This window comes from Chrysemys picta, chromosome 4, assembly GCF_011386835.1.
Source record: "Chrysemys picta bellii isolate R12L10 chromosome 4, ASM1138683v2, whole genome shotgun sequence".
In the NCBI taxonomy this organism is placed as follows: Eukaryota; Metazoa; Chordata; order Testudines; family Emydidae; genus Chrysemys; species Chrysemys picta.
In genome coordinates this window covers 87,966,285-88,222,771 of record NC_088794.1, presented here as the reverse complement: position 1 = coordinate 88,222,771, position 256,487 = coordinate 87,966,285, and the positions used below count along the sequence as shown (strand labels likewise).

The 256,487-nt window shown below is 45.2% G+C and overlaps 4 protein-coding genes across 9 annotated transcripts; 1 reads left to right on the top strand and 3 right to left on the bottom strand.

Moving 5' to 3' along the window:
* Positions 1-3,934: 3,934 nt before the first annotated feature.
* On the bottom strand, positions 3,935-52,527 carry PLEKHD1 (pleckstrin homology and coiled-coil domain containing D1). The gene is made up of 13 exons (XM_005305933.4): positions 51,686-52,527; positions 36,695-36,788; positions 35,517-35,606; positions 34,915-34,991; positions 25,872-25,963; positions 21,861-21,913; positions 19,096-19,190; positions 18,313-18,406; positions 16,759-16,937; positions 15,770-15,902; positions 14,346-14,490; positions 10,262-10,411; positions 3,935-9,685 (listed from the first exon to the last, which is right to left on the bottom strand). Exons 1-13 carry the CDS (start codon positions 51,832-51,834, stop codon positions 9,525-9,527), a joined length of 1,512 nt encoding a protein of 503 aa, XP_005305990.1. The 5' UTR covers positions 51,835-52,527; the 3' UTR covers positions 3,935-9,524.
* Positions 52,528-74,729: 22,202 nt separating this feature from the next.
* On the bottom strand, positions 74,730-110,848 carry SLC39A9 (solute carrier family 39 member 9). Of its 2 annotated transcripts, XM_005305930.5 has the most exons (7): positions 110,066-110,848; positions 101,508-101,616; positions 97,085-97,276; positions 93,049-93,117; positions 90,513-90,598; positions 85,091-85,225; positions 74,730-80,344 (listed from the first exon to the last, which is right to left on the bottom strand). In XM_005305930.5, the coding sequence occupies exons 1-7, from the start codon at positions 110,159-110,161 to the stop codon at positions 80,114-80,116; spliced, it is 918 nt and encodes a 305-aa protein (XP_005305987.2). In that variant the 5' UTR covers positions 110,162-110,848; the 3' UTR covers positions 74,730-80,113. The 2 variants fall into 2 exon arrangements, with proteins under 2 accessions (XP_005305987.2, XP_042705281.2); XM_042849347.2 differs by lacking the exon at positions 85,091-85,225 and having other exon boundaries at positions 110,066-110,836.
* Positions 110,849-110,920: 72 nt separating this feature from the next.
* ERH (ERH mRNA splicing and mitosis factor) lies at positions 110,921-119,415 on the top strand. 2 transcript variants are annotated; one of them, XM_005305927.5, is made up of 4 exons: positions 110,921-111,170; positions 114,141-114,228; positions 115,916-116,036; positions 118,929-119,415. In XM_005305927.5, exons 1-4 carry the CDS (start codon positions 111,102-111,104, stop codon positions 119,029-119,031), a joined length of 381 nt encoding a protein of 126 aa, XP_005305984.1. In that variant the 5' UTR covers positions 110,921-111,101; the 3' UTR covers positions 119,032-119,415. The 2 variants fall into 2 exon arrangements, with proteins under 2 accessions (XP_005305984.1, XP_005305985.1); XM_005305928.4 differs by having other exon boundaries at positions 111,154-111,301.
* Positions 119,416-140,195: 20,780 nt separating this feature from the next.
* Positions 140,196-255,582, bottom strand: GALNT16 (polypeptide N-acetylgalactosaminyltransferase 16). 4 transcript variants are annotated; one of them, XR_010600624.1, is made up of 17 exons: positions 255,239-255,582; positions 190,377-190,552; positions 184,245-184,343; positions 177,615-177,682; positions 173,681-173,746; positions 172,364-172,485; positions 170,010-170,097; positions 168,139-168,223; positions 166,805-166,908; positions 162,335-162,461; positions 160,639-160,731; positions 158,053-158,136; positions 156,399-156,540; positions 153,532-153,648; positions 146,309-146,400; positions 142,791-142,930; positions 140,196-142,629 (listed from the first exon to the last, which is right to left on the bottom strand). XR_010600624.1 is itself a non-coding variant. In XM_005305922.5 (16 exons), exons 1-15 carry the CDS (start codon positions 255,431-255,433, stop codon positions 142,793-142,795), a joined length of 1,704 nt encoding a protein of 567 aa, XP_005305979.1. In that variant the 5' UTR covers positions 255,434-255,582; the 3' UTR covers positions 140,745-142,629; positions 142,791-142,792. The 4 variants fall into 4 exon arrangements, 3 of the variants coding, with proteins under 3 accessions (XP_005305979.1, XP_005305981.1, XP_042705280.1); XM_005305922.5 differs by lacking the exon at positions 146,309-146,400 and having other exon boundaries at positions 140,745-142,629; XM_042849346.2 differs by lacking the exon at positions 140,196-142,629 and having other exon boundaries at positions 142,773-142,930.
* Between the last annotated feature and the right edge of the window lie 905 nt (positions 255,583-256,487).

Sequence of the window (256,487 nt, the reverse complement as noted above, 5' to 3'; positions counted from 1 at the left end):
CCCCTAACCGACATAGGTCTGGTCTACACTGGGGGGAGGTCGACTGCTGCCACTTCCCCGTCAACTCTGCCTGCGCCTCTTGCCAAGCTGGAGTACAGGAGTCGACGGGAGAGCACTCGGGGATCGATTTATCGTGTCTAGACGAAATCTATCCCCGCTGGATCGATCGCTGCCCGCCGATCTAGCCAGTAGTGAAGACATACCCATAGTTACACCTACACAAAAACTGTGCGTAGACCAGGCCTTCGAGGGTTGTTTGGGTGACTCAGATGTGCATTTTGTTTTCTTAGCAGCCCTCATTGAACGGGATGTGGGCAGGGGCTACTTAACATACAGCCTCTCTCCCAGTTGTCTTCATTGAATAGGTGTTTACAAATAAAACTCTCTGGGTTTGGTAAGTGGTCTGAATGAAAATCATTTCCCCTTTCACTAGTTCACAGTAGCTTGTGCTGCCTTATGCATGCATGATTCTGCCAGCTCTCCAGTCACCCACAGTCTGCCAGTGAAGGCAGGATCAGAATTCCTAGCTTGAAAAACAAACAAAAACCAAGAGCCAAACCACCCTTTCAGGCCTTCTCTCTGAAGCATAAGCAGTAAAAAAAGTCGCACGGCCTTTATTCCTTTGCAGGGCACTAAAAAGCTCCATTTCCCTCTCCCCCTTTCCCTTCCCTACTGGGATCTCACCCTCTTGTCCCCTGAGTTCCACTCACTCCCTTCCAGCTCCAACAAAGTCCCAATTTCTTGCCTCTTCTGCTCCCCAGAGTCCCCATCTCTTGCCTACATTTTTATTGCCCTTTCCCTCTGCTCTAACCTCCCAACTCTCCTGCCTCTCCCCTCCTCTAAAGCCCTTTCCAGATGTCCCCCTAATTTCTCTCTTCTGCTATGTAGTTTCTGTTCATTCTCCATAGCAAGACTCACTGGCCACTACCTCTGAGGCCCTAACCTTGAGCCCGTGTTCTGGTCTGGGTGTGAGAGCAATAGCCAGGGACAGTTCCCTTGAGGTTCCTCTGCTGACTATGTTATATTTCCTCTCTGCACTGCAGTCAAGAGTTGGGCAGAGGTGAGGGGATATCAAGAGGCCCACTTGCTATAGAGCAGAGTGGAGAAGGGGACACAACTGCACTCCTTTCCTTGGGAGAAAGTTGAATGGGACAAATGTGTCCCATGCTCCCCTTTAATTACACCTGAGCTCAGTCTGCTTGGCTCATCAATTCCTCACCCTCTCCACTGAGACAGCTGACAAGGGGTCACTGGGCTCAAGTGTGCAGGGAGGTTAAAAGTGGGAGAGGAGAGAATGGAAGGGAGCCACCCCCTACCCCTGCATAAGGGGATTACAGCACATACATAGTCTGGTGTAGCACTGAGGCTGAAGTAGAGGCCATCCAGAGGGACCTAACAGCACCTTCTAAGCTTCTGGTCTGATTTTCAGAAGTGCTGAGCATCCACTTCACTGGGAGTTGCAGGGGATCAGCATTCTGAAAACCAGTCCATATACCAACACCCACATGTTCTCTCCCTCCCTTTCTAGCAGCCATTTCAGCCACTACTGAAATGTAACCACATCTGGGTGGAACACAGCAGCTATTTTACAGCACATCACATTTCCATGCTTCAGGGCTTAAGTGAGCTGGGGTTGGGAAGCATTTTTCTCTCCACGTTATTGTTCAGCAATAGAAGCGCAGGAGAGAAAAGGAGCACAGTTTCATAAGAACATAAGAATGGCCATACTGGGTCAGATTGATGGTCCATCTAGCCCAGTATCCAGTCTGCTGACAGTAGCCAATGAACAGAACAGGAAATCATCAAGTGATCCATTCCATGTCGCCCATTCCCAGCTTCTGGCAAACAGAGGCTAGGGATGCCATCCCTGCCCATCCTGGCTAATAGCCATTGATGGACCTATCCTCCATGAACTTATCTAGTTCTTTTTGGAACCCTGTTATAGCCTTAGCCTTCACAACATCCTCTGGAAAAGAGTTCCACAGACTGACTGTGTTGTGTGAAAAACAAAAGGAAGTATTTTGTTTGAAACCTGCTGCCTATTAATTTCATTTCGTGACCCCTCAGTTCTTGTGTTATTAGAAGGAGTAAATAAATAACACTTCCTTATTTACATTCTCTAGACTTCTATCATATCCCCCATTAGTAGTTTCTTTTCCAAGCTGAAAAGTCCCAGTTTTATTAATCTCTCCTCATATGGAAGCTGTTTCATACCCCTAATAATTTTTGTTGCCCTTTTCCAATTCCAATATATCTTTTTTGAGATGGAGCGACCAGAGATGCACGCAGTATTCAAGATGTGGGCGTACCATGGATTTATATAGAGGCAGTATGATATTTTCGGTCTTATTATCTATCCCTTTCCTAATGATTCCCAACATTGTTCGCTTTTTTGACTGCCGCTGCATATTGAGTGGATGTTTTCAGAGAACTATCCACAATGACTCCAAGATCTCTTTCTTGAGTGGGTAACAGCTAATTTAGATCCCATCATTTTATATGTATAATTGGGATTATGTTTTCCAATGTGCATTACTTTGCATTTATCAACATGGATTTTAATCTGCCATTTTGTTGCCCAGTCAGCCAGTTTTGTGAGATCCCTCTGTAACTCTTCGCAGTCTGCTTTGGACTTAACTATCTTGAGGAATTTTGTATTATCTGCAAATTTTGCAACCTGCCTGTTTACCCCATTTATGAATATGTTGAACAGTACTGGTCCCTGAACAGACCCCTGAACATATCACTATTTACCTCTCTCCATTCTGAATTCCTGCCCTTTGTTTCCTATCTTTTAACCAGTTAGTGATCCAGTTTCATACCCTTTTCTGAAGCAGCTTGGGTTGGACACTGGCTGGGATGTTAACTCTTATGTTCATATTTCCCAGCTGAGAAACCCAGCTCTCTCAGAACAGCTTAACCAAGAAACAGGACTTAAGCTCACCTGCAGACAGCAAGATCTTTCTTTTGCCTATCAATGTGCAGGTGTGGGAAGAGGGGCTATCCTTTAACAGACACACTGACCAACTATCAGGCAGGGCCAGCTTTAGGCAGATTCGGCTGATTCCCCTGAATGGGGCCCCGCGCCTAGAGGGCCCCGCGCAGCTGTCCACCCTGCCCCCGGCCCACTTCCCCCTCCTCCCCTGAACGCTCCGCCCCCCTTCCCCTCCCCCTCCCCTGCTTCCCACGAATCAGATGTTCGTGGGAAGCCTGAAACAAGCAGCAGGCAGGAGGTAACCTGGGGCGTGGCATGGCGTGGCGAGGGTCCCAGAGAGGCGCAGCGCGGCCCAGTCCGGCCCTGGCCAAGCACGCGGCTCCCTCCAGCCTGGCCCCCCGACCCTGGCCTGGCCCTGGTCGAATGCCCCCAGCCCCAGCCCGGCCCCGGCTGAGCAGCTCCAGCTCAGCTCGGCTCGGCCCCGGCTTGGCTCGGGCCCCATGGCGCCAGCCCGGCCCCGGCCCGGACCAAGTGGCTCCAGCCCGGCCCCAGCCGTGGCCGAGCGGCTCCAGGCAGCGCGGTAAGGGGGCAGGGAGGGGGTGTTGGAAGAGGGCAGGAGAGTTCGGGGGGTTGTGGGGGGAGGTGGATAGGGGTCAGGGCGGTCAGAGGGCAGGGGACCAGGGGGATTGAATGGGGGCAAGGGTCCCAGGGGGGCAGTCAGGAAGGAGCAGGGGTTGGATTGGGCAGTGGGGGGCAGTCAGGGGCAGGGGTTCCAGGGGCAGTCGGGCACAGAGAGAATGGGTGGTTGGATGGGGCAAGGGTCCCAGGGGGCCATCAGGAATGAGAGGAGGGGTTGGATGGGGCGGCAGGGGGCAGTCAGGGACAGGGAAGGGGGGGTGGATGGCGCAGGGGTCCCGGGTGTGTGTGTCAAGAACTTTAGGTAGGGTTAGCATGCATTTGCATACATTATGCAATGTATGTAATATATAATTTTGTTATTATTTATATAGTTATGGAAAGTAAATAATACATGGAAGAAATGAAAGGTGGTTTTTTACGTGTTTTTTTTTTTTTTTTTAAGTCATCCCTGTCGGGCCCCCGCCGAAAATGTTTGAATTGGGCCCCGCACTTCCTAAAGCCGGCCCTGCTATCAGGGGTACTTTGGCTATCAGGGAATTTGTTTTGTTCCTTCTTTTAGTTGTCATTCGTAGTGCATGAAGCCATAGCATTATGTTCTATCTCCATGTACAAGAAATAGTGTGCGGTGGGAGGGGTAAGAGGAGAGTGGTGGCTTTTTCTGAAATGAAATGCTTTCCCTTCCCATTGGAACTACGTTTTGTCTCCTCAAATAATCCTGCTCCTAAGTCTTGCTGCATGAGTGCTCAGCTTTTGGATGGCTGCACTTTCTTTCTGGTAATTTCCCCAACCTTCTCACTGTCCCGTGCTGCATCTGAAAGATCAGCTGCGATAACAAGTAGGGTATTAGTGGGACTTAGCAAAGAGAGAACTTTAGCATGTGGGTGAAGGGGCTGCCCCAGGCACTATTGCCTGTGGACTAATACTGACTTTGGCCTGCAGGTGGCTGTATGCTTTCAGGAGTGACCACAATACAAACTCCCTGGGGGTAGCATTTTCATCAATGCTGATGGAATCTAATGCATTTTTCTTAAAGGGACATTAGCAACTGCAGAGTGATCAGTTTCACCCAAACCTAACAAAAGCAGCTCTTGTCCCCAAGTCCCCTGGCCCATTTTTTTTGGTTTTTTTATTTCCACATGTTTGTTTTGTGTGGGCTTTGAAAAATATTTTCCTCTGTCTCCCCTGCTGCTGTTTGTGACCCACAGGAAAGGACTGGGGCTGCAGCTCGCACAAAGGGCTACCAGGAATCCTGCTAGCCAGCCAACTAACAGACTGGAAAGAAGCAGCAACTGCAAGGAAAGCATCTGTCCCTGCTCACTCCCTCTGGTCTCTGGTGCTTCCCAGGGAAAGATCACCTGCCCCTGCTACTTTCATTAGTGTTTACCTGTCCCCCCGGTAGGGTTGGGGAGTAGGACAAACCCTGCTCCCTCTGATTCTTCCCGCAGTCCCAGGAAGGGGTGTGACTCTCCTGCCACTCCAATCTCCCTGGGCAATTTCCCAATAGAGATTTTTACCTTTTAGAGTCTTAAAAATTAAACCGTATTGACTAGATGAGGCAGAGATGGCAGCATCCAATCCTATTCTCAGCCAACAGCGGTGCAGTCCACTCCTTTTCGGAGCGGCTCCCCAAGCAAGGTATCAGAATGTCACGCCGTCAGGCTAGTGCAGGGCACTGAGAAGGGAAACTATCAGTGCAGAAGCAAAAGGGATTCTACACAAAGCCCTATCCAAAGCACACAACCAGCTCAAAGAGAAAACTGTCCTAGGATGTATCAAGTGAGGCATTTCCAGTAGAGAGAGAGAGAGAAGTATTAATGCCATTGGGCAAGGCACTAGTAAGACTTCATTTGGAATATTTTGTAGTTCTGATCACCCATATTTAAGAAAGATGCATTCAAACCGGAACAGGTGCAGGGAAGAGCTAATAGGATGATCATTGGACTGTAGGGCCTATCTTATGATAGAAGACTGGAGGAGCTTGGCTTGTTTAGCAAAAAGAAAGCTGAGAAGGAATAGGATTGCTCCTAATAAATACATCAGGGGGGTAAATACCGGGGGGCGGAGTGGAGAGCTATTTAATCTAAAGGACAACGTTAGCATGTGAACAAATGGGTATTAACTGGCCAGGAACAAAGTCAGGCTGGAAATTAAAAGGTTTCTAACCATCAAAGGAGTGAGGTTCTGGAACAGCCCCCCACTAGACTTCAAGCGGGCAAACAACTCAATTAGTTTCAAGCGAGTGCTGGACACGTTTATGAGTGCCATTGTAGAACAGGGTTGCTTGTGACGGGTAGTGGGCAGGGCTCGTCTGTTTTATGTTCCTAAAGCTCATACTTCAGGGTTTCAGCTGGCCACCGGCAGGGGTAAGAAGCAGATTTTTTTCCTCCCCAGGGTATTCTGGGAGGTTGTGACAGAATGCATCCCTGTATTCATCCCCTACACACTGGTGTCAAAATCTGTGTGCACAATATGCCTTGTGAGGTATCACTTAAACTAATAACTTGCAGGTCAAGAATATCAAGGTGTAAAGTTATGATCATCAGCTGAAATTATGACAGAAGTGTGTTTACCAGACGTCTGGGGAGTGGGTAAACCTGTTTCTCAAAGACAAAAGAAGAGGGTTTTTTTAAAATCTCCTTCCTCTGAAGCATCAGGGAAGGCCATGGCTGGAGACGGGACATTGGCATGCTAAGGTACTCAGGAGTCTCTCTCTCAGCTGCTTGCTCCCATGCTCAGGGTCTAGCTAATCACTTTATGTGGGGTCAGGAAGGAATTTCCTCCCAGATCCGATTGGCAGTGACCTTGGAGGGTTTTCACCTTTCTCTGCTGCATGAGTGCAGATCACTTGCTAGGATTATCATGTATAGTTCATTTAATCATTTCCAAGCCTCAGGTATTGGTGCACTTTGTTCCCTCCTAGTCTTTGTCTGTGACACATAGTCTAGTCTCCTGTGAGCTGTAATCCTTTGGTCTCATTTTGGTTGTTGGCTTAGTGTGCGGGTGGCGTTGGTGGCCTGTGATACACAGCAGGTCAGACTGGATGATCTAGTGGTCCCTTCTGGCCTTAAGCACTAGGTCTCTACCACACTCGAGGAAGGTGAGTGAAAGTGGGAAGCCAGGGAGAAGGCATTTTATGTGCACTCCTGTCATAGTTTGGCAATGTACAGCACCTAGCACGGTGCAGTCTTGGTCCACGACCAAAACTCTTAGGCGCTACTGCAATGCAAACAATAATAAACAACAACAACAATAAATTCACTCTAGTAATTACTGAAGACTGCTAGAATGGTTTGATTGATTTTCATAGGGGAGAAGTAATGATCAATATTGCAATGTCACATCAAAACCAAACAGTCCCTTTAGAGATAATGTTGCTTTATTTGTTATGTAACTAATGTGCTGTATCCTGAAAGCAACAGCTCCATATAACTGATATTGTGGAATTCATTATTTATTGTCGTTTAATGACTGCAGATCAAAAGTGTTGTGTTAACAAATCAAACGGTGATTTTTCTAACTGCCAGGATTGCAAACTCTCTCGCTGGGATCTAGCTGTGTCTTTCTCTCTCTTACATCATCAAGTAACAAAGATTCTGCAACTGGAAATGAAATGGTATTTTGGTCAGGAACGTGCAAGGAAGAATAGACTCCAGCTTGCTCTCCCATAGCATTGGCTCCAGGGGTGCTGGAACAATTTGTATAGTGGGGGTGCTGAGAGCCATTGAACCAATCTGTGAACCCTGCATATAATGGAAATCACTTCCAGTCAGGGGGTGCTGCAGCACCCCTACTTCCAGCACCTATGACTGGCTCTGCAGAGCAAATAGGAATTGAAAACACAAAAGGATCAAAACTGTTAAGGAGGCATTTTGACAAGGTCACTTAATCTGATGATGACATTTAATGCCTTTGATGTCGGACACTGGAATCGTTAGGCACATCCCATTGCCTGGCAGAAGGATGCCTGCGACTGCCTGCACAAAGGTATAAAATGAGGCACAAGCCATGCCTTCATGACCCCTCAAATTTCCTGCTTATTGCCTAGGTAACGTCTGCATCTCCTGACTCACTGTTTGGCCTTGCTTTAGGATGGAGAGGGGAGAATGGAATTCTGCGTAATATACAAAACAGGCCCTTCTGAATTACAGCAGCAGAACTACTCTTCAAGCTTAACAAACACTATGTTCATTGGGACAGCATGAGGCCTGGTTCCAGCCTCACTGCTGCTTTCTACCTATAAACTACACTCCATAGATAGGAAAAGTGGCCTACTAGATAGCTGTAAACCAAGACCCTCTGAACTCTAATCCAGGTTCTGCCACTAATTTTTGTGATTTTGGATAAGTCACTTAACTCTTCTGTGCCTCAGTTTCCCAATCCATACAATGGGGATATTAATACTTACCTACCACATATATTTGTAAGTTATATCCAAGTGCTAAGTACTATTATTATTGTATTCTGGATACAAGCCTTGTACGGCTTGTTACTTAAAGAAGGTGCTAGTGGCCATCAGGTTTGCATAAAAAAATGATTCCTCTCTCTTCAGCAATTTACAGTATTATTACATGCTGGGCAAATCCTCTCTTCCAGCCTAGATTGAGTCTGGGCTTCTATGACAAACACATCATCTACAGCATTCCAGGAAGGATGCAGGCCATGATGGAAAGGGAATGGAAGGGAAAGCCCTGATCTCTCAATAGGGGCACCACCATTGATAAGACTTGGATAAACCATGGATGGTGTCCATCGTGCTACAACCTGGATAGTTGTAGTGAGACGGGTCCCGAACGTAAACCTGGTAGGTAGCTAACATGACCATGATGGTGTTATTCAGGGCAGTGAGGAAGCTAGTGCTCCTCAGGTTGTGTGTTAATTAACTAAGACTGTGGTAGCAGGACTCGATGCTGGGTTCTCCTCACCCACCCACCCTATGTTATCTTGTTGCCACTGATGGCGATGGCACCATAGACACCGACTCCATGGGTGCTCCGAGGCTGGAGCACCCACAGAAAAAAAGCACCCACAGCAGCCCCGCGGATCAGCTCCTCCCTATCCCTCCTGCCAGCAGGCCCTGCTGATCAGCTCCTCCCCCTCCCTCCTAGCGTCTCCAGCCTGCCATGATCAGCTGTTCAGCGGTGTTTAGGAGACGCTGGGGGTGGGGGAGGAGTAGGGGTGGGAAGAGGCAGGGCAGGGACGGACTGGGGACGGGAAGGGGTGGAGTGGGGGCAGGGCCTGGGGCAGAGCAGGGGTCAAGTAACCATAGGTGCCAACTCCGTGGGTGCTCCAGGGCTGGAGCACCCATGGGGAAAAATTGGTTGGTGCTCTGCACCCACTGGCAGCTCCCCGCCCCGCCCCAGCTCACCTCCACCTTCGCCTCTGCCCGCTTTTTCCCCCTAGCTCCCAGCGCTAGCGCCGCGAAACAGCTGTTTCATGCGGCAAGCGCTGGGAGGGATGGGGAGGAGGGGGAATGCAGCGGGGGCGGGGCGGGGATTTGGGGAAGGGGTTGGAATGGGGGCAGGGCAGGGGCGGGGAAAGGGTGGTGTCAGCTGGACATTAGGCTAAGAAAGGGGTTTATCAGCAGCACCTACATTTGGCTGTGACTAGACTGTGAAGAAATGACCCGACACTCCCTAAGCTAAAGAGTACGATTCATTTGAACACTGATTGTGGGATTTTGGCAGAACACATCCTAATGGAAATAGCTGAAGTAAAGGGAGGTGCTTTGGGGTGAATGTCAGAGCCTCCCTGCAGTCTAGGGAAAGAGAGATTGGCACTGCTCAGGAACGCACACTAAAAGCCACAACCCTGGAGGGTGTTGCATGCATCCATCCTGCCCCTTTCCCCACAAAGGAGCAAATCCTCCCCCCGACCCCAGTGGTTTAACTTCTGATGAGGTGAACAACGAGCTGAGATCAGAAGCCCCGTCCTGATGGGAGGAGATGAGGATTCACTTTTCGTCCCCTGAGGCAGAATTTTTTTGTGACATCATGATTTGATAGAGGGTTTCTCGGAAGTGCTGGTCCCGGCTCAGCCTCTTGGCTGCTTCCTTCAGCTCCTCTATGTTATCGGCTTCTGTCTGGGAGAAGATGAACGACTGGGACTGTTTCACTGAAACAACAGCAGCAGTGAAACAGGTGAGCACTCCCATGCCAGAGACCTCCCCAATGCTGCCCGAGACCCAGATTCAACGGAGAGCCAATGCAGAGCAGCCGAGCAGTGACATCTTTACAACCCTGGGCCCTGGCGGGGGAGGAGATAGTAACCTATGATGCCATTTGAGAGCACATGGAATAAGTCCATCTTGCTCTCTCTCCTCAGAGAGGGGCAAGAATGAAGGCAAGGCAGTGCCTGTTCCCCCCCAAAGGGCCCCCAAAAGGGGGCTTCCTATGGATCAACCACTCAAAGCAACTCAGCTGCAGGAGTGTGCTTCCCCAGCATGCACACAGAGAGCTGATGGCACCGAAGGGGTTCACCCACATGTTTCCAGGTATGTGAAAAGCCAGGGAATTCAGGTGGAGAATTGGTGCCTGAAGTTTCTCTGCCTGCAGTCCCGTGAGTGGGTGATGCCACAAGGGGGCAAGAAACACAAACACAACTTGTGGAACAAATTCCTCACCTCCACCAAACCTCTCCCCTCATCCCCACTCCCCAGAGCATAAGGGGAGAAGAGCCGCCAACACCTACGGTCATTCCATGAAGCGCTGGACCTCCTGCGGTGAAGCCGGCAGCTCTTTATCCGGCGGGTGGCAGCCTTGTGGAGGTACACGGAGTTCTTCATGATCACGGGCATCTTGGCTTCCAGCTCGGCATTCCGGATGCACTCCTCAAAGAACTCTGGGGAGCAGAGATTCCAGGAATCCATGTGGGGGAGGCACTTCAAACATTAACATTGGCCCCAGAGCGAGCCTGTCCCAATTGGGCATACTAGATACCAGATACACTGTCCTGCTCAGAACAGTCCTGCACTGCCCATGGAGATGGACCAGGTACTCATACCTTGCATTTCTATAGCACGATTCAGAGGAGGATCTGATCCTGGAGCACTTTCACAGACACTCATTCACAAAGCCCCACAACATCGCCAGGGGACGGTGCTTAAAGTGGTTTGAAAGTAAGCAGGGCATCGATCATAACCTAGGAGCAGCAGCTTTGGTAAGACACTGCTTAGAGTGTGTCCAGCAGTGACCCTGTGCAATTAAAGCAAACTTTTTCCAGGTCTGCACCCACTGGCAATCCCCCCTCCTTTCACTCTAAGTACTGTCATGAGGTAGCAACTTCAAGACACTATTGATCTGGGCTGGATTCAGACTGGTGAAATTAATGCACAAGAGCCCATTACCAGTCCCACAGAAGCCATCCACTCCCCCCTCAGTTATTCCTACAGCTGCAGCAAGAATATCTCAGCCTAGGTCACTAGCTAGGAGCCAGCTAGCTCTTTCCTTGGTATTTAGCAGGAGAAAGTCTCTCTTCATGGGTCTCCAGAAATGCAACTCTTGGAAGCACTACTGGTTGCACTTTGGTTCAGAGAGCCTGAAATCAGCAAAGTAATCAAGCCAGATGGAAGCTGTGGCCACTGGTAAGCACAGCCATATTTCACGGCTTAGTGGAAGCAGAGAGCGGGACTGTGCCCATGGCCACTGCACTCCTTGTTTCTCAAATGCTTCACCTTCCCCAAGGTGGAGAAGGGGAAGTTCTATATATCTCCAAAGAAAGAGAATTTGCACGTGTTTTATTCTCTCTCCAGGTGACCTTTGGAAATGGAGGGACTAACAACACGGGCACATGCTGGGCAAACATTGCCGAGCAGCTCTGCTGATGCTTTTCTTTCCTGACCTGCAGCACCTCCTGCTATTCCAGCTTCAGTCCCCCTTCTCCACACAGCTCTGCCAATGCACCCGCGTTCTGACCTGCTACATACCCTTCTATTCCAGCCTTAGGCCCAGCTCCCTTCATGATATGCCAGCGCACCTCCTCTGCCCTAGCCAGCTACATCTTGGGCCATTCCAGGCTGGCTCTCCTCCCCCATCCGCACAAACACGCCTTAAGTCTCCTCTGCAACTCCCCTGCTAGTCACAGGCCCCCAGACATCTTTGCTAACACATCTTGATCCTGACCTGAAAGAGCAGGGGTGAGATGGGGTTTGCAGGCCAGGCTTGAGGTGTGTGGTATTTAGGGTTACCATACGTCCGGATTTTCCCGGACATGTCCGGCTTTTTGATCCTCAAATCCCCGTCCAGGGGAAATTGCCAAAAAGCCGAACACGTCTGGGAAAATACTCCCAGCTTTGTTTTGCCGACATCCCTGCCCCAGTCCCCTGCTTACCTTAGAGCGGCTCCGGCAGGCTGCAAGCTGCAGGCGGATTCCCCTGCGGCGGCGGCTGCTGCTGCTCCCCCCTAGACACCTCAGCTTTGTGTAGCTGAAGAGCTGAGCTGCCCGAGCACTACCGGCTTCACAGTTTGCCGGGCTGCCCCCAGACCTCCAGACCCTGCACCCCTGGCCGGGCGCTTCCCCAGCGCAACCGGAGCCCGGAAGGGGAAGTGCCCGGCCGGGGGCGCAGGGTCTGGAGGTCTGGGGGCTGCCCGGCAAACTGTGAAGCCGGTAGCGCTCGGGCAGCTGTTTCGCGTGGCTGGGAGGGAGGAGAGGGAATGCGGGGCGCTCAGAGGAGGAGGCAGAGTTGGGGTGGGGAAGGGGCAGAGTTGGGGCGGGGAAGAGGTGGGGCCAGGGTCCCATGGAGTGTCCTCTTTTTTTAATGTTTAAATGTGGTAACCCTAGTGGTATTGGCCCCTAACCTTTATAAGCACTTAATTCACCCACACTCTTTTATTCTTTTAAGAGGAGACACAGTAAAACCTAGGGCAGAAAATTAAAGCTGGGAGGGTTCTAGTCCCTGTGCAAAAAGTTACCTGCCTTTTCTGTGCAAGAGCTAAGGTTTCTGTTCAGATAACTCAACACAAAGTAAAATTCTGTGCCGACAATGTAGATTTTGGACCTGATTTTCCATTCTCTAAGGTCTGGTCTACACTACAAAGTTAAGTTGATGCAAGGCAGCTTATGCTGACCTAGTTGTTCACGCGTCTACACTCAAATTGGCCACCCACCGCTGTAAGCGCTGACACGGTAACACCACCTACTTGAGCTATGTAGAGCCACGGGCAATGTACTTAGGTTGACGGAGTGTAAGTGGAAACACTGTGTTACTTATGTTGACCTTAACTGTCCTCCAGTAGCTGTCCCACAATGCCCCACACTGACCGCTCTGGTCACCTTTGTGAACTCCACTGCCCCAGGATCATGGAAGCAGAAGCCTCTTCCCCCCCAAACACACACTTTTAAAGCCCTGTGAATTTTTGAAATTCCTTTTCCAGCTTGGTGAGCACCCCTAGCAGTTCTCCATTGTTGTGTGCGACTGCCCAGCTGACCATGCTGCCTACACACTCCAGACATGCTCCTGCCTGGAGTAGACAGGAGATGTTGGCTGTCCTGGGCCTGAGGGGAGATGCTATGCAGGCACAGCTCCCAACCAGCCATAGAAGTATGGCCATCTATGAGCAGATTGCTCAGGGGATGCAGGAGAACCGGTACTACAGGGACCAGCAGCAGTGCTGTGTGACAGCCAAGGAGCTGCAGAAGGCATATTGGGAGGCCAACAAATAATCGGGTGCCAAGCAACAGATCTGCTGCTTTTACAAAGAACTATATGCAATCCTCAGCAGAGACCCTCCTCCCCACCGCACCCCCAGCACCGTGGATACGTCTGCGGAGCCCAAGTCACAGGCTCCTGCCATGAAAATCGAGGAAGGAGGAGAACGACTATGGGGGACAGGTGACCGGGGGATCCAGCTGCACAGTGAACCAGGACCTGATTTTGACTCCACCGCAGTCTGCTGGAGCAATGTAGTGGAGAACCAGACCCTTTGCTTTGTAACTACTTTGGAATCTACTGATTCACGTCAAATGGATTGAATGCTAATCACTTGTATTTCTACGATGCATCTCACCCTCAGGATCCCAAAGATCTTTACACACTCTATACACAGGCCCACATCACCCATCCTGCACTGAAATGAAGCCTGGCAGTTCTTTAACAGCTCCCAGCAACATTATTCAACATTTTAGGACAGGAAGTGAAGAATACTGCAAGGGAATTAAGGAAGGGATAATTACTCAAAGCTGAATCATCCAGGGCCCTAGAGTCAACCCCCTTATCTCTTGTTGAAAGCATCTTTGGAACTTCAGTGACACACGGTCAGGAACTTGGCTTTCGTCTCATCTCAAAGACTGCACCTCCATCAGCACAACACCCTGTAATGCTAGGCTGAGGCACCGATTCAATACTGTGTCACAGTACAAGGTTAACCTACTGAATCACCCAGCACCGAGCTGAATGCTCCTTAGGCTGCTGCCATCCAAATACAGAAGGATCAGAGTAAGGACTATATGGTGGTGGAATCACAGGACTGAGATGCAGAGCTCCATTCAGTTCTGTTCCCTGCTGTGCCACAGCTTTCCTATATGACCTAGGACAAGTCACTTAACCTCTCTATGCCTCAGTTTTTTCATCCGTAAAACAAGGGAGAATAACACTGACCTTCGCAGGAGTGAGACACTTAACTCACTAATGTTTGCAAAGTGCTTTTGGAATCTGCAGAGGGAAGCTGCAAAGTGTTTTGAGAACTCACTAAACACCACTTTGCTTGGCTTGTGGAGATGGACCCTTCTGTGGAATGTATTCACCAGCAGAGAGGGGAATGGAGAATAGATGACTTACTTTTCAAATTGCTGACATCTGTTTTCATTTTCTCCTCCTTCTCTTTGTTGCGATCCAGAGAATTTAAGCCTTGCTCCAAGCTATGTAGGGCTTCCTCAGCCTCCCTCAGTCTCTTCTCTAGATCCATACGCACCTTCATCTCAGCCTGAGGAGGACGGAAGGAAATCGATCACTCTGGAAAACCATTCAACACAACAGAGATACTGCTGCTGAGTTGCAAGGAATCCAAAGCTGAGGGTGGCATTGAATATGAAGGGATAAATACAGAGTGAGCCAGTGTAGATAGAAACCATGCAAGCTGTTCATCAGTTTCTCAAACTGAACCCCTCCTTGAGGCTCAGCAGTGTTTGGGTAACTGTCTATTACTCCAACTTTCTGATTTCACAGCTGCCCCCACCATTCTAGGTTCTGTTTGGAATCAGAGGTGTTGAAATACCATAAGAAAAGCTGTTTGTGCAGGTATTGCTAGATGAAAAAGAACAGGAAATATATGGAATCTCATGGAGGGGGGAAAAAACTGTCCTTGTGACATTTCTAGCTAAATGTTACTGACTCAAGATGAGGGTAAGAAACATTGAGGCTTTTGGGTGTTTATCCAAACTGAACCGCCAGCTCTTCTGCACTCACCCATCATGATAAGATAGGTGGAAATCCATTTTCCTTTGCCCTTTGGCTAAAACCAGATACTCTATCAGGGGACAGTATCCCCCTTTTTCAAGAGAAAGAGTCTGGTGGTCTAATAGACCAGTGATTCCCAAACTGTGATGTTTGGTCCATTTATTGCAATGAGATTGACATGGGACAGCCAAGATCACTCATAGGATTCCCTTGGTGCAGACTGCAGCCCAATCATGTCAGCAGTCGGGAACATATGAGCCCCACTCTCCAGAGACTGTGCTGATCCTGTTCAGCTCTGGTGTTGATCTATAAATACCTACAAGATTCGGGTCCTGGCTAGTTGAGAGACTGTCTCCCTATGCAGCACTATAACAGCTGAGATCATCAGGAGAGTCCAGGAGTCCCTGGATATGAGCATCTGGTTGCAGAGGCAGGACAATCTCTCAGAGGATAGCCCTGCTTAGTGGAATTCATCTGCTTGTCCCATCAGAGCTAAATCTGTTGACCTACAGGGTATGGTATAAGTCTCTAATCTATCCACTCATGCTTTTTGCCTCTGGAGTGGAAGGGCTGACCATTGGGAACCACTCTTCAGAGATTGAGTTCATTTAGGTTGACATTGTCAATAAGTATCTCTCTGACCAAGTGCAGGCCCCGAACCTCTCCCCACGCTCATCTTAGGCCTCAAAAGAAAAGCTACAACACTCTGAGATCCCTGAAGAAGTCTGCAGTGGAGAGGGGAGAAAAAGGAGATAATCTGTTGGGCCCAAAGCAGGGGCAGATCCAGTGAGCAATGTATGCAGTACCTTGAGGTCTCTCTCTGTCTGCTGTTTCTCTGCAGTCAGTTCTGAGAGCGAGTTCTGCAGCACCTGTGACTGAGATGAGTAAAACTCCCGCTCCTCCTCCAAGGCTCGGGACCGCTCCTCCTTCTCCTTCATCCTGCCACACAGCACGACAAAGGAGCATTAGAAAAGACCTCTAATCTGGGTCATTGCAACTCCCAGAAAGGAAGGGAAAGAAGACCTTGGTTGAAAGCTGCTCTGATGGGTCAGACAGAGCAGGGCTGGTTTTGCAAACCCAGTTGGCCTCAGTTTTAGGTGTACATATTCACTGGGGCAATTCCCTTAGCACTTTATCTCCATTTTTGAAACAGGTAAATGTAGTGACCCAGATTGACAGCTCTGGAGGGTGAAGTTCTCTATGAACAGAACAGGTCCACCAGTAGCACATGCTTCTAGCCTATTGTTGGGCTAATGTGCCTCAATCCTGATCTGAAAGGAGCAGCTCTAGAGTCAAAGAGGAGTTCATTCTCATTCTCCATGGCCCATTCATCCCTTGGCCTCTCTGCTCAGACTGTCAAGTGTCTGTAATATGAACACTTGACCACAGGGAATTAGAAAGGCCAACCAGCTCATTTCACACTGGCAACCAAGCAGCACAGCCACCGATGGCCACCTACCAGGATGAATTTGAACCTGCCTGGCAATCTGAATTGCCTGACTAGCACTTTCCCCCTCCTCAGCTGGCATCCATGAGGGGAAACGACAAAAGGTCTAAAAACTCTGCAGAAGGCTGTTGGCCACCAGGAAATAGCCAATGTTAATGAAAATAGAGAAAATGCTTTAAAATGATCACAGTTCTAAGTCTGGAATTGTATTCCAGTGTCTCCTATTACCACGACTTTCCCTCTGCAGGAGTAATGGTAGCTCCTTTCCCAACACCACATTCCCTCTGCCAGGAGTAACACTACGTCCTTCCTCTTCTGGGACTCTGTAAGCTACTTTCCCCACCTCACCTTCTCTCTGCCAAGACTTTCTCCTCCAGCAGCTGGTGCATCTTCTCCTCAATCTGGCGCAGGTTGCTGTGCAGACCCCCGGTGGGGTTCGGCTGCTTGCTAGCATTGGCCAGGGGCTGAAGTTGGCTCTCATTCTCCTCCAGCATCTCCAGGGTTCTCTGCTTTTCCCGGGAGAGCTCCTTGGGACAGAGAGGAACAGAGCATGTCATTACTAGCCAAGCCACCACCGTTCTGACACTGATGTTCCCGTGGCAAGGCACCTTCACAGATGACTCCTCTCCAATGGCTCCCTATTCCCCCTCCTTTCCCCACCCACTTAACCCTTGGATTCCCCTTCTCCCCTGCAACCCTGGGAGCAATCCCCTCCTTAATGGTCTCTCTTTATGCAGGCAGACGGGCCATCACCTGGGGCTTCTCTAAAGGAATCTGCCAATGCTGGCTCATGATTATTCAGCGAGTGTGCTCCAAGAAAGGGGACCTTTGCTTCCTCCACTCAACACTGATACTGTACAACCTCACTGCCCTTCCTCCTCTTCCCTTCAGACCTCTCTCCACCCTTGATTCCCAAGAGTGCCAGAGGACTCTCCCCTTGCATGCTGATGAACCCTGTGGTGCTATCAGCTACAGGGGGAGGGCACATGACACTGTTTACCTCTGTACTGCTCAACCTATTGACTGTAGTCAGGACAGAACCATCCCTTCCTTAATACGGTCATTCCCAAACTTTGTCTTACCAGTATCTGCAACAATGGCGGAGCAGACCAGGTCAGGCAATGTGAGTGACCTGAACCATGAACTCCTGGTTTTTGCCCAGTGCTCAAAGTGAAACCCAAACCACCCAGCAAAAAAACTCAAGAGGAAGAGCAAATGAGAGAGGATCTGTATTATGGGAAAGTCCTATAGAATCAAAAAGGGATTAAACCAACAGGGTTCCATGGCCATTTCTCTAAGAGCTCGCAAAATGTAATACAGAATGAGATCCTTTCCATAGGACTTTTGGACCATCCTGCAGAGTTCAATGGAAAATTATAGGCCATATTCTGGGTTCTACTGCCTAGCTGAGAATTCCAGTGTGTGGGGAGGGATCTCTCAGAGGCCATAAAGCTAGAGGAGCCACCCTGACATAGGGGTTATAATAGGGGAGGGAAGAGGTGTGATGGAGCTCCACTCTGTGCCACATTCTCAGCTGGTATATGATTACTCAGGGACCACACGCAGCTTTGTAAATTAGAGCTGCCACCTGGTTGCTCTAATTTAGACCAGGGCTAGGGCCAGGGAAGCTGCAGATTGAGAATCAGGGAGCTATAGCTGGGTTCCTGACAGCTCCAGCCCTGTCCTGAAGAGATCTCAACACAGGAGATGATCTTGACCTATGTCCCTGCTAAAGAGTTCTATAGGATGGATCAATCGACCTGCAGAAGGATCTGATTCTCTGTCAAACACTATAGGCTTTTAGAGTAATTGCTACAGGACACTATTAGTTTAATCCCTGTTTAGTTCCATAGCACTTTCCCCAAAAGGCTGTCACCAGGAGGAGAAAAATCTGTCACTGACCTCCAGTGTTTTCTGTAAGGACTCTGTCAGGCTTCGCAGTTCCTTCTTCTCCTCCTCTACTCCTTTGAGGGACTGAGCTGTCACTTCCAGCTCCCTAAAAGGTACAATGGTTGTGCACTTTGTGGGGGAATAATAGTCCCAAACACTGCACTCACACTACCATAGGCTATAGAGTTGGCCGTTACCATAGGACGCTCTAGTACTGATTTGGAAGGGGTGCTATCAGGAAGCAGAAATGCCAGGCACAAGCTAACTTAAGGTGGAGTGGGGGGACACAACCATAGCTCCTCTCCTTTACTAAAAACAGAGGAAGCATTCCTCCTCCTCTCCCGGGCTTGGGTAGGCAATGCTTCCCCAGCTCCCATCCCTCCTTGTCTTTCAATCGACTTTAACCACTGCATATGGGCATACGTGCATTATAAATTCTAGGCACTTAGGGTCCAAATCCATCCACAGTGTCACTCCACTGACTTCAGTGCAGTTGTGGCATGGTGACTTCCAGTGCCAATAATGTACATATGCTCCCATGTGCCATGACCGGCCATAGGCTCTTATACCTGAGAGACATAGGAAATGCCCTAGTCTGGAATATGCGCCCGTGTGTGCTTTTCACCATAGTAGAGTTTATGGGAGTGATCACCCTTCCATCCTATTTACTACACTGCTCTAAAAAGGCCGTTGGGTCCTGAATGCAAAGTGAAACTGAGATCGCTTCTCTCCATCTGTGGAAGTGCCAGCTGTCTCGTTGCCCACCTGGTTTCCTTCCTGTCTGGGATTCATTACCGTTTAATCTGCTGTTGCTCCAGCCGCAGCTCCTGTACCACCTCTTCAAACTGCTGCTTCTCTGCCTCTAGCACCTGGTTAAGACGCTCCAGCTCCTGAGAGGTAACATGGGGAGATAAGTGCACTCGGCTGCAGCACTCAGAGGGTTAAATGGTTACCCCTGCAGTAACTCAATTCATTTTATGTTATAGTCACACTACCCTTTTCTAACTGGGCCTTCCCCACCATCCCACATGGGCACTAGTGTTGCCTCCAAATCCAAAACAGTAAAGACATGAAATGCATAATTATTAATCACAGAACCATAGGAACGTTAGGAAGGGACCTCAAGAGGTTATCTACTCCCACACTGAGGCTGGACCCTGTAAACCTAGATGATCCCTGATAGGTGTTTGCCTAACCTGTTGCTAAAAACCTCCAGTGACAGGGATTCCACGACATCCCTTGGTAACCTACTGCAGAGCTTAACTCTCCTTGTAATTAGGTAGCGTTCCCTAACATCTAACCTAAATCTCCCTTACTCCACATTAAGCCAATTACTTCTTGTCCTACCTTTAGTGGACATGAAGAACAACTGATCACCATTCTCTCTAAATAACAGCCCTTAACATATTTTAAGATTGTTATCAGGTCCCTCCTCAGTCGTCTCTTCTCAAGACTAAACATGTCCAGTGTTCTTAACTTTTTCTCCGAGGTCAGATTTTCTAAACCTTTTATCATTGTTGTTGCTCTCCTCTGGGCTCTTTCCAATTTGCTCACATCTTTCTTAAAGTGTTGAGCCCCAAACTGTACAATACACCACCCGAAGCCTCACCAGTGCTGAGTAGATTGGGATGATTACCCCCGTGTTTTACATATGGCACTCCCGTTAATACACCTCAGAGTGATATTAGCCTTTTTCAGAACTGCAACACATTGTTGGTTCATATTCTGTTTGTGATCCACTATAACTCCTTGATCCTTTTCAGCAGTTCTACCACCTAGCCAGTTATTCCCCATTTTGTAGTTGTGCGTTTGATTTTTTTCCCCTAAGTGTAATACTTTGCATTTATTTTTATTGAATTTCATCTTGTTGAATCCAGACCAATTCTCTGATTTGTCAAGGTCATTTTGAATTCTAATCCTGTCCTCTAAAGTGCTTGCAACTCCTCCTGGCCTGGTATCATCTGCAAATTTTACAAGAATACTCTCCACTCCATTACCCAAGTCATTAATGAAAATATTGACTAGTACTGTACTTAGGACTGACTCCTGCAGGACCTCACTTGACATATCCTCCCAGTTTGACAGCAAATCATTGATAACTATTTTCTAAATACAGTTTTTCAACCAGTTGTGCACTCTCTTTATAGTAATTTTATCTAAACCACATTTCCCTAGTTTGCTCCTGAGTATTGGCACTGAGTAGTGTTTGAAATGTGTGCTAGCTGCTACCCATAACCAGCTAATGTTTTTAATCATCACTGCCTTTGTCTACACTTGGTGCTAAGTGTTTAAAAAGGCTGATAAGTAACACCACCCATCTTCCCAGTCTCAACAAGCTTATGTTCCCCAGTCAGAATGGCTATTTTTTTACACCAGTGTTGTGGACACTGCACAGGAGAAGGATCCGGCTCACACAGAATAGCAAAGGACTTTTGTCTCAGGAGTCTTGGTTTAAAACGTACTAGAGTTAGCCGCTAGGTGAAGCTCTTACAGTGGCTTCGTTAGTGTCATAGAACCATTGATTGAAACTGACAAGATAAATTAATAATAAAGAGTGTACATCCATATGGCAGATCCAACAGTTCAAACAAAGTGCACTCCCAAACCATTCCTGTGAAGCCCTGCAGGCCTGGAAAATGTCAGCCCAATTACACTCCCTGTAGATTATATTTTCCTTCCTCCTTTAGGAATAAAGGACCTCAAAACTGCTCTTGCTCCTGTCTGCTCTCTGTGAATGTTACAGCACCCCTGGTAGGCTTTGTAAGAGTAGGAATCCAGCCCAGTGCTCTTGGCCAAAATTACTCCCTCTCCACTGCTCTATAGCAGGTCTACTAGCCAACTGCTCCAAAGGAGCTACAGGGACAGTAGATTAGCGCTAAAAGAGGGAGAAGTGGACCAGCCGCTTCTGTAGACCCAGAAGGGAGTAGAAACTTTCTGAAACCTCCACCCCTCAGGAAAATATAAAGTAGGAGGGGTCTTTGAAGGGTCTTTGTGGTGAAGCCATGGGAGAGAGCAGGTGCTGAATCGGTTCTAATAATTTGGGTAAGTTTCATATTAGCATTTGAATGATTGGGTATTTATTTGAACTGAACCCAAACCCCAAACCTCTTGAATTTCACCCATAACTAACTGTCTTTCTCTTCTCAAGACTAGAATGGGCCAGGGTACTACTGCAGGTCAAGACTTAAGTACACCAGCAGTGTTAATTAGGGGCAAGGACTCGAAAGAAAGTCCTGACCTGCAGAAACCCCCCTGTTCCAGGTTGTAATTCAAATAGCGTCCTTATTTCCTGTCACAACAACTTTCAACCTTTACTACATGTGACTAGAAGCTAACATCAAGGAAGGCGAGAGGGTGCAGTGAGAAGAGATGAAACCGAAAGGTGTGCAGGATCCATCTACAGGGCATGGCTGTCACCCCTTTACTCATCCAAGGGGCATCCAGGAGCATGGCTGCCTTTGGGCATTGCATGACACTAACTCCTCCAATCAACAGAGCGCCCTACTTTCTGCCGGGAATAAGCAGAGGTACGATTTGATTGGCTTTGAATGCGCACCCACCTCTTTTTGCTCCCTCTGCAGACACAGCTCCTCTGTCTCTTCCATCAGCTTATCTGCAAACACACACAAACACAGGCTAAATGCAGGAAGAAAAGCAATTGATAATGCAATGGGATGTTTATGATCCTGGGGCACTGATCACACAGAGCTAGAAAATGCAGACTTCCCTCCTGCATTGCATACATCGATCTGGGAGTTTCCTAAGGCCAAAATGACTTTAATGGGATTTTCTGTTATCCTTCTCCTTCCAAATTTTTAACAAACAAACAACACTAATACTTTGCACTCCCTCTGATGTCTTCCTTCTAAGACTCTTAAAGCGTGTCAGTGAGGGAACCCTCATGTGAGGTAGGAAAATATCATTCTCTCCATAACACAGTTGGGGAAACTGAAGCACAGATGGGTTCAGTGACTTGCCCAAAGTTTTACACAGTGGCAGAGCCAAGAACTAAATCCAGGTGTCCTGACTCCCTGTCCCTTACCCGAACTAGCAGGCCACATTCTGTCCTTAAGCTAGGACTAGACTCTGGGTCATGATCTCAGCCATCTGCTACTAGCCACTCTTGTCTAGCCCTCATTTCCTTTCATGCTCGCTATTGTGCTTACTCCACCTGTTTATTCAACAAAACTTGCTCTTTCCAAGGTTGCCATTGTCTCTGTCGTGCTTATCAGCTGCTCACTACTACCAGGGATGCCACCAGCCATCCAGTGAGATGACAATAGCAGCTATATCCATTTCCATCTCTGTGGCATGACATTGTGAAGAAACTGGTCGCACTGTTATGATGCCCCAGCTAAAATTGGGTTCCTTCAGTTGTCTTGAAAAGCTCGAAGCCGCAGAGGGATTCCTGTGAATAATGAAGTATTTCAGCCCTGCCCCTTCCTAAGGTCTCCAGCTGGACATTGGCCATGCTGAAAAGAGCTCCTATTGGTTTATTAACAAGGTCAGTACCCAGAGTTCCTGCACACTTTGAGATTAACTCTCAGAGAGCATTAGTGGGACTCAGCAGAATGGGTTCAATTCCTAGTTCTGCCACTGGCCTAATGGGTGACCTTGGGCAAGTCACATCATTGTTCTGTGCCTCAGTTTCCCCATCTGTCAAATAGGGATGGTGATACTGACCTCCTGTGGAAAGCACTTTGAGATCAAAAGATTAAAAGCACTAGCTAAGAGCTAAGTATTAGTATTATTGGGCACAATGGGGTCCAGGTCTACAACTAGAGCTCCTAGATGCTACGGTAATACAAATGAATATCATCATTACTCTATTTTTTCTGAGAACCTCTACTCCTCTCCTTCCTCCCTCCTGTTCCCTCTCTCCCATCCAAAAACCAGGACCCTTCCACCATCTCCCTGTGAGCGCTGGAAGATGCTGCCAAAACCACGGCTCCCCACCCATGCTGTAGGCTGAAGAACCTATGCTGCCTGCCTCATGTGCCACACTGCTGGCAATGTGCCATTTCTTCCCTTTCTTCGAACTCCTGCCCCTGTCTTGGGAGGACCAGGTCCTGCAGGGACTGACCTTCTGATGCAATCCACCAATCCCTGTGGTTCCCAGCCTGAGGGCAGGACTGGGCACCAGTGGGGAGGGTTGGAGATGGATGATCACTCCGGAGGGGAGTGGGGGGAGTACAGACGCTCCCAATAGAAGGGAGGCAGAGCAGTATGTGTGCCTCACAGAGTCTTGACCTGATCTCCCAGTGGCCAGAAACTCTCCTGTCTCAAAGCCCTAACCACTGAGCGCTGACCAGGATGCTAATAATAAGACAGAAACCTCAGCAGTTATATTGGAACGAAGCGATCCAAAGCAAAAGCTGTCAAATAAAAGTGGCCAGGCATGACAGTACTGAATAGTCACCCTGAACACCCTGCTATGGATCAAAGATCCCTGTATATATATAGCTGCTAATTAGCGGGAAAGATGTCCTTCCTCTCCTCCCCCACATATGACTGCAACCTGGGAATGGACTAACAGTTCTTATGCTGTCCTGGGGGTTATGGAGGGGATGTTTGGCCACTAATAGTGAAAACCCACTAACCTATGACATTCAGGGGCGAGGGACAGGTCTTCCCACTAAGATCCTGTTATGTTCTTAGAGGGAGAATCTCTCTCATATTATCTATCACATTCCACCAGGGTTGCACTTCCACAAAGCTGCATAGCATTCTGCAGCCTCCCTACAGAAATTGGCAATGGTATTATACCACCTAAAGTGGGGTGGGGAGGGAATTGGGAGACTATGATGCAGGTGTCTGGAAACATCCTGGAGAAAGGGGGGTTTGGTTGAGAGAATCCTCCCATAGATCAGTCCCGGATCAGTCCATGGAGGGTTGGAGAGCAAGGCCAGGGATTAGAGCAGGGGAACGAGAATCCGGTGGTCTGGGGTCTGTTCCCAGCTCTAACAGACTCACTGTGTGTCTATGGGCAAAGTCATCAGAGTTGTTTGAAAAATGGTGGGGGGGGGGATTTGTTAACTAAAAGTAATTAATAACTCCCTGTCAACACTGCTTCTGGTGCACAGGGGCCAAAGAGAATTTTTTGCACCAATTTGTTTCATCAACATTTTAACTGAAAATGTTATCGAACTGTGATGTAAATGAAAATGGTCAGTAACAATTTCCATAACTTTTAAAAATAAAAATTACAATAAAGGTGTTGATAAAAGTATCACCCCACAATTTATGAACAAGATTTGAAATACACACCAGCTTTTCATGAAAAAAATCTTAAAGCCCACAAGCCAATTTTAGACAGTTTTCTTCCAAAACATTTTGACCAGCTCTACAAGTTATCCTCTCTGGGTCTCTGTTTATCCCTTTGGAAAATGGGGATGGTATTACTTTCCTACCTCACTTGTGGATTGTGAGACTTAATTCATTCATTATAAATAAATAAAATGTTTATAAATGGCTTTGAGATCTTAGGATTGAAAGTGCTTTAGAGCTCTAATATTGTTACTACTATTAAATCCCAGGCAATGTCCTGAGATCATCCTTGAGTACAGTGAACGCAATAATGTAAAACAGAAATATTTCTTCATCTTCAGATTTTCACAGAAAAATCAGAGAAATGTAGGGCTGAAAGGGATCTTGAGAAGTCTTCAGGTCCAGTCTCCTGTACTGAGGCAGGACCAAGTAAACCTAGACCATCCCTGACAGGTGTTTGTCCAACCTGTTCTTAGAAATTTCCAGTGTTGGGGATTCCACAACCTCCCTTGGAAGCCTATTCCAGAGCTTAACAACCCTTATAGTTAACAAGTTGTTCTTAATATGCAACTATATTAAAGGTTTATTAGCAGGAGTTGGATGACAGAGTGTAGCTCACAGCATTCATATTAATTATTATTTTACCAGGTGCCTTAGCTTAAGGTGTAAGTCGTCTGAATTACCCAGAGACGCCACTAATTATCTGAAATGTACACCTGCACGAGCTGAGCCATTTGCCTGCCCACTAGCCCATAATCTACCAGGCTAGAATTGCCATCATACACATTGTCACCACTAACACAGGGGTGAATTTAGATGGGGATTCAGCAATGTGAGAATAAAACCTCTGATGGAAAAAAACAACCACCCCAAACCTGTAGTCACCATAAGAAATGCCACTCCTGAGAAATTAAAACTGGCACACGAGTACCTGTGTATGCCTGGCATGCAGCTGCCTGGTGCTAACTCCCAGAGTCAGGATGCTCAAACTTTTCAAGAACAAGGGTCACATTGTCCATGGAGCCAAAGGATCACAACTGACTGGACACATGCATACTTTTAAGCAACTAAAATAAATGTCCCGAACTCAACCCTAGTATTTGCTTTTATTTTCATCTCCCTTGATAGCTGAATAGAAATGGCTGATTGTTTGAATTAATCAGTCATAAAAACCTGCAGCTGATCAGACTGGACCTCACCAGCAGTTACAGGAAGTGGAGACCGGGTTGCTATTTAGGATTCTGCGGCCCTTGGGCACCCCTGAATCTAAAGAGTCCCCAGTACAAAAAGCTGCTCAAGCCAACCTAAATACTCCTGCTTCTCCTTGGCCAGCTGGAGCCCCTGAGCTTCCAGGCTCTCAATCATGGCTTCTCCCAGTTGAGCATTCTTCCAGGTCCTAAAGAGAGAATGAACAGAAATAAAGAGAATTGGGAAGGAAGCAGGACTGGGAATTATTGAGTGAGGAGGGAAACTTAGGCTTAAATTGTACCTACAACTTCAAACAGAGTCCCATGCATTTGATGAATTATCTTTTTTTTTTAATAAAATATTATTTCTGCTAAAACGAGTTGTAAAATTTCCTGGTATACAATCAATAGAGAGAGATTTTCCCAGGTACCTGGTAGTAGGATGTGCACTGGGCCTGTCAAATTGATCCTGATGGATTGGTAAAACACCGATTAATAGATGAGGATGATGACCAATGACATCGTACTTCCTGTCTAAGACCCATCCCTTCTAGCCACTCGTACCTCCTCTGGCTCCACCCCTTTCCAACACTTTGCCCAACCACTGCCAATTTCCATTTGGGCATTATCCTGCCCCCAGCTCCTCCCCTTCTGATTTTTGTCCTCATCCCTTCTGGTATCCCATGACCAACTGGAAATCCCTTCCTGCTGGGCAATTAGCCAGTAGGATTTGATGTATGTCCTGGAGCCCTTAGCCCATAGTTGTTATTAGCACTACCTCTAGAAACAACGAAGAGCCATAACTAAACATCAAAAGAAAAGCTAAAATGTAAAGAGAGAAGGGGGTGCATTATAACAATACTTTGCATGCAGTATCTGCCAGAGGATCTCAAAGTGCTTTGCAAACATTATTAAATAAAGCCACACTATCCGCCTGATATGCATCACTGGCCACACTTTAAAGACACAGTAGGCTGTGGTACAGAGGTTAAGTGACAATCCCAAGGACTCATAATAAGTCAAAGGCAGAGCTCCAGCTTCTCAGTCCTCTGCTTCAACCACTAGAAAACATAGCCTTTTTTATACTTAAAATGCAGACTAGTTAATTATATGCACATATGAATAGCATGCCACATTTAGGAATTTCTCAGTTCTTTACCATCCCTACTAACCCATTGTGACAATCGGGATCCAGACACACCAGTGGGAGAACAGGGGATCTAAACTCCAAAAATAATCAATTAAATCAACTGCTCGTATACAATATTATTGTATTACAGAAGTGTATTGAGTAAAGTATCATAAAAACTGGTGACATGTTGGTCATGAATATCATTGTGTGATGCGTGTACAGATGGTGTGCAAAGAGTTATGTAAAGTGTTCTAGAAATATATTCCTACAATGTGTTCTGGGGGCAGATGTGATAAACAAGTTTGCCCCAGGCAAAGTTGCCTGTTGGCCTGTGTCTCCAGTGTAAACTGAGCAAGGTGATGCCAGAGACAATGGAAGTTCATTTGCATCTGAATCCACAGGAAAAGCAAATTGAGAGAAGAGTGAGGAAGGCAGGATGGCATCAGCTTCCTTGTGCACAAGCAGCAGGAGAGAAAAAACTTTACCTGGGGATACACTTCAGAAGAATACATTTCAAAGGTTCACTGGACTATGAAAAGAGGAGAGAGAACCTCTTAGCGATCCCCCCCTTAAGGAACAAAGGTGACAGCACCCTCAGATTCTGTGAACACTGGAGCCTCCTACTGGAAGTGCTGGAAATGCTGTTAGTTTGATGTAAGTGAGAAAGCTGTTTAGGCAAAAACTGTAGCTTGTTAAAGTTAAGTCTTGGAAATGAAAAAAAAATGTGTTTTGTTTTGCTCATAACCAGACTTGTCTCTTATTCTTTTGCTTAGTATGACTGAAATCTCTGTTCTTGATTAATAAACTTATTCTGAGTTTTACTAAAAACTATCTCAGTGCTGTTGTATTGAAATGAAGAGTGAGTCCTCAGCTAACCTAACTGTACTGTCACTTTGGGGGCAGAGAAGTTATTTTCTGTGAGTGTCCAGTAAGAGGGACTGGAAGCTTCAGAGAGACATCTCTGGGGAACTCGTGTTCACTGATTGGTACCTGCAAAGCAAGGTTACACTGGCAGAGTCTTGAGGAGTTTGCTGGTGGGGCAGGTGGACCAATGTGGCAGGGAGCTGACATACAGTTTAAGCTCCAGCAGAGCAGTAACACAATGGCTATGATGCTGGGCTCCCTGAAGAGAGTGTCAAACCCATATAAAGGATTGATGAATTTTGTTTTCTTGGGGAAAGATTAAGATTTATAAATATTGGGTGCAAATAGGACTTTCTAGATTGGGGCAGTTTTTCCCCCCTCCCAACTATGACTAGCTGTTTGGGCACATAGTTTGTGGAAAGAATTGTTAAAAATGTAACCAAACAGCTTTCTATAGAACAACTTCAATGAAGCCTATATTTTGTCTCTTACAAAGTTCAATTGATGTATTAATCCACTTTTCCCAGAGGTCGGACAGCTCATTCTTCTAACAGCAAATTAGAAAAGAATTAGTAAAAATGTATGGCTTGTCTATTATTTGTGCACAATTGGATTTCTTTTAAGCTAATGTGTGTCCATGATATTTTCTAAAATGCTGAGAACTTAGAAGAAAATTAATAAAAATGAACAGTTTAAGCATCCATTTATGTGCAAAATATGTCAATGTGTGCACGTGTGACACAAGAACACTTTAATGTTATGGAATGTCCTGCTTCTGGGTCTGTGCATTCTGGTTCACCAAAGAATATCATGTGAGATCTTAAATGAAAGCTGGGGTCACACTAGTCATTAATGTCATTGTGAAATGCATGTGCTGATACTATGTAAGGAGTTATAGATGTATACTGAAAATATGTTCTTAGATACTGTATCAAGGTGAGTCACCAGCAGAAACAGCGTTTCTGTCAAACAAGAGATGTTTATTCACTGCTCTTTCTGTCAGATATAAATTAAGCATTGCAAGCTAACACAATGGATGTCCATTTACATACAAAGTCAACAAAGGCATGGGAAGTCAACAGAGAAGGAGCATGCAGGAAAAACAAGCCACAGGTCGCTATACTGCCTCTGAGTACAGACAATGAACTTTGGGGAGTATAAATAGAAGTCAAAGACGACATCTCCTTATCCTGCACCTAGAAGTAAACAGACAACTTGTTTACAGTCATGAAAACAGGATCTCAGCCAACCTTGGTGGAAACACTGCAGAGAACCATGGGGATGAGATGAACTTCTTTAGACAGGAGGTCAACCTGTTAGTTAAATTTAGTCTCTAGAAAGCATGTTATGATTTTGTTTTGTATCTAACCATTTATTTCCAATATTCTTACTCACTATCATTTGAATCTTGAATCTTTGATAATAAGCTTATTTTTGTTTTCACTATAGATATATCTCAGTGCTGTGGTATTGTACAAGGAGCTGATTCTGAGTTGAATCATTCAAGCTGGTGTGTACTGTTCCCTTGGGGAAAGCAGACCGGGTATTACTAGGATTGTTCAGTGGATAAGGGGCTGAACAATACAGTGACACCAGTTAAGCACAAGCAGGTCTCCCTCACGCCAAAAGCAGGGTGGGGTAACAAGATGACTCACAGTCTTGGGTACCCAGAGAAGTAAGTGTGTGTGTGTGTGTGTGTGTGTGTGTGTGCGCGCGCGCAGGGCTGGCTCCAGGCACCAGCAAACCAAGCACGTGCTTGGGGCGGCACATTTTCAGAGCCGGCATTTTTTTTTTGCTTGGGGCGGCAAAAGCCTAGAGCTGGCCCTGGCGACAGCAGCAGTGCATCCTGCATGGGGGGCGCCCTGGGGCCACTGCGGTTCGCATCGGGGAGCAGCGCCCGCACCTAATGGCACTCGGGCTGGGGGCCGCCCTGCGGGGTGCATGGAGCCGCCTGCAGGTGCCGCAGGGCGGCCGCCCCCCAGTGCCGCAGCCAGGGCTGGGTGAAGCAGCCCGAGCCACCCAGGGACTGCGGCAGGGCGGTCAGGAGCAGCAGCAGGGCCATAGTGGGGACCGATGCCTGGGGCGCTGCTCTGCGGGGCCCGCGTCCCACTCTCTGGGGCTCCGTTCTCTCTGGGGCTGCCCTGCCCCAGCTCCTCAGCCCTCTGCCGGGCAGTCCCCCGGCTCTGCCCTCCCAGGTATGAATGCATGTTTAGCTGGTTTAGGGGTTGTTTGCTTATGGATTTAGAAATTAGTTACATTAGACTATTTTCATAAGGGGAAAGAACTCCTGTGCACTTTGTGGCATCACCTTCAGTTAGACAAATGTTGGCTTTTATAGAATTTTGGCCCTGCTCCAACAAAGAACTTGACCACATGTTGAACATTAAGCATTAAGTCCATCCCTATTTAAACACATATGCAAAGCTTTGTTGAAGTTATAAACATGCTTAAGTGCTCTGCTAAATTGGGGTCTTAACCCTGTTTTTGTAAACCTATCTAAAGATACACTTTTCTTTTAAAGAGTTTCTTCTTTCCTGCTTTTCATTCTTCATTCTTTCTATTTATGGTGGCTATTCCTTTTCAAGAAGGCTGTGTGATAATTTGTGGCTGTAAACTTTGATTTTAAATTCTGCCACAGCACAGAGGCCCCAAATCAGGAAAGCATCCCTTTGGAGGACAACATACAAGGATGCACTTAACTGCTTTCCTGAAGCAAGGCCAAACCATGTACCTCCTTCACTTACACTGTCTAGCCCAGCAAGCCTTAGCAAGGTAAGAGCTAGGCATTATTAGTACATTTCTTCTTGGGATAGGTAGGAGACACTATTGTCATGATTATGAATTGCATTTATTTTCTAACAAAATATTACCTTGCACATCTTCTCCATTTATTATTATAACAGGGTATAATAAACAATCTGCAAACAACACTCGTATGTTTGTGACATTACATGTGTTTCCTTTCCCCAACACACACTGTTTACTTTCAAATCAGTTATAGCAGACAGCATACCTGCATGCTTTCCCTAACCATCATTGGCACTGTTAGCATTAGCCTATTTCTGGAGGAGGAAATAAAATGTATACTACAGAGTATAAATTTGCTCTCGAACAATAATTACAATTATTATTACTGCAATAGCACCTAGGGATCCTATGTGAAATCATGGTCCCATTGTGCTAGGCTCTGCACATACCTATTACACATCATACTTATTTTACTCTCAAATCGCCCATGTGAGGTATTTTAGCTACTCGTCAGCCAATCATTCCAGGGTTCCAGGCTATACACTAGTTCCTATTGGCTAACAGCTTAGGCAGGGAGCAACTTCTGGATGTTCATGGGGCAAAAAAAAGAGGTGCCTGAAGGGATAGGGAAAACTACCGGAAGGGGAAAGAGACAGAGAAGACTGCAAAGGTCAGAAAAGGACATTGCAGTGGTAGGGTCAGGAGTTGAAAGGAGTAGGCTTAGGAAAAGGCCAGTGGTCAAAAGGGACAGGACCCAGCTACGAAGGGGGATCATCTGAATTGGAATCACATGCAATGTTACAACCCTTACCTATTGATTAATCTCTTATTTATTCATGCGAATTGATTTGATAGGTACATGCACTCCCGTCTACTGTAATGGACTAGCCCATTGTTGCTCCAAATCAGTGGCAGATTCTTTAGCTGCCCTACAGATGCCAGATGGCCACTGGTGGAACCCAGAATAGATCCATGAAAATCTGCTGCCGCCGACCGGAAAGTGAAAGGGCTACAAACTAAATTGTAGTAGGAATAAGTTATTCAGGGAGAGACAGCCAAAGGCACAAAGGTCAATAAAGTACCCAATGCCCACTGAAAATCAGTTGGAGTTGAGAGCTTAACCACCCTTCATGCCTTTTAAAATCTCGCCCTTTTCGATTGATCTTACGAAGGCTTGCTTGCTATATGATCATAACTTGTGATCCCAGCCTGTAAAGTCAGCCCCTTTAGAACTAGCCTGGCTATTATTCACAGTTGACCACAGACGCTCCCAACTACTGGCGTTCGGTATATTTTTTGCTGAAAAAGGTATTTATTAATGAATATTTTTGTGACTTTTCTCTATTTTCTGACCAGATCTACTTCTAACCAACTCAAGAGAACACAGCAAAAGCAGCTCCAAAAATAATATGCATCACCTTAGTATCATGGGGATATGACCCCCACTTCCCAGACTGGTGGAGTCCTCTGAATACCTGTCAGAGCTAGAAGATCCCTGTCCTGTTTGCACCACTTCACACTCAAAAGCTTTCAAGGCCTTACATTCAATGAGGCTGCTGTCCTGGCCACAACAAAATGGAGGGAGGCTTCCCTTTGAGAAGCCATAAACTCTAGTCCTTAATTAATCAGAGGGCTTTGGGCTTAGTCATTAAGCTAGGGAATGAGAGCTCAGGACCAGAAATCAGTTCAAACACCCCCAGGTGACAGTGCATTTTAACTGAGCCACCAGACTAGCCCATCTTTCTGATATTTTAAGTGATCTATACTCCACTACATTTGTGCACTCCCCCTGCTCCAGATTTAAAGAAACAGTACACGTATTCTCACATGGTACAAACAAAGGAGTCCGGGGAGAGGATGTTACCCCACACCAGTCTCATTCTTTCCTATGTTCCTTCCTTATTTATTGTAACCCTTGTCTATCCGTGCTCCCTTACATTATTATCATGAAGTGAAAGGCTGCAATGATAAAGTATAAACCCTACAGTGCAATAAGCAGCATGCTTTTCCTCTAGGAACAAAAGGGCACTAAAATGTGGTGCCTAAATGCCTTGAACAGTGTCCTTTGAACTTTCCCTTTCATCACTGCTCAATTTACTGGCCAGTCTGCACTTTTTTCGCTGTTGCTCAGCTCCACTCCCGACCTTGCTAACACAAGTCACTTTATCTCCGTTCTCCTTCACAAACACACAGTCATCGAAAGCCATTAGGTGAACGCTGGAGCCAAATCATTCCTGCAGCGGTGGTGCATAGGGAGGCAAGACAGATGCCACAAGCCTGTTTTCATCCAGCACAGCGGGTTACCCTGCTGCACACTGCTAGAAACATGCCAGCAGCCGTATCAGCTTCTACATCAAACACGAGGGGTTGGAGGAACAGAGTCGGGGCCTAGAACTTGGCTGGTTCTAGGCATGGGATGAAGCTGAAAGCACACAGGGCCTTATGCTTTTGGGAGCCCTCTGTTTGTTAGTGCCCCTCCCAGCCTGTGCCCACTGCCACCCCTACCATGTTCCCACCCCCACTCTGAAAGGTAAAGCTACCTGTCTCCGAAGCAAGAAAAGTCCCAGGGCTAAATTCAACATTGATGTAAGTGAGAGCAGCTCTATGGACTTCAATGACAATCCTCCTATTTACACTAGGGCTGAATTTGGTCCCCACATCCTCTCCAGCAGCCAAACCCTTCCACCCCCAGGCACACTATGTAGGTCACAGAGCTCTGCCTCAGGCCTGGCGTATCTTGCACCTTGTCCTGCCAAACCCGGCTCATCTCTGGTCAGTACATACAGGGATCAAACCCCTTGCCTACACTAGCACTCCTGTTAAAGTCTCCCTCCCATTTCCCTGTCCACAGTGCTGCTCTCAAGGGGTATTAACCACTGTGTCATCTATGCCTGAGCTGAGTGGTATTAGAAAACAAGGAGATAAAAACCCCAGTGGCCAATCGACACTAGCATCCCAGCTGTGGCTAGTACAAGGGGAGCTTCACTGGAGACAGGGGTGGGTGTGGACTGTGGAACAGAAATGATGGTGGAGAGAAGCCAAAGCCAAAGAGAAACATACAAATTGGCCTCCCTTCTCGTCTTGTGCGTGAGATCTCATGGATGGTGGGCAGGACTGAGCTCAGAGTGGGGTGCCAGGCTAGGGCTGAGTTGGGCACATACTCCGTGCAGCCTTGGGCGGGGTGCTTTGTAGTGTGGTCACCACTAATAAAAAGTGAGCCTTTATAGCGCTTTTCAGTTGACTGTGGTATCCCTCCCCCCCCCCCACACACACACTTTCCTCTTCACAGAAATGAGCATTCCCCATCTGCACATGCTGATACCCAAGGATAAACTCATTTGAAGGAGAAGCCTTTTTCTAGTGGGGCTCAAAGGAATAAGTCCCGTGTAATAGCTCCCTGAAGAAAAGCTGCAAAGCACTCTTTCCTCTAAGCAACTTAGCTGATTACCAGGCTCCAGAGGTTCTGAAAGTTCCCATGTGCTTTGGGAGAGTCCCCGTCATTCAGCTCCCTTCCTAGCCCCTGCCTTTTGATACTGCTGCTAAGACCTAAGAGGAGCATGTTGGTGTGAGAGCCAGCTGCTTACTTCCTCTGCAGGCACTTAGCAGTGAGAACATGCTAGGACTAGTGCTTGCCAAACCTTAAATCTTTCAAAGGTTCCAGCCAGATAAGCAACCAAACGTCCAGCTGCTTACAGCATCAGAACGCTGTAGAAGTGGGCTGGAAATCCCACGATAACAGACTCTCTCAGGGGATTTACTTTACTTCCTTATTTTCAGAGCTAAATACACCTCCCTCTGCACAGCCTGAACCTACTGGGATCTGGGCAAAAGGATCCCAAGGTCACAGATCCATTCTACAGCTGCAATTGAAGCCTCGGGGTTGAAGTAGCCCTTGTGACACCTGTGCTCCATCTCCACGGGGTAGTTTGACTGGTACATCTACATAGTCATGATTTCACCCCTAGCTCTCCTTCATCCTGCCCCCATCTCACCCAAAAGTCCTTCTCCCTGAGGCGCAGGGAGCTTCTGTGAAACATAACCCCAGAGCAGGATCTTGATCCCCACACACAGCAGAATTGCACTGTTTCCACGAAGTCCAAGGACTGAGGAGAAGAAGCAGGACAGCAGAGGCCATGTGGCATTTTATCACTCCCAGTCCTGACCACAGCCAGGGGTGTATTAGCAACACAGTGAAACATTAGTAGGATGGAGGATACTTCGTTTGAACTTTGAAACGTTTTGGTGTCTGTTGGGAACAGAAAGCGAGGAGGTAAAAAGGATTTGACTAGCCATGGAGGAGCGTCTCAGCTCTTCCACACTGTCACTCTTGTTGGGCCTTGTTCTCCTCAAATCCCCAGCACATCCCATGATACTTCAAAGAGAAGAAAATAATGGAAATATATCCCTGGTGCTTACACTTTTCCAGACTCCTGCAGCATCTCCAGCCACTGAGCCTGCTCAAATTCTGACTCTGCTGCCAGCACAATGTTACCCTGGAAAAGAAGAATCAAATGAGAGATGCTGATGTGAGCCATGCAGATGTGCCCACCATCATGCACAAACAACCCCCATCCCTATTCTGGTTCATAGAATCAAAGGGTCAGAAGGGACCTCAGGAGGTCATCTAGTCCAACCTGCTGCTCAAAGCAGGACCAATCTCCAGACAGATTTTTGCCCCAGATCCCTAAATGGCCCCCCTCAAGGATTGAACTCACAACCCTGGGTTTAGCAGGCCAATGCTCAAACCACTGAGCTATCCTTCCCCCCAGTGAATTCAGGTATCCGTAATACAGGAACTGCCACCACTGCAACTGGCACTAACTAGTTTCCTCCTCTTAGCCCATTCTGCTGCTTTGGTACCATGGAGACTGTCTGGGGGGTGTTGAGGCACACTGGGAGGGCAGTGGGCCATGGCGGGGAGGGTTGCAAAACAAAGGACAGTAATATCCAAGGCTGTCGGTCCAGCACCTTTCCCCAGCACCATGTTCATTGGCTTGAAAAGAGAAAAGTTCACGCACATGGAAATCCTCATGGGAGATCTTCATGGCAAAAGGCATGTTGGGCTCTTCTTTGGCTTCCACGATGCAGCCCGCCAGAGGTATGACGCCCTAGCGATGAACCAGAGAATTTAAATCGGTCAGTAAAACTTCAATGAGCAGCTACAAGGCATAACCATAAGCAAGTCACATCAGGAACTGGACACGGATACCTAGCCCCAGTTTTTGCTGCTGGCTTTTCCCCTGTGCTGGAAGCATCACAAAGGCAGTATGCTGAGGGCCTGAGACGCAGAAGTGCCTCACATCACCCAGAGTAACTCCCTGAAGCAGACTAAAGAGAGGTGTTAACGGACATCAAAGAGAGTCTCATCCTGTCCACTTGAGCTGGGAGATTGGTGACTGGGATACATAGGCAATGGGGAACAGGAGCTGTTTTATCAGGGATGTGCAGATCTTCCCAATAGTCTAAAAGTTCTACTGGAGTGCATAATGACAAGAGCTAAAGTGAAGAGGGAGTGTCCTCATGTGTAGCCCCCGCACCATTTCCCTACATGGTTCTGTTTCCCACGTACATAATGTGCCCACAGCTAGTGTGTCACTGCTACCCAGTGCCGGATGGAATCAGATCTGATCAAGTGCATGTGATGTTGTCCTGAAGAGGCTGGAGATCCACAGAGAATAAGAGACTGACTAATACCACTAACAGAAATACACATTCTGCTTCAGCTTGGGTGATAAAACCCAGGAAGCTGAAAGATCCTGAGTCCTCTTCCCTATGCTGCAGGTGTGTGGTTTAGTGGGCTTCTAATGGTATCCACGTATGTGACTATGGATTAATTACAAATAGTGATGACGAGTAAAGCAATAAACTCCCAGATTAGCAGGCTAGCCTCACAGTAGTTATTCAAGTGGCTGCAGGATCGATGGTATGATTAGGAAATTGCTAAAACAAGGCAGGGTATAAATCCAGTATCATGATGTTAGATTTATACCCTGCCAAGCAGCTGGTGTGGTACTGGTAGTGGGGAACCTGAATTAATTTCAGTTTTCAGAAGAGGTTAATCCATGTCTCCACGCTTCTTGGAGGTTCCTCTGGATCTAATTACAAGGCTGGAGTCAGAGAACCTGCCTGTTTTGCTCTCAAGGTACCTGCAAGAGGCCAGGTGGAGTCAGAGAGGGAATAGCTGGGGGATGCTCACCTTGGGATGGATATTGAAGTACTTATTGCTTTCAAAGCTCTTCTTTTCACTCTCAGAATAGTAAAGCAGAAAACTCTCCTTGATGATGAAGAACCTGAAAGGGGGAAGAGAAGGAAAGCAAACTCCTACTAACATTTATCCTTTAAAAAGCACTTACTTCATCAGAGCACTGAATGAACATTTACCTAATAACTGAACCTCATTTACCCTACAACAGCTCTCTGAGCTGGGAGGTTTTATTATTCCCATTCTGTACATGGAAAAACCTAGGCAAAGAGAGGTTAAGTGACTTGCTCCAGGTCACTAGGTGACTCAAACTTATGCTTGGCATAAGTGGGTGGACCACTGTCACAGACAATAGAGTTGTAGTAGCATATGCCAGTGGTGAAGTTGGCCCAGTGAATCAGCGTTACAGGTGGGATTAGAACTTCAAAATTCCTTGTGCCCTGTCCTGTGCTCACTCCACTAAAGAATGGAAGACAGTTTCCAGGAATTACTAAACAAAGATCCTGGCAAAGTTGTCATTCTTTGTCATCTGGAAATACAAAGGAAATAAAATTATCTGAAATATGTATCACATTAACTCTTTCTTGCCCTGTTTGGTTAGGTTTAGCTATACCCAGATGAACATGGTATGATAGCTGCAAAACATCATAGCTTCTGTAAAGGAAAAATCAGGCCTCCCTGATCTATTAGAATTCTTTGAGCATTGCCTCAAAATTGTGAATGAAGGTGCACTTGTAATTTTTTTGGACTTTCAAAATGCTGTTGACAAAAGCCTCCCTCTATTTAGGAATCCATGAGTTAAGAGATAAGGTACTGGCTAAGAAACAAAACACAAAGGGCAGGGTTAAATGGTCAATTTTCAACATGGTAAAACATGGGCCCAACATTTCATACCGGGGGAGAAATTATGATGATTTATACCAGCTGAGGATCTGGTCTTAGGACTGGTGTTCTGCAGTACATTTATCAATAAGCTGCAAAAAAGGGACGAACAGTGAAGTGGCAAAAATTGCAACACAACATTATGTAGATTAGTCAAATCTAGAGAAAACTGTGAGGAAATTCCAAGGGACCTGCCAAAGTTAAGTGAAAAGACAACATGATAGCAGATGGAATCCAGTGTTGAAAAACATGATAAGCAATACTCATTGTAAGGAATAATTAATTTCCATATGAGCAGTTCAAATTTAAATGTAACTACTTAGGAAAGAGACCGGTAGAGGTGATTGGAAGGGGAGGGGAGAAGTGTCATTGTGGATGGCTCAATAAAACCCTCTGATCAATGTGTCGCAACAGTCACAACACAGCAATAGCAAAATCCCTAGTGGACTTAATGGCAGCGCTAGCATTTTTCCTTGGGGGGGAGGGGGGAATCCCCTCTGACTGGGTATTTTTTGTTTGTTTTATTCGGTGGGTTAGTTGATTTGTTTGTTACAGGGCTTTATTTATGTTTAAATGTATTTTATTTCCTTTTAGCATTTTTGTTAGCATATATGAAGAATGAGAGAGAAAATAATGCTGAAAGTATCAGAAGGCCCTTTTATAAAGCAATGGTACTCTCTCTGGTACACTGAGTTCTCGTCTAGCTCACATAGGACATAGCAGAAATAGAAGGGGTCCAGTGATGAAAGACATGGAAAGACTGCCATACAAAGAGCAGATTTAGTGGGGACATGACAGAGGTTTAAAAAATAATTAGTGGCACAAAGAAGGTAAGCCTTTCCTTATACAAGAACCAGAGGATCCTTGATGAACATGAAAGGCAACAATTTAAAAATGAGAAGAGGAAGTACATTTTTACACAACACAAAACACACCTATGGAAGTCACTATCCCAAGGTCTGGAGGCCAAGAGCTTAGTAAAATTCAAAAAAGAATTAGGATAAAAAGAATGAGAAGCACTATAACCCCTCATGTGTCAGGGCATAAACCACCCACTAACAGAGCAGGGTCAGGAAGAAACTTCCCCCTGTGGGCAGGCTAATCCCATAATTATTTTTATAAATAATAATGTTTATTATAGTAGTGCCAAAGAGCCATCGGGCCCCATTGTGGTAGGCGCTGTACAGACAGAGAGCAACAGACAGTCCTTGCCCTGAAGAGCTTACAATCTAAATAGTCAAGACAGACACAGGATGGAGGAAGGGGCAGGACACAAACAGAGCGAATAATGTGATGGCAGCAAATGGCATGTTAGTGCCAGGACTGATTTTATTGGGAGAGGTGCATTAGAAGGGGATCAGCTAAATGGAAAAAAAAAAAAGGGAAGGGTAGGGGTGAGGGGAATGGGACAGGGAAGGAGAAGGTGAGGGGGCAGGTGTGGAGTGAAGCTGAGGGTGAAGAGACTGAGGGGTGGGGGGAGGGTTGGAGCAAACAGCCAATCAGCACAGGGACAGAGAAAGCCCCGTCAACACCGTAGAAAGTTCTCTGAATGTCCGGAGGTTCCTGCTTTGGCCTCTTCTGCCCCTGCCAGCTGGAGTCAGGCTGGATTCTCTCTGCGGTTTTTCCCAAAAGACACATGGAGGAGGCACGCCCTGGCCACTACTGCCCTCACACTGTGTGGGGGGTCTCCCCTACACGGTTCTGTGCTAGGGGAAGGCGTGGACCCTGCTGGGCCCCATTTTACCCCCTCCCTCTAGTGTACAGAGGAGAGGAGCCTCTTAAATAAATAATAATAATAATTAGTAACTGCATTCTTTGCACAATTCTTGCACCTTCCTCTGAAGCATTGGGTGCTGGACACTGTTTGAGACCAGATACCAGGCTAGATGGACAACGACTCTGATCCAGAATGGCAGCTCCTATTTAACACACTGCCCACCACTGCAATGCGGACGTCTGTCAGGTGGAACTAAGTAGCCATGTCCTAGTACAGGAGAGCCCAGCAACACAATGCAGCAGTTTAAGACACCAAGTGAACAATAATCTCCTGCCCCACTGAAATTGCAGCGAGAATTTTGAATTAGGCGGAGTGTAATTATCCAGCTTGGAATTTGGGCAGCGCTTCATCTTCTGAAAAGTGCCATGAGAGCTTTAACAATGGCCAGTGGGTCAGTGCCCTGGCTTTACACCCAAAAGTTCTGTGAACATAACAAACAGTTTGAGATGCTTGCAAAACCTCAGACTCCAGCCCCCCCTGCCCAGGAGTATATTTCGGACTGGGTGCATTTCCAGAGTCAGGCAAGGTGAAGGCAGTTTGCTGCGTCAGCAGAGCATAGTTCTTTTGATTCACATCCCCAGAGCCTCAGGCCTGGCTGGCTGCTCTGCTTTCTGTTCCCCACACAAGCACCTCAGTCCAGCAGTGTCTCTCTAGATCTAAGAGCACCACTCAGGGTAAACTCACGGCTTATGGATCAGAGGGTCAAAGAAGGGTCATAGGTCATGGTAGCTCCCTCTACAACAAATCATTTGAACAGAAACTGTTGACCACTGCTTCGTTGTCATGCACCTGTTCCCCTCCCAGCAGTTACTAATTTCTCCATTTACTTCTCAGAGGAGCCTTAGCAACACCATTCCTCCAGCTGGTAAAGCGATGGCTGGCCTCATCTGTAGCCACTGTCAATGCTTTGTTGTACACTAGCTAACAGATGGCGATGTATGAGCAGAGCAGTTAGCACACAGCACCTCGGTGCTGACCTCTGAACTGTTTTCTAAAGTTGCTCATTTAATATCTTTGCTGCTCTTCTTACTGAAACTCAGGTTCTTCTCTCTCGTGCTTGGAGCGCAACCATTTAATAGGCTACATGCAAATTAGAATTAGAAAAAACAAGGGCCTTCATTGATTGAGATTAAATTAAACTGCACAAGAAGTGGAGCGAGTAAAAAACATCTTGAAACTGGAAAATCTCAGTCCTGAGGCCAGTGAGAAATGACAAAGGGCTAAATATTTTCTCTTCCCTCAGTGTTTCTAAAGATCTCAGGCTTATCCTGGTAATGATTATTATTGTGTTATAGTTGTGCCCAAGATGTGCTAAGTGCTGGACTGCCCAGCTGGCTCACCACACGTTCGGTGGATCTTGACAACACCCTCGCAGGTGTCTCTAGAAACCTCAGGTGTATCCCGTGAGTTACCTGCTGACCCATGTCAGGGACCAGGGTTTACACTAATGCCTAGGGACAGCATGGAGACCCAGAGAAGGGAGGGGCTGAGACATCCCCATGCCTCTAGCATTTTGCCATTACTGTTTCAAAAAGATCAAAGCCCATTTATCAAAGCTGAACACGGCTCTGTGTGACCCCTCCTGATGCAGTGGTTCCATTTAGGTTTCACCTCTGGGTGACGGGATTTTCCAATACATTTACACTAATGGAAAATGCATCAGCATTTACTGCTGCAGCAGCTCCAGACCTGCTGGCACCCAGGGATTCATTCTATCTCGCTAACTCTAAAGTGCCCTGTCGTGGTGCCCAGGCAGGACATCAGAAATATCCATACGGGCTGACTAGCTAGTTTTGATCCCGAAGCTCTTTGCCCCAGTCCTTTGTTCCCCTCCACTGCATGCCAGCATCCTGGCTATTTGTTTGTTTCATCCACCTGTTACCCTTGATCATTAACCCAGACTGTAAGCTCTTTAGGACAGGGGCTGCTGTCTTTTTATTACACATTTCTACAGCGTCTATCACTGAGGACTCGATGCTTGATTTGGATCTTGCACCAATTCTGCAACAAATTAAAAAACTATATGTTTTTAAACAGAGCTTCTCCGGCAGGGCTTGCAACTCAAACATTGCAGCACTCTGCTAGCACATGGAAATCAGAACGTGAAACTGACTAGCCACAAATACAAAATGGAGTGGTCTATTGCGCTGAGAAAAATGCAAGCAGCAAACAGTGTAAATGGTAAAAAGTACATTAATTTTTTTTAAATTATTTCAGTTTCAACATCAGGCGTTATTTGCCACACAAGTAAGGACATTTTATTGTTAAGTTTGTGCAATTCATAAGTCAGCAGAGCCCACCTCCCCCTTTAAATCCAAGCTCTATAGTGCAGTATTCTGTTTTTGGCTGCTTAGTGCTCCCAATAATCCCTATGATTTAGATTTTGCTCTGAGAAAACAGAGTTGAGTTCTGAGCAGGGCTGTGCTTCTGGGGGATTAAAGTCCTGACCTCCGAGAGGTTGGCAGAATCCTGGGGGATTTGGAATTATAAATAAATGAAATAGAATTCAATGACAAATAATACAACAGTGCATGTGAATAATAATAAAGGAAAAGAAAACCATTTCAAACCTGGGTTATTGATGGGCACCTCTTGACATGTTACACGCATATCTCATGGTCTCTCCCTACAAAGGAGGCTATCGTCAGTAAGATTACCACTTTATAATCATTGGCCTCTAGGACAAAGTCATGACATCACTATGTAAGGACCCTGAGAGACCCTGAAGGGGGGATGACTAAGGCAGTGTGAAGAGGGGAGCGAAAGACAAAGTGTCTCTTTTCTAGCACTGATGGCTAATGAGGTTGGTTAGTTAATGTCTGCAAAGTGTTTTGAGGTGATAACGGGCCACACACTAAGCATCAGGAGCATCAGACTTTAAAACGGTCACTGGGGCTTTAGTTTAGCAGTGCTTTTTTGGCACTGGTCCAGGATTGAATATAGCAAATCCCGGATGCTGGACCAGTATAATTTGCATTTCCTGAGGATATCCCAGGAACACTTGGACAGTGGCGGCCTGAAAAACAAGTTAACTCAGAGGTGACAGCACCTGTCATTTCTTCTGCCCCTCGGGATAGTTATAGGCTTTGCTTGTCTGTCTTATATTCTAATGAGTTCCAGCTGGAGAAGGGTACCTCAGTGAACGTCATGTGATGGGGAACAGGTGTACAGATCGCCTAAATAACACACCGGGAGGTGGGGGCTTTTGCCTAAGATTTTTTTCTCTCCCTCCAGGGTGAGGAGCCAGCTGTAGCAGTCTGAAGACTGATGACTTCTGTTTATCCACAGAGCAGCTACAGGAACAGCAGCAACTTCTCAACCACGCTTCAGCTCAAACCTGACTCCTGAGCTGGAGGGACCACGTCCAATGAGGAGAGGGGAGTTCACTCTCCAAGGCCCATTAACGACCTTGACCTCTGCTGAAATGGCCAACACGGTGCCAGTCAGTGGTGGTGGGTTTTGGCTGGGGAGCTCACATTTGTCCATTTGGGAGTTGGATTGAGACCCTCCTCTCTCAATTTTATTCCTGGTAGGTCACCAACCAGCTGCGAGAGGGTAACAGCTTGCAGGCACTGCCAGCTTAGGTCTCAGTCCTGCAATAGTTAGAGCACAGTGGGCTGCTGCCCCTATACAGAGCCCCAACTCTTGCAATGGGCTCCACATGGACACAGCAGGCTGCCCACATGCTACCACCTGCAGGATCAGAGCCCTAGCCAGGAGTCAGACACGCAACTTAAAGTGGGAAAGCCTCTGTATCACTTCTAATCCCTTCAGTCCCCTGTGAATAAATATTCACAAATTGCCACTGTTTTTTCTGAGCTGCCGGTACATGTAGTGGCCATCCTGCTGGAAAGCCAGGTCCTGTGCAACCTCAGCAGTATTAGCTCCCTAGGGCAATCAAGACTTGGTACTCCCTCCTAATTGCCTCATGTGCGTTAGCCTGGGACCCTGCCTGCCTCTTTCCTGGGTCTGCTCAGCCACCTTCAGCAGGCAGCAGAGGATCAATTTGCTTGTTGGAGGTATTGGGAGGCCTGGCGTCCCGGGGAGGGGTCTGGTTGCTCAGCAGGTGCTGGCAGATGATCAGGCTGCTGGGAGCATACAGGTAACGCTGGAGATGGGGATGAAAAGGACACACTCCTGCCCTGCTCTCTTATTGACGGGCCCCTCAATGCAGTGATAGGTCTTGTGCATTTCACTCTGGCTCCACTCCCACCGTCGGCATTAGTGTTGTAGTGTCCGTGGCAGGGAAAGGGGTTGAGCTGCTAGTTGGGGATCATGGGAGGAATAAGCAGCTGCAGGGAGAAGAGGGGGAATCACAAGTCAGGTAGCAGAAATTTCTTTCCAAAGTTGCTCCGTACCACAGTAGTCACCCAATTTGGACTTAACCGGTCAAAAGCACCAGCAGTGTCCACTCAGGGAACCAAGACTCTGCTTCTCCCTCGGGGGGCTGCTGGCAAGGGAGCTGTTTTCCACTGAAAGACGTTGCATTGCCTGGGGCATTAATCTCTCCTCCTCCTCCTGGCTGGAGAGGATGCTGCTAATATCACTTCAGATTATTGCTTATATGGAACACAGCACACAGATGTCACAATAATGACAGATGAACTCAGGCTGTCAGCCTTGTTCCAGTACCAGACCTCCCCCAGCCACTCTGGATCAGTAACAGAGACAAGCAACCAAATGAAATAACTTGGGCTTTGCCACAGTATATGTGGAGAGGTTGGTAGATTGAGACAGCCCTTATCTCTGCTGTTTCTCCCTATAGCCCTCTGATCTCTGCAGGATTCTCCACTGACTTGTACCCTCAGCAGTTATTTACACCTGTGCAAAGTGCATGTAAGTTGCTACTGTTCTGATCTTCTATAAATGACTACATCAGGGGCAAAGCAGTGGAGAATCAGGTCCGTTCTCGCTCATCTGTACACAAAGGGCCAAATCCAGGAGTCTTTATACAGGCAAAGCTCCCATTGACTTCAACAGGAGTTTAGCCTAAGCCAGCACTGCAGGATTTGGTCCACATGCCCCCAGCTCATTCAGTCACAAGCACTTAGTTTGATGGAGCCGGGTATTGTCAATGAAGATTCTTTAGGGGGTCAGAAGCTGAATTCCTCCTTATACTGGTAGATGGATTAATTACCATTGATCTGTGTTTGCTCCATTCCCACCCCTGGCTTTGATAGTCCCAGGGCAGGAAAGAGCAATTCCGCAGTTGATGCGGAGACAGAAGGTGGAGAGGGCAGTGTGGAGTATGTACATATGGAGAGTGATGGGAGGGCTGCATAATAAAATGCTAACTAAGGCGACTCATCTAGGAAAACTGGTTTCTCCAGCTGGCCTGCATCCAACATTTGCTGACACTCTGCTCCAAATGACAGATGCTCTGACCACCAAGGTCTCCCCGTACTTGCTTTTTAACCCTGCTCTCCCCTCCACCCAAATTGGTTCTATGGTATCTGGCTATAACTGTACAGGGTCTAGATGAGGTGGAAGGTGGCTATTATCATCAGCGATCCAACATAAAATGTGTTAATTATTAACCCCAAGTCCTCTTGCACGCTGCAGCCAGTTAGACCTACTTTCTTTGGCAAGGTCCCTGGGCCCTGCAGCTCTCTGGTGCAGCAGGCTGGGAGCTCTGAGGCATCTTCATTTACATTTAAAATTGAAGTTTTTAATTAAATATGAAAAATTAATAATAAAATCAGGTCTCTATCCCTTCAGTTTATTTTAATAGTAAATTTTCCTCCGGGAGAGGGTTGTTTGTGACAGGATAAGGGAAATAGTTAACGACGTAGAAACCGGATCACCGAGTTTTAGAGTTAATAACCCATTGAGATGCCTAGGGGCAGTTCATGCCTCTCCAAACTATTATTTCAGGCAGTCTGCAAACTCAGGAAGAAAACACTGCTACAGTCTACCTATCCTGTTCTCAAAATTATTTTCACAACCACGAGGACCAGAATTTATAAAAAATGTAATCTTGGATGCTTGAACACATTTCTGTGGCAAAAAGGTGAATTGTGTGTCAAATTCCATGTGTGGAATCACCAAATAGGAACCCCATCAGTCCTCACCCATTATAGGATCATAGTAATCAGACATGAGATCCCATTAGACCAGTGATTCTCAAAGTGTGGTCCATAAAAGGCTGGTGCTCTGCAAAATATTTCCATGTGGCCCACACAGCTGATTCTGCAACAAAGATGGAATCTGTGTTGGTCTTCAAGCAGTGACAGTTCCTGCTAGATGCAGCTCTTCTAACAAACCTCCAGAGTCTGTTTAGGCCAACTAGATGCCAAAAAAAAATTAATTCTTCTTTGCATCCTGTGCGGCAGCTTCATGGCTTAATCAACTGTTTCTTTGTTGTAAATTCAACCATGATCCAAAGTGAGAGGTAGCAAACCACTGAGAAGGACAGAGCCAAAAAGCATCTGTTGTCTGGGAAGACTGGGGCATTGAGGACTGATGGAAAGAGGGTAAAGCCCTTTATGTATGGAGAGTAGATAACCATACAGAGGTACAAGGTGGAGGTAGATAACTGTGCCCCTGCACTCACTGCATTGCATTTATCCTAACTCCTTGCCACTGGGGTATTACATTTCCTGTAGGAAGGTGTGGCATTGGGGTTGGAAAAGGAGATGGTTCATGAGAAGGTCCTTCTGAAGGAGTGGTCCACAACATGAAGGAGTTTATTACCACTGTAATAATGAGGGGCCTGATCCTGTCAGGTGCTGAGTGCCACCAACTCCACCTAAACTTCAAAGGGAAGTCAGGACACTCAGTGTCTTGTGGGACTGGGCTCGATATCATCAAATCCATCCCCATACATGGATATGACTGACCCTTGATCCTGTACAGAGCTCTGCACAGGTGGAGCCCTGCAGCCCCACGGAGCCTCACTGAAGTCAACAGGACATGGGGCAGGTGCAAGGGCCTGCCCATACATATGAGTATGCAGAAGCAGGACTATAGATAGTCCCCCTCATACATACCAGCTTGGCACCGGATCCACATACACACTCCACTCCAGTGGCAGCAAAGGGGACTCAGGAGATCTGGGCTGTTCCTTACGCTGCAATATAATTTCCTGGTTGACCTTGGGCAAGTCACTTCGCCTTTTGGTTTCTCAGCTCCTGGTCTACAACATAGGCTTGATGAGAATATTCCTCGGCCTCACATAGGGGGTTGCAAGGATGAATCAAATGTGAGTGAGGCACTCAGCCATTGTGGTGATAAGTGCTGTAAAAATGCTGGCTGCCGCTGTTTGACCCGAGCAGCTAGTCAAAGGTTGGGGCCCGGTGGGTGTTCCAGTTGGAGCAGTTGGTGGCAGTCAGGTATTTCTCTGTACATTCTTTGTAAATCAAATTGAACCAAAGTCCTGTGTCTCTGAACTCCAAAGGAATCAAATAGTGGGAAACAGCACCAAGAACACTGTTTTCAGCCTGCATCCTGACCCAAAAACCTCTCCCCAGGTTTCTTCCAGGGTCAGCCACATGCTTTAAGCTGCTCCTTCAGGCTGCCTCTGCATCTATTCTTATCTAACCTCAGTGTCCGTGAGATCTCTCTTCCCAACCTACCCACAGCCCTACTGAAAATAATATTCAGCCCATAGCTCCAGGGCAGGTGCACACACAGCTATTGTCTAAGGCTATGTCTACACTAGCACTTTTGTTGGTGTAACTTCTGTTGCTCAGGGGTGTAAAACACCACCCCTCTGAGAGATATTCTCCCGCCGACATAGCTACCACCATTCACTGGGGTGGTTTAATTATGCCGGCAGGAGAGCTCTCTCCCGTCAGCACAGAGCGGCTACACGGGAGACCTTACAGCAGTGCAGCTGCAGCAGTAGAGCTGTGCGCTGCTGTAAGGTCTCTAGTGTAGACATGGCCTTACGTGGGGCTAAGTGAAGGGTGAGTTCACACCTACCGATCTCAATCGGGTTTTAACTCAGTCCCCGAGAAAGGCTATGGGGATGCTACAAATTACTTCGGCATGACTTATGTTGCTCAGGAGTGTGAATAATCCACACCCCTGTGTGATGTAAATCATACCGACCTAAGCCCGTGTGTAGACAGTGCTATGTCGGTGGGAGAGCTCTCATGGAGGTGGAGTTATTAAGCCAATGGGAAAGCTCTCTCGTGTCAGCTTAGAGCATCTTCACCAGAAGTGCTACAAAGAGGCAACTGCGCCGCTGTAAGTGGTGTCGTGTAGACATAGCCAAAGTTTCACCCAGCTCATAACAAGCTGATCAGTAAAATGTTGTTGCCCATGTCTGGAGTGACCTGCCTCCTCAAGTAGCCTGTAGACATCCCTGAGTCCCTCCTCTAAATACCTTTCTTGCCAGTCTTTCCAGCAATGACCTTAGCACAACCCTATAAGCAGGAACCAATACGTGAAGCGTGCCGCTCTAGCAGGTGCACACCTTTATCTGTGTTAGGGTGCCGAGCCGGGGGCCGGCGGTGCCGAGCCGGGGGCCGGGCGGGCCGGCGGTGCCAAGCCGGGGGCCTGGGGCTGGGCGGGCTGGTGGTGCCGAGCCGGGGGCCGGGCCGGGGGTGCTCGGCCGGGGGCTAGCCCGGGGCCGGCACCCCAGGGCCCGAGCCGACCCAGGCTGGAGACGCCGGGGGGGGGGCCAGACTGGGCCGCGCCTCCTCCCCCCACCCACCCCTTACCTGCTTCAGGCTTCCCGCGAATCAAATGTTCGCGGGAAGCAGGGGAGGGGGCGGAGTTGGGGCGGGGACTTTGGGGAAGGGGTGGAGTTGGGGCGGGGGGGAGTGGGTGGGGCTGGGGGCGGGGCCGGGGCCCCGTGGAGTGTCCTCCTTTTGGACACTCAAAATATGGTAACCCTAAGCTGTGTAAACCTTCTTCCCTCATCTCCTGATCTGATTTGTCCCTGCATCACATGATGTCATACTTCACTTAGGTTGTAAGCACCTCAGGGCAGGGAATGGGCCTTCATGTTCTATGCAAGGTGCAATGCACAGTGTTGTGCTGTGTATAAATGCTAACTAGACAAATAATAGTAATAAACAAACAATAATAATAGGATTTCATAACAACAAAGGCTTTGCCATAATCAACAGACCACTAGTGCATCAAGTCACCTGTCTCCAGCATTGGCCAATAATATCCATTCATTTAAATTAAGATGGAAAACACCAGGTCCCCCTACCCTCTGAACTAACATACCTGACCAACCATGTTTTGCTATACTGGGGGTGGGTGGATTATTTCTTGAGCCTCACCACGATCAGTTTACACAAGCCTGCGAGAGATCTGATTTCACAGCAAAATCCTTCTGTGCATGAGAAAGTAATGCTAGTTCTACCGAGAACTTCAAGAGCTAGCAACTTTAGGCAGAAACGGGTGACACAGCATCTTAAAATCCAACCTTCTGCAAATCCTGACGTGTGACATGTTAAAAGCCCTGGGAGCTCTGCAAAGAGTTGCCATCTGTAATGTGCACTGATGCAAATGCACATCCAAACTGAGAGGCTTGCAGGAGGGAAGACAGCAAAAAGAAATATGAGATGGGAAAGTCTGAGAAAGATTCAACATGCTGCAGAACTTGAAAGCCTCAGCAAGTTTATGTCCCATTTTCTTCCAGCGGTCCCTTTGACTTCCCTTCCCCTGCTCAAACTCTTTTGGTCTTCCAGGACCCCAGTGCCACTCCATTTCTGCTTTTCTTCCAGACCCCTTGCTTTCAAGACCCCTGTAATCTCTTGCTCCTGTGCCCCAGCCTTCCATATGCTTTGCTTCCAGGCTTCTCCCTTTCCTTCCTGGGGTACATCTCCACTGCACGGTCAGTCCAGGCTTGTAGGCAGGTTCTAGCCCCAACTGCCCTACCAAACACACAGCAAACTGTCTGACCCAGGTTTGGCAGTCCTTTAAGACTGGGCTAGCTTACTTGGCTGGGTGGAGTGGGGTGTTAAAGTCTGGGATTCACTTTCATTCACTGGAACCCACCCACTTTGCAGTGAGGATGTAGGCAAAAAATCACCCAAGTGCTGACAGTCCTCCAACGCCTTCCCACAATTCTCTGCAGAGGACAGAATTTCTCTTGCAGTTGATGTAACTGACTGGAAAGAATCCTAGAGCATCTCAGTGCAAAGAACCATGGGCTATGCCCACGGACACACATGGACAAGTACAGAAATGTGAGGACACAGTAATGCAAGTAGGGCTTTGCAATGGGGGCACTGGCCCCAGGCTAAGCGAACCTGGGTGCTCAGACCTAGATGACAATCACCCAAGCTAACTGCCAGGAAGACATATCCTCATGCATCTCCCCATTCTCTTCATGCCTCCTGGTTTCCTCTTGTTCCCTTTCACCATTTACCCAGCCGCCTGACTTCGGAATACCCCATCAATTCCTTTCCTTCCAAGCCCAAATCCCTTCCCATTTCTTTTCTCCCGGGGCACCTGATAGTTCCAGTTGCAGCAAACATTCCATCCTATCCCATCGCTGTCTCATGAGAGTCTCCCCCACTTCTTGCCACCTGCTATCACTAAAATATTTACAACTCTCTGCCGAAGGGGGTGACTTCTAGGAATAGAACAGTGTTAAATAAATAATGACTCAAATGTTGGATAGAGTTGGATAGTTTGGTTGCAAGAGATTCTGATTGAGAGGAAATGAGCGTGTTAAGGAATCCTTTTAATCTGCCTTGGAGGAGATCTTGCCCTTGGTTATTCTCTCTTTCTGGGAAAACACCAATCCTTGGCTCCTTTCAATAGCACAATCACATTTGTTTTGAAACATAATTCATGTAACAAATGTTTGTCAGCTAAGCTGCGGTTACTTATCACAAATCACCTCCCAGAAAATAACGCCTCAGTTTGCAGAAAAAATTTGCACACAAAGGAGTGGGGTGGGGGAGGGGAGAAATCAACATTGACACGTGATGCCACCTCTCTGACAATGTCAAATTATTTTTCTGATAACATTTCTATATATTTCCATGGGGTGGACTGCAGTTACAGCACAGAACCGGGATTCAGGAGACCTGGATTCTATTACTGGCTCTGTCACAGTCTTCTTGTGTGGCCTTTGCAAAAGACTTAACCACTGTGTGCCTCAGTTTCAACAGCTGTAAAATAGGACTAAATAAATAACTCTGCCTTTTACAGTGCTCTCCACAGGTGGTGGCAAAGCCCCTTTCTGAGGAAGAACTGTTATCTCCTTTTTACAGAAGGGGAAGCTGAAACTCAGAGAGGTTAAGTCACTTGCATAAGACCACAAAGCAAATCACTGACAGTAGCAGGAGAGAAATACAGGTCTCCTGACTGCTAGGTCAAGATCTGTACTGTTAGACCACAATTCGGAGTGATAATGGTATTTCCCTGCCCCTTGGGGTGTTGAAAGGCTTAATCCATTCGAGTGCGTAACGTATTGAGAGCCTTAAACGGAAGGTGCAATAGAAGTGTGAAGTATTATAAGAAGAGGATAGATAGATAGATAGTCACCTTTTGTTGTTTGAGGGCCCCCGGAAATTTTTTTTAAATGTAGTGCAACTTACACTGAAATAACATCAATTTTAAACAAAGAACCACCCACTGCTTCTGTAGTAAAGTACAGACTTTTACCCAGAGAATAAGTAACAAAGGTATAGCCCCCTACAAACTTCCTGATCATCAGTATGCAACACACCATGCCAACTTTATAGCAACAGTGGGGATACAACTCGTACTCTCCATCTTCATAAGCAGAAGGAGAATCTCTTTTTGCTGTTAGCAGTATAGCACCTATGACACGGAGTGAAGCAGTTCTGATTCCACCCCCCCCAGAAGGCAGCAGTACACATACACACTAGCCAAGTATCTCAAGGAGCTTTACAAACACTAATGAATCAAGCCTCACAACTCCAGGACAAGGTAGACAAGCAACCTCAGCTGCTGTCACACAATTATCACACTGTAACATTAGGAACCAGTTCCAATGTTGAAGTGATGTGTATATGGCACAGGGGTTAAGCAGAGCTAGAAGGAAACCGGCTAAGATGCCCTGTGTGGACAGTAGTCTCAAAATGGGGGAGCTGTCCCCAGAGGTTCACATTGCTAATCTAACCCCTGCCTTTGAGTCCTCCCCATCCCACTTGGAACTTGCCTTTGTATCCTTCCCTGCTCACCCAGTGGCTCTTTCAGAGGTTCACCCAAACCCATCTAATTGAACACCTGCTGTTTTATCCTCTCTGCCCCAGCTTGTCAACCCCTCAGAGGGTCTAGCTGCTTATCTAGCCCTCCCCTCCCCACTTGAACTTTGCATTTTCCCCTGACCAGACAGGGAGTCCCGCAGTGACCGCACCTCATCACAGCCAAATCCTGCATCTTACCTCCTGGACCATTTGGCAGACTGCCTCCCAAAGGGTCTCTTCCAGAGCACGCCATACAGCTGCACTTTGGTGCTGATATCCAAGACATCCGAATCTGCCTGTTCCATGGACGGAGAAGGGGAGACAGAGTTGGATTTTGAAGTGAACATCGTAGACGGATTTTATTCTAACTCTCCCCCTGTGCCTGGCAGCTCAGGGAATCCGATTAAATGCAACGACCCAGAAGGACATCACCAGCCACTCCTACAGAGAGACTGAGGCTATGGTTTAAATCAATAACAGGACTGCTCAGTGCTCAGGCAATAATTTTCCCCCTGATGCAGAGATGATGAAAGTGTCTTCATTTCGTATCACTTTGTGATGCATTACGGAGAGCGCAAAGGTCCCAGCCCATGAGTCAGAGGGCTGAATAGAGCCACAGACCAGCAATAGAGAGCGAGAGAGAGAGAGCGCACAGTCAGAAATAATGCAGCAAGCCTAATTATCTGTGTGAGAGCCAGGGTGTAAGGATGGTTATTGCACTGAATGCTCAGGAGCCCCAGATGGGAGTCAGAGGGGACAGTCTGCAAATTGCCAGGCTTGTTTCTGTGACACATGCCCCCAAAGTCTTGTGCCTGTTCATGAGTTCTTCTGATTGGCTCGTAGGGCAAGGTGAGCAGAGTGGGTGTGAATCAGTGAGTTCCAATCAGACTTCCTCATCTATTTGGAGAGGTTTCCTTTCTGTGCCAGTCTGGAAGCCAGTGGGTAGGGTTCACATGCTCGCTCTGGTTTGAACAGGTATTGTCCGTGACACCAGTCTCATTCTTCCTTAAAGGGCCATTGCCAGCAATAAAATAATATATTATACAACTCGACAATTCCAGCTCTGGGACTTGGGACACATTACCCCTTCTGTTGCTCCAAGGCGAGCTTCACCACTCCATTCATCTCCTCTGACTCCATCACCAAGGAACAGCTCCCCAGCCATCGCCCACTCCACGCAAAAGTCCCTCCAAGAGACACTTCTTCCCCAATGCTCACAAGAAACCACAGAATAATGTTGTTTCAAGTTCCTGCATCCTGCCTTCTCTGTCTGTCTCTGACATTGTTCGATCTTTGGGGAGGGATTGCCTTGGTTTTGTCTTGCCCAGTGCCGAGAGCACATTTTGATGGCAGCATCTAACAAATTATAAAGACAAGAAGTTAGAAGTATTATATTAATAAGAAGTTTTGTGCACTGGTAAAATCAGAGTGAAAGCTGGTGAGATCTAGACAGGGGTAGGCAAACCCAACATGCTGTTCCTATTTTCTCTATGTTGAGTCCCTTCTGTTGCATTACATTACAACTCTCTCTAGACCTGCCCCTGAACAGTGCCAAGAACATGCCGCTCCAGCTGCAGTCAGTGGGAGCTTTGAGTGCTCAGCCCCCCTCAGGATCAGGCCCACAGTGAGGTGTGTGTAGACTACTGAAAACCAGGCCCTGCCTCCTGTGCATCCTTTGCCTGTGCTGGGTACCTTTGGGTCACTGTGGAGCAGGCAAGCACGTCACTCAGGTGGGCTGCTACGTTGACTGCACCTGAAACATTGAGACCCGAGCAACTCTTCAGGATGCTGTTCTGAAAATAAGTGATTGCTTGTGTTGGAGTGGGGGTCTGGGAGGAAAACAGGGAGGAGTTCAGTTGGAATCATACTGCACGCAGGATAAATAAGAATACTGGGTCCAAAACATCCACCTTTAGTTACCCGTGCTCCACTGAAATCAACTCACATAAGGACTACTTGGATGAGTAAGGGTTTGAAGGATCAGCCCTCAAAATAGGATTGGTATCAGTGAGGGAAAGTAGGGTTGCCAACTTTCTAACCACACAAAATCGAACACCTTGCCCTGTCCTTTCCCCAAGGCCCCACCCCTCACTCACTCCAGTGCCCCTCCTTCAATCACTCCACTCACACACTTTCACCGGGCAGGGGCAGGGGGCTGGACTATGGGAAGGGATGAGGGCTCCAACTGGGTGGGGCCAGAAATGAGGGATTCAGAGTGCGGGAGGGGGCTCCAGGCTGGGACAGGGAGTTGGGGTGCAGGAGGGGGATGAGGGCTCTGGCTGGGGGTGCGGGCTCTGGGGATGAGAGGTTGGGGCTACAGGTGGGGGCTCCAGGCTGTGGCCAAGGGGTTTGGCGTGCAGGAGGGGGCTCAGGGTTAGGGCAGGGGGTTGGGGTACAGGAAGAGATTCAGGGTGCAGACCCCAGGAGGGAGTTTGGGTGTGGGAGGGGGCTCGGGGTGTGGGTGGGAGGTGTGGGGTCTGGGAATAAGTTAGGGTATGGGAGGGGGTTTTGACCTAGGGCAGGGAGTTGGGGTGCAGGAGGGGGCTTGGGGTGCAGGCTCCAGCCAGGCAGTACTTACCTCAGTCAGCTACCGGTCGGTGGCACAGTGGGGTTAAGGCAGGTCCCCTGACTGCCCTGGCTCCATGCAGCTCCCAGAAATGGCCGGCATGTCTGGCCCCTAGGTGGAGGCACGGCCAGGAGGCTCTGCACACTGACACTGCCCTTGCAACTCCCCTTTGTCACGGTTCCTAGGTAGAACAGACTGAGATGGTCTTTGGGAAAGACAAGCAAGTATGTAGACCATTTATTGGTTTAAGATCTGTTTTATCTGAAATTCCTTTTTTCTAAATACTTTGCTTGAAGAAAATGTTGCTTTAAGGTTACCACTGTCATTTTGCTCCCAGAGGAGACAGACTGCAGGTGCTGAAGATAAGTCAGATCTCCAGACTTAGGGCAGGAGGTGAAAAGATATATGGTGTGAAACTCAAACAACACGGGCAATTTTAGACAAGAAGAATCCATTTTCTCAAACCGGGAATGTGGTCAGCACAAGGGAGTTAAAACTATATTCTTAAAAAAATAAGTTTCCTGTGGTCATTTAATGACCACAAGTACTCAAAACCTTGGCTTTATACTTCAGCATCAGCTGATAGCACATCCAACAGCACTGACTGCATATGTAATGGGTTTGGAGACAGCAATACGCTAACATTACGTATAGTACCTCAGCGTACCTTTCTGCTGTGGTATTTAGCCTTATCAGGACTCAATACATTATGCAGAGTTAAATCTCCGATAGGAGAGTGACAATATTTCTAAAGGAAAATATTTACTATATATCGATCTGTGAATACATATGTTTACTTATACCCCTTGAAACCACTATGAATATGGTCACTAACAACTCTTTAAAGATACTTTCGAGGGGGGTTTCCCCAAGTTTTAGTACTGTCACAATTGCAAATACAAAATATAATTATGCACATACATATACATACACAAATATATTCCCTTAGGGCTCTTCTCTGGGAGGATTTACACTTCTCAGTCATTGTAGGATGGTGTCCTGATCCTTTGTAGGGACTGTAACCTCCTTAAAATCCAGGAAACAGGCTATGGTCTCTCACATTCTGCTTCAAACTCCCTACGTGGCTCTGCAATGGCAGTCTTAATTTGCAGTCTGCAGCAATTCTAGTCCTCTTCTTCTCCAGTGGGGTGAAGGGAGCCTACAGTTTAAATCCAACAAATTGGCAAGATCCCTGGAATACAACCCTTGCAGCAGACCCTTCCAGGCCTTGTGCTGCTCCACCACTGAGTCTCCCACACTGGCTCCCACTCCTCCTATATATAAACCCCTTCCCTTGAGTTACACAACACTTCACTGTTGTGTCAGAGGGAAGATTACCTACCAAATCATCAATACTGGCATTTGCCTTAGAGCTCTCCCATCCAAGTTTTGCCCAACCCCAATCCTGCTTGTACGACACAGAAGTAGTAACAGCTACCAAGCCTGTCAACTATACAGCATTTTGACTGGTGCAATACATTGTGTCATGTTTGTTACGTTAATTAGACTATTGTATTCTTGCTGGTGAAATGCACTTGAAAATAAACGCCCACTTTCCTGTGCTATAAAGTGTATCAGTGATTATTACTAACCAATCAGGTAGTGTAAAAATAACAAACAAAATAAAATATGATCCACACATGCATTTGATCTTGTCAGAATTCCACAGACTCCAGGTGTCTGAAAGTGCAAACTAAACCCCAGGCAGACACGGGGGGAAAGTAGTCTGTCCAATCTATCTGTCTAGGTTCTTTGCTGGCCCAGATCACTGTGACTGTGGTTTTGGATACTAGATCTCCCTACACACAGAGATTAATATTGATGAGGCTCTACATGGTAGGACTGGTTCAGGCTCCAAAGCACAACAATATTCTTCATAATTGCTCTCTTCTCTTGTATGATTAGCTGAGGTCTGAGAACTTCAGCATTTTCAACTTACTGTGCGATCTCTCTGGAAGAGAGGTCTGACTTCCTTTCTTAACTCCTAGCAATACTGAGAGAAGTTAGCAGGCTGTATGCTGTCACAGATATGCAATTTTGCAAGTCAACAGTGGGCACTGAATAGGTCTGCTATAGGGTGAAGTCACTGGCTTGGTGATCAGATTGAAATCTAGGGCAACGGGAAACTGCAAACCCTGTGAACTAGGCATGGATTCGAATAACAAATCATTTTGGCACGTCAGAGACCATTTGACATGGTGTATGTGTGTATTTTCACTGGCATGACCAGCTAATGAAAACTGAACTGTGAAAGGTTGGGAGTTGGATTCAGAATGTTTGGGCTTGAAACAAATAACTCCTGTTCCCTTGTGAGCAAGAAGTAATATGAGAGCCGCATGTCACCTAGCACTTCCATATTTCTGCTCCCTGCATCTAGTGGAGGAGACAGCACAGGGAAAAGGAAAAATTGAAAACATTAACCAAACTTTTTCAAGTCTCAGAAACAACACTCATTTCAAGATTTAGTAGGTGGTACTCATCCATCTGAGGCCTTGTCTACACTAGAAAGGGTTTGCTAGTATAGCTATACTGGCAAACCCTCCTAGTGGGGACACAGCTTACACCACTTTTGCCAATATAATTGTGTCTACACTAGGACTTTTGCTGGCATAGTAAAGTTTCTTAGAGGATGATTTTTTCCCCACACTTCTATGCTGGCAAAACTTTTAAGAGCAGATTAATTCTTCACTGACTCAGGCCTAATATCCTGTCATGGTGGGGCCACTCCTCTGCCGGAGGAGCTGTCTTTCAGATGAAAGATAAAGCTAAAATATTTCACTAACTGTAGTCAGTAAAGATTCCACAACACTCTCTGTAGGAGACAGGGTGTTACCTCCATTGTTCTGCCCAATGTTGCATTGCCTATAGAGGAAACTGTATTCTACTGATCTTTGGGCTTGTGCCACAAACTTTAGATCTGGATCTGAGCCACCCCAAAGTCTAAAAGGGTTCAGATCTGGTGTTTCAGTTTGGATTTGTCTTACTAGTTTCAACTGGATGTTGTGGCTGTTTCCTCACTAGGGAACCATTAGCAATTGAACCAGCTTAATGAAATAAACGGAGACACCTACCATATATTTGGTACTACAAATATAGTTTAAAAAAAATAGAAGCAGCAGCAGCCCAGTCCCCATTTGATGCGAAAGTTGCCTATTTATTTCTGAAAGTTACTTTCCAGCCTTCCAAGTGCTTAGCTCTGTGCAGAGGATGTTTTAAAATGGGGGAAGGCAGCATGCTGCCAATCCATCCACTCCCATGTGACACATGGATAGATGGAGTTTGTTCTGCACACCATTATTAATTTTTAATACCTTGGATGGGAAGAAAAAAAACAGCTGCCCTGCAGAGCTCAGAGAGGAAGGTTATTCAGCAAATAGTCATAAAAATGAAATGCCTTTGGCAATGCATTCTGGACCCAACACACACAGACTGGCAAATTTACAGCCTCATCTGACATATTCCTCTGGTGAGAACATATGGTCTGTGTGACACTCTGTACCTCTTGAGAACACCCTGCACCCCATGTTCATCCTTATAAAATGATTGTGTGGTATCCAATGCAAAGTTTGTCACGTTGAGTGTCTTCAGAAGGCTCATGATGCACTGAGCATTGTTGTTATAGTAATGTTATAGGTTGTAATTTCATGTATATAGGTATGAGACAGAAAATGTGTCCTTGTGGCTAAACAAACCCAGACAAAAACTCTCCAAGGGCAGAGGGGCAGTTCACACCCCATCAGGGCAGTTATGGGACAAACCCAGCCCAGCCTCACAGGAACAAAGGACACTGGCCTAGGCAACAACAAAGGATCTGCTGGACTCTCGAGTGAGTCACCCCCCTTCCTTTGGTCAGTTTGGGACTGCGATGAGGTAATGCTCACCTGACTCGGGGGGGGGGGGGGGAGAGGGAGAGTAAAGCCAAGAGGGAAGAAAGGACACAATAAAAGGGAGAGACATTTGCCATGCTCTTCCTCTCTCTTCCACCTCCATCTACAGACACCACCACTAAGAAACTGAAGCACTGATCAAAAGGGAGAGCCTGGCTAAAGGGCAACCAGCCAGCCTGTGGTGAGAAGCATCTAAGTTTGTAAGGGCACTGGAAGTGTTAAGATCAGCTTAGAATGCGTTTTTGATTGTGTTTCATTTGACCAAATCCGACTTGTTATGCTTTGACTTATAATCACTTAAAATCTATCTTTGTAGTTAATAAATTTGTTTGTTTATTCTACCTGAAGCCGTGCGTTTGGTTTAAAGTGTGTCAGAGACTCCCCTTGGGATAACACGTCTGGTATATATCAATTTCTTTGTTAAATTGAAGAATTCATATAAGCTTGCTGTGTCCAGCTGTTACCTGGGGTTCTTTCAACCCAAAGCTCTTGGTAACTTTTACACTGTATGAGGTAGTGTCAGGAAATAAATCAAGGGAGACACGGCCATCCGACCGATAGATGGCTGGCACAAACAGGGCAACACAAGAGTGTTTTCACTCAAAGCTAAACTTTACTTAGTCTCAAGCACTTACACACGTCCGCAACAAGTTAGTAAAACACCCCTAACCCATGATAATTACCAAAGCTGAGTGTGGTTCTCGAGTGGCACAGCGGCAGCCTTCTGGGGGCCAAATCTTCCATCTGCCGATGGGGAACACAAGATGCATCCAGAGGGAGAGTCCCCCTGCCTCAAACTTTTTCCCCTTATTTATCCATTAGTAATACAATGACATGTCATTTAAAGAAAACTTGTTAAGCGACCAGTTTCAAAGGTCAAGCAAGAGGTTTCCTTCTGGTCATCGATTAACCAGGTGTGGTTTTTTTCAGAGTTTGCAGCCTTGAGGGCCCTAAAATGCATGTATCAGCAACTTCAACACAAATCTTATCAGGAAGGATGCGGGGTCAAGCTGCCCTTTCTGTGGCACCCCAAACCCCGCTCCCCTCCTGCCTTGGTTAAGCTAAGGCTACTGCATGGCCAATTTACGGCCTGCTGACTTGGCTGCTTTTAGCAATAAGCAATAGTGGTTTCAGACAATTTACTGGTTTGCCAAAATCTCCCCGTACACAGCGGGCATAACTGGACACTGCAAGACAGAGGTTCCTAAGGTTGTGTCTGGGACCAGAGATGTTGGCTAGTGTCATTCGGTTGCACAATCCAAGGAGCAGCTTACCTGCCAGAGGCTGTGTGTGAACAGCCCAGGAGTGGGGGTTCTCTCAGCAGAGCAGGGTAAGGCTGGCTCCCAGAGTCAAGGATTGAAAAAAATTGCTCCGTGGAAGATACCCCCAAATTCTCATAAGAGGCTTTTCCCCATCGCATTTCAAATGCCACAAAATGAACTGTATCTAGACTACCAAGCTTTCTAACAAGCACACTGTTAAACAACAGAGGGGTAGCTGTGTTCGTCTGAATCTGTAAAAAGCAACAGAGGGTCCTGTGGCACCTTTAAGACTAGCAGAAGTATTGGAAGCATAAGCTTTCGTGGGTAAGAACCTCACTTCTTCAGATGCAAGAGACTTGCATCTGAAGAAGTGAGGTTCTTACCCACGAAAGCTTATGCTCCCAATACTTCTGCTAGTCTTAAAGGTGCCACAGGACCCTCTGTTACTGTTAAACATGGTTTTTCCCTTCATGTGGACGTATTCTAAAATGTTAGCTGGTCGACTCACTGTTCCCTCTTCATGTCACCTTTACGGTAGTGGAGTCCAGCATACCAGTGACAGAAGCCTGGAGGACTAATACTTGCCAATCACTTCTTTAGAGTACACGTATCAAATAGCCAGAGACTAGTCCCCTTGCTCATGACAGGGGCTCTTATTCACAGCTCATTCGCGATAGCATCTGTTCGGCTTTGTCTTACAGTCCCTTTGGCCCTGATGCCACAGAACATCCTACCCTACAAAAAAACCATTGAGGCACCATGTAAACAGATAGGCCTGGGTCATCTCCTCCTCCTACAGTAAAATCCTCAGCTGGGGACTCTGATAGGAAGTCTCAGTGAAAATCCCCTCCTAGAGATTCCAATTTTGTCCTGCTGTTTAGCAAAACGTTTTCTTCTCCCCCACCCCCAAAGAAAAGGCTGTGGGCTCTGTCCACATCCAAAAACCTTGTGGATCCCCTGAGATCTGTGGGAGGCTAGGGCCATCTGCAGAAAGGCCTTCCCCCCACTTCCTGGAAGCACCACTCCAAACAACACTGTCTGCAACTTCCCTAGGCTGGGAGGAAGGCAGAGGAACACTGTGGACATGACAACACAGCCTGGAGCCCCGCTCTCCCTTCTCATGTCTCCTCCTCAGTATGGACACTGGACTAGTGGAGAGCCCTATCCAGTGGCCACAGGGGAGGATGGTGCTGTGGAAAGTGAGGGGATCTTTGTGCAAAGGGTCTGCTCCATCATGCACAATTCAAGGTGGGGAGGGCATGATCTGGTCAGCAGATTTTTTAAATTATTGGGAAATGTGTTCCAGTAATCCGAGCACTCCATCTTGGGGATGAGTAGTGAACAACAGCATGCAAAAGAAAAAAAATCCCAAGGACAAATCTTTAAAATGATGATCATGACTGTTACATTTTCTACCTAGCAAGCACACCATGTAAATTGTATTTTTCTTTCCTACAGCATTTAATTTTACCCAAACTTCCTATGCTTGCTGTTAGCGCTATTCCATCCTCCCCCAGGCATTACAGCAGCATCAAGAACAGTGGCAGGTACAAAAGGAAACTGATTGAACAGGATAAACAGAACTGGGGTAATAAATTTAGTGAACACCAGTGGAAGCTTTCTATAGAAAGAATACACACGTCATAATGTTCCAAAAGCTACCTGGGGCCCAGCAACGAACTTCCAGAGGCTTTCATAGCCCATGCTGTCTTGGAGACCAGAACGCTCCAGGGTCTAATGAATAAACCATAAAGGCAAGCTTGCTATTCATAGCAGCCATTTATTTGGAAGAGCATGAGTATTAGAGGCATCTACTGCTGATTCAAGCCTGTTGTTCATTTCCAGTCCAGCTTTCCTTTCAGAAGATGGACGGCCTTGCAGTGAAGGCACTAACTCAGGGCTCAGTAAATCTGGATTCAATTCCCAGCTTTACCATAGAGACTGTGTGTGTGACCTACAGCAAGTCACTTAATCTCGCTGTGCCTCAGTTCCCCATCTATACAATGGGAATTAAAATACTTCCCTAGTCCCCAGGAGTGCTGTGCGAATAAATTCATCAGATTACCTCAGACACTGTTTTGCAAAAGACAGCTTTTGCAAATGTCGGGGCTTCCACCTTCCAGGGTTTTCTTGCAGGACAACTGCTAGATCATGAGGTTTTTGATAGTGAATGTCATTACATAATTACATGATGTCACACTGTGACAAGTATATCATCAGATTCCATTTGGGATTTTTTAAACATCTGACAAGTTAGTCTTGGAGCATCTGAGGCATACCTACACTGGCAGAGTTACAGCGCCGCTCAGAGAGCACTAAAGGGAAACCACTGTTGTGTGTTCACACTGTCCAGTACCTGCGCAATAGCGTGTTCACACTTGCGGCACTTGCAGAGCTATTCGGAGCGGTGCACTCTGGGCTGCTATCCCACAGAGCATCTCTTCCTCTTCTGCTGCTAAGACTTATGGAAAGGCGGATGAGGGTCAGGGGTATCCTGGGTCCTGTCCCAATGCCCCATGATGTGTTGCTTCGCATCCCAGCAGTCCCTGTGCTTCCGTCCGCATTTGACGCCATCTTTCAATGGTTTGTGTACTGTGCACTCTGTCTCTTTCAGGCTGCAGGAATGGATCCCGAACTGTTGACCGGTATGCTGCTCGCTCTGACCAACACATCACGGGTGGTAATGGAGTTATTCCTTAAAACTACAAAGGCAAGAGGAGTGTGACATTGATCTTGTCACACATACTAGCTACGACACGAGATTGCTTGTGGCATTCGCGGATGTGCTGACCACAATGGAACGCCGCTTTTGGGCTCAGGAAACAAGCAGTGAGTGGTGGGATCACATCGTGATACACATCTGGGATGACGAGCAGTGGCTGCAGAACTTCTGGATGAGGAAAGCCACATTCATGGGACTGTGTGATGAGCTCGCCCCAGACCTGCGGTGCAAGGACACGAAAATGAGAGCTGCCTGCTGTTGAAGAAACATGTGGCGATTGCACTGTGGAAGCTGGCTACTCCAGACTGCTAATGATCAGTCGCTAACCAGTTTGGAATGGGAAAGTTGACAGTTGGACTTGTGTTGACAGAAGTGTGCAGGGCCATTAATTGCATCCTGCTGTGGAAGACCGTGACTCTGGGCAACGTGTGTGAGATTGTGGATGGCTTTGCACAAATGGGCTTCCCTAACTGCGGAGGGGCGATAGATGGCACAAATATTCCAATTCTGGCACCAGATCACCTAGCCACCAAGTATATTAATCGCAAGGGGTATTTCTTAATAGTTCTCCAGGCGCTTGTGGATCACCGTGGGCATTTCACAGACATTAACGCAAGCTGGTCCGGAAAGGTGCATGACGCACACATCTTTTGGAACACTGGCTTGTTCAGGAAGCTGCAAGCAGGGACTTTCTTCCCAGACCAGAAGGTCACTGTAGGGGAAGTCGAAATACCCATTGTGATCCTGGGAGACCCCGCCACCCCCTTAATGCTGTGGCTTATGAAGCCATACATGGGGCAACTTGACAGCAGCAAGGAGTGGTTCAACAACAGGCTGAGCAAGTGCAGAATGGCTGTTCAGTGTGCTTTTGGCCATTTAAAGGCCCACTGGCGCTGCCTCTGTCGGCACAGCATGGGGCCATAAGGATCAGGGATGCCTTGAGGCACCAATTTGAAGCTGAAAGCCACTAATATTTGTTGCTATGCTTGGGAGTGCAGTGCTTATAATACTAGGAGGTGATTGTGATTGGTGCAGACAAAGCAATATGAAGGTTTAACATAATTATCTGTTGCTTTGCAGGGCTCTGTTTGCTTTCCATTAATAGAATAAAGATTGCTTTCAAACCCTGTTATTCTGTTATTAAAAAAACAACAACCAGGGGAGAGAGTCAAACAAAAACAAAAAAAACATCAGCAGTGAGGGGGATGGGGGAAAGAGAAGGTCCCAGGAAGACGTGGAGTCCCAGGATGGCTAAAGATTTGTGTATGTCCAGGGATCATATCCAACCTTCTCCTTTGGAGTACAATGCAGCGGGTACTGTACTTCAGCAGGGCCAAACTGCAGATGGACGGGTGTTGAGTGCAGTGGGTAGTCGGAGTCCGCAGTGCTGGACTGTGAGGGGGGAGGAGTGGAATGCCGCCAATATAGACTGGAGCCAGGAGGGTGATAACATGTTGGCGGTGTCTGGTAGGAGCATGGGAAAGAGTTTTACGACAGCGGCTGCAGGGGAGGGCGGTTGCGGAGCTGCTCGGTTTGCAGTGCTAGTATCACCTGGAGCGCGTCCAGTTGGTGTTCCATAACCTTTAAGAGCCGCTCTGTGGCTTCATCCTGGCTATCCCACCGCTCCTTCAATTCCTGTTTCTCGGCGGCGGAGTGCATCATAACATCACGCAGAAAGTCCTCCTTAGTTCTTCTTGGACACTTTCTAATTCTGCGCAGCTGTTCAGCCACTGATAAAGAGGGAGGCTGGGCTCCCAAGGTCATATCTGTGAAGATTAAATGCAACATTTTACAGAAGCAGTATTGTTTACTACACACAGAACTCTGATTCAGTGGTTTAAAACACAGTCAGTACTCACACACCTGTCACTAATTAGCAGACCCCAGGCAAGCATACGAGCCACAAGACCCCCAAAATGGTGAGTAGCCATAGAGAGGCAGGGTAAATCACTCTTCCTGGACCCTGCAGCACACTGGGCATGTGGCTCTTGGGGAGAGTCAGCACTGGGGGGGGGGGAGGCTGATAATCATTCCTGTCCCATACTTTCCACATGGTGTGATCATTATGGAAGATATCGCGCTGTTGAGGGCGAGCAGAGAATCAAGGGAGGGTCATCTCCAATTCTGGGGCTTCCACCCTGGCCCCTATGCGGCTCACCTGTGTGCAGCAATGGTACGCCCCCTTCCCCTCCATGATGGCAGAGTGGCGTGGGAAAGTTACCATTAATGGGACAAGAAACAAAGCAGCTCTGCCGAAGAACCTGCAGCAGCTGATTGCCCAGTATCTCCACAAGAGTTTCCTGGAGATCTCTGAGGGAGATTCCCGTGAAGTGAGGGAGTCAATCAACAGCCTGTTCCACCACTCAGACTAGGCATGTGGGGCCAGGGAGACAAACCTGCTTTCTGCAATCCTCCTGCCCCCAACAACTCTCTTCAGTGATTCCCAAAATCAAATCCACTTACCAGGGGCCTCCTCTCCTGTTTGCACTTCGCCAACATCCAACAGCTATGACTGGCTAGCCACCTTAGAGGAGAAAAGAGCTCCTGACTGCATGCATCTCTGACCTCCAAGTCATCCTCTGCCTCTGGGTCCCCCTCCCCCTCCACATCCTCATCCAAGATTTCCTCCTCCTGGCTCGGTTCACTCTCGACTGGCAAGCGAGCCAACAAAGTATCCACAGTGGTCTTCGCAGTGGAGGTGGGGTCGCTGCCGAGTATCACGTCCAGCTCTTTGTAGAATCGGCAGCTCATGGGCACAACACCGGAGTGGCGGTTTGCCTCCCGCGCCTTGTGGTAGGTGTTCCGCAGCTCCTTCACTTTGACCCTGCACTGCAGTGTGTCCCGGTCATGGCCCCTTTCTGTCATGCATCGCAAAATCTGTTCGCAGGTATCATAATTCCTATGGCTGGAGTGCAACTGGGGCTGCACAGCCTCCTCTCCCCAAATGCTGATGAGGTCCAGCAGCTCAGTATTGCTCCAAGCAGGGTATGGCCACCTGGAAAGATGCGCTGAGACCACTACATGCATCATCAAGCAAACAGGAATGGGACTTTCAAAACTCCAAAGGAATTTACAGGGTGGGGATGACGGTTGGTCACCTGAGGGCAAGGCAGTAGAGTTCAAACCGATGACCAGAGAGGTGAGAACAGGCATTGTGGGACACCTCCCAGAAGCCAACTGCAGCACTGTAATCGACCACTGTGTCTACACTGGCACCGCAGCACTGTAGCACTGGCACAGAAAGCTCTACGCCTCTTGTTGAGGTGGTTTTTTACAGCACTGCAACTGCGCAGTTTCTGCGCACTAAGTGGCTTGCCGGTGTGTACACCTCCGGAATTACAGCGCAGAAAGCTGCTTTACTGCACAGAAACTTGCCAGTGTAGACAGGGCTAGTGCTAAATCCATGACAGGACAGATGACAACTATCCTGTGAAACTGCGATGGGAAACACTTTATTCAGTAGTTATAGCTGGAGTCAGTAGAACTGAGTTCTGTTTCTAAATTACTAAATCTTGGTCAATCACTGATTTCAAATCTGGAGGCTAGTTATACAACAGAAGTGCTTTGATTAGTTTAGAAGCTGACCATGATCCCTGATTCCATTCTATTTTCTCTCTCCTGCGCTGACATTGAGAGCAATAAAGTCTTCCATTGCATGGACAGAAAATAGGTGTATGCTTGGAGTTTTAATATACTAGATGGAGACCAGGAAAGTAGGGTATGTTAAAACATGCTTTTTCAAAATCCAAACCGCATAGAAATCTTTCCTTTTTTCCCCCCCAGAACAATTCAAATATAAATAATTGTTTTTACTAAAACATTTCCCTACAGTGTTTGCAACTCAAACCTTGCATCATAGAATCTGACAGACTATAAATAATAAATAGACTATAAACAACAGTGGAAGTGACTTCATGGATTTTCATTATGGAGGCAGAGTTAAACAAAGCATAAAGTAGTGACAAGTAATTTTAAAAAGCATCATTAGTGATCTAAGGTTTTATTAGTAATAACATCTGTAAAGAAATGTGATAAACAAGATTACTGAGTTGACAGTATCCCTTTAAAAGGTTTACTTTTAGACTGGTTGAAGATAAGGGCTTGAAAAACAGGACTGAGGTGTTTTGACTCCTTCTGTTCCAAGTCCTGGACACCCCCTACTCTTCACTCCACTCACCCAACCCTCCCCACTCCTCCCACACCCCTCAATCTTGATCTGCAGCAGCCCCTACTATTTGAGTCCTGGTTCCTCACTCCCATGCTATTCAGATCAGCGTGCACCTCCCGGCTGACCATCTCATAGGCTGGTTTTGTGGTATAGATACATTGGGTAGGGACAAAAGCAAACTCCTTTTCACGCACTGGAAAGACCTGCTTCCCATCCAAAGTCTGTTTGTCTTTTTTCAGCTCTCAGATGGAGCAAAGGCCTCATCAATACCAAACCCTATCTACCAGTGGCCAATAGTGAAATCCACCCCCGCTCATACCCCATTTGAAGAATGCACTGCCAAGTGAAAGGCTAAGACTGTGTCTGACTGTGCAGAAAATAGATGACATGGTTCACAGCACAGGCACCCGGTCACATGCACCCCACTGCAACTGATCCATTTCCTCTTCTGGCTGCTCTATTCACACAGCCGCAAACCTCCTTTGCAGGTGGTAATTGGGGATGGGGCTTATTCATCATCACTGACAGAACCCGCTGGTTTAAAAATATGGTTTGCTATTGTGCATAGCAGCAATTCTCAGTGGAATCCTCATTGCTCAGCGGCCACGTCTTGCCAGAGCTTTGCCATATTAAATGCTTACAGGAGGAGAGGTAACAGAGTATGATGATTTATCCAAGAACATTAGTCCCTCAGCTCCTCTATAGACGAGCAAATTATAAAGTGCCGGGAAGGAGAGTGGGAAATAGACCTGCTGCAGTTGTGAAGTTGGCTGCACCCTTGTCCTAGCCTGACCCTGGGGATGCAATCAAAGGAAAGCTTATAAAAAGTTGTTAGAACAAAGGTCATTAGGATTAGCCTAACCCCCTCTTCACAGGGCTCCTAGAACCCTTGCAGATGAGCAGGATGCAGCAATTCACTTATTCAGCTGAGTGACTGATGGAGATTGTATTATTTCCATCTAACAAGGTGAAGTGCCAGAGTGACACGTTAGCTCTTCAGGGTGACCTGCAAAGAAACAAATTTGAGTTTGGGCTTTTTTAAAAAAGCAAAAACTATTTTATTGAACATAAAGGCCTAAATTTAAGTGGTTGCATTTTATAGTTATAAATTTGATTCTCATCTACCCTGTTTTTCCTGGAAGACTAGAGAACTAGACGGTTAATGACATCACAACTACAAAGTGAAATCTGATTGCGAGGGAGAGAGACTTTCAGTCAGACTGTTGCAAATATTTTGTCTCTATTAATGCTGATTTAGATCAAGCATCTGTCAAGCACTTGGAAGAAAATGTTTCCTTGTTAAAGTTTCAATATTCCATTCCCTTCAGTTAGGGCTGAAAACCCTCCCAAGTCCACATCTCTGGAGCTTCCAAGTAGACCTCCAGAAAGAGGGAGGACAAGAGTGGAATATACCTAATGAGATTCCTAAGTCAGTGAAAAAAACAACAACTTTCAAGCCTTCCTTAACCATCATAAAGAAGCAAAAAAGGGAGCATAAGGTTGCCTGGTCACATTTAACAATGAGGAACTTAGCTATATTGAAGGCTTGTTCCCTGAATACCATGCTGACCTCCACCTGCATTCTCTGATTCCACCCATCTCTTAGGGGCTTCATTCCTGCATTTCAGGTCAGCCGGCACTAGTGTCTTTGCTATGACAGTGGCCTCTAGGGTGAGGATATCTTCCCTCTCTGACATCTACCTCAGCTCACTCTTCCTCACTTAGAAACACAAAATACCCAAAACATTTGAAACACTTCTAGTTAAAAACCAAACAGAGTAATTGCCAGCCCCTGCAGATTTTCCTCACTATGTGTTGCAAAATCATAAGGTACCAACTTAAGGTTAGCATTTTGTTAGGGAAATCTATTAAAAACAGAATGAACATTACGGGAAGAGATTGAAACAGTCAGAGTCATAGAGCTGAAGGCCAAAAGAGACTACTAGATCAGGGATTCTCAAACTTCACTGCACCGCAACCCCCTTCTGACAACAAAAATTACTACATGACCCCGGGAAGGGGGACCGAAGCCCGAGCCCCTCCGTCCTGGGCAGGGGGAGAAAGCCGAAGCTTGAGAGCTTCAGCCCGTGGGGGCTGTAACCTGAGCTTTGGCCTCAGCCCTGAGTGGTGGGGCTTGGACTTTTGGCTTCAGCCCCTGGCCCCAGCAAGTCTAATGCTTAAAGCAGGGTAACGACCCACTTTGGGGTCCCTACCCACAGTTTGAGAACCACTGCACTAGATTTAGTCTGACCTCCTGTGTATCACAGGCCACCAGCACCCCCACACACTAAACTCAGCAACCAAAATTAGACTAAAGTTATACAGCTCACAGGAGACTCGTCTATTCTGTACCAGACGCACAGAATAGGAAACCTTGAGGTGAACCAGCACTTGTGGACCGTTATAGCAGGAAAATGATAGTAATATACCCAGATAATCCCCGCAAGTGACCCGCTCCTCCACACTATAGAGAAAGGCGAAAATTCCCTAAGGTCTCTGCTGATCTGACCTGGGGGGAAATTCCTTCTTGACCCCACATATGGTGATAAGTTAGACTACGAGCTTGCAAGCAAGAACCAGTCAGGCAAGTAACAGAGAGAGAGAGAATGCTCAGTGCCACCTCGGAGCACTGGCCCTCCCCACCCACTGTCCCATCTCCAGCCGTGGCCATCCCTGATGCTTCAGAGGAAGGAGATCTAAAGAAAAAACAAAACAAATAAACAACAATGTACTGGGTGAGGAAAGATCCCTGGCTGGCTGAAATCCTGATGCATGAGCTTTACAAACCTAAGACATGAACACGGGGCAAGCTTGGAAGCCCTGCCCCCTACCATCACAAGCAATCCTGTCATGCAATTGCACTCAAATGTGTCCAGCTCTCTCTTGAAACTAATTAAGTTGTTTGCTCCCACATCTCCTATTAGGAGGCTGTTCCAGAACCTCATCCCTCTGATGGTTAGAAGCCGTTTTGGAATTTCTAGCCTGAATTTGTTCATGGCAAATCTTTATCCATTTGTTCTTATGCCAACGTTATCCTTTAGCTTAAAAGCTCTTCACCCTCCCTGGTATTTAAATACCCCCACCCCCAATGTATTTATAAAGAGCAATCCTATCCCTTCTCAGCCTTCTTTTGGTTAGGCTAAACAAGCCAAGCTCCTTAAGTCTCCTCTCATAAGATAGGCTCTCCAGTCCCCTGATCATCCTAGTAGCTCTTCCCTGCACCTGTTACAATTTAAATCCATCTTTTTTGAACGTGGGTGACTGGAACTGTACAGAATATTCCAAATGAGGTCTTATATTAATGCCATTGGGCAAGGCACAGATTTCTCTTTCTCTCTCTACTGGAAATGCCTCACCTGATGCAATCCTAGGATGTATTTGCCTTTTTCACAGCCACATCACATTGTTGGCTTATAGTCATCCTGTGATGGATCTGCACACCCAGGTCTCTCTCCTCTTCCGTTGCTTCCAACTGATGAGACCCCAGCTTGTTGCAGAAATTCTTCTGATTAGAGCCTAAATGCATGACCTTGCGCTGTGTACTATTGAATTTCATCCCATTTCTGTCACTCCCATCTTCAAGGGCATCCCGATTTTTCTGTGTAATATTCTGATCCTCCTCTGCATTGATGATGCCACCCAACTCTGTACCATCAGCATATTTCATTAGCATGCTCCTACATTATGTGCCAATATAAATAATAAAAATACTGAATGAGATTGATCCCAAGATTGATCCTTGAGGAACTCCACTAGTAATGTCCTTCCAGTCCGATAATTCACCTTTCAGCACAATCCATTGCCTTCTCCCCTTTAGCCAGTTCCTTAATTGCCTTATAACTCTTGTACTGATCTGTATCTTCCCATATGTAACAAATAATTTCCCTAGTACCATGTGGGGTACCGCACAAACTACTTTCCTGAAGTCCAAGCATGTTAGATCTACTGCATTTCTCTTATCTAGAATAAAAAAAATTCTTCTCAAAGAAGGAAATCAGGTTACACTGGCATGATGTACCTTTGGTAAACCCATGTTGCATTACATCCCCTTTACCATTTACCTCCATGAATTTAATTATTCCTTCCTTCACTATTTCTTCTAAATCCTTACATACTCCTGAGGTCAGATTAACAGGCCTGCAAATTGCCCAGATCACTGTCTTCCCCTTTCTTAGCTATTCTCCAGTCACTCCCACCAATTTGGGAATGGTGCTCTCAAGTCAACTCCTAATAACTCTCAAGTATAACAGACAAACCAGATTAGTGGCAATGGTGTTGGCTAGCACATTAATTGCAACAGTATCTCCTTTTTCTATCCCCAAATTCCAGTAGGCAAATCACAGGCGTTCTGTGGACTCCAATTTAGACTGTGTTCACACTGAAATAATCACTTGAGTCACTGGATTAACATATTGTGCAAAACACAAACTGTACATCTTAACACTACTCCCTTATTTCACATTGTTTGGCTTTTTAGGTTTATTTTTATATTCTTTATATTTTAGATTTTAGCCATTGTTATCTCACTTTTCATTATGTAGTCCCCGCAAGCCTTAGGCAATCGGGATTTTTTTTTATCATGCCTTCTAATATAGCTGATAGTTAACGAATAGACACCTTAGGCAACAGAGAAAATGCTCCAAAAAGAACGGTAGCACCTGCTGTAATTCTGTCTGGAGGGATATTTTGTTAAGACTTGCACACATCAGTAATACATTTTAATTTGCACATTGACACAAACAGCTCAGCTCAGCTCATTCTTCCTGCTGTGCACATGCCCTAAGAGCATCTGAAAAAACGCTGATAAGAATACAGCCGTTGCATGAATGTACACACCTTGTACAGTGATTGCCCCCAAAACAAATGTCACATTTACTGTTGTATTTATAGAAAATACGGCAATAAGTTAAACTACTATGGGGTAGTGAATGTTACAATAGTTACCACTAACAAGTTAACAAAAAGGTGGTCTCTTCTTGCTCATCTCGCTGTAATGATTTCAACAAGTGGTTAGGTCTTGCATTCCTCAGACATCATTTTTACAAAATACTCTAACAGTACATTTACTACTATATGATGAAGCATCATAAATAATTAAACCTGAGCTACAATTGTTAATTAAAAGAACAAAGTACATTTTGTCAAGCATTTAGCCTGGAGTCCCCTTTCTATTTGTTCACTAGCTAATTTGCAAAAATCAGTAATTCACCTTGGATCTCCCACTGGTGAGTATACAATAGCAATAAATTATTAGTATACATTATTGTACTTAAGTTTGCATGGAGAAATGCCATTTTTCTAACAGAATGAGTCAGCTTTAAATTTTATGCTGAACTAGCAGAAAAGTCAACCATCTCAAAGAGTTAGTTCAGAGTACTATGGGTTTATTGCTTGTGGTGGAGTGGGGAGTGGAAAATGGTTTTAAAATATGGTAAGTTTTGAAGTTACAGGATCGCAGATAAGGTTGTGTGCAGCAATTGAACCGAAGGGGATATGGGAGGAAAGAAATCCCTCTTTTGTCTAGTTACTGCTAAACTTTCTCTGCCCAGGATGATTTTTTTTTAACCCAATTCATGAAAATAATTTTGAAGAGCAGATGCTTTGCCTTTGGAATGCATACAATGAGAGGTGCTTTCAAGGCATTTTCACAATGGAGGCTATGCCTGAACCTCCTACAAGAGCTTAATTTCCCCCCCAATTCTTCTGGAAATGTATGTATTTATATTACACCTATCCCAATGGTGGCTAGGTGCATGAAATAGAAAAGGGGTTTATAAAACTAGTGAAGTAACCCACAAAACACTCAACTCTCGAGCACTTTTAAAAAAAAGGCTTATCAAGTTTGACTCTGTAGGATGGGATTCAAGTTGGCAGTGACTCCTATCATCAGGTCAAGCGAATGCAGCCCCGTCCTCTCAATACTGATCTCCGTTCAATGCTCCTAATCTGTATCACTGCAATGCAGTTACCTTAGACATGGACTTGGATGTTTCGAGGTGCAATTCAAGGTACTGACTAGGCTCTTTTATTCTAGTCCTGAATAGTCTAGGAGTCAACTACCTAAGAGGCCACCTAACTTGGTTGCATTACAGCAGTTAAGATCTACTGGGTTGTTCTTCATGATGATGATTTCTAGAGTTTTATTGTCTAAGGCCAGCAGTGGCATATTTTTGGTTGAGGACCCCTGGCTGGTGGAACACACTCCATTCTCTCTCCACCTCTCAGAGCCAAGTATGCATTGTTCCTTAAAGCTCATCAAAGTGTATTTGTTTACATGGGACTTTTAAGCACAACAGCAGACAGTTAAGATGGAGACTTATGCTTGTGGGTTTTAACTGTTACAGAGCTGCCGCAATGGGTGATGTACTAAAAACCAATACATAAATAACATTCAGAACAAACATTATAAAATCTCTTCAGGGACAGGTTTCACTTTTCGAAAAGAAACGCTGACAGATTCTTGGCTATGGACACAGGAGCAGCTACTGTGCAAAACACATGTCAAGTCTCAGCTTGAGCAAGAGGAGAATAGCAGCAGAACAAAGATTGTGAAGGGGGGAGTGTGCATTGTTGGTAGCAGGAATAATATAATATCACCCTACTGGTTGGGAAGAGTCATAAGGACTGAAGGTTCTCTCTGGCTGGTGACAAATGCAATATAAAAATTTAGATATATATCCATGTACAACTCTGGAGAAACACTGAAATGTTGCCTCAGTAACATCCTGTAATAGAAAGTCATGTCTTGATTTGGATCCTGGCATGTGGACCTTCAGACCTTATGCACAAAGTCCCTTAGACTTCTATGGGATGTTGCACAGATGTAAGGGTCCTCATGTATGGATCCTGCATTGCAAATTGCAGGCTGCAGATTGTAAAGTCTTCAGGGCAGGGAAAATGTCTTCTATAGAGGCTAACCCACTCAGGGTACTGTAAAACAAATATTAACATTATACAGATTAGCTGTACACAGCATACAAACATTTCATTTTAATTTTGTTACCTTTTCAAAGGATCACTCGGGTCAAATCTGGCCCCAAACTAAAGTTTGATAAAAACAAGCTGTTAGCCTGGAGGTGTTGGTTGTGACTCCACAGTTAAGGTTGCACTAAGTTTTTCACTTTAAGCAAGGATTCAACCTGTTTTGTATTACGAATATAGTGTCTCCTCCCCCAAGTTCATAGCATACAATCTGAGAAAGGACTAAATTTTCTGAGGGTCTCCCATTAAATCTGCAAATCTGTAAGAAGCATGTCCTGGTAAATCATCTTTTTTGTACCTTTTTGCTCAAAAACCATATGCCAAAACTTCTCTGACACCACTTCAAACTTCTGACAACCTCTTGGCTGTAGGCCCACAGGTTATTTTCTGTTCGCCTTTATAACTGAAAATATGCGCATCAGCAAATATAGTCAAGAGAAACCCCAGGAAGGAGTCTTTTTCAAAATGGTCACAATCTGCCCTCACTTAAGAGGGCTCCTGTTTCCCTACAGTATTGAAAAGAGGAAGTTTAGGCTGCCCTTAGCAGAGATGGCCACTGCCTTCCATTGTTGCTAGTGGGAATGCCAGGAGCCAGAGAGGGATACGGAGGTGCTGTGAAGGCATGTGTGCTGGGGGAAAGAGCATTGGAGGATAGATAAACTAGGCTGCAGGGGAATGTGGTGTACACAGAGAGATGGAGAAGATTAGAACAGCAGCTTCTCCACAGCCCAAAGGTGAGGAGAGGCTAAGTAGAGTCCCCTCCAAAAGTCAGCACAGAGGCTTACATTTTGTTCATGCATTTATTGTTGAATTTTTAAATCTGCAATGCTCACATGCAAATTGGGGGCTCGCTATTTCTCTCTTGAGGCTCAAAAAAATCAGAAACCGGAAAAAGCCAATAAGTGATTATTAATATTTAAGTCAGTTTTAAGCCAATCATGATTTCAGATGTGTCTAATTCATGATTATTGAATACTTGTGGTTGGTAATACTGCTCCTGACATCCACTCTCATTCCCCTCATTGTAATCCCAACTTCTTTCTGGCTAGTGGGAATCTTGGGTGAAGACGCTCTCTGGGGCTGCCCAGTAACAGAGCTCAGACAGTCTGCCTCTCACCAGCTTTCTCTTGTAGCTTTAATTTCTGTGGCTATGAGCCCCACAGAAATGCCTATACAATAGAACCTCATAATTATGAACATGTTGGGAAGGGAGGTTGTTTGTAACTCTGAATTGTTTGTAACTCTGAACAGAATGTTATGGTTCTAAAAGTTTACAACTGAACATTGACTCAATACAGCTTTGAAACTTTACTATGTAGAAGAAAAATGCTGCTTTTAACCATCTTAATTTAAATGAAACAAAGTTTTCTTACCTTGTCAAATCTTTTTTTTAAAAACTTCCCCTTTTTTTTTAGTAGTTTATGTTTATCACAGCACTGTAATTTATTTGCCTTTTTTTTTGGTCTCTGCTGCTGCCTAAATGTGTACTTCCAGTTCCAAATGAGGTGTGTGGTTGACTGATCAGTTCGTAACTCTGAGGTTCTACTGTATATAAAAATAAAATGCACTAGTCTTCAGCACTATCTTGAAGTGCCTCTGCTCTTCACATGGTCTCTAAGAAAACCTCATATGATAAATGAGAAGCCAACTCTTAAGCACTGCACCTAATAAAAATTTAATATAATAAAACAAATCAAAAAACCAACAACATTATTTTTTGTAACCATTCACAATTAAAGTGGAAAAAAACAAAACATTATAAGGCAGCCATTCATGGAATGATTTCATGTGTACAAATGGTTTTGAAAAGACATTAAAATTACAGCTCAGTATGCTGAGTCACTTCAACTGCAGTAACCAGGCAATTTTAATCCCTGGAAAGCCTGAGCTGCTGGAAGATGTAACCAAAGGAAAATGAGAAAAGCTGATATTTTAAAAAGTTCAAATCTGAAATTCATGGGACGGGTTCCCCACAAGTCCACAGACAAAAGAAACCAAACTTCTCCTCCCAGATTTCCTGAGGATGATCAAGGAGACAACGCAGAAGAGAGCAACAGCAACATAGTTATTCTGTAGCCTTTCCATGTTATTCTGAGTATAGTTGACAATAAGGGCACAAGTCAGCCACTGCCAAGAAATCCTATAAGACAATCACCAGCCTCTACAGTAGTTCCTGAACAAATATTGTTGTTCTCCTGGGTCTCTTGGATAATGTTAAGGTTTTACGATATTCCACGCAGGAGTGCTCCCTGAAGCTTAGATGTAGACACTAGGTTCTCGTGCTTAATACATGGCAAATTTACAATACACGGAATAGCCATCAAAACATCTTTACCCTGGTGTGTCTGCCCTGCCATTCTCACATCTGTAAATATAAATGAGGCTCGTATATCTCAGTTGTCATCAGGTACTGAAAAAATATTTTGCCTTTATTATGAGGAACAAGAATGAAATCAGAACAGTCAATGAAATAGCTGAACTCATTGGGATTAACACAGATGTAACCTTAATTGATTCTTAGTATCAACTCAACCATCGGAACTGATAAATTGGCTGATGTGGAGAGTTCTGGTTTGGGGGTAGGATTTGGAAAAAGAAGGGAAAAATGCAAGCCAATCAGTTACAGTGTTGTCTGGGTATACCTATTTTCCACCCCCATTACAACTGAAAGCCTATATAAGGATGGACATTACAGACAAAAATGGAAGAGTAATGAAGAATTGATTTACAATTAAGTTTTCTGAGGAATGGAAACTGACAAGAGATGGCCCTGACTACATGTGATAATTGATTTTATTGTGGCAGATAAAGAGGGAGGATGGAGGTATGATCAGAGATGTTTTCACCCCAACTCGTATTTAACTGAAATCTTATGTTGAAAGAAAATAATCTGCTATGGGGAATTACAATTAGGATAGATTTGGTCACTTGAGGCAAAAAACAGTTACTCATCTTCTCGTAACTGCTGTTCTTCGATATGTGTTGTTCATATCTATTCCAATCAGGCGTACAATGGTCACGGGGGTTGTAATGAGCTGAAGGCACCGCCGGCAGTGGCACCACCGACAGAAGCGCCGGCACTGCCATTGCTCCCTACAGCTCCAGCACCGACCCTCCTGTTAGCACCACCACCGACAACTATAGCTTCGATTCCACTGGAGACGACGATATTGGCACCACCAGAACCAGCACTTCAGCACCTGCCTCGGCACCGATATTTCCGCCTCCAGCAAGCCCGACATCCTTGCACCCCCCGGTCCATCTTGTGTTGCCTTGCCTTTAATAAAGACGATTGAAGAGACGACCAAAACCCTGTGGCAGACCCCCGCTTCAACAACAAGGTCTGATTCCTCCACCACCGCCTCCGCCTGTATGCCCAGGTTCTGGGCAGCATGGCTTAAGAGCTGCTGGAGTGCCCCGTTATCTTCCAGAGCTGGGGTCGTCTACGTCCCTGCCACCGCTTCATCCAGAGAGGATGAGGAAAGGCCTGGCAACAGACCCTGCTCGCTCCCTTCAGCGCCCCGTGGGTCTCGCGACATGTGGTATTCCACAGCATGCGGTGCCGGGCCCGCTGGAGGCGGAAATATCAGTGGCGAGGCAGGTGCTGGTTCCAGCAGTGCCGATATCGTCGATGCCGGTGGAATTGAAGCTGTAGCCATCGGCGGTACCACTGACAGGAGGGTTGGTGCTAGAGCTGTAAGGGGCAACAGCGGTGCTGGCGCTTCTGTGGCAGGGGCCGCTGCCAGCGGTACCGGCATTGCCTGCGGCTCATTACAACCCCCGTGGCCATTATACGCCTGACTGGAATGGACGTGAACAAGCACTGAAAACTTTACATTCTGCTACATTCACAACAAAACTGTACATTCTGCTATGCATCTCTCTGATAACCCCCAATTCCCTTGTTAACTGCGGCAGTCTCAGCCATATAAGTTTAAACAACAGTTCAACAGATATATATCATTAAGGCAGCCAAAAAAAACAAAGCTAGTTCTAAGTGGACAGGAAAAAGCAAATCTTATGCCACTTAGTCAAACTGCAAAGTGAAAATTGCACATTACTGGGCCTTCTGTCCCCATTTTGTTTGTAGATATTTTAATTTGTGAACCCTTTTCAGATTCTTGCACTGTTATATCTTGGCCAATAATGCTTAATGCTCTGGCCTCTCGAGCTTAGTTTGTACAATACTAAACTGAGCATTATCATCACTGGCAATTGCCCCAGAAGTTGGAGACTTGATCTTATGACGTGCCCATGGCAAGAAGTCTGCAAAACCCTCTTAGCAATGCCAACAGGAAGATGATTATCACTATAGTAAACCTGCCAGAATCTATGTCAGCAGGGGAGAGAGATTTGGTCAAATGTCTCCTCAATAAGCAATGGTCCATAGAGAAAGGTTCTGGCTGAATATTGCAGCCTGGCAGGAAAAGATGGTAAATGGGACGGTAAAAGTGGATGTATAGGTTTCTGACCATTACAGTGACTTGACATGAAATGATGGCTGATGCTGAACCACAGATGTTGAAAGATAACCATAAGCACGTGCTGGGGAAAAATGGAAGTAAACTTAAAGTGTGCTTCTACCCCAAAATGTAACTGCAGAAGTGTCACCAGGGAGGTTCCATTTTCAGCCAATGACTACAGATCAGATTTGCTCAGTTTACAAATAGAATTGGTGTTTTTTCATAACTGCCAGCCCTGCAAATTTACCAAGAGGTCTAAGAGCAGGATTCTTTGTACCTTATATGTTGCCTGTCACCACCACCTGTCAAAAAGGTTCTACAAGCTCAATTATGCCCTCAGTGACACTTGTGCACCATCACTGCCTTCAGTGGATTTACACAGGTTTGTCAGTTGCAAACAGTTCCATAACTGTGGTGGTACACAGAGAACAGAATCCAGCTCTCTAGCTGAGCTGTGTTTGTTTTTCAGAGTTAACGGTATAAAAGTAGATTTGTATTTGTCTCTTGAGAAACTAGGCATGACTAAATACATAGAGGGAATAGATCTAGTCAGTTAGGTGGTGCTATTTTTGCTACTGCTTTTCAGAACACAACAGCTTTTTAAAAGACCTAGTTTCATGTACCATGGTTTAGGTCTAATATTTTATCTACCTTAAAATAATTAGTCTTGTGGGAAGGTCTTCTACATTCTAATAATTCTGCATTGATTTTCAAATCCACCTTTCTAACGATAAAAAACAAAAAAGCAGTCACCACTGTTAAAATCTGATAGCGGATTACTGTTTTTGTGCAGCTACAAAGCCACTGAATAGAGTGATCACTAATTAAACTAACAAATCCTGTTCCAAGAGCCATGCTGATACCCACTGCTGAGCTAGAAGATAATGAGGATGTAATGAAGTAAAGAAGTCACAGCCATGATGGCTTGTGTACCATAAGAAACAGATGGCGAGGGAAGAAGGAAGCTCTCTCTTTCACAAGGAGATGACAAGTTCCTTGAGAAAGCAGTGATTTCAAGCTTTGAAGATTTGTTTCAAACAATGAAAATGACTAAACAAAAACATTTTGGCAATATTATATATAAGAAGTGCAGATAGATTCAGAGTAGGGCTTAAAATGGATGCAGCATAAAAGCAATTTTTGTAAAACAAGAGTTGTGTTTTCAATCTGTACATGTCAACTGTTCTGAATTTGTATGCACTACAGTTATTAAAATGTACCATTTCTTGCATAATTAAACAAAAACACTGCCTGACAAGAGAAGGCATGTCTTGATAAGGAGAGAATCTTTTATCATCCAGCTGCAATGGCACTGAGTCCCAGAAGAACATCACTACAACCAACCATAATCAAGAGATGGTGGATTGCAAAATTCCCAAAGGAGAAAGGTATGATTTTAATAGGTTCTCAACAAAAACAAAATGCTTCTTGCTTGTTGGTATGAAGATTTAGCAGAGCAGTTAACTAGTTTAGACACACTGTGCACCTGCCAATATGCACAGAGTGAGTATTTAACCAGAGATCTTGTTTTGTTAACCTTAATATTTTTTATTTAATGAAAGAAAAAAACTAACCACTAGTTTCAGCCCTTTGTAAATGAGCTAGTATAGTTCTCTGGTCCCTCAAAATCCATTTCCATCAGATCTCCACTCAGAGCCCTGAACAGTTTGATTTAAAAAGACACTGTGTATTTGTCTCTCAAGGATAGTAGCAGTGCAGCCCTGGTGCCAGATTCCTAACTGCCTCTACAGTTTTGGTTGCTACTCTTTACGGACACGATGGGAGATCTGCTTCCAATGTGTGCTTTGTTTCTGTTTTTTGTTAAATAATGTAACAAGCCATTGCATAAACCAAGTAAAAACAGAATATTTCCTTGTTTCTAGGACTTCCTTGTTTCCTTTGTGTTAATCCAGGGAATGCAATGCAAAAGTCATCTCCACGTACTTAACTAGCTGAATTCTGACATCCTAGACTTCCTCTAATCTTTGTCCAATAATGTTTCTTCCAATCCACAGTTCTTTCCTTTTGCAACAAGTGCCTTAACCAGAATTTTGAGTACTGCATCTTTACAGCAAGGTTTATGGCATTGATATTACATGGATCAGTCACATATGTCAGGATAACATAAAAAAATTGTAGGGGAGGTTCCCCTATTCTACTGGTAAGAAGATTTCCACATATTAAAAGGCATCCATCCACTGTTTTATTCTCAGCTGTTAACGCTGAGTTGCAGAATACTTTGGTGATTGCAATTTCATGATGAGCCATTAAATTCTTCCCCACTCACCTTTCTTAAAATTCAAAGTCCATCTTCCCTGAGAATAGGGGCCAGAAATCAAAATTAAAATATCAAATGTCTTCAGAAAAGAAAATTACACAGAATTTATGTCCGGCTGCCAAAGTACATTTTGCTACACTAAAAGCTTTTCCAGAATTCTTCATGTTGGAATCAAGCTTCCCTCTGAACTCCACAGGGCAGATGGGGTGGATGATGGGGTACGAGAGACAACGATGAAAAGAGCAGCTGACATTTACTGCTCACACCAGATCAAGGAGAAGAACAGTGACTTTGAACCTTTAGTGCTGGTGCCCAATGGACAAAACTAGAGGAATAAGGCAGCCAAGGACCAGGGCTGCCACCTCCAGGCGGCTGAGTCCTTTCCCACCTGTTGATTCAGGTTTGTGGCTATGCCCCATTCCTCCCACCTCTGGGAGGACGTGCACTGTGGCAACATAAAGGAAAGTCCCAGCAGAGAAAAGCATGGCAACTCCAGTGGCGTTGACTTCTGAAAGGGCTTCTTTGCTGCTCTGTGAAAGAGAAAAAGGAGAGGGGAAGAGTGAAAATGAATCCAAACTACAACAGATTCAACAAATAAATAAAAACCCCTTAACATTCCAGCTTTATTATGATTTGGTCAACAATCATTCTTTCGAAGTCGACTATCTTAAAATAAAAAAAAAAAAAAAAGATACCACACTCGTGTGAAAATGTTTTAATGACTTATACTTTCAAGTAGCATCTGACATTATAAGATTAGAGGAATTAAATATCTTTTTTCCAGTTTACTTTGTGCATTTGGCAGTACTGTGTGTATAGTAAACTGAACTGTTTCTCATATATAGTCAGTTACCCCGTTTGTGCGAGTCTTTCACACAGCAACAGAGGAGCAAAATATACTTCTTAAAATAGGAAAATTAAATTGTAAACCCACAAAATTTGGCGCACACACAGTGAAGTTTTTTTTTATTTTAAATTACTAGATTTCAAGATGACCTCAAGTCTTTAAAGGCCTGGTTCTCTTCCCACTGGGTCAATGTGAGTTTTGCTACTCATTTCAATGAGATCAGATTTCAGGTCATAGATGCCCACCCAGCTGTATTTACATTGTAAGCACAGCGAGCACTGTGCATGGGTTCTATACAAAATTATTACAAACCTGGGATGTATCTAACATGTTAAGAATGATCAAGAATCCTTCTATTCATTTTATTTCAGTATGTCTCTCCATTTACAGAAGAGGTTCTGCCACACCATGATTAGGATCACACTACACATAACCATAGGGAATACAATGCAAAATTTGTCCATTCATTTTTAAGGTCCTTCTTTGGTCAAGTTCCCATTTATCTCTGTGATCTTATTTCCTGGTATAGTCTCAACCTATCCCTCTGACACAGAAGAGGAAGCCAACGTTGGCCAAGCAGAGGTTGATTCTTTGCAACTGCACTAGCTCCATAATTATTTCTGCCTCCCCAATTCCCCATTCTTCTAAAATGTTGCTCAAAACTCAGCTCTTAGCCTGCCTAAAACCAATGACCCATCAACAAAGATCCCTCACTGGTGTTTTTTATTAACAAACCTATCAAACCTCTCACCATCTACTGTGTAAATGGTGTTGTTGCTAGCATGGTTCCTTTCTAGTTTCTCTCTCCCAGGCTATTTACTCGAAGTCTCTCCCTGTCCTTTTTTCTAGAATCCTTTTCTACAACTTCATAGCGCATCATCTATGCAACCTACAGCACTTACAGCAGTGGATTTGTTACAGAAAGGTGACAGTAGATAGGAACATTCAGATTGGGACAGGTGTGATAAGCACAAGTGCAATGACCTGGTTGACAGCTCACTGTTTGTAGACAACCTAGATGAGGTGGGGTTTGAGCTGTGCTTTTTACAAAGATAGATGGGAACTCAATAAGGCAAAAAGGCTATTTTAGAGAGAGAGTATAAAATTCAGCACCTGACACAGGAGGGATGATCAAAACTGACAGAGCAAAGATTGAAAAGTGAAGGAGCCCTTGAACATGAGGAGAGCAAACTGTAGTGGAAGGGGAACAAGTGGAGACCTTTCAGAATTAGAGATGATGCGATGGCACACATACAGGCAAGAAGGCATGCCACAGTGTTCTGAATGGACCTGAATATGAAATCACCTAGGCATGACATGACAGAAAAATATACCAAACGCTTAGAAAAAAAAATCTTGGTGAGAAACAGCATATAATCCTAAATAGACATGTCACTTTGTGGTATGCATAGAACATAACAGTCTCCTTTCACATCTCACATATGGATAGCACTACCATTTTTATCCCTTGATTTCTGATTAGTTCTCATTACAATTTTAACACTGGATTAGGGAACAGATTTATGCATCCTAACCCTTCTATTTTAGCCAGAGATTGAATCACCAAGTGTTTCCTTCACATCTCTTCAACAGAGACTTCAATTCCAAATTGCACAGTCTTTACCTTTTTACTCACTGCAAGAAATGTCAGGCTCGATATTAGGCCAGTTTCTTAGGTCATTATATCAACTATACTGAACAACTGGAGGCTGGAAGTTCTGAAATATCTATAGCGCTAAGAACTTTGCTGAAGGTTCTACACTTGGCGCATTTTGAGTCTCCACTTAGTCCCTGCATATTGAGCTATATTTTAGGCTGGGCTTGGTGACAGATCTCTGAAGACAAATACAATACACTAACCAAATCAGCCTCCCACATCCAACCCTCTATAGATAAGTTAACAGGCACTTATATAAAGACTGTCACACATGTGTACACTAGTGCAGTGGTTCTCAACCAGGGGTAGGCGCACCCCTGGGGGTACACAGAGGTCTTCCGGGGGGAAAAACAACTAATCTAGGTATTTGCCTAGTTTAAACAGGCTACATAAAAAACACCAGCAAAGTCACAACAAACTAAAATTTCATACAATGACTTGTTTATACTGCTCTATATACTATACACTGAAAGCTTCAGTTTATATTCTAATTGATTTATTTTAAATTATTGTAAAAATAAGTACACTTTTCAGTAATAGTGTGCTGTGACAGTTTTGTATTTTTATGTCTGATTTTGTAAGCAAGTAAGTGAGGTGAAACTTGGGGGTACACAAGACAAATCCAACTCCTGAAAGGGGTACAGTCATCTGGAAAGGTTGAGAGCCACTGCACAGGTACATTTAAATATATTTACTACAAACTAGTTAAGATGAACAAATGAGGCTTAGCCTAATGAGTATCTTATTGGGTGTTCATTCTAGGCAGATGTTGAGGTTTTCCTAGGGGAAGATGTATGATCACTAACAGTGCAACATTTATTGTTGGTGTTGCAAGGGGGGAAGGGATAGCTCAGTGGTTTGAGCATTGGACTGCTAAACCCAGGGTTGCGAGTTCAATCCTTGAGGGGGCCACTTAGGGATCTGGGGCAAAATCAGTACTTGGTCCTGCTAGTGAAGGCAGGGGGCTGGACTTGATAACCTTTCAAGGTCCCTTCCAGTTCTAGGAGCTAGGATATCTCCATTAATTTAAGTCTGTTTTCTTGGAAAACCTTTTGATTTTTCAAAGGAACACCTGGTCTGTCTCAATCAGAGTTCACACTACACACACAGTACATCCTGCATATACACAACTCTACAATCAGGATTTTCTTATGTAAATAAATATGAAATGTTTTTAGAAATGTTTAGATACAGATCACTTTGAATGTATGGACTGCTATAGTCAAGAATCCAAACCTTGAGGGCGGGTAAGTTGTCTAATGGTCGTATCAGTGCACTTGGGAGTTGCGATTCCTAGTTTTCCTGTTCCTGGCTTTACTAGCAACTCAGCCTGTTTTCCTACGCTTGATTTACAGGACAGTTGTGAGATTTAATGACTTATGTTTTTAAAGGACATGGATTGTCTTGGATGAAAAGCACCATGTAAATGTGAAGCAATAGCAAAGTCCCAGGGATTCTGTCATGATCTGGTCCCAAGTTCTTCAGCGAGGCCTTTACTTTGAATGGCACGCCAATGCTGAGTTAAGTGATACTTGATAATGCTGCAAAATTTACAGTGTGTGTTCAAAACCTGAGATTTTTTTTTAATCTTACTAGAAGTACAGTGTCCCTTGTGATATTATATTTTAATATTAAATACTGTATATTGTATGCTTCACCTAAAGTTTTGATGTGCTGCAGATTTTTGTACTGACAATATAAGAAGTTGTCAAGGGGGAAAGCTGGAAGCTTTGGGCAGCATTTGGGGCCTTTGTCACAGCAGAAGGAAAGGGAGAGGCAGGGCCGGCTCCAGGCACCAGCCCACCAAGCATGTGCTTGGGGCGGCGCCTGGAGGAGGGCGGTGCGGCGGGGCGCTCTGGCCGCCGGGGAGAGCAGAGCGCCCTGGCCAGGCTCGCCGCCCTCCCCCTGGCGCTCCGGCTGGTCGGGGATTGCGGGCCCACGGCCGGGCTTGGCGCCCTCCCCTGCCGCGCTGGGGGGGGGGGGGGGGGGAAGACGGCTGCGGGTGGCTTTTTTGCCTAGGGTGGCAAAAAAGCCAGAGCCGGCCCTGGGGAGAGGACTTGAGTTTGAGCTCCCAGGAACTGTTTGAGCCTTTGGGCACCAAGGAGGGGATGGATCTCTTCTTTCCCTCTTCCTAGAGACTGAGGTAACAGTTTGTCCCTCAAGGAGCTGGGGCTTGAACTCCCGACCCCTTAACAGTGATAGCCACACCACTGCCCCAATATCTTCCACTGAATCCAGTACAGATGGATACGCACAACAACTAAATATTTCCACTAAAATTATCAGCACTGTAACCGTTAATGTTAAGATTTAAATTATCATCATGTTTCAGAGGTAAAACCACTTCAAGGAGAACGGAGACACATCCCCACATGTCAGAGCTACTGTTTCAGCTTGCAGACTCAGGAGGTCAACAAAGCATCCATTTGTATTTGTCAGGTTAGTTTCTTAAAGTGAAACTTACAGGGCAACTTAGCTTCTTAAAATGAAAGCTTAGATTCTCCAGCACAATTGTCTGGCAGATTCAACTGCCACAGAATTGTGGAAAAGTATTATTTGTTTAGTTAAAACAAACAGAAGCTTCCTTTTTTGAGAATTTTGTACATAAACTTGCAACTACATGGCGGGAAGGTCCCAGCTACAGCGGATAGTATGGAAAAATGTATTGGCGGTGGGTGAAGCAGTTTGGAGTTCTACAAGCCCAGTAAGGAGTTCCATGCCCCTCAAGCCCAATTGCTAAGCTCCTGGCAAAATTAAATCCCAAACATTTACCTTGCTTAGCCCCAAGTATGTCACCATTGACAAAACAGGTGCTGCCAATGCAAAGACCAGCAAGTGCTTTCTGATTCGATTCCGTTCCAGCCCAGCATGCATTAGAAAGGAAACCAGGCCAAAGGCAGCTGGTGCCTGTAAAAGAACAATAGTCAATGCAATATCAGCTTGGCTAGGATTCCCTGTAATTTAAGATGTCCAAAGGCAAAAAATTTTTTTGGTGAATATGTATTATTCCTACTAACTATATTGAAGTGGAATATTCCCAACCAGAGTGCAGGGATGCTCTACAGTTACTGACCTAGAACAGTTATGCCACTCTCTGCATTCTTTTTGGTTCTGGTTATCTTATTTCCATAATCACTGGATGGTTATTTCATAACAACAATACAGCATATGACTCCACGTACTATTATTGAATGCCAGGATTTTCATTACTGTACTGATTTGATTGGTAACTATAACCCTTTTGTTCTGACTCGCTTTGGTAATCAAAATTTGTTCTGATCAACTTTTGTAATCAGAATTTTTAGGCTACCTGCAAGAAACAAATATGCCTCCTAAGTGACTTTTCTTCAACTAAGGGAGGAAAAATTCCAGCATTTACATGAAAGAAGAAAAAATGCCATCAAAACAAAGAAAAAGGGGCTGTCAAACTGTCAGTAAAAGATTAACAATCTTTTTGATTTATTTCCCTCCTTCAGGCCCAATTCTGATCCAACTAAAATCAATGAGAGCTTTGCTACTGACTTCAGTGGAAGCAAGACCAGACACTTCTTCCCCTCTCCCATCAATCCAGTCCCTTCCGTACAAGCCACAGGAACTATCAGATTCGTGATTACATCGGGACAATCCCAATCTTCCCTTCCCAATTTAGTTTTGAAACACAATGTAAATTAAAATATATTGCAGCTGCCTGCCTGCAGGAGAAGCTTGCTGATCTTTAGGAAGGGAAATACAGGTGGGGAAAGAAGATGTGTGTGTGTGGGGGGGGGGGGGGAGAGGAAGTAGCAGTAATTGTGGAAGGGATAAGGAAGAGAAAAAAATTCAATTTAAAAAAAAATTCTTTCAGCATTTCATGGACAACCCACTTTTAAAAAGTTTTCTTCTTTCATTTAAAAAATATTTACTGTACACTTTTAAAATATTGTTAATAATTTAAAATGTCAGAATAATAAGTGTTCACTTCCCCTTTACTTGGTAATAACCAGATCCTGACCTATAAAACACCGTGGCCTTTGGCCACAGTGTTGTCATCCCAGAACATGGTTACCATGTATATCACTTATTATACAAGTGAAAACACAGCAGACCTGATTTTTCAAACACTTTAGGTATGCATCTACACAGACAAAAGGTCTGAACAAACTGCATGACTAATTACTGTGAATGGCAGTAGGTTGCAATAACTGCACATACAAATTAGGTGTGCAACTGTGTGCTTGAGGTATTTGAAAACTAGATCCAATAAATCTTTTCCATACCATGTACAAATAAGGTCTGAACAAATACATGTTTAATTTAGTATTAAAGGGAAACTGAAAGGCTATTGCCCCAACTTTGGTGTCTGGTGTTTCTTCTTTATTGCAGAAGACATATCAAAACACTTATTACAGTGTAAGGAACTGAATTCAATTTTGCTTCGCATGTCTGCGATGCTGTAACCCTATCAACCTCAGCATTACCCTTTAATGATGAAAAATGACTGCAGACCTCTTAATATGTTACTCCTGGGAGAATTCTGCACAGAATTAATGTCCCCCGCAGAATAATTGATTCATGCGCCCCTTCCAGGCAGCAGTCCCGAGCAGGTGTGTCTGATTTGGGCATCAGGACAGCCGGGGGAGACATAAATCACTGCCATGGGGGGCGAGGCTGGGCGTGCATGCAAGACTCTGTCCCTCCTGTTTGCCATCATGGTGTGCCCAGAGCCGGAAATGGGGAGAGCGGGGGATGCCCTGGCCGGTGGCTCCTACCCTGTGCTGGGCTCCAGTTGATAGTCCCTTTTATGTCCCCCCGCAGCCTAGCCGGATTTCCTCTTCCCCTGCATGGAGTGGCCGGGGATGGGTCAGCCCACCACCAAGAACCGCCCCAAGCTGCAGACGGCTACACACACACACTTCCTGCCTCCATGGCTCCCCAGTCATGGGGGGGGGGGGGGAGGTTGTCACTGTACAGGTAGTTGCCCCCATCCACTCAACCCCAGATGCTCTCCCACCCCTCTGCATCCTGACCCCCACACCTGCACCTATACCACCCCTGAGCTCCCCGCACTCAAGCCCCTACCCTGACAAGCCCCACCCCCCCTGCACCTGAACCATCCCGCCAAGTCCCCAGCACCCAGACCCACACCCCACTAAGCCCCAGCCACCTACACCTGGACCCCCACCATGCACCCAGACCTCCCGGCCATGCCCTATCCCCACGAGACCCAGACCACCCCTACTGAGCCCCAACCACCTTCACCTGGACGCCCCCGCAGAGTCCAATTCCCCCTGAACCCGGAATCCCCCCAAGGAGTCCCTGTGAATCCAGATCCCCCCACACACCTGGATCCCCGACTGAGCTGCCTGCACCCAGACTGTCCCACACAGAACGCTCTCACCGCACACCTAGATCCCCCCCACACTAAGCCCCTCCATACTTAGATCCTGCTGGACAGAGCCTGCTTCCCCTACACCCAGATCAGGCAGCAGTGCTGGGCATGTGTGCGAGTGAGACTCTGTCCCTCTCGCTCACTATCACGGTGTGCCGGCATGGAGGGGCAAGTGCTGCATGGTGTTTCTGTGGCAGACCCAGCCCTTGTGCTGTGTCAGGGTGGAGTGCAGCCTTACCACTGCATCCGTGTCCCGGGGAGGGGGTGGGGGCAGGAGGATCCCCCACCTCCATGTAGCCAGTAGCCTGCGCTCGCCACTGCCATGCTGGAGCCTTCACACCCATTGCCCTTCTAATCTATTGTCTGCAACAATTTTAATTCTAGTCCAGTGACTATATGGTGACATGCTGAGTACTCCTTAACCATGCCACTCACTAAGGCCCCAATCTGGCAAAGCATTAGTTTCACTGGGGATACTCAGGCGCTGAACTTTATGGACATATTTAAGTGCTGTGCCAAATCATGGCCTAACTTCACTCCTAGGGATGTACTGCCCTTTAGGGTATGTTTACACAGCAAAGAAAAACCAGGCGCTGGTCCATGCCAACCAACTTGGGCTCACAGGTCTTGGGCGTGATGGGCTGTTCCATTGTTGTGTAGACTTCTGGGCTGGAGTTGGAGCCCGGGCTCTAGGACCCTGCAGGGTGGGAGGGGAGGGTTGCCAACTTTCTATTTGCAGAAAACCGAACCCCTTGCCCCGCTCTCTGCCCCAAGGCCCTGCCCCTTCTCTGAGGTCATCCCCCCACTCACTCTATCCCCCCTCCTCCCGTCGCTTGCTCTCCCCCACCCTCGCTCACTCACTCATTTTCACCAGGCTGGGGTGGTGAGGGCTCCGGCTGGGGGTGCAGGCTCTGGGGTGGGGCCAGGGATGAGGGATTTGGAGTGTGGGAGGGGGCTCCGGGCCGAGGCAGGGAGTTGAAGTGTGGGAGGGGGTATGGGTTTCCTGGGTGAGGCCAGAAATGAGGGGTTCAGTGTGCGGGAGGAGGCTCCGGGCTGGAGCAGGAAGGTAGGGTGCGGGCTCTGGGAGGGAGTTTGGGTGTGGGAGGGGGCTCCAGGCTGGGGCCAAGGGATTCGGAATGCAGGAGGGGTTTTGGCATGCAGGCTCTGGGCGGCACTGACCTCAGGTGGCTCCCAGGAAGTGGCCAGCATGTCCCTCCAGCTCCTAGGTGGAGGGGCCAGGGGGCTCCGTGCGCTGCCCCTGCCCGTAGGCACCGCCCCCGCACCTCCCATTAGCCGCAGTTCCTGGCCAATGGGAGCTGCGAGCTGGCGCTCAGGGCGGGGGCTGCACACGGAGCCCCCATGGCCGCCCCTTTGCCTAGGAGCTGGACAGACATGCCAGCCTATTCCTGGGAGCCAGGCAGAGAGCCTGCCTGCCCTGCTGCACCACCAACCAGACTTTTAATGGCCTGGTCAGCGGCACTGACTGAAGCTGCCCTTTTCGAGAGGGTGTTCTGGTCTGAGGGATGGTCTAGACAGATTTGGTCCAGCCATGCAGGCAGGGGACTGGACTCGATGACCTCTTGAGGTCCCTTCCAGTCCTAGAATCTATGAACCTGGCAACCCAATGGAAGGGTCCCAGAGCTCTGGCTCTAGTCTGAGCCCAGAAAAGTCTGCACAGCAATTAAACAGCCCCCAAACCTGAGCTCCGTGAGCCTGAGTTGGCTGGCATGGGCCAGCCGTGGGTTTTTCTTTGCTGTGTAACATACCCTTAAAGTCTTCTGTGCTTGACATACATGGAAATATTATTGTTGTCTGTTCTGTGGAGCCATATTGATGTGCTAATACACCTAGTAAGGAATCTATTTGACAAAAAACATTTCCTGGATCTTTTTTGTTGCCTGTATTGTTACAGACACACTTGCTGACAGGTATTATGAAATAAATTACCAAAATAATTGAAAATAGTATGATAATATGATATTTTGACAAATAAAATATGCAGCATTTTAAAATATTGCGCACAGAATTTTTTACTTTTTGGCACAGAATTTCCCCAGGAGTAATAATATGTATATATTGTTCCCACAGTGCTGAGAACCAAACATACATATAGAAATGAATCCTAGCAGGAGGAAACAGTTTTCCGTACTTTAGCATAACATACGTAAGTGCCCCTTGCCATATCCCCAGGGCTTCTTCAAGTATCCCTAGGGGCTGGTCTACACTACCGCTTAAGTCAATGTAATTTAGGTCGCTCAGGGGTGTGAAAAAGCCATGCAAGTTACATTGACTTAAAGCGGTGTCCACACTGCGCTATGTTGTTGGCGGGAGATGCTCTCCGGCTGAGACAGCTTCCACGTCTCGTTAAGGTGGAGTAATTATGCCAACAGGAGAGCACTCTCCCGTCAGCATAGAGCATCTTCACCAGACATGCTGCAGCAGCGCAGCTGCTACTATAGCAGTGTGGCTGCTACATTTCCTCCAGTGAATATACTGTTCTCTTTTCTCTCTCTCCCCCATTTTTGTAGGTCATCGTCAGTTGTTTGGGCAGCAGGGGGTTGGGTTTGTCAATGAACAGCTGAAATGCATCCTCCCACACCCAAACTGACTGGATATAGCTTCCTTTGATACCCATAACCACCCAATATTATACTTGTGTTCTCCAATCCCTTATTTTTGTATTACCACCTGATCGCTTCACTGCAGCTCCACATACTGAGGTTAACTCAAGCAAGAAACCCAAATAATTAACTCCTCCTATATGCAGTAGAAACTGAGTTGTCTTAAAAAAAAAAAAAAAAGTATGAATTTATGATCTGGACTTACCTTGTGTAACATAATTGCAACAAATACTATTAACTGGACACTGGTCTGAGAAGTGGAAGCTGCTGCACCCAATGCAACACCATCAGCTTAATGGGTAGAAAGCCAAAAGAGCGCATAAGAGTTCACCGATTATTCATACACACCACAAGGTTTATTTATTTTTCCATTGGCTACCAATATAAAATTGTATATTGCTTTAAAATAATTTCCCTTACTTACAAAACCCTTAATACTGACCCAACTGCTCTCTGACTTGCTTCCCCCTTCCTTTCCTGAGCCACTTTGAGGTTTGAGGGCAAAATCCTAGCCCTAGTGAAGTCAAGGGGAGTTTTGCCACGGACTTCAATAGCACAAGGATTTCACACAGAGTCTGCTCAGTCTTTGGTATGTCCTAATATAAAACTGGAATAATTCAGGGAACAGAGATTTAGTAACTAATTTCAAAAGTTATGGAATGTGTTTCCTATCTAAACTTAAAGCTGAAAATCAGTTTTAATCTTTACAAATTTACAAAGAATTCTAGTTATTACTTTTGGAATTGTGAAATGCCTAAATATTACATAAACACTGTTTTACTGTGAAAAAAATCAAAAGAAAAACACACAAATCAGTTAATTGGCTGTTCATAAAAAAATTCTCTCTTTTTATATAAAACACATGCATTAACAAAACAACATTTTTTGGTTAAAATCTGTTTCATGACGTACATTTACACAGTGCCTTTTATCAACAAAAACATTTGTGTATATGTATACATTTATATTACACACACACACACACACACACACACACAGAGAGAGAGAGAGAGAAGTGTAGAGGATTACTTCATGAGAGTTTGAGCTAGACAAATTATGTATAAACAATAAAGTAAATGAATGAGTTAAACAGATCATCCCAAATGACTGTGAATCAAAACCTTAACACTGTATGACACACAAATATTTTGTTTATAGAACATATTTTTAGAGGAAAAACTGCTTTAAAGAAGTTTTAGAGAAATTTAAAATTGATACTATTTTTCACAACATTCCCCTCTCCCATCTGTAAAAGTTAATTATCTTAAGACCATGAATCCAAACTGTAAAGGTCTTGGAAAGACAGGGGGAAAAGTATTAACCAATACATTTTAGAAACTTCTAAAAATTACTTAAGTAGCTTTTTATATACATATATATAAATGTATGATGACGACCAATATCTTCCAACCTACCAGGAGTAGAATTAAGTGTTGCCATTTCATTGGCAAGGAGTGTTTGTTGTATGAGAACATACCTACATTTCCAGTGGTTAAATGCACCATTTTCTAATCCCAGTGGCCTGCAAGATATTGGACCTAGAACCAGTCATGGGTCCAGCACTGAATACTGCCCATCCTGCATGCAAGTCATTCCCCTCCACCAAATATGGATTTCCTCCCCACAAAATTCCACCTTTCTTCCCACTTCCCCCAAAGTGACTGCTCTATGAAAGTTTCTCAGAGGTTTGGAATTTTAGAAGTGGTCCCAGCGGAGATGGATTAGTGGGCATATTGAAGATGAGTTCAATATAAACAAATTGCTAAATCTAACTTGCATTTAAGTGGTAAAATCCCTGGAACAAGAAGTATCTTTTTTATTAAATATGTTTACAGTGCCTAACCCGTTGTGCACTATTGAAATCCAAATAAGTGAATAAATAATTCATTACAAAGATTTCAACCCCACATGTATAACATAACAAATATTTGTATGTATTGTTTCATCCATCACTGATCAGCAGCCACCACTGGAGTTGGAGCAGCAGATGGTTAACAATGCACAAGTCTTCAGGAAAAGAAATGAAGAAAAATATTGTATCTAATTAAGACTCCCAGGAACATTTTCGGGAGGCAGAATACTATTTTCATATTAGGATTTAATCAAGCCAATCACTCGGCTTTTGTTTTAAAATGAAACAGAAGATGCAAAAAATCCAAGGCTTTCAAAATAGCCTTCATTTTACAGTAAAAGTAATTTACTAAATACATCAAAAAGGGACTCACCAGATCCTAAATGACTGACCAAACATACTATAATACTGTTACAGCTGCAGTTATAATAGACAAATTGGTGTCCCCTGCCCCTTAAAAATTTTGGATGAAGTGTTATTTTGTATTGCTAACACTTACCCCTCAACTATTTATACATTTTAAAAATTCTCTATGCTGTTTCTTAGCATCTAGAGTAGTTTCTCTCCTACAAAATTAAAAATCAGGTTTACTGTGATTAAGATTTCTAAAAACCTCCCTAAATCCTTTTCATCTGAATCATATCTAGACATATATCCCAGTCCGTGTGGATTTTTTCAAACCATTTTTACACAATGTTCAGTTAGCTTACTTAGGAAAAGATGGAAAATGTGCTTCTAAATACATAAAAAATCCCCACAGTGCTAACTTTTTTGGTGAATATACAATAATTATTGCAATTTAAAATTCAAAAGGTTTATTTAAGTTAGACAGGAAAAATGACAGTGACAGAAGATTGCCCCTTACAGATCTTACAGTTATTCAGCCTACCTGCAGCATGGACCACTAGTCCCAGTGTAGTAGTGATTTTGGAATTGCCTGACCTTGCTGCTTCTGGGTCTAAAATAATCATAAGGAAATTAAGCATTAGACAATATAAGATATCAACAAACATATGAATCATGCTGGAAGAAAACATATTACAAACACCGAGGCATAATTTCTCAGCTGTGACCCATTTTTAAACAGTTAAGCAATTACCAGAGGTTTCCCAGGCAAACTAGTCAAGATATCATATAGTATCCTTCAGAATTTAAGGGAACATTGACAAGGGGATGCAACAGTCATCTTCCCTCATCTTTTTGAAACTAAACTATAGTTTGAGATTCTTTACCTTCCCCAGCTCAGCCCAGAAAGGTAGCTTTAAGCCACCTTTGTACTCAGGATTCTGGGCTACTCCAAGGGCTACTGCATCTCCCAGCCTAAATAAGAGCAGCCAAGAGTTGCTCTAATTTACGTCAGCCTCCCAAATGCTGACTCTGGGCTATTCCACAGTCTGATGCACCACAGAATGTCCACACTATCATGTGCTATCCAGGCCTCCTCTCTCCCACTATGCCCCCTGAGCTGGGGCTTATAGGAAGGCCCCACTACGGCAGTGACTGGACTATGGGCAACTCCCTGCTGGCTCCTTGTGAGCTGTTTATGAACTCTATATGCTGTCATATGGACTGAAGCAGATGGCAGAATCCTCCCATACTCTTTAATGTAGAAAGAGAACATCATGCATAACTGCTTAGGATTGAAGGCAGATGATGGGCTATTCATGTCTGTAATTGTTTGATAACTACTTTTATCTCACCATCTATTTGTAAACTAACTTCTTCTGGAGAAATAAAAAAAAACCCACTCCTATACAGAAGAGGAATTGATCAGTGAAATTTTCTTCCAGTGGGCTGTGAACTACTGTTACAAACATAAAAATATCTAATCCTTTAAATTTCAAGTGGTGAGACAACTTTTACTATATTGCTACTTGACTCTGCTACCTGAACTGGAAGCCCATTCCATCTATTCACACTCTCAAGTTCACTCTCACCCTTCAAGTTCAAGAGACAAAGTGGATGAGGTAATATCTTTTATTGGACCAACTTCTGTTGGTGATAGTAGACGTTTTCTAAAGCTCGTCTTTCACTGACAGATGTTGGTCCAATAAAAGATATTATCTAACCCGTCTCTCTAAAGCCCTGGGACCAACACGACTACAACATCCCTTCAAGCTCTTTTGTCATTTAATTCCTCTTAATTTAAACCTATGTTCTTAGTTCTGGACTATCCACCAAACCCAAACAGATGATCACATTTAAAGATTATACTCCATTCTAACCTCTATATCTATCGTAGTTAAGGGAACAGAAAATCTAGTCAACTAAGATAACATTAATGGGTAATTAATACCACTGGTTCAAGGTTCAAGTCAGGAAAAGGCATTTTATAAATCCCTAACTATTCCAGCAACACTTGCAGTTACTCTGTTATATTTCATGTGGGAGATAAAGCAAAGGCTCAGAAAAATTGCTCCCTATATTGTTCAGCTTTTGAGTCTGTGCATCTTAATAGGTCAAAGACACAAGGAAGCCCATTTTCTCCTAACCAGGAAAGAGAAAAAAAAAAGTGTTGTAAAATGTAGAAACAAGGATTTTAATACAAGTTGCTCTACTGAGTTTCTTGCTAACCTATTTGCCAAGCCTCCATTTGAGAAGCTAAGCGAATAAGATAACAGAGTCAGTACACAGACATGAGCATCTGCGGGGAAGACTTTCAATCAAGGTGAGAAGTCTATGTGTAGAGAAGGGGAAAGACAAAAGCGAGAGAATGTGATAAAGAGTATGAAATACTTACATTAACAAAATCTAAACATAAGCACATTGCTGAACACTGACAAGAAATAAGGATGTAAGTGAAGTATGATAGAATGATCATTTCAACAGTATTTTGAACTACATTTTATTCAAAAGGTTTTTATAGGCACTTAGAGGAGAGGAAAGTGATCAGGAACAGTCAGCATGGATTCACCAAGGGCAAGTCATGCCTGACTAACCTAATTGCCTTCTATGAGGAGATAACTGGGTCTGTGGATGAGGGGAAAGCAGTGGATTTGTTATTCCTTGACTTTAGCAAAGCTTTTGATACGGTCTCCCACAGTATTCTTGCCAGCAAGTTAAAGAAGTATGGGTTGGGTGAATGCACTATAAGGTGGATAGAAAGCTGGCTAGATCATCGGGCTCAACAGGTAGTGATCAATGGCTCCATGTCTAGTTGGCAGCCGGTTTCAAGCGGCATGCCCCAAGGGTCGGTCCTGGGGCCGGTTTTGTTCAATATCTTCATTAATGATCTGGAGGATGGTGTGGACTGCACTCTCAGCAAGTTTGCAGATGACACTAAACTGGGAGGAGTGGTAGATACGCTGGAGGGTAGGGATAGGATACAGACGGACCTAGACAAATTAGACGATTGGGCCAAAAGAAACCTGATGAGGTTCAACAAGGACAAGTGCAGAGTCCGGCACTTAGGAAGGAAGAATCCCATGCACTGTTACAGACTAGGGTCCGAGTAGCTAGGCAGCAGTTCTGCAGAAAAGGACCTAGGGGTTACGGTGGACGAGAAGCTGGATAGGAGTCAACAGTGTGCCCTTGTTGCCAAGAAGGCTAACGGCATTTTGGGCTGTATAAGTAGGGGCATTGCCAGCAGATCGAGGGACGTGATCATTCCCCTCTATTCGACATTGGTGAGGCCTCACCTGGAGTACTGTGTCCAGTTTTGGGCCCCACACTACAAGAAGGATGTGGAAAAATTGGAAAGAGTCCAGCGGAGGGCAACAAAAATGATTAGGGGTCTGGAGCACACGACTTATGAGGAGAGGCTGAGGGAACTGGGATTGTTTAGTCTGCAGAAGAGAAGAATGAGGGGGAATTTGATAGCTGCTTTCAACTACCTGAAAGGGGGTTCCAAAGAGGATTGATCTGACTGTTCTCAGTAGTACCAGATGACAGAACAAGGAGTAATGGTCTCAAGTTGCAGTGGGGGAGGTTTAGATTGGATCTTAGGAAAAACTTTTTCACGAGGAGGGTGGTGAAGCACTGGAATGGGTTACCTAGGGAGGTGGTGGAATCTCCTTCCTTAGAGGTTTTTAAGGTCAAGCTTGACAAAGCCCTGGCTGGGATGATTTAGTTGGGATTAGGTCCTGCTTTGAGCAAGGGGTTGGACTAGATGACCTCCTGAGATCCCTTCCAACCCTGATATTCTATGATTCTATGAATAAAATTTCACATTAAAAGTACAAATATTTATTGGTTTAGTTTTCAGGAAAGATTACCTACATTTTGTTCTGCTGTACACAGAAAGCCAGCATGCACTTACTGGGAAACTACTGAGGAAGATTACCAGTGAAAGTCACCATAGCCCTTATCATGCTTGGTGGTCCATGTGAAGTCCACTGAAGTCTACAGGGCTCTATGTGGTTGCAACAGTCAATCTGTGCAGATCACAATGCAGGACTGGGGCCTTTCTTCCATGAAAATTTACAGCCTGAACTAAGCCAAAATTTTGTTCTTTGAAATGTTTAATTCTAAGCAAGACAATAAAGTAACTAATGAAGTTAAGACTCTGGTTCTTCAGTTTTGGATTTTTGCTATGTCAGTGGACTACTCTATTTGTCATATATTAAAACCTACACTGCTTAAAGCCTTTACACACACAATGCTGTTGGTCATCTATTATTTCTAAGCAGACTTTCTCTGTCAGCATGGCACAGTCCACACACTTGAGCATTATTAATCAAATATTCACATTATGCTGCCTTCCAGCACTGACAGTAACACTGCTTTATTATTTCACATAACAGACCATGCTTACCTTTATGTTTGTAGAATACCAAGCTAAATAGAGCCCTCATCCTGACTGGGCACTACTGTATTAAAAATACATAATAAATAATCATATTCTGAAAATACACCTTGTTAATTCATTCTGGTTGCTGCACTAGCTCCAAGGCAAGTGCCAATCTGGCAGGAGAGGCTTTACTTACCATCTGTAGAGTGCACGTGGGAGCTGCCTATCTGGTCCACCAAAAGCATGAAGACAAAACCAAGGACAAGGGAAACACCAATGTACGCGTGTAATTTTGAATGGTCATGGCCATGCTCATGCTCAGCTGTTATTTCTGCTGCTTTCTCAGATTCAATCACATTTTGAGTCTCACTGGCCTGATGGTGCTTCCCTAAAGCAGATAAACAGGTTGATTAGGAAGATCCCAAAGGTGATGTTCTAATATTTTCTAATCCTTCACGGAAAGCTTTCTTCATACCTGGTCTTAACAATATAAAGCAGGAAAGAAAAATAGATTTAGATTTTTTTGTTTTGTTTTTAATGTCCTAGTTTATCCCACTTTGGGGACCAACACTACTACTGTTGTAACTGAAATCAGTATATTTGAAAATGTAGAAAACATCCAAAAATATTTAAATTGTATTTTCTTAATTGCGCGATAAATTTTTTTAATCACTTGACAGCCCTACTTAAAATCTATCTTTCTGTAGTTAGTAAACCTGTTTTATATTTTACCTAAAAAAGTGTGTTTTGGTTGAAGTGCTTGGGAAATCTCAGCTCAGTTTACAAAAGGCTAGTGTGTATCCATTCCACATTGAGGGAGTGGCAAACTATTTAACGAACTTACACTGGCCAGGCTTCTCACCAGTGCAAGACAATTTAGTTCTGGGGTGCAAAGCTGGGGAGCTGAGGGGAATTGGCTGGACCCTCCCTATTGATGGTTCATGAGTGGCTGGGAGATCATTCATGTAACACAGTTGAGTGTGTCCCCACCTGTGGATGTCTGTGTAAGTGCAGTGCTTACCAGAGCATGACTTCAGCATCAGTGTGAGAAGCTGCCCAGGTTGGTGGGTTTGAAGGGCTGAGTGGTCCCTCAATCCAGGTTGCACCCCGGAGATCCCATCACAACATTTCAAGTTATAGTATAGTCCCAAGTATGGAAGTCAGACTTTACTAAAACATGCATTTAATCATACTTAAAAGCCCCAAGTATATTCAGAAAAATTAAGCTGTTTCAGTTTCTCGATAATATGACCCCAGTCATCGCAGCTGCCCTTTCGTTGTTTAGGTGGGGAAAAAAACAATAACGGAAGCATGGTGACTAGTTTGAGCAAAGTTCCGGGGGGGGAGGGAGAGGGAGGGAGTCAGAAGTTCTGGGTTTTGTTCCTGACTACAACGTGACCTCAGGCATGTCATTTAACCTCTTTGTGCCTCAGCTAACTCATCTATAAAAATACTGTACACACTGAATCTCTAAAAAGTACTTTAGAGATAGCAAAACAGGTGCAGCTATCTTGCCAAATCAGTGACTGAGTCAGAAGCCCTGAGATATATTCCTGACTCCCAGTCCCCATTCTAGCCTCTAGATAGAACTTGCTGCCTCCATCACAAAAGAGGGTTACTACTTATGAGTGTGTTTGCTAGGTTTACTTAGTATTTGTAAAGCACTTCAAGATCCTCATAGGAAAAGGTGCAACAGAAGTGCTAAGTATGATATTGAGCTGGACCCAACCTTTGTCTCTTTTAACATTATTATATTTTGTAAGGTTTTTTTCCCCCCAGAAGACATAATTAATGTATATTCAGAGGGGTGACTCCATATTTTCATGAAAACTCTTAGGGGGAATTTATTTTAAAATGAATTTAAATGAAGCATTTTGCAATGCTTCAATGCCCTACAAAATGTAGGCATGGTAACTTTGAACAAAGAGGTGTCTGTGGCACACAAGACATTCTACAGACTCCTGAAGAAACAGTTAGCTGTGGATGATGAAATTGCTGGGTAAGTCTGGGGTGGTTTTTTTTTTTTTTTTGGTTCAAACACTTGAGTAATACTGAATATTGTTTTCTATTATGAGGACTTCTGGCTTAATTAAATACTAATGGCCTCTTGAGGACAGCAGCCACTGTTAGAGACATCTGGGAAAACCCTAGCAAAATATAATGATGTCTCACTGCTACTCTTTTTATGAATTAAATGGACCTTTCAACAGATCACTTCAGGAGGAGGGAGTGGAACACTGTGCAAATGTTCAGTTATACTCTGTGCACAGATCATTTAATTTGCAATTAAAGGGACACTGTCCAGTTTATGGCTGTTTTTTACACTCTTCCTACATCTCCGTCCGGTCCTTTTGCACTGCTCAGGCACTACTCTTGTACGAGTCTCTCACTTTTGTCTTTGTGCCTTCTCTTATGCTGTCCCCTAAGCTTGGAACTGTCTCCCTGATTTTGCATGCCACTAAAACACCCTTTCTTCTTTCAATCTTCCTTAAAAGCACTGTTTCCAGAAGGCCTTCAAACAATAACCCAAAAACAAAATTTAAACCAGCTTTAAGGGGAAAACAGACTAAATTTAACTTTCTGGTACTTAAACACTAGCACAAGGTAGCAAAGTTTGTGTTGCAACACTGCAGAGGAAAGTGTATTGATTAAGCAAACTTTCCACTGGAATTTTAAAAGATGTAATGGAAAACATGTTATTTGCTTTGGTTCTGTAAGCCTCTCAGGCTTTTACAAAAGCTTCATTAGGGCCAAATATAACGTGACTGTGTCTCTTTAAAAATAGTCTTAGGTATGAACAGACAATTGGAATAAGAGAAGAGAAGAGAAGACAGTCCATTTCTTAATCTAGCACTTCAATAAGTTTTAGATAGAGGACAAAAGCAAAACAATTAAATTTTAGGCCTGCTAGACATCAATGAGTGAAGGAAAACAAGTCAGATCAGATTCTTATGCTTAATTCTGAATGTCTTATTTTGTAAGTGGACCCTTTATCTTTTATAACAACCTTCATGGCTGAGTCTATATAAGTGGGTGCAGCTCTCTACAACTTTATCTTCACATATGATACACACATTTTATGCAGTAATATTAGGATTAACTCATTTTTCCTTGATTTATTAGTTCTAGTTCTCTTCGACTTGTCCTACAAAGGATCAAAGTTTGAGTTATACTGAAGAGACCTAAATTCTGGGCTGAAATCACTATCTGAAAAAAATAACTCTCAATGTTACTTAAATAATTTCTTTACAGCTAGATTGGCTTTGTTCAGGGTATTTCGTGTTAGAAATTTAGTTTAAGATACCATTAATGTATACTGTAAGTTTCCCAGTTATGTATTTTACTTCAATATGGATGGATGAATATGCATGAACTGCTGTGTAAATAGGAAGACAGAATTTTTCAAATGCCTCTTATTTACATGATAGTTTAATGGGTCAGATCATCTCACTGAAGGTGTCAAGCCTGGGCAATAAACCGATCAAAAATTTAATGAGAAAAGTAGAAGTGCTCCCAATAACATTGTCTGCTGCTATGCTAATCATAACAAAGATTAAAATGGAATGGATCACAAACCCTCAACTGAAGTGCAGTATAGTGAGATGCTACAATAAACATACAGATTGGAAAGTGTATGAACACATGAATAAATAGAACCTTGCAATAACATAAAACTATGTTTATTAAATATGAATAATTTTAAGTTACATGAAAGGCACTAGACAAGCCTAAAATACACAGAGACAGACTATAAAGTAAGTTAAATAAGTGCAAAAGGTAAAAATGAAAAACATATTCTCCTCCAAAGCATGTAAAAGGAAAGCACAGATATATAAAGAAAAAAACCCAAACTTACTATAGTGGCATATAGCAGTGGTTCCCACCCACTGATAAGCAGTAGCAGTACTAGTACTTCAAACACGTTTGAAAAGTCCTCTAGAGTCCCCTCTCCCACATCTTGACATTTCTTTGTATTAGGACCCAGTGCGTTGCTGCCACCCACCTTTGACTGAATTACTGATCTTAAATCTACTCAAAACCTGTGTCATACCATTGGAAAAGCACCTGAAGCTCCAATGAGGATTAGAATGCACTCGAATGAGAGATGATGGGCATTACCTGCTATAACTGAGGGATGGTATAACTGGTACAGTTATCCAAGACTTTTGGGCTTCAGGTATACCCTATACCTATGTCTCTCTAAGACATGTTCTTTCACTTAACAAAAAAATCAGTTGGCGTCAAACAATTTTGCTAATTAGTTTAACAGGCAATTTTGGCCTGTTAAACTAATTAGCAAAATTGTTTGACCCCAACTGAGCTTAGAAAGTTCTTCGGCTACAAGGGAGTGAGATTCTTTCGCAAGATAAAATATACGGAGCTCTATAAAACACCACTGATAGTGAATGCAATAACCAAAAGGGAACTAAACCACAGAAAGCAGCAGCTTATAAACACAAATTAAATCTCTTTCAAAGGCAATTCCCATTGTTTGAGGTTTCAGCAAGAGATTAACTTTAATTATTCTCAGAGTAAGATATTCTACTTGTGCCTTTCTGGTTTATCAACTGTCTTTCACAAGGACATATATCAGGCTTTTTTTTTTTTTTTTAACTCACCCTCCAAAATGTCTTCATAAAGTGCATGTACTCCTTCAGGCACAATTACCGCCAAGGCAGTTCCGCAGAGGAGCCCAGCACCCAGAACTGTCACCAGCTTTAACCTTTCCTGCAAGCAAGCATAAAACAAGTAACACTCTTTAGTAATGAGCAAAAAACTCTCCTATCCCCCAACAAAAACCAGAAACTTTAACATTTGGAATCAATATTTTTGCTCAAGAGTGTTGAAAAAAAAGCATGAGAAATTACAGCTCCTGGTCCACAGATCAAAGTAGGAAGGATGCAATGCATGTTTCCCTTGCAATGTTTTAGAGATTACTTTAACCCAGTGTTAAGTGAGATCTGTCATCCAGACTCACTTCTGAGCTTTTTCTGCATACACTGCCAAACACTATTTAACACACACTACTTACTTTACGCTGGAGTAAACTTACTTCATGCAGTCCTGCTCCACAACTCAGTGCTTGATAAGATTTGTTACTTTGAATTACAAAGTAGGGTGGATAGAAGACCATGCTTTTTTAAAAAAAAATATAATTGGATTATTTTATTTAAATACATTTTTCTCTTTAAAACTAAACCTATTTAAAATTAAATTTGAAAATACGATAGCTGATATTAAGGCCTAATTTTACCATAATCTATTAAAATAATTTAGATTAAATAAAAAAACTAATATTCAAGAAGTATGTTTGCTGCTGACGTATTAAAGAAAGACAAACCACTGAACTGGTTGAAGTCATTGGCTAAGCACCTGGAACCAGTCTGTTGAAGTGTTAAACCAACTTTTGACAGAACTAGCCTCTTATGCAAGTGCAGAGAGAGTATTTTCATCATATCAGCTTATTAAACTAAAAGCTCAGTTCAATGGCTAATTTATTCAATGTTAAGAACATAACTGGGAGTTGAAAAGCAAGAGCGCTTGTGAATACAAATGAGATGCAAGAGGGTGAGATCTACTAGTTCTAAAATCTTGAAGGATGTGATGACCAGAAATAATCATTTTAATTCACTAACTACAGATAATTTAGTTTAACAAATCAGTTTGTTTTAAATAAAAAAGTTTATCAAAATGTTTTGTATGTATTCATCGTATTTACAGTAGTTTTATTTAATAAAAACAAAATCAAAATGCTGGTTTTGTGCATTTTTAACTGAATTCCAATTTCCATCCAAATGCAGATTGACACAAATCACAAGTACAAAATTAATCATCTAGTAAAGAAGAAATCTAACTTTCGCTATTTTCTAATGTAATAAAAATATAAAAATTACAAATCTGAATAAATGTATGCTAAGCTATGTAATTGGTTAAATAAGCATGCAGAGATATACTGTATCCTCCTGGATAGCAAAAGAGAGAGGACTAAATTTAGTGTGAAGGTTATATTTAGTTGCAAACCAACATGTTTTAATGCTTACCAATCAATGAGAATCAACCTTTCTTTAGGAAAATCATAAAAAGTACAAATGCAAATCAAGATTAAAATTGATTATTTAAATCAAAATTTCCTGCTTGCTGATTTAAATCATGATTAGAAGCAGTGATTGATATCAATCTACCCTGTCAGAAATACACAATGGGTTAAAATTTGCCAATCATCATTTAGGATTCCCCCCCCACCCCTTTCCCAAAAGTGAGGTCTATTAGACTACAGTACAGTCCCCCAAGATAGTGGTAACAGATTAATAGGTTACTATCCCTTCTCTAATTTCTATGGTTGATTTAGAAAAAGTTCACTGTTTTTCATGTAATGCCTGATAGAGTCCAAAGTAGTACAAAAAGAGAGATTATAAAAAAAGAAGGGAAAAAATGATCCACAAAACTTTACAATATAGGTTTTCATTCCAGAAACTGAATTTCTTAACTTTACATTCCTAAAGGTTAATAAACAGTTGGAATAGGAATGTGTATTGTCAGCATCTCTAACTCAGACAATTTTGAGCAGGAAATGAAAGATGTCCTCTTCTTTGATAAATAAGGGCAGCTGAGAATCAATGGAATGGGAAATACCTGCAGTAGAAAGGACGATTTTACTTGACAGTGAAGATTACTCTGAACCTCAGCTGCCAGATCCACTGAGGTGAATACTGTTTAAGCATATATGAGTTTTGAAGGATGCCCACCAGCAGCCCAATTTTGACAGATTCAGGTTTATACTTTCAGAGCCATTCAAGCAAGGCCATTTTGAGGTGTCCCCCTACAAATGGTAATCCTTATTTTTGTCCACTGTAAAAATCCAAATGTTTGTCCTACGAAGCCAAAATCTACTCTGCGATGTTAAAACCAATAAATAATAATGTAGTATTAATACAGTGTACAACTGGTTGATCATTGCTCTTTAATGAGGCTAGATTATAGAAACAGAGTCAAAAATTCCCTTTGTAACTTATTTTTTGAATTATAGTAGCACCTAGAATCCCTGATCAGGATCGGGAGCCCAACTGTAGTAGACCAGGGTGTCAAATAAACACCTGGCCAGCAAGGTGTATTTATGAAGCCTGCAGGATATATCCAGACTGTGCAGAAACTCAGCTTTCATTTAAAAAACAAAGGAAATTTCTAGACTTCATGGCTGCAGAGATAACTTTCTAAACATAAACAGAGTGTAACTGATAAAGTGATATCTGCCTGAATCCACAGTTTGAAACAACAATGTAGGGGAAAGTCCTCTGTTCAATATTAATCTGGAGTGTCAACATTAACTATTAATTGCTGATCATTTTAATAGATGGATTGGGGAAGGAGCTGGGATTGAAAGCCATGGTGGAGGCAACTGGAGGTTGCTATAGGCAAGGAAAGGCAGAGGAAAGAACAGAGAAGCCTCACAAAAACAAGGAAGAGGGAGAGAAAGAGAGGATGGAGGATAAGGAAGGAAACAAACAAAGCTCAGGAATAGCAGCGGGCCTAAAAGGGAGCACCAATGTGTGATGAATGTAACAACAAGGCACTAAACAGCTAATAAAAATAATCATTTGTTTAATTACTACATGAAGGCCACATGCTCCCTTTGAACTCTGTGCAAGCCTCCCATTGACAAGGGTGCGCATTGTGCTGTGAATTATTAGGAATATATAGCCCGGCATTTCTCTCTGCCCATTGATCTTAGCTGTATAAGGGGATTTGCCCTCCTCATCTCCAAATGAGTTTCACACCTTGTGCTAACCACAGTACAAAGAGTAAAAAAATGGTCCTAACACCAAAAAACTTCCAATCTAAATGACAAGAGAGGCAACCCAGAAAGAATGGGGAAGGTAGATGAGGGAAATAGTTATTATATAGCCCAGACACAGGCACGGCTAAATGGCTGATAGTTATATTAAAAAAAAAAAAGAAAGAAAAGAAAAGAAACATCTCAGGGGCACCTTCTGGCCATCTACCTAGCTTATCAACAACCTCGCTAGCAGCTTCCCCAGACACTGTGCTAAAGAGAAGTCCTGAGGACATATTTGAATGAGGACAGAGTAGCGTCTTTATGAACTAATTCAAAATGTATTCCATGCATGAGTGGCAGCATATTAAAAAAAAGCCCAAAAGTCTTCATGGGAGAAGTGGACAAATGGATAACCCAAGCGGACACTGACAGTCAACTGGACACCATACAAATCAAGAGAGGATAAATTAGGAGGTGTTAAATTGTGAAGGGTAAGACTAACAATCTGAAGTCAATATTTGATGGGCAGCGAAGAGGGAAATCAGTGGGTGATTTCAGAGAAGGGAGCCAGATGAACAGAATGATGACCCAGGAAGATTAGTAGCTACATTTTAAATGGAGCTGAGGGGAGCAAACTGGGTATAAGGAAAGCCACAGAGAAGATGGTTTCTACAGCCAAGGCAGTAGATGAATAGGGCTTGGATGAAAGTTTTAGCAGCATGGGCAGAAAGAAAAGGGTAGGATTTTAGAGATTTTATAGAGGGAGATAAGGCAGGATTTGAACACTGCCTACACGTGCAGGTTTAGAGATGATGGAGATGAAGATGACACCTAGGTTGTAGGACTGTTGCTGGTGAATAAACCAATGTGCAATATAGTTTGTTTACCAATAGATGATACTGGTTCTGAATAGCAGTGGTAACAGTAACAAAAACAAATGTATGTCACTCAGATATATACGGAGTGCAGCAGCAGCCAAAAAAAGCTAACAATGTTAGGAACCATTAGGAAAGGGATAGTTAATAAGACAGTAAATATCATAATGCCTCTATATCAGGGGTAGGCAACCTATGGCATGCGTGCCAAAGGCAGCACGCGAGCTGATTTTCAGTGGCACTCACACTGCCCGGGTCCTGGCCACCAGTCCGGGGGGCTCTGCATTTTAATTTAATTTTAAATGAAGCTTCTTAAACATTTTAAAAACCTTATTTACTTTACATACAACAAAAGTTTAGTTATATATTATAGACTTATAGAAAGAGACCTTCTAAAAACATTAAAATGTATTACTGGCACGCGAAACCCTAAATTAGAGTGAATAAATGAAGACTCGGCACACCAATTCTGAAAGGTTGCCGACCCCTGCTCTATATACGTCCATGGTAAGCCCCATATCAATACTGTGTGCAAACCTGATTGCCTCGTCTCAAAAAAATATATATTAGAAATGGAAAAAGTACAGAGAAGGGCAACAAAAATGATTAGGGGTTTGGAACAGCTTCCGTATAAAGAGAGATTAAAAAGACTGGGACTTTTCAGCTTGAAAAAGAGATGACTAAGAGGGAATATAGAGGTCTATAAAATCTTGACTGGTGTGGAGAAAATGAATAAGGAAATGTTATTTACTCCTTCATGTAACACAAGAACCAGGGATCATCCAATGAAATCAATAAGCAACAGGTTTAAAACAAACAAAAGGAAGTACTTCTTCACACAGTGCAGTCAACCTGTGGAACTCATTGCCAGAGGATACTGTGAAGGCCAAAATAATATTAGGGTTCAAAAAAGAACTAGATAAATTAATGGAACATAGATCCATCAATAGCTATTAGCCAGGATGGTAGGGATGCAACAGTATGTTCTGAGTGTGCCCTAACCTCTGTTTGTCAGAAGCTGGGAGTGGACGGACGGACGGGATGGATCACTTGTTTATTACCTGTTGTTTATTCCCCCTGAAGCACCTGGCATTTGAGCCACTGTCGGAAGACAGGCTAGTGGGCCAGATGGACCATTGGTCCAAACCAATATGGCCGTTCTTGTGTGTTGAGCAAGAAGTTGTCCTTACTACACTTTCCTGACTACAACTGTGCTTTAAATGCCCCTCTCCAGCAACACTCCATCAGACAAACTGACTGGATTTTAAAAAAATGGAACAAGTGAAAATTATTATTGATGGACCCATATAAAAAAACCCTAAAACCTTGCCAGGGCTTAAACTTTTCATATTAAAAAAATGAATATGAACTCTACTGAAGGATTAAAACTGGAGTAAGTAGTGAAATTCCTGTTTTACAAGCACCTAATGTTTCACATTACAGAAGGGATTCAATCCCCAAGGTAGGTTTAAACAGAAGTCACGTAAATCATTAAAAGGGTTTATTTAAAGGAAAGCTTGAATTATGGAGCTGTATTAGTCAAAGATAACAACTGAGCTCTCAGAAGCACCAGTACACAATTTATGTCAGCTTGATTTAAAAAAAAAAAAAAAAAAAAAGGTGTTTGATCAGGAGATGCATAAATGCAGAATGTCGCCAACTGTTTTATGCTACTTCTTCTAAGATTTACCTTGGCATTTATACTGATCTGAAAGTCTGATTAGAAGGATTAAATAAAAATTTCAATGGAATATTTAAAGGTATTCTACTCTCTACACAACTACAAAGATGTCGCTGCAAAAGTTTAGTTTTTCTTAAACAATTAGCAAACTGCAGTGAAAAAGCAGTCACCATCATCCTAATTTGATATATAACAAGGCCAAGTGCTAGTTTATGATGAAACTATTAACAACTTATTTGTTTAAAATATACTCATCAGCTAGTCAGAGGTCAAAGTGAAAAAAAATAACAGAGAACAAGTAATTTAATGAAAATTAATAATGTAATTATAGTGACACCTCACAACACAAACATGCTTCAATCAGAATCATTAGATTAGCCACATTAGGGGCTTATCTACACACACTAATTTACACGGCTTTAGATAAACTAATGGAAACCTCTGTGTAGACACACATTTTAAGAGTGACTTATATAATTTAGCTTAAACATGTTTCTGAGGCCTAGTCTACACTTAAAATTCTGATAGGCATAGATAGTTATGTCGCTCCCTTGGGGGATAATGACATAGCTATGCCAACCCAAGCCCTTGTGTGGACGCACGGCTAGTTCGACAGCAGACTGCTTCTTTGGACCTACCTACCACCACTGGGGGCAGTGGATTACCTACAACAACAGAAAAAAACCTTTCCATTGCTGTAGCAGGGGTCCACTATGGTGCTACAGTGGGAGAGCTATAGCACCAGTAGCTGAGACATGGCCTAATTGACTTAAACTAAACTGAAATAAGATGGGTGTAAAATGAAATAATGTCCACACAGCCTTTTGCACGAGTTCACCAAAATCAGTTTTTTTTAAACACACCTTAAGCTAAACTGGTGCGACTTTACATATAGACAAGCCTTAGGATTAATATTATGACAATTAAAGTGTTTTCTACATGGTTAAAATTTTTAACACGATTACGTTGATTTAACTGTGCTTAGACACTATGGTGATGGAGCCAATATCAGATACTGCACAGAAAGAACTGTTTGAGCGTTAAACCCTAATATAATCCAATATGAAATACACCAGTTCAAAACCTGCACAGAACAAGAGAACCATAAAATCCACACTGTTTTCTTGCACAGTCACAAGAGTGTCTTCATGTCAGCCAAGTTTAAAAGAACTTGGGTCTAAACTGACTTGTCCTTATTTGAAAATTAATTAGGTAAACAGATTTTCAGTTAGGAAAACAATTCACTAAGTCATCCCTGAAACAAACTGCTTCAAACTCCATAGTTATACAGACTTTGGAACCTTCTTTTGAGACTGTCTGCACCCAGATCTCACAACATTCTAAGCAAAGGTAATTTCACTCCTAAACTAATCTAGTTTAGAACCCCAGGATTACAATTTGGAATTAAACCTTGAACAAAGGTAAATAAACTCACTATTTTTGCACACCAGGTTAGTGCATATTCCAGAAACGCCAAGTTCTTGTAACAAGCAAACCAAGAAAAATTGGAAAAGGGTTTACTAGTTAAACCATTATTGCTAATGCATAAGATGCAATCTTGCTAATGAAACTATGAGATGGCCATAATTCCCATTGAGACATTTTCTCAACAAATTTTCAATATCACATTCATTTCTAAACTCCCCTTTTTTGTTAGTCTCTAAGGTGCCACAAGTACTCCTGTTCTTCCTTTTCATTTACTGATTCCATTATTACAATCACAAACAAAAAAGTGTAATGCCACTGATATACATATCTAAAGCAAAAAGGGAACTAGGAGCCAAGCATTAAATATTTAATTACAGGAAGAAATCTGTTAGGGCCTAAAGTGTGTTTTATTTAATAAAAGAAGTTTCTCCCCCTCCTCCAGAAGATACTCCATCTTAATGTCTCTATGACAGTCTTCATTCATGTACACCCCCACATCAACGTTGTGTCCTTAATGTGCCTAATCAAGGATAAAACTCCTAACACTATATTATACTTATATTGTAAACTCTTTGTGGCAGGAACTTTTGTTGTTTGTAAAACACTTAACACAATGGGGCCCCAGTCCTAACTGGGGGTTCTGAGTGCTACCCCAATATAAAAACAACTATTTGGGGGACTCGGAGAGGTAGGGTCACTGTTGAACAGTGCGGAACTGTGAAGATATGAGGCTCAGCTCATAAGAGGTGAGAGAACAGTGGGTTATTAAGTCACCCCATCTCCCTCAAATACTACAGTTATGTGGACCATATAAGTATCCAAATAGATTACATAATGCTCAGAAGATTTTTGTGAGCTCTAGAAGTCACACCCAATTTTCTTTGGGCACAGGGAAAGCAACCATGATGGTGGTTTTGGAATATTATTGTGGAACATTAAAGAAGGAAACATTGAGTTTTGTAGAGAATTTTTCTTATTATTTGTATTGTTTTTAGACGCCTCAACCCAGACACTGTGCAGACATATAGTAAAAACCAGTCACTGCCTTCAAGAATTTATAATCTAAAACCATTCTGAAAAAGAAACATCAAGCTTCTGCCACCTCCTTCCTACTGATGCAGAGCCTTTGTTCTACTTCGGCAATGAGAGGATCTGCAGTTCCGAATTAATTGCAGGATTCATTTTAAAGCAACTTTAAAATACATTTTACACTCATCACAGATTCTGTGCTGCGATGTTGAATAAAATTTAATATTTCACTCAATGTTTCTTTTGAAAGCTCCCTAATTTAAACTGTTACTGGTAACTAGACAGCAGTAGTCCCAAGGGGACGAGCTAGACGATTTGATGGGGTCTGTCTCTCTCATTCACAAGATTCTTGCATGACAAGGGATGGACAATCTGGTGGAACCTGCTTACCTCTGAAAAATTAACTGCCAAGGGGATAATCCCCGCCACATAACAGCCAACCAGCATAGCCAGAGACAGCAGACTGATGGAGATGAAATCATCCATGTTGTTGCTTTTTGTCCACTCGCTTAAAGTGAAATTTAACTTTTCCAGCTTTTACTGCATGTAGTTTTTCAACTTGTGCAGGTGTTGCGGCTCCAGCAGAATCATGAAGGTCAGAGGCGCCTCTTCCCCAGTGGTGCCACAAACTCCCTCCCTCCCCCAAGAGCTACGTGAGAGAGAGACACCCCGCTTTCCTGACCCTGATCCCTGGATCTGTCAACAGCAACTGGGATACCACGATTCACTCCCTCTCGCCACCTCCCCTGTCAAGGGCCACAGGGCATTAAGCCACCCCGGGATTGCGGAAAGGCCCTTTCTCTCCCACAGCCTAGGGGCAGGGGACACCTTTCCGCCCGGGTGAGAGAAGGGCCCACCCCGCTCACAGACTATACCAGCCCCAGGTGCAACAGAAAGGCCGCTCGCCCCGAAACACAGGGCCAGTCAGCAGCTCCCTGGAGGGAGGGAGCCTGGCCCTTCCTACCAGCCCCAGGGAGACGCCGGCAGCGCCTTCGCCTTCCCCTGCTGGCCCCTGGTCTCGGCGGACGAGAAGGGGAGGGGAGGGGAGCGGTTCAGCGAGGAGCTCAGGCTTCAGGCTCCCCTTTGCGCCCGGCGTCCCCCGCGGCTGCCATGGAGGCCAAGTGGCAGCTCCGCAGTCAGACACTTCCCCTTCCCGAGAACAGCTTCCGGGTTAGCGGCCTGAGCCTCTCCTGGGGGCTGGGGCGGAACGGAGCGTCTTTCTCACGTGACTCACTTTCTGTCGCCACTTCCCGCCCGATTCCAAGATGGCGGACAAATAATCACTAAGGGGCCATGTTGGAAGGGGGTGAGAGGCACAAAGGCGCTGATAGGATACGGTGCCCCTATCAAAGATGACTGCTAAAGTCTCAAAGAACGGCGCCGTTATGCCCCGCCCAGAATACGCAACGCCGGCGAACGCTTTGCCATGTGGTTTTCTCGCGAGAGTTTCTTTATAGCACTGGCGGCGCTCTGGTCTGGTTCCGTGATGTCTATGGTAGGGAGCTAGGGGCTGGTTGGCGGTTGGTGGAGTGTTTCCGGTTAGCGCGGGGGATTGCGGGTGACCGTTGGGAACTGTTAGTTCGGGACCGTCACAGTCAGCGGGGCTGTGGAGAACGAGTCGCCATGGTGAGGAGGGGAAGTTCCCGGCGTGCGGGGAGGAACCGGGTCGGTCGGGCCGCGCCATAGTGGCGGCGGGAATGAGTCTGCTGAGGGCGACGTAGCGCTGCGGCCTGGCGGAGTCCCCAGCCGCGTGTCTCCTCCCGCCCCCCTCTCCAGGGCTGGGGACCGAGCGGGATACAGACCCCGCCCCTTGCCTACCGCACGAGCTCCGCGGGGAGAGGGGCGGGGGCGAGTCTGGCTCGCGCGGGGCAGGATCACGGGGGACCCTCGCGCGGACCCCGAGGGCTGCGGTTTTTTCCCATCCGCGGTGGAGGAGGGGCCCTGACTCCCCAACGGGCATCTCCAGCCCTCGGCTGCTCCTTGCGCAGGGAGGGGCGAAGGCCCGTGCGGGGCCCGTGCTTATCTGCGCGGGTAGATTCCGTTCCCACAGCACGTGTCTGCCCTGGCAGCTGCCACTGGGGCAGGGGGGTTAGCCTTAGGGGTGACCGGGCTGCACGCTCAGTGACTGGGCTTGTGGCTTTGTCTGGGTCTCTCTGCTGCACACGTGGGGCCTAGGCGGGTTTCTTCGCGATGCGTTTTCAGTTTGTTTCTACACCAGAAAGTCTAGGTCTGTTTAGGCTGGAAAAGTCTGTCATGACGGGAGAACTAGTGTAAATGAAACCCCCAAAGGGAGTGAAAGGCCTGCCTACATCACACGTGGGGAGTCAAGTCCAACTTTTACAAAATCCTCTGCAGGTCACCTTTTAATCTCTTATTCAAAGAGCTGCTTCCTTGAATTTGTGGAACATAATGCCATTAAACAGGTGTGGGTTTTTTTTATTTAAATGTTTCCTTGTAGCACTTGGAATCCAGAGCCCTCTTTATATATTAGGTTTCAGAGTAGCAGCCGTGTTAGTCTGTATCCTCAAAAAGAACAGGAGTACTTATGCATATGCATCCAAAGAAGTGGGTTGTAGCCCACGAAAGCTTATGCTCTAATAAATTTGTTAGTCTCTAAGGTGCCACAAGTACTCCTGTTCTTTATATGTTAGGAAATGAAAGTGAAATTGATATATGTGGCTTCACTGGTTAAACAGAGTGAAATGCAAAAAGAGCTGATAATCCTAGTGCTTTGTTACTTTCATGTGAAAGTGAACTACACTGAAGGAAGCCTACTGATATCAATGCTTTGATAGCTGGCTAACAGCTGCCTGTGAAGAGGAAATAGTTGAAGCACTTGTGTAAGGGCTAATGCTACTATGACATTCTTTTAAGTGAAGTTCTTGAGCCAATTCAAGCAAACCACTACTTCTGGGTGGCAGCAGGAGTAACTTAAAACCCTAAAAATATCTGCTACATACCACCTGCATTCACTTGATTGTACTTATATCAGTGCCCAGGCCCTGCCCTTTTTCCAACCCCAGCTTCCCCGATGTCCACTGTTTACTATTGGTGCAGCATCTTAGTCATGTTGCTGAGAGCTAATATATAGTTGGTAGAAGTCTTTCTGCATGGGTACTGAGTAGATGCTGAGGTCTGAGCCTTAGTACTTTGGCTTTCTGCACTTCGTTAAACATTTTTTGCATGTAATATCCATAGATGGTAATTAAAGCCATTTTTAAAAGGCCTAAAAGAACATAGTTGGACTTGCTATAACAGATCAGATGAAAGTTCCATCTTGTCCAATACCGTGTCTGAAAGCTGACAGTCATCAGGTGCTTTGGAGAAAGGTGCAAGGAGCTAGAAAGTCCTAGAAATTAAAATACATCCATCCTTGAATAGCTAACTGCAGACTATAATTGTGGAACTTTGTGTTCACTTGTAACTGATAGTGAATACTCAATCTCATGTTTTGTGTACTGGCTTTTCACCTTGAGGTGAGAGTTGCAATGTTAGTGAAATGAAAGTTTGATTCCACCCTGGTTTTCCATCGTGTAGGGTATTAAACCAATAACTGCCAGCATTTACAATGGAATAAGCAAAACAATATAATCTCCAATATAGTAGGGTTTTTTTTTTTAGTTCTAATTTCTTTTGTTATGCTGGTGTTGTATTTACAAGGGAAGAGCCTGGGCCTTGCATACTATTTCTTGAATGCGGTCAATGTTTTTGAGTGTGAAATAATACAAGATTGTTATTCAAGAGAAAATGACATGAGGCATTGACATGTCTCAGGATTAATGTAACTGTGATTGGAAGAAAAAATTGCTGGCCAAAACAGTGCCACAAGCAACCCTCTTTTCAGTTTCTAATTCATGGTATAATGCAGGGGTCAGCAACGTTCGGCACGCGGCTCGCCAGGGTAAGCACCCTGGCGGGCCGGGCCAGTTTTATTTACCTGCTGACACGGCAGGTTCGGCCGATCGTGGCCCCCACTGGCCGCGGTTCACTGTCCCGGGCCAATAGGGGCGGCGTGGGTGAGCGATGTGCTGTCCGCGGCTTCTCGCCGCCCCCATTGGCCCGGGATGGCGAACCGCGGCCAGTGGGGGCCGCGATCGGCCGAACCTGCCGTGTCAGCGGGTAAATAAAACTGGCCCGGCCCGCCAGGGTGCTTGGCCCGGCCCGCCAGGGTGCTTACCCTGGCGAGCCGCGTGCCGAACGTTGCCGACCCCTGGTATAATGGGACATTTGTTTTCTGTACTACAGGCCTCATAGGATTTTTTTTAAGAGAGAAATGCAAAGCCATTTGAAGACTGCTACTCTGATTCTCCTTTAGACAGTAAGATTTATATAAGTATATAAGATCTGATTACTAGAAATACAGCTGAATTTGTGTCTCATGGGTTGGTCTTCTAAACTTCAGTTTAGTCTTCATGGGTTTTAATGTGTATTTCTAAGTCTGAGTCACTATCTTGTTTTTGTGCAGTCTCACACAATTTTGCTTGTTCAGCCTACCAAGAGGCCAGAAGGGAGAACATATGCTGACTATGAATCGGTGAATGAGTGCATGGAGGGTAAGTATTGTTGCCTTTGGGATGAAGATGGTTTAGACGATCTCTTCTTGTTAAGGGCAGTTTAGTTTTATTATTTTTTCCAAACTTTCACCTGCTGAGAGAATCCATTCTCAACACATTTTCCTTAAATTGAAAAGGTATAAAAGTAACTTACCCAAAAGTGCCGTATTGGTGTAACAGTTTGCTGCAAGACTCAAGTTCACATGGGGCGAAAGAGTTATTTCAAAAAGACTCCTCATTACTTCACACATCTTCTTCCTGTATTTATTCAGAGTCCTATTCTGACTTTACTGACTAAGGTCCTGAAACTGCAATGAGAGGTGCACTGTACAAGTGGTCTGCCTGTGTGCATCTCATTGCAGGATCAGATCCCAATTTTCTAACTACTAATTTGTTATCCCTCCAAAGCAAATAGTAGATAATGTTTTCACCCCTCAGCTCATATATGAGCGGTAATCTAGATCCCATTGTTCTGCACATAATCAACTGGATAAATACTAACTGCAAACTCTTCTACTAGGAATGTGTGAGCCAGAAAGAAACCAGTTTGACTTTCAGACACACACTGGTTTGCAGGCTAGATGGAAGAAAATGTTTTCATTTGTAAATTGGCCTGATTTTATATGGATTCACTGGTGGCCTCCTCATGAGCGGGGCTAAGCACACTCATCTCTCATTCAAGTCAATAGAATGAGTGTTCAGCACTTCAGGACCAGGCTCTGAGAGACATAGAACCTCACTGTTCAGACTGCATAACCACACATGAAGCAATTTGGGTGTTTAATTTAGCATTACACTTTAGCACAATGCAAAGAAGATCTGACTGTGGGTTAACGTTTAAAAAATGTGGTATATCATGTTAGTTCTTATACTCTCTAACATCAAGAATATCTTATTGTACCAACTGCATTAAAGTTTTCTGCAGCTAGACAATTCTTTACTCACCAAAAAAAATTCTAAAAGACTTTTTCTTCCAAGATGGGAAATGTTGATTTGCTGCTTAGAGGAATCTTAAATTAACTTATAAAATATTTAACTCATGTGGGTTTTTATGAAAGTGCAATAATCACATTTTCATCCCTGCTGTGATCTGATCTCTTTACATTTGGAAAAGAGTGACTTTCTGCCTGTTGTAATGCATGAAAGTCCATTGCTCCATTTGAGAATATATACTTCCTTGCTTGATGTCTGATCCTGTTGCACAGCAGGCATGTGTACAGCTCTGTTGCTAGGATTTGTCAACTTAACTGCTGGTTTAGAACCAGCAATGAGATCATTCTAAACTTTTGCCCTGTATACTCAGTAAAAAAAACAAGTATATTGTACATTTTTGTAAAATTATGCCTTGAACCAAGTGTAGATTTAAAATCCAGAAGACTGTTCTCAATACTTCATAAGTCAAGGTGTAAATAATAGTGACCCATTTCCCACATCAATGTGTTCTGGATGCTATACAAACAATTATGAGAACTAATCAACATTGTAAAATTGAAATAAAATATTAAAGCTGAGTGGTATTGTCGATTAAAACAATTCTATAGCATCTGCATGTTCCCATTCCAAATGTGCTTCTATAAACTTTACTGTTGCCTGTAACTTTAATACCAGAAGGAACTTACAGCAAACTGAAACCAATAGCCTTTTAATGCCATTATTGATGGTACTGAAAGTTCTTATTTCTCTGCAGGAGTTTGTAAAATGTATGAAGAACATCTGAAGAGAATGAATCCCAACAGCCCATCCATTACGTATGACATCAGCCAGTTGTTTGATTTTATTGATGACCTGGCAGACCTCAGCTGTCTTGTGTAAGTACTGTTCTGCTGTATGGAAGGTAGTACTTCAAACACCCATCCTATTTTGCGGATGAAGGGATGGCTTCCCTCCCATTTTGGGAAAACAGGTGTTTTAAAGGTAATAAGGAATTATTTATAAGCTTATGTACAAAATCAGTGATGTAAAACTTTACAGTATTGTTCATTCTCCCCCTGTACCTATCAGTTGCTGATGAGAAATGTGTGTTGTTTCTGTTTAAAATGCCCTTTATATTCTGTGTGGTATAACGAGCTGTGTTGGTGAGGCAGTGATGTTCCATAAAACAGACTGACATTCCATATCACCCTTAGCAAGAGTTGCATTGGGACATAACATTTGTCTGAGAGTAAGTACACATAGCTTTGAAGTTGACAGTTCCATTTCAGATCTTATTCACAATAATGTTTATAACAGTTTAGGTATTTGTACCCAAACACAAATCTTACTCCACTGAGGACCATATTGGCAACATGCTAGGGAGCCTACAGGCTGCACCTAACTTTCCTAAAGTGGAGTATGCTGTAGTCAGTTCATATGGATCAAGACAGAGCATTGCATGTTAAAAATACAGGGTGGAATTTAACAAAAAAAAATCAAATCACCTAAGGGACTTAGGAACACAAGTCCCATTGACTCTCAGTAACAGTTGTGCTCTTAAGTCGCCTAGAAAATCTCACCTGTAGTCTCCAGGGTTCTCATCTGTATATAAAAGATGAGGGCAACTCAAGATGGCATTGTAAGTTCTGCGTGCTTTCCTACACCTGAATAGGTGACTAGACTCATTTCCCCTACTGTTCTGCTCTGGAAAATACAATTTAAATCTCAGCACTTCTAGCAATTCACAACTGGTCTTCATACCATAAATATTCAGCTAATTTTTGACTTGCATCCTTAAATTTTTGTAGAAATAATACAAGAAGTCTAATATTCAGTTATACAATCTTTTTCTGTTTATTCAACTGACATGGGCACAACTGCTCTTCATAATCAGAGTAGAAGTTAACTGTAAAAGGGTTGTCAAAGTACTGGATGACTGCTGTAGGAAGTTGCACCTGTGTGCAGATCTGTAAGTCTTCTATAAAACTTGATCCAGCAGTGAAGTTATTTTTAATAAGTGACTACCTCTCTCATACAATTACTTGTTTTTGCCACGTATTATTTTGAGAAATCAGAAAAGAGCCTGCAGGGGATTCCTTACCCCTTCAGATTCATTAGCCAAAGTCATTGATGAGAAGGATGAAAAGGTCACTTAATACTAGTTTCTGAAGTTTTATCTTGTCCTTGAGTTCTCCCCCTACCGTGCTTGATCCCCAGCTACAGCAGTATTTGGGTGGTGCAGGGTTGACCAATCATGCTATGTTTTGTTTTCCCCCCTGACATTAATGATAGGATCCTTGTTTTTAAAAAGGTGCCTCTGTTTTCTAATACAATATTACGTTTTTTTAATCAGGAGCCTAGTCAAACCTAGTAAAGCCAAAGTGTGTTTGAGCCAAATTCTGTTTTAGCTTGTAGTTTCCCACCAGATGGCATACTTAGCATGTAATGTACTATGCTCAGTTTGTGGCTACACAGATCCCTATGCGGCTTGATATCTGATCTTTCAATGCAGCTTTAGTTACTGATTCTTAAAGATACATTTAGTGCTCTCTGAGAATTAATAAAAAAGTATCTCGGACTGAATCAAATGGCATTACAGATCTTAATTTTTGGCCCATCCAAGGCTTAATGCTAATGATCCCTTTCTTGTCCTTGTCATATGGGTAGAAAGGATTGTGTTCAAAGATGATCTGTTAATCCTGTTACACCACAATTATCCAGGTCAGGCACTGTATATTTCAAAAGGCACATGCCAGATTTAAGAATTAAAACTGGGCATGAGGGGACAAATCTTAGTACTATATCTACACAGATAGCTAACGATGTATCAGCTTGTTGAGTTGCTTTTGCTATAAGTAGGTAAGACTGGCAGAAGTGGAAGCAGTATTTTAATATAATTGTTTCCTGCGTCTGTCGAGCTTGGTGATGAACTACAGTGTCCTGAGTTACTTTATACAATAAATGAGCTCAAATAAATTTGTAATCCCTGACTTGTAAAGAGAGAATGAATGTGTGAGAGCTTCGTTCATAGCCTTCTTTTTGGGGGAGTGTGCTTGTTCTGGGATGTAAACTCTCACTGCCAGTTGATATGTGAATGGGTTGCTGGCTGAAGCTGCTTCCTTATTCTTTTGGCTTTGATCTTTTGTTAGGGAGAATGAAGAGAACACTTAGGAGCGCTATAAAGCCTCACGTGACTGGAAGATCTTTGTTTTTAAAAAAAACTTCTTTAAAGATTCTAAGCCCAAGTAGAAAATCTGTAGTTTTAAATTCCAAATTTCTCACTTATTTAAATATTTGAAAATTAATACCTTGCCCGCTGTTTCTTAAATTCAAGGAGGACCAGCATTTCAATTTTTAAAAAATGTTTCATGACTTGTGTAAAATTTTCAAATTCTAAGGCACTTTAAAACCCTTTTTAAAGGCTTTCTCTGTTCACTTTCCACTTTCTGTAGATGGAGGAAAATCATTTTCCTGAATTTTAATGTAAAAGAGAGAGAGAGAGAATGTGACCTAGTAGTTACTGGTGCTTGAAACATCTGGGTTCTGTTCCATGCTTTTCCACTGATTTACTGTGTAACTTGATCAAGGTCACTTTAGGTAAAATTTCCACTCAGTCAAATGGAAGCATGATCAGGCTTCAGCTATATCTGTCTGTGAAACATGGATAATTACTTTGCTATCTGACACACTTGGTGAGCTTTACAAACAGTTGTTAAGCCTCTTCTGACATGTAAAACTGAAGGACAAAGCAATGTTACATTAACCGTTTGGTTTTTTTCTTTCCTTAGTTACCGTGCTGACACTCAGACATACCAACCCTACAATAAAGACTGGATAAAGGAGAAGATCTACGTCCTCCTCCGCAGGCAGGCTCAGCAAGCAAGCAAATAATGGGGCAGCCTCATTATGGGGTTTGGGGAGGGTTTGGACAACAGGTGTGTACAGTAGTAGAAGTTTTGTATTATAGTCATCCTGTTGTCATCTTGTTAAATTCTAGTCAGGACTGAATGTATTGTTAGCGACGCAAGGATTTTGTTCAGTTTGAAACCCTCTTTTTAGTGTAAATGAAGAAGAAAATGTAACATCTTTGGTAGGGATTTAACTTTGTTTCTCTCTGGTTAGCTAACAATCATATTTTGTTCAACCCCCTAGGGCTGTTCATATGCTTTGCCAGATTCACTGTATGTGCCCTTCCGCGGGATATCCAACTATTAGTTATGTCATTGAGACAAAAGACTTAGTGGAAAATAAAATGAATACTCTTTAGTTAAATAATGTGTGTGCTGGACTTCTTATCTGACTCCTAAAGCACTTTAGAGTAATTTAAATCTACTGGTCAGTGTGCTGTATAACAGGGATTGGAAGGCGTATGTGGACTGAACTATGAAAGATTGTCTGTTGCATAGTGTATAGCTTCATATGAGCAAACTTTTTCCTAAGTGCTGCAAAACAACAAGGTCGGTAAACAAAGCTGATGTGTCTCTTGGACTGAGTGCTTATGGCTTTGAGAGAGAGCCCAGGATTTATACTTCTTGCTGGTGAAAATCTTTCCACTTACGGAGTATAAAAGGAAAAGGTTTGTTAGTATGAAGCTATGTGGTATGCAAGAGAAAATCTTTGAAACACCTGCTGAACAATCTGGAAGGAGTGCATTTTGGTTAAAGTAATGCACAATTTAAAAGGTCAACTAAAATTCTTAAATACTTTACTTAGTGGGTCATGTGGTGACAAAGAACATCATGTTTATAGTGGTGTTGCCAGAGCCACTCTTACATTTATACTAGAACTGGCAGTTCAAGATCGTGGGGCTCTGATTGCCATGAATGGGCTCACCTTTATCTGTTGAAAGGTGCACATTTAATGTGTTTATAAGCAAAGTAAACTATCTAGGAAACAAACAGTGCTTGAACATTCTGCTCAGTATACTAATGTAGTTAGAGGGATAAGTGTTCTTTTGAGGCCCCAAAAATGTATTTTAAGAGTTCTGCAACACATTGTGTTTTGGAAGACTCTGTTCTTCAGGGATGCCGCATAGTATGTAGCTTTCTTTAAGGTGATTCCAGTGGATTTTTTTTTTTTTTAATTGGGCTTGTCCTTTCTTGCTACTTTGTGGGTAACGAGCCTGAAATCTTTTTTTAAGGTGGCTTTTTTTCCTACAGCTTTCTTTAAACTTAGAATAATCATGAATGTCAAGTCTGGTCTTCCTTGATCTTGTTGGACCAGTGGGAGCTCTAACACTTCAACTGAAGGGGTGAAGGTGTTGGGTCTGTAACATATTAGAGAAAAGGCATTTTTGCTAAATAGTGACTATAAATCCCTTCCCCTCTCAATTGTTTAGCTTTCAGTCTTTGCTCTCATGAGAGCAACATTGCACTAGTTTTGAAGTCATTTCTTCCAGCATAGATAGGACTTGAATGTGTAATGTGAAAAATTTGGAAGGAAAACCTTTTAGGCCCATATACACAATGAATAAGTACAAAAAAAAAAGCCCTTTTTCCTTTTGCAGGTCACTTTGAGAAAACACATATTGGGGCCTAACTATGATAGCTAAAGAGTGATTGCTCACCGGAGAAACAAAATAAAATTAATTCACACACAATTTTTTTTCTATCCTTTCCAAAGACTATGGCTTCTTCAGCATGAGGAGTCAGATACAGAGATAAAAATCAAACAATAAAATAGTTCCTGCTCTGCTCTTCTCTACATTCTTGCTTTCTTGGGGCTAGATTCATCCCTGTGCTGGTGCAGAGCCAGACAATGGGAAGTGGTTTGTGCCTCCCAGATCCTGGGTTTGCTGGGGCTGGTTTGGGCTCAGATGCTGGCTAGGGCTGCTGTAACAACTCCATGACCATTTCTACTCTAGAACATCCTCTGAGCCAGGGACAACTGTGGGAACAGGGGGATGCAGAGCCAGAGACCCCTTATGCCAGGAGTATTCCCTGGGGGTCATTGAGCCACTGTAGATAGCAAAGTGGCTGCAGAACGGGGGTGAATTCTCCCCCCAAGTCCCAGCTTTCTCTGACTGATCTAAAATTCTCTTGAGTCCCTTGCTCTTGAAACAAGCTGCTGACTTGGGAAGCCGAAGAGCAAGTTTTATGCTATTATGATATAGTAATATTCTCAATGTAATCTCGGAGCTGCCTTCTACAATCATCTGTTCACAAAACAAAGCATTTTAAATCTTTGGCCTATTAGCACTTCAACTGCTTAACTGTACAGCTGACTGGAGAACATCTTTGGAGTTGAAAAACTACTGCTACAACTTCTGCTATGAATTGCTAAAAGGATTATCGAGAAAGTCTTCTTCCAACTACATAAAACTGATTGCTGCTTCAAGGCTATGATGGGAGAAATAAGGTCTCTAGGCTCTTGGAGATGCAGGAAGCTCAGGTGCAGTATAGTCTGCACAATTTGCAAAAAAGCCACTTTGTTTTTTCTCCCATACACTTAACAGCATTGGGAAGTTGTTCTGCAGCTCTTAGTTCTTTTCCCCATAGCAACAATATTTTGTATCAGTTCAGACCCTACCACTACAGTTGTGCACTTGATGGGGGTGGAAGAACTCCACTGCTACTCTGCATGGTTTGAGGGATCAGTGCCCAGAGCAGTCTAAACTGACAACTAACACCCTACCTGTACTAATATTGGGAAGATCCTCTGGGGAGACTCTTCAAATCATTCATTAATGCTTTCTAGCAGGTAATGTTTAACTTCTGATATCAATATTCTTACCATACTCTGTTTAAATGTAGAATGTAAACTAGGGATGCAGTCTCCCATCTCCTGCCACCATGCAATACCCTCTTGATTCATGTAGTTTACATCATGTTTTTGTGGAAAATTCAGCTCAGATTTTTGTATCGACCCAAGTAGACATTTTGTAGATCAGGAACTGTTGCAAGTTTTGTCCTCAGTCCTGCTGCAGAGGCTACAGCAGCATCTGACTAAGAAAGTGCACTGAGAGGATTGGTCACCATAATTAGTAAACATTGCTTTTGCATGTTTGTCTATATTTAGCGTGTCCTCTTGATTGATCTCCAGAAATCATATTTGTTCCTTGTCAGTGTCTTCCTCACATCGGCTCTCTAGTCTTGTTTGCATTTTACAGCTACATTATTCCAAAAACTCATTTTGTCATTGTACAGTACTGCATGCTTAACTAAAGTTGTAGAGGAACTTCTGTATTCACAAATGCTTTTCAAAGCACAGCCAGTAATTTTGCCTTGCCTGAATTGCTAGTCTGAGATCTGGAAAAAGCACAACTTGTTATCTCTAATGTTATGTCCTCATTCAGGTGTGCTGCCTCAAGGATTCTGTTACTGTCTCAAGCTTCAAAAAGGAATAAGTACTGTAGTCCTGGATTTTGCTTCATTAATTAGCTTTCAGTGGGCAATTCTGAATAGGTGTTCAGTATCTTTAATGTTTGACTGTAGCAACCATAACCTTAAAGATCACTGTTGCATATAACAGAAATTTTATGAAGATGGGACAAATTTGATTTGTACTCAATTCCGCTATCTTGCAATTGATTTTTCTGCTTATTTGACAAAACTACTTTTTAAAATCATTTGATTTGGGTACAAATCAATGTTTGTCACATTTTCTACAGTATATTGCTGATTACAGTGACAGGAAAGTAAACATCCATTTAATTGAGAATGGTGTGTTGCCCTAAAGGAGTGTGGAGAATGGATAGTCTGGAGGGGCCTACAAATTCTGCAACACAAAGAATGACATGCTAACATAATGCTCTCATTGATTTAAACAAGGGAGTATTAAGTAAACAAGCCTTTCCTCAGCCTTGTAAGATAAGGGCTAATTTGTTTTTATAGGTGAGGAAACCTGAGGCACAGAGTGGGGAAGTTGTCCAGGGAAGGGTAGTGTTGACTAGTGGCTAAAGCACAGGAGTGGGACTTGAGACCTGGGTTCTATTCCCAGCTCTGTCATTGGCCTGCTGGGTGACCTTGGACAAGTCACTTCACCTCTGTGCCTCTGTTTCCCCATCTGTAAAATGGGGATAATGATACGTGCTTTCATAAAGCACCTTATCCATGGTTGAGGAGCTAGTTAATAAAATCAGATGGAAATCTGTGGCAGGGATAAGATGGCTCTGAGATCCATTTACCGTGTTGCATCTCCTAATCATCTGTAGTGGAGGACAAAGGGTTTGTTACAAAGGTTCACACATTTGAGAGTAGTTTTATCAACTTCCCACCAGCCTGTATGTTATGCAGACTATGGTCCTTGAAATTGTGTTTCTGTAATTACATGAAATGCAATACTTATGCTCTTCGTGGGTGAAATGTAGACTCAGCAGTAAAACTCAGTCCTCCTTTAGTATGACCATTTACTTCACTAACTGCAAGTTTAATAGACTGGGTATTCCTACTTTTAAAGTACTGGTATGGCTGCTTCAGATGCTTTACAGAATGCCCAAGAAGTGGTAGATTGCGCACACCTTTCAGTGCTGTATTAATGATGCTTTACTTAATCAGCAATCCATTGATCACTTTGATCAATAGGGGGACAGAATATTGTCAGTCACTTTAGCTACATCTTTGCCATAGTTCCAAATTTTGCTGCCTGCAGAAAGCCTTAAGCCTGCCCATAAACCAGGTCATTCAACATAGAACTCAAGTTACTATATGCTAAAATTTCTCAGTAATAAACGGGCTTTGAATGTTTTATACTAAAGAGTTAAATGCCACCTAGCTTCCCCCTTCACATTGCAGTAGTGCAGAGTGTAGGCAGCATACCAAAGTCTTTTGAAGAGGTAAAGATGACCTGCAAAGAAAACAAAACTGGGTTTGTCCCCTTTTTGTGAGGGATAAAGAAAACTGGAAATAAAAAAATTTAAATTTGGAATATCGTGGAAGACTTTATAGTAAGTGAAGAGGTTGTGAAATTGCCATCACAAGTTTCACAAGATTGAAAGCAGAGCAACTGAGGTGAAGGGAGTTGTTGCCAGTCTGCTTTACTTTTAACTCCAATGCCTAACATTTGGAGAAAGGAAGCCTTTGTTAAAGATTCAACATTACATCTTCCAAGGAGAGAGCTTGTAATACATGCACCTCAAGAAAACCTCCAGCAACATCACGCTGGACCATTCCTGACAGTTCTAAGGTTGGGGAGGGGAGGGGGAGGCAGAAAAATTAAAAATAGCTTTCCAACCTTCTTTACACATCACAAGGAAGCAAAAAAGGCACAATCTAATTTTATAAACAGCACTTGCATCACCTCATTAACTAGAGCTACACAGAGACCATTTCTATGATGCTACTAGCAACATGGGCACCGAACATGGAATCTTCTGACAAGCAAAATTACTGTGAAACCAGAAAAAAAATAATAATTCTGTCTTCAGCCATTTTGAATTAGAAATAAAGTATATCAGTTACTTATACTCAAGGCCTTTGTTTTCAGTTATTACTGATTTTTACCAAAAATGTCCCTGGTATGGTGCAAGCTATTAGCTGTTACTGCTTTTCACCCAAAGTTTGGAGCCTATGCTACCTAGGACTTGTGGAATTTATACTGAAGCACCTTATATCAAGGCAACAGTTTACTGTTGGTATATTAAAAAAAGAAAAGTTTTATTTGTAAGGGGGCTTAGAGATAATGTTTCATGAACTCATAGGGGGCATGCAGTGTTTGTATGTTCAATTTAAATTCGAACAGCAAACCACATTAAATTATTTGTTACAGTATCACAGGGCTCCAATATGTTTGGGTACCATCTAGTGGTGCTGTGTATTAGGCAGCTAAATACAATTAAATAAATAAACCACAGTACTAAACTTTTATTTTTTCTCTATTTGTTACTTTTTTTTTGTCCTCCCCCCTCAATATTTACCCAAAAATGCTGGTTAATTTTTTGCACCAATTTTCATCCATTTAATTTTTCACTGCAATTCCCTAGACATTTTAAACAAAATGAAAATGAAGGGCCTTGCTTATAATCCACATTAAATTATAACTTTTCAGGTCCAGCACAAATCTCTGCAGTACAATCACACTCAGAGCCTTGTTGGACAAATAAATGCAATCCAATAGCCCATCAAGAAAACTCTGATAGACAATGAAAGGCAGTGGTTGCTGGGATACAAATGTAATGTAATTTCAGGCTCTAGTTTCCTCAACCATTACGGAGCCATCGTTGTATCTGTTGGAGCCCACGATTGCAGGGTCTGCTGACCCAGTAGAATGGTGGAAGCATAAAGATATCTAGTTTCTCAATCTTGCTGTTTTTGCAGGATCTTTTCCTGCAGTGTCACTAACTAATGTAAGAGCACGTTCACTTCTGCTGAGACTAGTAACAGTGGGAACTGTGGGTGCTTATCCTCTCAGAAAATCCACTTATTCAGATGCCTAACTTTAAGCAAGATATGAAAATATTGACCTCAGTGCATCTTTGTAAAATACATAGTTTTATTTCCTACAGCTAGTCTAAGAATTATCACTTGAAATAGAAATTGATTTTAAAGTATTGCTACCAGTCCTATAAAGTTTTTTCACACAATATCTTGTCTGCTGTAATTTTATTTAGCATTGGATGAATAGTAATAGCTACTGTTTGATCGAACACCAAAGAAGTGGATTTATCACTTGTCCTGAGTGGAAATGTTTGGTTTTGCATATTATGAGTGACAGCTTTTATCATGACCCGTTAATCATTTCACCTGCACTATATCTGAAAATCACTGAAGTTAATTAAATGCCCATCTGGAGATGTCACAAGGAAACACGGGGCATCAGCAATTAGTGCTCTCATTACTGTAATCTGAATTATGCTTGTGTGACCAGGTTAGCTGGCTGAGTTTTGGGCACTACTCCAGTTTATAGGCGCTCTGTCTTCTTTTTAAATCGTGCTCAGTTTGAGTCTGACACATACAAATACAACAAGCTATACTTCATATGCCAGCTCATTGCTAGAGCATCAGCAGGGGTTTACCTAGCAATATGAAGTTAGTACATATGCTAGTCAGTCCCATCATGCCACCTCCTGCACTATCCGCATAATCTAAAGTAAACCTGCTATTCTATACCGTGGTCCTTATGTTTCTATCCAAAGCAAAAACACCTGGAGAACAAACACTGTGTGTGTGTGTGTGTGTGTGTGTGTGTACACACATACGCACTGAGCTCTGCAGTGCAAGCAGGGAAGGAAAAGGAATGGCCAAGAAACCTTGCCCCAAACTCTAAGCACCCAGGACTGTTCTTTGGGTTCGGTTCAATTCCTATCACACACAGAATGGCATCGCTGCTGTTGACTAGCAGGTGACCACCAGGCCTGAGTAGCATTAACTCAGGGGTAGCCAACCTGTGGCTCCAGAGCCACATGGGGCTCTTCAGAAGTTAATATGTGGCTCCTTGTATAGGCATTGACTCCGGGGCTGGAGGTACCGGCGCCAACTTCCCAATGTGCCAGGAGGGTGCTCACTGCTCAACCCCTGGCTTTGCCACAGGCCCTGCCCCCACTCCACCCCTTCCCGCACCCTCCCCTGAGCCTGCCATGACCTCTCTCCTCCCCCCTACCAGCCTCCTGCAGGCCCCAAAACAGCTGATCAGGAGGTGCGAGGAGGGAGGTGCTGATTGGCGGGGCTGCTAGTGGGTGGGAGGCGCTGGGAGCGGGGGAGCTGATGGGGGGCTGCTGATGTATTACTGTGGCTCTTTGGCAATGTACATGGGTAAATTCTGGCTCCTTCTCAGGCTCAGGTTGGCCACCCCTGCATTAACTAATCCTTGTTACTTCACATGAGCCACTTAGGCTACATCTACACTACGGGGGGGGTCGATTTAAGATACGCAAATTCAGCTACGTGAATAGCGTAGCTGAATTTGACGTATCGCAGCCGACTTACCCCACTGTAGGGACGGCGGCAAAATCGACCTCTGCGGCTTCCTGTCGACGGCGCTTACTCCCACCTCCGCGTGATAAATCGATCCCCGAGAGGTCGATTTCTACCCGCCGATTCAGGCGGGTAGTGTAGACCTAGCCTTAGGTAGGGACATAGCCCTTAAAGTGACTTTTCCTGCCTGACACTCCCTGGTTGTTCCTCCATTTTTCACTAGACTGATGGCTTCCACAGATGTTTCACAGAGGCAATAAAGTGCATAGATAGGTTTGGTGGGAGTAAAGCAGAATTATTGCACGCGATGTAGCTGCCTCTTCTCTGCTCATTTTCCTCATAGTTTTTTCACTGGTTTGATTTCTTTCTGCATCAGGTGGTGAAAGGGAGCATTGGGGCCAATGTGATCACTAATTGAGTGGGTGCAGTTAGAGATCAAGTAGCATTTGCTAATAGGCCGGAGAAAGACAAAAAATAATCCCTCCCTCCCTCAAGTCTTCAATAGTACTGTAAGTGGTACCACAGATAAGTGGCATTAAGTGGTTTTTAAAGTGTCTGCTCTATTAATGTGGCAGCTCAGTTTTCTGTCCAGCAAACGAAAGGCAATTAATTAAAAGGAATTCATGGCTCTTTGAAGTTTAATACTTGCACTCTCTCAAGTTCTCTCCAGCTGGAATTGGCTGGGCTTTGGCAGTTGCTTGTTGCTAATATTTTGACTCCTATGTCTAGGGAATTTAAACTCTATTATGGAAACATCATCTGGATCCATGTAATGAATGGTGAGACTCAGAGAGATGCACCTTGCCCACTTAGAAGTGAAAGCACAGAGAAAATTGATCTGCATCTTAAAACCTTTTAAAGATTTCCAGCTTTCTGAGTCTGTTTGATCATTTGCTCATTGCTAGGAAACACATTGCACCTCTACTGCCGTTTCCCTTTCTTTATACTGCTAGAAGTAGGGGTAGATTAAGACATGATCAGCTGACATGGGCCCTGGCCTATGAAAGAAGCCCTGAATATACACCCCGCCACCACACACACACATACATCTTTTGCATTGTTTTTGTCAGTACCCACTCTACCTTCCTACCTCTTTCTCCAGCAGTTCCTCCCCACCCCCATGTGAGCAAGCGCTGGAGCTCTGGGTTTTTATTATTGAGACAGTAATATGGGGAGATTCTGAACTTGTTTGAAGGTTACAGATGATAGCATTACAAACACAGTTATGGGAATGCAAGATAACAGAAGTGTCCCATGAACTCAACTGATTCAGATAAAAGCTTCAGCCATCTCATGGAGTAGCTAGACTAGGATGAAAACCACAACTACTTTGTTTCAATGCCTTGCCCCTGGGTAATCAAGCACACTTTACTCAACTAAATAAACCTTTGGAGAGTGGTACTTGAAGATATATGGAAGGAGCATGGCTAGTGATATGACTTGAAGCCAAATGATCTAGGTTCTATTCCCAGTTCTTCCACAGACATGCTATGTGACTTCAGGCAAGTCACAAACTCTGTTTTTCAGTTTTCCTATCCATAGGAGGGGATAAAAATAATGTCCTATGTCACGGGGGGAGTGGAGACTTGATTAGTAATGCCCTTTGAGAGCGTTAGACACAAGATGGTCTAGAAGTGCAAAGCATTACTTTTTAGCAGGAGCAGTCAAGGCTCTATTTTTGATCCACCCAGGGCAGTTTTAGCCTTTCTTTGTCCCTGGTAAACACAGAGGAATGAAAAGCCTCTTCAGTTTAGTGAAGCTTTGGTGATTTGTACTTCCAGGCTACCACAACTGAACTTCAGTGTGCTGCATGCAGGGGCTTTAGGATATACATATTAGGATGGAACTTCTGGAAGCCCATATTTTGAAACTCTGCCCTTTGCACATTGTATAGTGGACAATTTTGTACATGAACACCTGCCTGTGCACGTTGAGCATGATGGCACATGCAAGAGATGGGTTTTGCACATGTAAATTCTGTCACTTGAGTGTGTAAGTACTTATGCTTTAAAAATGTGTGTACGAGACTTTGTGTGTGAAAAGCTGCATTCGTACAACTGGAGGCAGAATTGTGTAATCCCTTTGAAAAAAATTGCTCCTCCATGTTATGATTGGTGGCAAAGCGCCATCAAAATCTCGCACCAGTTGTGAATTCACCCCAATATGGGTTATTCAGGTAATGCACAGGTCAGTGTAGATGTTTTCCTCTAAGTTTTATGTCCAATTATTGAAAAGGGTGTGGGTATATATTTATTGCAACATAGTGTGTCCCTAAGGGGGCCTTACTGTAATTTATCTACAGCTGTGGTCCTGAACCTCGGATCATGCTCCCCAGCCATGTAGGTCATCAATAGTAGCCATGGTAGGAAGTTCACAATCTCAACCCCATTCCTTGTCTCTGGTCTTCTGCTGGAGCAACTGCCTCAGCCACTTACAACCTGGTCTTCCTGAGAAGTGCTCCTTGAGCCAATACATTTATTCTCTGTGGTGTCCCTGGAAATACTCAGAGAACATGTCTAAGGGATTCTGGGTGCACCTGAGGAGGACTGGTTACGAGCCCTGATGAATGTTACAATCTGCAAAAGGAGAAGATCTAGAGCAACTGTAGCTCTAATTTTTGATGAGGGGTTGCAATGTCAGTCACAGACTGTTCTTCACACCACACCAGTTCTTCCTGTTTAGAGAAGCATTTTGAGTTGCTGACATGTAAACAGAAAGGGGGTGTGGATGTGGGTTTTAACAGTAGGTTTTGTTTTGCAGAGTGCCTACAGTGGAAATGAATTCGCCTCCTATTTGGAAATGGCACTGCATAGCTGGAGGGATTGATAACAGAACATAGTTTCTTTTACCTTTAGGTATCCAGTTCAAATCTGGTATAGGCTGATACCTGTTTGGTAGTAGTTTTAGTCCTTGTTCCTGATGAACAGGTGCCACCAGGGCTAACTGACATAATTCTTGGTCATCTTAGCACAGACATCAAATTACTCTCCCACCATTGGACCAGGGCTGGGGTAACTTGCGAGGCAGCACAAGGAAGTTTGCATTGGTGCTAGTTGTGCCATGTCTGTTTTACAGGACGAGATTCCTGAATTCCTCAGAGAGCCCTTTTCCCTATTAATGGATTCCATTATTACAACAGGGGGCCTCAATTATGATTGCCCTATGATCTCACGGCGCAGCCAGCAGAGCCATCTCCTGGGGATGTTCCCTGATATAGGGGGCTGCCTGGCTGGGATAGAGCCAAATAACAGCTCTGCCTCAACTCCACAGCAGTCCCACCTGCAGGGAGTGTGTTAGAGGCATTCCCGAGGAAAGGAGACATGATCAAAGTATTGCTGCACTCTGGCTATTCCTGGCAGCCACAATGGCCCATGGTGGCCACAGGCAGCTAAGTGCATATTAGGGCAGTCCCCAGTGCCCAAACCTGTGTCTATACTGGCCTATGAAAGGGGAGATCCACCCCCTTGCACTGAGTTCATCTCTGGCACCAGGATGAATTGGGCCCCAAGTCAATCTGGCATCTTTCACTAAAAATAATTAACTTTGATGAATAAGAGCAGGGCTGGGAGACAAAATACAAGACAATTTGGAGGAAATGAACATTTTCAAACAGCCTTTCTTTGAAGAGTAAAGGTTGGTGCCCAAGTGACTTTTCTAGCATTTCAAGAAAGGTTCAGAATTTCACAGATGCCTGGCAAACCCAAGCCAAGAAAGTTTTGTTTACACAGAGGTGATGTGTGACACATTAAATGTTACTAATGAGCATCAGGTGTTTTGCAGGGGAAAATGACTCCTTGTCTTATGTATAGTAATTATTTTAAAGATCTATTTAGCATTTAGATTGCTTAGGAGGGAAAAAGCTTCCAGCAACTGCTTGCCTTGAAAAATGCTCTGGTAATAAATGGATCTCCCTGAACATTGCTTTCATCTACCTAAACAGAAAACAGAGATGACACTTTAACTTGGGATAATTAGAAGGACATAGTTGGGTTGTCTTTGTCAATGGCATTATAACATACAGCCGCTACATTTAAAATAAACAACCAAAACCATGCAATAGTGTGTTTAAGCAAGCTAATAATTCCTGCATTAAACACTTTAAGTCATTTGAGAGGGGCTCTGAAAGAACCAACTTGAATGCTCGTGCTTTGTAATTTTATGCAAAGGGTAAACACTTCAGCATGGTTTTGTACACAGCTACAGCTGTCAAATTTTTTAACATCCTTTTCAGCCATTAATATTTCTGGATTGATACTCTCAGATTGCACAAGCCAGTACTCGGATGGGAGACCTCCAAGGCAAACCCCAGGTGCTCCAAGAAGTGGTACCGGCTAGTCAGTAGGGGAAGCTCTTGTGTCCCAGCCTGGTGTTAGGGGGTGCTGTGCCAGTCAAGGTGCAGTCTTTCCAATGAGATAGAAGACAAAGGTCTTTTTGTTCTGTCTGCACAGCGCCTAGCACAATGGGGTCCCAGCCACTACAGCAATACAAATAATAAATGTAAATCTGTCTCTACTGGTTGGTACCTTTGCTGTTAATTGCTGGTTCTAAGGCACTCAGACACCATTGTGAGGGTTGCATAAGCTGCTTCTCTATTTACTATTTGTACAATGCCAGCCATATGCTAGGTGCTGTTTCATTTCTATGACAGATTCTGCTGTAGCACAGTTATCTTTCAGTGTGGACTCTGTGTGTACCTATATAGCTGTACAAAATTGCCAAGAACATTTACCAGCCCAGGATCAAGATTTACATGCCTGCCCTTTTCCATGATAATCTATAATAATCAAAAGCAAGTGAGTAGAATTTTCCAAGGCTGTATAGGTGGGAGTTTGTATGGATGAGTGTGTGTACATACACACTACACATACACACTACAGCTGGGTGAATAACTGATTTTTCTGTTAGCCTAGAGTTCAGGTGGAACCAAAAACAATCTTTTTTGAAATTTTTGGCTAATCAAAAAAGTCAGAAAATTTTTGTTTCAGGTCAAACCAAAATATTTTTTTTTACTGCAAAATGAAACGTTTTATTTTTGGCATTTTAAACCTTCTTGACAAAAGCCCAGGGAAAGCAGAGCTAGAATGACTAGCCAGAGGAGAGGAGATGGTGGCGACCCCCTTCTCCAGAGTAACCAGGTGGTTCAGGCACTTGGGTGGGCAGGGAGGAGACCTGGTTCCAGTATCTGCTCCCGAATTGGAATTTGAATCTCCACACCCCAGGTGAGAGGTCTAACCACTGGTCTATTCTCTTAAGGGGGCAGGGGAAGGGACAGGCACACTACCATCAATTTGTTAGTCTCTAAGGTGCCACAAGTACTCCTGTTCTTTGTGAGGATACAGACTAACACGGCTGCTACCCTGAAAACTACCATCACTGCCTCCTCTGTTTTGTGAAGGGCACCTTAATCCCCTTGTGAATCTAGCCTGAATAATCAAAACGTTTCCAAAGCTATTCACGTTGACATTTCCCACCTTTTTCATTTCAACCAAAACAATTCACTAAAAATTGACAAAAATTCAAGAACTGGTTCGGTCAACCCAAATCTGCATTTTTCAACCAAAATATTTAACCCCAGCTCTAACACACACACCTACTTTGGCTTAATAATATGGTTCCAAACCCAATTTAAAAAGATTCTTAGGTATGCCAGGCAGATAACCTTGATGAACAACTGGGAGCAGCATGTCTTGCATCTCAGAGGGCTATGATGCAGCTGCATGCTGGGATCTGCTCCAGGAGACCATCTTAAAACTGTTCAGTGTCAGATGGAGAGGCAAACCCAAGTAGCCAACTGTCAAGCTGAGCAAGTCCAGCAATCTGTTGCCCTGCAAAAGCTTGATTGTTCCCCAAGGTATATTTATTAGTGCGGTGGTTTTAGTTCACCGGAGACTGACGAATGACCACTGGGGGCAGACCTGCATTCTCCCCAAAGCAGGAAGAAAAATAGCCTTTGTCCCAGATGCCCACGTGAAGAGAATACAAAATCTGTCACTTTTCGTTGAAGTAGAGCTCTGTGTAAGCTTGCTTGTCTCTTCCCCAACAGAAGTTGGTCCACTAAAAGGTATTACCTCCCCCACCTTGCCCTTCACTCATTTTCTAATGCCAGAGGTCAGCACTTTCTCCTGCAGCCTTGTTTGAGACAACCACTTGTATTTGCCTTCTACAGCAAGCAGGCTTTATAGCAGGTGCTGGAAGCACTGTGGTCAGCAGTATAGACACAGACAAGCTAAAGCCTGTGGGCCATGTAATTTTTCTGTGACAGCAGACAACAGGGCAATCATTAGCCATGTGATTTACGGTGCTGCAAGTCCCCGAGGCTGCCACAGAAAAACCATTCACATTTTAAAGTTACCTCAGGAACAGAAATACAATAAAAATCAAGGCCCTCCCTATACTGTGCAGAGTGCATATTGCTCTCTTAAAGGGCTATGTGCAGATCTCTGTATTATCCATAAATCGATCCATTCAATGACTTCCTCTTAGGGGTTTCCCCTTTAATCAAATGATGCCAACAAGTGACTACCCTCAAGAGTCAGTTTCTCTGTGGTCAGCATCCTCCTTCATCCATATCACCTGGGACTCTGGTACATGTTTTCTTTACTAGCCCACAAAGTGGGAGCCCACCACACTAGATTGCTCACTTGCAACATGCTTTTAGCTAGGGCAAAATTTTAAAAAACCCTTCAAAAGTAGGGAAAACATAATTGAGGCTTACAGTAAATGCTTGTGTATGCAGCCGGGTGTCTAACCGCCTGCCGTACACCTGGAGTCAAGACTAGATAGGAAACACTTTATCTTGTATTTGAGCAATAATCCTGCAAAAGATCAAGCACTGTGATACAAGTTATCTGGTCCTCTGTACTTCTTATGCAATTGTCCTATTTTCTTGAAACCTAAGAGGATTCCCCAATATTACACTGATAGATTTATGCTCACATTTTAAGTCATTCATTGCAAGTAGGGTTGGTTTATAAGATGACCAATTTTGGTAACCCAGATATTGAAGGAACAGATGAGTGGGACAGATAGAAGAGAGAAGCAGGACTAGGGAAAAGCTGTGCGAAGTCAGGAAAGACTCATGAGGCTGGAGAGACACCTGTCGTAGCCTAAGACAGCATGGAGGACAAATGAATCAATGTGCCAGCAGCTGATCTGAAGAGCGAGAATATCAGGAGGTTGGAACAAAGGCTGTGAGAGCACAAGACAGCACTAAGAACAAGAGAAGTCATGGGCCAGCCAGCAGTTGAAGTGAGATGGAGGAAAGCCTCGGGCACTTAGAAAGAGGGCCCTCACTGAGATCCTGCTGCCAAACTGAGGTTGGAAAAGACTCAGGAGCCTAATGAGAAGGGTGTGGGGACCTGAGGGAACCCTGGTGGCTGGAGAAACAAGCTTCCAAGTGGTGGTAGGGAAAAGAGGCCTTGGGAAGAGCAAGTGGAGAGAAAGCCCTAGGGACTGGAGGCAGCAAAAAGGTGAGAGGGATTTGTGTGTATGTGTTTTTAGGTTGGAGGAAAAATTATGCCCTGGTCACTCATTTTTGTTAATTTTATGAGAGGATCCCTTTATGCCCAGGTCAGCTCATGTGCAAGTAGATACAGACTGTATTTATACTGGCTTAGCTCAGTGTCAGATGGCAGTAAGTGTTTTGCACTGGTTTCCATGGAAATGTTAACCATAGCAGCTGGTATCCATTGAAATAGTTATTAAACATCCCCCCCCCCCACCACCAGTGGATTATTTTGTTGTCTTTTCTCCCATGGTGACTGCACAGAGGGATATTGACAGAGTTGGGTTTATTCTGCTTTTTTGTATTATACAGTACCAAGCAGAAATCACAGATGCCATTCAAAGAAGGGACAGTTCTGACCCAAAGATTTGCCGGTTACCAAGTGCTACTTTGAATGTTTCCCAGAGTGATTTCCAGTGTAGGAAGGAGGTTGTCTCACTCTTAGTTTCTCAGCTGTTGTGGCCACACTGCTTACTTGCTGGGAAGATACAGATGCCTATGGATTAATTTGTCAGAAAAGTGACAATGAGCTTGATTCTCTCCTGTGCCCAGACTCCACTCAGTGCAGCAGTAGGGTGGAGGCTGCCAGGGAACCAGGTACAGCCCCTTGATTCTCTGCCTGCCCAGCCCCAGCATGTTCTAACTTGGGTCACAGCTATCACATCCCTAAGGGGGCCTTACAAAAGTGGAGTGGAGCAGAGCCCTCCCACCCTGGGGTGGGGAAGCTGGTACAGGAGCAATACTCCATTGCCAGCAGTGCCTGTGCTACAGTGGTCTATGTGCCTAACCCTTCTCTACAAGGAGGAGGGAGCCATCCTCCCTCATTCCCCAGCTCAGACACAGCCAGTTTGGCCCTTGGGAAAGCTATGCCTGTTTCCTTGGATAGGGCCTGTTAAAACCCTTCAGGCTCAGTGAATGTTTGCTCAGCTTCCTGGGTTCTAAAGAGCTTGCAGAGCTCAGGACACATGTGGAGGAGTTGGGCTAATATCCTGCAGCACAGCCAAGACCTGGAGTTCCCATTGCATTTCAAAACACCTTCATTTCCTGTTCAACACACCTGTGTAATATCAAATACAAGATGTAATACCTGCCAGCCTGAGAAGGGACTGCTGGGTCTTCTCACCTGTGCTGAGTTCCAGGGAAGCATGAGACCAGTTCCCTCTTTCAGGCAGTCACTTCCACCATTGACATAGGGTCAGAACCACCCAGGTGTAGCAACAGGCAGCTCTGATTAAGCCCTGATTCTAAACCCAAAATTTCAAAATGGAAGCTCTGGCTGAGCCATTCAGGGAAGCTGGTGATGGGAAGAGGAATCCTGTAAAATTACTTCTGTAAGAAAGTGGGGAATCAAACTGCATGAAAAGGCCCGAGCAGCTAATGTGTGTCTCTAAGCAGATCCACAGGGGTAAGTGTTGTCTCCCCTCCCCCAAACCGGGGGCAGAAGGATGGCCTGGTAAGGGGAGGCTCATAGCCTTAGGTGGAAGGATCTGGGTGGCAAGGGGAGATAGTCTAAGGAGGAGAGGCTCTGCAAAAATACGGTATATGGAAGGTTTTTGCTGATGTAGTATCTTAATGTTAACTGCTCTCCACAACTTCTGTGCTACAGGAAAGAAAGGATGCTCTCTCTCTTTCCTAGCCTGTTAAAAGGGACTTGCTACGCTATTTGTGACTAGTTTTCTTTAGAGTGGTAGCCGTGTTAGTCTGTATCAGCAAAAAGAACAGGAGTACTTGTGGCACCTTAGAGACTAACAAATTTATTTGAGCATAAGCTTTTGTGGGCTAAAACCCACTTCAGCAGATGCATGCAGTGGAAAATACAGTAGGAAGATATATATATATATATATATACACACATACACAGAGAGAATATGAAAAAATGGGTGTTGCCATAGCAACTGTAACGAGTAATTAATTAAGGTAGCTATTAGGTGAGCTATTATCAGCAGGAGAAAAATAAGTATTTTCCACTGCATGCATCTGATGAAGTGGGTTTTAGCCCACAAAAGCTTATGCTCAAATAAATTTGTTAGTCTCTAAGGTACCACAAGTACTCCTAGTTCTCTTTAGTTGCCAGGAGCACCCTATAAATCGCTAAGTCAACTCCCACAGTGTTTCTTTTGAAGTGCCCTGGGACTCCGGGCAAAGGATTCTGGGATGCATCTGCGGAGGAGCAGTTAAAAGTGCCAGAATGTAGCTAAACAGCAAGGGGAGCAGAGAAGGAACCTCTGCTTTATAGAAAGCAAAGAAAATAAAGAGTCTGAACGCTTGTTTCAAAGTGGATTTTATTCCAGGCATTTAAATAGACAAGTTCTGGCACATGCTTTGGTTAAGAAAAGGAAAAACAAACCTGTGTTTCACATAAACTACATTTGGCAAAGAAAACTTTTTAACCAAGTGAAAGAAAATAAACCCTTTGAAATTGATTTCTGTACAGCTGTGGTTTCAGCTCCTGTTAAATAAACTCTAATCACCCCACACATGAAATTACACTGGATGATCTGATTTAATAAGAGCTTTCTTAAGGACATTCTTTTCTATTAATCTGAAAGCTCTTCCTCATAGTCTAGATGTCTGTCCAAAGTCAATAGGCAAAACAACAACCAGTCACTACTTGTTCTGATTGTTTGTTTTTACAAAGTGAGGGCCAAACTGTGAGGTCTTTACTCAGTTTTTACCAGCCAAAACTCCCATTGAAATCAGTGGGAGCTTTGACTGAGAAAGGGCTTCAAGATATGGCACTAATGGAATGGGACTAGCAGAAGCAGCACCCTGTGTGGAAAGGGTGCTGATCATATCCCTCATGTAAGATCTATCAGGGAATACATTTATAACAGATTTAGAGAAGTCCTCAACTGCTTTGGGAAGATGGCTGGTTCGTCTGAAAGGGAAAGAAGTAGCACTCTGTGCTGGTTCCTTATCAAGGTTCATGAAAATCAAACAGGAGATCTGCAAACTATTGATTACTTCTAAAGTTGTGTGAGGGGGTTGTGTTTTGGAATTCAGCCTTCTGTTAGCATGCAGTGCTGCAGGTACTCCATGGCCTGACACCCAGAGCAGGCAATGAGGAAATTACTGGGGTTGATTTTTGCATGGAATATTTATTGGTAAATGGAGCTCTTGAACCAGGACTGACCTTTAGTCAAACAGCAACCTTGGATGATTCAGAATGTGCAGGCTCCATACACACAGGGCCAGGGCTGGCTCCAGTATTTCTGCTGCCCCAAGCAAAAAAAAAAAAAAAAAGCTGAGATCGGCGGTGGCAATTTGGCGGGTGGGGGGAAAAGCCGTGATCGGCGGCGGCAATTGGGGGCGGGGGGGGGGGGGAAGCCGCAATCGGTGGCGGCAGTTCAGCGTCAGGTCCTTCGCTCCTAGCGGGAGTGAGGGACCTGCCGCCCCCGAATTGCCGCAGGTGCCGCCCCTCTCCCTTAGCCGTCCCAAGCACCTGCTTGTTAAGCTGGTGCCTGGAGCCGGCCCTGCACAGGGCTCAGTACCCAGAGCCAGTAGCAACATTTCTTCAGAGGGTCTCATCACAAAGAGGAACCCTATGCAATTGTTTTGTTTGAGGAGGTGAAGTTAGAGCTGGCTTTAGCCCCCAATGGATTTACCAGACAAATTCTTAAAAGGGAACTGCAAGGAAGACAGCACTTCTCTCTCTTTCTCACACGTAAGGCTATGGACAGACTAACACTTATGTTGGCATAACTTATGTCACTCAGGGGTGTGAATAAGCTGCTAGCAAGGAATCTTAACCTGCAGGGTGGGAAAATAGGGAAGCTCAGGGGGTCCCCCTAGGAAATATTTTGACAAAAAGCTACAGTCTGGAAGCATTTGAACACACACAGAAATTACCAGCCACTTCCTGCTCTTCTTCCTCTCAATCTTTCTTCATTTTAGTTTTGTCTGCCAGGTAAGTTAGATTTCTCTGCCCTTCCTCCTGCTCCCCACTGGCTGTTGTGGAAGTAGCGCCTCCTGCCTGTGACTGGGATGGGATGCGAAGGACTTTATCTCTTTTTCAGAGTGCCTGTCTGTTCCATGTTCTCTCGCTCTCTCTCTCTTTGTTTTCTCCTCTCATTTGCTATCATTTCCTCTCCTTCTGTTCTCTCTGCCTCCTCTCCCCATGCGGCCTCTTCCCAGGGCCATCCTTAGGCATACGCGGCTGCATCGGGCACTCAAAAACTTGGGGCACCATTCCCCTTGCTGGCCGTGGCTGGAATCCTCTCTTCTCCAGCCCCTCCCCCACGCTGAGCCGGTGGGCTTCTCCCTGTCCCCTCCCTCACTCGCTTCTCAGCCGACTGGCTGAGGGATCCAGCCTCCGGCTCTGCCACCCCAGCCCCAGGGAGCTCAGAGCGGCGCAGCCCACCGCTGCCCGGAGCGGAGTCCCTCCCTGGACCCTGCCTGCCTGTGCTGCTTGGTCTCTGGTGGGGGCCGGGCTGGGGACAGGACAGGAGAAGCTTTCCTAACACACACACACAGGCTCTCACACCCACATACACTCTGCCTCTCACGAGTCACAGTCCCCCAATACAGACTGTCTCTCTCTCACACACACACACAGAGTCTCACACTGCCCACACACACAGTCCCGCAACACACAGTCCCGCAACACACAGTCACACACACTGTCTCTCTCACACACACTGGCTCTCTCTCATACACACACACTGTCACGCACACACACACTTGTATTATTGTTGTTGTTATTACTGCTTGGTACTTCCTGTCAAAATGCAGCTGGTGAGCCAGGAGTGGTGAGGGGCTGCAGGAGAGCCGTGGGCTATGGCAAGATGCAACCCCCACGTGACCGCGTGAAACCTGCCTTGAGCCACTGGCGCAGCGTCTGCTGCGTATGAAGCTCGGTGTGTGTCAGCAATGGGAGGGTGGGGGAAGAGATTTCTGGGGGGCTGCAGGCGGGGGTGGTGGCTGTGCCCCCTCAACACACTGGGGTCAGCAGCACCAGCTGGGGACCACCTTCAGTGGAGCGTAGGGCCCCATAAATCCTAAGGATGGCCCTGCCTCTTCCTCCCTGTATTCATTCTCTCTTTCTCTGTCCCTAAGACCTTGCCCTTGCTCTTCTTCATCCTTCTGATGTGCACTTGCATGGCACTGAAGCATCTCTGCAGGACACAGGAGGAGAAGGTAGCACTACACCTGGACTCCGCCCAGCACTCCCTCCTCCCATACAGGTAGTGCAGCACCAAATGGAACTTGCCCCGTCTGGGAGTGGGGAATGGCCGCCTGAGTTTTCATTCGCCACGCATGTCACTCACCAGATTCATCTAAGGACATTACCAAGATGGCTAGCTACACTGAAATGAAATATCAGCCAATGAATGTTATCCTGAACCAGCAAGGACTTCCAGTTTTCAATATGCTGGGAAAACAAAACAAAAGCTAATGAAGGATAAACACTTTGCACCTCTTGAGCACCTGTCATCTGAGAATCTTAAAGCACTTTATGAACACTAATGAATTCATTCACATGGCACCCATATGAAATAGGTTCTGTATTTCTTCCCCATTTTTAAAATAGGGAAACTGAAGTGTAGAGATATTAAGTGACTTGCTTAAAGTCACACACTTTGGCAGAGCCAGAAAAGAACCCAAAAGTTCAGACTCTACTGCTCAGGTACGGATTCTGCCACCTGTCTGGATGACAAACTTCTTTTTTTAAACCGAAGAATAACAGTAAATGATGAATCCTCTTGTTTTCACATGAGCACTCTTATTCACATGCAGATACAGGTACAAAGAGCTACTGTTCTCCAAACAATGTGCAAATAAATCATTTGTGAATAGAGAATTAATAAGAAGACACAGATATGGTCAAAGCAAACAGCTGTTTAGAATTTAAAGAAACACACTCATTGTTTTGCTATATTTGCTCGGTTCTAGTGGTGGTTGTGAGGATTACAAAATCCAACATGCATCCGAAGAAGTGAGGTTTTTACTCACGAAAGCTTATGCCCAAATAAATCTGTTAGTCTTTAAGGTGCCACCAGACTCCTTGTTGTTTTTGTAGATACAGACTAACACGGCTACCCCCTGATGCTTAAAATCCAACAGCAATACAAAGGGGTTAATAGGCTTGTCAAATAAAACAATTTTTTTTTTCCAGCTGTAACCCACCTCCTGCAAATCTGGGAACTCAAACACGATGCACAACTGGGGGGGTTCCCAGAAAACAAAAAAGGACTAGCTAGAAAGAGAAAGTGAAACGTGCTGTTCTATTTGTAGAAAGCAAACAGCATAAGTAAGAAAAATCTACTAGATTTTTAATCTCAGGTATGTAATACAGACAGATTGTTCTCAATGTACGGATTTGTATCCTGATGCTATTTCTTTAGGAGACATTTGGTCTCCTGGATGAAGAAGGGAAAGGCTCAGCTCTGCTAACTCCTTCACAACTTGGGATACACAAGTATTCCCAGTACCAGGTCTTTCCGCACCATATTCAGTTAAGTAAAAGAAGAACTGGAGGCCTTTATGAGCACACTTTGTCTGGCAGTGAAGGGGTTAGGCATGGCAGATTGTGGTGAGCAGAGCCCCTTTGTGCCAATAGCAGAGGGGTGAATTCTTGCGCTCTCTCTCCACCTATGCATGATGGATGAATATGGAAAGGGTTGGGGTGTGAGTCACCAAACACTTGGAGTGCATGCATCCCCATTTAGAAGTGAGAGAGAGCACAAGGAAATGCCTTAGTGTGAGCACTAATGGAACGAGGAGTGGGTTCAGAAAAGGGAAGGTGGGTGAAAAAGTTGGTCTTCTCAGCTGGGAAGAGCTAACAAAAGAAGAGCAGCAAAATCCTCAAATCTTTTAGCTGCCTGTCTTTGAGAGAGGGTGAAGGTTAGTAAAAGGAGAGCTGTTACCCCAGGCTGCATTCACATGGGCAGCACGTGCACACACAGGTTGCTATTTCACTGCGCTCCTTCGGCATGACCTACAGTTAGAACACGGTAATTACCCAGGGCGTTGCGTTCTCTCTTTGTTAGTGCATCCCAGCGAGGAAAGGCAGAAGGAAACAATACAGGTTCCCTCCAACCCCTCCCTCCCAACGTTGCTTGGCCTGTCATCACAGAATACACCAACACACACTGTCAGTGCAGTGCCATGGAATGCCTTTAGGGTGGGGCTTAACGGACATTTCCTAGCAGTTGTAGCATCAGATCTATCAGTCTCAGAGTAACCTCCAGCAACCTCCTATATCCCAGAGTTTAGCCAATCATTTTCTGAATGTCAGGTCAACTCATAGCAGAATAACACTGGGGGAGGAAGGACGTGCACAGGCTAGAGCCTGGCTATTTCATCCGTTCCCTGGGTGTAGGGTACAAGAGCAGGGACTGTTATAGATACTGGCATTTCATAATAAGCTTGCATCCTATCCTAGGACTCAGTCATATGAAGCACACCAATCTGACCGGTTAATGAGAGTTGGGTTTGGATTACCACCTACTGCAATGGTATTGGCCTCTTTAAAATCTCACCACAGAAGCCTTCCTGACCATCATGGCTATTTGCCATAGGAAATGGGAAGCTGTACAAAGAGTCTCTGGAAGGAATGACTTTGACATGATCCAGTGGAACACTGCACAACTACAAACCTTCCCCCATTGCCCCCCTGTCCATTTCCCCTCTTCTGTCCATTCCCCATCCATTTTACAAATGATGTGTACAATGGCAGTGCTTGCAGACCAACTACGAATGATGCCCCAGTGTGCTAGGCCCTGTCCCAATACAGTCCCTGCCCCTAAGATCCACTGCCCATCTCCCAACCCATGCATTAGTTACGTTACATTTCCCACAAAGCAACCTCATTGCAGCAGTTCGAGACAACACACAAAAATAACACAAGATGTTACAGAGGAAAGCCAGTGCAGCCCAGGAGCCACCAAGAGTTTGTAGAAGCGTTGTCAAGAGCACTGGTTACACAGAATTCACAGGACTGAAGATCATAAATTTCAATGCAAAGAAAGGAGAGAGCTGTTAGTCAGTACTTGTCGCTCTGAGCTCTATTCGGCTATTGGGTTGTGCCCTCTCCTACCTCTGATTGCTGTTGTATGAGGATGTCAGTTACAGCGGAGAAGAAACGGATGGATCAATTTCCGTGCCACTTCTTATTCCCCCTCCCCTGACTTCTTCCTTAAAAGTTCAAAAGCAGTGAATGTTCAGCTGAAATGGTGACTTGCTGATGATCACAATCGAAACATTAGGGTTAGAAATAATAAACCTTTACTCCCCACCCTAACCCCTTCCATTCCCAAAGTCTCATGCAAAAAGAAACAGAGAGGTTTCCGGGCTACCATCATGTGGCTTGTAGCAGCTCCCACTGTTGGCCGGGTATATCCGATTGGCATGGGTTGGTCACCACCCTGCTGGACTGGTTTTCCAGGCAGAGGCCGCTGACAAAATGCTGAATGAAACTGCCTTTCATCTTCCATTTCTGGGAGAAGGGGTGGGAAGAAGGGAGGAGAGAGAAGAAACAATGTAGTGAGATGAAAGGCTCCCCCTATTTTCACCATGGAGGCAGCCCCTCCCAGCTTGAAACAGGAAGCAAGGTTTGGAACAGGTGAAACCCAATTCGCAGGGGGACATAGTGGAAATTCAGGAAATTGGAATTCTGGTTTGGGGTGACATTTCCAAAATCTGGGATCCTCTGTATTTTCCATAATCAGGGTTTGGCTGATAGGAGTTCCCCTGGACTTATAGGGCCAGGTTTTCACAGGTATTTAGGAGCCTAACGATGCACATAGGCACCTAGTGGGATTTTCAAGAAAATCTAAGCAGGTTATGTGCGTAACTTCCTTATCTGCATCTTTAGGCACCTGCTGGCCCACAGAGAATCCCCTGCCTCAGGGTGCAGGTCAAATCCTGCTCACGCTTAGCTTAGTGTAAACCTGGGCTGCTCTGAGATTACACTGGCGTAACACAGCAGAATCTGGCACAAATAATAATTACAATGGCATAAAACATACCATATAAAACCAACTATGATATTAGAAAGCCAAGGTGGCATTAAAAGGGGGCTGGCTGCAACGTGGCCCTACACCTGAACACTTTGTTTTGCAGAGGAGTGTTTGTTCTATCACTGTTTAGTGTCGTGGGGAAGGACAGGCCCAGGCAGAGGCGGCGAGGGCAGGAATTCAACACCCTCAGAACCACCTCTGCAAACGGCCCTTCACCAGCTGAGCCAAGGCGGGATGGAGAAAGCTGAAAGGTGAGTGGGGTTCGAACAATGCACATTGCCATCAAGCAGCAGCTCAAGGAGGAAGTCTCAGATGTAGCCAAGTGCCTTCTCCATTAAGGGCTTTAAAAGCCAATGGAGCTGCCTTAAAATCAAACTGCCACTTCGAAGTAAGAGCCTTTCTTTCCTCTGTCTAATTTCTGCAGACAATTCACAAATCTAGCTCTCCAGTCCTAGCCAGGCCCCTTCCATCCCATCCCATCCCACATCTCCTCTGGACTATTTTGTCAGCTTGAATTTAATATGGGAGAAGCCAGATTCCTTATCTTCTCTCCCAAACTCTATCCACTTCCACCCCCTGTGTCACTGTTGCAACACCACCACCCTCCGACTCCAGCCTATGACCTGGGGTATTTTTGGCTGCTCCCTTTCCCTTGTCCCATGCATCCAGGTTACATCCAAATCATGTTGCTTCCTCCTCCTTGGTACTGCCAAGACCCCTCATTTTCTTTCCATCCACACAGCTAATTCTCTGGTCCAGGCCTTCATTATATCTCATCTTAGTTACAGCAACATCTCTGTCTCTGCCCTCCCCAAAGCTTATTTGCCTTTCTCCACTCCATATAAAATGCCACAGCAAGTCGTCATCTCCTTGCCCATTGATTTGATCATGTCGCTGCCTGCTTTAAAGCCCCCCAACTGGCTCTTCACCCGCTAGCACATCAAATTCAAACTTTTTATCACCACCTAGAAAGCTCTTTATAACTCTGCCTCTCCCTACTTATCCAAGCTAATCTCACTTCAAGCTGCCCAACACCCCTCCACTCTACCAACATTTCCACCCTGACTGCCATAGGCGACGACTTCCCCTCTTTGCCATGGGTGCTCGGCCCCCACCCCTGCCCCCCCCGCCACCACTCCACCGCTTCCATGAGGCCCCGCTCCTATTCCAACCCCTTCCCTAAAGTTCCCGCTCCAACTCCACCCCTCCCTGCCCCTATTACAACTCCTTCCCCAAATCCCCACCCTTGCCCCGCCTCCTCCCCTGAGCGCGCCATGTTCCTGTTCCTCCCCCCTCCCTCCTGGAGCGTGTTAACAGTTGTTTGGCGCCAGCCAGGCAGGAAGTGCTGGGAGGTAAGTGGAGGAGCGGGAGGACGCAGCATGCTCGAGGGAGGAGGAGGTGGGGCGGGGGGTGAGGGGAGCTTGGTTGCCAATGGGTGCAGAGCACCCACTAATTTTTCCCCATGGGTGCTCCAGCCCCAGATCACTCACGGAGTCGGCACCTATGCTGACTGCCCCATTGTCAGCATCTCAATGAATGCCTCTATGCCTTCTGCCATGCTGCCCACTACGCATGGAGCAACATCCCTGGGCTCATCCGCAAGGCTCCACCCGCAAAGAATTCTCTTGGTGGCCATTGTGCTTGTGATGCTTACAGTGAAAGGACAAAGTATGTATTGTTTCCCCTTAGCCCCAATCTCTCATTACTTGCCTCTTTGCTTAAATGGTGAGTTCTTCGGGACAGGGGTCTTCCTGTCTGGCTGGAAAGTGCCTAACATGTAGTGGTTGCTACCATAAATAAATAATAGTAATAACATGGGTTTGAGATCTCCACCAGGGTTTTCTGGCATTCATTTACTCAGAGATGGCTGATTTCAGCAGCTACACTGGACAGAGCACTCCCGACTGTTGGGATTTTCCTGTCTCCCTCTTCTCAGTCAAGCAGATGGCCCAGTTAGGACACAAGGTTTGAGTGCTCAGTAAGCTTGACAGCCTGGGGATATGAAGAGGATGTTTGGCCTGACTGCCTGATTGATGCGAGAAAAGGGGGACAGCCCGTCAGGCTGGCTTGAAAGGTTTGGAGCAATTTCAGACATGCCATATGCAGGGAATAAATATCCCCAGAGGAACTGTCAGACTTGCCTCCCCTTTTAGATTAATGTTAGAACTCTATATGCCTTGTCATTCATGGGTAACTGACCCAGTGAACAGTTTAGGTTGCCACATATTGCAGGTATTAGGCTCCCAGCCACATTCAGTGAAAATCCAGTGGTTAAAGTTTATATCAACTTGCTAACAGAGCATTTAATTACGGCACTATTTATAATTCCTGCTGCAGCAGTGTCCGGGTGCTCCTCATTGTCCTCTTGCTTATCTATACGCTGGTTATTATTCTCGCATGACAGAGCAATTGTGCAACGTAGGGTATTCTCCGCTCAGTCCAGTTAGTCCTGAAGGTGATTTTACAAATATTAACCCTCAGCTTGCCACTGTTATCAGCTCTGACTAAGGGGGCTCCTGTTGGGGGACTGGCCTTTGCTTCACCGGGAAGAAATCAATATGATCAGGGAGGGTGCTAGGAGGAGGGCCAGAAATATTGTGGAGGTGGAATTATAACCCTTCCTGAAGCGCAAGATGGAACTTACAGTGCCATCAACACCTGCTGCCTCCTAGGACCCAAAATCCAGGTTCCAGGTTCGACTGGCTATCACCTGGCAGAGGCCCACTGTGTAGAGAGCCAGGGAGGAAGTAATCCACAGAGCAGCAGATACCGTCATGAAGGACTGGGAGAAGGGCACACCCACTTCTGGGAATCCCCAAGAGAACTTACTGTGCCTTCCCTCATTTCGGTAATACCTCTGCATGTGAAGGCCTTCTCTCCACCTTGCATCTGCCCTATGGATGCCTTTCCTCGTATGTGCTATGGCTTCCTGTATTAGGAATTGTTGCTGTGAAGGAGAAGGCTGCAGTTTACCAGATATTAGATATCTGTGACCATGGCAATTAGCAAGGGACATTTCCTTTCCTTTTCCCCCCAGGAGAAACCTGGCCCCAATGGGAGATTCTGTGTCGTGTGATTTCTCCAGATTAGAGACCCACTGATCTGTGAGCCTTTGTGCGCTGAGCAGGTGCCAGCCGCTCGGTCTCCAGGAATGGCCTGCAGCGACAGCAGCAGCAGGAGGACACACAGGGAGCGTTCAGCACCACACATTTCCTCCTGCTAATGAACTACACCAAACAAATGAACTTCTCAGTTAATTGCACAACCTGAAAGCCTAGCAGCTCTTTCAGAGTCATCCTGAATCTCTCAGTGCAGTAGAAAGTGGTAGGTGGGTTGTGGGGGAGGAAGTACAGGCTTGGATTTGGCTGTAGGAATTTTATGCAGGTAGCAGTTTGTGTGTTGACCGTACAAGCTGAAGTTGTTGGTTCTTCTCCTTAGGTGAAAGCAGTGGTTTTGATCTCATTAATTTCCCCCCATCCAGGCATGGAGTTGTTATGCCCTCCTCCCCCCCTCAGTATCCAGGAGGAAGCAGTAAAGTGGCTAGAGACTCACTATGCTTCACTCGAGGGCCCACAGGAGTTATAAGAACAATCACAGACTGTTTGAGTGGGCTGCCCAGCAGTGGCCTGATTGCTTTTTGGCTGAGCCAAACCTGACTGGCACTGCCACCCCCGCGACAGGTCACAAAGCCACTCACTCAAATTTGGCTTGGCCTCCCCTCCATCTGATGGAGGGGCAGCTGGGCCAAACCTGAGTGGTGCAATGCCACTCTTTCACATTTGGAGTATGTATGTTTAGGGGCTCATGGACCTCAGGGGTTAGGTTGCTGGTAGGGAAAGAGAGAGCCTGAGAGGGGAAGAGGAGGGTCAGGCACAGGGACAAATCTATGCCCCCGGCACACTTTAAATGGTGCTCCACAGACCCTGAGAACAACCTTGTGTTGGGGCAGCACAATTGGGTGTGATATCTCAGATAGATGAATAAAGGTACAGGGAGAGGGTGGAAACTGAGTGTTTGTGGGGAATCACAAAAACCTTCACAGGAAACTACCTGCAGCCATGCAGCCTCAGGCTGTGATCTTCCCAACTCTCACCCACCAAGCACGTTTGGCCTGGTTAGATGGGAGCCTCTGAGGAACACCTATGTATTGTGGGAAGTGATATTGATGACCCAGTAGAAGGCACACTTCCCTGTGCTGGGTGAAAATGCAGTGAAACAAACCACTGGCTGGATACTTTGTGCCAGCTCAAGATTTTGGGTTCCCAGTTCTGAAATGACTCCTTGGGCTTGCCAACTGTTCACAAGTTTTGGCCTGAATCTCTCTGTACCCCTGCCTCCCTTTCCGTCAAAAGGAGATAATACAGATTACCCACTAGAACTGGTTGGATAACAAGTCATGATTTTCACAAAAATTTTCTCTCTTTTTCCCATCAAAATGTCATCACAATTTTGAAACTGTCCAACTAGCCCTACTGTGCACTAAAGTGCTTTGCAATATATGAATGAAAGTGCTGTAAGTGCCAAATATCATTACCCTTTGCAGTGTTGTTGTAGCTAAGTAAGTCCCCCCAGGATATTAGAGACACAAAGTGGGTGAGGTAATATCTTTTATTAGACCCACTTCTGTTGTTGAGGGAGACTAGCTTTTGAGCCACACCGAGTTCAAAAGCTTGTCTCTTTCACCAACAGAAGTGGGTCTAATAAAAGATATTACCTCACCCACCTTGTCTCGCAAATATTATTACTATATTATTGAAGGAAAAGCCATTCAGTCCTTCCACTCTGATAGTGTAAAATATAGCCCAAGGTATAAGAGTACTGTAATATTTCAGTGTGAGCACAAGTTGGTTTTTAACTTCTGTCAGTCCAAATAATTTTACAGGCAATCATGGGTCTTAGCAGGTCTAGAATTTTTGCAAATGACTAAAAATAGCTCAGTAAACCCAGGAAGCTACTGGCGGCAGCCAAGGTCAGGTAAGAAGTAAGAGTAGAAGAGCAGGGTGTTGTATATTAATAGGGGTATGTTTACACTAGGATGGCAGCACAGGTGTTGACCTAGTAGGGTCTACACTGGAGCTTAGGTCAGCTTAACTTCAGCTCTTAGGGGACTGAATTGTTCACATCCCTGAGTGACATAGCTAGGTTAACTTAAGGTGTAGACCAGACATAGGTACACTGGGTGAAGCTGATAATTGGAATAGCAGGGTGTTATGAGCCACAGGTCTCAAACCTGGGCCTGCAAGGTTCATGGAAGCAGCCATGCTCCAACCATCCACCTGGCAGCAGCTTACCTGAGACCCAGGAAGCCCAGTCTCATTGTCAGGCTCCACCCCTGATGCTCGATTGGCAGAGTTCCAGAGTGACTGATTGGCCTGCTGGCCCTACTTAAGCCAGCAGCAAGAACAGGAAGCTGTCTGAACAACTGGGCTCCCCTCTGCTCTGCGAGTCTTGTACTACCCACTCCTGTTACGTACCACCTGCTCCTGCTCCCCTGACTTGGATTTCCTGGCATCTGACTTATGGCTCCTGACCTTGAGTTTGTCTCCTGCTTCTGACCTCCCAGTATCCTGACTCGGCTGACTCTAGACTCCTATCTTATGACTGTGGGCTCTGGCTCTGACTACTAGGCATGGCTACCCGCACCCCAGCTCTGACACAGAGGGTACTGCAGGTCGTGACTGAGGTGCATTTGCAGAGCTGCAGGGAGCCTAGGACTGGAATCACAGGAGATGTTTCACAGAAGATTTGTTAGTCTCTAAGGTGCCACAAGTCCTCCTGTTCTTCTTTTTGCGGATACAGACTAACACGGCTGCTACTCTGAAACCTCACAGAAGATTGTGTGTAAACAGAGGTGTTTGATAGGAAAGCTTGTATGGCAGTTGGTGCACTAGGCCAGAATCTAACAAGTGCTGTCACTCTCCCTGTGAGCGCTGAAATTCACAAAACTGAAACAAAAAGGAAATCAGAGCTGAGAAAATCTCATGTCTCCTGAAAATTGCTTTCAAGCTGTGGTATACTGAAAGGAACATTTTACCTGGCTATTACTGTCAAGATACTGACTCAGGCACTTACAAAACTGTAAAGTTTTCTCTGAGTTTTGATTGTCTGCACATAGCTCCATTTGTCTGTATCTCAGATAATATGCATCCCTGAGCAGCAAGCTGGGAAAAAAGGCAGACAGCTATGACTTCAGATTTGGTCGTCCCACAAAAAACCAGACTGTCCTAATTTTCAGGCTGGGGTCTTATTCTCTCAGGTAAATTACAATGAAATACTTTTGTCTAATGGGATTTCTCTGCATTGACTTTGTTCTGTCTTGGAATCTTATTGCCAGGGTTTCTCAATTCTATTCTCTTGTTTTTAGTGTCTGACTCTCACTTGGTCTTATATTTGTCCTCACTTTATTACAAATTAAAATGCCACACCCACCACCAGTCTGAGGCGATGCAATAATGTATTTGACATTCAAGCAGAAATGCTAACATCTAAATATTATTATGGATAATGTCCATCTGGTTTGAAATCTGGTTCTGATCACACAGCATAGCACTTGGCTAGCTCTTCACCAGTGCTGCCAGCTACCAGCTGTTCCTGTTGCGTGATCATGGTTTTGTCAAATATATTTTGTTACTGGTCCCCTTTAGCCCATTACAGAATAGCGTGATGGGGCTGGAATGCTTCTAGACGTGGGTCATTCTCTGATCTCTCCATCAAGTGCTTTCTTGCATATATGTAAATGGACTTATTCTGACTCTGTTCTTTGTTGTTACAACGACTACTTTGATATGGCTTGCAAATTAAACTGTTGCTTGCCTTTCTGGCAAAAACAACAGTCTTTGAATGACCTGACTGGCCTACAGCTTGCAAGTCTTTATTCTCTTTCTGAACATCAAATCAAACTGTCTTTCAGTAACAGAGCAAGGCTCCCGGTGTTGCGACACAGTCTACTCTGGCTTGGCTACAGAACAAAACATTTGCTCACCTTTCTGTTCTGCCTTTCTGCAGCTGCCAGAGCACTTGGCACTGCCCAAGCTCCATCTGCACCTTGACCACAGGCTCCTCAGTGCACACTCTCTGTCCCAAACTTCAGGCTCCCCTCCCCCTTTCAAAGCAAGCTTCTGCCACCTCTGCCTTCTTCTCTAGCCCAGCAGGGCCAGCGTCCTCTGCGCCAGAGAGGCATGTGAGCTCCTCTAGCCCGAAGTGAAAAATCATTGCACACTAACACGCGTGGATTCCTTGCACCATTGGAGTGATTTACACAGCATTGATGGGACAGTTTTATAGTGGTCTTATTACAAAGATGCGCACACTAAAACTTTGGAGCCAGCCTACTAAGGATGTGAGTCATTGTTTTCCATTACCTTATGTGGATGAGCTGGACTCAAATCAAGGACTTGACCTAGCAGATGATTTTGCTGACAGTCTGTTAACAAGGATTTTGTTTAAATGCTTCAAATAATTAGAGATGGGGATGAACCAAAGCTCAAGTTCCAAACACTCCTGAACTTTGTGGGGATGGGATGGGATACATGGGCTTGAATCCAACCCTGGATCTGGATTTTGAATCTGGGCCCATCTCTATATAATGGGCTAATGGTAAACCCTGGATGCAAACAGCTCTGAACTTTTGGGATTCAAATTCCAAATTCGGATTCTTGCAGCTGGAGCTCTCTCTTCGAGCAGTGTTCAAGCTGGCTGCGTGTCCTGGGCTGACAAAGGGTATTGTGTAACCGCACCCATAAGTCTGGCAACCACTGTTATTAATTTTGATGTTGATCTTTAACTAGTAGGGGTCCTCCCTTTCACACACCCTCTCTGCCCACCCCCCCTTTTCCTAGCATTGCATTTGAGACAATGCCTCAACTTCATTTTGGGGACTGAGATTTTCTCTGCTAGCTCCCAGATCAAGTGGAAACTGAAGCTGGCAGCTACCAGGTGATTCCTGTGTCAGTGCAAGTCTGGGCTAACAAGGAGAGTGTTTGGGAACAGAGATATGGCAGAGTGGGCTTCTCTCCTCACCTTCCTAACCCAGTTTCCAGCTGTCAGCTACCCAATAACTTTTCAGTGCTGTAAGCACTAAAGAGCAGAATGAGATGGGAAAGATGCACTGAGCAAAGTCACCGTACTGCACTCCCATGTCCTCTAACATACTCAAGGCTGGGGGCTGTGTTGAAAGGTATGCATTGTATTGGCCACCACTAGGTTCAAATATAGTTCCCAGAAGGCTGGAAAAAATCCTGTTGCCCAGAAGTCCAGGACAAGAAGGGTGCAACCTGGGCATCAAGTGTCCTGCCAGCCAAACAAGGAGGAGAGCTGGGGGTGGGCTGTGTGGCCCCAGGCTCAGCAGCGGCACTCTGGCCCCCTGTAAAGGGGGAGAGCTGAGAGGAACAGAGTAGAGGAAAGAGAATTGTGAGAGGGGAAGGAGAAGGAGCAAAGCAAGAGAACTCAGTTGCCCTCTAGAGTTGACGGGGGTGGTCCTAGACAACACAGATAATGTCTTGGAAGAAAATGGTAGGAACAGGGAGATGGTCACCACTGAAGGTGTCTGAGGGTGAGTCTCAAGGAACATGTTCTCTGTTAGTGCCCTCAGCAGAGGGCTGTGGTGAATGGGGAGGAAGAGATTTGGACTTTTCAGGATCTGGACTGCAGACAAGTGGTTCAAAGGCAGCTGAAGGGGTGGGAGAGGGTGGCAGGGCAGGCACTCATCTTGGCCTTGGAGAAGCAGGTGGTTAGGGTGGCTGTGGCAGCATGGTGTCCCTGCTCCCTCATCCCAGGCACCCAGGACACCCAACATCCTGCTCCTTGCCCCAGCTTTAACCCTGGTGGGGAAACAGCCTGTCCCCTTTCTCCCCCCCCCCCCACCACTCCAGAAATGATGCAGCTCCACCCTGCTGCCCTTCTCCACTCAGCCCAGCTCCGGTTCCCTCTTCTTGGAGCCAAGGAGTGGGGGGGGGGGGGGGGAGCCAGAGGAGGAGAAAGGCCTGGGCTGCCCTGTCTTGCACTCTCCCTAGGTACAGAGGAAATACTGTGGGGAGGGAAACATAGATCAGCCCCCACAATATTGCCATTGTGAAGGTGGTAGGCCCCACTGCTCCCCCAGTTCTGCCCTTCCTGGAGGAGGGGGCAGTTGATGATCTTGGCAGCTGCCAGGATCCTCTCTGCTACTGGAAGGAGGACTCAGTAACGCACTTATGGAGAGCTGAGAGATCTAATTACACAGCTAGGGGTGCCTGTGGTCGCCCAGAGGGGGAAAGACCCAAGAAAGTACAGCCCTCTTGGGTTATTCTTGCAGGGTTAATTTCAACAGTGAGAGTTGTCCCAGCGTATTCCCAGTGACCGCTCTTCGAGAGACTCTTGCATTAACCAACTCTCTGCAGACATCTATGCTCCTGGCCTGTCTGAATTTCAGATGCTTTTAAAATCACTTTCTTTTTGGCAAGGGCTAAATTCAGACACGTGTAGTACTTTAGAGCAGATGGTGCTGGGGACTGGTCATAGGCTATGCAGCTTCATATCTCTGTGCTACCAAGGCAATAGGTACCTTAGCAAAGATGCCAGCACAGCCCTGGACAATGCAATGCTTGTTCTCCCTTACTGCTGAGGGAAGCACAGAAGTCAGGAATAGAAGAGCCCTAATAAGTCATCAAGCCCATTCATTTTCTAGCAGTGCAGGATTGTTCCCCTATTGTGCTTTGTCCAGTCCAGTTAACAACTCAGGCCTCGAACCCAATTTGGTCCTGGCTGTGTGAGGCACCTGTCTCCCCACCCCAAGAGGCAAGCTCAGCTTTGAGTGATAAGCACATTTTACATATCCCTAAATAAGTAAATGATGACACGTTCACCACTTCCATTGGGTATCTCAGAGCAATGTGAGCTGTATCCCATCCCTGGTAAGGGGAAGGGTCACATCAGAGTTTATGAAAGACAAAAAATGTACATGTGGGGGATGAATCCTAGAATCTAGAGATGGAAGAGACCTTTTAGTTTATATGGTCACCTTGCCAGTGCCAATTCTTGTCTTTAGGCGGCACTAATACCAACACGGGACAGTGACAGCATGATGAAGGCAGTACAATACCTGTCTGCCATCTTTCTGATTGCATGCTTCCAGTGTGATCTGAGATCCGGTGGAGAAGGAGGTGATGGAGAGACACTTGTCCTGCTGTCTAATTAAAGGGTCACTGAAGACCCACTCCTATGGAGGAGAAAACAAAAAGATACAGATTCCATCATCAAGGTAGCAATGATATCACAGAAAAAATGAACCAAATCCTGGAGTCCTCACTCAGTCCTTACCAGAGAAGAGACTCCCATGGACTGAGCTGGCAGGTTCTGGGCAGGTCTGGCACCAGGCTTTGAAGTCTGTGTTCAGGTTTGGGGAACCCTGACATGTGAACTTCAAAACCTGCCTGGCTGGCTTCCAATAGTCAGATTATCCATGGGTTCCAAGTGTCTCCCTGCGCAGCACCCTTACATAACCAGGGTTCTACTGGCCTGCAAAGCAGGTAGGACCCTGTCTCCTAATTGAGGTAATGGGAAACAGTTTCTGATTATTTTACATAATAGGCAAATTCACTGCCTACTTCTCCCAGAAGTCAACAGCGATTGTCCAATGGGGATAACAGACAGTTTATCAAGTTAGGCAAAACACATACATTTAAATCCACACACTTCCATACAGCACACACACATCCATAGAAAATAAACCATTGCAGTGATCCCTCCTGCCACTTGATAGACACCCACCCCATCAAGTATTAAGGTTATTATTCCCTGGGACGGTGGCCCAGCAGAGGGACCGAGTGCAATACATTTCAGTGACTTCAAACAATAGTGAAATGGCACAGTGAGTCTGATTAAATGGCATGTTGGATGCTAGCTGCAAACTTCTTCCCAACAGATAACAGATGTGAATGAGCATTTGCTGGCATGAAATAGCATACTGGGACCCTTTGTTTACTCAGGCTGCTTCCCTGCTGTAGCAAGGCTGTCAAATGAGAAGATCTTGGGCTGGTGTAATGTAGTCCCCCATTGAAGTTATGGGGACTATGCCAATTTACAGCAGCTGGGGTCCTGGCTGCTTACCATAAAGTGTGGCTTTACTCTGAAAACCACTGTAAAAATGTCATCTTCTTACTTAACAGATCTTTTCCCTCTAAGTATTATTTGCTGACTTTTAGTGACAAATATTCTCTCCCCCTATATCTTACATTTTGTTAGCCCTGTGGAGCCAACTTCAGGAGCGGGACCTGAGTTCTATTCTGGCTCGCCCATCATCAACAGAGTTATTAGCTAAACTCCAACTGCAGAGCCAAATTCTTCCCTCAGTTACACCTGAGCAAGTCCATGAAGGACAGATTCTGGCTTAGAGAATCTCTGTTACTCGTGATGACGTGCATGACTTTCAGACCCCAAGTGGAGTTTGCAGGGCTGGCAGCTAGGAAAAAACCCACACATCTTTTTCTCATAACCTGGGTGTGTTTGCGCTGGAGACAGTGAGAGACAAACTGTTTCCCAGAATGCTGGTTTACTAAATCACTTCTCAGATTAGAATTGCGCTTTGGTATGATTTTATTTAAAGAAGACAGTGTTGGGTCAAATTTGATCCAGAATGTAGCTTTTGGAAAAGTCTTTTTTTTGGTTTGTCCCCTTCCATGGAACAAGCTGTGGGGCCTGCAAATGCACACCCTGCAGATCCACACAGATTCTGGGGTAGCAGGGGAGGATCTATGATGGCTCTGGTAGCATGCCACTTGGTAGCAGGGCTGTAATTGCTAGCACTGGAAAATTATTTACGTTTCATTCATCTTCAGTGTTATTAGTAACATAAAGAAATGAGGTTTCTTTAAAAACTGCTTTTTAACCAGACACTGCCCCTTACAAACACTGTTTTAAAAAGTACTTTAAACATTTTTATTTAAGTGCAGACTAACATTCCTGAATCGGTATTTAAATACATCTCTACCCCAATATAATGCTGTCCTTAGGAGCCAAAAAAATCTTACTGCGTTATAGGTTAAACCGCGTTATATCAAACTTGCTTTGATCCGCCGGAGTGCGCAGTCCCGCCCCCCCCACGGAGCACGGCTTTACCGTGTTCTATCCGAATTCATGTTATATCGGGTCGCATTATATCAGGGTAGAGGTGTATATTCTTCCAGTAATTATAGCAAAGATTTCAATTTCCACCAGCGTCTGTGCCAGTTAAGAGTATATTAACCACTTCAAAATCCTATGAATGTTTGTACTGTGCCCAGCAAGTGGTGTCTGTAAGTTCCTATGGACCCAGGCCAAATGCTCCAGTGTAATGCATGAACCCTAGTGCAGCTCACCTTTAGCGGAAATAATGTGTCCCTTCTTTACTGTATTTTGCACTATAGGGATGAGATAGGCAGAGAAAATGAGAAGTAGCTCAACTCCTGAGTGCACACTGTAGCACTCAAGGGTTAATGGAGTATTGCCTGTGAATCTGTATATGTCCATTAATGTCCATCTCACTTATATGAATCTATATCTAATACAGTAGATCTTTGTCAAACTGAGGGCCATGGTAACAATTTGCCACAAAGTCCAAGGCCCACATCGAATTTGCATAAAATGGAGACGCCTGAGGCCACCCCAGCTTGGAAACAGAAATGTGGCCAGTGGAGAACACAAGTCCCAGCATGCAATGCTTTAGCTTAATCTGAGTGGTTTCATTATGGGCCATATTGTCAAACTTTGACTCACATGTTGTCCACCCCTTACAGCAGAGAGACTGTAACTTATTATAAGGCTGTGCAGAAGCGGCTACTGTCGACTGTCAGGACACACTGCCGAGGGTCTCCGATATGCTGAAGATCACATACACACCTTTCCTAAACATTTATCCACCCAGTACCACTGTGTCAAAGCTGCTAAAATGCAGCAAGCAGGAATAAAGAGCCAAATTCAAGCTTGCCTCACCTGGCTGACAGGGGGATTGCTCACTGTCCCTTTGCAGCCTCCCACACCAGCCACAGAATTTCCTGCTGTGTCCTGGCCCCAAGACTCCAAGCAATGTCCTCCTTGTCTGATAATCCCAGGAACCAGCTCCTTTTCAGGAACCCTGGGAGAAAAACGACAAGATTTGCATGGCACTTTATAGCCAGAAGTGTCTCGATGCACTGTACGTATTTATATCGAGATTACTCCAACCACCACTGAAATGCGTCTGCCTCTAGAGTGGAACACAGCACAATAGTTGGGGCCAGCAAATGAAGAATATTATATCCAATAGAAATGTCTGAGGGAATTTGAGGAGGCAGAATGTGAGTTAGGATTTGGCCAGAACTCTGAGTTAGTATCCCTTACTTTCAAAAAGTGCTGGGGGATCCTTAATATCCCCAAGAAGGTAGGACTTCAGTGTTGCATCTCCTGTGACAGACAGCACTTCCAGCAAAAAGCTGTCTATGCTAGCCTCCCCTGCCCCAAATTTCCCCCTTTCTACCACCAGTTCATCTCCTCTGTGGTAGCAACTAGAACTTCGCTAGTGTAGACAGAGCTCCAGCCGGCTACCTACTTTTTAACCACCGTCATCTAACCCTACTGAGTCGTAGGCTCTGTCTAGACTAGGATTTAAAGGGGTGTTGGTAGAATGTGTTAGCTAACACGTTCTAATAACACAGCCCTAGTGTAGACATGGCTGCTCACTAACACGGGGCTAGGGCACTGGTACAGTACTGACTCAGAAGGAGGAGTGCCAGCTACCAGTTCACAAAGGCCAGTTGCTACAGAATCTGGGGTTTTCCTTGAAAATCTCACATCTAAGCCCTGGGGCAGACCCAATTCCATGTAGTTTGTTCCTTGGGGGCTCCAGGCTGTATGTGATTATGCCACTGGGACTCCAGAGTCAGAGGCCATAGGCTTGGGCCTATTGGGTCTAATGGTTAATCTGGCCCTGGACTTCAGTACAGTGGGCAGCAAAAATGCTGGAGACTTAGATTAGAGGGAGCTGTACTCCACGCTTCCAGCAATGCCATAAGCTCATATACAAACCATACCTTAACAAGCCGCTTTATTTCAGATCCCTGAGGCACCAGAAATTCAGAAACAGGCATTCACACAACAGAGCTTTAAGATCTTAACAGACTCATTTCCAGAGGCATGTTAGTCTGCAGCTCTTCTCCCATCAACACACATCCTGACTTCCTTTGACTGCATGTCCTCTCTTCCTACGAACAATGGGTGCTGCCCCACCTGGCTTCCTGAAGGTCTCCTAATTGCCACTCCTTCCCTCTCCCAAAAATGTGCTCTATCCAACCAGCCCACCTGCTGGCTGCACCTCTCCCCACTTCCCTCCTAGAGATCCTTTTCCACCTCCCTGTTCCCAGCTCAAATGTCCAAGCTAGAACTGGTGGTGGGTCAAGTGGAAGTGCAGGCCAGGAAATCAAGGAGGGTTTCTCACCAAAAAGAGAGGGGTAAGCAGGATTTACTCTGAACTTGGGAGTCCTGACTTCCTACTTCCCAGCTGCCACAGATCTTCCTCAATTCTGAGGCTAGTGCTTTCCTCCCGGGCCTACCTTCCGCATCCTTTCAGAGAGCTGGTTTCCAGCTTTCTAAGAGTTGAGGGTTAACTCACTTGAGCTCTGGGTAGACATTCTCCAGGTACCACTGGAAGGATTTACAGTTTAATTTCCTGCGTTGCTCCATGCGGTCTGCAATACTGGAAACAAAAGCATGTTGTTCAGAATGATACCGTGAATGGAGATGATGAGGGGTAGCAGGGAGGGCAGAGCTAGTTTTAGGGATGTGTGAAGCTGTATAACGTCACCCCCCTGCCCTTGGCCTCCTGGCCAATGTGATGGGGGCAGAGCAGGGACATTGAAGTAAATGGGAGACAAGGACGGGTGAATGCAGGGGCCTCCTGATGTGGGACTGAAGAAACGAACACACACTCAGGCAATTTCTTGCACTTCCTCTAGCTCAGGGAAAAACAACACAGCACAGTGGCACCACTGGAGAGCTGAGAAGGTGTCTTCATTGTTGTGTGTCCCTGTGGGGCTCTATTGTAAGAGAGGTTTCAGAATAGCAGCCGTGTTAGTCTGTATCCGCAAAAAGAAGAACAGGAGTACTTGTGGCACCTTAGAGACTAACAAATTTATTAGAGCATAAGCTTTCGTGGACTACAGCCCACTTCTTCGGATGCATCTGAGAGAGACTCAGACAACCGCTGGTTCCCAGACAGGCTTGGGAAACTAAACAGGTCACTACCACTGATCAAGGGTGTGTTTAATCATTTTTGTAATAGATATTTTTCCTGTGTTTACAATGACTCCTTGGAAACTTTAAATTTAAATGGTCACTTAAAAAAACAACTGCATTGTCACTCTAGGGCTCCTTATGGCTGTGCTGCACGCACTGGCTTGTCAGTGTCCGGTAGCTCAGGAGTTGGCATTTGGCACTGATTTTGTTTTTCCTGGAAGAGGAGTAGTGAAGCTTTTGTTCTAAAGGAAAGAATACATCAAGGGTTAAATTATGGTTCTTACAGACCAGGGTGCTCGATTGGCATGGGGCAGATGAGCAGCCCTAGTGCTTGAGTAGTGGAGAAGGCACAAAGCACTGGGGGCATAATGTCTCCATACGGTTGGTGCGGGAGGGAAGGGACTGTGCTCTGATGCTGCACCCCATAGCCCTGTACTAAAAGTGTTCAGTGCACACCCCGCCACAGACGATTCTCTTGGCTCTAGCTGGTGTGCAGGAATGGGGGAGAACTGGGCTCTGGCCCCACATCCAGCCCAGTCAAACATTCCTCCCTTGGGGCGTGCGATCCTGCTGGCAGAGCTAGTGGTTCCCCCTCATCAATATACTCACCCTCTGTGGGTGTGGTGAGTGGAGGGGAAAGAGTCTGTTTTTATGCATCCTCTTTCTCCTGCCATCCTCAGGGACCCAACTGGGAGCAGCCATAATACATAATACCTTATAAAGAACTACATAGATCTTATAAACTGAAATAACTGGTAAGGAAGCAGGTCACATTTGGGGCCCAATTAACCTTGACGGTGTTCCTTTAACCAGTGACATAAGCCTTCTAAAAGTACATTTCATGTTAGCGTTACAGAGCCAGTACTATACGTTATGTAATTACTGAGGGCCAAATCCTGCAGCCCTGACTCAGCTTGTATTCACACAAAGCTGCTACTGAAGCCACTAAGAGATCTACATGAACGGTGCTGCAGGCTTTGGCCCCAGAGGGCTCACGGAGACTCATGTACCCCATGTAACAGAGAGCTCTCCATCACAAACAGACAGGCAGCACAAGACCTGGGATTGGAATTGTGTTTGGGCTCTGGCCCAAGGGCCGCACTCAGGCCAGACCACAGACGGATAAATGTTAGGCAGGCAAAGACATTTTTAAAAGATCATTTATTAATTCATGAGAAATAAAACATGATGTAAAACACAGAGTGGCACTTACATCATATTGAATCTACAGAGCTGAGTGCATGTAGGAGATACATCAGTATCGAACATACATGTGTCCGAGAGACAACCATAAACAGGGATCTCCTAAGCCAATGCAGTAATATCAATGTGCTGTCCATAGACTGATACACACAGAGGTGTGTTTGGCTTCATGGTACTCTCCTAGTTAATAAATATGCTTTAGGTTTTTAAATCTTCTTTGGGAAGTTCACTGTTCTTGTTGCAACTTCCCCTGTGCCCACAACTATGTGAACCTGACCTATAGTTGGTTTTTGTGGGGCAGCCAGCCTGCCTAACCCTAACGCCTAATGGCCATTCATACCAGTAAAAGCCAGTCCCATTGGCTCTGGATGCAGCATAAGCACAGGAATGTCTGATCAGTTACCTGCTCAGCTCAGACCTCCATAGACTGGTTACATGCTGCGTAAAAAAATGTATTTTCTTCTATCCACTTAATTTGTTGCCTTTTAATTTCATTAAGGGTCCCTCTGGCCTTGTATTCTAGAGCAAGTTAAGTAGGGCACTGCAGGGGAGGAAGGACATATGTTGCCATTTAAAATAAAGTAAATTAAAAGTAAATCTTGTTAACCAGCCATTTGAGCTGTGGTTCTGAGATAGTGCTGGGCAGGGCATCTTTGCCCTTAGCCTTTCTCTACCCTCTCCCAATGAAAGTGCGAAAGCAATTTCCCGTGAACAAACCGATTAGCAGGAAGGCTGCTAGCCAGGCTCAGGGACTGCTTACCTTCCAAATGACTTCCCGATGGCAGAAGGCCGGGCCTCGTAGTAGTACTGTTTGTACTCATCCATCCACACCTCTGCTGTGCGTTTGGTGTTCCTGCAGGTGGGCAAGGAGAAGCTATGCTGAGTGCTAGTAGCTTGCGGCAGCTCCCCCAAGAGCTGGAGATAAAGGAACATTGGCAACTTAGGAACGTGCTCATGGAGACATTCAGGGTATGTCTACGCTATGGAGAGTATACTGACATAGCTGTGGCACCGTAGCTCTGCCAGTGCAGCCTAGATGCAGCCCAAGATGATGGAAGAGGTTTTTCTGGCTGTGTAGGAAAAGTACCTTCCCAAATGACAGTAGCTTTGTCAATGGAAAATCCTTTCTGTCCACACAGCTGCACCTACACTGCGGGTTAGATTGGTATAGCTGCATCAGTCAGGGGCGTGGCTATATTAACCTAACTTTTAAGTGTAGACCAGGTCTCAGGAAAGTTAACTCATCACCACAGCTATGCCAGCGTAACCTCACAGTGTAGACGCAACCTACAGTGACGGAAGGGGTTTTTCCATCGCTGTAGGTAATCCACCTCCCCGAGCAATTGTAGCTAAGTCGACGGAAGCATTCTTCTGTCTACCTAGTTGTGCCTACCCTGGAGGTTAGGTCAGCATAGCTGTATTGGTCAGGGGTGTGGATTTTTCACACCTCTGACTGATGTACCTATATTGACCTAAATTTTAAGCACAGACCAAGTCTAAAGGTGTGAAGTTAAAGAGTGTTAAAATGCATTAAGCTTGTGTGGACGCTCTCGTTTAGAAGTGAAGTGGCCTTAGTTCACTTTAGCTTAGTTTACTTTTGTCCCTGTCTAAATGTGCCCTTTGTGACTAGTCACAGACCAATATCACCCTTTGTTTTTTTGTAACAACCTCTTTCTCCCTCCCAACACGTCTACCAACGTCTCTCATTTTTATTCTCTTCCTCTCTCTGCTACAATGGAAGCTGCCCATGTGGCTCTTCTCACAGCAGATACATCTCTGTAGTACATCTGGACCTGCAACTCTCATGTGCTATCTCCTAATCAGTAACAAAAAATGTGACAAAGAACTGCTGAGTCCTGTGGCAGGTTCAGCTGGAAAGAAGGAGATGGACGGGGCCAGGAATACCCAGGATTGGGATCCGTAGGGACAGTGAGGCCGTGGCTACACTCAAAACTTCACAGTGCTGTCGCGGGAGCGCTCTCGTGGCAGCACTTTGAAGTGCAAGTGTGGTCGCGCGCCAGCGCTGGGAGAGAGCTCTCCCAGTGCTGCAGGTACTCCACCTTCACGAGGGGATTAGCTTACAGCGCTGGGAGCCCTGTTTACACTGGCGCTTTACAGCGCTGTAACTTGCTGTGCTCAGGGGGGTGTTTTTTCACACCCCTCTGCGAGAAAGTTGCAGCGCTGTAAAGCGCCAGTGTAGCCATAGCCTGAGGATATGTCCTTCTGGGTTAGCATTCCAGAGGAAGGGGATACGCTTTATACAGTGGGCACCTGCACAATTTCTTTGCCTAGGCAGGAGGTTTCAGGCTGAATTTTGTTATATGTTCAATCACGTGCCATCCTCCCTGAATCCCCAGGCAAAAAAAAAGGGAAAGGGGGAAAGAAAGATGTAGGATTATTTAGCCATGCTAAATATCAAGATGATCCATCTGCCATTGCGATATCCCAACACCTACTTGATATAGGTCAGTGCATTGCCCTCTGGAAAGTCATAGGGGTGGCGTTTCCTGAACACATGGCCGACTCGACTGCAGGGAACAATCTCCAAGCTGCCACCACACATCCACACTCGGAAGGAGAGCTCTGGAAGAGATCCCAAGCATCAGAAGGTACAGCCAGACAAGCAATACAAGTAAAACTTCCTAGAATACCAACAAAAAAAGTCACCTCATACACTGCACCTGAATGGCTTTGCCTCCTTTGTCTGCGTAGATGCCATAGACACAGTCCACAGTAAAACCAGGAAGGATGAATTGATGGAAAGAGAACCTGTTTCTCTTTGTTAAAATTGAGTTGATCCTTCTCAGACTTCCCAACCTTCCTCCTGTCCCTCTCCTTTCTCTGAGACCATCCCTTTAGCAAGAGACCTACTCATTTATCCTGGGCCTTGTGGCTGCTAGACACTTAGAATGGCTTCTGGCAACAGATGTTGCTGACATTACACTAGACTTCAGTGGCCCACAAGCCCTGTCTACAAGAGATGGGGCTGCCCCAGGAAAACAGACACCCCTGAAGAAGTCAGAATTGGTGCCAAGTCTACAGGGAAGAGTAGGTGCATGGGAGAAAGGAACAGATTTAGGAAAAGGGTGGATATGTGAGAGAGAATAGGAAATGACAGTGAGAAGAGGAGTCAGGGAGGTGCTTTGGTTTACTTAAGCGGTCCATGCCTGGAGTCCTGCTCCCTTTGCCACACCCCCACTGACATCACCCTGGAGTACAGTTTCAAAGCAGAGCATATCATACACAGTTGCCAAGTGTGGGCCATGGTTGCTCTCTCCCTCTAATTTCAGGGCAACAACCCAGCTGATCAGGTTTACGTATATCCAATTAAATGTGTCTGCTTAGCTCAGGTGCTTGTGGCCCCTCGGCATGGCAAAGTTTGGCCACCACTGCCCATCTAAACACTGTATCTCCCCTGCCCTTCTCCTCTCCTGGCCCCTGGAATCCCAGCAGCTGTGGTACATCTCACATTAATGTTTCAGTTGTATCACACCATCTCATTATAATGCTCCCAACTCACTTGGCTCTGCCAAAAATGGTAGAGGAGTGAAAACACTGGGCTGCAGCTCAAAGTTACCTCTCCCAAGAGCAGAATTCAGTCCAGTTTATTTGAGAGAAACACACACACACCCATTGCTTACAGAAACCCAGCTGATCCTGAAGTCAATTTCAACATTTTGTTAAAGAATTGTAGGAACACAGGGGCTTTGATGTGCAGAAGCTCATTTGCATCACAGAAGAGACAGGCCCTTGTTAAGGATTATGAGTCTGTCCGTCATTGTCCCCCCCTCCGAGTTTAATCACTGTGCCACACTGGATGGGTTCCCCACTTGCGCTTCATGTGGAGGTGAAAGCAACAAAAAAGGAAGGGTAATAGGCAAAAAAGTCAACTGGGGAGTTGGAGAGATTTGCATAAGATTCCCTACAACAATGGGGCCCTCCAGAGACTTCAGATCATATAGATTCTCCTTCAAAAACTTTACTCGCCTGGGGTCCAGGCCGGCGCTTCCACTAGGCGAGCCTAGGTGGTCGCCTAGGGCAGCAGGATTTGGGGGGCGGCATTTTGCCGTCCTCGGAGGAAATTCGGTGGCGGGGGGTCCTTCCGCTCCGGGTCTTTGGCGGAAATTTGGTGACGGGTCCTTCACTCGCTCCGGGACCCGCCGCCAAAGTGCCCCGAAGACGCGGAGTGGAAGGACCCCCGCTACCGAATGCTCAGAGGAGGAGCGCTGCCACCTAGGGCGGCAAAAACCCTGGCACCACTCCTGCTGGGGTCTTCCTCAGGCCATGGGGCAGGAGATACAACATTAAGAAGTTAAAAAAAAAATCCTTTCAGCCTGAAATCTGCCATGCAGGCCCCATGGCTGCCATACTTCAGGCCTCCCACCCCCAGATTGCCAGTCCAGCTCCTTTGGAAGGAGTGGGCAGGGTGTTTAACATGAGTGGGTTATTTGTTTTTAAAATGGCTTCTACTTCTGCCTCTGAGTAAAGGAGAAAATGTTAATAAGTCACATTTTCACTGCTATCTTTTGATTCCTCTCACACATCCCAGACAGTCTGTGCCCAACAGGGATCAGTTGAGAGACAAGCAGCAGAAGAAAGCTCCCCAGCCTCATAGGCAGGGAAGGTCTTTGAAAAAAGCCAAGCTATACGTTTCTTTTGGGATTGTATCCAACTGGGTTTTTCACTCCTGGAACTAGGTTCTGACTCATTCTGGGCCAGGTTGCATCCTAATAACTATATCAAACGTATCCATCGTGAAATCCTGAAGCCAGTTTGTTCAGTTAACCAAGACAGTTCTCAATTCTAGGTGGATGTGGACGGACACAAACGCACACACACACACACGCATACGCACGCAGAGAGAGAGTGTATCTATTCCATATCCATAAAGCAACAGGATCCTTGAAAGTAGGCAAAAAGGACAAAAATATTATGCAGGTCGCACAACAATACATCATTTTATTCTGACTTATTTCCTTCAAACATGGAATAGAAATTGGAGACGGAGAAGATCTACTAGGTGATTTAGCCCATCCCCTGGGGCATATGTTGGATTGTTATGTACTGTATGTTTCCAAGTGCTTTGCAGTTTTAGATGACTCAAGCACTGTGAGTTTCTCCACTTCCCCTAAGGCTCCGTCCTCACTACGGATTTTGTAGGGGAGTGTGTAGTGAAGCATCCTTTTACCATATCCCTTCGGATATGTACTTGCCTCCCATACTCTGCCTCCTTTTTAACCCTGCTCACTCGCAAGTAAAAAAATAATCCACAAAAAAATGGCTGGCATTAAAATATTTTGTTTTTCATGAAAAAATGTGGCATTTTTAATAAAATTTTTATAAAAAACATTATCAAGATTTTTCATATACCAAAAACCTGGTTTTCAATAAACAAAACAAAAATGAAAAATATCCATTACCATTTTCTATTTTATTATCCTCCTATTATCTAATGGACATATAATTTATGTGTCAAGGTGGAATGAGCTTTATATTGTATTTTAATTTAAGAGATGAGCATCAGCAGAGGCTTATGGAAATCTGAAGAAATATAGTATTGAGTAGCCCGACATCAGATCTTTACAACAAAGATTCCACCTTGCAACTTTGTTTTCCCCGTTCCTAGTTTATTCTTTCAGAAGCCGAAAGCACGGGATACATTATTCTTTTAAAGGGGATTTATCTGCAACTTAATTAATAATGCAAACGGAATAAATTAGTGGCAGCTTTATCATATTCTTAATGATTCTCCTACTGCCACATGTCTGAATTCTACAGATCATCATTTCCGATGTGTCTTAGAGAGGGTTCCCTCCGTCTAATGGAAAATACTCTTCTAAGCGCCTTAGGTAATCCCAAGTAATATGTACTGCAGACAAAGCCATGCTTGGAACTGCTCAAATAGTGAGCAAAATCACTTTCTAGTTCCAGAGAGTCAGGCCAGAGGGAGCGGTTTTATTACTACAAGAGGTATTGAAACACAGAAAGAGATATGTACAGATTCATTTCAGTTAACAGGAAAGACAAATAAATTAATTATTTTAATTCCACTCTCCCTCACCAGCAATTCATTTTAATCGAGCCCCAAATACTTGATTTCTCTGTGCTCCTCTTTTCAGTTCTGCTGCTCTCTCTAACCCTCACTTACATGTGATGATTCTACAGCACAAGGCATCATCTCGTTTGGGAGAAAAAGATGCCTCAAATTGTCACCTCTGGTAGTATTGGGGAAGCAGGTTTCAGAGCTTTGCTATGTGAAATAACAGTACCTGGGAAGATATTCCTCAGAGGGTTTAGAGCTCGGTCCCAGTTTAAGAGTCTTCATTATGAGTATCTGTACCCAGCTTCCACTCCCAAAGAGGCCTGACATACTAGGAACACTACATTTCAAAGCCATTGTCATGGGATAAGAACTCACCTTTATTAGGGGAAGAATGGATGTCTATAGAAAGGTTGAATGGTGGTGATGTTCCACTTGAAGACTTGTATGACTATGGAGTGGGTCAGGAAAGAGAATCTCTCCCAAAGATCTGATGTTAAGTACCACAGATATTATTGTTATTTATGTGTATTTCTGTAGCACCTAGGAGGCCCCACTCAAGGATCAAGGCCCTGTCCTGTTAGGTACTATGCACACATACAACAAAAAGATGGTCCCTACCTTAAAGAGCTTATATCTTTGATATACACATGAGCCAGTAATATAGATCTGACTGACACTGTGATTGTCTGATGTCTAGAACCTTACATTGATACACAGATCTTTGGAACGGGGTGTTTTTGTGGATTGCAAGTAATATATTAATTACATGAAATGCCCACAGGAAAGCATATTTTGTCTGACAAAGATTTCCTGGTGTCACTTTCTGTGTGAGGAGGGAGATGGTGGGGGGAAAGAGAGGGAAATGACTAATTTCACAACTCACCAAAATTCTCTCCTCCCCAGATGTCCATCTGAGTGTCATATTTTCCCAGATGGTTAAACCAGGACTTATCAATCACAAAGATGCCTCCTGCTATGACAGGTGTTCTAGAGAGAAGGAAGAAAGGGCAAATGCATAACAAAACAATCATAATTTGTCCTTGCACAGGATCTTTCATCTGAAGATCACAAGGCACTTTAGAAACATTCATTAATTAAGCCTCGTAACCCTGCGCCACCGCCATTATCCTTATCTCCGTTTTACAGATGAGGAAAATTTGGCCAGACATAGTTCCTCACCTCAATCACATGATGAGATTGCAGCAGAGGTGGGAATACAACACAAATCTCCTGACTCCAAGTCTTGTGCTTTCACCAATAGACCCACCTTCCTCGCCCTGTTAGATTCTATCACAGTATTTAGAAGGTTAGTCTTGTGTCTTTTGCTCTTTGCACAACATACTCAATACGAAGGAATCACACGGGCACAGTGGGATCCAAACAACCGCTGGACTGTTACTAAGGCTCAGCTGCATATACCCACTGCTGTTCTGTCAGGATTCTGGTGGTTTCGGAAACATGAGACACCGTGAGGACCGCTACAGGGCTCACAAACTATTCACAGAGATGCTTTCCAATTCCTAGGTGCTATAGTTAAAGCATCTTGCTGTCTAAATAGACAAGAATTTGGGGGGGTTGTCAGCATTTTTCACACTTTAGTTTTCTCAAAGCTCTGTACACAGTAGTGAACCAGCTAGTGACTACACTGGCCAACAGAGAAGCCATTATGTGCCCCACCCCATCTCAGTCAAAAACGTGAACATTCAAAGCTGGGAAAGAAGGATGACCCTGTAGTTAAGCCCTTGGACTGGGTTTGGTTCCCGACTCTGCCACTGACTTCCTGTGTGACCTTGGGCAAGTTGTTCAGCCTCTGTGCCTTAATTCTTTATCCATAAGAGGGGATAATAGCACAACCAGACCTCACACGCTGTCAAGAGGATAAATTCATTAGTTTGTGAGGCACTCAGATACTAGAGAGATAGGGGCCACGTGAGTAGACAGACTGAATGGGCTGCAACGGTCTGTAAATGCGTTTAACTTAAAATCATTACTTCTTACATTATTCAAGGAGTAGTGAATTGATAAATTACAGCTTTCACACGTGTCACATGACTGCTTCAAACATCTCACAGGACAAATGCCTCACACAGCATCTGCAGCGACTGCGATGGTATCTTGTCCTCACAAGGCAAGTTCTTGTGCACTCCTGATGCAAAGATGAAGTCTTAACAATGGCATTCAAAGAGAGAGCTGCACAAGCCCAACAGAGACTGGTACCTTATGGACTGGGTTGGGTCCGTTCTGGACATCTTCTGCTCTATAGGGATCTGCTCCCACTTAAAGTGAAGGCTCCAGTCAAACCCTGAGAAGAAAAGAAACACTAGGGATGCCAATAGAGTAAGACAATGCCAGCCACTAGAATACTCAGGAAATCTGCAGCAAGGGCATCAGGGGAACAACAAATTAAACTAACAGGATGTTGCAAACCTCCTTTTTTTTTGGTTGGTCTTGGTGACTGTTTTGCACACACAGGTTTCCACTAGCCTTGGAAACAGATCCATGCCTTCATTAAGAGGGTGCCTGTTTTGCCCCCTCAGCCCCATCTGCCTGTGGCAGGTGCCACACCAGATTTGCAAGTACTACCCTTCACATCAACCAGCAGGAGCCAGCCAGGCACACTGGAACTGCAAATGCATGAGGCCACCAGTGACCCAAGTGAGCAGAAGTTCCCAAGGTTACCCCACACATGCCCCAAAGTAGCAAGAGCCTTCGACATTGCAAATGTTGCTGGACCATTTGGAGTCCCTCCAGGCGCTCCCCTCCCTTAGCAATACTTGTCTGTGCTCAACTACTTTCCAGTTCTTCTGGAGTGTGTTGTCAGGGTGAGAGGCGATAATCAGGGCTGCTGCAGTCTGGTCAGTGCGTCTTACGCCTCTTTAGCTGACAAAGTTATGAGGTTTTAATCAGCACTCTTGGTGGGATGACGGTGTATTTCTGGGAACAAAGGCTCCAGTGCATTGCCATTGGTTTTCCCAAGTCTATCACTTGTTGAGTTGTCCCAAGTTTCTGAATTGAGCTATGGGTAATCCGTAAAATGCTGCCAGGTAATGGACATCCATGAATTGGGTGGGTTCTGAAGGCAGGGAGGGTGGTCAGAGGAGGTGTTGGCAGGTGGGATTCACCATTGAAAGCGAGAGAGAGTTGAGCCTTGGAGGGGCAGGGGATGGTAGTGGAAGGGTTTCACAGCTAGGAAGAGAGTTGAGAATGTTTTTCAGGGGCTAGTGTGGGAGGATTTGGCGGCTGGGAGGTGTGGCCTTGGGATGCTCTTCAAGGGATAGAAAGAAGCTCTGACATCTGCTTAGCACAGTGCGCTGGCAGGAGGGCTCTGCATCTGACAGGAGTCTATCTGTGATACCAGTGGGTTTCAATAGCTGATGGTGGCATTTGTCTGGGGGAATCATGGAGAGGGTGCAGGCAGATTTGACAGCTGGGGGAGGCGGTTGGGTTAGGGGCCTAACCTGAGGGATCTATTGGTGGGTTTAGGCACTGCTGAGTAGAAGGAGCGCTAATCAGCTGGAGGGGGGGTTGCTTGCATCACTTATCCATCAGGTGATGGGTGATGTTAGTGGTTGTGAGGGGGGTTGGCCTGCATGCTTTGGGATGGGCAGGTGTGTGTGTGGTGAGTTTTAGAGAGCAAGCAGGGTGCATTCTGATCGCTCATCTGCAGGGTTACTGGAGGGCTCAGCAATAGCAGGAGGGGCTGGGTTGGGTGCCTGTGGGTGTCACTGGGAGCTGGGAATTCCGGTCTGGAGCACTGTAAGAGTCAGACTCCGGCACCTCTCCTGAATACCTGCCTGGCCTGCGATCTGCCGGCAGACCTTTCCTAGAGAGCCACCTTCAGTCCTAAAAAACTACTGTCTTGTGTCTGAAGCATCCACATGCAGGGCCAGTTACACAGAGTGAGTGGAGAGCCTCTCTGCATACCCCCAAGTTGCTCCATGGCCTCTTCTCCACTGGAGCTGTTCCTTCCAAGCAGCAAAACACATTGGACAGAAAGAGCAGAGCACTGTTATTGCTGCCACTCACTAGCTGGTCCTTGTCCACCTTCCCCTCAGGTCTAACTTATCCCAGCCATTAGCCTTACCCACCTCCCCTCAGATCGGCTGAGGCTGCCAGGTAGGCAAAATTATCCAGGCTGATCACATCGATGATTGGACTCACCACTCGGGTATAATCCTGTGAGAACAGAAGAGTGGGAGAACAATCAGGTCTCTCTTGGGGGGCTGGCAAAAGAATAGGATATCAGAGACATGAGGCTATGCACACCGCAACATGGAAAAATACATCAGCATATTACATTGCAACTCTTCATTACCTCCCATGTGGCAGCTAGGTAATGAATCCATGGCTGCTGCATGTCTACAGATAGGGAAACTGTCAGCTCAACTTCATATCTATGACACAGGGAAATGGAACTAAGGGCCCTCTTGTAATATGCGTTTAGCACACAGGAGCACTGGTAAATGATAGCTCTTTATTTCCTGGCCCCAATCACATGACATGGATCCCAATTTCAAAGGTTAATGTCCCTGTCACAAAGGCAGGAATCGGTATCCAGGATTCTTTCGATTTTTTTTAAAACAAAAAGGCCAATAAAATAAAAAAATTCTCATTACCAACCCAAAACAGCCACATAGCCAACTAATATACCACAAAGGAGACACAGTATTTACTCATGATGATTGACTAGTCCCTGAGAATAATGAGCCAGACTTAGAAATCATGAGATTTTTAAAATAAATAAAGAAATATTGGGTGCTTTTTATTTGCCTTCTGGTTTTTGAACCTTTAGGGAGCACTCCAGTCACATTTTCAAGCTATTCTCTGCAACCATGGGGGCTAGAAATTTACTTTGTATTAAAAGAAAGCTGAGATTCTTGACTCCAGGAGCTGAAGCTTTAAGAAAAACACCAGCTATCTCCACCCTCACGATAAAATTGAGAGAGTTGGTAATGATGGAGGTACCTAGCCATCTGTCTGTCACTTCTATCTCTAGCCTTCTGATCACACAGCCACTTGTTCTCAGAACAAGTTTTTTGTGCTGTGGCCTGTACTCAGGCCTTGAGCCTGGGTGTGCTGTTTGGTTTTTCATTGACAGTGACAGGGCGGGCATGAGTTAATTCTGCCAGCACATGAGCGCTGTCAACAGCAGTGTCGGAGTACAGCCCTTCTATGGTCTGTGTTCTGTTACCATCTATCCAGGCAGCCTGACATTCCAGCATCCTCACAGCTAGAGATAGATGTGAACCAAACCCCCAGACAGAAACAGCTACAAAATCTGGGGCAAGTTTGGAATCTGAACCTGGACCTAGATCTGAACATGGCAACTGACCCCTATATCTATAATGGGCTGAACCAAAATCCTAGCCCAGAACTCTAAACAGGTTGGATCAGGGTCCAAAAACTTTGCAGCTCAGATCCATCCCTGCTAATAACTACTCAGTCCCATCTGCAGAGACACCATCACTGTGCTGTTGCTGCTGCTCCTGCCAGGAGCTTGACTTTACGAGCAGAAGTAAAGTAGACATTTATGGGCTACTGAGAGATGGAGGATTTATTGAACAGGCTTAAAAAGAAGTTCTAAGGTTTCACCTTCTTCCTCCCCTCGATACTAAACTGAGCAGACATATGAAATGTGCAGCAGCGCAAGTGCCTCCCACTCCTCTCCTGGGCCCCATTACTTCATGGGCTCCTTTCTTCAGAGAAGGAGAATGTGGCACTTGCAGGTGGCAAAGAGATCAGTCCCCCTCTGCACCGCCCTGCTCTTTCACTGCAGGTTTTTCAGCAGCATTGTCACATCCTCCCTTCGACCCCATGGCGAATTCAGGGCGAGAGCTGCCAACGCTGCTGTCTGATATTCCACTCTATCTGCCCTGGGGTTAATCCTTTCTCCAATGAATCTCAGAAAGAACGTCCCTGGAGGCACTTTGAGTTGAGAAGTGGTTTTGTGGGCCCGGTGTTTGCTGCAGAGGGTGTTAAAAGCAGGAGGGTTTCGGGGGTGGGGGAGGTTCAGCAGTTGGAAGGAGGCTGTGGAAAGGGAGCAGCAGTGCGTGCAGAGGTTGTGTGTGTTGTCTACATGTGAGGGGATGTGGAAGAAGTATCCAGGAGGATTAAAGTAGCAGTCAGCGGCACAAGGATTTTCACAAATCTCCCCTCCCATCTATTAACATCCCCGTCCCCACAACAGGAGAGTGCTGGGGCCCTGCAATAAGAGTCTCAGTAATACACAGCAGGTGCCAGTTGCACTGGATATTTTAGGCTCCGTACTCCTCTTAAAAACATCTGAGTTTGACAGGGAGGCATTTGGATGCTTGCCCTCGATGCTGAAGCTCACAATGTGCAGGGTGCTGTCTATCAGCTGCCTGGCAGGGCCAGGAAAAAAGAAGCTAAATCCTGGCGGGGGTTGTGTGAGATGAGAAAGATGATGGGGGAGGGGTCTCACCTCTTTCACTCTCTGAAGCATCGGCTGCAGCCACTCACTGTTCACCTCACAGTGACTGTCCAGGAAGGTGAGAACCTCAGCCATCGCTACCTCAGCCCCTCGCACTCGAGAGCGAATCAGCCCTAAGGGGAGGAACAGGCAGAGGAGGGGAAGACAGTGGAAAGGACAGAGAGTAAAAGGAAGGGGAGATTAGGGAGGGAAAGCCCTGAACTTCTACAGCTTAGAGAAAATACAAATTCTCCACTGCCTTGCACCTTGTGTAGCCATTTACACTGGTGCAGGGGGCCTGATTCTCCAGGACAAGCCGGACTCTTTACACTGCTCTAACAGTGTAAATGGGCCATAAACGCAGTGGATCTGCCCACTGGAGCAGAGAATACCCCTACTAGAAGGGCCTCCCCAGATGGCATAGAGCTGCCTTAGCCAGGTCCATGCCACCACAGGAGTAGGAGACATGCTAGAGGCATGGGCTTTTTTATTTTTTCTGTCCACACCTCTAAACCTCCAGTCTTGATGACTGGAACCTCCTCCTCTTCAGCCTCCCTGACACCCACATCACTTCTCTCCAGTCCATGCAAAACACAGCTGCTATAAACACCTTCCTTGCCTGTCACTCTGCTCAATCACCCCCATCTCTCAATCTCTCACCTAGCTCCCTCACCCCTTTCAGTGTTTTGAGCTCCAGCTTCTTGTCCTGACTTTCAGGGCCCCTCACTGCTTTTCACTCTTCTCTTTTATGATGCCAGTCTCTCCCACAAATGCCCCCCCATCTTCCACACACACACACCCCCCAATGCTTGGGATGCCATGTAAGGCCACTACCCTCGCTTCCGTCAAATCTCTTCTCAAGATCCACTTGTGCTGCGATGGCTATAAGAAATCAGACAGCACAAAATGGCTGGGCGGAAGGACTGTTAGGACAGCTAGGGAAAGTCAACATTTTGATTTGTTGATGTATTATATATATGAAATATTAGCTTTCCCCAACTCTCTGTGTGTATATATAATGTATAATATTTGATTGTCTTCTTCTCTCAGGTCAGGAACCATGTCTACCTATATGTTCCTAGCACAATGATCCTGACTGGGGACTGTGGACACTACTATAACGTAAATATTTAAAATAACAACAGATGCCCTGAAGCATGAGGATTGATAACCCAGGTTCTCTCTGCCAGAGCCTCCAGATTGGGAAATAAAAGCTTCACCTTTATTGCAAGTATGAATTGTAACCATGAGAAATAGCATCTAGGGAAGGGGAGGGCAGAAGAGGTGACTTTGTGAGCAGATGGTACCTGCAAAGTTTTCCACACTCACCTTCTCGCCGACTGTTGCGTAGACACTTGACCTTTGGGATCTTGGTAAGGAGCTGGCAGTCCTCAGCTTAGGAAAGGAGAAAACATTTGGCACAAATGCATGAATTATTTGGCTTCAGTGGAGAGCTCCAATTAACTGCTCTCATGTGTCTCCACGCAGGGAAAGCACTGCTTTCACTTAATATCACTTTAATCAACCTGATAGCCTTAATCCCATTGTCTAAAGTGTACCCAAGAGAGCTCTGCTCGCTTGACAGTCCTCCTCCATGGCTGCTGAGCCAAAGCTCCCCAGATCCGCTGATGGGCTGAGGCTGCAGCCAGTTTGAGTTCAGCACTGCAGAAGAACAAAGGGGCATATGCTGTAGGTGTAGAATTGGGAGCAGGAGAAACTGAGGGACATCAGGGAGCAAGTGCAGAGAATCCAAGAAGCTAGGGAGGAAAGAGACCTACTCTATTAGGTGATCTAGTCCATTTCCTCCACCCACTAAATCATGCAAGGTTGTTCCCTACAATCTGTTCTCTGGGATAGTTTTCAGCTTAGTTTTATTTAATCCAAGCCATGGTGATTCAACCATCTTCCTTGGGGACACTTTTCCACTGTCTAACATAGGGATGTCCGACTGGCAATTTGCTGGGAGACCAAGTCACACCTAATTTGCATTAAATGAAGTATATTACAGAACAACAAGGTTGCACATCCCAGACTGCATCTGGTAAGAGTGACCTTTCGCTCAGCTTACGGTGGAGCAATGCATGCTGGGCCGTGTAGGCTCAGAAGGCCACATCTCCACATGAAAGAGGAGATAAGGCACAGGGGTCCTTCTACAATTCTGTGGGATACATTTGGTCCACAGGCTACACTTTGGCAAGTCAACAAGGTTCAACAAGGACAAGTGCAGAGTCCTGCACTTAGGACAGAAGAATCCCATGCACTGCTACAGACTAGGGACCGAGTGGCTAGGCAGCAGTTCTGCAGAAAAGGACCTAGGGGTTACAGTGGACGAGAAGCTGGATAGGAGTCAACAGTGTGCCCCTGTTGCCAAGAAGGCTAACAGCATTTTGGGCTGTATAAGTAGGGGCATTGCCAGCAGATCGAGGGACGTGATCATTCCCCTCTATTCGACATTGGTGAGGTCTCATCTGGAGTACTGTCTCCAGTTTTGGGCCCCACACTAAAAGAAGGCTGTGGAAAAATTGGAAAGAGTCCAGCGGTGGGCAACAGAAATGATTAGGGGGCTGGAGCCAGGACTGGCTCCAGGTACCAGCTTCTCAAGCAGGTGCTTGGGGCGGTCGCTCCAGAGAGGGGCGGCATGTCCAGGTATTCGGTGGCAATTCGGCGGACGGTCCCTCACTCCGCCTGGGAGTGAAGGGCCTCCCGCCGAATTGCCGCCGCAGATCTCGATCGCGGCTTTTTTTTTTTTCTTTTTTTTTTTTTAAACCCTGGAGCCGGCCCTGGCTGGAGCACATGACTTATGAGGAGAGGCTGAGGGAACTGGGATTGTTTACTCTGCAGAAGAGAAGAATGAGGGGGGATTTGATAGCTGCTTTCAACTATCTGAAAGGGGGTTCCAAAGAGAATGAATCTAGACTGTTCTCAGTGGTACCAGATGACAAAACAAAGAGTAATGGTCTCAAGTTGCAGTGGGGGAGGTTTAGGTTGGATATTAGGAAAAACTTTTTCACTAGGAGGGTGGTGAAGCACTGGAATGGGTTACCCAGGAAGGTGATGGAATCTCCTTCCTTAGAGGTTTTTAAGGTCAGGCTTGACAAAGCCCTGGCTGGGATGATTTAGTTGAGGATTGGTCCCGCTTTGAGCAGGGGGTTGGATTAGATGACCTCCTGAGGTCCCTTCCAACCCTGATATTCTATGATTCTAAGTCCTGCTCTAACAGATATCACTGGGGCAAAAGTTTCCATCACAAGCCCATTTCCCCTGAGCCCTCTCCACCTCCCTCCCCCCACAAGCAGCTCTTTTATCCCATGCACTTTTCTGCATCTTGTCATCATCCTCCCACAGCCTCAGTGCTCTGGAGAGACACGCTAAGGCCACCAGCCAAAGTGCTTCTCTTGGCATCTCTTTTTCCATTTTCAAGGACACACAATCTGAAATATTGCTCTTCTGTGGGCAGTTTGGCAGCTGCTGTATCATTCAAATGTAGTGGCAGGAGCTCTTGAGTAAAAAACTATTGAGATATTGCTGGACATCTGTCACTAGGGAAGACTGTGTCCCAGCAATGGACAGGTCCATTTCAGGTGAATGCAAGAATCTCTTTTCAGGTTATTCACCCACCAGGAATGTAACAAGAGTGGGCCCAGAAATCCACCTCCTAGCTCTGACCCTAACCTCTCTGTGTCCTTGGGGAAACCAAGAGCCAGATTTGCAGAAGTGCTCAGTACCCAAGGGCTACCATTGAGACCAATGGGAGCATCTGGGAGATGGACCCTTTTGATAATCTTGCCATTTATTTAGAGGCCTAAATGGGAGTTTCTGGCTGAGCTCTTTTGAAAATCTGGCCTCAAGCTGTTCAAGGCCAACATTTGCAAAAGTGGCAACTGAGTCTGGGTTTGAATTGTCAGGTGCTCAACTTGAGACACTTAGGATCTACTTTTCAGAGGTGCTGAGCCCCACAGGTCCCATTGCCTCAAACTGGAGTTGTGGGTGCTCAGCACTTCTCAAAATCAGCCTCTTGGAGTCTCAAGCTGGCACCCAGGAACTCAGGCACCCAAACTCAGTGGCCACTTTTTGAAAATTTTGGGCAAAGCTATTTATCTGTAAATGCAGCCAGTATCACTTCCTTAACTCACAGGGGTACTGCAGACATTCGCTACAAAATGCTATAAAGCACTATAATAATAGTCTAATTAATTATTATAATAAACATGGTGCTAGATTGTCCTGGGTCCTTGTGGAAGCCCCTTGTACCCCAACCCCATCATACAATAGCCAGGAACAAATGCAAGCCCTGTGCTCAGGGGAGTGCATAGATTACTATCCCCTAGTGCCTTTGGGGGAAAGAATTACCCAAAAGGTGGAATGGAGGAGTCAGGGCACAGCCACTGGTCTGTGGAGCTAGCCAGGATTGTGTAGCATACACTCCTGCTTTGCACCAGGTTGCTGGAGGAGGTTGGGTACCTCTTGAAGCAAAATCTCACCCAGAACTACCCCCAGGGATGCACTAGGTACATGACAATCCCAGCCAGGGCCCAGGGCAAAGCCAGTCTGTATGTAGAACATGAGAGTTTGCAACAGTTCTCTGTGATCTCTCTCTATAACACAGTGGTTCTCAACCCACTGCCCGTGGGTTGCATGCGGCCCAACTAGCACATAGCTGCGGCCTAGCTGTGTGCTAAAGGCCTCGGGGCCCGCATGGCAGGGTCTGGGCTGCCAGGCTGCCCTGTGTGATGGCGGAGTCCGGGGCCGCCCTGCCACTCAGCCCTGCAGCAGGGTACACTCCTGGCCCCACTCTGTGGAGGAGTCTCTGGGTGTGGGCTGGGACGCTGGGCATAGGAGTCGGGGGGAGGGGGGCACTGTGGTTTTTAACCTGTGGCCCAGGTAATAATAAATAGGTTGAGAACCACTGCCCTAACCCATGTAATCAGACACTGCTGACCTATACCACTCACCATATTTGGGTTAAACAACACATAAGAAGGTGGTTAATGAGACCAGACTAGGTACTCTGGCAACCTGGCCAGAACTACCAACCTCACACAAGGAGAATAGGAAGGAGGAAAACACGGCCTCTTTGCCATGGGTGAAAGCTAAACTAGGTGCAGAAAAGACTCTCTCCTTTCCCTGTTTTTTCTTCTTTTGCCAACTGGCAAGTGAGCAAGAGAGAGAATCTTTGAGAGGGAGGGAAAGAGAACAGAGTGAGTGAAGGAGAAAATCAAAGAGAGAGAAAAGCAAAAGAAAGAGACTGAGGATTGATACTTACGATCTGAGCTGAAGTCATCCACTAAAATGATCTCCTGAATGAGATTGGCAGGGGTGCGGTTCATAACACTGCAGGAATCCAAGAAGGAAAAAAGGACCTCATCATTATTAAACAAAGGCTGTTTGTAACCTGAGTAGGGTGACCAGATGTCCCATTTTACAGGGACATTCCCAATATTCAGGGCTTTGTCTTATATCGGCACCTATTACCCCCCACCTCCATCCTGATTTTTCATACTTGTTGTCTGGTCGCCCTAAATCTGGGTGTGATGGACAAGAAGCTGATTTTTATTTATTCTATGAATACTGATATGTGATAATGGTATGAATACTGTCCATGACCTGTTCAGTGAAGTAAACTTACTGTAGAAGATGGTGGGTAATTAGAATTTCTTATATGACTTTATTGATCTAGGTGGCTGTGGGAACAGCAAACCACAAAGAAACACAATAGATCTAGATAAAGACACCCCAGCATATACTTGAAAAACTACAGGGCAAGCTGATAGCTTCAAGGATCCTGTCTAGAAGGAAGATGCAAGCTTGTTTTGCCTGGAGAAAAACAGAACTCTAAAGAGTTAAGCAGCGCTTCTCAGGGAGAGAAGAGGGGGTCACTTGTCAACAGGGGTCAGAGGTGCAGTCAGCCCAGTACACATGATACTGGGCATCTCACTAGATACTGCATTGCCTCTCTCCTTCCATACCCCTAAGAGGTAAAGAACCCTGTTGAGGGTTAGTTATTCGGTTGTACAGTGACCTGGACAGGATTGCTCCCAGCAGTACATTTTCTAGTGCTTTGCCCAATATACTGTATATCCAAACTCCCACATGACGGGACTTCCATCACATCACTTGGGTGAGACAGTTCCACAGCCCTATAGCTTTAACTGTCACTCAGCTTTTCCTGATATTCAGCCAAAATGTTCCCATTCTCAATTTCACCCCCTCCCAACATCCCTCAACCACTTGCCCTTGCCCCTCACCCACCGCCCCCAGGACCTTCCTGGCCACTCGGTACCCCCCTTTCCCTCCCTCCCCCCCCCCCCCCGCTGACTCAGCACTCCACTCCCATCACCCGCCTGGCATTCACATGGTACGGGTCAAATTTGAGTGATGAGTAATGATGTGACCAGGCACACAGGGTCATAACATTACTCAGGTTTGGAGTATCATGATGGAGATGCAGCTGGACTACACCTGTGTGGTTCTGTGATCCCACTGTCAAGTGGCAACATCACTCACTCGAATTTGGCCTGGCCAACCCTTGTCCTGACTAAACCTGAGCAGTGCTGGAGGGGCAGCGGGGCCAAATTTAAGCAAGTGGCGTTGCAACCCCATGTGCCTGATGAAGTGCTGGAGCAACAGTCTGCCTGGTTGGGCCTCCATAACCTTGTGGGCCCTGGTGCGACTGCACCACTGGCACCATTGTAGCTATGTCGCTGACACTAACCCCTTACGCCGAGCTCTGACTCCAGCACCCAAATAAGGCTGTGGGGAAAATTTAGAGGGCTCTCTCCAAAGATTCCCTTCGTTTGTGAGATTTCAGTGTTGCAGGATTGATTAGTTACTTGTTTATTTGATATCCTTGTCTCCTTTGCCTGTTCCATTGCCCTTCGTTTAGTTTACCCATCCTTTCTGGAAATAAAGTGTTGTTTATCTTTCTTTGTGGTCCTGTTATATATTATAATATTCCATGGGTGGTGGTGATTATTTACTATTTGTATTGTCATGGCACATAGGAGACCCAGTCATGGACCAGGACCCCATCCAGCCACTAGATGGAAGCACTGTGCACAAGGCACTCAAGCCTCATTGTCCTAGGGAGGATTGCCAACCCCCCGCAGATGGAGGAATGAGGGGCTCTACCATGCTTGGGGATCAGGGTTAGTCATCATTGTTCAGATGTACGAATTTAGCAAAGTTCTTTTAATCTGTCCTCATAAGCCATCCTCTCAAGCCCTAATAATGATTTCTGCAGTTCTTTGATCACTCTCTAACTTGTCAATATCTTTCTGGTAGGGAGGTGTTGAGAACTTTCTGGCTTTCTCAAGTCCCCACCACCTGTCCAAAATGCAACTGCTAAAATTATCTTCCACACCTGTCAATTCAACCACCTCCCTTGCCTCTTCAAATCCCTCCCCTAGCACCTCGTCACTCCCCACAGCCAGTTCAAACTTCTCATCCTCACCTTCAAGCCCCTGTGCAGCTCCAATCAGATATACATTGTGAGTCTCATTCCTTATGTCTCCCTTTACCTGCTTTTCACTGTCAACAATGTGAGCCTCACCAACTGCTTTGCTTCCTCTGCCCACTCAGGCCTTCTTCCATAATGCCCCCTAAGCATGGAACAAACTCCCAGTCTTCAATGGGACTAATCACATGCTTAAAGTTAAGTACCTACTCAAGTACCTTGCTGGATCAGGACCATAAAGAGGAGAGGAGTGTGAGATTATTATTTAAAAACCAACACACCCAGGCTAACAGAGCCTAATGTTGCATTGGCTTTTTTACTGCTATCTCACCCTGCAAACACATAACTGCTTTGCTGTTCACTATCTCATCCCACTTTATTTCAGAGTTATGTTTCCACATGCCTGCCCATGAATATTTGTCTTTCAGCTTATATTGCCCTAGATGTCTCAGCCTGCATTTTTCCAAGCCAGATCTCATTTGCTACATCTGGTTCACATTTCAACCCTCTCTGGATCCCTTAGCATTACTTTTCTGTTTTCTCTGATGATTGCAATTTCTCCCAAATCACTGTCATTTGCAAGTTTCATGTGCAGGACTACCTTGTGCTTTGGGTAGTAATTCACTCCTGTGTAAAGTAAGTGTAAAATGCACCCAAATCAAAATGGTACCATTTTGTACCCTCTCTTCATAGGTGTCAGTGACCACAAGCTGAAAGGCAGTGGAGAACCAGGCCCAGGCAGTTTACCACTTTGTTAGAGAAAATATTTAACAAGACTGGTCTAGCCCCACCTATCATCTAAATTTTCCTGCCTCCTCTACAGTATTGCCTGTGTATTCCCTGATCCTAGCTCTGCTGAAACCTTTGTCTTGGCATTCTTTTCCCCTCACCTTTATGACTACAACTTCCACAACGGTTTTGTCCACAAGTTCCAGATCTCCAGACTCCAACATGTGCAAAAGGAAACAAACACATCACACCCTTTTCATCAACACTTCCACTGATTTCCTCATTAGAGGTACTATGATCTAGTGGACTGCAAATAGGGCTGGGAGTCAGGAATTCCTCAATTCTAATTTCAGTTCTGCAACTAACCTATTGTGTGCCCCCCGGCAAGACACTTAACTTCTCTGTGTCTAATTTTCTCCATCTCCAAAATGGGGATTATAACACTTCCAATATTTCCCCTGTGTAGATAACAGGGAATAATATTTCTCTTCCTCACAAGAGTGCCATGAAAATGAGTTAATGTTAATTCAGATGTAAGGTGCTATAAAAGAGCTAAGCATTACTACTATTCAAAATCCAGTTTGAAATTTCCTCGTGTCTGAAACATGGACCAACTTCAGTCTGTTCCACCCCCCACCCCAATGCACTGTCTCTACTCCTCTCATTGCTCCCTCTGTTTATTCAGCATCAGTGTCCTCTCGCTGCCTCTTCATGGATGTATCAGCAATGCTGACGTGAGAGTCTTCTCCTCTGCAGATCTGACCATCTATATAATCCTCCTTCTTATCTCTCTCTGGCTCACAGACTCTCCATTTCATTTCAAATCTCACCAGAAAATACATCCCTTTCCTCTTTTACTCTGAATTTCTCTCTTTATCTGCCCTTATTTATTGAACTTGCCAAAGCATATTGGGATGCAGCTTGTATGAAAGGTGTTGCACAAAATACATTTGTATTCTATGGCATTGTTTCCACCAGAATTTACACAATCACTTAGCATGGGCACTGAACTACTGACAGCCCTGTTATCTTATACAACAAATATATACCCAATACATTTGTATTCACAGACAAATGGCATCCACACACCCTAAAAATCAGTAAATAAAAAATAGACAACACAGCTGTTGTTTTCCATCCATATAAGGCCTCATTGTGTCAGCGGGACTGGCCAGCATGGCAGAAACTGGTAATTTCACTTAATGACTAGCAAGGCAGAGATACCAAGCAGGCGAGCAGTCCATGAATGACAGCCATCTCCTGCAGAGCAGGGCATGTCAAGTGAGAAAACAGTTCATGAGTGACAGCTGTCTCCTGCAGAGCAACAGATGTCAAGCAGACCAGCACAGATATCTCCTGCACATCAAAGGATGCCAGCAGGCAAACTGTTTGAGATGCCACTTTAATAGCTGCTGGCATCCAGGCTATTTCTAATTCTTTTCTGCATTCCCTATCTCATTAGTCTCTCGTTTGGTCTCTTTATCCAGGCATCAGACTCTGTTTCTTCCTCCACAGCAACCTCTAAGCTGAAAACAAATCCTTGTGGCCTAAACAGTTTGTATGCCTTGAACCAGCAGCATTTGCTTGCTAAACAAATCACAAGGCCATGCACAGAACAGTCTTCTCTATGCTAGGGAACTTTAGGAAAAAATTCCCTCCAGCAGTGCCACCAATTCACATGAATCTGTGTCAGCCCTGATGGGATCCCCTGTGTAGACAATTTTAACCAATGTGGTAAAAATGCATCTGGCTGTGGGAGCCTTGTCTAGAGGAGGGCTCCCACCAGTCTCATACAGGCTCAACTGAACTAGTGGTACCACCCTTGTGTAGTTCTTCTTAAAATTACCAAGTGTAAAGCTGAAATTTTCAAAAGCAGCCACCATTTTGGATGCCCAACTTGAGATATCTGGGTCCTGTTTTCAGAGGTTTTGAGCATCCACAGCTCTCATGGACATCAACTGTAAGTGCAGGTTCTCAGCATCTCTGAAAATCAGGCCCAAAATGGCAAGTTGGGTACCCAAACCAATGGCTGCTTTTGAAAATGTTGTCCTTATTGTCATTTATTTTCATCAATTATTCTCCTTCATCCCCAATTCCTCATTCATCATCCCCAACGTGCAACTAAAATCACTTAAGTTATGTTTAGGAAAAAATAAGTACTCTGTTATAAACATTTAATTACATAGAACTTTCAACAGGTGCTCCTTGAATGGTTAATTTTGATTAGTTATCTAACCAATCAAGCCCTAATTATCATACAGGGCCCAAAACACCTGCTGCAATTTTAGACCTAAAGCTGTTCTGGAAGCCTGACCAGATGCCATAAAAAAAGTAGCTGGTGCAATTTTATCCCTCCCCTTGCTTAATATCACTGTGGTCCTCTGCAAACTCACAAGTGATAGACTAGAAGAGTCCCTTTCATACTTGATATATCATACATGCTTTACTATAATGACACAGTGGTGGGTGCACTGCCTGGGTATGCAACTCAGCAGCAATTATACGCACAGCAATAACTCATGCCCAGCGGGGCACATTCAGACCTCTGGAAACCAGGTGGCCCCAAACTGGGAAGAGACTTAGAAAGCCAGACTTCTATCCATGAGTCCAGCTCCAGCACACTTGAAAGAGTCTGTTATTTATTCACAAAGCAAACCCCTGCAAGCCCTCAGGACTCAGTGAGAGAACCAGTGCCAATGAACGCTGCATTCCTACTAAAGGTACCCTCAGCTGAACTTTCCAGCTGAGCTGTTCTCTCTCTTTGGCCAGCCTCCACAGGAGAGGGAGGTTTTTCCCTGGGCTGGTTCTCTGCTTCAGGGAGCTTTTGAGTGAGTATTTGATATCTCAGAGCGGGCAGAGGGCACAGTCTCTGGAAAAATAAAGGTAGAGAACCTGTCTGGGCTCTGCAGTAGGGAAAGGGATTTGGGGGAAGGAAAGGAGCTGGTGGAAATATTTCTTTGCTGTATGAATAGCAGCAGATATTTTCATGCTCCCACCTGCTAGGGGCTACTCCCACACTCAGAGACACGCCACCTGATGCACCTGTTTGCTTTTGGCTACCACTGTGGCTGAGGGGAGAGAGTCCCATACATTGTTGGACTGGGGGGGTTTCTGGTTGGCAGGGGCTGTACACAAGCCTAGCCAGGGATTTGCCATGGAGTCAAGTGCTGTTCCATCAGTGAGCAATTCCAAGTGTTGTAGCAGGTGACAGGGGCCTAGTCTCCATCAGACTTCAATGCCATCACCTTTCACACACCCCAGTGTGAAGCATTACTACAATATATGACCCAGCTAGGACCTAGCTGCTGATTCTTCCCTGAGACTGCCCCCCCCAACTCCTTTATCTCCCTCCTGAAAGCACCTCCAATAGTCTGTCTTCCCTTCAGCTTCCCTCACACTTCCTGCCTGGCTGCCCCTTGAAAGTGTTTGTGGGCCTAACCCAAACAGCCTCCTCCTTGTTGCTAACAGTTCCCTCAAACTCCCTGTCTAACTGCCCCCCGACACACACAGTTCCCTGCATGACCCTTGCAGACACATACACCTGGCCAACCTCCTGTCCTCTTGTCAGATGCTGACCTCATGGTCAGATCAGAAACCACCTGGAGGGGGGGCCCATTGCATTTGGGGACTTTCCCGCCCATCTCAGATCCCTAGACCAGCAACCAAACAGTTCCCTGAGGGTTAAGAGCCATTTCTCCCACTGGTACCTACCTCTTCACTGTGCGGAGCAGGGTGGAGCGAGCCTCGTTGTGAAAGGTGATGATGATGCTGGTTGCTGGCAGGTCTGCATCATAGCGCACGGAGGCACATCTGAAACATGGGAGGGCAAACATTCAAAGCAGATATAATACACAGCAGCCCTTTGCACGAGATGCCTGGAATTTCCCAAGAAAAACAGCCGAGTGTGGCACAGGGGTTGCAAACACCACACTGCCAGTCTACTGTGGGAGCCTCTGCTGAGCTCAATGGGGTTAAGAAGGACAATAGGATAAAAGTTCAGTACTAAAAAGAAAAAGACACTGACTGTACTGTAGCCTGACCTACAATACTGGGAGTGAGTGAGGTCTAGTGGTTCAAGCAAGGGACTGGGTCTCAGGAGTACTGGATTTGCCACTGACTTGCTGTGTGATCTTGAGCGAGTTGATTAAAGTCTGTTTCCCCCTGTGTAGAACAGGGATAATAAGTATCTGTGACAGAATGTACCCCTGCATCCACACGCTACACACTATTGTAATCATCTTTGTACAAAATAGGTCATGTAAGGTATCATTTGAAAACTCATAATTCGTTGTCATTATTGTCCTGATAAAATATGTGTGGCAACACTGTTTTTGAAGTTATAAGATTCCACTGTATGGTGTTATTAACACATGTTCCAAACTGAGGGCAAGTCTACACTATAAAATTAAGTGGACCTAAGTTATGTCGACGTACAGCCATTGCAGTAACTAAATCCCTTTTGCATGTCCATAGTAGGCTTTTTGTGTCAGCGGTGCATGTCCTCACCAGGAATTTAACTGTCAGGTTGGGCATTGTGGAATAGCTTCTGAAAGGCAGCAACAGTTGATGGGGGCAATGCAGTGTCTACATTGACACTGCCTTGACCTAACTACATCAACCTAAGTGCTATGCCTCTCACAGAGATGGAGTTATTAAGGCAATTTAGCAGGCAAGTTACTTCAGTGGGAGCTGCATTTTAGTGTAGACGCTTACAGAGTTATGTCGATGTAAGCTGCCTTACGTCGACCTAACTTTATAGGATAGACCAAGCCTCTGGTTGGCAAACTGGTCTGTCTCAAACAAAGGAATGTGTGCTCTGCTTAATTTGCATTTAAGCAGTAAACAGTCATCAAGCAGGAAGGTGGGGGCAAAAGAAGCTCAAACAGGTGAAAAAAAAGCAGCAGGGAACATCCTGCCATGTAGACTTTTTTTCTCCTGATACCCAGCTGGAAATATTTTCCAAAAGAAGGACTGACAATAAAAGGACAAACATCCCAAGGCACCCTCCCTCTCTTTCCCTGCCCATCACATTCACAGCACCAGAAGCAACAAAGGAAGCATTCGTTGAACTATGGGAGAAGGGGTCCTGACCTATGAAGTTTGGTCAATAAGACTGCTGAAAGCATATGCTGAGAAACTGCTTGAATCTGATATAGCTTTTAAGCTAGGCACCAATAGTGTTTTAACTTTATTTTCTTGTAAACATTTCTGATTTTTATACCTCATTAGTTGTACTCACTTAAAATGTATCTCTTTGTAGTTAATAAACTTGTTTTATTGTTTTATCTAATGCAATGTGTTTAAACCGAAGTGATTGGGAAACTCCATTTAGGGTTTCAAGTTATGTGCATATTATTTCTATTAAAGAAATAACAGACTTTAGATAAATATGTATTGTCCAGAAGAAGGCTGTGCTTGACAGTATAGAACATACACTTCCGGGGGGGAAATCTAGGACCTGGAGTGTGTTGGGGTCACCTTGCAGTATAACCCAGGCTGGTAAATGCCAAGGTGTGGCTGGCTGGCTGCAGCACACACACAGACATAGCTGGGAGTGACTTGCAGGCTGGAGGCTGTTTGTGAGCAGTCCAGGCTGGAGGCTACAGCACCAAAGCATTGTAAAGGGCACCTCAGGTTACAGAGTAGGGGTGACACAGCTACTCATTAGTTTGGATTGTACCCTAGTATGTCACAGTATCTACATCGCATCGTTGGGAGGTTTCAATGGTTAGGGTTTGTAAAGCACTTTGAGATCCTCGGCTGCCAGGCCTTAGAGAAGGGAAAGCACTGTCATTATTTGTTAAAGATCTGCCCACGGGCAATGGCTTCTCTTTCAACCACTAACATCTCTGCTTGGCAATGGAAAATGATTCCTCTACACTACCAGGAAAATATCAGGATCAAGATATTACAGTGTTGCCAAATGGAAGGTTGTATCAAAATTGGAATTTGCTTCATTAGAAGCCAGCATAAAATCTGAAACCATACAAAAATGCTAGGGGATGAGGAGGTTTAAATTTCTTTGAATGAAAAACACGCTCTCATCTGACTTTACTGACATGACAGACACACAAATCTATTCACTCACTAAGAGCCAAGATTTAGCCCAGGGTGAGTTTGTACCAGGATTTCTTACACCCCAGGAGAACAAGGATTCATTCCCACGACACCGAGTATCTGTTTTCTCCTGCAGCTCACCATGTATGTTTTGCTTGTAACCTTTGAACTCAGCTTGGTTTGTGCCAGAATTCCAGTTTGGTGTTCTGATATGGAATGTGTGGCTATTTATAGTAGTTACAAACAAAACATTGAGATGAGAAAAGAAGGGAACCTGAAAAGCTGAATTATATACCAACAGCACTACTAATGCAAAGCAATAATAATGTACTCTATATGAGCTCTTCCCTTGTGGAGGGGGTGATTTAGCAAAGCCTTATGGATTCCGCCCCCGCAACTTCCCTCCTCATGAAGGGCCTTGCAACAACCATTTTTTCCAAGCTCATTAAGCCAGAGGAGTCTCTGTTAAGTGAAATGGGATGCTCCCCCTTCCTTCCCGGGTCTGAGAATGCTGCAGCCACAGTATTCCCGGCCACTGATAATTTAGTAGCAATAGACTACTCTCCCAGACCTTCTTCTTATGAGAGAATGCATCAAGATTTCATAAAACCATTAGGTCAGGGCACTATCTCCTCCATCCAAAACTTTGAATTTTCTTTGCTACTGCAGCAAAGACTGTGAGATCCGCCCCACCCATCCAGCATGAGCCCACGAATTCTAGATGCAGCCTCTGCCATGTTCTGGGAATGATAGATTTGGGCTGATCTGCTCCTCCATAGCCCCTGCCACCCAAGTTTGTGGCAATGACAAACATTGGCCAATTCAGACTCTCACATTTCGGATCAAATTCCCATCCTCAGGATTGGAGCCTGACATTTTTGGCTAATCAAGGCCACATTTAGACTGAATCCACCCCAGGACCTAGGGGAAATAACTGACTTCTTCCCATGACTTATTAGCTCTATTTTTATTACAGCATTTATTACCATTGTTTTATGGCTATTACTAAACTGTTGCCATTCTTTCCCCTCAAGTTTATTGCTATTGTTTACGACTATTCTAAGCACTGACTATTCTTTTCCTCACAGAATTTTACTACTATGACAGTGGCTTATTACAGCAATTTTCAGGCATATAAAGAAACCCTGATCAAGACAAAGTGGAAGACTTGTGACCAGGCAGGAGACATATTGTATTTATTATTGCTTTAAAATAACTCAGGTGGGTTGTTTTTTTTTAAGGCTATTAAGGTGACAAGATGTGGGCAAGTATAGAGATTTGTCTATGCTTCTTTGGAAAGGGGTTCCCAGCTCCTCAGCAAATTTCAGAGTCACAACAGGGGAGGAAGAAGCCGATATGAAAAGGTTCGGCCTCTCTTTGTGCTGGGTAGAATAACATTAGTCTCTTTTATCCAAAGGATCCCTAAGTGATTGAAAAACTGTATGAACTATGGGCCACAAGTTCAGGCATGTCTCAGCTCTACTTGTGGGCCTGAGGAAAGAGGAAAGTCATAGGTGGCCTTTTGACCTGTGATCTTTAAGGCAGCCAGGGGCCAGTTCATCTCCTGGCACAAGCAAGAGCAGCCTTAGGGATTTTCTAACTTGTACAATCTGGAATGGCCCTCTGGGGGTGTTCCATTAGCCTTGCCACAGCACAGTGTAACCTGACATGCCCCATTCTGCCCCAACATGCCTCCAGAATAACCACTGCACTGGAGGGGAGGGCCAGCCACCTACACTGACTTGGGCTTGGTCTACACTCACCCCCCAAATCGAACTAAGGTACGCAACTTCAGCTACGTGAATAACGTAGCTGAAGTTCGAAGTACCTTAGTTCGATCTTACCTCGGTCTACACGTGGCAGGCAGGCTCCCCCGTCGACTCCGCGGTACTCCTCTCGTCTAGCTGGAGTACCGCAGTCGACGGCGAGCACTTCCGGGTTCGACTTATCGCGTCCAGACAAGACGCGATAAGTCGAACCCAGAACTTCGATTGCCAGCCGCCGAACTAGCGGCTGGGTGTAGACATACCCTTGATGTCACTCAGGATGTGTCTATACTGCAGCTAGGAGTTGTAGTTCCCAGCTCAGGTAGACAGACTTGCACTAGCTCAATTCAAGGTAGTGCCTAAAAATAGCAGTATGGATGTTGTGGCACGGGTGGTAGCTCGGGATAGCCGCCCAAGCTTGGACCCAGGGGGCTGGTTGGATGGCTAGCCCAAGCTGTCACCAGTGCTGCAATATCCACCCTGCTATATTTAGGTGCTAGTTCGAGCTGAGCTGCAGCAACTATGCTGGGAATCACAGCTCCCACCTGCAGTGTGGACCTAGCCCCAGGGATTCCCCTCTGCAAGAGTTATCCCCAGCTGCCCTGTTAGGGCAGCTCTCTGTGAGAGCAGCACAAAGTGGATGAAGAAGGGGCCTTGGATCTGGCCTTAGGTTTACAGGAATCACTGTGTATTCTCTTCCTTAGACTGTTTGCTGTTAAACCCAGAGACTGTTTTCGAAACACCTACTACATGTTGGGTGCTACAGCAATCAAAATAGATAAACAATAATTCACCAGTGAACTGCACCCATTTCTGTGACAGAGCACAAAAGCTGTTTAACAGAGAACAGAGCAGGAAGTGGTGTGTTGTTAATTCCATATGTGGCACTGTTGCCTTTGTGTCATTAATGAACCAATCCCTAGCACGGTGCTTGGAGCGGAGCTCTGTGCTGATGGAGGAGCCATCTTTCAGAGGAGGTATGTAGCCAAGATCCTGACCACCTGCAGTCATAAAAGGTCCAACAGCGCCAAGGGTAAGACTGTGGCTGTTACCCCTGGAGTGCTGATTCTAGTTTAGGTAATTACTCCCTTGCTCCATACATTTCCTATGCAGTTTCCCTTCTTGCCCTAATCTGTTGGGTACTGTTGCTGTGCAGTGTCAGGCAGCGTCTGCATTCCACCCCAAAGGTTCATTTCAGAAGTGAGTAGAGTGGGCCTATTTCTATTCAGGCCCTTATACCACACCTGCCATCATCAAACATACAGTCATCAAAGCTCCGTGTTACACGTTCGGGTGAAAGGTACTATAGAAATGGAAGATCATTGTACCAGTTAACACAGTGAAGATATTAATTGCTTAAGGAGAATGTTAGTCAGCAGAATGAATTTCCCCACCGTGAAATAAAGCCAGGAGTGTGGGTGTTTTGCAAAATGTATGAAAAATGTCTGGTGTGAATAGTAAATAAATGTGTTGGTCTCATCTGAACCCCATCTGCACACATCCCAAACCCACCACACAGTGTGGAAAGACTGGCTCTCGCTGCTCCAAAACATTGCAGGCCAGAGAGGCTGAGGGCATGAGAGGTGAGGCGTGTTTGGGAAGAAGGGCAGGTCTGGACTAACAGAGTGTGTTGCAGGTCGGGATGGATGTTCACTGGGAAATCTGTGGGAGGAGTCAAGAAGGACAGGTGCAGGTTGGGCGGTTCGAGTTGCAATGACAGGGCTATGCAGGGCTGAAATAACAAGATGGAGCTGGAGGTCTGGGTTAAAGCTATTGGCACAGCACAGCAATGGGGGGTGGTGCAGGGTTGGAATAGCAGAAGTCTTTGTGTTTTCATTCAAGACCCCCAATATCCTGCTGGAGAGACAGAAAGCTAGGTGAAAGGGAGACCCTGCCAATGCACACAAACTGTTCTTCACTAACAGGGGGCATGACAACACAGGGATGTCAGGGGTAACGGGACCCGAGGGTCCTCAGCACAAGAAGGTGGCCCTGGCTTTGAACAAGGGTAGTGTGGTACCTGTAATGTCTTGTGTCCCGAATGGGCCGGTCGCTGCTGAGTTTGTCGCTCTCCATCTGGTTAAAAGCATGTTGTCGGTATGGGTCTTCTCCGGCCTTCAGCAACTTGGAGGACAGGTAAGCCTTTTCATCCAAACCCCTCAGGCTGCTCTTCTCTGCTTGGGGGACTCTGGTCACCTAGAACAGACACGCATGTCAGAGCACATGGGAGAGTGGCGTACTAACTTGTCAGAAGTAAATTCAGCGTGACACACAATGACACACACAGCCACGTCTCTGAGGGCTTTCCTATACTTGGAGCTGGCAGCGTGATTCCCAGCATGAGGAGACAGACCTGCGCTCTCATCCCGCTAGCATGCAAAAAAGCAGAGCGTAGCATGATCGTCTGGAGAGACTAACCTAGGGTGACCAGATGTCCCGATTTTATGGGGACAGTCCCGATAATTGGGGCTTTTTCTTATATAGGCTCCTATTGCCCCCCACCCCCGTCCCAATTTTTCACACTTGCTGTCTGGTCAGCCTAGGCTAACTGCCCTGAGTATGTGCCTAGCGTTTCAGATGCGTACGTACTCGGGGCAGCTAGCCCCTCCCACCAGTCGCACTGCAGCAGCTACATTTTATTTTTAGCGTGCTGGCTCGATCAGAGCGCGCACAAGTATGTCTCCTCGAGCTGAGACTCATCTCCAAGTGCACATACCCCTAGTGCACTCTGGCAGATGCGCAGATACAATGGTGATGAGGGCTGTGTAAGAACCCAAACAGAAGTCCTGTCAACACTATGACTCAGCGTTGACATGTCATCAACACATCCCACTTCCCACTTGGGTTGAAAATAGTTTGGCTGCCAGTGTAGACAGGGCCAAATCATGTTTAGCACCTATTACACAGAGTGGGCTAGACTCCATCTGCCTGAACGCTCTCCCAGCTCACAGGGGATGTGGTTTTGCCAGCAGATTCCAGCTGATATGGTCGAAGTAAAATATTTGTTAAAGTGGTTGAGAAAAGCCATTGATGAGCCAGTTGTCAATAATGGCTCCCACAGTCACATGGAGTGAATTTAATGCTGGGCTTCAGATGCCAGCATGACAGTCCTGGAACCTGAATTCCATTCTCTGTTCATAGAACAGGTACAGATTTCACCGTCTCTGTCCATGTAGCAATCTTAGGTATTAGCTTGCTTTCCCAAGAATGCAGATTGCACAACTACATGTCCAACATTTGACAACTATCAATACAGACACTAGGAGTGGAGCAAGACAAGGACATAGCTTCAGCCCCCACTGAAAAACACTGGAGCAGACAAAGGTTTTTGTTGCAGAGAAAAAACAGTGGTAAACTATTTGCTTAAAAACACAAAGGGACTATTGGTGTCTGTGCAACATTAGGAGTTTAAAAACCAGAACAAATTATATGCAGCAGCAGAGTCTGATGGCACAAGCCATGCCATGCACAGCTGGATATAATGGCCAAATAGTTTTCTCTACTTCTGTGCAAAGAAGCGATGGAAATCTGTAGGATCCCAGCTCTGTGGGAAAACACAGAAGGGTGGATTCTATGGCATCATTCCCACCTTCCCCTAACCCCACAGAGGTGGGTGATCCAAGGATACTGGGATCCCCTGTGTACATTAATTCTGATTTCCTCAGTGTTAGTCTTGATCAGGTTTCTGCTTCTGCAATGGGACTCCCCTTTAGAGGGTGCCTGAGGGCAACAGCCTATGGAGTAGTCCCTAATAGCACAGCTATTGCAGGAGTTGTACTGTCATACAGGTGGGATGGGAAGCAACGCAGAGACCTAAAGCCTCTGCAGATCCTGGAGGATTCTGAAGATTTAGGGTGCCAAATTTCCTGCCATTTCCAAAAGGAAGCAACCCCAAGACTTCAGAGAGAACTGAAAGAGCTAGATAACTGGGCAACATGAAGGCAAATGAAATTCAGTGTGGACAAGTACACGGTAATAAACCCTGGAAGGAACTGAATTACTCATGCACACTGATGGATTCTAAATTGACTATAACCACTCAGAGTAAGTACCTGAACATCCCCGTGGACAGATCAAGGAAATCCTGCACTTGATGTGCAGAGGTGGGAAAACAGCAAGCGACATATTGGAATACATGAAGAAAGAGACAGAGAATACTGAAACTACTGCAATGCCATTATATAAATAATTTTTTCATGGTGAGAGTATATGTTTTGTCAAACCAATCTCCAAAATGATATAGCAGCAATAGAAAACTTTCAGCGGTGGATGACAAAAATTATTGCAGGGTTGAGGAGAAGTTAAAAAGATTAAGATTGCTTAGTTTGGAAAGGAGATGAATAGAAGAGGGGACATAATAAAGGTCCAGAAGACAACGAATGCTACAGTGAACGTCAGTCAGGTGCTCAGATTACTTTCTTTCATACTACAAGAGCAAGGGGATGTTCGATAAAATTGAAAGGCAACAAACTTATCAATAAAAGGAAATAACTATGCATTATATTGAAAAAGTAACTGGTGGAACTCATTGCCAAAAGATATAATTGATTCCAAGGGCGTAGTGTGATTAAAAAAAATATTAGAGATGTATACAGTCAGTTTCACATCCTGGTTTTCAAACAACCTCATGCTCTTGAATTTCAAACACTGGAGGGGAAATTTTCACTAGTCATAACAAACTTTGAAACTTCTTTTTTCTTTTTAAATTTCTATTCCTTTTAGGTTTGGTAAAACTGACATACTCCCCAAAAACACAGCTTAAATTCCAGGCACAAGCCATTTGAGCACGTCTCTTTAAATGTTCCGCAATCACTCAATGTCCCTCCAATAGTTAGTTTTGCACTTCCACACCCTGGAAAAGTAACAGCTGCTTTCATTCTCTAGCATTATAGATGCATGAACATTGCACATGGTTCAGGCAGTGGTAACAACCCCTTAAGAGCCATTTAATTTAAGGATAAATGGCTACAAGTCATCTAGAGATTATGAGTCTCACATTATTACTTTTTAAATCTGTTGTATAAATAAAAACATTTGGAATGTTTTTTAGCCAAAATTGTTTCTAGTTTTTCATCCTCAGTCAGTATCCTTTTAACCCCGTTTATAACATTAAGAGCCTGATTATGTATTCTTTGTACAACTAAAACGTCTAGGAAAATAAATAGGCGTTCTCATCTCCCACTAACTTCAGTAGGAGCAGAAGCAGATCCTAAATTAGTAAGGGCAGGAAAACCTATTGAAATATAATGAAATCTGACTTCGTCCTTCACCCAGAACTTCAACTGAACACTGAACCAAAACCCTGAAGTTCCAATATTGTTTGCATAATATTTTACATTGTTTCAGATGCCCTTCACATCATACCTATTGAGGTTCACCCACTCATTATCACATAGAGAGGATGTGCAAAGTAGAAGGTTCAGGTGTCCCCTTCCCAGATCTTATCTTGGCTTTGAAACAGACATGCTCTCTGCCTACTCTGTTTTTATTATAAACATTTTTAAGTCAATTTAGTGCTGATAATTGTCAGCTCTGGAGACTGAGAGTATGTCTGTACTGCACACACAGTCCGAGTCTGCGGGGCCCGGGTTTGTGAACTTGTGTTTTCAAGCCTGCGCTAGAACATCCGCACTGCAGTGGAAACTCAGGCCTCACAACCATGCTAGTGTGTCCATACTGCACTCCGCAGACCTGAATCAGAACTCCAGCTTCTGTGGGCATTTACTATCTTATCCCAAGGTTCCTAAGGCCCTCTGCTGCAAACCCAGTAAGTCATCAGAGAACTTGCCCGTGGGAGCTGGTTGGAAGAGTTTTGGGTGGTGTTTGACCACAATCACATCCAGCTGAGCTATTTTGTGTCACACACTCCCTGCAGCCAGAGCCAACATGGATCCTGCCCTGCTGGAAGAACAGCTCCACCTCATGCTCTCAGTCCTACTTCAGGACAAAGGCGGAGCATATGCAACATGCTGGTGAGCATTTTGGCAGCAGTTTTTGAACTGCCAGAGACACCTCTGGAGGGGAATGCCAGCTGTGAACCAGGTGGTGCTACTGCTCATGCCTGTTGTAGCCTTAGCTGCAGATTCCCCCTCTGTCAACCAGCACTTCTAGAGGCTAGAGCAGGGCCACCAGCACAGACTGGGGGGATCACATCGTTATGCAGCCCTGGGATGACCAATAGCATGGTCAGAATTTTCGCATGAAGAAGTGGATGTTCCTGGAGGTTTCTGATCAGCTTGTCACTACCCTCCTGTGTCAGGACATCCACATGAGGCAGCTATGCCCATCCAGAAGCAGGTCGCTGAGAGCCACCTGGAAGCGGTTGCCCCAGACAGCTACAGATATGTGGCTAACAAGTTTGGAGCTGGCAAATCAGCTGTGGGTTTGTTGTTGGCAGAAGTTTGTGAGGTGATTGGGACTGAGATTTACCAAAAGGGGGCAGACATTACAAACATTCCTGAAATAATTGCTGGCTTTTTGAGACTGGGGCCACTGATGGGACTCATGTGCCCATAGTCTGCCCACTACAAGGAGCACATAAACCACAAAGGGTGCTACTCCATCATTATGCAGGCCCTGGTTGACCACAGGGGCAGATTCATGGACCCTCACGTTGGATGCATTGGTAGGGTGTATGATGCCAGGGTGTTCCAGAAATGGTCACTTTACCTTCATGGAGAAGCTGGGACATTATTCCCACCAAATGACATGGTTATAAATGGAGTCACTATCCCCACCATTATGAAACCATATGCTGAGTTCAGAAGACCTGACAAAAGAAGGTTCAGCTACACACTCAGTAGCTGTAGGACGATGATGCATTTGGCAGATTAAATCCTGTTGGCACTGCCTTCCAAACTGTTTGGATGCCAGTGTCACACAGTCTGCATTATTGTGGCTTGCTGCACCCTACACACTGCTTGTGAGCAGAAGGGGGACTCTTTTCGCCAGGAGTGGATTCAGGACACTGCTAGATTCCTGAACTGGTACACACACCCAGACAGTGTGCCTGTCAAGGCTGGTGCCAGTCCTGAATTCCTGGCAAACAATGGAAATCAGGGATGTTTTGTGTGCCTGCATAATGGGTATACACGGTCCCATCCATGAGGGGGAATGAAGTGGTATCTGAGGTGGCTGTGTGTGTGGTATTTCTTATACATATGTAGGTATTGTGTGTCATGATAAATTCCATAAACACTTCCATGTTATGCATTCTGTCCATACTGGTAATGTACTGCCATTCAGTTTGTGGGTAACTGTGACCCAGATTGTAAATTTTTATTATGAAACTTGACATTGGGTATCCGATGACCTTCATTAACATTTGTGCCATTTTTACCATTACACACAATAAGTTTTTTTAAGGTTGCCTTCTGTGCAAATCCAAGATTTTCTTTCTCATAGGTACAGACAGGCTGCAACAATCAAACCAGCTGCCATGATGACATGCAGTGCAATAGTGTAACAACATTTGTTTAAAAACAGTCAAAAGATTTCTTTGCCCTTTCTGGCACATTTTGTGCGTGTGGGCACACTTGGATGGGAATTGATGAGTGTACAGGGTGCACTTGTCTGTTCCATGGCCCACTGTTTGCCTGTGACATGGCCCACCCATCTCCTACATTGTCCAAAAGATGGATGCTCTGCAGGGTGCAATAGTGCTGAGGGGACTTGGGCCGTGGATCTGGAGAAGGAGATACTGGCTGCACTGGAGCCTGCAGTCTGGTAGCCATCACCCACAGTAAGTGCTTGAACAGCTCCTGCTGCTCAGCTCTGTCTTTCTCCCTCAACTGGCAGTCATGCTCCGTGAATCTGTCTGCCAATCTCCCCTCACGCTGTGCAGCCTCTGTCTCTGCCCGTCTCAACAGGCAGTTGGGAATAGTGAGTGTGTGGCAGATTGGTAAGGTGCGCTGTATTACAGGGGAGAGGTACGTCAGGCAATGAGTTGTGGCACACCAACCCATACATAAACCAATCTGCAAGTAACTAGTAAAAATGTCATGATAACTGCCTGTATAATTATTTCATCTTTCTGTGGTGTTCGTTTTGAATCCCATGTGGGAGTGGGCGTGTGGAGGGAAATAGGAGAATGACATGGATCAGCCCTGAACAGTTGAGAACAAAATCCCAGTTTGTATTAAAAATTAAATAAGCCCATAAACTGTAAATCTCTCTCATCCATCCATTAATAAAAACAAACATCGTGGTTGAAACTTACCAGCCTTCGACTCCAGCTCCAGAACGGATTCTGATGCCAGTTTTGCAGTGGGCTGCTCCCCAGGGCCGTGCCCAAAAAGGGCCTCCAAATATGTGCCCAGGCTGTGCAGTAGCTATTTCAGCAACACAGCCTCTTCGGTTACTGGCCTCATCCAGGGCCTAGCTCTCCTCTGGTGGCACCAGTGATAGGAGGGATATAAGGTCACCATCGTCGCTCATCAGAGGGTCATGCATCGTGTAGGGCACAGTGCTTGGTGCCATTCTCATTGCCCAGTCAAATTCCTCAGTAGAGGCTGGAAGATAGGAAGTTCCCAGAGATGCCATTAGCATCCTTGATTTTCCAGTCGTTTGTCTTCTACTGCGTGATCTGCTGTTGGCATTGTTCGGCTGTCTGGTCAATCCTCAATGCTGCCAGCCCCTTGGATATCGTTTTTATACGCATGCTCATTTCTCACGCTCTTGCTGCAGTCCAATGCCTTGCTTGCCTCCTGCCAGAGGTTAACCAGAATCCAGCTGGGTTGCCTGGTCAGCTAGCAGTGCACCTGAGGCAGGACTTTGCCTTGTTGCTGGCCATAGATAATAAACACTAGCGTTGACTGTGTTTGTTGTTTCTATTGAGCAGCCTGTGTGGCAATAAAGGGTTAATCGCGGAGCAGCTGTTTTTAACCAGCAGATTGCTTCCGGTTCCTGGGAAGCAAGTGACAAGCTTTGGAATTGAATGGGTATCCCAGTCCAGGGGATTGTGGGATAGTGTTGGCGGACTCTACAGGCCCAAGTCTGACAACCCAGACTTGAGCTGCTTTCACACTGCAGTGGGCCTGGACTCTGACCCATGTCACAGACATAGGATCTGACCCAGCCCCCTACCAGGGTCCACGGGCCTGAGTCAGACTAATTTCTGTGTGGTTGGAAAGGAGGCTTGGGCTCGAGCCTGAGTCTGAGCCCAGGCTTAGTGTGCAGTGTAGACATACCCAAAAAGGCCTGAGCCTCCAGCTGCTGAAGTCAATGGCAAAGCTTCCATTGGAAGCAGGATTGGACCTTGAAATCTCATTTATTACAATTACAACATGAGCAACAGCATTGCAAGACTCCCCATTCCATCCTGCTTCGTACACCAACACCCTCTCCTAAGAGAGTCACTTCCAGAGCAGGGAGGGAAACTCAGTACCCATTGCTTACGCAGTTCTTGGCATTTGATAAGACTGAAAAAAGTGTACTCCTTCCTGACACCTTGTTTGTTTACTATTGTCCCTGTTACAGTGCTGGAGACAGGAATAATCAGGCATGTGCTCTACATACTTACCACAACCTCTTTACCAATAGTTCTGCTATCAGCACCTACTGTTATTCCAATCCCGAACCATCCATTACAGCTTTGCCAACATACCTGAATCCTGACCAGTCACCCCTTGCAGTGGGTCACCACTTCTGATCCTGTCCATGAAGTGTAGAGGCAGGTGAAACTATAACATTTCATTTTTGTCAAAAAAGGTTCTCTGATCTTTTCAGACCCTCATTAAGGGTTTGGGTTGGATTTCAGCACTGGGTAAAGGTTCCGGTTGGTTCTTATTTTACCCAGTTCTCCTGATCTCTGAAAACTGAAACTTCCTCAGAACTGAGGCTGTGTTAATCCTGAAACGTTCCTCTTGGAAAACCCTACCAAAACACACCCAGAGCACTGGCTTACTCAATGACGGATGAGACTCTCCAAAACAGCAGGATCTTCATAAACCTGAATACCCTGTGACCAAAGTGCAGTAGACAGGGACAGCAAAGGGAATAAAGCATGATCCAAAATGCAGCTATAACAAAGAGAAATTGATTTATCGAACAGCATCCCTGGAATGCAGATGTTTTACTACAGCACACATCACCACAGGTATCATTGTGAATTCAAAAGACACATAAGCTCGGAGGCAGTACCTGCATGGATTCATGTGACAAGGCTTCCTAGGTATGCCAGAAAGACACTAGAGCTGGAAGATGTAATTCCAGCTTGAGGAGACATATGAGTTAGCGTGCTAAAAATAGGATTGTTGCTGTGGTGGTGCAAGCGATGGGAGGAGCTAACCATGCTGAGTACGTACCTATGGTCTCCGAGGGGACTGTACTCATGGCAGCTAGTCCCTCCCACTTATATTTGTAGCATGTTCATTCAATAAGAGCTAGCACGGGTATGTCACCTCAAGCTAGAATTTACACCCCCAGCTCCAGTGTAGACATACCCAGTTAGGGATGGTTTAGGGATAACCCAATCCAGCATGCCACAATGTGAGTATTAATTAGATAGTTCGCTAGTGCTCACTGAGGCCCAAAAATGTGGCCTGCAACTGCCCTCAAATTTTGTTCTGTTTTAGTCATGGATCCACAAAGATTAAGGACAACGGGCCAGACCCTGCTATTTTGTTGTTCCTGTGAGGCTGTGTGCATGCCTTGGGGATTTTCTGTTTATAATTTTTTGAGGCCCCGTTCTTCTCTACATGACAGTCTAACTACTTCCTGTAAAGCTGGTTGATGAGACCTGTGAATTCAAACAATCAGAAATTTCTATTTGTTGATCAAGGAAGAAGTCAGTACAAGCACATATTGGCATTGGGTGCATTTATATTGATGTTTAAAGGGCACAATATGTGCACTTGTGTACAAATAAGTTTGTTAGCAAACTGACAGTGTAACCAACACTTGTGAAATACCCTAAAGGTCTGTCTCCATCCAAAAGACCTGTATCCATGGCCACAAGTCTGGAACTATTAATGGGATACATGGCAATAGAAGGGGAGCAGCTCCTTCTGACTGATGGGTAGAACATTCTCTATGACAAAGGAAATGTACTAGAGAATAGCAGTACAGATCACCAGGTGCTTGGAATCTGAACTAGGGATTAGCAAAGTAATTTGGATAAAGTCAGATCTGACCCAAACCTCCAAATGAATTCAAATACTGAACTTTGAGATTAGAAAAATGTGCATAATATTCCCTTCCCCCTTCATCATTTCTCATTTTTACATGGACTTTCCCCTTCCTGAGTCCAGCCAGTACTGGAAGAGCAGTGGGTGAATGGTGCAGGCTGTTAAGGTTGCTAAAAGCATCCTATCTTCTATGGAAAACAGACCGTATTTTTTGCTTGGTCCAAGAGACCATTGGCCATTTTTAAGGTACAATTATCTCATGAACCATCGCAGATAGAGAGTTAGAAATGAATAGTGCCAAGCACAACCCCAGTTTTTTAACAGTGTATAGATATTCTAGTCCTGGTAGTTGGTAAGATTTCAGACTTTAAGTGTACAACATTCTAATTACCACCTTGCTGCTTTGTCTCCCCACCACCAACACCCTGCTCCCCCCATGCCCCGAACACTTCAGTTCCAACCTGATTCTAGTGGACACTTCTGACAGGATACATCCTTTGGAATTCTTAGCCATCCTCCTGGTAGGCATTTGTCTAGGGTTGCCAGGTGTCCAGTTTTCAACCGGAATGCCTGGTAGAAAAGGGACCCTGGCGGCTCCAGTCAGCACTGCTGACCAGGCCATAAAAAGTCCGGTTGGCTGCCTGCAGCAGGGCAGACAGGGTGCCTGCCTGGTTTCGCGCAGCTCCCAGAAAGCTGCCAGCATCTTGCTCTGGCTCCTAGGCTTAGGGATGGCAATGGGGGCTCTAAGCGTTGCTCCCCACCCCAGCACCGGCTCCGCAGCTCCCATTGGCCGCGGTTCCCGCACCCCCTCCCGTACCGCAACCCCCTGCCCCAGCCCTGAGCCCCCTCCTGCACTCTGAACCCCTCAGCCCCAGCCCGGAGCCTCCTCCTGCACCCCAAACTCCTCATCCCTGGCCCCACCCCAGAGCTTGCACCCCCAGCCCATAGACCATACTCCCTCCCACACACCCACCCCTTGCCCCAGCTCAGAGCCCCCTCCTGCACTCTGAACCCCTCATTTCTGGCCCCAATCCGGAGCTCACACCCCCAGTCCAGAGCCCGTACCCCCTCCCACACAGTCCCAGCCCAGAGCCCCCTCCCACACCCCCAACCCCTCATCTCTGGCCCCACCCCAGAGCCTGCACCCCCGGTCGGAGTCCTCACCCCCCCCCCTCGCACCCCAACCCCCTGCCCCAGCCCAGTGAAAATGAGCAAGTGAGCAAGGGTGGGGGAGAGCGAGCAATGGAGGGATGGGGGAGGGAGGGAGTGGGGGTGGAGCCTCGGAGAAGGGATGGGGTGGAGCCTCAGAGAAGGGGCGGGGCAGGTGGCAGCAAAAGGATGTTCGGTTTTCTGCAAATAGACAGTTGGCAACCCTACATTTGTCTAAGCTAACAAATGACAGCTTTTTTTTCTTCCCAAGCTCATTGTCATGCTTGCAGCAGGCCTGCTGGACCAGAGAACATGAAATGGATTCGCTGTGCGTCTGCCCCAATAAACACGCTTTGCCAGGAAGAAAGGGACAGGCCTACCTTACATCCTTCCCCTACAAATGAACACATACACACAAACAAAACCAGAAATAATAATCCTTCCAAACATTCGCCGGCTCTGCAACCCCGACAAACTACTTGATTTAATAAATTACCTCAGACTAGAGAACCTGCCAACCTCACTTAGACAGATGTTGCTATGGTGACCAAGAGGACAGCCAGCTGTTCAGCTAAGCTACAGGCCCCCTGCTAGCAGTTTCTTGTAAATGATTATCTGCATGGTACAGCAGGAATGGGAGCAGAGAATGGTTGTGAAGGGTGCTAGCTGTTTAAACTTGCATTCAATTTTTGCAAACTGCCAGCACACCACATTGTAGGGAGGGGTTATGCTTTTCCATTTCTCTCTTTGGCGCATGTGCACACATCTGCTTGCACCCTTACTCAGAGAATACAGCAAAGCAGGGCTAAACCGGGCAGAGCTGGCCCTGGGAGGATTCTGCTGGGGCACAGAATGTCAGGCTGGCATCTGCACCATTCCCTCTCCCGTCCCAGCCCACTTTGTAGACGATAGGTTTCAGAGTAGCAGCCATGTTAGTCTGTATCCGCAAAAAGAACAGGAGTACTTGTGGCACCTTAGAGGCTATCCCACGAAAGCTTACGCTCAAATAAACGTGTTAGTCTCTAAGGTGCCACAAGTACTCCTGTTCTTTTTGTAGAGGATGTGGCACAGAAAAATGCGGGCCGTGACACAGGCACAGCTGCAATGGCCCTTTGGCCACCCTTCAGGTAGCTTTAACTGGTGCCAGAAGGGTGAGGCCGGCAGACCAGATGCCAGCTCTTGTCCAGGCTTTAGGCCTCCACTGAGCACTGACAAATTCATTACTGGAAACCAGTCTGTTTCACCTGTGTCTTAGTATGGTCACAATGTGTATTGGACTTATAACAATGTGTTTAGACATTATGAAATATGTGTAGGCTGCTGCATGCATTAATCTCATTGATATCTTTCTCACATGCTATAAGGTCATATTTAAGTTTTGCTTTGTAACGGTAAAAATGTTTGCTCTGAAGCTGTGAATCCAGTCAGGAAGAATATCTCCTGCCATCAAGAAGGCCCATCAAAACTAAAGGGTCCATTGTGGGACATCGCAATACAAAGACTTTTTAAATTGCCCCCTCACACTCATGAAGAGGATGCGTGCAAAGAGGCTCATGCCATCAGCTTGAATTCTGGAAGAAGGAAATAAAAATAGCCAATAAGAAAATGTTTCACTTCTTTTGCTGCTTGGATTCTCCCAGAGCTGAAGCTATGAAACAGAAGCAGAGATCCCTAGGGTCAATCTGTCTTTTAACCCTAAAAGACATTCACGGCTGAGAGATTACTACAACTCTGTCACCTTTTGGAACCACAGACTAACTCATTTGCATAAATATGCTTTCCTGCTTTAACCTTGTAATAACTCTCTCATTTCTTTTCTTAGTTAATAAATCTTTAGGTAGTTTACTATAGGATTGGCTTCAAGCATTGTCTTTGCAGTAAGATCTAAGGTGCAAATTGACCTGGGGTAAACAACTGGTCCTTTGGGATTGGGAGTGCCCTGAATATTATTGTGATTTTCGGTGTAAATCAACCATCTATCACTAATTCCAGCTTGCCTGGGTGGCAAGACAGACTGGAGAGCCCAAGGGGACTGTCTGTGACTCCATGGTAAGACTGTTATAGTGCTTTAGGAGTTCACACTTGCTACTTGGTTGGTTAAATCTAATTACAGAACACACAATCAGTTTGGGGTCTCAGCTCTGCTTTTTTGACAGTCTGCCCTGAGGCTGGCATTCACGGCTGAGAGCCACTCCAGACAGTGTGACAATAACATTTTACATGAATTTTTATATAGAAAAGAAAAACAAGTCAAGAAAATTGCAAACGCACAAGTCTAGAGTAAAATCCTGGCTCCACTATAATCAGTGACAAAACTCCCCCTGACTTCAATGAAGCCAGGATTTCACCCCTAAGGTCAATACAGCATTCAGGTCGAGAGAAAGCATGCACTCAAAACAAGGAAATACAGTTAATATTCAACCTTAATTCCAAGGCCTTATGCACAGGACTAAAACTAAAGGACCAAATTGAGAAGTGATATGTGTGGCAGTCTATGCCAACAGGTGGGTGTAAGGGAGTCACAAGTTTCACAGATTTTTAAGGACAAAGGGACTCTCCTGATGACCCAGTCTGACTTCCCACAGACCATAGAATTTCACCAGTCAATGACTCCTGCATGCAGCCCATATGTCCTAGTTTAACTAGAAGTTATCTTTTAGAAAAACATCCAGTCTTGATTTAAAGACTTCAAGTGATGGAGAATCCACCATGTCCCTAGGTAAGTTGTTCCAATGGTTAATTACCCTCACTCTTAAAAATTTGTTATCTCCAGTTTGAATTTGTCTAGCTTCAGCTCTCAGCTACGGGATTTTGTTATATCTTTGCTTGATTAAAGTGCCCTCTACTATCAGAAAACTTCTCCCCATCTAGATACACCTCTACCGCGATATAACACTACCCTCAGAAGCCAAAAAATCTTACCGCCTTATAGGTGAAACCGCGTTATATCGAACTTGCTTTGATACACCGGAGTGCACAGACCCACCCCACCCGGACTGATGCTTTACCGCGTTATATCCAAATTTGTGTTATATCGGGTCGCATTATATCAGTGTAGAAGTGTACTTATAGACCATGATCAAGTCACCTTTTAAGAATGGTTTGGCTTGCACTCCGAAGAGTCAGAAGAAAATAAAGCAGGGCTGGCTCTCTTCCATCCTCCCGTTATCTGATTTCCTGTTACAACCTTGCTCTTCTAGCTCCTCGGTTTGTAAGTTACACCAGCTGAAGTTGTATAAGATCAAAAGGGAGCCTTACATGTAGTAAACACACTGTACTGTCTATGCCATGCTTTACTGCTCAATGATACAGACTCTTTAACCTCAAAACAATTTAGGAGATGAAAAATACAATGGAAGTGCATCTCTCTGTTCCTCACTTATTTAAAAACAACATTATTAACCATTGCTATCTTATGTCATTAGCTGCTTAATCACCACCTCGGCCTGGGTGGTGAGCAAGGGCTAGAACTTGCAAGATAGTTTAGTGCCTTCACCTGCAAATGTCTTCTGTAGGAAATGAGAGTGCTCAAAACCTCACAGGTTCAGGGCCCAGGTGAGGTTAAGTGACTGCCCAAGATCTATTTCAGTCTTTGCACCTTTCTCCAATGCACACATTGACATGTTGTATATATTCCAGTGTTTGAGTTTTTAATTTTATTATGTAAAAAGTGCATGTGTATTTCATATATACGCACACACAAATATGGTTCATACATATTTGATTTTGATCCTACTGATGGGGATGGGCACTTCTGGTTTGGGTAAATTCTTGCTCCTATACAAAGGTTGCCATTCCTGTTCATTTCTTATAGTTTAAAGGATTTTTTTTTAAACTAGTGGAAAAAAATAGAAACATGGAAAGACACTGAACAACAGAGCAGGGGTGATTCTTCAAAAATGCTGAGTAACAGCATGAAAAGGAAGCATGTGTCATGGTTCTTCTTTTGTTTTTGTCTGAAGTCGCTCCTGTTTCTGAGGACACCTCTCTAGACTGCATATTTCCTTGATGACATCTGGCCACAGTGAGGCAAGACTTAGGTGAAAGTGCACACATGGAATAACTAAGGGATTAGAGCACCCACACTGGACACAGAACAAAACTTTCAGCAAGACCCTTGCCAGCACCATCAAAATGAGATCCCAGTGGGAACAAGCTTAGTACAACTTCAAAGATGAAGGTTTTAGCCAGAGAACAGTCTGAGTTCAGACATCTGTTAAGCATCACATGGCAAGCCCTTTATCAAAGTCTAACTACACTGCCAGAACCTGTGAAGTACTAATGTGTTTTATGGTATAGAGATGTTTTATTTAATGTTTATCTGTATTTTATATATAAAATCTATAAAGTGGTGTTGGGTCCTGGGAACAAAAGGCCACATAGAAAGGGAAGTTATTTCTGGGATAATCGATCAATCTTGTATGTTTTACATACACACACAGAATGTGCATCTCATTTTTAAATGTGAGACATCCACATGGTTTTTCCAGACAGGGTGGGTTCTTTCAAAATATATTTGTAAGCAGGGGAGAGGTTTTCCAGATGTTTGACACTCAAATGGCCATTAAGCGCCCATAGGCTGGACCTGAGCTCCTCAACCCAGACTTGGGTGCCCCCATTTCAAAATGTACATCGTGCACAAAATCCTGCAGTCCCATCCAAGCCAAAGTTTTGCCTGAGTAAGGAGCTAAATAAGGGTGGTAGGATTTGATCCACTATTGCCACCTGAATGAGGACAGCATGATCATGTCAGTAGTCCACTGAAGTCAATAAGGCAACTCACATGAATGAGGGCTAGGACTTTATTAAAAATATCAGAAAGACAAGATGGGTGAGGTAATATCTTTTATTGGACCAACTTCTGTGGGTGAGAGAGACAAGCTTTTGAGCCCTGTGTAAGCTTTGGGTAAGCTCGAAAGCTTGTCTCTCTCACCCACAGAAGTTGGTCCAATAAAAGATATTACCTCACCCACCTTGTCTCTCTAATATCTTGGGACCAACCCAGCTACAACAACACTGCAGACAACAATTAAAAGCATCAGTCATGTTAGATGTATGTTCACATCCCCACCCACACTGCTTGCATAGACATAGCATATGTACGTATCTCCCATGCTGTTTTACTAATTTAGTCCCTTTGAACTCAAATGGCTTGAATCATGACTGTCTAGAGTGACAGGTGTCCCCGAAGGTATTGATTCACAGAAAAGGTGGAAGCTACTTCAGACCTGTCAGGTTGCAGGATCATTCAGGTTAACTTGTGTTCTTCTGGCAGACGAGGGTAAAAGTCAGTCTGAATGACTGACTGACCAGAGATGGGGTAGCAGGGGACAGCGAGAGAGAATCAAACAGTCGCCTAGAGGGAAATAAGCACACCTTTGGGCAGGTCTACATTTAAATGCTGCACCGGCACAGTTGTGAGAGGCGGTAGCTATGTTGATGAGAGAAGCCCACCCATCGCCATACTGCTGTCTACACTGGGGGTCATGTCGGTATAGCTGCGTCGCTCAGGGGCATGGATTTTTCACAGCCCTGAGCAACATTATTATACTGATGTAAGTTTGTAGGGTAGACCTGGCCGCAGTCACTGAATCAGAGTAGGTTTTGCATGCATTTTTATAAGCCTTGAGTCAAGAAGGGAGACAAAACTTAATAGCCTATGATTTCTTTTTACACAGAAATTCAAATGGATAAAATAGGCCTAGTTAGGGAGTGTAATATATCTATAGCACTGCAAATGCACTAGCTGGAATTTAATAGCCACATCACGTTGTCCTAGGACTGCAGTGGAAGTTCAGTAAAAAAACCAAACATATGTTCATGTTTTAAAGATATTTCATGATTTTATTTTAATTCAGAATAAAATAGCCCAAAAGCATTCTTCATACTACAGGTCCATGAAAGCTCTCTGGTGAGGGCTCCTAGACTGTGAATCCCAGGGAGTAATTGAAAAAAAATATTGTGTTGCTTTTCTGCTAACTATCTGTCTATAGTCCCAGAGTAGCTGGACACTTTGTGCTAAAATAATCAGCAGTGAAATAGTTAATCATATATGCATTTAAAATTACAGGTCTGTCTCATCTTACGCGGGGCTTCCGTTCCACAGTTAGCGCGTAAAGCGAAAACCGCGTATAGCCAAAATTCCATTGAGTTCAATGGCGGGCGAAATCGCCCGCACTTCAGGTATAGTATTAAAATTGTTATCTTTCTCTTTTTTTGTTTTTTGTTTTTGCCGACCGCATAAAGTTGAAATCGCGCATGTTAAATGCGCGTAAGATGCGACAGACCTGTATCCTCATTAGGGTTAAGTTAATACCAGTTGGGGTGAACAGGCCAGCCCAACCCCAAGTGTTCAAAAATGAGGAGATTTAAAACGAATACATTTGGAGCTTTCTTTCTGTTCCTTTAGGGTGCACTGGGGTCACATTTTGAAGTTTGTCTCTGCAACTGTGAGGGCTAGAAACTGTGATGTTAGAAAAGTAAGCTGAGATATTCCCTTGATTACTTATCTCCAGCAGCTGAGGCCTTAAGAAAAGCACTCAATATTGAAAGACTCACAGTAGCACAGCAAGAGTTCATAACATGGATCACACCTCTCAGAGATGTGTGCACGTGGTTGGCAGGGGGAGAGGGCAGGCCAACTGATGTCTCTCTTCAGATATGTCTGCACTGCAGTTGGGAAGGGGCGTGCAATTGCATCACAGGTAGACATACCCAATTCAGCTAACTAACATAGCAATGGCAGTAAAACCGCGGCAGCACGGACTTCAGTGCAGGCAAGCTGCCCGAAGAACTACAGAGTGTTCCAGGAGGGCTTGTACAGCCCACACTGAAGCCTGTGATGTTATTTCACAGCTATTGGCACACCAGCTAGCTAAAGAATGTTTATCTCGGGTATATGCTGCAGTTCCACACCCTGACTGCAGTGTGGACATACCCTTAGTGACAGGACTGCTCCCACTTAAATTAGGGGGTTTTGCCATGGATTTTAGTTAGGGTTGTGAACTTTTTGATTGCAGAAAATCGAACACCTTTGCCCCGCCCTCTGCCCCTGCTCTGAAGCCTCACCCCTTCTCCAAGGTCATGTCCTGCTCACTTCATCCCCCACCCTCACTCACTTGCTCATTTTCACCAGGCTGGGGCAGGGGTGAAGGAGCGGGTGAGGGCTCCGGCTGGGGGTGTGGGCTCTGGGGTGAGGCTGGGTATGTGGGGTTTGAGGTATAGGAAGGGGCTATGGGCTGGAGGGTGGGGCTGAGGGTTCGGAGTGTGGGAGGGGGCTTCAGGCTGGGGCAAGGAGGTGGGTGGGTGTGTGAGGGGGTGAGGGCTCCAGCTGGGGGTGCAGGCTCTGGTGTGGGGCCGGAAATGAGGTGTTTGGGGTACAGGAGGGGGCTCCAGGCTGGGGCAGAGGGGTTCAGAGAGCAGGAGGAGGCTCAGGGCTGAGGCAGGGGGTTGAGGTGCAGCAGGGGGTGCAGGGTATAGGCTCTGGGAGTGAGTTTGGGTGTGGGAGGGGGCTCTAGGCTGAACCATGGGGTCGGGGTGCGGGAGGAGGTGCGGGATGGCGTTTACCTCAAGCAGCTCCCAGAAGTGGCCAGCATGTCTCTCTGGCTCCGCGCCCTGCCCCATCCGTAGGCGCCGCTCCGTAGTTCTATCGGCCATGGTTCTCGGCCAGTGGGAGCTGTGGAGCCGGCCCTCGGGGCGAGGGCAGCGCGCAGAGCACCCTAACTGACCCTGTGCCTAGGAGCTGGAGGGGGGGACATGCTGCCGCTTCTGGGAGCTGTGCGGAGCCAGGACAGGCAGGGAGCCTGCCTTAGCCCTGCTGTGTCGCCAATCAGACTTTTAGTGTCCTGGTCAGCAATGCTGACTGGAGCCACCAGGGTCCCTTTTCGACTGGGTGTTTCAGTAGAAAAACAGACGCCTGGCAACCCTAATTTCAGTGGGACCACAATTTAGCCCTTACTGCTTTGTTTCTGTCTGAGGGTTTTGTAAATTCAGCCAGAGAGAGCAGCATCAGGTTACATTCCAAATCATAAGGGCTAGAAACTACTCTCCCATCCCTTTTAATTAACTGCTGGGGCCACCAGGGAAATACTGATCTGACCCACCACAGATAATCCCTCTGACCCCTTTATGCAGCATGCAATATGCCCTGAGCATGGGGAACAGTGGCAACTGACTTCCAGGAGCCACTGTAATGTCCTGGCTCAGTGAGAGAGATCACAATTGTTTCTCTACAGGCTGCCCCACAAGCCAATCTGCCACTACTACCAGCAATGGGATTGTCTTCACTAGAAAATTAGGTCATGTTAGAACATGACCTGAAGAAGTCATGTTAACTAACATGATGTTAAACACAACTTTGGCAGTAAGTGTAGACAGGGCCAGGGGATTTTTAACATCCTGTCAGCTGGCTGTGGGTCAACCTGCTTGGACCACAGGCTTATGCACAAGAAGCTGACAATGGTAAACACAACTTGTCCTGGTCTATACTGAAAAAAAACCTTTTAACTCCTCGAAATTGTGTTCTAACACAACCTGATTTTCTAGTGAAGACAAGCCCTTGGCTATCCTTTAACTCAAGTGGTAAATGCCTGCATTCTGGGAACCAAAAGCCCTGGGTTCCATCCTCAATGCTGCGTAGATGCTATTTATCCTGATGACCATGGTGATAAATCCATGGCATATGCAGCCATGGATTTATTACACAATGAACACTCTGGTGCAAGACATTCCATATGTGCTCTGACATGCATTAGCTCACATGTGCTTAGGTTTGTAATATGCAGCATATTTTTCCACTGGTGAAAAGCTCATTGTCCATTTGTCAGCAGAGATTTGAGAATATCAGGCCGTTGGCATTTTGTTTAGAAGCCAAATGAAATTCAATGGAATTGATTGAATTTTTCACTTACTGTGCTGCTTCAATTCCAGGCAATCAATTTGAACTGACAAGACCCTTGGTGCTGCATTCTGTGCTTGCCTGGGTCTCCATTTGCAATGGCATTAAATTCACCCAACCCCATTGCAAATTTAATCAAGGATAGTGCATACCAATGAGAAGCAGAGCAATGGGCTCATATATGCCTGTCTAAGATAAAAAAAAAACCCTGTTACGCTACTCAGGCCTTTGCCACACCAGATTTCAGTTGCACTATTAGCAAAGGCCCATAACTGCATTCCTGCTCTGCATTTTAATCACTGTCAACTAAGAAAGAGTTTGGTACTTTCCTAAACCCATTGTCTGGGTAGAACTATTGAGTTGGTGTTAACAGCAAAGTCAAAAATTTGGCAGAGTTCTGAGATATTTTGGTGTGGCCAAAATATCAGTAATTGAATTTTACAATCATCTCAGCTCAAGAGGGAACACTGCATGTTAAGAACTGTAGAGCCACAAGCTATCATTGGAGGAATTCTGTGGTCAGTGGTATGTAGATCAGACTAGATCAATGGTTCTCAACCTATTTACCATTGTGGGCCACATATGCAGTTCTCTATGTGTTATGTGGGTGACATCCACGCATTATATATACTACCCATATGGCCTTGAGGATGTCACATGGGTCACAGCTGTGTGCTGATTGGGCCACAGGCGGCCCACAGGCTGCAGGTTGAGAACCACTGGACTAGATGATCAGAATGGCCTCTTTCAGCCTTAAAAATCTATTAATCTATTAACCCCCATTCAACATGAGGAGATTTACTTGAGTAATCTACTTGAGTATACACAAGTCACAGTGTTGTCACCTCTTGCAATTTTAACTGTGAGTCTTGCAATATTTGGTGTCTTTCTTAAAACCTCAGCTCCTGGAGTCACATGATTATGTGAGAATCTCAGCTTTCATTTTAAAAAAGTAAGTTTCTAGCCCTCTGTGTTGCAGAAGAAAGCTGGGAAAGGTGAAAGCTAAAGATTCAAAAAAACGGAAGACAAATATAAAGATCCTAAATTTATTATTTTAAAACTCTCATTATTTTGAAGCCAATGGTTTTGGGGGCCTTTGACAGATTGTACCAACCCCACACTGGAGTGGCGAGGATTAATGGACTGCTCTGGACCCAAGAGGCCATGTCCCCCTCACCACTGCTGAGCATGCTCCTGGTGGAATAGGGAGACCAGATGTCCCAATTTTATAGGGACAGTCCTGATTTTGGGGTCTTTTTCTCACATAGGCACCTATTACCCCCGAACCTCCTGTCCTGATTTTTGACACTTGCTATCTGGTCAGCCTATGGTGGAGGGAGCATTCAAAAGGGAGCAGCTCAGCTCAGTCTCGATGGACTGAGGAGGAGAGCATTTGTGTGCAGCAGCCTCCTGCCGGGAAGCCACCATGACTCCAAACTGCTCGGGTTGATTCTCCTAGCTGCGCTGTGGGAAACCAGTCGACCACAAGAATGACTCGCTGTTGCCAGCGGAGGAGACTCCGGAAACAACCCAGAGGGAACACAAAAGGGACCCCATGTCCTACCCTGGCATGATGCCAGAGGGACTGGAACGAGAGTAGGAAGTGTCTCAGGGAACATGCTTGGGGCAATCAGGACTTGAACCCTTTGTTTTGAAAGGCCCTAGGTCAGAACCCAGTGAAGTAGGGTGGGCCCAGGTTCCCCTCCCCTCCCCTCTCTCGGCAGTGGGCAACACACTACCCCTGTGATATGCCACTAGGCAAAGCAGCCCTTGGACTCTCACCATTAGGCATTATATCCTTTGTGCATCACCATTAGGTGCCTGACTCATCATGATGTTTGAAAGCTTGGGGTCAACAGTACTGTAGATGCAGGCAGCCCTTGAGCTCCTGGCTAGCTGTCAGTGAGGCTTTTGGTCATGCTAGGTTTGGGAGCCCTTAATTTTGGGCATCAAAGGAAATGGAGTTAAAATTTTGGTCACTAGTATAGCTAATGAATTCCTGTACAAATCACATTTTCATAAGGGTCCCAGGAGGACAATAATCTTACTGTTTTACTGCAGCCGCCTTCAGTACAATACAAACACTATAATCTAGAAGCATTTCTAATGTGCCTATCACCATACTATTTAATGTAGGACCCACCATCTAAAACAGAAGACATCACCACTAAGCAATGGCCGTTTCCATTCATTTTTCTCTGCAGTAGCTTCCTCAAATAAAAGATTATTCATTTTTTAAAATCAAACAACATGAACGCCTGTTTCAAGAGGGGTAACTTATTCCAGTTATTTGAGGCTGCAACTCCAAATTCTGATCTCCCAAGAGGGGGGTGGGTGTGTGAAGGCTGCATTATCCAGCCAATTCTGCTGATGATGAACAGGGTTTTTCCTTCTTTGGTGAGTTTGTCAGGATATTTTTAAAAACACTCTTATTTCACTGAGGAGACTGACCAGCCCTCAAAAGTGACTGGTGTTGGGAGGGTCAGAGTAGGGATTTGAAGCCTGAATCCGACATGGGGGGGCCTTCATGACTTCTCCAAAATCCCAAGAAGGAAATGAAATATTCATCCTGGCTAGAACTCAGTGGGGTCGTCTCCAGGATGAATTTGGCTCATCGCATTCTTTTGTTCCAACTCCTCAGATGGAGTTGAATGGGGAAAAAACACAAACCTTGTTTTTACTCACATGAATACAATGTAAAATTGAATTATGTTGCAGATTAAGGGTGAAGTCTTGTCTCACAGGCAAAACTCCCACTGAGGTCAATGGGACAAGACTGCACCTGAAGGGACTTTCTTAAGAAACTAAAACAAAACAAACAGTTACTGTACACCATATTAACATAACATTAAAATAGCTGCCACAATTCTTGTATATTTTGGGCCTGATCCTGAAGTTGTGGCACATCTCCAATGCCTATTGACTACAGTGCACCTCTCAGGATTCAGTCAATAATTTGTAAGAACATAAGAGCGGCCCTACTGGGTCAGACCAAAGGTCCATCTAGCCCAGTATCCTATCTACCAACAGTGGCCAATGCCAGGTGCTCCAGAGGGAATGAACAGAACAGATGATCATCAAGTGATCCATCCCTGTTGCCCATTCCCAACTTCTGGTAAACAGAGGCTAGGGACATCATCGCTGCCCACCCTGGCTAATAGCCATTGATGGACTTATCCTCCATGAATTTATCTAGTTCTTTTTTGAACCCTGTTATAGTCTTGGCCTTCACAACATCCACTGGCAAGGAGTTCCACAGGTTGGCTGCGCGTTGTGTGAAAAAATACTTCCTTTTTGTTTGTTTTAAACCTGCTGCCTATTAATTTCATTTGGTGAACCCTAATTCTTGTGTTATGAGAAGGAGTAAATAACACTTCCTTATTTACTTTCTCCACACCAGTCATTATTTTATAGACCTCTATCATATCCCTCCTTAGTCATCTCTTATCCAAGATGAAAATTCCTAGTTTTATTAATCTCTCCTGATATGGCAGCCGTTCCATACCCCTAATCAATTTTGTTGCCCTTTTCTGAACCTTTTCCAATTCCAATATATCTTTTTTGAGATGGGGCGACCACATCTGCACACAGTAGTCAAGATGTGGGTGTACCATGGATTTATATAAAGACAATATGATATTTTCTGTCTTATTATCTATCCCTTTCTTAATGATTCCCAACATTCTGTTCACTTTTTTGACTGCCACTGCACATTGAGTGGATGTTTTCAGAGAACTATCCACAATGACTGCAAGATTTTTTTCTTGAGTAGTAACATTTAGACCCCATCATTTTATACATACAGTTGGGATTATGCTTTCCAATGTGCATTACTTTGCATCTATCAACATTGAATTTAATCTGCCATTTTGTTGTCCAGTCACCCAGTTTTGAGAGATCCTTCTGTAGCTCTTCATAGAATTATAGAATATCAGGGTTGGAAGGGACCTCAGGAGGTCATCTAGTCCAACCCCCTGCTCAAAGCAGGACCAATTCCCAACTAAATCATCCCAGCCAGGGCTTTGTCAAGCCGGGCCTTAAAAACCTCTAAGGAAGGAGATTCCACCACCTCCCTAGGTAATGCATTCCAGTGTTTCACCACCCTCCTAGTGAAATAGTGTTTCCTAATATCCAACCTAGACCTCCCCCACTGCAACTTGAGACAATTGCTCCTTGTTCTGTCATCAGCCACCACTGAGAACAGCCGAGCTCCATCCTCTTTGGAACCCCCTTCAGGTAGTTGAAAGCAGCTATCAAATCCCCCCTCATTCTTCTCTTCTGGAGACTAAACAATCCCAGTTCCCTCAGCCTCTCCTCATAAGTCATGTGCTCCAGACCACTAATCATTTTTGTTGCCCTCCGCTGGACTCTTTCCAATATTTCCACATCCTTCTTGTAGTGTGGGGCCCAAAACTGGACACAGTACTCCAGATGAGGCCTCGCCAATGTCGAATAGAGGGGAATGATCACGTCCCTCGATCTGCTGGCAATGCCCCTACTTATACAGCCCAAAATGCCGTTAGCCTTCTTGGCAACAAGGGCACACTGTTGACTCATATCCAGCTTCTTGTCCACTGTGACCCCTAGGTCCTTTTCTGCAGAACTGCTACCTAGCCATTCGATCCCTAGTCTGTAGCGGTGCATGGGATTCTTCCGTCCTAAGTGCAGGACTCTGCACTTGTCCTTGTTGAACCTCATCAGGGTTTTTTTTGGCCCAATCCTCTAATTTGTCTAGGTCCCTCTTATCTGATCCCTACCCTCCAGCGTATCTACCACGCCTCCCAGTTTAGTGTCATCTGCAAACTTGCTGAGAGTGCAGTCCACACCATCCTCCAGATCATTAATAAAGATATTAAACAAAACTGGCCCCAGGACCGACCCTTGGGGCCCTCCGCTTGAAACCGGCTGCCAACTAGACATGGAGCCATTGATCACTACCCATTGAGCCCGACGATCTAGCCGGCTTTCTATCCACCTTACAGTCCATTCATCCAGCACATACTTCTTCGTAGTCTGCCTGGGACTTAACTATCTTGAGTAGTTTTGTATCATCTGCAAATTTTGCCACTTCACTGTTTACCCCTTTTTCCAAATCATTTATGAATATGTTGAATAGGACTCGGCCCAGTACAGACCCATGGGGGACACCACGATTTACCTCTCTCCATTCTGAAAGCTGACCATTTATTCCTACCCTTTGTTTCCTATCTTTTAACCAGTTACCGATCCATGAGAGGAGCTTCCCTCTTAGCCCAGGACTGCTTACTTTGCTTAAGAGCCTTTGGTGAGGGACCTTGTCAAAGGCTTTCTGAAAATCTAAGTACACTATATCCACTGGATCCCCCTTGTCCATGTCCTTGTTGACCCCCTCAAAGAATTCTAGTAGATTGGTGAAGCATGATTTCCCTTTACAAAAACCATGTTGACTCTTCCCCAACAAATTATGTTCATCTATGTGTCTGACAATTTTATTCTTTACTATAGTTTCAACCAGTTTGCCCAGTACTGAAGTCAGGCTTATTGGCCTGTAATTGCCGGGGTCACCTCTGGAGCCCTTTTTAAAAATTGGCATCACATTAGCTATCCTCCAGTCATTTGGTACAGATTTAAATGATATGTTACACACTACAGTTAGTAGTCCTGCAATTTCACATTTGATTTCCTTCAGAACTCTTGGGTGAATACCATCTGGTCCTGGTGACTTATTACTGTTTAGTTTATCAATTTGTTCCAGACAGTTCCTCAGATTTGTCACCTAAAAAGAATGGCTCAGGTTTGGGAATCTCCCTCATATCCTCAACCGTGAAGACCAATACAAAGAATTCATTTAGTTTCTCCGCAATGGCCTTACAGGCAAGTCTCATCTTACGTGGGGGTTCCGTTCCGTGGTTAGCGCGTAAAGGGAAAACCATGTATAGTGAAACACTCATTGAGTTCAATGGCGGGCAGAATCGCCTGCACTACAGATGCAGTTTTTATATTGTTGTTTTTCTTTTTTTTCACCGTTTTTGCCGACCGCGCAAAGCTGAATTTGTGCATGTTAAATGCGCCTAAGATGCGACTTGCCTGTATTGTCCTTGAGTGCTCCGTAAGCATCTCGATCATCCAGTGGCCCCACTGGCTGTTAGTAGGCTTCCCGCTTCTAATGTACTTAAAAAAAATTTGCTATTACTTTTTGAGTCTCTGGCTAGCTGTTCTTCAAATTCTTTTTTGGCCTTCCTAATTACTGTATATTTTTACACTTCATTTGCCAGAATTTATGCTCCTTTCTATTTTCTTCACTAGGATTTAACTTCCACTTTTTAAAGGATGCCTTTTTAACTCTCACTGCTTCTCTTACTTTGTTGTTTAGCCACGGTGGCTCTTTTTTGGTTCTCTGACTATGTTTTTTAATTTGGGGTATACATTTAAGTTGAGCCTCTATTATGGTGTCTTTAAAAAGTTTCCATGAAGCTTGCAGGGATTTTACTTTTGGTGCTGTACCTTTTAATTTCTGTTTAACTAACCTCCTCATTTGTGTGTAGTTCCCCTTTCTGAAATTAAATGCTACAGTGTTGGGCTGCTGTGCGGTTTTCCCCACCACAGGGATGTTAAATTTAATTATATTATGGTCACTATTACCAAGGGTCCAGCTATATTCCTCTCTTGGATCTGATCCTGTGCTCCACTTAGGAATAAATCAGAATGGTCTCTCTTCTTGTGGGTTCCAGGACCAGCTGCTCCAAGAAGCACTCATTTAAGGTGTCAAGAAACTTTATCTTTGCATCCCATCCTGAGGTGACATGTACCCAGTCAATATGGGGATAGTTGAAATCCCCTATTATTATTGAGATTTTTATTTTAATAGCCTCTCCAATCTCCCTGAGCATTTCACAGTCACTATCACCATCCTGGTCAGGTGGTTGGTAATATATTCCTACTGCTATATTCTTATTATTCGAGCATGGAATTACTATCCATAAAAATTCTATGGTACAGTTTGGTTCATTTAAGATTTTTACTTCATTTGATTCTATGCTTTCTTTCACGTATAGTGCCACTCTCCCACCAGCACAACCTGTTCTGTCCTTCCGATATATTTTGTACCCTGATATTACTGTGTCCCATTGATTATCCTCATTCCACCAAGTCTCTGTGATGCCTATTATATCAATATCCTCATTTAATACGAGGCACTCTAGTTCACCCATTTTGTTATTTGGACTTCTGGCATTGGTATACAAGCACTTTAAAAACATGTCACTTTTTAGCAGTCTCCCATTACATGATGTAATTGAATGAGACTTTTTTTCATTTGACTGTTTCTCATCAAATCCTACCTGTATTTTATCATCTTCCATACTCTCCTTCTTACTAGGACATAGAGAATCTCCATTAGTAGATCCTCCTCTAAGGGATTTCTCTGTCCAAACCAGTAAATCCTCCCCATTAATGACCTGGAGGATGGCGTGGACTGCACCCTCAGCACGTTTGCAGATGACACTAAACTGGGAGGAGTGGTAGATACGGTGGAGTGTAGCGATAGGATACAAACGGACCTAGACAAATTAGAGGATTGGGCCAAAAGAAATCTGATGAGGTTCGCCAAGGACAAGTGCAGAGTCCTGCACTTAGGACGGAAGAATCCCATGCACTGCTACAGACTAGGGACCGAGTGACTAGGCAGCAGTTCTGCAGAAAAGGACCTAGGGGTTACAGTGGACGAGAAGCTGGATAGGAGTCAACAGTGTGCCCTTGTTGCCAAGAAGGCTTACAGCATTTTGGGCTGTATAAGTAGAGGCATTGCCAGCAGATCGAGGGACGTGATCATTCCCCTCTATTCGACATTGGCGAGGCCTCATCTGGAGTACTGTGTCCAGTTTTGGGCCCCACACTACAAGAAGGATGTGGAAAAATTGGAAAGAGTCCAGCGGAGAGCAACAGAAATGATTAGGGGGGTGGAGCACATGACTTATGAGGAGAGGCTGAGGGAACTGGGATTGTTTAGTCTGCAGAAGAGAAGAATGAGAGGGGATTTGAGAGCTGCTTTCAACTACCTGAAAGGGGGTTCCAAAGAGGATGGATCTAGACTGTTCTCAGTGGTACCAGATGACAGAACAAGGAGTAATGGTCTCAAGTTGCAGTGGGGGAGGTTTAGCTTGGATATTAAGAAAAACTTTTTCACAAGGAGGGTGGTAAAGCACTGGAATGGGTTACCTAGGGAGGTGGTGGAATCTCCTTCCTTAGAGGTTTTTAAGGTCAGGCTTGACAAAGCCCTGGCTGGGATGATTTAGTTGGGGACTGGTCCTGCTTTGAGCAGGGGGCTGAACTAGATGACCTCCTGAGGTCCCTTCCAACCCTGATATTCTATGATTCTAAGGGATGTCTCTATCCGAAAGTAAAGTGTTCTAGGATCCTTCGGAAAAAGCAACAACCAGAGGCCCAAGCAATGCAATGGGTTTCACCAAATTTCACAAGTCAACAAGGAGTGGCATACTAAATTCCTGTTGGAATGCCCCATTCAGGATTACATTTTCAATGTGGTGGGGTGAATTTCATGTAACGCTATCAGGACCAGACCCTGGGCAGCCTGGCCTAGGAGTTAGCATCAGGCACAAGTCCAGAATCCAGGATCCAATTACCTGGAATCAGGCTGAATTAGAATGCCAGGAGGTCAAAAACAAGAGACAAACCAGAGGACAGGGATCAAGAATCAGTTACCCAGAGTCAGGCCAAGCCAGGACATCAGGAGGTCAGGTTCAGCCAAAGGAACCAGAGGACAGAAACCAGGAGGCAGTTACCAAGAGTCAGGCTAAGTCAGCATACCAAGAGGTCAGGATCAGAAGGCAGGACCAGGTAAACACCAGACCAACAATCCATGGCATGGTGAAAACCAGTTGTACCAAGAACTTCTTGTTTCCTCCTCTGGATTAAATGGGGGCTGCAGCCCAATCAGGAGTCTTGGACCTCTCCCAGTCAGAGCGTAGGGGTGCTGAGGGTCTTATCAGTCAATGTATAATTTCATACAATCCCTCCAAGAATGTTATTTAGGCTGCAGAGCTGAACATTCAGAAGTAGGGAAAGGCCAGAATTCAGACTCTCCATGCAACCTTAATTCAGCCCCCTTATGTCCATGCATCATGATCACATGCAGTTACATGCCAACACGTTCCCTGCGCCATGAGACTGTATTCCCTATAGAGCTCTCCTATCATGGATTCTTCCCATCTCCTGCAAAACACAACAGAAAGCTGTGGAGAGCCAATATATCCAAATCAAATCCCCAAGTGACATCTGACTGGGAATCTTCAACTTATTTAAATGCCAGAAGTTGTAATGAGGAAAAATCACCCTGCCACTGGGGCCCTAAAGACAGTCCCAGATCTATCAGTCCAGAGAACCCTTGGCACTCAAAGGAGAGACAGTGTCGTTTACACAACACACACACACACACACACAGAGTTGTGCTCCTGTCAGAATCATCCCAAGAGGAAATGTTTCAGAGAAACATAAATCCTTTCACTGAACAGCATTTGAAAATGGCACCAATTTTGTTGACAATCACTAGTTCTTTCCTCTTTTGCAATGGCAGCCCTTTCCAGGACAGCTTCTCTCATTTCTGGTAGTGTCAGTGTCCCAACTCAATTCCTACCTCAGTAATTACATTTTGCCTCCCAGACACCACTGCAATTTCATTGGATATGGAATTCTTCACGTCCTCTCCAACAGTGTTATGCACTGTTGCTGTGGGCTCTTGAACACAATTCCCCTACTCCACTCCAGAGATGCCTGCATTTCAGTGATGAATTCAGTGATCCTATGGACGGTCTGAAGTACTTTGATATATCCTGCCTCCTCTCACCCACAGACCTCATCACCTCCAGCTGCTAGGAGCTCTTCTCCCACTTCATCGACAAACAAAAACACCCCACCAACCACACTCAGTGACAGTCCCTGCAAAAACCACACCAGAGCACTCACACTGCCCACCTTGTTGGAACTTGGCACAGTCCCACTGGTGGAGGTGCTGGAAGCTGCAAAAGACACACCACATGCAAACAGTGCTCATGCCTTCCCTGGCCAATCAAAACCAGCAGGGGATGCCTTGGCAAATGCTGACAAAGATCAACTGTGCCTCCCTCTGAGCAGGCATTCTACCAACTACCTTTAAAAATGTGATCCCCCGTTCTATTAAAACATCACAATAACCCACAGTCTCCTACACACACACACACACACACACACACACAACTGCTCAGGCATAGCAATCTTCTTAATTAGAATTCAGTCTCAAATCTCACAAGCCTGGGCATGATTACTGAGAAAGTGGTAGCAAACTTTTATTAATATCTTAAGACCCATCCTGGTCTGGATTCAGGCCAGAGTAGAGCACTGAAGGGATGTTGCTAGCCTAATGTAGGGTCTCTCCACGATGATTGACAGAAGGAAAACACTTCCCACATTGCTTGATATTTCAGCTGTTTTTGACACCATCAAGCAGGAGAAGCTGCTGTCCCACCTACAAGACTTTCTGGGAGTCAATGGTAATGGTTAAACTGGTGATGCTCATTCCTTCAGAGAGATCCCAAAGAGTCATGATGGCTAGCGGCTCCTCCCCCCACACCCAGTCCTGTTGCTGATATTATTTAACATCAATGTGCAATTGCTAGGGCCTGGGCTGCAAAGCCAGCAGTCTGAGATGACGCAGAGCTTGGTGTTCTTTTTTAGGTGCTTAGTTACCATAGCGATAAGCACCTGGGGTGGGGGTTAGCTAGATTCTCTTACAGTGCAGCCAGAGCTATGCCAGTGCATGAAGGAAACTGACACCTGGATAAAGAAGACCTGGCTCATGCTAAATCTGGGAAAGCATGAAGTGATATTAGATTGAAGAGAGGAATACTTTGAGGAGGTGGCAAACTTTACTACCAAGTATCAGAGGGGTAGCCGTGTTAGTCTGGATCTGTAAAAAGCAACAGAGAGTCCTGTGGCACCTTTAAGACTAATAGATGTATTGGAGCATAAGCTTTCGTGGGTGAATGCCCACTTCATCGGATGCATGTCCTCACCCTCATGTCCAACTTTACTACCTCACCTTCAGAGAGTACATGCCCACTGGTAGGCAAGGTAAAGCACAACCGTGGGGTCGCACTGAACCTGTTCATCAGAAGCACTTCTCCCATCTACCGTTAGCAAAAGCACTCTACCTCTTCCTCTCTGACGAGTATCTGACTACTGTGGTTCACATGTCCACCACCTCCCGACTGGGCTATTGCAAGTCACTCATTCGAGGACTACAAGGGAAGATCACAAGGTTGCAGCCAATACACCTATTAGCAGCCTCTCTCCCAAGCAGGACCAGCCAGAAAAGGCATGCCACATGGGTCTCCACAACCTTCACTGGCTCTTCAATACCAGAACCTTGAGGTGCATCTAGTAGTGAATGATCTACAAAGCACTTAATAGGACAGATCTATGCTATCTCAAGGCAGGGCTCTTCTTCCAGAACTGCTATGTAAGCTATGGGCATCTAGCACATTACAGCTGACAGAGATCAGGTTCAGACTCGAGGGACCCGTGAGTAGATCTGCCTCAACAACCGAACCAAGGCCCTATAGGTCTCCCTGAAAAGAGATCAGATAGAGCCAGACCATTGCCATATTCAGTGCACTCCAAAACCCACCACTTTCCCAAAGCACCCCTCAATTCAATGGGCCAGAAGAAGATGCCAGCAAGATGCTCTCAAAGTCACAAGCTAATAAGTAATCCAAAGGATAGAACAGAAAATTAACTGTCTAGTATGGGCCAATGTTACATATACGCTCTGTAAAATGGGGCTACTCCTGCATCCATTACCTCTCCTACCCCCACCGTCATGCCTCACTCACAGAGGACAATAGCCACTGCTGCTGCTCACTAACATAGTTAGTCCTTAAGTGCAAGTGGTAGAGGTTTGTACTGCAGTGCTGAAGGCCTAGGGCTCAAACCTTGCTAATGACCCAGCTGGCTAGGGTGACCAGATGTCCCGATTTTATAGGGACAGTCTCGATTTTTGGGTCTTTTTCTTATATAGGCTCCTATTACCCCCCCACCCCCTGTCCCGATTTTTCACACTTGCTGTCTGGTTGCCCTACAGCTGGCACATGATAGCGTTTGTATTTTCTTTAAAAGAAAACGAGGAGATTACATTTTTAAAACCCTACTTTCCTGGTTCCCAGTGCTGTGCTCAGACCACCTTTTTCTCTGCAGAGGCAACAAGAGATCTTCCTCAGCAAAAATGTATTTGCACAGCACAATGGACTGCTCATAAAAACAGATGCATTTGAGACTCCCAAAGCATGGTGACCTGAACTGACATAGTCCATGCACTGTGAAGAAGGCAATGTAATAGCAATTTTATATCACAAGCATTAACCTCATTTATATAGTTCCCACCCAAGAAGCCTTGAAACTTGATGGCGGGTGTTGAGCAAAATTGCTGGCTAGCTCAAGCAGACTCATTACCCTGGAGAGCTGAAACAACTAACAAAATCTCACATGCTGAGGTGCTGCATCTTCATCTATCCCTCTATCATAGTGCAGTAATAACAACAACCAAAAACATGCCCATCTGTAGCCACCTTTAATCCACACATTTTAAAGTGCTTTATAAGTTTTGATCAGTCGAGAGACCCTGGTCGGTCATTGTGCACTCCTGCCAGCACAGAGCACTGCCTCAGAATAGTTTGGGACCTGCATATATAACCCAGTATTGCTATTCCAATGGCTGTATTAGAAAACACAAACAACTCAACAATGCCCTCATGGACAAATACATGTGTAGAGAATGTGGCTGTAACCTTGCCCATCCCCAACAGACACCACACCCTCAAACCCCCAGACCCCAGGGGAAATTCTCCCCACTTTGGAGGTCCTAAAAAACATGCTGCGCTGCAGCTTCTTTCTTTCACACAGCGCTCTGGCCACCCTCCCCACCGGCGCCCTCCCCCCGGCCGCCGGGGCGGGGGAGAGCGGAGCCCCAGCCGGGGCTCGCCGCCCTCCTCCCAGGGCTCCGGCTGCCCTCCCCCCCCCGGCGCTCTCCCCCCGGCTGCCGGGGGGAGAGCGGAGCCCCAGCCGGGGCTCACCGCCCTCCTCCCAGGGCTCCGGCCGCCCTCCCCCCGGCCGCCGGGGGGAGAGTGGAGCCCCCACCGGGGCTCGCCGCCCTCCTCCCAGAGCTCCGGCCACCCTCCCCCACACACACACAGGGGCGGGGCGGCCGGCGGCTTTTTTGCCTGGGGCGGCAAAAAAGCCAGAGCCGGCCCTGATGCTGCTGTATGCGTACCTGCTGCACCACCAGACACACAGGCACTGAGAGAGCATGGATGAGAGATCGGGGACTTCCTTTGGGGCAAGACAAGAAGGTCCATGGAAGCAGTGGCACAGGAACCACTGGTAGGGTTGCCAACCCTCCAAGATTGTCCTGGGGTCTCCAGGAATTAAAGATTAATATTCAATTAAATATTATGTCATGTGATGAAACCTCCAGGAATACAGCTGACCAGAATTGGCAACCCTAGGAACCAGTAGACAGGGATGGGAACAGGGGAGTTTGAGTGGGAGTTTGTAAGGGGAGTTTAGAGGAGGTGCTGTATGGGGTTCTGTGTTTCTGTTTTGTGTGTGTGTTTTTTCTCTCTCCTTGTCAGGAGCTTAGGTGGGAAGGTGAGGACAGCTACAGAGGCAGCCATAGTAGTGACCCAAGGAATGGAAGAGACAATGAAGATGACTGACTGTGGACGCTGTGGCACATACTTTATCCTGGAATGGGTCCTGAAAAGTCCTTCATGTGTATGACGTGCGGCCTGATAGAGCTGATGGAAGAGAAGATCCGAGGTTTGGAGATGCAGGTAGAAACTATGGTTGAGTTTCGAAGGGGAGTCAAGCAGATGATGAAGGGAAGGCGAGAGGAGGTGGAAGGGAAAACTCAAGACTTGCAGATGCAAGCTGGGCTGGAGAATTGTGAGGGTAGACTGGTGGGTAAGGAAAGTGGCCAGTGGAAGCATGTGACTACAAGAACCAGGCAGAGGAAAAGACTGACTAGCGAAGGAGAAATAGAACTAAGGAACTGGTTTGCTGAGTTGGAAAAGGAAAGGGAGAGGCAGGACTGATGGAAGGTGGGAGGGCAAGGAAGAAGAGAAGAGCAGCTAGTCTTACAAGAAGAGGGAAAGAGTCAATGGAGATCATCAGAGTTTGGAGCCCCAGGAAGATAGAGGATGAATTGCAGAAGATTGCAAGTGAGGACAAAAGACAAGAGGAATTGCAGCCAGAAAGAACAGAAGGGACAAGGCTGGAGAATCGCACCAACACCAGGAAGAGGCAGGTCTGCATGATTGGGGACTCCCTACTAAGAACGACAGACAGGCCTGTCACGAGAGCAGATTTAGAAAACAGAAGGGTTCTGTGCTGTCTGTTGGGAACTAAGATATGGGATGTGGACCTGAGGCTGAAGAGGATCCTAATGGAAGCTGGAAAGAATCCACTGATTGTCCTTCATGTGGGAACAAATAATACAGCTAGATTCCCACTGGAATGCATCAAGGAAGACTATGCCAGGCTGGAGAAGACAGATAAAGAAATGGAGGCTCAAGTGATCTTCAGTGGGATTCTACCTGCCCCTAGAGGAGAAGGGGAGACAAGTTTATGATGATCAACAGATGGCTCAGGCATTGGTGCTATAAGGAGGGCTTTGGGATGTTCGACAACTGGGAGGCATTCACAGACAGAGGACTGTTCTCATGAGATGGACTCCACTTGAGTAGGGAGGGAAATAGACTTCTGGGACGGAGATTGCCACAACTGATTAAAAAAGCTTTAAACTAGGAATTTGGGGGAGATGGTTGGGAGATGCTTGTGTAATCTCCATACCTGATTCTAACACTGAGCAGGAGGAAAATCAAGTAAGAGGAAACAGCAATAGAGAAAGGAACAACAGAGGGTAAGAGAATGGACATCAAGAGGAAAGACAAGGCTAATACCAGTGACATTAACAGTCAGGTAGGCGATACCGGAAGAAGAATGATTGTACCTAATTGAGTGAGAAATCTGAGCAAAGCCGAAAAGAAACAACTAAGATGTCTATACACCAATACAAGGAACCTGGGAAACAAAATGGAGGAACTAGAACTACTGGTGCAGAAAGTGAAACAAGATAGTATAGGGATAGGAGAAACATAGTGAAATAGTTGTCATGACTGGAGTACAGGTGTCACAGAGTGTGGGGGAGTCAGGGCCCTGCACCTCCCACTTCCTGCGATTCACCGTGACTCTCAGCCAGACAGTAAAACAGAAGGTTTATTAGATGACAGGAACACAGTCTAAAACAGAGCTTGTAGGATCCCTCAGTCAGGTCCATCTTGGGGGGGTAGGGAGCACAGACCCCGCTTCTGGGCCTCCCTCCATTTCCCCAGCCAGCTCCAAACTGAAACCCACTCCAGCAGTCTCACCCAGCCACACGCCCCAGCCCTCTTCCAGCCTTTGTCCCGTTTCCCGGGCAGAAGGTGTCACCTGGCCCCAACCTCCTCCTGGGCTCAGGTTACGTGCTCAAGTATCATCCCTCAAGCGAAGTCACTCCCTTATATCTCACCACCATCTAGTATTGATGCAGACAGTAAGCTAGTAAAACTCCCATGCAACATTACCAGGGTAATCAGGAGCGCCGCCAACTTTTCTGCCGCCCTAGGCGGTGGAAGGTTCCGCCGCCAAAATACCGCCGCGGTCAACGCCCCCCAAATTGTAGCGCCCTAGGCGACTGCCTAGGTCACCTAATGGGTTGCGCCGGCCCTGAGGGTAATACTCCCTACTCCATCACAACAGATATTGAAGGGTATGTGCTGTTCAGGAAAGACAGAAATAAAAGGTAAAGGTGGTGGAGTAGCATTGTATGTTAACGATGAAGTAGACTGCAAAGAAATTAAAAGTGATGGAATGGATAAAACAGAATTATTTGGGTCAAAATCATTTTGCGGAAGAAAGGTAACAGAGTCTCCACTGGGATAGAGCTTGGGGTCTGCTACAGACAGCCCTTTATTCTACTGCCCATGGTTTGTGAGGTGTGGGAGGTTACCCCTGCCAGGTTCATCAACATTCTAGGGACTCCCCCTCCCAGCATTACAGGGGGCTTTTCTGCCAGGTGCAGCAACATTCTGGGGTTCAGTATTGCAGGGTAGGTCTGCCAGCTATGTCACCTTTTTCAGGACCGAGTCCTCTCTGCACTGTCAGAACTCCACAGACTCTTAAACAGATAACAGATTTAAAAGGCAGGCTGCGCGGGGGGGGGGGGGGGGGGAAGGAAGGGGGTTCAGGAGACTGATAATGGGCTATAATCCTTACACACTAGGCAGCAAGTTCAAAACTGGCTCCAAGGTGATAGTGAGCCAAAGCTGTTGTCATCCAGTGGCCAATGTGGAGGGGTTGTTGGGCTCAGTCAGGTTCCTAGTAGACAATTATCCTTATCACAAAAGCACACACCAACACAACTATTACCCTGTCTGTCAGATCCCAACAAGAACATTCTGGCCAAAGACCTATTTCAAACAGGCCATGAGAACAGAATGACAGCAGCTTTTAATGGACAATTAGTTGTATGGCACACAGCCCACACCACCCAAACCAATCCCATTTCATTAGTTATGTCAGTAGCTATGTCCTCTCGGTAGCTAAGGAGGAAGCAGCCCTTTGACCTGCAGTGTTTTTAATCTGTTCTATGTATCACTCAATACAGCAGCAACACTCCAGCAGTGAAACCAGGTCTCTGTGAATCATCACTTGGAGAACAAGTTTTACAAACATATTTCTTGTTTTATTTAAATACATATGAGGAAGCAGATGAAAGGATCCAGGAAGTGATTGCCATTAAAACATCATTGTACTATAACAATATATATTGAAATTTAAGTTTCCTCTAAGCTTTTTAGCGTGTATGGTTGGTGTGAGTTTATATATGAATTTCTTGCATTTCTAACGGTTTTTGCAGTGAACAGAATATGTTGTTGCTGTAAAAGGCAATATATTCTTAAACATAACTACCTTAAAGTTTTTTGTCTGGAAATTTCCTTAGATTTTATTAAAGTGAAGAAGACCATTTGTCGTGGTCACATAACAAAGTTAGCCAAATGAATTTTACTTATAAATGACAGTGAGGTTTTTATTTTATCACTAGCAGTCATGTGGATTACGAGCTGGGCAGGTTAAAATACCAAAATTTGTAACTTCCCTAAAGCCTCAGCTGTGGTTCTGAGGGCACACTCAGCATAAGCAAAACCATATTTGAGGCCTTATGGAAGATGCATGCTTCACCAGCATAACCCACTGAGTTTGTTTCTACTATGAACTTCACATTTCAGGCCTCACTAAAGCTATAAACTTTACCAACATAGCCACGGGGTTCCAGGAAGGTACACGTTCTGCTGGCATGGTGCCAACAGGCCTTCTTAAACCTTTTTCCACAGACCTGAGGGTTAAAAGGCTCAAAGACGTCACATGGTCAAGTCAAGAAAGCACTTCAAATTCCAGTCAGAAAGGAGCCCTTTGTTACAGGAAGGATGGTCTTGTCGCATAGGTACAGAACTAGAAGGCAAATCTGAGCTGCATTCCCAGTTCTGGTACAGCATTCCTGGTTTCACCTTGGACAATTTTCTTCACCTCCAGAAGCAGTAATATTGACCTGCCCCTGAGGCTGGGGTTCGAGGGCTTAAATCGTTAATGTTTGCCCAGCACTTTGGCCCCATTCAGGAAAACACCTCAGCACATGCCGCCCTGAAGGGAGATGTTTTCTTAAATTGCGCCCTTTGAGATCTTCAGATGGAAAGCACTAACAAAGTATAAACTTATTCAATAGCAAATCCTCCTCCTATTCTCTTTATTTTAATCAACTTCTCTCTCTCTAAATACACTGCTATACCAACTTGTCATTCAATTCTCCTCCTTCTCACATCTCACACCCAGCCCAGTTTTGGTCAACAGCTGTGTGCTCGTGTGAGTGAGGGAAACCAAAGACGCCCCATTTATCCAAGCAGCAAGCAGCAGCACTGGGGAAGGTTAGCGAACCGTCAAACAGTTCACTTTGCTCCTGTTGAGTCTCCTGCTCATCAGCTCTGTGTAAACACAGAAGCGCATTCTCAGATTAATGAGATTAAATTGAGCAAAGGACAATTTTGGCTAAAGCTCAGGAAAATGTTCCTGACAGTGAAATTCACTGGACTGTGGGCTAATCTCGTGAAGGAAGCTCCATTGCCTGAGACATAGGATTCTAGATTGGAAACAGCACTAGAGAACAACCCTGCATTGGCCCCTGCGTGATGCACTGGGGGACCCAAACAAGAAGGGGGTGAGCCAAAGCTGAAGCTAGAAAGTGTATTAAACAGTAACTCCATCCCCCAGACACAATCACTCTTCCTTCCCCAGCACCCTTCCCTTCTTTAAATCTATGTGCCTGTTTGGCACATCCTAGGCCAAATCCTAGTCCTGATTCCCTGAACACAGAGGTCTCTGAGAACAGCCCCTCTGCATGCCATGGAGCTGCATTCAACATGGGGCTCGGGGAAGTAGACGAGGCCTACTTATCATTCCCCGGGCCTTCTGTGTAGATGGGATGCTGCAGGTCTCTCGTCTAGAGATAGGTGAAATTTTTCTGAAAAATAGTTTTATTTGTCCTCCCAAAAATGCAGATTTGACACAAATTTGTCAAATTGTTTTGGGGAAGAATTTACGTGCCCTTCACAGAACAACCAGAGGAGAAGCAGCCATCCTTAGAACCTTGAGTCCAGTGGTTAGAGCACGCACCTGGTATGTGGGAAGCAGAGTTTCACTCTCCCTCGTCCCCTTCCCCCGTCAGGTCGAGAAGGGCTCTGAACTTGGGTCTTCCACAGTGCAGGTGAGTGCCCTAAGAACTGGGCTATGAGATTCTCTGGAAAGAGGCTCTCTCAGTCCCTCTTGTTGAAGCTGTTCCACTTTTTATAAATAACTAGTCACTGGAGCATGGACTTCAATCTCGTATGTCCGAGGTGAGAGACCCAACCACCCAGCTGTAGAGTCACTCTCACTCTTTCCATGGCTCAAAAGCTTGTCTCTTCCACCAACGGTAGTTGGTCCAATAAAAGATATTACCTCATCCCCCTAGTCTCTCTACCATCCTGGGACCAACATGGCTAGAACACTGCAAATAAAAGTTGGTTCTGTTCTGCACTTCTTGTAACCTAACAGGACAGCCCATCTAGCTTAGTTTGTAGTGAAGTACAAGTTTAGATGAGACTAAATATGTGGAAGGGCTTATTGTTTTAAAATCCTTTTTTCTCTAATGCTTTGTTCCAACTGCTAAATGAAAACATTCTTTGTTTGAATAAGGCTGTTGGTCACTATATCACTGGTCACAGGCTACTAACGGGAAGAAATGCAGGTGTGTGAAACCCAGTTAGACTTGCAAGGTGGTAAGAGGCTGGTATACACCTGGTGCTATCGCCATGTCCCAGTCTAGGACTAGAAGAATCACATAATTCCACCCCGAGATAGGTAAGAAAAAAGGCACAAGAGCTGAACTGGGTGAAGTCTTTTATGTAGGCAAGTCCTTTGCTCTTTAGAAGTTAAGCTAGTTAGGGTTCTCACACAAAAAATTTTGGTGGCCTCAGAGTGTGACCATCTACTCTTGGTGGTGGCCGTTATGACAATTTTTCCTAAAATCCTTAATTAACTTTGGGAAAAACAAATAAATATGCACATATACATGTCCAAAACCACAGTAATTTATTTATGTAGGGGGGTTTTGCAGACTCAATAATAAAAATAACATACAGCGGTCTCTATTTTTTTACTGGACCTATGCAGAATAGAAACACAATTAAGGCACTTTGCATGTTCTTGTCTTTTTTTGTTATTGTTTCTTTTGCTTTTTTGGTTGCGTATTCTTTTCTGACTTGCTAGCTAGTAAGTCTGCTTCTATGAAAAGTGACATTTGTATGTTTGTTAATATCACTTTTCACAGCAGCAGACTTGTTAGCTAGCAGGGAGGCAATGAAAAGTGATATTAACAAACTTACAAATATCACTTTTCTCAGAAGACTTACTCAGTCCTAGCAAGAAAGGGACAAATTAAGCCTTGGAGGGGGAGGTGGCTAGGGAGGCAGCAGGGGCCAGGGGTGATAGGAGGGTGGTGAGCCCAGGGCCGGTGCTGGAGCACAAAGCCCAGAGCCTGCTACCGCACAGTCAGAGCCTGCCGCCTGCCGCTCCAGGGCTGAAGCCAGAAGCCTGAGCCCTATTGCCCCCAGGAAGATGGGGAACTCACACCAGCTGATTCAAGAGGGGGAACTCCTGCTGGCAGCCCCGAGGGAGGGGATGCTGCTTTGCCCTCCCCTCTCCCCCCCATCACCACCAAGGAGGCTGTGGCCGCAAGAAAAGCCCTTGGTAGCTGCATTTGCAAAACATTTATTCTAATTGCACAAAACCGAACACCCTTGCCCCAACCCCTATCCCGTCCCTTCCCTGAGGCCCCACCCATACCCTGCCTCTTCTCCGAAGCCCCACTCACTCCATCCCCCCTCCCTCCGTTGCTCACTCTTCCCCATCCTCATTCACTTTCACTGGGCTGGGGTAAGGGGTTGGGGTGCGGGAGGGGGTGAGGGTTCCGGCTGGTAGTGTGGGCTCCAGGGTGGGGCCAGAAATAAGGGGTTCAGGGTGCAGGTGGGGGCTCTGGGCTGGAGCCAAGAGGTTCGGAGTCCAGGAGCAGGCTGAGAGCTGGGGCAGAGGGTTGGGGTGTGGACTCCAGCTAGGGGTGTGGGCTCTGGGGTGGGGCAGGGGATGAGCAGTTTGGGGTGCAGGATGGAGCTCAGGGCTGGGGTACGGGGTTGGGGTGCAGAAAGGGGTGCAGAATCTGGGCTCCAGGAGGGAGTTGGTGTGGGAGGGGACACAGGGCTGGGGCTGGAGTGGGGGTGCAGGATCCGGGCTCCAGGAGGGAGTTGGGTGTGGGAGGGGACACAGGGCTGGGGCTGGAGTGGGGGTGCAGGATCCGGGCTCCAGGAGGGAGTTGGGTGTGGGAGGGGACACAGGGCTGGGGCTGGAGTGGGGGTGCAGGATCCGGGCTCCAGGAGGGAGTTGGGTGTGGGAGGGGGCTCAGGGCTGGGTGGGGGGTTGGGATGCAGACTCTGGGAGGGAGTTAAGGTACGGGAGGGGGTTCCGACCTGGGGCTGGAGGTTGGGGTACGGGAAGGGGTTCAGGGTGCAGGCTCCAGCCAGGTGGCACTTACCTCAGGCGCTCCCAGTCAGCAGCACAGGGGGCTACAGTTCCTGGAAGAAACCGGCATGTCCGGCCTGGCTCCTAGGCACAGGGGCGGCCAGGCGGCGTCATGCCTGCAGGCACCACCCCCGCAGCTCCCATTTGCTGAGGTTCCCGGCCAATGGGAGCTGCAGAACTGGCGCTTGGGGCAGCATGCGAAGCTTCCCTGATCGCCCCTGCGCCTAAGGGCTGCAGGGAAATGCTGGCCACTTCTGGGAGCCATGCAGAGCCAGGGAAGGCAGAGAGTCTGCCTTGGCCCCTCTGCACCGTTGACTGGACTTTTAATGGCAGTGCTGTCTTGAGCCTCCAGGGTCCCTTTTTGACCAGGCATTCCGGTTGAAAACCAGATGCCTGGCAATGCTACTACCAACTCAGACCTAAGTTAAAAGAGGTATAAATGTTCTCCTGGGGGAAACACCACTAATTAAGCCTCCTGCTATGGTGGTGATGCTGTAATGTTCCTCTGTTTTGTACTCTGCACTTCACTCCTTCCCCTGCAGCTGAAGTCTCCATGCACTACCCAGAGAGAACTGTGCTACATGCAACGGTGACAGTGAAGATAGGGTAGGAAAGTGCTGGATAGCCCCGGCCTACAGCCTTCCTAAGCATTGCAGCACCAGCTAAACTTAGAGTTCTGCCTGGCTGTGTTCCTTGGCGGGCAGTGGAGACGTACACAGTAGAGCTGCAACTGAGGTCAGGGTAGAGAACCTGTGGCCATTCAGTCTTCTCCAGCTCTGATGCTCATGACTGGTTTCACACTGCAGGGCAACTACACAGGTATTTCCCCTTCGATGATCCAGCAAGGGCACCCACTTCAGGCTTCCGGCTCCCCAGCCATTGCCTCTCAAGGATGGAGACCTGCATCTCTCTCCCTTCTGAGTAGGGTATTTCCAGGCTGAACAGATCTCTGTCTTAATTGTGATATCCCAGCCAAAGACAGGCTGCCTAAGCAGGCTTCTTTTGCCTTCTCTTCAGAGATTGTTAACAGTGTAAACACCACAGTTAATCTACCACACAGCTCTTGCTAAACAAGCACATTTTAATCTTAAGGTAAAAGCAATACAGAGAAAACACATTAAAAACAATAAAAGAACATGCATGCTAATGTGCTTACCAGAGATCATCCCGACTCCACCATGGGCTCTGGCAGGTCAGTAGGCCTTCAAACCCCACACAGAGATTTTCTTGTGGTTTCAAATTTGTAACGCTCTTTGCTCAGAACAAGAACAAGCACACAGTCCTATGGGGCCTCAGCAGGCCAAAGTCCTTCCAAGCTGTCCCTAAAGATTGGGGCCCTCCCTGGACTAACGGTCCTGTCTATTTGCTGGATCAGAAAGGAGGACAGTCAGTTAGTTTACCGCCAGGCTATTGATTCAAAAATGCTTTCTGGGTCTGTTGGTCCCGGAGAATCCAGTTTTAACTAGTTTATGTGAATTTCTCCATGAGGTGGTGCTTCCCTGGAGATGTTACAACCTGGGTGACTTTGACTAATCACCCCTGACTGTTCTCAGTTCCTGGAGGAGCTGTATTTACCAATCCCATTGAAATACATAACTTCCCCGGCCCTCAAGGTTATGTAAACCATTCATTTAATACAATAGACTCCAAAGATATTAAACTTAATTCAGTAAGGTTCATCCAGGAGATTCCTCTGTCATAAATGGCACTCCTCTATTTGCACCCTGCCCATTGCACAATGAAGGCTGTGCTTTGGGACTGTAAGTCTTCACGGTAGCTGTTCAAGCAACAAAGTCATTTCATCCAAGGCTATCCATTCAGCATTTGGAACTGAACTGAGATCTTGGAGATGAAAAGCAGCCTCTTGCCTCCAAATCCTCCACCCGACACTGAGTGAAAACCAATCTCAGGACAATTACCATTCCAGAGCAGTTCCAAAGCTTAAAATTGATCATGTCTTTTAAAAAAGCAAGCTTATGAGGGTCTTTCATCACCCACCAGAGCTGTGGCTTTAAGATCTTTCCTCAGCTATAACGTAAAAACCAATGTACCAGAACCAATCCCCAAATGACTGATATGTTCTGTCATTGAAAGCAGTGAAACATCATTCCACCATCTCCCTGTGCACATTACACACCCCAATTCCACCTCTTCCCAGAATAAAGCAGTCGCCTAGACCAAGAAAAGAATTTTAAACCAAGAGGCAAGAGAGCCCTTCTCGTTCCTTTACTTGTTTGCAATTTAAGTTCATCCTTTGCTGGGCACTCTCATGGGACTGGGCAAGCTATAGACTCTTCCCCTCCACAAACCAAGCAATGCTTGGAGCCGGCACTGTGGCTGGATTTGACTGGCATGAGAGGAATTAATCTGGGGCAATAGGTCCCCAATCAGATATCTCCACCTGGGAGTACCCAGTGGCAGGGAAAGCAGGGCACATCTCATACAAACCAGGCAGGCAGGGGTGTCCAAAGAGGATGCTGGTCAAAACCAGCTTCTCCCGTAAGTCCGGACCTGTCACATCTTCCAGAAGCATGACCACCTCAACCAGTAGCCACAGGCAACCTTGTAGAACTGGCTAATTCTCAGTGTTGAACTGTGAAGCAAAAACAAGAACAGTGCTGTTTTTTTGGTCCTTTTTCACCACACAGTGGTTTTAACTTTTTTTAAAACTCTTCTTCCTTCTGACGTTAAATATATCAGAGTTGTCCTTCTCTTCTCTTAGCTGGAGGACCTTGACCAGAACTTTGGAGGACTTTGATCAGGGATGTTGAACAAGGCTGACATCATAGCTGCAGCTCTCTCCACTTAACTGGAGAGGCGATGCTGATTAACAATCAGCACTCTCATTCCACTCTCAGTTATGGGAAGGGCCAGGATACAGCTTTGTGCAACACCCCTCTTCAGATTCACCTGGGTCCTTCAGCACAAGAGACCCTGCAAATATAAAACCCATGCAGATTTGTTTTAATTAATTGATACAGTTTACCTTTAAGATATGAGAGTTTTGGCTCATCCAGTTTTCTAAGGACAGCCTTGTCCTTTAATGTCCTATAATTTCTTTTTAAGTGTGGTGCTCCCCTGCCTCACAACAAATGACTATTCAGTATAAATAAGTTCCTATTTACTTCTAATTACTGACCTGTATCTCCTGTTCTCACAAGGTATATCTAGATCCACCACAATCCTATGTCCATGCCCCTTGACTTGCAAGCTACAAAATTAGAACCCACAGCAAAGCCACACTTAGGCCACTCCAGAGCAGAGAGAGAATGCACCAGACCCCAAATGGCAGCTCCTTTTCAAGCGACGTAAAAACCACACAACAATCCACTCCTCTCTTGGGAAGGCAGGTGGCTGAATACAGCATTGTTATAACTACACGTTTTCTGAGAACACGTTATTGGGAATTCCCATTTCATTTCTTCAAGTGATAAGAGTTGTAACAGAGCCACTCTCCTGGAGAATAAGGAGCTGAAGAGATATTCCCAAATCAAACAGGTTCCAATTACTTATCCACTGGAGTCAAATAACTTGTGCTCAAGTTATTTTCCCAAGACCTCAAAGCCAAGACCTACTGAATATATCAAGACTGGTGGAGAAGGGACTTTTACTTTTACCCTCTCTTAACTTTTATCTTAGGTAAGAGAAAATTGCTCTCAAGCCATTAATCCCAAATCAGGAGAGGAAAAGCTCCTACAAATCTCTTAGGATATACTTTTCAATCACTACTTCAACTTGAATTAAAGTATATGGTGAAACATTCTGTCACTGTACAGAAGAGGTGGTCTCTCCTGCTCCATTAATAATATGTATCACGTATCCATTCCTTAGCACACAAGCTCAGGCTGATAATAATTCCAATGTTTAAATCTGGTGATGGCCCTAGACCAGCTCACAGGACTCAAGGCCAAAGGGATTTTCCCCCATATTCACTCCACCAACAAAGCCAGCATTGAAACACCGTTTGTCCACTACTCCCACAACAATCTCTGTACTTCTTGTATACCATCCCTTATGCATCCAGCACCCCTATCTTGAGTTTGTCCACAAGGCTCCAGGGGCAGGGTTAAGTCCCCTGACAAGTCAGCAAAGGCTTGCAGAATAGTTTAAAGACTCCAACAAGCATTCCAAAGCTGCAGGGGTATCAGTTTGGAGTGCAAATGAGCCTCTTAAGGGCTGTAGGAGGGGAGAAATGCCTCCCATTCTGCTGTTTCCCATGCTACCCTTCTCCATTTCCCCTCTCTCTGCTGCACACTGCTTCCTCTCTTTTCCATTGCCCTTTATTCTGCCAACACCATTCATGTCCCCCTGCTCCCCTAACCCAGGGCCGGCTCCAGGCACCAGCTTACCAAGCAGGTGCTTGGGGCGGCCACTTCGGAGAGGGGCAGCACGTCCAGCTGTTCGGCGGCAATTCGGCGGACAGTCCCTCACTCCTGCTCGGAGCGAAGGACTTCCCGCCGAATCGCCGCCGCAGATCGCCATCGCGATCACGGCTTTTTTGTTTTGTTTGTTTGTTTGTTTGGCTGCTTGGGGCGGCCAAAACCCTGGAGCCGGCCCTGCCCTAACCTATGTGTTCTCACCAGTCCCACCACCACAAACATCTCTTAAGAGTCACTTAGAAAGTAAACACCTTAAGAAGTCCAAAAAATGGGGCCACCGGGGTTAGAAGACCATCTTGGGTGCAGGGAGGTAGGGGGACACTGAACAGCAGGGAGGCATGTCCAGGCACATCCCAAACTCTCAGGTAGGATCTGGGGAAAAATAAATCTTAGCAGTGTTTAAATGTGGTAACCTTTTATTTTTGAAAATGTCTTAATACACTCAGCTTGTCTGATCCAATTTTGTTGGAAAAATTCTCTTTTGACCCTTGGCAAGTCTCCTTAGCAATTGGTTTATACTTTGATGTCTGTCTCTGCAAGGGAAAGGGCTAAAAACTTCCACTAAAATAATAAATATAAGCGCTTAAGGGTAGGATTGCAAATGTGCTCTCCTCCCACCGATGTCAGGGATAGAACTCCCACTGACTTCAGTGAGAGCAAAGCTAGGCCAATGTGGAGTGCTTCTGACAATCTCACCCAACAGCTCCGGTAGCCATGTGGAGTCCTGTTTTAAGTTCCCTGGAGTCAGTGAGCCATTTTTACACTACTCTTTAAAATTGTAATAACTTTTCAAATTAGAAGTCTAATCAATTACTGCTCAGTGCTGTGCACTAGATTTCAACTAGATTAATCCAGTAAGCTACATTTAATCTTTCTTTCTTCCCTTCTTCTTCTTTTGCTATAAAGTGGTAAAAGAAATTAGACTTTTTAAACTCTGGTGAACAGCTCTGTGTTTAGGGTGTCATAATACTGAAAGTCCTTGTCCAATACAATTAAATTTGGTAGGTACCTTAGCACCAAAGCTAAACTACTACATTTGAGGAAGATTTTCTTTTGGTAGTCTATTTTTTCCCCCTGGGCAAGGCTTGGGGAAGGGGCAAATCTGTTTTATAAAAGAGATGCTGTTAAGATTCCACTGCTCCCTACAGTTTACATTTTTAACTTTTGGGATGAAGAAGTTTTGCAATGTGCAAATTTTAAAAATCTCCTCAACAAAGAACAGTCTCGTGGAACTATCCCAGCTCAAAGACAGCTATTCAATACATTCATAAAATAATGAAAAACGAATGGTGTCAGCACAGAGAGATCACATGGAGCTCCTATCCCTGACTGGGACTTCTAGGCTCTTCCACAATATGTATAAGTAGTAAACAACAACAACAGGGTGAAATACACACTTCTGCTGATGTACAGAATCCCTGTCCCACACCATATTAAAGAGAGAGAGAGAAAGAACTGTGCTTATGCTGCATTTTTCTTATTAAAAACTCAGTGCAAATGGCATATGTCTCACCTGAGGGATTTTACTCTAATCTGGAAACTGGCTCAAAGATAAATATAGTCGTACATTTATGTAAATAAGCCTCTCATTGACACCTTTGTCTTTTTATGTAGATGCCAGTGAAACATACCTGAAACGACTTACTATTGCTCATCTTGTTCCAGTCAAGAGTGAAGAACTTTCACCTTGTAACACATACAGTAGAGGCAATGGATTTGGAATGCCAGATCCAAAAGCCATCAAATCTGGAGAAATAGCATCCTTTGATATGAAACACTGAAATCCTTCATGCCACAAGTGGAATATATTATCTCATGTTTTTTCATAGAACTATGGATAATCAAAACTATGCCTAAATTCCAGCTGAGAGATGCCAATCAAATCATTTGCAGGACAGACATGTGAAAATGAAATCAATGGCGAGTGCTCGTCACCTTTGTAAATCAGGTCCTTAACCTTTCTGTGCCCCCAGTTTCTCAACTGTAAAATAGAATGATACTTACCATCTTTGTAAAGCATTTTTTGAGATCTTCATGCACATATGTAAGTGCAAAGCATCATTATGTTAGCAATAAGCAAATACTGAAGCACCTAAAACTTACTGCCTTCTGGAATTATTCCTCCACTAACCATTGCACAGTGCCCATAATAATCTACCATGATCAGATAACAATAAAATTACAGATAGAACTTCAACTGATACATTCTGAGACAGTAAGAGTATGTCTACACAGCAACTAGACACCCACGGCTGGCCCGGGCCAGCTGACTTGGGCTCGCAGGGCTTGGGATGCGGGGCTGTTCCATTGCTGTATGTCCAGGGCTCCAGGCTCTAGGATCCTATGATGTGTGGGAGGGTCCTAGAGCTCATCCTCCAGCCCAAGGCCGGATGTCTACACTGCAGTGAAACAGCCCCACAGTCCCAGCCCAAGTCGGCTGGCATGGGCCAGCCGCAGGTGTCTACTTGCTGTGTAGACATACCCTTAAGTCCCTGGTTTAATGCTCTGTTAAATGCCAATTAGTTCCAGCTAACGTGATATAGAAATCAGAAGCTACAGCTACCTATTTTCACATTTCTGACGCATAAACTATTACTTTCTAATTAGTGGCCACATGATCTTTCAGATAGAAATTTGTCCGTGCAGCAATGTGGATAGAACATTCCCTTTGGCATTGTAGAGAAGCTGACATTTACATTCTCCTTGAGTAAGCCACACCACAACCACTGATGCCTGAGAAAATACTTGTAGGCCAGTGGCTTACATGGGGCTAGATTTTCTGGTCTGTTCCAGCACAAATGGAACAGATTCCAATGGTAGCAGGCCAGTGGAGATTCCTCTTGAACAGGAAGTATTTTAAAATGTTAATTAAAACATATTAGGTAACATGTTTTTAAGCATGACCTATTTTCCTAGCCTAGCTACGGCCTTAGAAAGGAAGGATAGCTTTGCAATTCAGGCACCGGACTGAGCCTCAGGCAAGTTGAGTCCTATTGCTGGTTCTGCAACAGCACTGAATTCCAGTGCTAACTCAGGCAAGCCACTTAACCGCCGCTCCTCATCTGTAAGGTGAGGAGATGAACACTTCCTTTCCTCTACTCTTTGTCTGCTTTGTCCACGTAGATTGTAAATTTGGTGGGGGCCGTGGGAGGGCAGAGGCTCTCTTTTGCACATACAGCGCCTAGTACAAGGGGGTCCCCAGTCTCGAGGCTTAAAAAAAATCTCTATTAAAAAGGGATCCAAGTGAGATTCCCATGTACACAAAAAACACAACTGAACATGAAGACTATAAACAAATAAGCCACACAAGTATGTGGGAAATATGAATATATACATTTGCTTACAGATCATCTACTTTGTCATTTTTATTTCTAAGATTTATTTTTCACACCATCAATCCAAACTTTTTTTATATACAACAACGCTTCCAGTGACGATGACCTGGAGTTTACCTGGAAGAAAAATACTGAACAATTGATACCTTCAGATAAAAGAAAATTCTGATCCAAGATTTTAAAATCTTTTCCACTGAGACTCAGCTGCCACAGTCAGGTCTGGAAAGATGTGAATCTTTTGCGCTTATATTTCAAAATACCCTTCTGCTTCCATGCTTCATAATTCTGTCCTTGTCCCAGAGAGCTGTAAAAGCCACACCGAAAGCTCTATACACCACTTTGGAGACTTAGGCATAGCAGTGTGAGACATAATTTAGTGGAATTCTGAAGTACTACAGGAGAGCAAGATAAGAAACTTGATGCTGTAATGTGGATTCCAAACACTTAATCTGTTACAAGATTCAATTTCAGGATATGCTGGTGCACCTAATAAATGAATATTGCACATGGTAGCATTATGTTCCAAGAGCTCAATTTTGCTGTTACACTAGTTAGGGAGTTTTTAAACTGTCATTCTGTAGTCCTGGGATTCTGTTTTCCAATACGGGTGAAGATTCTTCCATAGATTTTCTTTTTAATTCAGATTTCTACATTTTAAATGAAATGATTCAATGTCAAAATTCCATTGAACCAAACTGAAGAAACTGAGCTATAAATACTAAGTAAGATTGCATGCTGTGTCTCTAGGAGTTGCAGCATGCATGGGAGAAGCCCGGGAGATGGAAGGCACAGGGTGGTTTAGGTTATCTGTGCGCCCTCTGGATTCTGGGCTGGTGAGGGGTCAGCTTGACACTCATGGGGCGGCTACTCTATATTATGTCAGACTCTTGTGGGAAGATCTGCATCCCAGAATCTCTGTAACAGCATGCAGTTTGGGAAATCCATTCCAACACACGGTCATGTCCCCAGCACATTTTTATACTGAGGCTGGTAAGGTGGTTTGCATTGGGCCACCTACAGTAGCCCATGCAGTGCCTGTGCTGAAGAATTCTCCCCCAGCTGACTGCAAGGAATCCTCCCCATTGTGTAATGTAATTATGGAGGGTGACTTATAGGAAATTTGACATGGTGTTGTCACTGGTTAGCAGCTCAAAGAGTATCCAATGCAGTAGCTGCAAGGAGAATGCAAAGGAGAAGAAAAGGTTAGAGAATCTAATTGCCCTCTTCTCCTTCAGCAGACAGTGATCATATCTTTTTATCCATTCCTGCCCCTAATTCATATGGTCTCTTAGCAGACATTTAGAAGAGAGAAAAGATATACAACAATCCAATCCCCTTTAAAGTTTAATGTGACAGTATAATTCTTTATCTAACAAGAAAGGGGGAAAATTGAGATGAGTTGGGACAAATTGAGAGGCCTAAATCCCCATTAACTAAGACACAAAGATTCAAAATGGTAAGAGGATTCATCTAAAGGAGTCCAGGGATATCCTATGCCTCAAAAGATGTCCACTCTGCATGTTGTCCCAGCAAGTTCTATGCTGGAGAGCTCTTAAAACCTGCTGCACTGATGACTTTACCAGAGGGGAAAAGCAGGAAGCCGTCCCAGCACAGCTGCGTCCCAGCAGGCACGCCCTAAGCAGAGCCACTCATTGCAGCCTACAGTTTTCCTTTTCAGCTAACTGCACAGATCTCTTTGGATGCAGTTTGGAGCATGAGGAAGTTAGCTACAAAACTAGTTTAATGACAAGCTTAGATGACCGAAGTAGACCAGCAAGTTTTCACTACTACTCTACGTGGCTGTGTTTAATCTATAGTATGTAGTTTAAACTTATTTTCATTTAAAATTACTTTAAATGGACTCTCTCTAGCATACACAGTACTGTCAGATGCAACACACATGCATCCAGGGGATTGTTTTTTGCAAAGTTAACACAACTCAGCAGATGTTAAAAGAACTGTACTGCAGGGTGCACACAGACTAGCGCCCCTGGAGTGCTGCTAGTGCACCACTGCCTTCCCACAATTCCCCACGTGTTCCCAGAAAAGACAAGCAGCTTCTCCCATAATGCACTTGAAAAGAATTCATAGAGCAGATCATTTTACTGCAGCGCAAGGACCCACGGGATATGGCCCTGAAAGTATTACTGCCTGCCACACAAGTGAGTGCAGCACCAGGGAGGCCCCGGCAGCTCAAGTGTTATTTCAATGTGGCCACTCTCATGCAAGTTAGCCTAATGTAAGAGACGTAACTCAAATGCAGATAACTTGAATTAACTCTGCAGCGAAGACATACTCTAAGACAGTACAAAAGCCTGTATTATATTGTTTGAGAAATAAAAATAATACGTGATCATGTAATTAATTACCATGTTGTTGTACTATATATATATATATATATATATATACCGTGAGTTAGACAAGGTTACACATATAAGTTCAACATTCCTAATTGGAGTGCTTTACCATCTTTACAATTCTCTAATGAAATTTCTTAAGAAAAATAGATGTAAAAAAGAAACTCTATTATATAGAATTAGTTGGCTAAATTCCACTGGAACACCCGATCCCATTCACTTTCCAGAAAGCCCCTCTCCTGTAAGCTAAGCCTTAGGAGCCATGCACTCGTCTCTTTACAAAACGCACAAGCCTTACCGCATTCATTGTGCCATTCACTAGATTTTTCACCGTGCACTTAAGTTAGCCAGGCACTTTGAGGTGAGTGAGAAAACTCCGTTCAGAACATTCTGCACATGGACAAAGTGCGATTTTCAATGATTCATAATTGAGTCTATCAAAAAGAACTTTTATGGGAACACTCAAAGACACCTCTCCACAATAAGAGTTCTTTCCCCACCCAAGCTTCAGCCCACAGCTGTTTCGACATAAGGCCTGTTCAAAAAAAGGTTTAATTTGTATTGCTTTAATAGTGAGGAAAATATATTCCCCCATTTTCCCAGTGCCCTAAAATAACTGTTTAAACTTTTATTTAAATTATTATTAACTTATTAATTATTATTACCATTATTGTTATTATTTAAAAAAATAGTCACCTGCACGGAGAGACCAAGACTGGAAACATTCAGCTCAAAAGGTGACAAATTTGGGAAGTTATAAGAGATTGAAAACAAGGGACTGGTAATGGAAAACTTCAGGCAGCCTTAACAGAGTGGTCACTATTGGCTCTCATTTAATTAAATGAGAAAGTACGGCTTTAACCCAAACCACTCAGAGACTTTTTGGAGGCTAAGTATCCAGAGAGTCAAATCTTATAACCATGAGCCCTGCCACAACACATCAGGAAAGTCTTAACATTGCCTCTTCAGGTTGACTAGAACCGTTTCCCTGCAGACAGTGAGCCCTCTCCTCTTTTCTTTCAAGTCAGAAAGTAGAACTGTGATGTTATGCAGTCTATATAGTTTTATAAAAACATGATAATAAGTGAATATAATGTAACTGGGATAGTTTTAGAAAAATATGGTAATAAGTGAGTATAACGTAACTGGGATATGCTTCATGCAAAAGGTCTCTTGTAAGGTATCATTACAAAGCTTATAATCTACTGAGTATGATCATCCGATTTGTAGAAATGTACCACTCTTGTATCTAAAACTAGAAATATAAAATATAACTCTGAGGGCCTATTGTAATTATGTAAAGTGTAGGCCATTAATGATGGTTTGGAATCTTGATGACTCCCATTAACAAGGACCATTGTCTGCAGATGGCTGTATTTACCTGTGAGTCTTCCTGTATATGTGTGTGCTGGCAAGTGGGCAATGAAGTCTTGCAGTGACATGTGATCAGGTCACCTGAACTGGAACCCATCTTTAACCTGGTGCTTTTCCAGTGAGGGGGGGTGGAAACCCAGAGGGACAAAGGGTTCCCGCCTTATGCAAAAGATATATAAAGGGGTGGAACAGAACAAAGGGGAGAGAGGAGCCATCATGAAGAATCCCCTAGCTATCACCTGAGCTGCAACAAGAGCTGTACCAGGGGAAAGAATTGTGCCCAGGCCTGGAAGGTGTCCAGTCTGAGAAGAAACTTACTGAAGCATCTCTGAGGGTGAGATTATCTGTATTCAGTTTGATTAGGCATAGATTTGCGCATTTTATTTTATTTTGCTTGGTGACTTACTTTGTTCTGTCTGTTACTACTTGGAACTACTTAAATCCTACTGTCTGTATTTAATAAAATCACTTTTTATTTAGTAATTTACTCAGAGTATGTATTAATACCTAGGGGAGCAAACAACTGTGCATCTCTCTCTATCAGTGTTATAGAGGGCGAACAATTTATGAGTTTACTCTGCATAAGCTTTATGCAGGGTAAAACTGATTTATCTGGGTTTAGACCCCATTGGGAGTTGGGCATCTGAGTGCTAAAGACAAGCACATTTCTGTGTGCTGTTTTCAGGTAAACTTGCAGCTTTGGGACAAGTAATTCAGACCCTGGGTCTGTGTTGGAGCAGATGGGAGTGTCTGGCTCAGCAAGACAGGGTGCTGGAGTCCTGAGCTGGCAGGGAAAACAGAAGCAGGGGTAGTCTTTGCACATCGGGTGGCAGCTCCCAAGGGGGTTTCTGTGATCCAACCCGTCACAAGAACGTAGCTAAGAAACAGACACATCTGCCAGATTTGCATTACCCAATTAAAAAGAACACGGCAGAAGTCAGAGCAGAAAGGATCCCACTATAAGCAGCCAAGAGAAGGCAATTCCAAAGGGAACACACAGCTGCCTATCAAACGGCTAGGTTCAATCAGCACTGGAAAATTGCCCATGCTCTGAAACCATATTTCACAACATGGGCAATTTCTCTGTATAAATGGGGCCCTGAAGACCTCTCTCTCTCTCTCTCTCTCTCATTTTTATGTATACACATACGTGCGCGTGCACACACATCTCACTGTCTAAATAACAGCATACAACTACAAGCACAATCTTGCCTCATGAGCATCAGTGGGGAATGGCCAGGCTCTAGTCCCTCTTTTCCGTTTTTGGATAATAAATAAATAAATAAAGGTGCTCACAAAAGTGAAAGTGTGATCTATAATAGTGAATGGTAGAGACCAGCAGGCAGTGTGTAAGCTTTACCAGTCAATCCGCAACTGTCAGTCCTCTTGAATGCAGTCCTTGGCTTTTCACACAGCTCTGCAAAGCACTTCATTCTTGACCTGCAGCAGCCTCTGCTAGTCTGCTGCTGAGACACCATCTGCCGCCCCACCCCCAGCTTTGCTAGTGCACCTCAGTTCTGATTTGCAGCAGTTTCCAATATGATAGTCACTCAGGCTTACAACAATCATACTAGATGGTGTAGTGCTTTGGGATGTGAATACACCAATAACCTGGTAAAAGCTGCTCAAAATTTGGAATTTCTGTTCAACAGGAAATTCCGGCATTTTGAAATTTGTTTTCATACAAATCCGAACAAAAAAAATTCTCATGAAATGAATTTTTTTGAAAACAATTCATTTCAGGTCAATCGCAACGTTCCATTTTGAGAAAACAAACATTTCATTCCTACTTTGTCTCTTTTTACATTACAATTTATAATATAAAATAAATATTGACACAAAAAGTCATTTCTAAACAAAAAATCACAATGTTCCATTCTGAGACGGTTGAAATTTTTCGACTATATCAAAATACTTTTCCAGCTCGTTTTTCAAAAGGAAATTTAGTCAAAATAAACACGTTCCCACGGAAAGTTTTGATTTCAATGAAACAGTATTTTCCAATGCAAAAACATCCTGCTGGAAAAATGTGGACCAGCTCTAACCCTGCTGGAGCGTGCACGGGAAATGCTCAGACAGATAGCATCTAGGATGACAGCTTATACAGCTGAGCCACTCTCATGCCATCCAACACAAGTTCACCTATTAGCCAGCCCTGTATAGCTCCTGTCACCTGAAGCACTTAAAAAACATTCATGAACTAAGCCTCACAACAGCTCCATTTTACAGATGGGGAAACTGAGGCATAGCATAGTTTAAGTGACTTACCCATTGTCACAGACTGAGACTGCGGTTCAACCAGGAACAGAAGCAAGGTCTCCTGATTCCCAGTCCCGTGCCTTAACCACAAAACCATCCTTCGTTTCTACCTAACTGAGGTACAGGTTAAGAATGATCAATTCACACCTTATCACACTTCATGGCATGAAACCCAAGACGGAGGAAAAAACTGGAAGATATGATTGAAGCAGTGAAAGGAAGGAAAATGCAAGAGAATAAAGCCAGTCAGAGAAGAGGGAAAGGGTTACCAAGTTAGAACCAGCTAGACTCTGGGACATGTAGAACTTCTTAGAAGATGGGATCTAGAGAGGCTCCTGTGGTGTGAAAGGTGTTTTGCAGCAGTTCCCAGGACAAACAGAAACAGGCCTAGTCAGCCTCTCCTTTAGAAAGTTATTTTATCCATTACGAAGGTAGATGCTAGTTCCAACCACTGAATTACTTCCTATCTGGTATGGAAGCTCAGTAGAGAAAGACACGGACACAAATAAGAACAGTAAGCAAATGGCTAGAATATTTTTTCATCCTCAGCACAATTGACTCTGTTTCTTTTACTCCCTTTCTGCTGTGCTGTGTTTTTCCAGCAAGGATAATTAAGTCATATTTCAACACTGACAACCACAATACAGCTCAGTTAAAATGGAAAGAATGATTTTTTTTTCCTGTCCTGACTTCATCTTCAGGCATATGGCAGTTCATATCCTCCTCAGGTGAGCATCAAGAGACAGGATCCATGCTTCACTTTGCAGTGCCTGCAAGCAGATCTGGTATTGCAGTGTTATTACATGTAATGACTATGCTATTGCAGGGTGTAGCCCTTTAAAAGAGCCAAGGATTTGAGAATCCTCCCCTTCACCTATGCTCCATCCAATCAGGATTGTAGGGCAAACTGGAAAGCTCCGGACTCCAGTGTGTGCATGTGTATTACCAGGTTTTAGTACTGTGATCTCTGATGGGGGACATTTTGCAGACTGAGGCAAAGACTATGGGGAGAGCCTCACATGGGAAGTGGCTGTGGATTACTGAAGCACTAGCTGCCTAAACCTTGGAGCAAGTGATGGATGTGTTCCCTAACCCATACGCTCCCACCCACTTTGTTGGAAAGGGTCAGAGAAGGGATCATCTTTCTGTTCTGTGTTTGTACAGCACTTAGCATGAATGGGTCCTGGTCCATGGTTCGCGCTCCTAGGCGTTGCCAAAATATAAATAATAAGTAGACTGTGGGGTTAACTTAAGGAGCACCTCACCTTTGGCCCCACCAAAAAATCATGCCACAGGCAGAGCAGCATGCTCTCCAAGAGCAGAATATTGGTAGAACCACCTAGCCACTTGAATTCAGAATTAAGGTACTGAGGGAAGCCCTCAGACACAGCTGACAGGATTTTTTTTAATTATTGTGATGGGTTTGTTTTGTTTATTTTACTTAAATTTTTTTAAGCCCCATGTGTGCCACTGAAACAAATTAAATATGAAATCATTTTCTGCCATTTAGGCAAATAGCATTCCTACAGTTCCAAAATGTAAACACTGTAAATAAAATATAAAGCTGTCAAACTCTTACAGAATCTTGCTTGTGCAGTAACACTCCCAGAGACGCATTTATCAACCATTCTTATTCTACAGAGCTGGCATAGCTCACTCACCTGTGGTTTGTGAGAAACATCCAAAGGACAGCAGAAACCACAAGCATCGTGGGCCTTGCCACAACAGGAATATGTACAACAAACCTTAAGTGTTAGAGGTCTTGTCCCCTGAAGTGAATATCTGCCTACAATAAACCACAGACTTCATGGGCCTTCACATGAGATAAAAATTTTCAACCACCTCTGAAAAGCAGCCAGCCACCTTTGGGATGAAATGCAACACTCATAGATCTGCAGGACAGAAAATGTAGCATACTTTATCCAGTTGAAACCACAAGGAGAATTTAATTACACAGATAGATTTAGTGTTCTGCAGAAATTTCTAGTACCTCTACTCTTGCAAAAGATGCCATAGAAACATTAATGACTAGGCCTGCTCGGGTACACGTTTTCACATCTCACCAATATCACTGGACTGAGCTCTGCAAGCTTAGAAAAATGGATCCTTCAGCCAAGGGAGTCAAAGTTCTGGGAATGGAAGACTGGTAAGGAAACTACCTTGAACAAAGACTGTAGCTTGGTAAGTCAGGTCTTAGCCATTAGAAAGTGTATTTGATTTTATCTATTTGTAATTCTTTCTAACTTTAGTTCTCCTACTTGGTATCACTTAACCTATGTCCTTTTGTTAATAAACTTGTTTGTTTGTTTTTTACAATAAACCAGGTCAATGCTGTACTTGAAGGGAAGGGTGTATTTACCCCAGTTAATTTAATAAGCTGTGATGTTCTTTTGTCTCTTTAAAAGGTGCAAACGGACCTTATTATTTCTCTGAGTGTTCCAGGAAAGGGCTGGACACTGCAGAGCACATGGATTTGGGAAAATTTGCTATTGGGGGGCAGTGGAGTCCATCTTGCCGGGGTAACCAGAGGGACTGTGGTATTGTAGGCAGGCTGCTGCGGTCAGAGTGCTGAACCAGGGCTGCTTAACTCACCCACACTCAGTGCAGGCTTGTATGCTGGCTGGAAGCGTCCAGACAAGAGAGCTTTGGCAGCACAGTACTTGGAGGCACTCAGGGCTATAGGGCAGGTGGTGACAGGTCTGGATTGTACCCCAGAATGTGACAGTACCTCCACCAGCAGCACAACGCTTCTTCACGCACTGGGACATGGGTCCCATCCAGTATGCAAGGGAAGAGCAAAACCTACTGAATCACCAACGCAACTTCTTGTGGCATCCGGATTTTTCATGAGGGTTTCCCATCAGCATTTTGCTTTCTCAGAGGGGTCTCCCAACCAAGTATTAAACAGGACAGACCAGCGGTGTAGTGGTAAAAAAAAAAAGAAGTGGGTGAAGGTGAACTAAACTTTTTGGCACTCCAGACTGGACGGTGGTAAATGCCATATTCCTAAAATGAGAAGTTGGTAAACTCTGTTTACACATGTTTATCCTCAACTACACTACTGGAATAAACCCAAAGAAGGGGAAAATGCTCTTGTGAGCCTACTAGTATCCAGGGAAGAACCCCCTTCTTCATATCCAGATGATACAGGCATTCTGTGAAGGACACTAGCAGAACTATGGGCAGGAGAGTTAGCCACACTATGGACAGAACAGTTTACGTTCACCCAGGACTTGGACTCTAGGGATGGTTCTCATAGAGTCCTATGACTTCTGGTGAATCAGCTATAAGAAGGAAAGAATTTGAGATCCGAACCATAGGTCTCCATCAAAGCAGGCCAGGTTCTAGAATGTGGAATCTGTGAAGGCATGCAGATAATGGCCCAACAACCCCTCCTGCAAGCTAGTTTTAGCAAGACCCTCCTTCAAGACAGTCCTGCATTCTAGCATGAGGAAGAGCCCAAGAACTCTGCAACATTCCTCTTTCCTTTAATGATGCAGGAGAAGAAATAGTTTTCTGTGGGGGAAAAGGTCATTTTAAGAAAAACATCAATATTTCACAAGACGCTGAATATTATGAGGCATTCAAAGGTTTGCACAAAAGTCTGAACTGCTTTGGATTCTCTCCGAATCCAGTCTGATCACCTACTTTGTAGAGCACATCTTATACAAAAATGCAGATTCAATGAGCAGCCTTAAAGAGATCAAACAGGCTGGCAGGGACTGCCACTTTATGATCATGTACAGATGCAAATCAATTTGCATCGACCCAGCGTGGTAGAAGAAGAAACTTGGTTAAATTCTTAAACCGGGACAACAAGGCAAATTATTGACTATGGGACGGTCAAGCACAAATTAACTAGGAAGAGTAAAATTCTACAGAAACCAGATTTCTCCCAGCTCAAAAGGACGCTTTTATGAGCTGTGATATATTCTTAATTATTAGGTTCTACCTCCTCAGCAACACAGCAGGACGTGAAATAAAACCTGTATTTCATGAGCATGGTAAAGTGCCGCTACAGGGAGTTCTTTCTCTTGCAGTTATTTTATTTATTTATTTGGGAGCCACCTGTATTCCCATAGCTACAGCACTGAAACTGACAAGAACTGCCTCCAGGCAGGCACACAAGCCTAGGGAGCCCAGTGGGATAGAAACCTCTGTAGAATAAAAGAGATCGCCTATTGAACCATGAAAGATGCAGTTTATCCCAGTTGTGAGTGAAATATCATATCTGGTTTTGACAGCAGCAAATGGGAAGGGGGGGAGGGACGACATAACCATTCCACAGGACTATTAGGGAGCTCAGGAGCACCAGTAAATGTCAGCTAGAAATAGCTGGTTCAGACATGTGAAGTGTAAGGGTATCAGAGTTTGAGGGTATCAGATCTAGCAGGGGGCTTTTTAAAATGCACACACGCACTCTCTATTTCCCCAATAGTTTGTTACAAATAAATAGAACTGATTATCAGTAGAGTGCTAAATTGCAGTTAAATCTATCAGGATCTAAAGGGTGTAAGAGGATAGTAAAAGGGGGAGCAGGGAGAATGGCCTTACAGCTAAAACGCAGGACTAGGAGTAAGAAGATCTGTGTCCTTTACCTGACTCTTCCACTGACTCACTGTGTGACCCCGGGCAAGTCTCTTAACCCCCATGCCTCACTTTCCCTATCTGTAAAATGGAGATAATACTGCTCCCTATCTCACAGTAGGTGGTGAAGCTTAATCCACTCATGTTTGCAGAGTATTTTGAAATCTTCAGACGGAAGGAGAGAAGGGTAAAGGATTTGTTAACAAACACCAACAGGGGAGATGTATTATTTAGGCTGGTCAAAATGGATATTGATACAAAATAGAAATGGATACAAGGCCTTATGTCTCAGGCTCTCTTTCTACCACACCAAAGAGTAATGGGATTTTATGGAAGGAAATATAGACAGAATATTAGACAGTGAGATCTATCAGCTGTAGAATAGTCTCCTAAAAGATGTGAGGGACATTGCTTGGGATGTATAAAACTGGATAGGACAAGAGTATGGGAGAATAAACCATAGGGAACAATCCTGTACCAGCCCTGCAGGACAGACAAGATCATAGATGCTGGAACTAGGGGTGCTGCTGCACCCATGGCTTGAAGTGGTTTCCATCATATACAGGGTTCACAGATTGGTTCAAAGGCTCTCAGCATCCCCACTATACAAATTGTTCCAGTGTCACTGGACAAGATCACCCAACTCAATCATCAGTAATTCTCTAGTAAAGGTGGCCATATGCCCAGCCTTTGATTATTGGGGAAATGCAAATTATTACTATGCCTTTTGCATCATCACCACCACTACATGGAGAGACAGCAGTGAGGCTCCATTTTCAAAACTGTGCATCAGCCATGTACCTGACATGCAGGCATTCGCTGTGTGACAACAGTGGCTTCACTCTCCTCAAAAGACTCACGTTTAGGACCACGGATTTTACAGGGCATGAATGTACTGGGCAGCTTTCTCAGTCTTTTGGGAAGGGAAGCAAGTGTCCATCACATCTGTGCTAACAGAGATGGAAGAAAAGAGGCGAATGATTAACCCATTGAAATTCAGTGTGTAAGTATTGCCAAGAACCCTTTGATCACCCATTTTAAAGTTTCTGTGTAAGGGAAATCTATGGGGAGCTGAAGACATCATCCCACTGGGGAGAAAGAGAAAGGAGGGCACATTTATTGGAATGCTGTTTTTCAGAAAAGCCCAAACGCTGCAACAGAGAGAGCCATGTGAGCAACGTGCAGGAGCCTCAGGGATACTCCTAAGAAAAGTACCATGTTGTTAAACATAAAAAATAAATATCCAGGACTGTGGTATTTGCTCCTTCCTTGAGAAATGAACAGGGAGTGCTTGTTGGCTCAATTCACCAGCAACCAAGTCCTGCAGCTCAGCTGATCAGATTCTGATTTGTTCTCAGCCTGCAGTTTATTAAAAAAAAAGAGTGACCAGAGAGAATGTATTTTGGGTGAATTTTTAATCCTTCCCATACTAGTCTGGGTTAATCAAGCTGTGGGTGGGTTACTCCAAGAAGGGTCAGAATTCACCCCCAACCTGTACCCAGGCAGCAGGGCTGCACCTCACTCCTTTCACTGCTGCTCTTTCCGCCTACGAGTCAATAGCATCCACTGCCCTTCTGGACCACTGATGCCAGGTAAGGATGGATTCCCACGGTTATCCCAATAACTATTCTGTGCTAGCCTGTTTGGGATTGGTGCTGGGCCCCCTCTACAGCCTCTCTAGGGATGCCATGATCCCCTTCATGCAACTGTTTCATTTTCACACGCCTCATCACTACACAGCGGTGCAGATAACTTTGTGATAACTGCATGTGAGTGAGCTTGCCCCTTTGGATTCTGTGGGCTGTATTTAATATTAAATAATAACAGTAACTCAGCACTGAGCATTTGCCTTTGGCTCTTGGGCTGTATTTTGGGTCCCCCATCCTACAGGAACAACCACCAGCTATTTGTAGATCATGTGCGGTCTTTGGTGAGGGAATTTGGAGAGCCAGACACACAGAAGTTGAGCTTTGTCTGTAACTATGGCTATGTCTACAATGGCAAGTGAAAGACAAAACTTTTTAAGAGGTGTTAAAAAAAAAAAAAACATCCCCCTGAAAGACAAAAGTTTTGTCGATGATAAGCACCGGTGTGAACAGTGCTTTGTCGGCAGAACGCCAACGCCGCTCGTTGCAGGTGGAAGTTTTTTGTTGGCAGGAGCACTGACAAACAGCTGCTAAACTGTGCGTCTTTTAGAGGCACGGCTGTAGCGGCACAGCTGTGTCACTAAAAGCTGCGTAGTGTAGACATAGCCTATAGCAGATTTTTACTAGTCCATCTACATGTTTATTTCAGAAGGGACAACAGCTTTGCAGATGATTTCCAAAGCTGACCTAGTCAGTATGTTCATTTATTTTTTTAAACCTGAGGAGCTAAATCTGTTGATTTCAGCGGGGATTTGGAGCAATCAAATTTTTGAATTGCTCCGCTCCGGCTCCGCTCCAGCTCCGGGCAAAAACCTACTGGTCTGTGCTCCAGCTCCAGGCTCTGCTCCAAAGCCCTGGATTTCAGTGGGATGAAACCAAGGATGACTTTTGTCCCAGAGAGGCCAAATTTTAAAACTTCTGTGCCTAGAACAGGGATTTGAGTGTCCAATATTATCTAGTCTAAGGTATTTCTTGGAGACCCATCACTGTAGCACCTGACCTCCCACTAATGATTAGGGTTGATATAGAGATTTCCATAGCAGACTCAAAATTTTAGGCACCCAAGTTTGAAATTCAGGCTCACATTGGCCATCAGAAGTCAGGCAGTTATTTCGTGGCCTTGCTATGTGCTCATTCTCCATTTAGTCAGCTGTAGGTTTTACCTGGAGATATTTTTATTTTCCATCTCAAGAGGGGATAAAATGAGTCCCGTAAAACCCCCAAAGGCATTTCCATTTTTTTAAACATGTCATTCACCTGGGATTTGCAACGGCACAGAGCAGAACTTCTCGACTCACTTGGCCGAAGAAGAGATTTGCAGACAAAAGCAGTAAAAAGAGAGTTTTAAAACTACAAAACAACGTGTTTCCAAAGGATCTTAATCACATTAGGATGAGGCTCAAACAAATCCCCAGATGCCAGCCACAAAAACCAGAGATACATCTGAATCTGGAGCCAAACTGTGTGGCTTACCTTAACAATTCTATAGTGGGCCAAACCAAAACTGTAAATCTAAACACCCTGGAACTTTGGAAAAGTTAACAGCCAATAGATACACCTAGTAAACAAATAGTGTTGACATTGTTTATTATGCAAAGTAATTAACTCCTTAAGGAGACCAGAGATGAAGGCACTACAGAGCCAGGAGCACCTGTTTCTCTATATATTAATAGCTTCTGTTCCTGTATAAAAGCAACTAAAACGTCACATTTTATATGCATTGAAAAATCACAACCTTCGCCAAGTGCGCCTAGGAGAGAGCCTGCAGGAATGCATGTCAACCACCCTGCTCTCCAGCTTCTCTGTCCACAGATCTTCCCCCTCCCACCCCAGACTGGCTCCTCGGTTATTCCTCTGCCTCACCTCCTCCCAGCGCTGTCTCTAGCAATCCAATGAGACTGCTACAAATGGGACTGACTGCTTGTTATTCACATTCCATCACAGTAAAGTCCCGTTACTCTCTCACTGTGGTGCCAAATCAACAGTAATGCCACCGCAGGGGGTCACATCAGCAAGAATACGGCATTTGATTGGCTTGACTCTCACAGCAGCAGACAGAACATTTAGGAAAGTACATTGTGTATATAATATATTTGAGAAACATGGTCACTCAGAAGATCTGACTGCTTCCATTCTCCTGCTTCTTGTACAAACTGATCATTGCAGGGGTCAGGAAGAAGTATTCCATGTACAGCACTGCACAGTCAGTCAGGTGCATTACAGGGGGGTTTCACCTTCCTTTCTCCCATTACCTATTGGCCACTACTGGAGACAGGAATCTGGAGTAGATAGACCAGTATGGTAGCAAATCCTATGACTCCAATTACAGAGAGGAATGGGGAGGCAGAGAGCAGCATTATCCCTCTGTATTAATGGGTTTGGGATGGAAGCCCAGGTCAGTCTGACCCATCCCTATTTTTTTTAATGACAATTTTTATGGTTCTCCACCAATAATGCCATATTTTAATAATAATGACTACAGTTTATCATCACACCATTTGTGTATGTCTATGAGCATGCGCACATACATATCACACATTAGTAATATAATAAGACTTGGCACTTCTACAGCATCTTCCCTCTGAGGATTTCAAGAGGTTTTGCAAACATGAAGGCATGAAGTCACACAACCCCTCAGAGAGGTAGCTAAGTTTATGATTTCCCTCATTTTACAGATGGAAAAACTATGAAACAGGCAAAGTGGCTTGTCCAAGAGCACACTGGAAATTGGGATCTCTGTGGCCCAGTTAGGAACAGACCCCAGGTCTCCTGACTCTAGCCTTACACCTTCACCACATGACCTTTCTTGTAGAGTTCCTTGGTTATAAGGCAACATACGGAAGCCAACCTGTGGAACTCTTTGCCAGAGGATGTTGTGAAGGCCAGGACTATAACAGGAGTCAAAAGAGAACTAGATAAGTTCATGGAGGATAGGTCCATCAATGGCTATTAGCTAGGATGGGCAGGGATGGTGTCCCTAGCCTCTGTTTGCCAGAAGCTGGAAGTGGGTGACAGAGGATGGATCACTTGAGGATTGCCTGTTCTGTTCATTCTCTCTGGGGCACCTGGCAACAGTCACTGTTGGAAGACAGGATACTGGGCTAGATAGACTTTTGGTCTGACCCAGTATGGCCGTTCTTATGTTATATATATATATATATACACATATATATACACATATATATATATATATACACACACCAATTGTTAAAGCATCTCTCATAGGATCTCATAGTGTTTTATACACATTAATAAATTAAGCCTCGTGACCCCCATGTGATGGTTACACATTAGCCCTAATTTAAAGATGGAGAAACTGGGATATTGGCCAAAGTTACAAAGCAAGTCACTAAGAAAAGACAAGAATCCTGGTGTCCAGGCTCCTACTCTAACTATTAGACCATGCTGTTTCTGTTCCTTTCCATGTCTGTGTAACCAGATGATTCATAGACAAACATAAACAATGACATCTTCCAATTTCTGAGCGGTCTTACCCAGGTTACCACTGAGAATGGACTCAATGAGTTTTTTATTTGGTTATTTGTATTATCTCTTACAGTAAATAGTGGCTTTTTATTATTACCTTGCAGCCTGAAAGAGGAAAAACCGAAAGACCGTAATGGTTCTTATCTCCCCTAATACAGGGAGAGCAGAAGCTCTATTTGACCCCACTGCCAAACTCCTGGACATCCCCAGGAAAAGCAGAGTGCAGGTCTTTTTGATACAGTGCCTCAAATGGGGCCCGGGGGTCAGAAATCAAATAGGTGGGAAGCAGGGAGCCAGTCTGGATGTAAGCAGGGATAAACCAGGGCTGCCTACCCCTCCTGTCTCCTCTGAGCTCAACCGAAACATGAGTCTAACAGCAGAGAGCTTCCTCTGGCTTAATTCAGTTTTAACTTCCAGGCTCGCACGCTGTGCTGTGCTCTCACACTAGGATGTACAACAACTAATGGATGATGCAGCTGAGACCACCAAACCCGCCACATGGCAGTGTGGGTGTTGCAATATTACTCCCCCAGGCCCTGACCCTCACAATCCTTCCAGAGCAAGGATCATGGAGCCCAGGACCGAAGAAACTGTTTTCTGCAAATGCAAATCCTTCTGGCCTCATTTAAAACATGCAGCTTGAATACAACCCAAAAAGCCTTCACGGCTGCTTCATCCACCCCTTTCTTACCAAACAGGAAATCCAGCTCCCAGTCAAACAGACCCTGGCCATCCAGTGGACACGACTTGCAAACACTTTACATTCAGCGGTAGTCTATTTCTCCAAGCCTTTGGATAGTGCTCCCCAGTTGTAAGTGCTGTCATGGTTACAAGCCAGAATGCTAAAATAAATATAAAGAAACCCATGCAAACCTAACACCTCCTCTAATGTATCCCCCCCTTCATTCACCAGCCCCCACCAATCTCTGACAAACTAGATTAATGGTCCTGCCAACACCTCACCCGGCAGCAGCACCAACATGCAATGCAATTTCCCTGCATCAATCGCTGCTGAAGAATTAAAATGTGATCCGCTCTGCGAGCGTGTCTCACTTACAGTGAGGGGGATGGTCCCATCTTCCCTGTGGCTCTCCAGCCTCGCAGCTGATCTCTGCCCATTTCTGCCGCTGCTGCTAGGGGATTTGCTGGATGCTGCTGAATGAGGCTTGTTGTCCTGCCATAAGTAATAGAAAGTGCCCAGGATCCAGGCTACAGTCAGGATTGCAATGGCATTAGCCCTGATCCTCCTCATCCCGAAAGCCCCAGTGGAGCGTGGGAGCCTGATAAACTGGAGAAGAGGTTGGGGCTCAGGAGAGAGACGGGTCAGGTCTGTGTAAGGGGGGTGGGGGAGAGGAGGGGGCTGGTGACAGGATTCTCCCTCTCTCGGTTTGGCTGGCTCTTACAGTCACAGCTGTTTGTTTTAGCTCGGCTCTCACGGCTCAGTCCTGCAGAGCAGAAAAAGAGAGCGAGATCCTCAGGGTCCTAATGCCCTTTCCTCTAAAGCCCACCGATGTGATCAGACGCACGCTGGGAGCCGGACCCCTAACGGTGCCAGCCTAGCATTGGACCCTTGTGGCGGGAATGGACCGAACGCGCTAATGGGGCGTTTCCATCCCGAGTTCAGATGATCTCTCAGCGGCCCCCCTGGAGCTCTTGGAGTGGGCGGGAGTCTAAGGTTTCATTTTAGTGCTGGTGTTCTAGGGGACATGAGAGCTAAGGGTTAATTATCAACTGCAGAAGAGGGAGTGTGTGGGTGCGGGGGGGGGGGGTATTTTTGCATTGATGGGTACTAGGTCGTGCCCTACGATTTGCACAACATTCATTTCAGGTAACAATCGGCTGGAGAGAAGGTGCCTGGGATCCATTTCAACATACGTCAAGACATTTACCTGGAACCATCACAAATGAAGGGTCCGTAGCGCAGAGGACTCTGTCTCTCTGGTCTGTGAATCCAGCTGAAAAGAGAAGAGAACTAACCTAATGTCAAATAGGTTTCTAAAGGGACCTGAAGCTGACCAGTGGTTACAGATGGTGGAATACCTCTGCCCTACATGCCTTTGGCAAGTAATTGTGCTGTCAGTGACTCACACTCCTCTCTCTGAGTCAGCGCTGCCTGAGCACATGCCCAGCATGACGATAGGGGATGCTACACGGTTGGATGTGCTGGCTTTCTGGCGAGACATGAAGCCATGGTCTTGAGAACTTGTGGTCTTAAGAGTTCCATTGTCCCTTTCGCAATAGTAGGGATTCAGTCCTTGCGTCCTGGTCAGGTTCCAATTACACTTTGCCGTCTTACATTCCTCTTT

Bases quoted from the DNA above. Each gene is read 5' to 3' on its own strand.
- PLEKHD1 (XM_005305933.4), bottom strand. From the start codon at position 51,834: ATGTTCACTTCAAAATCCAACTCTGTCTCCCCTTCTCCGTCCATGGAA. The intron at 35,607-36,694 runs GTGAGCATCCCC...GTTCATCGCTAG, and splicing joins ACTTCAATATCCATCCCAAG to GGCGTCATACCTCTGGCGGG. The intron at 16,938-18,312 runs GTCAGTGACAGA...CTCTGTCCCAAG, and splicing joins CCTTACAGAAAACACTGGAG to GAGCTCTCCCGGGAAAAGCA.
- SLC39A9 (XM_005305930.5), bottom strand. From the start codon at position 110,161: ATGGATGATTTCATCTCCATCAGTCTGCTGTCTCTGGCTATGCTGGTT. The intron at 90,599-93,048 runs GTAGGCTGAATA...CTACCCATTAAG, and splicing joins ACTAGTGGTCCATGCTGCAG to CTGATGGTGTTGCATTGGGT. The intron at 80,345-85,090 runs GTAAATGTTTGG...TCTCTTTCACAG, and splicing joins CATACTTGGGGCTAAGCAAG to AGCAGCAAAGAAGCCCTTTC.
- ERH (XM_005305927.5), top strand. From the start codon at position 111,102: ATGTGGTTTTCTCGCGAGAGTTTCTTTATAGCACTGGCGGCGCTCTGG. The intron at 114,229-115,915 runs GTAAGTATTGTT...ATTTCTCTGCAG, and splicing joins GGTGAATGAGTGCATGGAGG to GAGTTTGTAAAATGTATGAA. The intron at 116,037-118,928 runs GTAAGTACTGTT...TTCTTTCCTTAG, and splicing joins GCAGACCTCAGCTGTCTTGT to TTACCGTGCTGACACTCAGA.
- GALNT16 (XM_005305922.5), bottom strand. From the start codon at position 255,433: ATGAGGAGGATCAGGGCTAATGCCATTGCAATCCTGACTGTAGCCTGG. The intron at 184,344-190,376 runs GTACCACACTAC...CCCATGTTTCAG, and splicing joins CGGGACACAAGACATTACAG to ATGTGCCTCCGTGCGCTATG. The intron at 160,732-162,334 runs GTAGGTGTTGGG...GCCCACCTGCAG, and splicing joins AATGCACTGACCTATATCAA to GAACACCAAACGCACAGCAG.